This window comes from Colletotrichum costaricense, assembly GCF_030867565.1.
Source record: "Colletotrichum costaricense strain IMI 309622 chromosome Unknown Scaffold_26.1, whole genome shotgun sequence".
NCBI classification, from domain to species: domain Eukaryota; kingdom Fungi; phylum Ascomycota; class Sordariomycetes; order Glomerellales; family Glomerellaceae; genus Colletotrichum; species Colletotrichum costaricense.
The window spans coordinates 82,690-347,369 of NW_026848255.1; the positions used below are offsets into that span (position 1 = coordinate 82,690).

At 53.8% G+C, this 264,680-nt stretch overlaps 93 protein-coding genes across 93 annotated transcripts; 48 read left to right on the forward strand and 45 right to left on the reverse strand.

The window, feature by feature from the left end:
• Positions 1-1,044: 1,044 nt before the first annotated feature.
• CCOS01_15837 (uncharacterized protein) lies at positions 1,045-1,668 on the forward strand (the record flags this gene model as incomplete). The annotated part of the gene is made up of 1 exon (XM_060463975.1): positions 1,045-1,668. A coding segment is annotated over one exon (624 nt), but the record flags the coding sequence as incomplete, so codon positions are not given.
• Positions 1,669-7,478: 5,810 nt separating this feature from the next.
• Positions 7,479-11,587, forward strand: CCOS01_15838 (uncharacterized protein; the record flags this gene model as incomplete). The annotated part of the gene is made up of 2 exons (XM_060463976.1): positions 7,479-10,246; positions 10,297-11,587. The coding sequence occupies 2 exons, from the start codon at positions 7,479-7,481 to the stop codon at positions 11,585-11,587; spliced, it is 4,059 nt and encodes a 1,352-aa protein (XP_060305357.1).
• Positions 11,588-13,712: 2,125 nt separating this feature from the next.
• Positions 13,713-14,953, reverse strand: CCOS01_15839 (ribosome biogenesis protein nsa-2; the record flags this gene model as incomplete). Its single annotated transcript, XM_060463977.1, has 7 exons — positions 13,713-13,751; positions 13,882-14,101; positions 14,158-14,175; positions 14,252-14,707; positions 14,772-14,806; positions 14,875-14,880; positions 14,945-14,953. 7 exons carry the CDS (start codon positions 14,951-14,953, stop codon positions 13,713-13,715), a joined length of 783 nt encoding a protein of 260 aa, XP_060305358.1.
• A 423-nt stretch (positions 14,954-15,376) lies between these two features.
• On the forward strand, positions 15,377-16,006 carry CCOS01_15840 (uncharacterized protein; the record flags this gene model as incomplete). The annotated part of the gene is made up of 1 exon (XM_060463978.1): positions 15,377-16,006. One exon carries the CDS (start codon positions 15,377-15,379, stop codon positions 16,004-16,006), a length of 630 nt encoding a protein of 209 aa, XP_060305359.1.
• Positions 16,007-16,442: 436 nt separating this feature from the next.
• Positions 16,443-19,299, reverse strand: CCOS01_15841 (uncharacterized protein; the record flags this gene model as incomplete). Its single annotated transcript, XM_060463979.1, has 3 exons — positions 16,443-17,246; positions 17,296-19,131; positions 19,294-19,299. The coding sequence occupies 3 exons, from the start codon at positions 19,297-19,299 to the stop codon at positions 16,443-16,445; spliced, it is 2,646 nt and encodes an 881-aa protein (XP_060305360.1).
• A 694-nt stretch (positions 19,300-19,993) lies between these two features.
• On the reverse strand, positions 19,994-20,389 carry CCOS01_15842 (60S acidic ribosomal protein P2; the record flags this gene model as incomplete). The annotated part of the gene is made up of 2 exons (XM_060463980.1): positions 19,994-20,170; positions 20,231-20,389. 2 exons carry the CDS (start codon positions 20,387-20,389, stop codon positions 19,994-19,996), a joined length of 336 nt encoding a protein of 111 aa, XP_060305361.1.
• A 964-nt stretch (positions 20,390-21,353) lies between these two features.
• On the forward strand, positions 21,354-22,622 carry CCOS01_15843 (uncharacterized protein; the record flags this gene model as incomplete). Its single annotated transcript, XM_060463981.1, has 1 exon — positions 21,354-22,622. One exon carries the CDS (start codon positions 21,354-21,356, stop codon positions 22,620-22,622), a length of 1,269 nt encoding a protein of 422 aa, XP_060305362.1.
• A 1,199-nt stretch (positions 22,623-23,821) lies between these two features.
• Positions 23,822-25,799, reverse strand: CCOS01_15844 (uncharacterized protein; the record flags this gene model as incomplete). The annotated part of the gene is made up of 2 exons (XM_060463982.1): positions 23,822-24,623; positions 24,673-25,799. 2 exons carry the CDS (start codon positions 25,797-25,799, stop codon positions 23,822-23,824), a joined length of 1,929 nt encoding a protein of 642 aa, XP_060305363.1.
• A 783-nt stretch (positions 25,800-26,582) lies between these two features.
• Positions 26,583-27,355, forward strand: CCOS01_15845 (RNA polymerase III subunit Rpc25; the record flags this gene model as incomplete). The annotated part of the gene is made up of 4 exons (XM_060463983.1): positions 26,583-26,594; positions 26,658-26,853; positions 26,915-27,065; positions 27,121-27,355. The coding sequence occupies 4 exons, from the start codon at positions 26,583-26,585 to the stop codon at positions 27,353-27,355; spliced, it is 594 nt and encodes a 197-aa protein (XP_060305364.1).
• Positions 27,356-27,454: 99 nt separating this feature from the next.
• CCOS01_15846 (uncharacterized protein) lies at positions 27,455-28,416 on the reverse strand (the record flags this gene model as incomplete). Its single annotated transcript, XM_060463984.1, has 4 exons — positions 27,455-27,639; positions 27,693-27,854; positions 27,908-28,302; positions 28,370-28,416. The coding sequence occupies 4 exons, from the start codon at positions 28,414-28,416 to the stop codon at positions 27,455-27,457; spliced, it is 789 nt and encodes a 262-aa protein (XP_060305365.1).
• Positions 28,417-28,787: 371 nt separating this feature from the next.
• Positions 28,788-29,612, forward strand: CCOS01_15847 (microsomal signal peptidase 25 kDa subunit; the record flags this gene model as incomplete). The annotated part of the gene is made up of 3 exons (XM_060463985.1): positions 28,788-28,824; positions 28,906-29,189; positions 29,286-29,612. 3 exons carry the CDS (start codon positions 28,788-28,790, stop codon positions 29,610-29,612), a joined length of 648 nt encoding a protein of 215 aa, XP_060305366.1.
• Positions 29,613-29,954: 342 nt separating this feature from the next.
• Positions 29,955-30,095, forward strand: CCOS01_15848 (uncharacterized protein; the record flags this gene model as incomplete). Its single annotated transcript, XM_060463986.1, has 1 exon — positions 29,955-30,095. The coding sequence occupies one exon, from the start codon at positions 29,955-29,957 to the stop codon at positions 30,093-30,095; it is 141 nt and encodes a 46-aa protein (XP_060305367.1).
• An 82-nt stretch (positions 30,096-30,177) lies between these two features.
• CCOS01_15849 (uncharacterized protein) lies at positions 30,178-34,144 on the reverse strand (the record flags this gene model as incomplete). Its single annotated transcript, XM_060463987.1, has 6 exons — positions 30,178-31,245; positions 31,300-33,045; positions 33,100-33,689; positions 33,748-33,810; positions 33,871-33,996; positions 34,057-34,144. 6 exons carry the CDS (start codon positions 34,142-34,144, stop codon positions 30,178-30,180), a joined length of 3,681 nt encoding a protein of 1,226 aa, XP_060305368.1.
• Positions 34,145-35,370: 1,226 nt separating this feature from the next.
• On the forward strand, positions 35,371-36,587 carry CCOS01_15850 (tetrahydrofolate dehydrogenase/cyclohydrolase; the record flags this gene model as incomplete). The annotated part of the gene is made up of 3 exons (XM_060463988.1): positions 35,371-35,576; positions 35,706-36,438; positions 36,495-36,587. The coding sequence occupies 3 exons, from the start codon at positions 35,371-35,373 to the stop codon at positions 36,585-36,587; spliced, it is 1,032 nt and encodes a 343-aa protein (XP_060305369.1).
• A 1,682-nt stretch (positions 36,588-38,269) lies between these two features.
• On the reverse strand, positions 38,270-39,505 carry CCOS01_15851 (uncharacterized protein; the record flags this gene model as incomplete). The annotated part of the gene is made up of 3 exons (XM_060463989.1): positions 38,270-38,382; positions 38,866-39,344; positions 39,483-39,505. 3 exons carry the CDS (start codon positions 39,503-39,505, stop codon positions 38,270-38,272), a joined length of 615 nt encoding a protein of 204 aa, XP_060305370.1.
• Positions 39,506-40,663: 1,158 nt separating this feature from the next.
• On the forward strand, positions 40,664-41,002 carry CCOS01_15852 (uncharacterized protein; the record flags this gene model as incomplete). The annotated part of the gene is made up of 1 exon (XM_060463990.1): positions 40,664-41,002. A coding segment is annotated over one exon (339 nt), but the record flags the coding sequence as incomplete, so codon positions are not given.
• A 265-nt stretch (positions 41,003-41,267) lies between these two features.
• On the forward strand, positions 41,268-43,937 carry CCOS01_15853 (uncharacterized protein; the record flags this gene model as incomplete). The annotated part of the gene is made up of 2 exons (XM_060463991.1): positions 41,268-42,005; positions 42,057-43,937. The coding sequence occupies 2 exons, from the start codon at positions 41,268-41,270 to the stop codon at positions 43,935-43,937; spliced, it is 2,619 nt and encodes an 872-aa protein (XP_060305372.1).
• Positions 43,938-45,439: 1,502 nt separating this feature from the next.
• Positions 45,440-45,949, forward strand: CCOS01_15854 (uncharacterized protein; the record flags this gene model as incomplete). Its single annotated transcript, XM_060463992.1, has 1 exon — positions 45,440-45,949. The coding sequence occupies one exon, from the start codon at positions 45,440-45,442 to the stop codon at positions 45,947-45,949; it is 510 nt and encodes a 169-aa protein (XP_060305373.1).
• Positions 45,950-46,623: 674 nt separating this feature from the next.
• CCOS01_15855 (uncharacterized protein) lies at positions 46,624-47,685 on the reverse strand (the record flags this gene model as incomplete). Its single annotated transcript, XM_060463993.1, has 2 exons — positions 46,624-47,469; positions 47,638-47,685. The coding sequence occupies 2 exons, from the start codon at positions 47,683-47,685 to the stop codon at positions 46,624-46,626; spliced, it is 894 nt and encodes a 297-aa protein (XP_060305374.1).
• A 2,397-nt stretch (positions 47,686-50,082) lies between these two features.
• On the forward strand, positions 50,083-51,415 carry CCOS01_15856 (methionine adenosyltransferase; the record flags this gene model as incomplete). Its single annotated transcript, XM_060463994.1, has 3 exons — positions 50,083-50,160; positions 50,234-50,899; positions 50,954-51,415. 3 exons carry the CDS (start codon positions 50,083-50,085, stop codon positions 51,413-51,415), a joined length of 1,206 nt encoding a protein of 401 aa, XP_060305375.1.
• A 5,676-nt stretch (positions 51,416-57,091) lies between these two features.
• Positions 57,092-57,790, forward strand: CCOS01_15857 (uncharacterized protein; the record flags this gene model as incomplete). The annotated part of the gene is made up of 1 exon (XM_060463995.1): positions 57,092-57,790. The coding sequence occupies one exon, from the start codon at positions 57,092-57,094 to the stop codon at positions 57,788-57,790; it is 699 nt and encodes a 232-aa protein (XP_060305376.1).
• A 1,070-nt stretch (positions 57,791-58,860) lies between these two features.
• Positions 58,861-61,796, reverse strand: CCOS01_15858 (uncharacterized protein; the record flags this gene model as incomplete). Its single annotated transcript, XM_060463996.1, has 3 exons — positions 58,861-59,572; positions 59,634-61,443; positions 61,502-61,796. 3 exons carry the CDS (start codon positions 61,794-61,796, stop codon positions 58,861-58,863), a joined length of 2,817 nt encoding a protein of 938 aa, XP_060305377.1.
• Positions 61,797-63,657: 1,861 nt separating this feature from the next.
• On the forward strand, positions 63,658-64,449 carry CCOS01_15859 (uncharacterized protein; the record flags this gene model as incomplete). The annotated part of the gene is made up of 1 exon (XM_060463997.1): positions 63,658-64,449. The coding sequence occupies one exon, from the start codon at positions 63,658-63,660 to the stop codon at positions 64,447-64,449; it is 792 nt and encodes a 263-aa protein (XP_060305378.1).
• Positions 64,450-64,835: 386 nt separating this feature from the next.
• On the reverse strand, positions 64,836-65,387 carry CCOS01_15860 (uncharacterized protein; the record flags this gene model as incomplete). The annotated part of the gene is made up of 1 exon (XM_060463998.1): positions 64,836-65,387. The coding sequence occupies one exon, from the start codon at positions 65,385-65,387 to the stop codon at positions 64,836-64,838; it is 552 nt and encodes a 183-aa protein (XP_060305379.1).
• A 1,490-nt stretch (positions 65,388-66,877) lies between these two features.
• Positions 66,878-68,356, forward strand: CCOS01_15861 (phosphatidylinositol-specific phospholipase C; the record flags this gene model as incomplete). The annotated part of the gene is made up of 1 exon (XM_060463999.1): positions 66,878-68,356. One exon carries the CDS (start codon positions 66,878-66,880, stop codon positions 68,354-68,356), a length of 1,479 nt encoding a protein of 492 aa, XP_060305380.1.
• A 1,965-nt stretch (positions 68,357-70,321) lies between these two features.
• Positions 70,322-71,608, forward strand: CCOS01_15862 (casein kinase II beta 2 subunit; the record flags this gene model as incomplete). Its single annotated transcript, XM_060464000.1, has 1 exon — positions 70,322-71,608. The coding sequence occupies one exon, from the start codon at positions 70,322-70,324 to the stop codon at positions 71,606-71,608; it is 1,287 nt and encodes a 428-aa protein (XP_060305381.1).
• Positions 71,609-71,968: 360 nt separating this feature from the next.
• Positions 71,969-74,110, reverse strand: CCOS01_15863 (uncharacterized protein; the record flags this gene model as incomplete). Its single annotated transcript, XM_060464001.1, has 2 exons — positions 71,969-73,576; positions 73,607-74,110. The coding sequence occupies 2 exons, from the start codon at positions 74,108-74,110 to the stop codon at positions 71,969-71,971; spliced, it is 2,112 nt and encodes a 703-aa protein (XP_060305382.1).
• Positions 74,111-74,901: 791 nt separating this feature from the next.
• Positions 74,902-78,166, forward strand: CCOS01_15864 (CAP-Gly domain-containing protein; the record flags this gene model as incomplete). Its single annotated transcript, XM_060464002.1, has 6 exons — positions 74,902-75,025; positions 75,171-75,919; positions 76,238-76,274; positions 76,352-76,453; positions 76,519-76,915; positions 76,975-78,166. 6 exons carry the CDS (start codon positions 74,902-74,904, stop codon positions 78,164-78,166), a joined length of 2,601 nt encoding a protein of 866 aa, XP_060305383.1.
• A 323-nt stretch (positions 78,167-78,489) lies between these two features.
• CCOS01_15865 (uncharacterized protein) lies at positions 78,490-79,932 on the forward strand (the record flags this gene model as incomplete). Its single annotated transcript, XM_060464003.1, has 1 exon — positions 78,490-79,932. The coding sequence occupies one exon, from the start codon at positions 78,490-78,492 to the stop codon at positions 79,930-79,932; it is 1,443 nt and encodes a 480-aa protein (XP_060305384.1).
• Positions 79,933-81,039: 1,107 nt separating this feature from the next.
• Positions 81,040-82,029, forward strand: CCOS01_15866 (aldo/keto reductase; the record flags this gene model as incomplete). The annotated part of the gene is made up of 1 exon (XM_060464004.1): positions 81,040-82,029. The coding sequence occupies one exon, from the start codon at positions 81,040-81,042 to the stop codon at positions 82,027-82,029; it is 990 nt and encodes a 329-aa protein (XP_060305385.1).
• Positions 82,030-82,679: 650 nt separating this feature from the next.
• Positions 82,680-84,815, reverse strand: CCOS01_15867 (WD domain-containing protein; the record flags this gene model as incomplete). The annotated part of the gene is made up of 2 exons (XM_060464005.1): positions 82,680-84,641; positions 84,693-84,815. The coding sequence occupies 2 exons, from the start codon at positions 84,813-84,815 to the stop codon at positions 82,680-82,682; spliced, it is 2,085 nt and encodes a 694-aa protein (XP_060305386.1).
• An 842-nt stretch (positions 84,816-85,657) lies between these two features.
• Positions 85,658-86,224, forward strand: CCOS01_15868 (ATP synthase subunit E; the record flags this gene model as incomplete). The annotated part of the gene is made up of 3 exons (XM_060464006.1): positions 85,658-85,681; positions 85,844-86,033; positions 86,151-86,224. The coding sequence occupies 3 exons, from the start codon at positions 85,658-85,660 to the stop codon at positions 86,222-86,224; spliced, it is 288 nt and encodes a 95-aa protein (XP_060305387.1).
• Positions 86,225-87,265: 1,041 nt separating this feature from the next.
• On the forward strand, positions 87,266-89,813 carry CCOS01_15869 (oligosaccharyl transferase STT3 subunit; the record flags this gene model as incomplete). The annotated part of the gene is made up of 5 exons (XM_060464007.1): positions 87,266-87,392; positions 87,533-87,556; positions 87,615-88,289; positions 88,339-89,491; positions 89,543-89,813. 5 exons carry the CDS (start codon positions 87,266-87,268, stop codon positions 89,811-89,813), a joined length of 2,250 nt encoding a protein of 749 aa, XP_060305388.1.
• A 948-nt stretch (positions 89,814-90,761) lies between these two features.
• CCOS01_15870 (uncharacterized protein) lies at positions 90,762-93,539 on the forward strand (the record flags this gene model as incomplete). The annotated part of the gene is made up of 4 exons (XM_060464008.1): positions 90,762-90,825; positions 90,888-91,286; positions 91,401-91,735; positions 91,788-93,539. The coding sequence occupies 4 exons, from the start codon at positions 90,762-90,764 to the stop codon at positions 93,537-93,539; spliced, it is 2,550 nt and encodes an 849-aa protein (XP_060305389.1).
• A 1,350-nt stretch (positions 93,540-94,889) lies between these two features.
• On the reverse strand, positions 94,890-96,447 carry CCOS01_15871 (uncharacterized protein; the record flags this gene model as incomplete). The annotated part of the gene is made up of 2 exons (XM_060464009.1): positions 94,890-95,902; positions 95,994-96,447. The coding sequence occupies 2 exons, from the start codon at positions 96,445-96,447 to the stop codon at positions 94,890-94,892; spliced, it is 1,467 nt and encodes a 488-aa protein (XP_060305390.1).
• A 596-nt stretch (positions 96,448-97,043) lies between these two features.
• On the reverse strand, positions 97,044-97,466 carry CCOS01_15872 (uncharacterized protein; the record flags this gene model as incomplete). Its single annotated transcript, XM_060464010.1, has 1 exon — positions 97,044-97,466. A coding segment is annotated over one exon (423 nt), but the record flags the coding sequence as incomplete, so codon positions are not given.
• A 2,653-nt stretch (positions 97,467-100,119) lies between these two features.
• Positions 100,120-104,055, reverse strand: CCOS01_15873 (uncharacterized protein; the record flags this gene model as incomplete). The annotated part of the gene is made up of 2 exons (XM_060464011.1): positions 100,120-101,502; positions 101,563-104,055. The coding sequence occupies 2 exons, from the start codon at positions 104,053-104,055 to the stop codon at positions 100,120-100,122; spliced, it is 3,876 nt and encodes a 1,291-aa protein (XP_060305392.1).
• A 1,380-nt stretch (positions 104,056-105,435) lies between these two features.
• On the reverse strand, positions 105,436-106,438 carry CCOS01_15874 (uncharacterized protein; the record flags this gene model as incomplete). The annotated part of the gene is made up of 2 exons (XM_060464012.1): positions 105,436-106,181; positions 106,261-106,438. 2 exons carry the CDS (start codon positions 106,436-106,438, stop codon positions 105,436-105,438), a joined length of 924 nt encoding a protein of 307 aa, XP_060305393.1.
• A 511-nt stretch (positions 106,439-106,949) lies between these two features.
• CCOS01_15875 (uncharacterized protein) lies at positions 106,950-108,294 on the reverse strand (the record flags this gene model as incomplete). The annotated part of the gene is made up of 3 exons (XM_060464013.1): positions 106,950-107,005; positions 107,063-107,745; positions 107,816-108,294. 3 exons carry the CDS (start codon positions 108,292-108,294, stop codon positions 106,950-106,952), a joined length of 1,218 nt encoding a protein of 405 aa, XP_060305394.1.
• Positions 108,295-110,213: 1,919 nt separating this feature from the next.
• CCOS01_15876 (uncharacterized protein) lies at positions 110,214-110,459 on the reverse strand (the record flags this gene model as incomplete). The annotated part of the gene is made up of 1 exon (XM_060464014.1): positions 110,214-110,459. The coding sequence occupies one exon, from the start codon at positions 110,457-110,459 to the stop codon at positions 110,214-110,216; it is 246 nt and encodes an 81-aa protein (XP_060305395.1).
• A 4,165-nt stretch (positions 110,460-114,624) lies between these two features.
• Positions 114,625-116,144, forward strand: CCOS01_15877 (uncharacterized protein; the record flags this gene model as incomplete). Its single annotated transcript, XM_060464015.1, has 4 exons — positions 114,625-114,798; positions 115,243-115,668; positions 115,754-115,849; positions 116,139-116,144. The coding sequence occupies 4 exons, from the start codon at positions 114,625-114,627 to the stop codon at positions 116,142-116,144; spliced, it is 702 nt and encodes a 233-aa protein (XP_060305396.1).
• Positions 114,853-115,035, reverse strand: CCOS01_15878 (uncharacterized protein; the record flags this gene model as incomplete). The annotated part of the gene is made up of 1 exon (XM_060464016.1): positions 114,853-115,035. A coding segment is annotated over one exon (183 nt), but the record flags the coding sequence as incomplete, so codon positions are not given.
• CCOS01_15879 (uncharacterized protein) lies at positions 115,072-115,734 on the reverse strand (the record flags this gene model as incomplete). The annotated part of the gene is made up of 3 exons (XM_060464017.1): positions 115,072-115,344; positions 115,415-115,446; positions 115,530-115,734. 3 exons carry the CDS (start codon positions 115,732-115,734, stop codon positions 115,072-115,074), a joined length of 510 nt encoding a protein of 169 aa, XP_060305398.1.
• Positions 116,145-117,069: 925 nt separating the features above from the next.
• On the forward strand, positions 117,070-117,405 carry CCOS01_15880 (uncharacterized protein; the record flags this gene model as incomplete). Its single annotated transcript, XM_060464018.1, has 1 exon — positions 117,070-117,405. One exon carries the CDS (start codon positions 117,070-117,072, stop codon positions 117,403-117,405), a length of 336 nt encoding a protein of 111 aa, XP_060305399.1.
• A 142-nt stretch (positions 117,406-117,547) lies between these two features.
• On the forward strand, positions 117,548-122,214 carry CCOS01_15881 (PH domain-containing protein; the record flags this gene model as incomplete). The annotated part of the gene is made up of 3 exons (XM_060464019.1): positions 117,548-118,091; positions 118,208-118,365; positions 118,474-122,214. 3 exons carry the CDS (start codon positions 117,548-117,550, stop codon positions 122,212-122,214), a joined length of 4,443 nt encoding a protein of 1,480 aa, XP_060305400.1.
• A 2,003-nt stretch (positions 122,215-124,217) lies between these two features.
• On the forward strand, positions 124,218-128,086 carry CCOS01_15882 (uncharacterized protein; the record flags this gene model as incomplete). The annotated part of the gene is made up of 3 exons (XM_060464020.1): positions 124,218-124,248; positions 124,356-125,356; positions 125,411-128,086. 3 exons carry the CDS (start codon positions 124,218-124,220, stop codon positions 128,084-128,086), a joined length of 3,708 nt encoding a protein of 1,235 aa, XP_060305401.1.
• A 990-nt stretch (positions 128,087-129,076) lies between these two features.
• CCOS01_15883 (golgi apparatus membrane protein TVP23) lies at positions 129,077-130,148 on the reverse strand (the record flags this gene model as incomplete). The annotated part of the gene is made up of 4 exons (XM_060464021.1): positions 129,077-129,234; positions 129,411-129,694; positions 129,921-129,966; positions 130,052-130,148. 4 exons carry the CDS (start codon positions 130,146-130,148, stop codon positions 129,077-129,079), a joined length of 585 nt encoding a protein of 194 aa, XP_060305402.1.
• An 897-nt stretch (positions 130,149-131,045) lies between these two features.
• Positions 131,046-131,942, forward strand: CCOS01_15884 (HpcH/HpaI aldolase/citrate lyase family protein; the record flags this gene model as incomplete). The annotated part of the gene is made up of 1 exon (XM_060464022.1): positions 131,046-131,942. The coding sequence occupies one exon, from the start codon at positions 131,046-131,048 to the stop codon at positions 131,940-131,942; it is 897 nt and encodes a 298-aa protein (XP_060305403.1).
• A 9-nt stretch (positions 131,943-131,951) lies between these two features.
• On the reverse strand, positions 131,952-134,592 carry CCOS01_15885 (uncharacterized protein; the record flags this gene model as incomplete). The annotated part of the gene is made up of 4 exons (XM_060464023.1): positions 131,952-132,356; positions 132,624-133,735; positions 133,790-133,808; positions 133,900-134,592. The coding sequence occupies 4 exons, from the start codon at positions 134,590-134,592 to the stop codon at positions 131,952-131,954; spliced, it is 2,229 nt and encodes a 742-aa protein (XP_060305404.1).
• Positions 134,593-137,178: 2,586 nt separating this feature from the next.
• Positions 137,179-138,176, forward strand: CCOS01_15886 (uncharacterized protein; the record flags this gene model as incomplete). The annotated part of the gene is made up of 3 exons (XM_060464024.1): positions 137,179-137,539; positions 137,781-137,853; positions 137,960-138,176. The coding sequence occupies 3 exons, from the start codon at positions 137,179-137,181 to the stop codon at positions 138,174-138,176; spliced, it is 651 nt and encodes a 216-aa protein (XP_060305405.1).
• Positions 138,177-139,540: 1,364 nt separating this feature from the next.
• Positions 139,541-140,518, forward strand: CCOS01_15887 (uncharacterized protein; the record flags this gene model as incomplete). Its single annotated transcript, XM_060464025.1, has 3 exons — positions 139,541-139,748; positions 140,102-140,352; positions 140,384-140,518. The coding sequence occupies 3 exons, from the start codon at positions 139,541-139,543 to the stop codon at positions 140,516-140,518; spliced, it is 594 nt and encodes a 197-aa protein (XP_060305406.1).
• A 1,370-nt stretch (positions 140,519-141,888) lies between these two features.
• CCOS01_15888 (RNA recognition domain-containing protein) lies at positions 141,889-142,805 on the forward strand (the record flags this gene model as incomplete). The annotated part of the gene is made up of 5 exons (XM_060464026.1): positions 141,889-141,908; positions 141,990-142,062; positions 142,238-142,344; positions 142,440-142,678; positions 142,732-142,805. The coding sequence occupies 5 exons, from the start codon at positions 141,889-141,891 to the stop codon at positions 142,803-142,805; spliced, it is 513 nt and encodes a 170-aa protein (XP_060305407.1).
• A 678-nt stretch (positions 142,806-143,483) lies between these two features.
• Positions 143,484-144,743, reverse strand: CCOS01_15889 (ChaC-like protein; the record flags this gene model as incomplete). Its single annotated transcript, XM_060464027.1, has 3 exons — positions 143,484-144,043; positions 144,472-144,503; positions 144,685-144,743. The coding sequence occupies 3 exons, from the start codon at positions 144,741-144,743 to the stop codon at positions 143,484-143,486; spliced, it is 651 nt and encodes a 216-aa protein (XP_060305408.1).
• A 3,550-nt stretch (positions 144,744-148,293) lies between these two features.
• On the forward strand, positions 148,294-149,404 carry CCOS01_15890 (uncharacterized protein; the record flags this gene model as incomplete). The annotated part of the gene is made up of 4 exons (XM_060464028.1): positions 148,294-148,334; positions 148,428-148,446; positions 148,565-148,883; positions 148,941-149,404. The coding sequence occupies 4 exons, from the start codon at positions 148,294-148,296 to the stop codon at positions 149,402-149,404; spliced, it is 843 nt and encodes a 280-aa protein (XP_060305409.1).
• A 2,731-nt stretch (positions 149,405-152,135) lies between these two features.
• CCOS01_15891 (uncharacterized protein) lies at positions 152,136-153,548 on the reverse strand (the record flags this gene model as incomplete). The annotated part of the gene is made up of 1 exon (XM_060464029.1): positions 152,136-153,548. One exon carries the CDS (start codon positions 153,546-153,548, stop codon positions 152,136-152,138), a length of 1,413 nt encoding a protein of 470 aa, XP_060305410.1.
• A 4,390-nt stretch (positions 153,549-157,938) lies between these two features.
• Positions 157,939-158,349, forward strand: CCOS01_15892 (uncharacterized protein; the record flags this gene model as incomplete). Its single annotated transcript, XM_060464030.1, has 1 exon — positions 157,939-158,349. One exon carries the CDS (start codon positions 157,939-157,941, stop codon positions 158,347-158,349), a length of 411 nt encoding a protein of 136 aa, XP_060305411.1.
• Positions 158,350-158,865: 516 nt separating this feature from the next.
• On the forward strand, positions 158,866-160,070 carry CCOS01_15893 (uncharacterized protein; the record flags this gene model as incomplete). The annotated part of the gene is made up of 4 exons (XM_060464031.1): positions 158,866-158,926; positions 159,253-159,275; positions 159,393-159,927; positions 159,997-160,070. 4 exons carry the CDS (start codon positions 158,866-158,868, stop codon positions 160,068-160,070), a joined length of 693 nt encoding a protein of 230 aa, XP_060305412.1.
• Positions 160,071-162,154: 2,084 nt separating this feature from the next.
• Positions 162,155-163,526, forward strand: CCOS01_15894 (uncharacterized protein; the record flags this gene model as incomplete). The annotated part of the gene is made up of 3 exons (XM_060464032.1): positions 162,155-162,502; positions 162,576-163,037; positions 163,089-163,526. 3 exons carry the CDS (start codon positions 162,155-162,157, stop codon positions 163,524-163,526), a joined length of 1,248 nt encoding a protein of 415 aa, XP_060305413.1.
• Positions 163,527-164,106: 580 nt separating this feature from the next.
• CCOS01_15895 (uncharacterized protein) lies at positions 164,107-165,406 on the reverse strand (the record flags this gene model as incomplete). The annotated part of the gene is made up of 3 exons (XM_060464033.1): positions 164,107-164,384; positions 164,451-164,854; positions 164,937-165,406. The coding sequence occupies 3 exons, from the start codon at positions 165,404-165,406 to the stop codon at positions 164,107-164,109; spliced, it is 1,152 nt and encodes a 383-aa protein (XP_060305414.1).
• A 475-nt stretch (positions 165,407-165,881) lies between these two features.
• CCOS01_15896 (acylphosphatase) lies at positions 165,882-166,578 on the forward strand (the record flags this gene model as incomplete). Its single annotated transcript, XM_060464034.1, has 5 exons — positions 165,882-165,893; positions 165,945-165,978; positions 166,109-166,121; positions 166,246-166,315; positions 166,429-166,578. 5 exons carry the CDS (start codon positions 165,882-165,884, stop codon positions 166,576-166,578), a joined length of 279 nt encoding a protein of 92 aa, XP_060305415.1.
• A 2,099-nt stretch (positions 166,579-168,677) lies between these two features.
• Positions 168,678-171,611, reverse strand: CCOS01_15897 (helicase associated domain-containing protein; the record flags this gene model as incomplete). The annotated part of the gene is made up of 1 exon (XM_060464035.1): positions 168,678-171,611. The coding sequence occupies one exon, from the start codon at positions 171,609-171,611 to the stop codon at positions 168,678-168,680; it is 2,934 nt and encodes a 977-aa protein (XP_060305416.1).
• Positions 171,612-172,423: 812 nt separating this feature from the next.
• Positions 172,424-174,129, forward strand: CCOS01_15898 (WD domain-containing protein; the record flags this gene model as incomplete). Its single annotated transcript, XM_060464036.1, has 2 exons — positions 172,424-172,650; positions 172,734-174,129. The coding sequence occupies 2 exons, from the start codon at positions 172,424-172,426 to the stop codon at positions 174,127-174,129; spliced, it is 1,623 nt and encodes a 540-aa protein (XP_060305417.1).
• Positions 174,130-174,690: 561 nt separating this feature from the next.
• On the reverse strand, positions 174,691-175,389 carry CCOS01_15899 (uncharacterized protein; the record flags this gene model as incomplete). Its single annotated transcript, XM_060464037.1, has 1 exon — positions 174,691-175,389. A coding segment is annotated over one exon (699 nt), but the record flags the coding sequence as incomplete, so codon positions are not given.
• A 2,799-nt stretch (positions 175,390-178,188) lies between these two features.
• Positions 178,189-179,097, forward strand: CCOS01_15900 (uncharacterized protein; the record flags this gene model as incomplete). Its single annotated transcript, XM_060464038.1, has 1 exon — positions 178,189-179,097. The coding sequence occupies one exon, from the start codon at positions 178,189-178,191 to the stop codon at positions 179,095-179,097; it is 909 nt and encodes a 302-aa protein (XP_060305419.1).
• Positions 179,098-182,964: 3,867 nt separating this feature from the next.
• CCOS01_15901 (uncharacterized protein) lies at positions 182,965-183,432 on the reverse strand (the record flags this gene model as incomplete). The annotated part of the gene is made up of 1 exon (XM_060464039.1): positions 182,965-183,432. The coding sequence occupies one exon, from the start codon at positions 183,430-183,432 to the stop codon at positions 182,965-182,967; it is 468 nt and encodes a 155-aa protein (XP_060305420.1).
• Positions 183,433-185,192: 1,760 nt separating this feature from the next.
• On the forward strand, positions 185,193-185,984 carry CCOS01_15902 (polysaccharide deacetylase; the record flags this gene model as incomplete). The annotated part of the gene is made up of 1 exon (XM_060464040.1): positions 185,193-185,984. One exon carries the CDS (start codon positions 185,193-185,195, stop codon positions 185,982-185,984), a length of 792 nt encoding a protein of 263 aa, XP_060305421.1.
• A 1,830-nt stretch (positions 185,985-187,814) lies between these two features.
• On the forward strand, positions 187,815-189,367 carry CCOS01_15903 (uncharacterized protein; the record flags this gene model as incomplete). The annotated part of the gene is made up of 7 exons (XM_060464041.1): positions 187,815-188,101; positions 188,172-188,237; positions 188,298-188,566; positions 188,625-188,781; positions 188,843-188,932; positions 188,987-189,020; positions 189,083-189,367. The coding sequence occupies 7 exons, from the start codon at positions 187,815-187,817 to the stop codon at positions 189,365-189,367; spliced, it is 1,188 nt and encodes a 395-aa protein (XP_060305422.1).
• A 777-nt stretch (positions 189,368-190,144) lies between these two features.
• Positions 190,145-191,589, reverse strand: CCOS01_15904 (Cys/Met metabolism PLP-dependent enzyme; the record flags this gene model as incomplete). The annotated part of the gene is made up of 2 exons (XM_060464042.1): positions 190,145-191,194; positions 191,353-191,589. 2 exons carry the CDS (start codon positions 191,587-191,589, stop codon positions 190,145-190,147), a joined length of 1,287 nt encoding a protein of 428 aa, XP_060305423.1.
• Positions 191,590-192,432: 843 nt separating this feature from the next.
• CCOS01_15905 (uncharacterized protein) lies at positions 192,433-193,381 on the reverse strand (the record flags this gene model as incomplete). Its single annotated transcript, XM_060464043.1, has 4 exons — positions 192,433-192,816; positions 192,876-193,019; positions 193,084-193,112; positions 193,189-193,381. 4 exons carry the CDS (start codon positions 193,379-193,381, stop codon positions 192,433-192,435), a joined length of 750 nt encoding a protein of 249 aa, XP_060305424.1.
• Positions 193,382-194,258: 877 nt separating this feature from the next.
• CCOS01_15906 (uncharacterized protein) lies at positions 194,259-194,516 on the forward strand (the record flags this gene model as incomplete). The annotated part of the gene is made up of 1 exon (XM_060464044.1): positions 194,259-194,516. One exon carries the CDS (start codon positions 194,259-194,261, stop codon positions 194,514-194,516), a length of 258 nt encoding a protein of 85 aa, XP_060305425.1.
• Positions 194,517-196,701: 2,185 nt separating this feature from the next.
• On the reverse strand, positions 196,702-197,724 carry CCOS01_15907 (uncharacterized protein; the record flags this gene model as incomplete). The annotated part of the gene is made up of 3 exons (XM_060464045.1): positions 196,702-197,011; positions 197,404-197,516; positions 197,677-197,724. 3 exons carry the CDS (start codon positions 197,722-197,724, stop codon positions 196,702-196,704), a joined length of 471 nt encoding a protein of 156 aa, XP_060305426.1.
• A 2,369-nt stretch (positions 197,725-200,093) lies between these two features.
• CCOS01_15908 (uncharacterized protein) lies at positions 200,094-201,190 on the forward strand (the record flags this gene model as incomplete). The annotated part of the gene is made up of 2 exons (XM_060464046.1): positions 200,094-200,144; positions 200,201-201,190. The coding sequence occupies 2 exons, from the start codon at positions 200,094-200,096 to the stop codon at positions 201,188-201,190; spliced, it is 1,041 nt and encodes a 346-aa protein (XP_060305427.1).
• A 1,103-nt stretch (positions 201,191-202,293) lies between these two features.
• CCOS01_15909 (methyltransferase) lies at positions 202,294-203,465 on the forward strand (the record flags this gene model as incomplete). The annotated part of the gene is made up of 4 exons (XM_060464047.1): positions 202,294-202,644; positions 202,769-202,779; positions 202,839-202,924; positions 203,035-203,465. The coding sequence occupies 4 exons, from the start codon at positions 202,294-202,296 to the stop codon at positions 203,463-203,465; spliced, it is 879 nt and encodes a 292-aa protein (XP_060305428.1).
• A 236-nt stretch (positions 203,466-203,701) lies between these two features.
• Positions 203,702-204,101, reverse strand: CCOS01_15910 (U6 snRNA-associated Sm-like protein LSm6; the record flags this gene model as incomplete). Its single annotated transcript, XM_060464048.1, has 2 exons — positions 203,702-203,895; positions 203,990-204,101. The coding sequence occupies 2 exons, from the start codon at positions 204,099-204,101 to the stop codon at positions 203,702-203,704; spliced, it is 306 nt and encodes a 101-aa protein (XP_060305429.1).
• A 755-nt stretch (positions 204,102-204,856) lies between these two features.
• Positions 204,857-206,393, forward strand: CCOS01_15911 (uncharacterized protein; the record flags this gene model as incomplete). The annotated part of the gene is made up of 2 exons (XM_060464049.1): positions 204,857-205,170; positions 205,238-206,393. 2 exons carry the CDS (start codon positions 204,857-204,859, stop codon positions 206,391-206,393), a joined length of 1,470 nt encoding a protein of 489 aa, XP_060305430.1.
• A 641-nt stretch (positions 206,394-207,034) lies between these two features.
• On the reverse strand, positions 207,035-212,908 carry CCOS01_15912 (uncharacterized protein; the record flags this gene model as incomplete). Its single annotated transcript, XM_060464050.1, has 8 exons — positions 207,035-208,173; positions 208,232-208,479; positions 208,546-209,334; positions 209,389-211,447; positions 211,498-211,544; positions 211,598-212,080; positions 212,156-212,175; positions 212,231-212,908. The coding sequence occupies 8 exons, from the start codon at positions 212,906-212,908 to the stop codon at positions 207,035-207,037; spliced, it is 5,463 nt and encodes a 1,820-aa protein (XP_060305431.1).
• A 1,903-nt stretch (positions 212,909-214,811) lies between these two features.
• CCOS01_15913 (uncharacterized protein) lies at positions 214,812-215,602 on the reverse strand (the record flags this gene model as incomplete). The annotated part of the gene is made up of 2 exons (XM_060464051.1): positions 214,812-215,433; positions 215,496-215,602. The coding sequence occupies 2 exons, from the start codon at positions 215,600-215,602 to the stop codon at positions 214,812-214,814; spliced, it is 729 nt and encodes a 242-aa protein (XP_060305432.1).
• An 888-nt stretch (positions 215,603-216,490) lies between these two features.
• Positions 216,491-217,385, reverse strand: CCOS01_15914 (uncharacterized protein; the record flags this gene model as incomplete). The annotated part of the gene is made up of 2 exons (XM_060464052.1): positions 216,491-216,713; positions 216,862-217,385. 2 exons carry the CDS (start codon positions 217,383-217,385, stop codon positions 216,491-216,493), a joined length of 747 nt encoding a protein of 248 aa, XP_060305433.1.
• Positions 217,386-218,616: 1,231 nt separating this feature from the next.
• CCOS01_15915 (helix-loop-helix DNA-binding domain-containing protein) lies at positions 218,617-220,079 on the reverse strand (the record flags this gene model as incomplete). The annotated part of the gene is made up of 2 exons (XM_060464053.1): positions 218,617-219,312; positions 219,381-220,079. 2 exons carry the CDS (start codon positions 220,077-220,079, stop codon positions 218,617-218,619), a joined length of 1,395 nt encoding a protein of 464 aa, XP_060305434.1.
• Positions 220,080-223,077: 2,998 nt separating this feature from the next.
• Positions 223,078-225,007, reverse strand: CCOS01_15916 (delta-1-pyrroline-5-carboxylate dehydrogenase; the record flags this gene model as incomplete). The annotated part of the gene is made up of 3 exons (XM_060464054.1): positions 223,078-224,577; positions 224,644-224,751; positions 224,810-225,007. The coding sequence occupies 3 exons, from the start codon at positions 225,005-225,007 to the stop codon at positions 223,078-223,080; spliced, it is 1,806 nt and encodes a 601-aa protein (XP_060305435.1).
• Positions 225,008-226,097: 1,090 nt separating this feature from the next.
• CCOS01_15917 (uncharacterized protein) lies at positions 226,098-228,947 on the reverse strand (the record flags this gene model as incomplete). Its single annotated transcript, XM_060464055.1, has 9 exons — positions 226,098-226,864; positions 226,917-226,995; positions 227,048-227,188; positions 227,244-227,327; positions 227,380-227,489; positions 227,538-227,673; positions 227,727-227,796; positions 227,853-228,014; positions 228,073-228,947. The coding sequence occupies 9 exons, from the start codon at positions 228,945-228,947 to the stop codon at positions 226,098-226,100; spliced, it is 2,424 nt and encodes an 807-aa protein (XP_060305436.1).
• Positions 228,948-234,389: 5,442 nt separating this feature from the next.
• On the forward strand, positions 234,390-235,427 carry CCOS01_15918 (uncharacterized protein; the record flags this gene model as incomplete). Its single annotated transcript, XM_060464056.1, has 1 exon — positions 234,390-235,427. The coding sequence occupies one exon, from the start codon at positions 234,390-234,392 to the stop codon at positions 235,425-235,427; it is 1,038 nt and encodes a 345-aa protein (XP_060305437.1).
• Positions 235,428-236,068: 641 nt separating this feature from the next.
• Positions 236,069-237,335, forward strand: CCOS01_15919 (uncharacterized protein; the record flags this gene model as incomplete). The annotated part of the gene is made up of 4 exons (XM_060464057.1): positions 236,069-236,200; positions 236,338-236,386; positions 236,460-237,213; positions 237,278-237,335. The coding sequence occupies 4 exons, from the start codon at positions 236,069-236,071 to the stop codon at positions 237,333-237,335; spliced, it is 993 nt and encodes a 330-aa protein (XP_060305438.1).
• A 448-nt stretch (positions 237,336-237,783) lies between these two features.
• Positions 237,784-238,671, reverse strand: CCOS01_15920 (uncharacterized protein; the record flags this gene model as incomplete). Its single annotated transcript, XM_060464058.1, has 2 exons — positions 237,784-238,416; positions 238,609-238,671. 2 exons carry the CDS (start codon positions 238,669-238,671, stop codon positions 237,784-237,786), a joined length of 696 nt encoding a protein of 231 aa, XP_060305439.1.
• A 990-nt stretch (positions 238,672-239,661) lies between these two features.
• Positions 239,662-241,128, reverse strand: CCOS01_15921 (uncharacterized protein; the record flags this gene model as incomplete). The annotated part of the gene is made up of 9 exons (XM_060464059.1): positions 239,662-239,704; positions 239,789-240,208; positions 240,260-240,397; positions 240,454-240,491; positions 240,543-240,694; positions 240,747-240,788; positions 240,838-240,928; positions 240,985-241,017; positions 241,069-241,128. The coding sequence occupies 9 exons, from the start codon at positions 241,126-241,128 to the stop codon at positions 239,662-239,664; spliced, it is 1,017 nt and encodes a 338-aa protein (XP_060305440.1).
• Positions 241,129-241,709: 581 nt separating this feature from the next.
• On the reverse strand, positions 241,710-242,576 carry CCOS01_15922 (uncharacterized protein; the record flags this gene model as incomplete). Its single annotated transcript, XM_060464060.1, has 4 exons — positions 241,710-241,749; positions 241,806-242,225; positions 242,275-242,412; positions 242,557-242,576. The coding sequence occupies 4 exons, from the start codon at positions 242,574-242,576 to the stop codon at positions 241,710-241,712; spliced, it is 618 nt and encodes a 205-aa protein (XP_060305441.1).
• A 1,324-nt stretch (positions 242,577-243,900) lies between these two features.
• CCOS01_15923 (uncharacterized protein) lies at positions 243,901-245,371 on the reverse strand (the record flags this gene model as incomplete). The annotated part of the gene is made up of 7 exons (XM_060464061.1): positions 243,901-243,955; positions 244,006-244,425; positions 244,472-244,632; positions 244,763-244,917; positions 244,973-245,014; positions 245,073-245,235; positions 245,309-245,371. 7 exons carry the CDS (start codon positions 245,369-245,371, stop codon positions 243,901-243,903), a joined length of 1,059 nt encoding a protein of 352 aa, XP_060305442.1.
• Positions 245,372-246,875: 1,504 nt separating this feature from the next.
• Positions 246,876-248,028, forward strand: CCOS01_15924 (short chain dehydrogenase; the record flags this gene model as incomplete). The annotated part of the gene is made up of 4 exons (XM_060464062.1): positions 246,876-246,930; positions 247,006-247,199; positions 247,260-247,324; positions 247,389-248,028. The coding sequence occupies 4 exons, from the start codon at positions 246,876-246,878 to the stop codon at positions 248,026-248,028; spliced, it is 954 nt and encodes a 317-aa protein (XP_060305443.1).
• A 1,321-nt stretch (positions 248,029-249,349) lies between these two features.
• On the forward strand, positions 249,350-250,792 carry CCOS01_15925 (histidine acid phosphatase; the record flags this gene model as incomplete). Its single annotated transcript, XM_060464063.1, has 1 exon — positions 249,350-250,792. The coding sequence occupies one exon, from the start codon at positions 249,350-249,352 to the stop codon at positions 250,790-250,792; it is 1,443 nt and encodes a 480-aa protein (XP_060305444.1).
• Positions 250,793-251,424: 632 nt separating this feature from the next.
• Positions 251,425-252,474, reverse strand: CCOS01_15926 (uncharacterized protein; the record flags this gene model as incomplete). Its single annotated transcript, XM_060464064.1, has 5 exons — positions 251,425-251,622; positions 251,831-251,877; positions 251,931-251,984; positions 252,040-252,403; positions 252,460-252,474. The coding sequence occupies 5 exons, from the start codon at positions 252,472-252,474 to the stop codon at positions 251,425-251,427; spliced, it is 678 nt and encodes a 225-aa protein (XP_060305445.1).
• Positions 252,475-257,751: 5,277 nt separating this feature from the next.
• Positions 257,752-258,108, forward strand: CCOS01_15927 (uncharacterized protein; the record flags this gene model as incomplete). The annotated part of the gene is made up of 1 exon (XM_060464065.1): positions 257,752-258,108. The coding sequence occupies one exon, from the start codon at positions 257,752-257,754 to the stop codon at positions 258,106-258,108; it is 357 nt and encodes a 118-aa protein (XP_060305446.1).
• Positions 258,109-258,324: 216 nt separating this feature from the next.
• CCOS01_15928 (uncharacterized protein) lies at positions 258,325-258,489 on the reverse strand (the record flags this gene model as incomplete). The annotated part of the gene is made up of 1 exon (XM_060464066.1): positions 258,325-258,489. One exon carries the CDS (start codon positions 258,487-258,489, stop codon positions 258,325-258,327), a length of 165 nt encoding a protein of 54 aa, XP_060305447.1.
• A 2,694-nt stretch (positions 258,490-261,183) lies between these two features.
• Positions 261,184-262,289, reverse strand: CCOS01_15929 (uncharacterized protein; the record flags this gene model as incomplete). Its single annotated transcript, XM_060464067.1, has 3 exons — positions 261,184-261,411; positions 261,767-261,972; positions 262,220-262,289. The coding sequence occupies 3 exons, from the start codon at positions 262,287-262,289 to the stop codon at positions 261,184-261,186; spliced, it is 504 nt and encodes a 167-aa protein (XP_060305448.1).
• Between the last annotated feature and the right edge of the window lie 2,391 nt (positions 262,290-264,680).

Genomic DNA, 264,680 nt, shown 5'->3' on the forward strand with positions numbered 1-264,680 from the left:
CAAACATGAATACGAATTGCCCTTTTGGTATCAACCAGCGTGCAGCGTTGAACTTTGCGACTAGCAGAGCGAGAGGTTGTGTATTTCCCGAATGCCAATGATCTGCGACAACTCCTTGGATGCGAGAGACAGGAAACGGAATGATTCTCGTCTTCAAAATTGTGATCTAAGATGTCGACTTGTTCAGAAGTCAACTCTGTGTTGTTCTGCTAGCTCCAAGTTTTCATCTGATTGACTTTGGCATACACACGGGCCGGAATCTTCAGCCCCAGCCTCATTCATGCGTTATATCGATTAGTTGACAAAATACTGAAGCTCTGTAGGCTATAGTTCATCATGCATTCGAAACCACTGGACCCCTTAATTTGGGGATATAAACAACTCGCTCGCAAGGAGTTCCTTTGTAGTTTGCAAAGTGTGGAAAGAACAGATACTGCGCCTCAGCTCTTCCTCTCGAAGCACGGAGGGGATATCCTTAGGGTGCTGACCATATGAATGACTTAGGGCCAAAAGTAACGAGACCTTCACGTGCACTTAGCCAGATCGTATAATTGCAACTGCTAGCAATGGAGAAAACACATGGCCATCCAGTCTACCTTACATGTTGAGCCTCGCTGTGGAGGCTGTGCTTTGGTGAGGCTGTTTGATTCAGGCAGAAAGTCGGTACATGAGGTGACTACTTAGTCATGTTGATCCAAGCTACCACCGCTATCGTTGAGAGTAAGTGACTGATCTTACGATCTCAGCTAAGTTACTAACTCATGTCTCCCCGCGATCGTCAACAAGCTAATTTCCCCCGCAGGTTTTCTCATGCATTCCTCAATCGGACACGGCAACGGAGCCGGCGGAGGCTTGGGACATCCCAGCTCCGATAGTAGGCAGGTGCACCGGCCAACGTCGCGACTTCCAGGTTGGAACACGACCATGGATTTAGGCGGGGCGGCTTTAGGTGTCGGGCCGAGAAACCTCCCGAGCTTGCTGTGCCCTCCATCCCGTGCCCACCTGCCTCAATCCTCATGATAAAATTTTCTTCAGCCTGCCAACTTGCCTGCAACTTTGTCCTTCCCTCACAACCACATTATCCGTCAACCGACCTCCAAAGCCGGTACCGCGACTGCGATTCACCTCAAATCATCCGCGTTGTTTGCACTGGACGGTTGGTCCGACGATGTGACGTGGGCTGTGGGACGCGATTTCGCCATTCGCAACGTCGTCATTCTCATATCAGCAAAGCGCCAACCTCAACGAGATGACGAGCGGTGCCATCTCCAAATGATGATGGGCATCCTCGATCTCCTCTTGCGGCGCGCTCCTGCATCCTTTCCCGCAACTTGGGCGTTTCTACCGCTTCGAAACCTCGGGAACCATCAGACCAAGCATCCCACCATCATTTGTCGCACCCCCATGCCGCATTGGTGTCGTTTCGGATTGATCTTCCCCACGATGAGCGTAGTCTTGGGTCGCATTTCAGACGCGCGTGCACAATCGGCGCATCGCAAGTGTGAGGCGTTTACGCACAATGTGTTACTTTTCGAATATCGGAAAGCGTCTCGCAGAGCGCGACAAAAATCCGCTAACCAACCTGCCAGTTTTCGTGATATCCGTCCCTTTTGGACACAGGCATTAGTGTGTACAGCAATGGGCTTCTCTCTGTGCCATTCTTGCTGAAGGAAAATTTCATCGTGCCAAGATCAAACTCTGCCCTTCTATTACCAAGCACCTACGTCGCTCTTTATTCGATAGCTCTGGTGCATGAAGTAAAGGCAACATCTCGTCAAACTATGCCTGAACATGTTATTCGCCCGAACTATGGACTTTGCGCATCCGAAATACAACGATTGGACGCGTCTTTTCCAGCGGCTGATCTGTTGCCAAGTTCTCAGTGGAAATGTCTCGAATCCGTTCGGACAAGCCTCGAATGAAGCCAAATGGAGACTCCACATCAATCTGCCCGGTCCCATTTCTGCTGCCCGGACTGCCCGGCTCACCGCCAACATGAAGTCAAGGCGATGCGAGCAGCGAGCAAGGGATTTGATACCGCCCGCCCGCGTATCGGCCACATTGCAGGCTTGCGCTACGAGACTGCGACCAGTCGCGACGGCAGAGATTTCAGCTTACATGTCCTGGCGGCCATGATCTGATGGCGAGCGTGTCTGCCGGTGGGGACAGTTGCTCAGGGGAACGCTATGCCTAATTCGCGTGTCTGCTAATATTGAAGCTGATGACAGATCCAGAGATACGGCTCCTTAGGACTTGGCCGCAAGGCTAAGTGCAAGTTCCTAACTTCCTCCTTTTGAGGCGGAGCTCAGCATGAGGATGACTGCCTGGAAAGGAGCGCCATCCGGGTCCACGAGCCTCGCTCACGGACGCTGTTTAATCTCTTCGAGTCGCCGCACCTTTCTTCTTCTTTCGTTCTTCCGACTTTCTTTTTTACCCCGAAGTCGCGCTCTCAAGTCTGCTACTTACGGATGCCTAGCAGAAGAAATTCAACTCTGGTTCATCCAGCGGATCCCAAACAGTGATTGTTGATGGGGCCGATTGGCAGACTGGGCAGGCGCCTCTATTCCTGGAGAACACCATTTGCCTAGGACCCTGCCTGAAAGGAAGCCCAAGGAAGATCGGAGGATTCGGAGAGCAAGACGGACCCCTCCTAGCAGCCCTGAAAGCTGGCAGGGCAAGGCCCACGAGTCCCCTTCCCTGGGCGATGATGGCATAAGCCGCGTTGGGATACAGGTGGGAAGGTTATTGGCGAGCTAACGTTCCCACTCCCGGACAGGGGGGCATAGCAACGGGGCATGGCAATTCGAGCAAAGTCAGGAATTGCGATGTGCGATGCTTGACAGCTGACAAGCGGAACCACATTGGACGATGCCCTGCTGGCAGTCGCACAACGATTCCAGGCACTCTAATCCAGTGTAGATCGATGTATACCGGCGAAGCAAGCACGCAAGCCACCGGCGTATGACGATGGCACGAGACGGTACTTGAGCATTATGAGCCGAGACACTTTCATTCTTCCCGACTTACCGTTCATGTGGAGGGAGAACAAAGTTTTTGTCTTTTTGTGCTTTGGAGCACGGGATAACCTCCCGCGAATTCCAACGGCGACGGCCCTGCACAGCTGAAAGGACAATGGGAACACTGGGAATTACTGGCCCTTGCGTACCGGTGACGCGCGCCTGGCTACTCGAATATGGGCCGCCAAACAGCCACAACTCCCAAGATGGGAATAATGTGGCGCGTTGGCAAACGCCAGAAGCGGAACTTTGAGTCGAACGGGGCGTACAATTTCATTACCGCCGTTACCCTCGATGCTCAAGGCGCTTTCACTAGTGGGAATGCACAAAGTGTAAATTGGTCGGATGCGCGGGAACATGATCAAACCCGAATCGGACATCTTGTCAGGCGACTCTCACACTTGCCAATTGCCCGCCATGGACAGATACATCTTGGAAGTTGGAACTGCCGCCATTATCTTCCTGCCTGCAGCCTGCAGGGCCCTTTCATCTGGCTGCAGATGCGCACATGCAGCTGCAGCAGCGCTTCAATATCGGCCGAATTACAGCAGGATGGCACGGTGGGCTGGAGAGAGAGCCCCCACGCACGCCATGCGCCCATCCCGAAGTGTTGCGAGTCGTGATACTTGCGGCGCTCTGTTCCAGCGTCCACGGTACCCTGCCGAGTACCGATGAAGCGAAGCGGGTCAAGCAACGGTCGACTCGTTTGATCTCCCTCAGGTGTTGGCTCCCTCGCCTTGTTGTGCGCTGAGCCAGGAGGCCCCAGGACAAGGCCAGACGAAAATCGCCCGAACACTTTGTCAGAACTTGGCGCCCTGAGAGAGACTTGGAGAGGGTCGGGGGAAGTTTGTCTTGACGGTCGAGCGTTTGCAGATGTCAGCTATCAAGGCTATCATGCAGAACGCGCGACTCGCACCACGCCCGTCCGTTCGACACATTTATTCAGAATGTTCTGTGCGTACCGATCATATTACTAACTCAGGGGCTTTTTCTCACTGTCAATGCCAATGTTGAGAGTTGGACAGCAGCTGCTAGCTCTGCGCCTTCCCACTAAAACGCCGTACCGCTCTCGTGAATGCTAGCACGAAAGAGAAAGAAGGAAGAAGAAAAAACGGAAGAAAACGCTGGACGAATCCCCTCTCGATCGGTGAGACACCGCTGAGTGAAGAGCCGATGGGACCGGCCGCCGAAGCGTGAACGCTTTAGTCTTAGCCAGGGGCAGTCCTGAAGGGGGCGGACACGTAGAACAAGCTTGAAAGACAAGCCATCCGTCCCGCGGGTAGATCCCCCTCTCCCCTCTAACACTTCAACGACGACTGACGTGGTGTAGTGGGAGGATTGAGCGCGCACTGGTCTCAGACTCAGGTCAGTTCGGTCCCTCGAGTTCGTCGCGAAGGGGATTGGGTGCGTTTGAGAGAGAGTAAAAGCGCGTCTCCTACTGATACTTCATAGGGTCTAGAGACTCGGAGATGCGGTATCATGCTCAAGGTACGTGCTGGTCGGAATGTGCACAATGACTAGCGGCTCGTTTGAACAGCTGGACACATGTGCTGTTGAACAAAAGTCGGAACAATGGGAGGGCGTTTCCAGTACGAGTTGGTACGAGTACGGGAACACTGATCACAGGCACATAATGAACGAGCAGCTTCTCCTCCCCGCCCGCTCCTTGCAGGCATCTCGTGTCTCTCTCGGCCAGCAGAGCTGCCGTGGGCCAAGGCAGGTTTTCTTGTCTTTTTCTAGCTGTCTCTGATTTTCCTGGGACGGCACTGGTAGAAAGGGGAGGGAAAAGGCGGGTACCCTCGTTCGTATTAATCCCCGCTGGCGCTGGCGTTGCGGCGATCATCCACCCCGTCAAACCCATCCGTGGACCATGGAATCCATGATCCAACGCGCCAAAAGAGAGGAGCCCCTCCCCTCGTCACCCCGTTTAGCTTCGATCCATCCTGTTATCCGTACCGTAGTCCGTAGAGATACGGGAAGGGAGGAGGTTGGGCTTTTGTTGGCACATGTACAGGTACATTGATGAACACCTTTACTTTTTTTTTTGGTCAGGTATTTTGGCGACGGAAGTGTTGCACGGCCGCACATCTCACACGCGTTCAAACATTTCGCGCGGGAAGGGAAAAAAGGGAGTGAATTGCATTAGTCCGTTTTTGTTTTTTTTTATTCTCCTACATCAGACCGGACGGGAGGCGATCTAACGTTTATTTCTCCTGATTTTTTTTTCCCTTAAAGTGCCGCTGTGCTGCCGAGCTGCTTTAGGCAGGGTGCGGCGTCTGTGTGTGCCTTAGGGAGGGCGGCGCCGCGGCGGGAAAGCTGACCGTCTCAATTCTAAGGATCTTTGCACATGAGGCGGACCAATCTGATGGATTTGAACGAAATTGAATCTGACATTGGGCTGCCCGTACCTTCTCGTGTGTATTAGAATCTGGTGGCTTAGCGGGATATTCTTCGTCTTTCTTCGTCTGCCTCTTCCGATTAAATCAGAGAGGCAAGCATACTTCATCATGATCTAGGACGAATGAGAATAAGAGCAAGAGACTTATCGAAAAAGACCAATGCCAAGACGAGGCAGGTACAGTACATGGCACTTCTTCTGCCTCGTACTGCGTACAAGTACGGTGATGTACCTTTAGTCCGGATCCTCACCTCACTTTCCCAGCGACTACTACGTAAGGCACGTTGTATGTGGCATAGAGGGAGTAATATTACTACTCCAGTTGCTAATACCTGATTCCCACTGACGTATTATGTGCGCTCCTGGTTTCTATTATTACTGCTACTCGCTACTTGTTACTCGCGAGGGTACTTACTTGCTGCATCTCTGCGTCTACGTCTCCTCCGTCTGTGGCCGCTACCCCCGTACCCCCCCGTACCTCCCCCGTCCGTCGTGTTCCCGTTTCCCGATTGTTCGATCCGTCCCTGTACTTCTCTCTCTCTCGCTCTTTCTGCCTTGGACCTTGAAGCTTTCCCTTGTGTGCCTATCCTTCCTTCCAAAGATCATTCTGACATCTCGTCATCCCTTTCGCTACCGTACCTTGGGCAAACGCACGACTCTTACCAATCCACTCTCGCTACCTTGCCTACTGTCACTCTGCCTACCAGGCTGTCAGCTTTCTCTCGTTATTTTTTTGGTGTCATTTGCCTCTTGAGACATTGAATATCGGCCGATCCATCGAGTCCAAGACCCTCTTGCACAATTCTTTCCCCGTCTCCTCCTCCTCCCCCAACAAGCTTCCTTGTCTCGCCCGGTGACCGGAAAGGCGTTTAATTTGCATCATCTTAGCATCTACCGTCTTTTCTCTCCTGTCGCATCAGAGCAACAGCGCGCGTTCCCTGGCGACAAGAAAAAAAGGTGGAGGCCGTCATAATATTCCCAGCTCCGCTATTTATCGCCCTCTCTCACTTTGAAACGTTCCAGCTCCAGTCTTGGACAGGGAACCCTTCACCCCGACCGTCACCTCCCGCTGCGGCTGCACCAACTTTCAGATTTCCCAGTCCTGCTCGCTGCTCAGACACCCTCGCTCGACCTTGGGATTTCTCCGTGTACACTGCTACACACAGTACTCCGTACGGATACACAGCAGCCTCCTCTTTTTGCGTTGTCCTTGCGTCGACAGTTGATCCCCGACGACGCTGCCGCTGGATTGGACCTTGCAACGAACCAGGAAAGCAAAAACCCAGACAACCCGCTCAACCACCACCAGCACAACCACAACCACCACCGAGTAACAAGACCTAGACCCAGACAGACCCAGATCAAGGTTTATACCTGAGAAGGGACGCAAGAGAAGCAGCTGGTTGCCTCGCCTCACCACCAGTCGTTCGTTCCTTTTTCGCTCGTTTTACGGCTCCGCCGCTATTGTTCCTTCTTGTCTCGAGAACCTGAACGGTTTATTCCTACGGACCCCGAACGGATACTATTCATATCTCATTATCCACACCCTGGATCGCCCACCCTCAACGAACGAACCCTCCCGTCCACTTGCCGCCTTGTATCTTTTTCTCCCTCCCTCTGCCGGCCCAGAGCATACCTTACCATACCGATCGCCGACAAACCCAAAACCAAAGAAACACCTTTCCTTGCCTGTACACACCCCAGGTTTTTTTTTGTCATGTCCAATTGAGGGGGAACTCCTTAACTTGACTCTACCACACCTTATCTCACAAGGCCGCCTTACTACATACCTTAACTTGGGAGACTGCAGACGTCGTGCCACCGTGACACACCGAGCATTCCGGCCGTCCTCCCTTACCCAACCCAAATCGACCCTCGTACATTGCATTCCTAGTCGCAACTGCATGCTCTAGGTCACTGTTGCCCGCGCGATCGCAAATAACAGCCCTCCAGAGCTCGGCACGGGCACCGACACCTGCACCTGCTGCTCTGTCTCTGTCTCTGTACCAGTGTGTACTGGCAGAGGAATCCTCTCTAATTGTGTTGGTGCGACTTGCCATGAGATGAAAGGCCCGACGCTGACGATGGCTCCGGCCGTTGTCCAACCAGTTAATGGTTCTTACCTACACCGATCCCATACCTCCGACGACCGTAACAACGCCTCAGCAGCGTCTACAATTTCAACAACAACAGCTCCCACACAGCAGAAAGGCTCGAGCGTGCAGGGACGAGCTGCATTCGAGCTTCCCTCATTTGACACCCTTCCCGAGTTCAACACCAACCTCTACCTCGACGGCAAGTCCAAGGAAGCTGCTGCTAAAGAGCAGGCGGCCGCAGCCGCAGCAGCCGCGCCACGACCAAACCCGGCCATGTTGTTAAAACCTCCAAAAGAGGAGGACAAGGAGAACACGAGAGATGGAAAGCAAAAGGAAAAGGACAAAGATGCCGAGAAGCTGCAGAAGAGGGGCAGGAGGGCTTCATTGATGGAGCGTCGTAAATCTTGGCTACCAACATCTAGATCGCCGTCAAAGTTCAAGGAGCCGCCGGTGCCCGAACGACCCGCCATGCCCGAAAGACCCAGTACTCATGCCGGAGACCACGTGAGCACTGCACCTCTTGCTGCGACGTCTGCCGCCCCCGTAGCACCGACACCGCCGACACGACCTCTCGAGCCAGAACGCCCCAGGACGGTCTCGGAGAGTTTTGCTACCTTTGCGAAGAAGTCATGGATGTCCACATCCCGTTCCCCGTCCCCGAAGCGAAATCCAGACCCTCCAGCTCCACCGCCTTCTCGCCCTTCCCGAAGCAGGGCCCCGAGTAACGAGAACATCAAGGGTGTGGACTCGACCCGCAAGAGGCCAGTATCTATGCTAGTCGACACAGAGACTGCCGCTTCAAAGAGTGCCGAATCATTAAAGCCTGCACGCACCCTGAACAGAACCAGCACTTTCTTGACAAAGATTAAGCAGCGACCGAAAAGCATGCTCATTACCCTTGGATCAAACAACGAGATCGATACAAATGCTTTGCCCCCATCATCACTAAGCTTGCCCCCGCCCAAATCTGCTGTTGAGAGCGATCAGCCCAGCAAGAAGACCAAAAACAACAGCAACAATAATAGTAATAAGATCAAAAAGCCCGAGTCGAAACCAGCTTCGTTCGCCGAATCCCAAACAACAGCAACAGACGAGTCTCTGACGAGCGAAATGTCAGCCAACAAGGATACCATCTGGTCGGTTTTCCGGTCGCTCGACACCGAGAGTGGAAGCTTCGCCACCAAAACCATGGCCCAGCGCATGCACTCTGTGCGTGTTACATTGTTGCCATTTTTGCGGACCTATATGAACCACATCACCAACAAGGGACTCATTCTGGAAGATGTTGAGCGGAGGGCCATTGTGCTGAACAAGTGGTGGACTGGTTTGCTGGATATGCTGGACGGCCAGGGCCAGCAGCTCCCAGGCGTTGATCGGCCGGTTTTGCTGGAGGCTTTGACGATGCTGATGATGAGACCAGAATGGCGACAGACGACGACGTACTTCATGTCGTTGGTGGATCGCTCACCAAACGAACGCGTCCGACCGCGATCGGGGACCCAGTCCACAGCAGACTCATCACAGGCATCGAGCCAAGCTTTCCTCGCCGAATCCGCCGAGCACAATGTGCGGACCATGTTTGTGAGCAACCTCATGAAGCAGATGCAAATTGTGGTGGAAAAGATGTCGCTTCGACACGCACCTCTCAGTCTCGTCAATTGGTGCGGTAAGGCGTGCGCATACGCCTTCTTTTTCTGCCCGTCTGTGGCCGAGATTCTCGTGCGATTGTGGGATTTGCGGCCTGAGCTCATTCGAAGGACGGCTGACGAGTTTGGACTGCCCAAAAAGAATGGCGGCGAGAGCGAGGACATCATGGCCCTGTTCCCACCTAATGTGGGCGTATTGGGCTGGCAATCGCAAAAGACAATCAGTGCTCGCTTCAAGGAACGAGTGAAACTTTCCGTGATGGCGGCGAGGATCCCTTGGTTTAGCCCCTGGGTGACGCGATGGCGTGGTGGTGATACTGACTTGTTTTTCATCTTCTGCAAGTACTACCACATTCTATCTGAGGAGTTCATGCCCGAAGGCCTCCCTCTGCTTGAGAAGGCGCGGTCGCCAGGTTTCATACTGGTACAGGCCCAGATCCTCGCGTGTATCGAGTCCACGATCCACCGCCAGGCCGAAGTCGACGCTATTTACAACCCGCCCATGCCGACAGATTCATTTTACGGCGCCGATGCTGCTGCGACCGCGATGACAATCCCAGGGAACTTGTTGAAGAACATGGCCGAGAACCGCCTCATCGTGTTGTTGAAGGATATTCTGGGCGAATCGTTACCAGTCATTGCTGCCGCGAGACGAACCTTTGCCGAAGCCTTCCTCTCTGTGACTCGTGCTGCGACCCGCCGCGTATCCGCTTTCGACCACAGCGCCGTGTTCACGCTCTGTGATTTCTTGGAAGAGGCACTGGTGGCTTACGACCAGCTCGACGATCTCGAGAACCCGAATATCGCCAAGAGTATCGACTGGTCTTTTTGGCTCAATGTCTGCAGAAAGATGCTCATCTCCGACAACGCTATGACGGAAGTTCGGCTCCTGTCCTTCATCTTCTCGACCTGGGAAGCAGTCACGGCAAATCCCGTACGGAAGAAGGCTTTGTGTCTGGACTGGCTGCTTTCCGAGGAGACGTTCGACACCTACTTCAACCACTGGTGCCCAATGGTGCGCGGCTACTACATGCGCCTGCTCTGCTGGCGTATCTGTCGTGACGGCGGCAGCGCGAACGAAGTTGATGCGTGAGTTGTGCCATATCCCGCAAGTCAACAAGACTTACTGACATTCACAGTGAAATCTTCCTTGTTGCCGCAGCAAGACTGAAGACCGTCTGGGCCCACTACCTCTTCCTTCGCAACGCCGCCGATGCCGCAGGAAGGCTGCCGCCCTCGACATCACCATGCCTCCCCACGCCGGGCAAGAAGTTCATGATTATCCGTACGGAAGTGAACATTCCGCAGCCAGGCTACTTCAACCAGCCTTTCGACTCGTTCTCCAAGATTGTCAATGGCGAGGGAGTCATGTCATCAACGCCGGCGACAGAAACTAAGGAGGTTGCCAAGCCTGATAACAGCAAGAAGCGCTGGTCTCTGCTTGGCAAGGTGCTGTCTTTGGGTGGTAACGGTTCAGATGGCGAGGATAATGAGTCCTCGCGCAAGGAAACGACGTCGTCCAAGTCCGCCACTCTTTCCAAACGCCGTCAAGGAGGCCCGCCTCTGCCTCCCAAGATTTCCACTTCATCGGCCTCAGCTGTCACGACGTCGTCTGACGGCAGCTCGCCGGGCACCTCGCCGATCTTTATGGAGCAGAAGTTCGTGTTCAAGTTCACGCTGACCTGGCAGCCTCCTGCCGTCACCCAGCCTCGCGATCGCATCCTTACTCGCCCACGCCTTCCCGCCCCGGCGCAGGCCTGGGTCACTTCCCGTTCGAGAAGCGGCAGCACCCCTCCTCCACCTGCTGCTGGTCTTCCCGATCCCACACGGTGTGTCTCTGGCTCTAAGAAGAAGGGCCTCGTCGACGAAGCCAAGAACGCCAGTCCTCTCGCCTCCCCTACCCTCGAGCGCAAGTCTTCGGTCACTGCGGTGTCGTCATCCTCTCTCGTGCGCAGGCTCAGCAATAAGTTCGACTTTGAGAACAACCCGAACGTGGAGCTGATGACCTTCGACTTCGAAAGTGCAGAGAAGTCATCTGCTTCATCCGTGTCTTCCGACTCATCAACGGCCTCATCGCCTACCGAGAGCAAGACCGAGGAGGAGGCGCAGCAGCCGTCGGAGTCTGCGCCCCAACCCCCGCAATCCAAGGCCATGGCCCAGGCTCATGCCGTGCTCCAGGCTCAGCAACGGCCTCACCTGTCCAAGTCCGGAAGTCGTAGGACCGGCCCCGAGCCCCTTACACAACCCCTTCGCCCAACGGGAATTTACGTCAAGCGCGCCGTTTACGCCGGTCGTGCTTTGGCCGAGTGGAGCATCGTCGTTGCCGAATGCAACGGCTTCGTCGACCGCAGACGCGATGAGGGCGTTCTCGGCCTCAGCGATGTGGAAGTCCCGATGCTTACTGTCGAAGGCTTCCGAAAGCTCGGCTAAATACCTAGTCTACTATACCCGCCATGCTTGCTCTCAACACTCGAATGCATTCATACACGAAGATTGCGTATCTCTTTCACAGCAACGAAAGTTACGACATGAAACCGGAGAAGAACATAGAACGATTCTCTCTCCGCATGACAGCAATAACAGCCACATCAAAAAGTACGGCGTTGACAAGCACATCCTTCTCAGCCTCACGAGGCGGGCTTATCATTTCAGTTACGGAGAATTCCCTTGCATCGCCACAGCATTACCTGGATCCGTCCAAGCCGACGGTCGCTTAACCCAAAGCTCTTGAACGAGCCCTCCTTTTCATCTCTGTTTCGGCGCTCCTGTTCAAGTCTTCGCAGCCCAGAGCAATTTCCGACTTTTTCTCCCAAGCTCAGGTGGCTTTTGCTCTTCTTCACCGTCAGTATTGTTCGAACCACCACATCATCAAAGTAATGATAGTTTAAATCTCTTCCCTTCTTACTCGTGGTCACTTGTTTTTATTTTCGGCGTTTTTGGGGTCAAACTGGAAAGAGCGGATAACCCAACTCCCTCTCAGTTCGGGATCTTCAAGGGATGTGTGTGAGGAATCAGGGTTCGCAATTATTTTCCGTTTTAAGGCCTTTCAAGGGAGCTTCTTCTACTTCCCTTGAAAACTTTGTCTCCTTGACTTTTTGCTCTTTTCTTTTTGCGTTCGTCACAAACCGGGGAACACGGGACGGATTGTTTCATTTTTTCAACTGTTCGGGTCGCATTACACACACATGCCAATCTTTGTTGCTTTGTTCGAATCCAAGGGAAGGGATCGAGAGGAAGATAGGTATTGAAGGATATATCCCAAACAAATCAAAGTCCAATGAGAGACAACATTCTGAATCAAATACTGGCACCTTGCCTTGCTTTACATGCTTGTAGTGGAAAAATTCTGATATTGGCATTGGCGCCATAGAAAGCATGTTCTTTTCGACACAGTGACGTCTGGTGAGATTGCGTCTCAGCGAAAGACCTCAGACTAGGTCTGGACTAGTCTCTGAACTAGAACGCCTGCTGTAGAGGCTCCAAGTTATGGTATAGAAGAACTCGGAGATGTATCTTGCCACTGAGAGGAAGCATTTGTATGCAAAGCTTACTCGATCCTGATGGTCTGTAGTGTAACGCTTGCCTTTGCAGGTCTCTCTGTGAATTATCAGGTGCGACTAAAATCCACTCTCCAGGAGACCCATCGAATGCCTGCCTTGTGAATACTCTCAGGACTCAAAAGCCGTCGCCTGGGCTAATTTCAAGCGAGAGAACCCCTAATAGGCAACTAAAGTGAAGGGAAAGGCATGAGCGGCGCTTGAAGTGTATATGGCCCTAGTGGTGGATGGTTGAATGCCTGGTTTCGGCAAGCGAATGCGAGCTCGAATTTGGTGACCCTACGTAAAGCCACAGGTGGCTCATTTTTGTTTCTGTTTTGCTATTCCTTGTTTCCTGCTTTCCCATCGTCGCTATACTTATTTACACTCTGGAAACCAAACACCCTTGACTACCCGTCTCCTCGACTGTAGGCCACTCGACGGACCAGAACGTGTTCTCTCGCCATGGAAGCCTGGACCTCGATACCGGTGCCTCGTCGCAAGCATCGCTTGAAACTCGATAACTGTCCATATAGAAGAATTTCTATGATGCGGTTCTATTCAATGCAAGATTTGATCTGCGGGAGGAATTTGCGTCTGTATCGGTGGAAACCTTGGAGGGCCAATCCATTTTGAGCTGAGGGGAGTGATACCTAGGTATCAAGCTGGCTGGTCGTGGGTAATAAAGGGCCTATTTTAAAAAAGCCCAAGCAGCGAATACCTTGCAGTCATCCTCGTCACTCAAGTCATCCTTTGCCAGTCTACAAATGGGAATCTTGTTTCATCTACCTAGGTTGAAATTTTTTCATATTGTCACTCACGGGCATCCACCCATTCCCCCCTTACACGAGGTGACAGAACGCCTTAACGCCAGCTGGGACTCGATTGCCCCAAGTACCACTACCTCATAGGCTTTTCCGCTCCACGTTTCGATAGAGGCACGGCGTCCCTGCTGTGCCCCGATGCAATTATGTGACACTCCTTGCGCGATAGCCTTGACTTTTTTTTCCTGTTTCCATCTAAACGAGCAGGACTGCGTTTACGCAGCCGTCGTTCTCCTGAAGAATACCGTGCGTTAGCTTCTCGTCTTACAAAGTTGACACTGTGCCACGACCGGCTCGTCCAAGCAGCCAAACGAAGCAATCGAAATAGCAAAATAGCCGCGCTTTTCGATGGAATTTCACTTACCGGTGAATTCGTCACCTGGGCGTATCGCCCCCAAACCACTTTGCCGCTCGCTGTCGTAAGGCCCATGTCAGAAACGTTTACTTCCAGCACAGTTCCTTTCGTGAGGACACCCAGGTTCGTGTAAAGAGGGTTCTGAGGGTTCTTCTTGACTCCCAAGATTGGCAGTTTTACGGTTACGTTGAGTTCCGGGTGGCACACGTGCGCGTGCTTGTAACGCAGACTAGAGATCATTGTCAGTAAGACGGAGGAGGAGACAGAGCGCTTCCGGTCACGTACCCCATAGGACGGATGAATCTGATTTTGGAAAAGCACCTCGTTAGCAAAGATCCTCAAACTGCCAAGCTGGCGCCGAATGCGTAGGAATGATTACCGTTCGTGCTTGGGATCTCTCCGGGTGAAGTTGGGCCCAACAAAAGTTGGCTTCGTAATCATACGCTTCCAGGACTTTTGGTGCGTCTTCTTTCCGGTCGAGATAACCTTGAACATCTCCTCTTCAGAGATGCCCTTCACCTTGGGCAAAGGAACCTGGAACCGGGCAGCCTTTTCGGCGCGCTTGTTCTTGATCTGGGAAGAAATGGCCTTGGCGTTGCTCGGGTTGTTTCGGTCGAGCAGGTAGGCGGGCATGGGCTCGGATGGCTCCTTCTCGTCGTTGGTCTTGACGTTGCGCTCCTCGTGAGCCTTGATCTGCTTGCGCATCTGGATCTTCTCGTTGTGGCGCTTCTTCGCGTGAAGCTTGGCGCGGAGACCGCGCAGGTTCTGCGCATCCTTGGACGCCTTGTGGCCCTCACGAGCCTCCTTCTTGCGGGCCTTCTCCTCGTGATCGAGTCTGAGAAAAGTCGGATGTCAGCCCTCCCCTCGTCAAAGTTCCTGGTTGATTTCGAGATTCTAACCTCCGACCATGAAGCTTGCGCCATCTCTCCATATACTATAATTTCTTCGTTAGCGGGCGCCGAGATTGGGAGATGGAGAGGCCCTTCTGAGGGCGTGTCGTACCTCGTTCTGTTCGCGGATTTGTTAGTACAACAGGTAAGAATAGAGAGCTGCGAATGGGAGAGCTACTCACCTGAGGCATCTTGAGTGATTTACGCCCGTAGCGACTTCGATTTTACAGGATGGTGTTACTGATCTGGACGAAGTCTAGTCGTCCGTAGTGTTGATGTCGGCGAAGCTCCTCAGGGTCGTCGTCCGTCGAAGTGGCGGGTAGCCAAAAAAAAATCCCATATCGATAGCGATGTGGGGTCCGACCCCAAAATTCGAGGTCCAGCCGCCAACATCCCTGCTTGCATCAGCGGAGCAACATATTTTCCGAGCACCCAGAGGAACTGCACTCCAGGTCTATCCGAACTTTTTTGAAGCTTCGTGTTGACCGGGTCCCAGTCGCGCAGAAAGCTAAAGTCGACGAACGTGAGAGACCAGCCATTGGACCGACAAACGAGGTCCGACTGTCTCTCTGTCCAACGACAACAAAAGATTTCAAACCCTCATCAATCAAAAGATGAGTCGCACATTGCTGCGCTCCGTCCTGGAGCTCAGGACACCCATCACGCGCCTCCCGCCGACCTTCCTCCTCCCGATCCACGCCCGCCGCTTCAACTCCACGGCACCCATCATTGAGCCCGCCGCAGCCGCACAAGATGCGCCTCCCGTCGGCGCGCAAGCCTCCTCAATAGCACAACAGGCCGCCGCCGGCGCCGCCCAGACGTCGACGCCGTCCGCAACGATCCCGATCTCCGAATCCGTGCAGGCGGCGCTGCCCTTCCTAGCGGCCCAGCCCAACCACTACATCACCTTCCACATCCATGGACGCCCGTACCTCGTCCAGCCCGGCGATAGCGTCCGCCTGCCCTTCAAGATGCCTGGCGTCGTGCCTGGCGACGTCCTCCGCCTCAACCGTGCCTCGGTCATCGGTAGCAGAGATTACACCCTCAAGGGCTCACCCTTCATCGACGAGCGGGTATACGAGTGCCGTGCCGTGGTGACGGGCACGGAGAGCGAGCCGATGAGAATGAAGGAGAAGACGAAAAGGAGGCAGCGGAAAGTGAAGACGGTCAAGAGCAAGCACCGCTACACAATGCTGACGATTAGCGAGCTTAAGATCAATGCGCCTGAGGAGATTGAGGCTTAAGAGGCAGGGCTGGGGGGTGTGCAAGCTTGTTCGAGTATGAATCAGGAATAGTAGGCCATGGATCGTATGATTTCATGTCCTTGTATTGTTCCCCGTCGGGGCTGTACCAATAGACAAATAAATACATTCACGTCATATGGGATTGGGGACTTTGATGGTCGCCGAAAATGTTGAAGCCAAGAGGCTGTAGTACAATTGATAAGACGCATTGTCTAGGTCTGCGTCTCCAGAAAAAACGTGCCCAATCATGGGGGAAGGCCGAAGCCTAGGGAATCAATATTGAAAACAGTGGTGGGGAAGAAACTGCACGAAGCAGTTGAACAAGAAGTAAAACAAACAGCCCAAGAAACTCCGAGCTATGGATATTCCGATGATCATTAAACCCAAGTAATGTCTCCATGACGCCTGATCCAACAACAATGCTCATACGCTTTCATCATCTGCTTGGATTCGTTGCTTTTTTGACGCTGGTCCAGTAAGCCGACGGCCACACAGACATGGCCTCCGCATCTGTCGGCATGCGTTCTCGACACCTTGAGACAACGCTCTGGATGATTCTACCAAGCAGCTCTTCGTCAATGGGAAGCGCCTTTTCGCTCATCTCATTGGGGTATAGGAAAGGATCGGTCTCGTGAAGGAGTTCTTCACATGAAGGTCGCATGTCGACGTCACGGTTGAGACACCGCCTCAAGGTTCGCAGCAGAGAAGGAGGTACTGGAACTCCACCCATGGCCCTGGACGGGAATTCAATGTCGTGGTCCCAGTTGATGATGGCTTGGCACTTTGCCATTTGATTGCTGATGTGGCCAAAGGGAGGCATTCCGTAGACCAGTTGGTACAGAATACACCCGAGAGACCAGACATCGCTCGGCTTTCCAACTTTCATCAGCTTGGGTCGTCCAGGAACTCGGCCGCCTCGAGGCGCATTGGAATCTAGGAGCGACTCGGGCGACATGTAATTCGGTGTGCCCACTTGCGTTTCGCGGTGAACGTTGACAGTCTCATCTGTTCGAATTGCATTGGCAATACCGAAATCGATGAGTTTCAAGCGACCCTTGACAAGAACGAAATTGGCTGGTTTGAGATCGGAGTGCACGATTTCGGACTGGTGTACCGATTGCAGGCACTCCAGCATTTCTTTCCAGTAGAAGCGGACCAAGACCGAATCGAATTTAGGCGATTCGGGATTTTGGCGACTCCTGAGAAGGGTGTGGAGATCCAATTCGCCCATTTCCATAAGCTGAGTACGAGTTAGCCATGCCACCACGATCCAACGGAGGATGACTTACTAAAGTGAGCATTTTCTTTTCACTGTTCATCTCGTAGTCGAAAAGGTTGATGACTCGTTCATTGCCTCTCAGCTTGCCAAGTAGGTCGATTTCGCCCTTGTAGCCCCGGACGGTCAACTCGTCCGCATTCTCCAGCGATACTCTTTTCAGTGCAAACATTGCTCCGTTTTCGGCAGTAACACGGTAGACCTTAGCGCTACCGCCCCGGCCCAGACAGTCGAGCCTTGTGTAGGACTTTCCGTTGACACGGAGGATATTTCGCCTTTGCTTGCCTTGAGTAGTTGTCGCTGCGCCTGCGGATGTGGTGGCAGCATCAAGAACAGACATCTTAGGCGGAGGCGGAGGAGCGGCTCGGCGCGGAGTGTTGTTGGCCAGGGAAGCCAGAGGCTTGCGCTCAGGAGATGCCGCGGGTCTTTGTTGAGCAGCCTCGGGGTTGATCGAACGCCTGACTACTTTTTCCATGACCATTTCGGCAGGCTTGATGGCGGTAGGCCTCGTACTTCGTACTATAGACACTGGTTCATTCTCCTGATCGTGGGAGGAGGGAACTTGAGGGCGCGGCGCAGGCAACCTGTAATGAATCTCTTCTGGCTCGTCTCTTTCTTGGGGAGAATGGCGCGCAGAAGAAGGGGCCGGTGGTTCAGCATACGACGTAGGCCTGCGATGCGTTGCTCTGGAAGGATCGCTCAATGCGACTGGACTGCCTGATGACATTTGTCTGCCGTTGCCATAGAAGGATGATGCCACGTCGTTCTCCATGTCTGCGCCGTGTCCATCGTGATATTGGCTCGAGATCAGACCCTCGCCATCGCCATCGCCATTAGCCTCCGCCTCCTCCTCACTCTGCCTTCTGCGCCCACGTCGAGCGGGGCCGCTCAAGAAGCTTCCAGGAATCTTGCCTACTCGCTTGACGCGCATTGAGCCCTGCAGTGCGAGATTGTCCTCAGCCTTGGTGGTTCTTCCAGCATTGGAGGCTTGTCGGGACACACTGCCAGGGTTAACACCGGCGGCGTGGCGTGCTACTGTGAATGGCTCCTCCGGGTGGTCCTGTTCCATGTGGGAACCTGAACGCCTAGAATGACTGGATGAGTTGGTGAGGCGACTTCTATTGCCAGACGAGCCAGCAGCAATCCGGACGACGCGAATACCTTGGGCTGGTGTGTTGACATCTTGGGGCGGGTCATTCTTCTCATCCGAGGATTGGTTTCGGCTCTCTGGCCGACTTCTAGATTGGGGACGTTGGTTGGTTGATCGGGACAGCGAGGTAGACCTCCTCTTGGCGGGACGCATCTGGCCAAGGCTTTTGGGCGTATTGCTGAGTCTCACAACTCTTTTCCGCACAGGGCTATTCTCTCTGCTCTGTAGCGGCGACGTGGGTTTTGTTGACCTTGTGTCGTACGCTTGGGCACTTCCCGATCGGAGGGACCTTCTCTCCTCCGTTGCAGAGCTCGTAGACGCGGCAAGGTTACTGACGCGGCGACGTGTTCTAGGCGGTGAAGCTGCTCGTTGCGGTTCAGGGCCGCTTCCATCGTTGAGAAGTGCCTTGGTGAGGGCACTGAGCTTCATAGGCACGGGTATCTCGTCATCGGAGCTATCGTGCATGGCGTACTGCTGCGAGTCTGCCTTTTTTGAGAGCGCGGGTGCAGCGGCGGTCGCATGAACAGGGTTGGATTCGCTTCGATTGAGATGTGGACGAGAGGGCAGCCTCCTGAGGCCTTGTCGTACGGACGTTTTTCGTGACAGGCCGGTTCCGGCGGTGCCCAGCGGCGTGGGAGAGGCTGTCGACATTTCGAGCTGGTGGGATAGTTTGTTGTTCCAATTTTGCGCAACGGGGGGCTGGGAATTAGTGGCGCGAATCTCCACGTCTCGACGGCCAAACACCTTCCGCCAGAAAGAAAGGGATTGATTTTGGCGATTGAACACTGTTTTACGTGTCAAATGTGCCCATGATCCGAAAGATTGCAAATGGAGGAGAAATTAGTTTATGCGGCGCGTCACTAGCATCTTGTATGTCGGAGGGATGTGTCGATTCCTTGTCAATTGAGGACGTTCCCAGTATTTGGGGCTAGCAGGGGTCGGCCAATGAGAAATCAAGACCGGGGGATGTTGTTGTCGGAGCAACGATGGGCTGAACAGCAAAGCGTAAGGCGACACATTCATCGTTGGGCACATGGAATTTGAGCTTGGGACTAGACGCTGAGTCTTGCCTGAGGCCACAACAAGTCTCTAATGCCTGCAGCCTACCTTCCATCTTTAAGTTGATGTAATCCCCATGCAAGGCGGCAAGGTATCTTTTCGCTTAAGATATACCGAGCGAGACCAGTCACAGCTTTCGGTCTTGGGTTTTCAAAAATGGTTGCGCCCGATTTACGTGCATCTTGTCGCGAACATGTTGCCCCACATGAAGCGGACTTTGAGCTTCGTAGCATTATGACGAGAGCGCTAACATTCAAAGCTCGAGTTGACATGCATTTTTTCACTCACTAGTCAATCAGGGGGAAGCACACGATAAATCATTTCGGGCAACATTGTTCAAAGAACCAGCGAGCTTTTTATTTGACCGAACCTAGCAGGTGTTCCTACACAAACGTGTGCCGAAGCCCAACCCAAGAGAGATTTCCCCATGTCAATGACTTGTGAAAACGTCGGCCGATTGCTGCGTATATTCTTCGATGAGGCGAGGGCGTGAGAGGGGTATTTAGTCGAAGAGACCGAATCCCATGTCCTCGTCGGACTCCTCCTTCTCCTCCTCCTTCTCCTCCTTGGGGGCGTCCTCAGCGGCACCACCGGCAGCAGCACCGCCGGAAGCAGCGGCGGCACCACCAGCGCCACCAGAGGGAACAGAGGCAAGCTTGCTGGAGCCCTCAGCGATGAGCTGTGTACCTTGTTAGCATCTACATCCTTTGCGCCTATCGCGATCAAAGTCGTAACGAACCTCGTTGATGTCCTTGCCCTCAAGCTCGGAGATGAGCTTGTTCAGGCGCTCGTCATCAGCCTCAATACCGACGGACTCAAGGACGGCCTTGACATCCTTGGCAGAGGGGGAGGTGTTGCCACCGAGGCCGAGGAGGAGGAAAGCGGCGAGGTGCTTCATCTTGAATGATTTTCTGCGACGAACGATTGTTAGAAAAGAGGGATCGTTATTTTTTGCGCCGGCGTCGAGAATATGAAGAACGATTGGCGACGAGATGGAGATCAAGCGTAGAGAAGAAGGGGGAAAACTCACTGTTTGTCGTAAAGAACACGAGAGGTCAATCAATTTAACCGCGAAGTTGGGCGGAGACTGAATCTTCGAGTCTTGGGAGGTTTTCGCGTGGTTGTTGAGATTCGGATGGTTGTCGGAAATGGAACTTTTTTTTCGTTTTGTGAGCCAGAGGGTGCGGGACCCTACCTTAGGGCGGGGAGGGCGGTCGGTGGCTGGGATAGCCGACTAAAAACCTCACAAGCCACACTTGTCCTGTCTTTGGCTTCTCCAGCCACACTCAAGACCCCCCTACATCTGCTCGGCCCGTGGGCCACTGACAGCCTTCTGAATTCTACCAACAGAAATCGACCGAGAGCCCAGCGTCAAAGCGCCAAGGGCCCAGTGGATCTCACTCCACCGGAATCGGAGCCACTCCAGCTTCCGGATAGGCTAACGGATTGGACCACAGTCCAAGGAACCTAAGATAGGTGGACGGTACTGGAAGGACGGTACCAGTGATTCCACCCCCCAGGCCAACATATATAAACTTGCCGACTCCAACGCCACTTCCTTTTGTCCCCTACACCCAACTTTCGATTTTAACGACCGTCGGGTGTTTGTGCTGTGCGCTTCGCGACCGCCTTCTTATTTTTCGCGATTTTTCCTCATTTTTTCTCTACCGTTTCTCGTCTCCCAGACCCGACGGACACGCCCGCGTGTTCAGTCTTTTGAGAGGGGGCCGCTGAAGCGCAGAAACTTGAGTTCTCGTACTTTCCACACTGATGACTCAAGCGTCCGCCTGATGCATCCTGACGGCCGCTGCAAGCAACATAGACACTTGCTTGACGATATTTGGCTTTAGCAGTCCGTCACCATGCCTGTAAGTGCTCTGGAGATGCGACGACACGTTTTAGCGACTTCTGGGGCAGGGCTGACGACGGGTGGTTCACAGATTGGAGATCTCCTCGCCCAAATAAGTGGCGATAAGTCACAGAGCACATCGCCAGCTCCATCGAGGCCAGCCCTCCCGCCCCCGAAACGGAAAGCCGACGACGACCTTCGCAGCACCGTCTCGAACAAGCTTCCGCGAACAAGCACAAACGGTGCCAGCTCGTCTGCACCCCCCAGATCTGCAGATGCTCAGAGACCCGCACGGCCTGCGGAGAAGTCTTCGACAACAACCACTGGCTATCGAGGCAGCGCCGGACGACCATCCGATCGGTCCACGTCTGCGCCTAGGCCTGTCGGAAATGGCACGACGTCCGCCAAATCCAGCTCTTCCGGCGCCAGGCCGGTGAATGGCTCGGGCACGTCTAGGGTGACATCGACACTGCCTAGTCGACCATCTCCGTCAGCTCCTGCCGCGGCACCGAAAGGTGCACCGCCAAAGAAGGGATCTTTCGCCGAGATCATGGCACGGGCTCAACAGGCTCAGACCAAGCTGGGCCAAGTCGGCAAGATTCAGCACAAGCCGGTGGAAAAGGTGTTTACGAAGAAAGAGCGGGAGGAGATGAAGAAGGATTTCAAGAAGGACCCTAAGGGCGCAGCGAGGCCAGTGTCGAAATTCCAGGGTACCTCAAGGCCGTCTTCGGCTCCGCCTTCACGTAATGGGGTCAGTGCAATCGGATCAAGCGCCAGCCGTAACGGAACTGCCGACAGAGCGAGAGACCCCAGGGCCGGCGTAAGGGCACGAGCGGCTGCCGCCGACGAAGAGCAACAAAAGAAGCTCAAGAAAGCCGCCGTCGCTACCACAGGATATACGGGCACCGCCCGCCCGAAACCCGGAGCTACCTCGGCAAAGAAGAAGCCGGCACCAGGAGGCGCTCTCCTCAACTCCCGACCCGCCCCGCGGTACGGCGGCTCCGCGAAACGCTCACGTTACGACGAGGAAGAGGAGGAGGAATTCGACGACTTTATCGAGTACGACGAAGACGAGGAAGACGATCGCGGCCCCCGGTACCACTACGACTCTGATGGGTCTTCAGACATGGAGGCCGGCATGGATGACGTGTGGGACGAGGAAGCGGCGGCTGAGCGCGCGGCCCGCCGCGAGGATATCGAACAGGAGCGGCTCGAGAAGCGTCTCAAGGCCGAAAAGGAGGAGCGCAAGCGCAGATTCTACGAAGAGCAGCGACGACGCTAGGTTTTCTTTTGCCCAATCATCCCCATCACCCAATTTCTCCCATCATCTTTTATCAATAGGGATTTTGGATCTGGCACTACTGAGGTATTTGCACCGGTACAGGCGCGGCTCAGCATCACATTAGCGAAGGCGTTCATTCTGAACTTCAAGTTTGATTTGTCATTATTATCATGGGATATTACTACACTCCACGGCCAGTCTCTTTTGGCCTCTTTTCGTAAATCATCACACAGGGAACAGGTAGATACGTGCCACGGCTCAATAATACCTCGGCCACCATCAAGTACTAGCCTAATGTTATTACGTCTGTATTTGTTGACTGGCCAAACCTGAAAGTTTTTATCTCAACATGGCAACCAAGTCCTTTCTGTAACCCACGAGAAGCGAGACTTGGCAGGTCCATAGATAAGACCTTTACAGCATAATCACGTAAAGCTTTCGTTGAATCACCACGAACCGAGGTTTCCAAGACGTAAGATTTATTCTTTATTGACTAAAATTGAATTTGCACCAAGACACCGAAATGTGAACCCATTGCAGTTTTCCGTTCTATAAGCCCGATGCAAAGCCCTCCTTGAGGTATCAGGTACAGCCAAACCGGACTACAGTCAGTCCTAAACTCCTCTGGAAAGTTCCGAAGCGAATAACTCAAAGCCATTTCATGGAGCTACTCAGCCCCTTTCCTCAAGCCGGAAACTCCGACGGTTTTGAACTCATCAGACTGGTAAATAGAAGGTGCGCCATGCCGTCGTGTCTCCAGCCTCGTCCCCTTTGAATTGATAAAACGATCTTACACGCGATCTGGGATCGCAACTTTGCAGATGAAGCCCTGGAAGGTAACCGACGCAAACAAAGAAACCGAGATGTCAAAGTCGGAGTCGTCTGAGTGTGGTGAAAATCAAGGAAACGGGGGCTGGCATAAAATTGGTGATGTGATCCTCCTAACCATGCTCTTTCCACGCCCAACTTCTTTGATGTGGCTTAAAATTCGATCAAATATGAAACATAAACATCGCTGCTAGTTCGAATCGCTGCATCAGGACGACTTCTCTGCCATGGCGAGAGACCTGTTGCATGATTCGAGGTCGCCATACTCAGGCAGACCGCTCAAAAAAGAACCGAAGCACACTTCAAGCGAAAGCAGTGCAGAGTTGGAGTATTTCGGTAAAACTCCGGCTTTGGCCGTTGATGGTAGCCATCTATGGGAGATCTTCCGACTTGAGACCTGAGTTCCCATATCCACTCAAGTTCCAGCCTTTGTATCGAACCGTAGATCCGCCTGCAGAAGGAGGCGGTTTGTGGGGAGGAAGCCCGTGATGCTTCATAGGCGGCGCTGGGAGAGAAGCAGGTGCCGCAGGGAGACTGCTGGGGTGCTGGCGGGACTGAGAATGGGAGGTCTGTGACCCAGTGTGCCCGTTGGTGCCATTAGGCTGATCTTCAGGCTTCATCAGGCCTTTCTCCCGCAGATATTGAATTGATTGAAGAACAGTAAGGTCCTCTTGGTCCTTGTCGTTCAAGATCAAGCGCTGCTGGATGGTGAGGTGGCCATTGTTCATCTCTCTCTCCTTCATGGCTGCCTCCCTAACAGCAGGATCATGTACGAAGCGGCACTTGCCCTTCTTGCCGCAAGTACCTCCCGTAGAGTAGTACTTGCAATGCTTTGAGATGTCTGCTTTTTTGGCAGGAGGGGGTGGAGGGGGGGCCGGCTGAACACGACTTGACGCGACTTCTGGCTCATCGTCTTCAGACTTGATGTCAATGGAGGGGCTGTCTCTCATCTCATCGCCCTCGTCTTGCTGTTCACGCTTGCGCTTGATAGACGATTCAACCTTTTCCAGTTGTCTCCTGAGCTTGCTGGCGAGATTCTCCTCCTTCTCCAGACTGGAATGGATCTTATTGCCACTTCCTTGCGTGGTCTCGGCAGACTTCTTAGCCTTGACACGCGCAGCCGTGGGGAAGCGCTTCTTCCGCTCGGCAATGTATGAAGCGACATCAGTCACCCTACGAGACGGTTAGATAGAGCAAAATCTGACATGGCCATCCGACTTACTGTAATGCATCTGCTCCTATCAACTTGCGAAGCGTCTCCTCTTCCATCTCATCGTCTTCCGACTCCGAGTCTTGGCCAGGTGTAAGACCAAGGGTGTTAGTCTTACGCTTCTTCTTCTTACCCGAGGCAGCATTGTCGTGCTTATCATGCTTGTGGTGGAATCCACCGTCTTGTCGGTTGTTATGATTGTGATTGTGATTGTTGTTGCCCTGTTGACGATGACGACCCCTGTCGTTGCCGTGAAACGAGCCACGGCCACGTGGGTTGCCACCACGATGACCACCACGACCTCGACCGGCCTGTCCATCATGTTTGTAGTACGGCTCCTGTGGAGGAATCGCTGCGTGAGGTGCCGGAGGAGGGGCATGATATGGATATTGAGGTGGAGCTTGGTATTGGACGGATTGCGCGCGTGGATCGGCATACGGCTGGCCATATCCACCATTCGCTTGATGGTGAACTCCTTCACCACCGTAGGCTACTGGAGCAGGCGTGGCCATGTTAGGACCTCGGGAGCCGCCTCGATCGTTTCCGTAACCGCCTCGGCCGCGACCAGCGCCGTAGGGACCTTGAGCATGGGGTTCGTGTCCAGCCCACGGCTGGCCAGCGGTATACGGTGCAGGAGCGGGATACGGTTGGGCGTAGGGTTGCTGCTGTGGTTGTTGCGGCTGCTGTGGCCCGTAGGCTGGCTGGTGAGATGGAGGCTGAGGATGTTGTGGGTGTTGAGGATGAGCGTAGACCTGGGGAGCGTAGTTCGGATGGTAGTTGGAAGTCGACAGAGGCGTAGGAGCGTGAGCGCCATGCTGGGCGGCGCCATGTCCGTGGTCTTGATGCCACTGCTGCTGAGGAGGGTAGTTGCTGCCAGCAGGTTGTTGCTGCTGGGCGGGATATCCTGAGCTATGTTGAGGGTATGGCTGCTGGCGGGGATATTCGTACTGAGGCTGATGGGCCGGGGGGTACTCTGGGCGACCATTTGATGGATAACCAGCACGCCCGCCACGGGCAGCATGGGAACCTCCGCCTCGTGAATGCTGTTGGTAAGCGCCGCCGTGATGCCCATATCCAGGATGGCTAGCCTGGGCAGCCGGAGGCGGAGGTGGTGGGGGACCGTAGTTGTAGCCCGACATGTTGGCTCGAGGACGACGACGCGTTCTTACTATCTTCGCAGTCGAGTTGCCAAAGAGCGTTCGGGGGTTTTGAAGAAAGGAACCGTGAAAAAGTGCAGGAAACGCAGTGTTCGATTGCAACGACCTTGACGATTTGTGCAACAATCTTTATTTGCAAGAGTAGCAGGGATGGTTCAAAATTCGATCAACGTAGCAGAAAGCAGTATTGCCTTTTCGAAAGTAGCGTGTTCTATGCAGAGAGCACCAGTTTGAGAAAAGAAGAAAGGCGGCCGACCTGTAAAGATTGAGGTGATGAAGGAAGGGAAGCGAAAGGCTCTAGGATGGAAGAGACGGCTGGACGCAGTTTCCCTGACCTGACGCGAAGGTGAGGCGAGTGCGTGGAGCCCCTAGGACTTGAGCTTTCGGAGTCGCCCTACAGTCATTTCGGGTCCCGCAATAACAATTCCAGCGGGTTGCGACAGAGGCGCGCCGCCTGGACAGACCTCGAGCCACTAAAACGTGGTGGGCCATAGGGATACACATGCACCCTGCAACCGCTAAGGCTAAACTCAACGTAGAGGGCGGTAAGAGTCAATCTGCTTCCCAAGACCAAAGCGCCCCGCGATTTTGCCGATTTTGCGATCTCACTGAGCGCCGGTACAATACACTGAACCACGACTTGAAAGACCCAAACACGACCCTCCAGAGGCGTTGAGGGGACGGACGATGATACCGGATCAATAATATATTTACCCGGGATCTTTCTGGTCTACAATCCGCCGTCTCGAAGACAAAGCGCTCAACATGTTCATTCTAGTAAGACTCGAAAACTCACAAATTTCACCTGAGTGTGTCACTAACACAAAGGACCCAATCAAGACCAAGATTGCGGATCTGGTCGAAATCGCGCCAGAAGACTTCCGCAAGAAGAGCAAAGCCGCCATTGAGGACAACATCAATGCGAAGTACGCCAACAAGGTCATACAGAAAATTGGTCTTTGCATCTGCCTCTACGATCTTTTGTGGACTTCTGAGGGCCTCATCGGCCATGGCACAGGCCTCGTCAACGTCAATGGTAATTCCACGAGCTCAAGCCCATCAGACTTTTTTTTTATCATCTTTAACAAATGCGGCAGTGGAGTTCAGACTCATCGTCTTCAGACCCTTCAAGGGCGAAGTCATGATTGGAAGAATTAGAAGTTCGACGCCGGCCGGCATCAACCTGAGAACCGACTTCTTTGACGATATCTTCATCCCCTTTGATGAGCTTCCCGAAGGTGCCGAGTTGTACGTGCCGCCAGACCTGCCTTGTCACCTTGATGCGTCACTAACACGACTCTAGCAACCACTCAGAGCAGCTATGGATCTGGAACATTGAGGACGACAGACTCTTCTATGATAATCACGAAATGGTCAGATTCCAGGTCATCGATGAAGAGTGGCACGATCAGACACCTGCAGGACCAAGCCAGGGCGAAGAGGCTGCTCCGCCAAAGCCGCCGTACAAGGTGAAGGGCACCATGGCCATGGAGGGTCTCGGCGTATGCCTCTGGTGGGACGGACAGGGCGGCGAATAGCCTTCAGATGGCTCCTGAAATCTCACAAGCGTTATTCAGACATGGAAAGGGCCCCGAGGCGTACGGATGGGCGCGGATTTTGTGTATTGTTCTACAATTCTATGACTTGATACCCGCAAGCAGTCTTGACTCCACATCATCCAAAACAGAGTAGTGATCGACGACGGCAATGTTCTCCGCCTCGCCCTTGAATTGTTTGTCAGGGTCGACACCGGGTCCAAACATCTGAGGGGCACCAGCGGCACCTCCCATCTGCCCCATTTGCTGGGCCATCTGGCTGGCAGCTTAATGATGTCAGTATGCTGGAAGGGCAAGGCTAAGATAGTTTCAGGCTTACCGTTGTCGCTTCCCAAGATGAAAACGAAGACAGACTGCAGACCAAAGATGCAGAGGAAGTACCAGGAGATACTGGACATCCAGCGGGGATCCATGTCCTTGGTCGCCACACCCGCCTGAAGCATGCTCTTGAACTTGATGGTGATAGGGAAGGGTAGTTTCACTAAGACAGTCAGCAGCCGCACAAAGTCCTGATGTTGATCATGCAAAACATACTAATGACGTATCCGCTGAAGAAGGCGTTGATCCAGCTCATGATCAAGGTGTTGGGAATAATCATGGCCATGTTATTCTTCATCATCCCCATCATCCCGTCCATCGCGCCAGGGTCGGTAAGCGGATTCGCGGGCGGCTGGCCCTTCTGATCCGGGTTCTTCAAGTACGCGCCGGACTCGTACGCCGCGACGAGCGCATCGCGGCGGGCCTCAAAGGACTTCTTGGACAGGACGTGGTGGTTGGTGCGGACCGTGACGCCATGCATCAGGCTGCGCTGCTCCTTGAGCGCGGGCTTGTCGAGCTTCTTGGGTGCGGTGGCGAGCAGAACCGTGGCGTAGTGACGCAGGATGCCGGTCAAGACCATGACCACCGTGATCGGGAATAGGATCCAGTAACTGTCGGGTTTGTCAGGTCAGCATACGCGGTTGCAACTGAGGACAGGCAAGGCGGGACTTTGCGTACAGGAGCTGGGGATCCCGATGGATCGTCTGCACCGGAACTTGGGCCATTCTGGGCTTGTGTCTGACGATTAGAGCCGGGCAATGGTGTGTCAGAGACGGTAACGGCGCTCGTCGTTGCGATGCAGCCAGGTGGTTGAGAGCTCCGCCTGCCTCAGTGTAATCTGGTGGAGTTGGATGTCTGTATCGAGTAGGAGCTTCTTCGGGTGCTTGTTTCGCCGAGCTTCCGAAAGACCACCTTCCACTTTCACCTCTGCCCACGGACGGGACTGCGCACAAGGGTCCAAGCTGTCCTAGACTCCTAGCTCCGAAAGCCAGGCTGGAGGTTACAAGCCAAACTATCACAACTCCACGCCTGCCCGCCTCACGCACAGCTGTCAAGTCTACTCGAAAGAAGAATCCCGAAAACTGAAGTAGACAAAATGTCTTCCGAAAAAATTACGGTCCATAATCTGGCCGGTATGCACTTCCCTTCACCCTTCTATGGCCCTGCGCTAGGCCTAGCTATCGCATCACACTAACACAAGCTCCTCCCCCCAGACCTGAAGAATACCTCGGACGATGCTCTCCCCAACTACCTCAACTCTCTCAAGTTCACCCAGTCCCATGCGCTCACCGATGTCCGCCTCGCGCTCGGCTACTCAGCATTTTTGATTGCGGGCGCATGTTTCCTCTGGGATTATAAGCTCGGCTTCGACAGCACAAAGTACTACACGGCCGCCGCCGTGGTCCTCTACTCGATCCTCAACGGCGCTCTTACGCTATGGATCTGGTTGAAGGAGGCAGGCACCGTGTATGAGGGCACATCACCCTCAGGCGAGAAGGTAAGGCCACTCTGCTTTCTTTCGTGCCCTCTCAACAGCTAGCTGCATGTGCTCCCAGGATATGGACATACCTTGACTTACACGCCCGCGAAACAGGTCAACATCGCGACATCCACAAAGAAGAACGTACCGACCTACAACATGAAGATCACCCTGACCTCGAAGAACGGCGGAAATAAAGTCATCAACCTCTCACAACCCTTCAACCAGTGGTTCGACTCACAAGGCCGCTTCGTCGCGGTTCCCTTCCAGGAGATCCTCGCTACCAACATCCCCGCCGTCGGCAAGCTTGACCCCAAGCGTATCGCATCCACCTCCCAGGGATACTCGACTGACGTCCTCGACGCGCTGTACGCGGAGAACACGGCGACGAGGAGCGGCGCGGAGGCGGCCAAGGGTGGCAGCAAGAGACGCAAGGCATAGACAGGGCCGGACTGGAGGTGGTTTGGACTTGTTACCGCATGGGGCTTGCCAATAAACTTTTTTGTGTAAATTACGGATAATTGGAACCGTCAAAAGCATGGTGTCTGTGTTTTTGCTTAGTATATTGCTTCAAAGTGCTACAATCGCACCATCTATGCCTTGGTGATAATTATCATTATTCGCTCCATTCCTCGGCCGGCTTATGCTCTGGACAGCATACATGCGCAGCAACCAAAGTGTCTCTGGTGAAATCATTGCAATGCCTTGTGTGATTTTTATCTCATTAAACTGGATGCTGGTCGTCTAATACTGATGATCCATTGGACCTCCAAACGCCTCGCCATGCCACCAACCCTCACCATCATGCAAGTCCGCCAAATACCTCGTCTCCCACTCTCTGTTCCAACACATGAGTCGCTGCCCTCCTATACCAACAAACCATCACTTTCGTGCCTCGACCAAAGCCAATTCAAACTCGACTGATCCATGACAAAAGTGCAAAGCCATCGCCTCGTGTTCAACTCATTCTTTCGAAACTACTTCAAGCTCTGAAAGTCAACATACGTCAGTTGACCTCGTCCCAAGCCTTACGAGACTTGAGGGCAGCCTCTCTGACCATTCGCGACTCGTCTCCAGAGGCCTGAGCCAACAAGCGCTTGGCCTGGGACGCCGAGTCGAGGAGATGGCGATGCTCAAAGTTGGGCGGCAGTTGCCCGATGAGACGAACGACCAAGGCCCGGCATTGCGCCTCCTGGAATCCGGAACGGTCAAAGGGCACGTAATTCTCCGGCATCCAGGTGTTGTCTTCGCCGGCTTGCGTCGTGTCTCTTCTAAAGATCGACAGGGAGGCATCAATGATGCTCTTGAGGAATGGTTGCATGCGTCTGGGCGAGTTCTCCGTGACGGCCACCAAGATCTGGAGACCGGCTGCTACATCTGCGCTAGCCGGCAGATTGCGGATCGCGCAGAGAATGATTCGGATAAGATCCTCCGTGTCGTCCTCGTAGTGCGCGTACTTGATGTGCCTGACTGCTCTCAAGACTGCAATGCTATAATTGGCCGCAACAAGCATGTCATCCTTGCTGTTCGAGCCGGCAGGCCAAGCCTTGGGCAGCATGGGCTTGACCAACTCGTAGTAGGCCCTCTGCACCCAGAGCTTTTTAAGCTGGCCGTAGAACTCGGGCTTTGCGAAGTCCAGGTCACTGAAGATGAAATCCATGCTGCGAGCAAGCGTGTGGCCAATCTTCTTATTACCAGGACCTTGAGTTATAGCCGTGAGAACATTCTTGAGAGCGTTACCAGTGTAGCGTCGGAGAATGCCGACTACAATCGCGTATACAGGCCTTGCCAGAGCTGCTCTGAGGTCGTTGGGGCTGTTTCCAGCCACCACATTCTCCTCATGGTCGAGGTAGCCAGTGATTTGCTCCAGCTGGTCAGACAGTCTCTCTTCGCTGACAACGAAGTTCATTTGATATTCCATAATCTGGACGATATCGTTCAAATTCTCAACCTTGTATTTGTTGGCGATGACGCACAGAATAGCCGTAACGACTTGCCGGCACTTTGGTGAGTCTGAGTGGTCTCTGGTGAGAAGGCCAGCAATCAAGATCTGGTGTGCGGTTCCTCTTTCAACCTAGAACAGAGTGTTAGCAAAGCTTCCCTGGTCTTGATGCAACGGTTATCTTACCAAACGCTCGACTGTGGTTGGATGGAAAGCTTGAATAATGCCCAAGGAGAGGATGACAGTACGGCCGTGGCTGAAACCACTGATGGGGAACTGGGGAGGATCTCTCATGTTGTAAGGAGTCTGCGGAAGACCCATGGTCCGCAGCATGGCCGCTCGCAACTCACTATTGTTCCAGCTGTGGGTCTCGGTGGGATTAGGATGGCGATACTGGTCGGTTCCACGGAAGAGTGTTACGACTTCTTCGTTCAGAAGCAGGTTGGTCTGCTGGTATTCGCTCATGTGCTGGATAGTGAACATCGCAATATTCGAGAGGCGGTGCAAGTAGGCATCCTCTTCATTCTTGTCTTCCGGATCCTTCTTGCCAAAGTCGTCGCTCAAGGCAAGTGAAAGCTCGGAATTGTCGGCATAACTGATGATCTTGGTGGCCCGTCTGTAGAGCTGTCGAGTGACGTACAGATTGATCAAGGCGAAATCTCCTTGAAGATTGTCAACTTCCTTGCTCTCGTCCGTCCCTGACGTCGAGACGATCTGGTCGTCAGGGAGGCGTGGCAGATTAGGGAAACGGTTTGCCACGTAGCTAACCCAGTTGTCGTCGAATCGCGTGTCGCTGAAGTTGTTTTTGACGGGCAAGTTGATGAGTTCTTTGGCTCCTTCCTTGAACTGAATCATGGCCGAGAATATGTAAGTAGCAATGACCGACCAAATCTTCGGGTCAGCTTTGGCGTCCTGCATCTTGTAGAGGTTAACCAGAAGCGCTTGCATGAAGTATGTGTAGTGTTTGAGCTTCTCAGAGCGAGGAGATTCGGAGCAAAAGACGTAGGTCAGTCTAGCGAGATTGTGCTTGAGAACATTGTGCATGCTGTCCAAGTTGTTGGCCGAAGGGGAAGCACTGTACGCGTCACAGACTCGGAAGCATGTGTCGATGAGCATGGGTTGCGCCGGCGGGTGTGCCATCGTAGCCTTTTGTAAAGCAATAGCAGCCTCGTCGGATATCTTGAGTTGATTCTTGTCCTTCGCCGGTTCGCCAGGGGCTTGAAGCGCAAGAGTTGCTAGGTTGTCGCAAATTTCGTTTAGTGTTTCTTCTGGAAGCATCGGCTGGTTCGACTGTCCAATTTGAGCTGCTCTCTGACATACCATCAACCCCAGACCTTTGGTTGCCTGTTGACCGATGGTGATATCTTCGGGTTGCGCAGTATCTTGTAGAGCTTTTTGGAAAAGAGGCAGGTACGTCTGCTTGTAGATGGGGGCAAGTAGCGGCTCGGTAGATTTGAAGGCCTCGGCGTCCTCGACACTCAGCTCCACGCCTCCTCCAATTAGGGCTAACCGCAACTCGAGTAGAGAATTCAGGAGAATCAGGAGATTCTTCGTGTGGTCAGGTGACTTTGTGTGGCGGAGATTCTCCTTGATATGGGTCACAGACGGGGAGATCATGAGTGCAAAGGCAGCTGGCTTTGCACTGTGGATGGAGATCAAAAGCTTTCCTGAGGCTGCCGTATAGATCGGGTTTGACAGGTCCTCCAAGCAGTCTCTCTGAACAGTCAGGGCAAAATCCCTGAGCTCGTCACCGGTAAGTCTTTTGGCGACTGTTCGAATGACTTCCAAGGTGGCATTGATGGTGTCCTCGATCTCCCCATTGCGGACTTCATACTTGAGACTATCCCAAATCTTGTTGGTAAAGGGGGTGACTCCTTGCTGAACATGTTCATAGCCGCTCAGACATGCGGTCATGGTCTTGAGGATGTCAACCTACAGCAGTGTCAGCACAGGTATAATTGACATAGTCCAAGGAAGAACACAAACCTTGACGTTGACACTGACACTGTCCGGCTGGTCTAGCCTGCTAAGGAGGTATGGAATAGCCTTGTCAGCGACACGATGATGTGCCGAAAAGCAAGCCCTCAAGGCCAATTTGAGATCATCGGCTGTGATTCCCGAAGGATGCTGTGATGTCCTCAACGATATGGGGAAGTATGCTGAAAAGATACTGAAAATCTCATCCACGACCTCCGGTGCAGGGGAATAGTCTGAAAGAAAGACCTTCAGAATCTTGAACCAAGTCATCAGACACTTGGGGTCTCGCTCATTGCGACATAGTTGCAAAAGATCCGTGATGAAGCCCGAGGTTGTGCCGTGTTGGTACTGCAAGTCGTTTGCTACATCCGGGTTGGTGATAAGATGGTCCAGAAGTTCATATACTGTTGCACGGGTTTCTGCGACCTGGGACTTGAAATCATCACCAAGGCTGCACACACTCTGGATAATGTCGTTTCCCTTTTGTGGCTGGAAAGTCTTCATGCCAGCAGTTCGGTCAAGAGCCTTCGCAGCGGGCATAATGCCAGCCTTGTGGTCGACCTTGAACATGCTTCCAAAAAAAGCCACCAGGAGGTTGGCTGAGAATGCGGCGTTAGCAATGAGCCTTTGAGTACACATGCCTTCGGCCTTACTTACTTTGATCGGCTTTGAGGAATGCGGGATCCAGATGCTCAAGAGTCCCTGCTAGAAAACTCAAAGCTAAAGAAGGTGTCATAGTCAGTAATCATCTTTATTCCAATACGGTCTTTACTCCTGTACCTTTGGACCGTGCAATGACATCACCATCGCCGTCATCCTGATCTTCATTTGCGCTGGGCATCCAGGGTCGAATAGATTCTACCCATCTTGCAACTGGATTGCTAGGTCTGGGTGCTGACTGGATCTCTGGGGTCATGTCAGCTGTTTGCATGGTTGGTGAAAGGGTAGGAATGGCCATATACATACCCGAAGCTGCCTCCTGTGTGATTGCTGTTTGTCTCTCAGTATCGTCGCTCAGCACGAACTCGAGTGCAAGTTTCCGAAAATCGGCCATGATAGTCGTGAATTGCGATGAAATCAAAAGCGTCTAATGGTAGTTTCGATTGCCCAATGTATGTTGCTGTATCGAAGTCCACTTCGCGTAGTGTGAAGATGGGTGAATTCCAAGCTGATATTGTCTAGATGCAATCGGAAAGGTGATGTAGTAAGAAGTTGTGAGATATTCCGTCGTTCCTTCTCATGTGCTTCCAAAGTTGACCCCGCGCCTGCTCAAAATGCGTCCCGAAAGAGTGAAAGAGAGGCAAGACGTGCTCCTCTCATGCAAATTGCTTGTCTAGATATCCAATTTCATGAACGTGGTAGTCGCTTTAGATTTGGGGGAAAATGGTGGTTTGGCGAATAGTCCGCTGGGTATTTGTCAGTTGCCGATACTGGGCTTCATACCACCGAAAGCCGGTGATGAGTTGTGAGATAATTACTCAGGCTTGCTGGGTTGTTGGTGGGGGACATCTCAATCGAGAAGGCGGTGTAGCACTTATCGTCATGATCGCGGTATGGAGGAACCAATTTCCGGTGGATAGACCTTTTTGGGCTTAGCGTTAATTGTCAACTTATCTTTACTGGTTCGCCATTTCAAGATATTTGTTGTCTCTGGTCATAAACTGGCTTGCTTTGAGGAAGAGCTTTACACTCGTGATTATTCTTGAGCTGTTTAGTCGCTGCGATCTGCTCTCTGTCAATGCTTTCAGCCTGGAGCGGAATTGCAACAGATGGGAGCGGTAGTGAGCTAGTCTTAATTGGGTAAGAGGGTATGGAGGGGTAACACAGACGGGACTGCGCAAGGGCCGCGGGGTCCTGTTCCAGCGAACGGAGGAAAAAAAAAAAATTTGGACGTCGAAGTCGGAGCGTGCCCCTCCAAAAGACTCGGAGCCATTCAGCTTCACTTGATTAACCTTTCTTCACTTTCACTGCCCCAATAACGCGTCAAAATTCGGATTTCGAATCCTGATCAACTGCCACTCCTATAAGCGCCGATATATTGGCTGTCTTTGCCAGTTAGTCTTCTCTCCTCCACTCCCGATATGCTCTACAACGCGGCATCGCGGGGTCGGAGGTGGTGGGGCTTTCCCAAGTACTAATTCGGGGATAGAAGCCGACGGGCAACTCACTCCAACCACATATGTGAGTGACAGTTCTTATCAGCCGAGACTGAGAGACCCGACTAACAATGCTGTCAAGCCGCGTGTATCAAAACTGGAGTTTGCCTCCCTTTCATAAAAGATGGCCTCCAACGAAGCTGTGCCCAAGACCTGCAAGGTCATTCTGGCCGACACCATCGCCAAGCGTCTCCTGACTGAGGTTCACGAGACCCTCGCCAAGGTGCAGGGCAACGGCGCCTCCAAGCCGACCTTGGCGGCGTTCCTGGCAAACGACGATCCGGCTGCATTGCAGTATGCTGAGTGGTCTAAGAAGACCTGCGTCGAAAAGTAGGCGAAAAACAAACCCTTTGTCGCTGCAAAGACAAGTTGTCTTTGTGTGACAAGACGTGTATAAAAAATGAGCAAAAATTGGATGCAAAAGGTAGCTGACGAGACGGTGTTCACCCCCCTTTCCAGCGGCTTCGATTTTGACCTGCGCCGTGTCGACAAGGAGCAGCTCGAGGAAAAGATCACCGAGGCCAACGAGGACGACAAGGTCGACGGCATCATCGTCTACTACCCCATCTTCCCCGGCAACCCGCTCCAGGACAAGTACATCCAGGAGACAGTCTCCCTGGCAAAGGACGTTGAGGGCCTCTGCCACCAGCATATCTTCAACATGTACCACAACGTCCGCTTCCTGGACCCGCCCCACAACCTGAGAAAGTCCATCCTCCCCTGCACGCCCCTCGCCGTCGTCAAGATCCTCGAGCACCTCCAGATCTACAACCCAATCCTGGCCTACGGCAACCGCCTCTTTGGCAAGACAATCACCGTCATCAACAGGTCCGAAGTCAACGGCCGACCCCTGGCCGCCCTGCTCGCCAACGACGGCGCCACCGTCTACTCGGTCGACATCACCGGCGTCCAGCTCTTCACTCGCGGCAAGGGCATCAAGCAGATCCGCCACCAGGTCGAGAACAAGGAGGGCTGGGGCCTGGAGCAGGTCCTCCCCCTCAGCGACGTCATCATCGGCGGCGTCCCCAGCGAAAAGTACAAGATCTCGACCGACCTCATTCGCGAGGGTGCCGTCTGCATCAACTTCTCCTCCCACCGCAACTTTGACGCGCCCACCGTCAAGGAGAAGGCGGCCATCTACGTCCCGTCAGTTGGCAAGGTCACCATTGCGTGCCTTTTGAGAAACTTGGTGGTAAGTGAACTAAATGAACACGGCGAACCAGAAACCATATCCCTGACTTTTCACAGCGCCTCATCGCCAACCGTCCCACGACCAAGGACAACGGCAATGAAGATGCCTCCACTGCGCAGGCTAGAAGCGAGGCGTTCACTGAGGGCTAGATCAGCGTGCCGCATTGCCCGCCGGCAAGATGGGATATGAAGAGGCACATGGGTTGTCGACTAAAAGCATTGTGGACTGTTTATACGTGGTCAGCCATACGGGAGGATCACTGGAATTTGCGTTGAGGGCTGGCGAAAAGATACAGAAAAAAGCATAGACTATTGGGCATATATCCGGACATTTTGAGACGACAAGATAGAAAAAAACAAAGGCACGCGCGCTTACCCGTGTCACAATTGAGGGAGTTGGAACATGGCATGTCGTCGATTTGCTTCTTTGCATAACATGGTCAAGTCAGACATGATGCCACCCACTTGTGGATATTCATGCTGTTCGTGACAAGGCGGCTGTTATCAGACGCATTGCTGGACGGGGTCTGAGACATAGAAAGGGACCGGGCCCAGGCCCTCGGGAACATAATCTGGAGACATTCCAGCATCCCAAATATGCGGAGCAGAAGCATCAAGCACGCCACAACAGGCCACACGACGAATGCCTAGACCTTCGTGACTTCCTAGTCATTACCAGAGGTTGCCGCCGGCGCGGTGGCCGAGTAGGGCTCTCGGGGAATATGTCATCTCTTTGATTGGAAAGGGACAGAGCCCTAAAACCCCAAGACCGATCAAGATAGGCGACGAGATCCGGGCGCAACGCCTTGTCGACCGGTGCGTTGGGCAGGAGATTTAACATTCGAAGCTATTGACTTATGCCATCGTAAATGAGATTGGGAAAAACCTTTCATCGACAATCACGAACCTCCTCTCATTGAAGTTGCAGACTATGAGCATAAGGTAGCGTGGAGAATAGGTTCGCGGCTTGCCAGTGCCAGATTCTTCCGCAAGTTCCCCCGCGCTCGGGATGCCCGTCCCGTCCATGGGAAGGCATGGTCCAGTAGTTTGAGCGTGGCAAGGATGCCGCTGGTTTGAGGTTACGACGGATCGCTGGATTCACCCAAGATTTGCGATGTGATGGTTGGCGTCGAGATTGGTTCGGCGACTAGAGTCAATGCAAAGCAGGAGAGAAAATTTTGTTAGATAGACGAGCGCGATATATCTGACCTGTAGTAAGAATATACCGGGCGATGCCTGTGTCAAGTTAAAGATGCATGGCGTCACTACAGACGGGGAGCCGTGAGGTCGGGAGACTGGTGGGAGAGACGCGTCGGCGCGCAACAGAGTGGCAGCGGGAGTGGGAGTGCTGAGGTGCCATTGGCATCCCATCTTCCGAGTCGTTCTCTCATTCTGGCTCCTATCGGCCTAGGCGCGTTACAGGCAAATTCAGCCCAGGGTGAAATGCAACACAGTGCATCCGACGAATGGCATAGCTGAAGAAAGGCTGGAAGCGCAACCCCGTAATATATTGTCATGAGATGGACGCGCCGATGTTCGTGCTCGACTAAGCAGTACCAACATTCCAGAAACCGCGAGGAATTTGGCAAGTTTGGGTCGGTTGTTCGATCGCTGATTCAGTACGGCGTGCTGGTGCCCCGCCCGCATCCAACGGTCTGGGAGTTCACATGGATGCCTTAACAATAGGCCGCTAGAACTTGAGAGGGTCGACTGAGACTGTCCCTTGAAATCGGAGGAAAGCTTCAGATCATTGCCAAAGTAGGCCAGTAGATGAGGAGTCCGAGGCCAATATCTCCACAGCTACAAATCCATCAGCGAGGTTGTGATGAAGCTTAACCGTGGTGGGATGGGTTCGTCTTAAATGGAGATTCGACGGCCTTCTGCTCGATCAGTAGCGGATTCCCGCGGTGCGTCCACAAATGGAACGAGAGGCGGTCGAGATGTCCTGGGAGGGTAGCCAGGCAGGTCAGGGTTCTGCATGCGGAAGGCTGATGAATTGCCGAGATTTGCGTGAACGTCCCAAGACTCCACCACCGTGCGAGTGCGGTTTTCTCTCGAAGGTGTCGGTGCCCGTGCTTGCCCAGTACGGATACCTGTGCAAGCCGTTGGACCTGCGAAGGGACTTGGAAGGAAGGAAGGAGACAGCAGAGAATTATTTGTACCTGGCACCTGCTTCCTTTCTTCAAATTTGTTTACGGATACTTTGGAATTCGTATCTTCCCATCGTAACCGAAGGTACCTAAGCACCTAAGGTGGAAGGCGCCAGGGCCGGGACTGTTTCTTTCCTTGACGCAGCTCCGCTTCTCGTGCGCCAACTTCCCTGCCAAGCCCACTTCCACTTGCTGGCCAATGCTTGGGAGGAACCGGGGGCCCCAGTGTCTTAAGGGTAAGTTCAATCTTCGGGTCCAATCATCCTGGCAGTTTCGACTTTCATGCCAGGCACCGCAGGGCAGCACCTGCAGGAAAGCAACCGCAGAAAAGGAACCAGGCTTGTCCCAACAGGGGTAACTTAGTACGCCCAGTTCAGCAACGCCAGGAACACTGCGAGGTGCGAACGACGAATTACATACGAACCCATGGAAGCAGCGCTGTTGACGCTTCGCATTGGTGCTTCCGACTGGACAGCCCAGGCCCCGAGGAAGAAGCAAGGTCCCATGGAAGTTTCCGACTGCTAACGCTGCTGGGAATGGAAGAGAAAGGAACGAGACCCGCACACGACCGCCCACGCCGCCATCGAGACCCTCCCATGTGCAGCGATACTGCTCTAGCAAGCCACCGCGGGCTAGGGTCGAAGCGGCCGGTCCAGGGGGGCAGACCAACTGCGAACCAGGTTGTGAACTTGCGCGAGCATTGGTCTCCTTCTCTGTTGGAGCAAGAGATTTGAAAATTTTACGAACGAAAGGGCTGCTGGACATGGGGAATGCCTGTTCCCTGTCTTAGCTATTTCGCGAATTAAGAGACGCGGGAAGAAGATGATGACTTGACCAGAAGCGAGACATCAGGCAATGGGGCCAGACCAGGATGCTCTAATACTGCGTACCTTACACTATGAAGAGAGGGACAGACATAATGAGCATCAGATGCCACGCGACATCTGCAGTTGACGGCCCAGAGAAGCCCCTTTGGCGGGCATTGTTCTTCCTGTCAGTGTCACTTGCGCGTCTACGGATGCTAATTATTCTGTATCGTTACTTTGTAGACTACGAACAAACCCACGGGCTTTCCGTACCACGCACTTGGTCCTCACTCAGTCAGCTCGCCGATCAACAAGCCAAGACCGTTCTCGGCAGCTGGCTACTGCAGCACAAGTACGAATACATTATTACTTTTCCCTTCCGGCTCGGCCCAGGCTTCGCCCATCCGCTCTCGTGCACCTCAGCCCCTCAGCCTGTCATTCCCACACCCGTTCGCTTCCAAGGAAAAAGACCTTACTCGATACTCCGTGCTCTAAAGGTACACATTTCAGCTGCGGCGAAGTGTACTTGTACTCTTGTTGTGTGTAAACTTCAACATACGCAGCACATTTGCTACAAGCGAGCAAGTACCTTACATTGGATTGGACGCATCAACTGCCGCCTCAGGTCTCGAGCCCTCCTGCGATCCTGCTCTGTTCGGCTTGTACTGCGTACTCTCTAAGGAGTACGGATACTCCATACGCATATGTACGCATACTCGATCCCTGGGCCGCTCATCTCCCGCAGCCTGTCATCTTATCTTGCTTGCACCGCCAACGCAGATCAGTGAAGGGGAAACGAACTGCAACCACGAGGCATTCACCAGATCCATCTTCCGTCTTTCACCTACACTTCCACTCGTTTTGTACGAATACTTGTGCTTTGCTCCTCCTGCGCCTGCTGCACCTCAGCGAGAGACAGGGCAAGCACTAGAGCACCCGCTGCATGTCTCACAAACATCGGCTCAGTCTCATTGGTCGACTTTCTCGATAATTTCAAACATCCTGCGGGACCCTCCATCGCTTTCGCGCCCCAAAACCACCAGCTGCAACCCCTTAAACTTGGGGCCTGTCGCGACACAGCTGTGCATCATCACCCAACACGCTGCAAGAGGAGGAAAAGAAGGGGAAGAACAGCCGGATTCGCTTACAACGGACGCCGTTTGCTCTTGCATCCCGATTTCTTTCTACGATCGACGATAGACCGGCATTTCGACTTCCTCGTTCCGGCCACCTACCCCGAACACGGCGGCCTGTTTGCTACCTATGCGCTTGCATACGACCAACGACGTCTCTATTCCCGCAAACGGACTCCCACTTGCTGCTACGCTTTCTACACTCAGCGCCCGCAAAAGCCACCACGCAATCTCGCATATCTACGGCAGTGCCCCGACCAAATCACCTCTTGACGACCTCTCCGGCGTTTCTCGATCAACCTGCACTTCTGCCTCGAACCCCGCCAAAACTTCCGCGATTTGCTTGCAGCTCGTTTAGCTTCATCTGGTCTGATTGTAAACCTGACAACCAGCTCGACCCTGGAAACCAACTCTTAATCCATCCGAATCACGACCGGACGGGCCACGGGCCAAGCAGACGTGGGCAGCGTTTTTGACTTTGCCCGAAACTTTGCCCAGATGCCTTCGTCCTGACTGTTGCTTATTGTTTACAAAGAGTGACTGTCCATTGAGGTTCTTGCGCCTCTGAAGGTTTACCGGTTAATTGCAGCTAGCCCCGTTGGGAACCGACTCGCTTTGTGTCGCTAGACTCCACGGCCGCTGCAACGACAATCAACGTCTTGCAGCTTAGATCATACAACGCGCAGGAGGCTGCACAAACGCAACCTGAGTCGTTTGCAACCGATTCTGCCATCAAAAACAATGGCAACTCAGACTTTAAACGCCCACGCGGGCCATGCTCACTCGAGCTCCACCTCATCATACCCCCCGCGGCCTGCTTCTCCTACATTGACGAATCCCGACATGATTCTACCCGACTACGATCGCTCGCCCTCTCCCGACCGATCCCATTCTCCGTTGACGATGTGGAAGAATTCACATGCTGTCGATATGAACATGCAGTTCCAATTCCCTCCAAGCGCCTATATCGCCGGGCCCATCACTCCTACGACGCCAATAATCTACGGGAATGGAACTATGCTGTCTGATATTGGTGAGGTCACTGAGGCCGAGAGCACACCTGGTAGAAGATCACGCCCGACTTCGGTGATCTGGTCCAGACCCAATAATCGAAGCGGCGACGATTCACGACAGCCACAGTCACCCACCAAGATGCTCGAGAGCTTAAAGAAGCGGGCGGCTCAAGCGACGCGTTCGCGCCGGTCTTCCGTAGAGTCCACAAGCACCATCACCACCACTCAAGACCAGAATGCCATGTTCGCAGACTTCGACGATACCGTAAGCGTCGACGACAGCAACTTTCAGGGCGATGACGAAGAGAGTGTGGCAGAATCATATGCGGAAGATGTATCTGTGCATCAAGCACATGCCATACATCAACCACCCAGGGAATCCCTCGACGACCCCAATAGGTACTCGACCGCACTCATCAGCCGACGAGCAGAGCAGATTCTGGCGAATGCCAAGCGGAGACTGACGGTAAGTTCTGACCCCGCTGAAACAGTAAGGAAGGCAGGCTGACATCTCCAGACCATGGAAGGCAACTTATCGAGAGCGCGAAGCTCTTTGAGTATCTCAACTCCTTCAATGTCATCGTTTGACGGGAATAATTCGACCCCATCTCCCACGATTTTGCGCCCTGCCTCATCCGCAGCTTCGCCAACTTCTATTCACGGGCACGCAAGGATGTTGAGTGATACGTCTCTCAATTACGACGCAAACAACAACGGCACTATCCCAAGAAGGTCCGCTAGCGCCATGGGAGCGGCTGGAGGCTATCGACAACCGTATTCTGTGCGTAAGAACGTTCATGATGCTACGTTGGAGCGCCTGAACTCTGGAGGGGAAGGCCAATCTCGATACAAGGCAGCACAGGAAATAGGCCTGGAACCTCTTGGCGAGGATGAAGTCGCGCAAGAGTTCCACTCAGGAAGCGATAGCACTAAACGTGAAAGCTTGCTGAGCCCGGCACTCAGTTCCTCGAGTCGTGATCGGCCATTGGTGCGCTCGGCGTCGGTAGCGCAGATGCGTGACTTAAAGGGCCAGGTACAAGACCTGAAAGGCAAGATCTCGTCCTTGAGAGAGCAGGCGCGCGCGGACACAATGCGACGGCGCAGTCTGCAAAGCTTACGAACGCCAAGCCCCTTTACTCATGCGCAGGTCGATCAGTGGTACGCCAAATCTCAAGAGGAGCAATCGCCGCCCTTGACTGCTACGTCGGACAAGAACCCATGGAACGCCGATGCAGTCAGTGTCGACGGGCTGGTCCAAGAGCGGGGGTTCCCATCCGATGTACTAGTCGAACTACAGGAGCCTTCGATCATGGAAGACAACGAGTCCGTTGTAGACGAGTACGACGCAGCCCAAGAGGCCATCCGACTGGAAGAGAGACAAAAGGCCCTCGACGCTATGGAGGCAAACAAGGGCCAGGATGACGCAATTGACGATGACGATGATATCTCTGACATGCATACTGAAGATGGCTTCGAAGACAGTGTGCAGGTCCAGGAGGGAGATGGATACGACAGCGAGAGTGGTGACTCCCTTTACCACGATACAGTCCAGACTTTTATGTCCCACGAAGATCGAGAAGACGCTTTCGATTACGAACACTTCTTCCTCCACAGCGCACTAGGCAACCTGAGCCAACAGCGTCGGGGCAGCGTCAGTTCCGAAAGCTCCGTCGAGACAACTCGCGGACCGATGACATCAGATGAGTCGATTCGACCGAGATCGCACCATCGAAGAGGCAGCGGCGACACTACTTCAACGATTGAGTCTTTTGCTACGGCTCGCTCGGGGCGAGGCAGCAGAATCAGCACAAACGACGTGAGCGAGGACTTGAGACATGGTATTCTCACCCCGCCAAGCGTCAGCCCAATCAGTGAGCACACTGAGAGCCCTCCTACTGCCAAGCGGTCAACGATTGGTAGCACCATGGGCGGCGAGGACGTTTTGGAGGAACTGAGAACACGCGCGCGGGCTGGCTCCACAGTCTACCGTCGACCCATGAGCACTCAAGCAACGATGGGTCACCGTCCGTCGACTGCTTCCTTCGACTCAACGGGTACCAACCGAAGCTTCCCGTTGGTGGGCAAGGCGCGTGTTAGCGTCGGTGTCCTTACGCCCCAAGGTTCTCCCGAGCTGGAGCTGAAGACGATTTCTGATGCTCTCATGAGCGAAACCGCTAGCATTTGTGACAAAGAGAGTATGCATACACCTGATCAGCTTGCACCCATGGAAGCACTGGCCAAGGAGGACCAAATCCTTGTCGAACGCTTCGTTGCCAGCCTCGGCAGGTGCGTGCTCGCCATGAGCGAGGCTGGTAAGGCGTCTTCGGAGAGTCGGATGTATAGAAGACGCATCGATGCGGCTCGCCGGATCTTGGAGGGTATGGGCGAAACTTCATAATGGTTTCATTGTTCTTTTCAACGCGATGATCTGTTGTATCCGTTAGAGTCTCAACAGTGGTAGGGGCTAGGCTGCAAGGCGCAGTGACGGCAACAGGTCAAGGACACCAGCGCCGGTGTCCAAAACGAATAACTGATAATGTCAAATGAAAAGTGGGAGGCTGCGATTGAGGGAGGCAACGGAGCTAGGCGGAAGAAGCTTGTTATTTCCCACGCAACCCACATCGGTTGACGGTTCATTTCCTATTTCGATTTCGATACCCTTCTTGTACGTTTTTACAGCTACGTACTAGCTGTTACTTTTCTCTTCTTGTATCTCGTCTATTCATTTGCTCAAGCTGCTCACCTTTCCTTTGTTCAAAGAAGACTCGACGTCTGAAGCGTTTTGTTGAGAATACCAGTGCTGGGAACGTGTATTATGTGAAGAGAGAGCTGGACGGTTTCTGATTACCATTCGAGTCTTTAGCCTAGTCCAAGAATACGATGCAATACCATGCATCGCCATGCCTTCTGAGTATTATTATTTCCTTGACATGGACAATACGCATAATAGTATGGTCATGTAGGAATTGCTCTAAACACTCAACATTTTCGTAGATATGGGATAGTCTAGACTTCTGACTGACCAGGAACCTTATTCCAAAGTCGAATCTGGAGCTTGTGATCCAGAATTGGAGCTCGAGGGGAAGGGACTCGGGATCTCGTACTTGGACCCCGTACTTTCCTGTCATGCCTTTTTTTCATCTTTTTTTTCTCATTAATTTTCGAAATACCTTACCATTCATATCGATGCTCCCTTTTTGAATTTTGGATACAGTAAAATATTGAGATCTAATAAGCCTTGTCTAAGAGATACTAGTGGCTGTTGTCCCAGTCTCGATGTCATTGTGTCGGTGCGTTCCCCTTCGCACATGCTTGGAGAACAACGAACGTCGCGAATTAGCGTGGTCCCTCCATCTCCCCCACTTGGAAAACAGCAGCACCAACAACAAATACACCTCGAGTGCACACCGCATTTGCTTGTGCTTGTGCCTGCTTGCTCTGCTTGCGCTCAAGGTTCCAAGGGTCCAACTCCACCTTCCTTCCTGGCCTATTTCCATTTCTTCCTCCACCTGCACAGGACCCTCTACCACATCCTCACCGCAACCGTTTTTATTTGTGTTGTTATGATTGTCGTTTAGGTTTTGAGCGCAAAGAAAAAAACAACACCCTCACCCAGTTTTCCTTCTGCCTTTCTTTCGGGTATATCACAGTGTCGGGCATCAAAAGAGCCACGCTCATCTACAACGAAAAGTACGCACGCGCACGCGACCGAAAGCGAAAGACGAACAGCTACACACGAGCAGCAAGCGAGAAGCCGCAGAAAGACGTACCAGGGAAGAAACAACACGTATCGACAAACATCTACGACTGCTCCATTCCCTCAGATTACACCAAATTCCGAAAGAAAGCCCCCCCCAAAGGTCTCCAACAGAACTCACCGAAAGACAACAACCACCCAATATGGCCGAACCGTCGATCACAAACTTCCTCCTCCGCTCCCTCCTGCCCCCGGACGCCGCCGACTTTATCCACAAAAATGCCCTCCACCCGTCCTCGCCCGTCCAGCAGCTAAAAGGCCACGCCCTAGCCGCCGCCTCCCGCGCCTTCGACGAGCTGTACCCGTACCTCGCGCCCGCCGTCGACGCGACGCTCGACTTTTTACACTCGTCGCCCGAGCTCGTGTCTTTCGCGGTGCTGCTCGCGCTGCTGGCTGCCACGGTGATTGTGCTCAACTGGATCCGGCGCGTCGTTGCGTTTTGGACGGCGCTGGTGCTGCGGCTCGCATTTTGGGGCGGTGTTGTTGTCGTTGTCGCGGCCGTGTGGCAGAGGGGCGTCTTTGAGACGGCGAGAGACGCTGTTGTTGTGGGCGGGAAAGTTGTGGGCTTTGCGGCTGCTGCGAAGGATGTGTGGGTGAGCGAGTATCGGAGGTATGAGGAGGAAACGAAGATCCAGGGTAACAAATATCGGTAAAGAGGGGCAGATCTAATGGGAACTCGTTTCGAAGAGTCGACAGAAATCCGGAACTTGAACAAGCTTCCTAACCTACTGGATATACTCGGGACAAAGGTTCCCGGCGTAAAACACGACGAGAAGATACTTGGCTGAACAAGTCTGGGGAAGGGTCGCTGGGAATCGAATGGTGGAATATACCCCGGGGAAGGAAGACATGGATTGTATTTTTGGAGAGAGAAGGGGGATACAATTGTACGAGGCATACGCAACACGACTCGATGCTACATTCGAACCGTTGACCAAGAAGGCTCGAGGCCATGAGAACGACTACAGTGCCATGGGAGGGGTTAAAGAGACTGGACAAGCACCGTATATTTGAAGACTGAAGACAAGAAGCTCTGTCGCGGCTCTCGGTCAAGCAGGCAAATGGTATACGGTACAGTGGCAGACAGAACAACGATGCCAATGATGTTGTCGGACGATGATGAATGAGTCAATGGATTAAATAAATACCAACGCCAACGCTATGCAACCTGCTATATCTCCTTGCCCTATTGTTTTTTCGTTAATATGCCATCCATGTTGAGCGCGCCTGGCACAACCACAGCCAAGTGAGATCCGTGCATTCGCGAGCACTGAACAGTAGAGAGAACCGCCCCTTCTTGCATCCCGTGTTAACGCATTTTCGAGCTTCAATCGTCTTGCGGCTCGTCAAACTCCTCGTCCTTGAGCTCCTTTGGCTCCTGCGCCTCGTGGTACTGGATGATATCATCCACGTAGCTCAGGATCGCGCCGACGCTGTCCTCGTCCGTGTTATCCAGCTTGAGGTAGTTGACCATGCTGAAACTCTCAATCAGGCCCGCGACGGCGCGGTTGAGCCTCTGGAAGCTCCGGCCGCGCATGACGAGGTCGCGGTCGTGCACCTCGCCGCGGCCGTCGTCGGGCTCGCCGCCCGCGGCGGCGATGGAGATGGGATCGTCGTCGAGGAGGCCCGTATCGGGCGTGAGAAACCGCTTGAGGTCCTTTTTGCGGACCTGGTCCTTGACGAGGTCCATTTTGGAGAGGACGTTGATGTGGGGGATCTCGAGCATGATCATGGCGGACATTGCCGACAAGGTGCCGGCGAAGAATTTGGCGCGGTCGACGACGAAGGTGGCTTCGAGGAGGTAGGCGGCGCAGAGGCGGATGTCGAGGCTGCCCGGCTGGGAGAGGAAGCGGGCGAGGGCGGGCAGGATGGGGATGTGGGTGTAGAGCTCGATCTGGCCCGGCATGTCAAAGATGATGAGGTACTCCTCTGTGAGGTTGTCGAGGGCCTCTGTGAGGAAGTCGAGGTTCTCCATGAGGAACTCGAAGCAGTAGATGAGGCCGCCGTTGGGGCCGAGGCCGACCTCTTCCATGGCGTCGTGGAGGGAGATGAGGTCTTTGATGTCGAGGTCGGGCGCGTGCTCGAAGGACTCGGCGGCCGGGTCGAGGTTGACGTAGAAGGCGGAGCGGCGATTGAGGTTCAGGTGGGTGATGAGGGAGGCGCAGAAGGTGGACTGCCGGAGACGAAGGGAATGTTAGCTTTTCGGATGACATTTTTGAGGGATGTAAGCCGGCGCTCCGGCCGGCGTAACGGGGACGAAGAGATGGGACGGCGGTCCTGGATGCCGCACGGAGGCCGGGTAACGGAGCGGAAGAAGGGTATTGGGCTTTGGAGTACTGACCTTGCCGGCTCCGGCCGGGCCCATAACCATGACGCCGTACTTGGACATGATGGCGTGTGGGAGGGAGAATACGATGGGCGGTTCGTTTCGTGGGTCAAGACTTGCGAGCAGATATGTAAGGGCAGAGCTAAGCAAGAGGCTGTGTGTGTGTGTGTTTTCTCCTGATCGAGTGCCTGAGTCTGGGTATCGTGTAGCAGAGTAGTAGTGGCGGGAGCTTCAGCGGCTCGGGTAGGTGGTAGATGGTGGTGGTGGCCTTGGATCGGCAGAGTCACTTGTCGCAGACTTTTTGGGCAGAGGAATGGTCGTTTGCCTATGGAAAATTACCCCGCCATGCAGGAACGGGCGCGCGTCAAGGGTCGCGGTTGATCAGCAGCGCCTGTCTTTGCGCGCCACTTTAGGATCCAGACAAAAGAGTGTCCGTACCGACAGGTACCTTATTACTAAGATATCAGAGAATCTACACTTTGACTCTTTGGGCGAGGGTGATGTAACTCTGGTACTGGATGGGCTGAGCAACGTGACGCGGTGAAGAAAAATTGGATGCGACAAGGTTGCACTGTGATATCAGCGCCGGTGCCGGGGGTTGGATGTAGGATGGCAAGCGACGAGAAAAAAAAAATTAAAAAATTTGCTTCGAGGCGGCGATAGCTTGCGATAAGAGACAACAGGATGCCAGCTCGAATGAGATGGCCCCCCTCCCCTTCCCATGGACCAATTTGCTCTAACAGTGAGAACAATGACGGGCGGCTTGCTGCGGAATTACGGGCCAATGCCGCTCGCACGTGTAGAGCGCGGGAGGGGCATATTCTCACCAGGCCCGTTACCGATGTTATACAGCGTAGCTCCCAGTTGGGATTAGCCTGTTTCGGCGGGGGTTTCTCACTTGTCTCCAGAGGTATTGGAGGGGTGGCTTCGCAGTCTTGTTCGGAATGCGAGTCCTCGCAGGAGGGATACGCCGAGGGAGTCACTGCTGTATGTTAAGGACACATTCAGATATCTACCGTATGGGAAGAATGGAGGATGGGAATGTCGCCGAGAAGTATGCGCGTGCCGTTGACATTCCGAACTTTGAACAGGGGGTTGTATTGCCCAGTCTCGAACAACTCGCGTGTCTTATCCAGGAAGAAAGGGACGCCTCGTGGAATGCCATTAACTTGACAATGCATTGGTAGGAGAGACAGGACTAGAAGAGTCTCAAAGGAGACAATCTCAGGTCAGCAAAGTTCCCGTTGGGAGTTTCAGCTCCCGTGCTTGACTACAACAATTGCGCGATGCCATCCTGCTTTTTATGTCCCGTACTTTGCTTACCTACACACAATAGAAGCTACCTCATCACTTTAGTGCGTAGTTTGTGAGGCGAGGATAAGGTTCTTAACTTGTGCTGGCCTTGGCCAAGAGGAAAGAAAAGGACTAGGGAAAAAATGGGAAGGACGAAACAGAAGGAAGCCCGAGCTCCCTCGGGGAACGATCACCGCTGCTCTCGTCAAGGTGCGCATCCTGGCGACTGTGTAAATCCGAGCTTTTACTCCCTTCCAGAATCCACGGTACCGTGGGATGCCCGCTATCTTGTTGAACCGCAACTCACCGACCAAGAGGTGGCCGTAGCGGTACACGGAAGTGCTGTAATGTGGCCTGAAGAGTGTTTTGGTACGGCACGTACGGTGCCTTTTCTGCTAATGGGAGCGTGCCTGACTGACACAGGTCACAGATATGCTGCGAAAGGTGAAGGCGGTCAAGGGAGAGAAGTCGTGAGGATGGCGCAATCTGGAGAATTTTGGACCCTCCCCCTCGACAGGGCTGGTACATAGGGATGGAGGGGTCGACCGGTGAATATACCTTCCCACCACAGTAATTTACTATGCTGGTGTGGGTACCTTCCCTGCCGTCCGGCCCTCGGCCAATGTCTCCCACGAATAGTGCCTCAAATCCGCTTGAGCTTATGGCAAGGTACGGTACGGAGCAAAAGGTACATCCAGATACAGAGGAGCAGCAAGCAGGAGCAAGAGGAGCAAGTGAGGAGCGAGAATTTCTTCCCAACCGGCCACCATCCCAAGTCCCAAGTCGGGTCCCAGAGTCCCCATCCCCAGGTCGCGCGCTCGTCTTGTGTTTCTTTTAAAACCCGAACGGCCACATCTTCCTCTTCCTCCTCTTGCACTCTTTCCTCCTTCTACATCCACAAGCCTCACCTTCCTCCGTGTCCCTTCTCCATCTCAAAAGGTATGCAATTGACTTTGCGTTGAGCTTCCCTCCCCCTCCACGCAGACCCAGAGAAAAGAGGACAAACCGCTGACCCATTGGATCCAGAAGTAGCTTTTACCCGTTGCTGTCTTCATAGCCCCTCGGAACCCCGCGTCGGTATTTTTTCACCGCACCGAGCTTCTCAAAACTTTTTCTTCTCTTCTTCACATCTTTTCACATACACACTTCCCCACACATCCATCCAAGATGTCTGCTACCAACGGTGTCAACGGCAACGGCATTGCCAGCCGCAAGCACTTCAACGAGGGCAACTTCCTCTTCACCGTAAGCAAACCCTTTTGGTCGCTAATTGCCGACAGCCCCTCAGGCCGAACACCCATGCTAACTCCCGAGATAGTCCGAGTCTGTCGGTGAGGGTCACCCCGACAAGATCGCCGATCAGGTCTCCGATGCCATCCTCGACGCCTGCCTGAGAGAGGACCCCCTCTCCAAGGTCGCTTGCGAGACCGCCACCAAGACCGGTATGATCATGGTCTTCGGCGAGATCACCACCAAGGCCAAGCTCGACTACCAGAAGGTTGTCCGTGACGCCGTCAAGGACATCGGCTACGATGACTCCGCCAAGGGCTTCGACTACAAGACCCTTAACCTGCTCGTCGCCATTGAGCAGCAGTCACCCGATATCGCCCAGGGTCTCCACTACGAGAAGGCCCTCGAGCAGCTCGGTGCCGGTGACCAGGGTATCATGTTCGGATACGCCACCGACGAGACCCCTGAGCTCTTCCCCCTCACCCTCCTCTTCGCCCACAAGCTCAACGCTGCCATGTCTGCTGCCCGCCGTGACGGCACCCTCCCCTGGCTCCGCCCCGACACCAAGACCCAGGTCACCATCGAGTACAAGCACGACAACGGTGCCGTTGTTCCCCTGCGCGTCGACACCATTGTCGTCTCTGCCCAGCACGCTGAGGACATCACCACCGAGCAGCTCCGCAAGGAGATCAAGGAGAAGATCATCAAGAAGGTCATCCCTGAGAAGTACCTTGACGACAAGACCGTCTACCACGTAAGTTCTAACCCCATTGCGCTACTTTCTGGCTATCCGACTAACATCCATCAGATCCAACCCTCCGGCCTCTTCATCATCGGTGGTCCCCAGGGTGACGCCGGTCTGACCGGTCGCAAGATCATTGTCGACACCTACGGTGGCTGGGGTGCCCACGGTGGTGGTGCCTTCTCCGGCAAGGATTTCTCCAAGGTCGATCGTTCCGCTGCCTACGTCGGTCGCTGGATCGCCAAGTCCCTTGTCAACGCTGGCCTTGCCCGTCGTGCCCTTGTCCAGCTTTCCTACGCCATTGGTGTCGCTGAGCCCCTTTCCATCTACGTCGATACCTACGGCACCTCCGACAAGACCTCCGATGAGCTCGTCAAGATCATCCGCGACAACTTTGACCTCCGCCCCGGTGTCATTGTCCGCGAGCTCAGCCTGGACCGCCCCATCTACCTCCAGACCGCCAAGAACGGTCACTTCGGTACCAACCAGACCTTCACCTGGGAGCAGCCTAAGACTCTCAAGTTCTAAGTCAATTAGTACTGGACCGAGCAGGATTTCTTCAACAAGCTTCCTGCATTGCAACGACCTAGACGTTTATAATAATTTTGATATTCATGCGGACAGGCACTCAAACATGGCGTACGGTTCTCAACGAATCCCGGTTTCCAGCCTTTTCGGGTAAAGGCAGCAACAACAACATCAAGACACGATGGCGTGGTCTTTTTGGTAGGATCGTTTTTTCATTTTATGTCAAACGGTGTTAAAAACAATCGGAACAAGGGAGCGGTGGCGTCTTTCAACAAAGACACAAAGCGGGTTACACAGGAACAAATCCTGAAGCGATTTTTTTCGTTTTCTTTTTTCCAAAGTCACAAAAAGAGCAATGCATTATGAGAAAGATACCCTTCGGATTGTTCGAAAGGGGAACAAAGCATCTACAACGGCGTTAACGGGGAAACAAAAGAACTTCAACATCTTTTCTTTCCTGGTTTTCTAGCCGACCATCTCTTGCGCGGTTGAGGGTGGCAGAGGCGAATAGCCGGGGGAGACAGGCCTCAGAGGTTCCATCTTTGGGCATGGGGATGATGTGGGCTTGGAGATAGCTCATGATTTGTAGATAGGTAGACCATTTGGCTACTGGCAATAGAGATGAGGATCTCACGAACTTGACTTTCTGAGACATGCAACTGTGAACCAATGACGCGAGCCAGACACGACTACCTAGCACCCAGCAGCACCTCTATCAAGCTTCACCGCCTCAATTCCACGAAGTGTCTCGGGACGTCCCCTTGCAGTTCTAGAAGGAAACCTAGGCTCAACACGGCCGGGCAAATCCTAGACATGTTTCTCAACAGCATGAAGCGGATCGCACGCCATACGTCGGTTGATAGACTGAACGCTACACTGCCCGCCCGCAACTGACTGTCTACATGCTCGGATAAGGAGGGGAAAATGACTTGTGGCCCAGAGACTCAAAGTCGGACTTTCAGCATGCAGGACAGAAAGTCTAATTCGGAGTATACCTTTTTGACAAAGTTTCCGCCGGGTGGGAGGGCCGCGAAATTTGACGTGTCACAAAAAGAACGGGCAAAAGTTTCGCAGTGTCAATCGCTATGAGAGTCCTCCAAGTTCGTTATCGTCGCCGTCGCGAGATTTGCGAAAATTGAATCCTTGATATAACCCTTTCTCGCGGCTGCCGTCACACAATGTCCGCCGGTCCCAGTGGAGCTATCCACCGGAGCTGGCGAGATGCACACGGAAGGGTGGCCGAGTTGGTTATGGCGCCAGGTTAAGGTCAGCTTAACATCTGTTTCCTGGTGGGGCAACCCGCGCGAGTTCGAGTCTCGTCCCTTTCAATTTTTGTGGTCTTGGGGTGATATTCGTATGAGGATGGTTGGAATTTCATACTTTTATGCCGTGCTGGTCTCGTATGTGTCTTGTACATACTGAGTATTGTCCAGTGAGTGATTGCTGGGGGGTTTGGCGTGTTTTGTATCTAGCTATGTCCTCTGAATTTTGACAACGGAGCCACTTTGTCCCAATCACCAAGCGATCCACTTCCAAGTATAGATGACTATGTTTTGAAACTGTCAATGGCTTATTGTATGAGTTGTCGTTTCTTGTGTACTTCCTCATTCCTTGGGAGGAGTACTTATCCTTTTCATGCACTTACAATTTCAATGAGACAAATAAATGTTAGCCAATATTTCAGTTTCAAATGTGTGTGGCCCTCGTCAAGAACCAGCCGCCCGTTTGCGCGTAGGCGTGATATTCTGCGCACAAGTACAAAGACTCAAAATCCTTTTTGTGTCACTTTCCCCAGTATCTTGATGTGTGTACGAGAAATCCTTATTATAACATCATCTGTCTCCCTTTCCTCCGAACAAACGTATCGTATCAGCCAACGCCCCCAGGATCTAAATAAAGACTTGAATAGACCTCCACCTCCGGAGACCGTCACACAAAACTCCGGGCCGCAAACACGGGAACCACGGGAAATGTGGAAAGTCTTCCGGTCGATGGATACGTCCTCGGGCCCCGTTGCGGTCCGTGAAGTTCGGGAGCGTTGTTCAGTATCAAGGTTGCGGCCCGGTGTCTCTTCCCGAAGTTGACGATTCTCCGGGAGGGTGTTTGCGTTGCGCAAGGTGCGGTGAGACTGAGAGAATACGGGTGGTTTTCAGCTCCACAAAGCGCAAAGAGACAACTTTTGGTATTGCTAATGCGGTCAAGTGATCAGCGTAAGCAACAAATTGCTTTAATTTTGGATATTGACATTCTCACCGTCAACTGAATGGTGGCTGCTGCCATCAGCTGACGCTGGGAATGCCCGTAAACCTGGAATTACCTCACACGAACATGTTACACAAAAGTCACGACAATAGGGCTGAAGCAGACCCCGACCTGGCTGGACGGAATCTTTCCCTCTTTACGCTTCCCGATCGGGACAGTCGTATCGACTAAATTCGCAGTGGGATGGTACTCCGTGTGTAACCCCAAAACCCAAAGCACTCGATCTTGTCTCCTTGTCGTTTCCTCCTACAATTGAGCAGGTGAGCTTGCTCCTGTGAGGTTCGTGACACAGACACGTAGTAGCGTGCATTGCGATGAGATCTCCATCTAGAGGGAAGCGTAGGGAGTGGTTCGAGCAAATGGGGAAACGAGGGTGAGAGAGGGAGAGAAGGAGAAGAGAAAGAGCTGGTGGTGGGATAGGGGGAACGTAGGTTTTGGGCTTGACCTGGCAAGATTAGGTCAACCATCCCAGCGGTACCCAACCAGAGATGAGGGGAACCAGCTCCGTCTCAACGATGATTTGTGTATGCGTTGTACGCTTTGAGCCAGACGGGTGTCTACGGCCGAATCGCATTGGACAGATGGCCTGTTTGTAGCAGGCAACCTCGAAACACTTTCGGCTTTTATAGTGGGTATGCTGAATGCCGCAAGCGGATCCGCGCCAGCATTTTGAGATTGCTGTTGTTGTTCATGTCTCTTCGTGGGCTAATTGATGACAATCCACTGGAGTAGTAACTGAAATATATGTGGGCAGGCGGTTCAGCGGGAGAAATAAAAGCAACAGCATAGGAGCGGCACTTTACTCATGAACATGTGCGCTTGTCCGCGACTACAGGAGTAGGCTAGCTCCGCCAAGCAAACCAAGCTGGATCATGTTTGGCAACTTGCCATGGCTTTTTGGTGGGTTGGTCGGCACTATGCCGAGTAAGTCGAGCGGCATCAGAAATGTCCAGTTGGAACTACTTCGTGATCGCCACGTTACGTGCAGGTATGTTGGCGTTTCATGGGTCGGCATCTGATGGCCATCTCGTCGTGGGGCTAGGGCTGTGGAGTGGTAACTTAATCACACCGAGCCAAGTGACGAGGCGTACACCGGTCTACGGGAAGCCGGCCAAGATGGGATAATGGGGTTAGAATCGGCGATCGGATTTGGGAACATCAAACGTGGTACGTTACCTGAAGAGCCCGGTGGCTGGTGGAAAGTTGATGACCCGGTATCAGTGGGTTCATGATTGATCCGTCAGTCCTTTGAAATCATTCTAGAATATGCATTCAATATCACTAATGAACTTGAAGCCAGAGCATTCCACAGCATCTTAATTTGTGAGAAGCCCAACGAACACATAACCCTTCCCGTTGACATGCAGATGCAGTCGGCATGCTACGTTGTGTCATCACAAGCCAACGTGTTCATGATGGAATGACGAAGATCATTCTCTGGCGATATGGCAAACATTTTTCAAACACCGTTGAGGGATTTGATCTTCCTTACGGCCGGGTGTAGAAGCGTTGGATGTTGGAATGGATGGCAGCCTAGGCCCCAGGGTACGATATGCTATGCCACACCCAACCCTGCTTATTGAAGCGAGCGAACGAAAGACAACAGGGACCTGTGAGGCCGGTCTAATTCCGCGCTACCCTTGAAAGAGCATCAAGACTCGCCAAAGCTCACTATTTCTGCCATGGCATTGCTTTGCGGCTTGCTGCCAGCCTCCCGGAAGATGGGGGGATATTGTGCCGAGTGGCCTGCCTACCCGTCGAGGTAGCAGGTGATTGGCAATGTAAGTATCCTCGTCAGCCAAGATTCACCCAGAGGAATTTTATCCTTGAAAGATCCCGGCACCATGAAAGACAGCATGCCGAGAGGATTGTTGCAAGCCTCTGAAGCTCTTGTCCGGTATCAGCCGCAGCCGACCAACTTTGCCTTGTGGAAATATCGATGTACGCCGGAATAAGTCACAAGGCGTTCCAACAGCTCAGAACCATACCAGTTCCAATGACGCCAACAATGGCCGGCGCCGGAGTTAGTGGCCTGGCAGGGGCTGTGTGATTTACCGGGGTGAGTGAAAGGGGATCTCTTCATCTTGCTTAAGAAAATTCGGGAAGGGTAAAATGCATCAGGAAGAGGGGTGGGAAGGACCGAAGGAGTGGTTCGTGGCTGGGATATCCGAGACTCGATCCAACTCATTCGGTACGGGTTGCCGCTGGGGTACGACGGGCGGTGCGATCCCTCGGCCGGCGGGTGTGGTTGAGAAGCAAAGGGGCCGAAGGCGTTGGACAATAGCAACGTTGCCCCACACACATCCGAGAACAATGTCAATCGGGGGGCTCCACCGTGCCACCACAATGGAAAGAGGCGTTCGGCAAAGTGGGTCGATGCTCGTGGTCCTCCCCCTCCGGCTTCCGCACCCCCCTACTCTACGCCCATCCAGCAATGCAGCTTTCCGGGGAGAACAATAAACTGGTAATGCCATTCAGCCGTGTGAAGTGTCAAACTTTCCTTTAGTGTTGGCCGGCTTTTAGGTACGCAGGAGACAGGGGCGCGTTGCTCCCATTGGCAAATGTCGTAGAGAGGACCGGACATCTTCCGCCTTGCCCTGTTCAGGCATGGGGGCATGTCCCTCGCCATGTGGGCACTTGCTCTTTTGAGGATGTTATCTGGGTTAATTTGTTCCTTCGATCGGCGTGTTTTTGGCGCAACAAGCATCGTCGGGATCCGCCACACCCTTGTTCTGGCTCCGAATGCTTGGGTCTCGTTTCGCTGTCGGTTACCACAAAGGTGTGGTCCGAGCAAGAGAAGCAGAGAGGAGGCCTGATTTAAACGGAGATTTGCGGGAAGCCGGCCCAACTCATCCTACTCTGGGAGCTCAAACAAGCTCACCGTGGCCAGTAGTGGTTGGAATCTAGCTTCTGCGCTTACACCGTGTGTCTGTGAAAGAATGTCCCAGGTGGAGCTGGACAGCGAAAAGTGAGAGATGATGGATTGTTGATGAGTGATGGAACGGAGCCCATTGTGCTTACCTGGTGTTTTCTTCGGCCTACCCACTGAAATGGGGAGACACTGCCCATTCGAACGTTCCGTTCTACCAACTGAACAGGGAAAGCTGAGTTTCAATGTTACTTCTCACGTCTGGCGTCTTTCTGTCACATCTCCGCTAAAGAAACCTGGTCTTACCTTGAATGTGTTGTCATATGCCTAGGGAAGTGGTTATATATCGACTACTACTGCTTCTCCTTCTCATCTCACATACGCTTTGCATCTTGTTCCACTCCACGTCTTCATTTTGAGAAAAAGTCGAAAGATAAAACGACTTCAGGCATCTCTATCAGCTTGCAAAAAACTTGGACGTTGAAGACACAGCTGCGTGCCTTACCTCATCACCACTTATTCTCTACGCATCGCCATAACCGAAGATGGCTTCATCCACCGAAAGCGCCCAGACCCAACACCTTGCTCTACTGTCAGGCCTCCATGCTCTGACGATACCCAAGGATAATGATCCCTGGAGACAACCTCAGCCTCCAGCATACTCTCCGCAGGCACAACCGACGGTCTTTGGCAGCATCGCATCCCACTTTGTCAGACGAGATACCACTCACGAGAGCCAATACAGTCAACGGATCTGTCATCTTCCCCAAGACTCGATCTTAGATGCCGACGAGGAAGGGGAAGAGGAAGAACCATCACCCATTTCTCTGCGTATCTCAACAAGAATCGACGTGGCCAGCGATAGCAACCTCATCGCCCTGCCCTATTCGCCTGCGGCACAGGCAAATTCCATCGCAAAAGCGGTAGTCGATGCCATTTATGAGAGAGATTGGACAGCGGGGTGCCCCTTGATAGATGAAAATGGGCGGTCAAGACCATTGAAGCTGGAAGTTGATGCAGGTATCACTGTGAGGGGATCGTCAAATGTCATCGGCACGGAAGCAGTCATCGCAGAGTTCCTTCGTCGTGGAACGTACACACAGAAGAACCCAACCAACCGACAACCCCGGAGACAGTCTACCGATTCCACGGCGTCTCCTTCATCGCCAAATCGGAGGAGGCCGGCCTCAGAGCTAGATGCACCAGAGCACCCAGTATACAAGCGCGCTCGGAGTGAGGAGTGAGTCTAAGTCCGTCTGTGTCTGGGTTCTTCTCGAGCAATGCTTCTTTGAATTCGGCGGTTCAGCCTTAGTGGCATTGGTAGGATGAAGGGAACGCAGAGGCATGTCAAGCTGAGCCCGTTGATCTTCAGGGGGACCTTAGTGGTGCTCGTCTGTCAGTGTCACTATGTGTCGCTGTTGGTGTAACGGCGGTGCAAAGCTATGAGGATCTCGCACAACCTATGTACCACTGGGATTGAGGAAAATAATAGTGCCGAGGAATGGGTGGGATTAGAGGGAGCCGTCTAGATCGATCTAGATGAGGTCGAAAGCTCGATCGTGGTCAGCTCGCTGTATTCAAATTTCAGCAATTACACTGAATCGACTTTGTGTCATGAATCGTAAACCCACATCTAATGTATTCTTTAGCAATGAACCAATGACTTCTCAATTCCTCTTTATGACAAGGCTGGAAATCAGTATAGCTTCTCCATTGATCTGTGAGACCGGGGTCCCGAGTATCGAGGTTTGAGCAATCCGGCATGTGATAAAGGTCCAGGGTTCGAAACAATTGACGTATATCCTCTTCTTTCCTCATCCCGGTACATCTATCGCACTTCCTAGACGTTGGCCATATCCATACCACCTGTTTGCTCCGTTTAAGGGATGGTTCTTCCGACGGTCTGGTAACCAGGTCCTAGCGCGCCCGGGGAGCTAAGCCGCGCTCCTTTTCTTCCCCGTCATTTGCTCTACATCGTTACACATGCATTACGCATTGCCTGGTTTGGGAAATCTGGCCGCGGACGGGGGTTCAACGACAGGAGATCGATGACCCCACAGTCCTACAACACAGCATAAACCTGACTGCAAATACTGGCAAGTCAATAACTGCTAGCAAGTGTATGAGTGAGCTTATCCGTCTGAGAATCGGCTTGACAGGACCAGTACGTAAAAAAGTGTCAAATTCTATTAATAATTGCTTCGCCAAAGGTTCTTCCCATGAATTGTTGTATGATTCCAAACTTGCGGCGCAGCCCTCGATAAGCGCATCAATGTAGGAGAGCTCTGAACATTGGATTAAGGAACATATCAAATCAGCCCCGGCCATTGGGAGCATTACTCAAGTTGAGGTAGCTCTTGGCCTCATGGGCACCCTGCATCAACACTAAGGCAAAGCAGTCACCAACCCGGCCACCGGTGACAGTATACATGAGGTCAGGGCTCTTGAGAGTTTCGATCCCTTCAACTGGGTCACGAACCAGGAAAAGCTTTGACGATTGCCCGTCAACATAGTCACAGACCGCAGGATAGAAAACTTCGCCAAGAGGGTCAACAGCAACGAAGTAGTACTCTTCAGGGCCAGGTCCGCCGTAGTAAGGAGCCCACGCGACGACAACACTATCGGTAGGGCCATGCAGTTCAGGTTCGACGCGCAGCCTAGAAACGCCGAGCTTTGCCATGGTGGTGCCATAGTAGTGCATCAATCGCTGAGCTCCGTCGTAGATGAGGGCGTCATTCTGATGAGCCCACAGCTCCGAGCAGAGTTCATTGTCTGGTCCGCCGGTGAGGACTGCGTACAAGTTGCCGTTGCTGCAAGAAATGATCATGGTAGAGCCGCTAGGGTTTACAAGAAGAGAATACTCGTATCCGTCGGTATCATTGTAGCCCGAATTCGGAAGGGACTCAAGCTCATAAGAAAGGGTAGAGGAGCCTCCCTTATATTTGTGTGTGATATCAACAATCGGGTTCGTGGGCTCGAAAGTTTGTCGATGCCCAATATGCCGCTTTGTGAAGTTGGAGGGTAGTCTAATCTTGTCAGCCCCGAGTATCTTGTGAAGCGGTAGGGATAGTAGAGGAGGCAACTCACGGGATGCATTCACGAGTCAGTGGACGATCGTCGGTATCCAACAAATTTATCTCCTTCAAACCCAAGATATCGATGTACAGTCTGTTACGCCAGCTGATTTGCGTGCTGATGCCTGTACAGCCATCCGTCTCGGTGAATCCGCCCTGGAAGCTGCCCGTCTCAGAGAGCCCGATCGAAGCTGCAACTTGAGCAACACCCTTGATGGACGGCTCATCAATGATGCCTACGGACTTATCCCAGGACGCGATCTGGAGACCACACTTGATACCTATAGGCAGACCAAGTGTCGTGGAGAGCATCAACTCACCTTCCGCTTCAAAGACCGGCTTGAAGTAGGGCTCCCAGCCACTCTTCTTGCTGTTAGCCGAGTGAACAAAGTCTATGAGCACATGGGCGTCTTGCAGACCCATCTCAGCGCCCGCCAGCAGTTTTCCCTTGGCCGCTGCTTCGACCTCAACGCGTGATCCGACGTTGATGCGTGGCCCGATGGTAACAACACCGTAGGACAACCCAGGTAAACCCACGTTGATCAAGTCATTGTAGAACTCCTCCTTGTATGTGATCTGGGCATCGATCCCTATCTTTAGAACAAACTTGATATCCGTCCTGATGTCGACTTCGCCCTCGAGAAACCCGCCAAGAGGAGTCCAGCGGGCTCGGCCAGCGATTTTGGCGTTGCCAGACGCACCGCATCCGACGCAGAAAATGTTCATGTATCCGTTAACCGTCTTCTCAGGGTCCTCCTCCTGAGAACCTAGCGCTTTCAGAAGGATCGAATCACCCCATGGGGATTTGACCTGCTTGGTCTTGGGATCGGTGAGCGTTTTTCCATCGGGGTTCGAAGACTTGGAGTCGGGTAGCTGCCAGGAGATATCTTTGTTGATGGAACCTCCGATTGAGAGAATTTGTTGCGTGGCGTGGTAAATTGCCTCAAGGGGCTTCACTATGACGTCTAGGAAAGACCAGAATGAGCGCCCACGGAGATGCCGGCGTTGTTTCCAGAAGGTGTCCTCTGGATCAATGTCGTACTTGAAATCCTCTGGAATAGACTCCTGGATGAACTGAGGGGCGATTTCCTGAACGAATCTGATACTCTCGGCGCTCAAATGGGTGTACCCTAGGTCATCATCGAGATCCTCGTCGAAGTAATCACCAAGACAGGCCGTTGGAAGTCCGTACTTGGTGTCTACCGGAGCGTCGCAGTTGCGTGATGCCTGCAAACTGGTGGAGTTCCCCGTAGAGGAGCTGTTTGAGAGTGGACTGCCAGGAGTTCCGGGCAAAGCAGTTGAAATAGGCACAGGTGAAGTTGATCCGGTCGTGCCAGGGGCAACATATTCTACAGAAGAAGCGGAAATAGGATCGAATGGACTACTGCCAGATGTGGCGGCCGGTGCGGATCCCCATGTGAATGTTGGTTCAGAGGCTGAGGAAGGTTGCGGGTGGTGCCCTCGAGGTGTCCAACGGCCCCATTCGGTTTCACCGACAGTGATAATATCGTCAGGGTGACTAGGAGTTCCGGAGGCTGTTACAACGAAATCTCCTTCGTGAAACTTGAGTGAAGATACGCGGAAGAAACAGCGGTCGCCTTTCTTGTAATCACCGCAACCTTTGGCGAAGGCGACCAAGATCAGGCCGTCATCAGTATTCCAGGTATCCACGGCATTCTGATATCCATCTTGGCTGCCAAACGAGATGACCAGATCTGAAGAGTCGTATATGACGACTGCTACATGATCGCAATGGTCCAGGTTTACTGACGGGGCAGTGAAGTGGTAGGTGACAAAGGCATAATCTCCTGCCTTGGCCGGATCTACTCTATTGCGTGAGCTCATCGGGTTGATGAGGATAGGTTGGCATCTTCGACTTACCTCCAACCCCGTAGTACATCTTGGAGCCCTTGCTGGGAGGAATGGGGATGACGTTGGCCGCCGGCTTTGTATCGCATGACCAATGGATGTTTGGCGACAGGGTGACGTGAGGCCCATCGTGAGCAAACGTTGCGGTTTGTTCTCCCATAAAGCCAAACCTATTGGCCTTTTCCACGGGAGATGGGCAAGGCGTAGGGACAGCAGTCTTGGTAAAGGTGCCGTTGCTACCGGGTGCAGATGAAGCCGGATATGCGCTTGCGGCGCCAGCTATAGCTACTAGCAGTGCGGCTCGCATCTTGAGTAACATCATGGCGCCCTGTCGAGCATCCAAAGACTAAGTGAGTGACTGAATTAGCATAAATGATGAACGATAAGCAATGAGACCCTGTGAGACGTAAATGAGTGTGGTGGTCAGCTTGGCAGAAAGACATACGGAGTATTTGCTACATGGGCTGGGTCTTCCTTAAAATGTTATAACCATCGATAGTAGTGTAATGCTTCTCTTCAATGTGATCTCAACAAAGACGTAGTGTGAGATGTCACCAGAGGCTGGATGTCAGGGAGAATTTCGTAATTCAAAAGTTGTTTCTTGGAGCCAAGACAAGAGATTCCTCTCTCATCAAAATCAGCCGTTGACAATTCCGACGGCGTATAGGGTCAGAATGCCGTGGAGCACTTTTCAGCTGCAACTATCATAAGAGCCAGTGGTCTTCACATTGCGAGACTCACGGCTTCGACAACATGAATGTCCCAAGACGGATCACCAGGCAAAAGAGACACAAGGCAATCCCAGAGGTGCTCAACTGAAAATGGCTTTCCCATTTCGCACGAAATTTGCCGTTCGAATGATATCCCACGGCTGATCAGACTTGTCACATTTATCCCTTGCGCCAAGCCAGCCACACATACACAGTCAGTATTTAAATGGGCTGCTAATGATGCCTTCTGTCTAGCTGATGAATGTGATGACATCCGGATACCTTTCATAGATCTCAGCGCAAAGATACTTTGAAGATCGCTAAGTGACTCGTCAATGCACGCGCGAAGAATATTCTCACCTCTCAGAATACATTCTGAAAGCCTCTCCCTAGCAAAGTGATCGACCTCGCGACATCAACGCCGGATAATCTCTTCAAGGACGATATCCGGTTCCAAACATGTACATGCACTTGACCAAATGTGACAGCACCAATTGAGAATGCCAGAACAGAAAGCCCCTTGACTTCAGCACGACTCACCTCAGCGGAAGCAGGGCACGTCGGTTCAAACAACCGCATTCTTCGTTACACTAAAACAAGCTTAAATCTTAGCTGGATTTGCAGAATTGGAATGGGAAAGTCCCTTACCATTCCTGCGAGAACCTAGACGAAATGCCATACCACTTTGCGGTTCAAAGAACAGCACAACATTGGCCAGCTGATGGTAACCCCTTTTTGGCGGTTTTCATTTTGGCTTGAGAGCCGTGGTCGCCATGACCGAAATGCGGCTGAGGTCTCAGCCACGTTTCTCACGTTGATAGTAACGGAATTGCTATGGCACTTGTACTCCCCATATCGCCTTACAATGGCGCACACTACGACCCACGTATCATTCACGCGTTGGAAAAGTCTCGATACACAGGCTTCCAATTACAACGGGACCTTGAGAGTGGATACGAGGTGAGTTTCGCTATACTGTTGTGCAAATCACACTGAAGAAAGAGGAATTAGGTGATTACCATGGATTCCTCCTAAGTCTGTAAGTCGGAATGGCCAGTGGGTTACATTGGAAGCTTTCTCTTCGTTATTAGGCGCTCTCGGAAGTTTAACTAACTCTCAATAATATGTTCATACATTTTTAACGAATTTGATGTAGAACTATCATGTTGATCGTACCACGGAAGAAAATGGAGGACGGGGGCCGAATTATCATCAAGATCGCCCCTAGCAGTTGAAGTTACAACAAGACCGCTTATCTAAGACGTGCGGCACAATTCTTTATCCTCTTCTAGCCTGTTTGCCGTCTTTCCATCCTCACTTTCCGTATTCCTGAACACTTTTGGCTCCACTCTTGGACAGCAAGTACAATTTCATACAACTCCTTCTCCAGAAACCAAAAAACGCCGAGGTGGAAAGCGGGCACACCGTTAGGGTATTTGACCACAACACGAAGACGAGATGCGGACGCTTGACCAAGTCGAGTACTCTGAGGAGGCTACAGTCGCCGCCGTGATCGACTTTTACGTCTTTCTGACTAAAATGTACCTTCCCGAGTCGGCTGTCGTGCACCCGCCGCCAGGAGGGTGGCCAACGTTGGCCTCTGATTTACAGGGCCTGGGGAAGTCAGACGAGGTACTGAGCCTACTTTCACACCTACCGTACATCCGCCAAGATCTCGACGACAACGAGATACCAGAAATCACCCCTGGAGGTCGTTGGATAGACTGGCGCATGTCCGGTACCTGGGTACGCGAGGGCGGCAGCGACATCGACGAGCTTCGCACCATCACCGCCACCACGGAGCACGTACCCGAGAGCGTCGTCGGGCTGACGATGAGCGAGCACCACACCTTCCTGATTGATACGGAGCTCGGCGTCATTTACTGGCCAGAGTGTCCCGGCCGGCTCCGCGACGGGCCCCGGTGCATCGAGGACGACCCGTACGATTACTGCGACGATGAGGAAGACGCCGAGTGGCGTGCCGACGGCGCCGCCTGGTCTGTCGCCGACTTCTTCAAGGTGCTCAAGGCCGAGTACCACTTGCTGCGCTGGGTGCCGTGTAACGAGTACGAGGTCTTGGATTCGGAGAGCGCGATGACGAGGAATCCTATTCCGGCGCTGCAGAAGGTTTACCGGCGCCACGGTTGGCCCGATTCGCAAGAGTATCGAAAGGAGGAGTGCCTTGAGGAGACGAAGGCGGTTATGATTGCAATTGAGCAGGCAGGGGATGAGGAGGAAGGGCGCACTTAGATTTCATACGAATAAGGTGTGCTCATTTGCGTGCTTACTGGTATCTGGCTCGTTTCTTAGCCGCGTTCACTATTGTTGAGAGCCATACGCCGAATGAGCTGGTTACTCCGGTAAAAGAGTAAATAAGTGATTCTCACAAGCGTAGGTTACATTGGGCCTCGTGTAAAGCAGCCTCTATGCTTATCATGTTTTGATTACATATTCATTACTTTCGTGTATATATGGCTTAATGGCGTGAACAGCCTCCCGACTAAATCCGCCCTCGTCTCTTAACTTCTGACCGCTATCTCTTGCCTGGCCTGTCTTCCTCAATATTTTCCTGGCCTCTTTTATCAATAGCACCCTAATTTCCTCCTCGAGTTCCGTCAACTGACGGTTCAGACTTTTCAAGCAGTCCACCTCTTAGTCTTGGCGGCAGGAGCCGGGCAGGGAGTTGTGTTTTCCGGGTCAAAGATATCGTCTCCAACCCAGACGGGCCAGACCTCGTTGATGACGGCCCGCGAAGCATTGTTCTTGGCAGCGTAGACGTTGATGAACATGGTGTCGGTGGCCATTGTATTGGGCAGGCCGTCGGGGCCGAACAGCCGCACAAAGGTGAAGTTGCTCTGGGCGCCGCACACCTTGCCAGTGACGGTGGGTTTGCCCCAGCCGTAGCCTTCGACCTCGTAGTGGGTGATGAAGTCCGCGGTCGAGGACTGGACGTAGAGGCCAGCGTAGGGGGGATCGACGCGGTTGAAAAGGAAGGAGAATCTGGCGTGGGGCGTGCCTGAGAGAGAGGTGATTTCGGGAGCGCCGTAGGTGGTGACGTCGCCGTCCGTGTGGTTGTACCAGCCGCCGTGGTTGTATTGAGGCCAGGTATTGAGCGTTGGGGTGTCGGCTGCGGCAGCTGCCGTAGCAGCGACGGCGAGGCCTACGGCGATGGAGGGAAAATTGACCATTTTGAGAGTAGATGAGAAGAAAGTGAGGTGTTGGAGAAGGATTGTCACGATGGGGAGCAGATGAGGGCATCAATCGGAAGCTCACGAGAGGTATATGATTATTTATACTCGAATACAGTCAAACCCGGGATGTAACTCATGAGTCTAGCCATGCTATTCAGCCTTTTACCCTTCTACGAGGTCTTGGCAAGAATAGGCAGAAGGGCGGGTATTGCAGATTTCATCGTAGTGCCTCCAAGCTCGACCAGGGCCTGCCGCCCGAGTCTGATGCTCTCATGCCACGAACACGAGCGCGACGGGTAAGACTCCCAAGTTGGGGTTAGCCGTGGAGATTTTGGTACCGAGATCTGATTTTTCATTACTCCATGATGGTTCATGGAGAGTATCTCGAACAGAGGAGTACGTGGTAAGGGAGTTGGGAACAAAGCGAATGGCTCTCTCAACTACTGAGCCGTTGAGCAGAAAGAAATGACATAGCTTGAGGTTTAGCAAAGACCAAAGTTCTTTCTGCAATCGTGACTGAGGTCGTTGAAAGAGGAAGGTGTTTTGCTACGAAGCGAAGCTGCTTACGTCCACGAATACGATCTGACTGCTTCAGGGATTAACACGGGCAAAGATATCATAGGCCGCCCTGCCCGCTGCATCCACCCGGGCACCGGGAGTAAGCCAAAGGACGTGCATTCTGCGGAACCTAAACACTATTTCCCGTCCGTCCCGTTGGAGGCCAAATCGTCTCTTGTTTTGACTCTCTTTGCATCAGATCTTGATCAACCTAGCCTTGGCTGATCAGACGGACAACAGGCCCCGATCACTTCGTCTCTGCCCCCAGGTCTGCTCATCCCTGCTTCCCATCACCATACCTTACTTCAGCTGCTCTTCGGTCCGAACTGTCGCCGTCAGTCTCCATGCGGTCGCGTCCCAGCTAATCCATGGCACAGGTTGCAGGACAACCAGGCACACCCCAGAGTTCAGCTCTTTTGCGCAACTGGTATCTCCCAACGGCCAATGAGCAGCGCCAATTGCAAGAACAGCTTCTGTCTGTCACTGCTGGCGAATCACGTCCAGTTTCAGGACACTAATCGGCCAGCTCTACTCCAAACCAGCAGCGCTACGGCGCATCATATTGCGACGTCAATCGCACCTAAGACATCTTTGCTGCTTGCGGCGTTACCGATCTTGAATCATTGCTGTGACTGTGAGGAAGCCCCGGTCAAGCTGAGCTGAACATACAGTACCTACCTATCCGTAGGTACGAAGTACCTTGCTCGCGCCGACTCGGCATGCATCCCGCGACGAGACATTCAAATCCCACCCAGCCAACCGTTGCAACGCCCTTTCCTTGGCCGTAGGTCAGCCCAGCTCCAAAAGAGCCCCATTTTACATGCAAGTAACGGCCCTCCCAAGCCTTCCAAGACGGCTCTGTACCCCGGAACACGCGTACATGAAGCCCGCCGAGGGGCTCTAAACCCCCGTGAAAATCCTCCTCCACGATGGGTAACTGCCTCTCACTTCTTCTCCCCTCCCCTTCCTCCCCCTTGCTCGAGACCACCGCCATGACGAACCTCACCATCCGCAACCTCACGGCCCTGCCAGTCACCCTCAAGCGTGTCGAACGCTTCGAGGGCGAGAGGAAGCGCACCGGAGACTTCCTGGGCAACACCTTTGGTACCATTGGCTCCTTCATGAATGCGACCAACTTCACCACCAAAGAGACCCACGCAAAGGGAGATGCCCACCAGACCGAGGATGTCGATGTTCATGTCGAGCCATTCGCCATCGGCGGCACCGAGATTGGCGCACCAGATATTGGAAACCACGATGTCGTTCGTCTCCAGTTCGAAATTGAGGGCCACCGTTATGAGATTGACGCCCCGAGCCCCACCAACCGCTCTTCCGTCATGAAGAAGCTCGACGATGCGCCTCTGGAGCTGACGGCCGTCTACGTGGCCAATGGCGCATTCCTCGCCATCATGTCGTCCGCAAACCTCAATGCCTGGATGCACGAGCTGCGCGACGAATACCCGCTACCCCTCCTCTCCATCCCCGGCACCCACAACTCGCCGACGTGTTACACGGCGCTGCCCTCCGTCCGCTGCCAGGCCGTCGGCGTCCGCGAGCAGCTCGACAACGGCGTCCGCTTCCTCGACATCAGAGTCTCCGTCTCCCAGGACAACGACGACCTCGCCCTCGTCCACTCCGCCTTCCCCATCTCCCTGACCGGCAACAAGTACTTTGCCGACATGCTCTCCGACATCTACGCCTATCTGGACGCCAACCCCTCCGAGACGGTCCTCATGTCCGTCAAGCGCGAGGGCACGGGCAAGGGCAACGACGAGCAGCTCAGCCGCTACCTCCGCGACCGCTACGTCGGCCGCGACGCCCACAGGTGGTTCGTCGAGCCGCGCATCCCGCACCTTGGCGACTGTCGCGGCCGCATCGTGCTCATCCGCCGCTTCGGCCTCGACGAACCCCTGCGCGGCGAGCACGACGGCCGCGGCTGGGCCATTGACGCCCAGAACTGGCCCGACAACTGCGAGGACGGCACCGTCGGCGGCGGCCTCATCCGCGTCCAGGACTTTTACGAAATCGACCAGTCGACAAACGTCGAGAAGAAGATCAACTTCTCCCACGGCCAGCTCGAGCGCGCCGCCGAGCAGCTCTTCCACCTCCCCGGCATGCCCGACTTCAACGCCGACGCACCGCCGCTGCCCTTCTTTGTCAACTTTTTGAGCGCGAGCAACTTCTTCAACGCCACCTGCTGGCCGGAGCGCATCGCCGCCAAAGTGAACCCGGCCGTCATCGAGTATCTCTGCATACGCCACGGCGAGCCGGGCAAGGGCCCGCACCAGCTCAATGTCGGCGACGCGGCGACGGGCATCATTGTCACGGACTGGGTTGGCGCGCACGGCGATTGGGATTTGATCAGGTGTATCGTGGGCATGAACGCGCGTCTGCAGCTCAAGCACTAGGTGTGTCTGTGCCGCAGTATGCGATTGGAGACTGGCGCAAGGGTTGTGGATATCAAGGGAGGCAAGGCATCATTGTTACACGATCAGAAAGCGAAGCGACAGAAAAAATGCGATGAAAATATCATGTTTTATTATTGAGTCATCAGACTAAGGAAGATAGATCAGGTCTCATTGAAGAGTCCAGGTTCCTAGAAGTTGTCATGTTAGCGAAGTGCTTTGCTAAAGTGATGGCAAAACAAAATGTAAAAATGACAGGTCTCGATCAGTTCTCCAAGGTGAATCGGTTTATGTTTTCTCTTTCATGATATTCAGTACTAGAGCTAATAAAAGGTCATCCGTGAGACGGTGGGCGTTGCGCTTGCAACAGAAAAAAGTGCGGAAAAAAATTGTAGACCTACCATTTGGGTATCAAAGCAAAACGAGAAACATCAGTACAAGCAAGTTACCTATGTCGCGGGTCAGCGACTTGTCAGGCATGGGTGAAGCAAACACCAAGTGAACGATCTGCTGGCTGTTAGTGATGCTGTCCAAAGGATGTGAGATGTGAGTTTGAATTACCTCAATATCAGAAAGTGTTAATTACGTTCATGTCCAGCAAACACCGAAGTGAGCGCCAGTCAAACAGTGTGAATACTTGATCAACTCATCATAGTATCGAGAGACTGAACACGGTCGCCGCCTGGGCAGCAGAATAGGAAAAAATGTTTACCTGCGTCGAGAACAGTCAGCATGGCCAGCCTCAACCAGATGAACGCAAGCTTTCCAAAGGCCACTCTCCTGCGCGTAAACGCAGAGGAAGAGTACCTTGAACACAAGCAAATAGTGGTAACCACGATCAGTTGACGATCGATCTCAACAAGAAGCCCCGACACCCAACACCACAGAGTTTGTACGCTCCGTTTGTTTCTGGCGAGGGGCATCGAGGTTCGTTTATGTCCGCCCGTTCGTTCAAATCTTCCTCATTGTGGTGTTTGCTTGTGGGGGAAGGAAAGCATTGAGGCGGAGCCTGGAAAATATGTATTTACCTATCCGACTGATGTTAGCTTGGATGCTACCTGGATAGATGCGAGCAAAAGAAGGTAAAATTTTGGCTCTAGATCAGACAAGGCTGAAACTATTGCACCGGATTCAACATTATGTATTCTGCATGAGGAATCCCTATGGTGTACGAAGTGTTCATCATATAGAGGCGAAGAGAAAGGGGGGTGGAGAGACCGGAAAGTGCAAACGAACCTTTTGAAAATAGCTTCAAAAGCAAGGGCTTCAAATTTGGAAGCGATTGAAAATTCGTAAGAGAATATTCTGTTGCGCGTTAGCTTTGGTCCCACAACTCCGTAGACGCGAATAGACAGGAAGCTGCGCAAGAATTTGCTCAGTTCTAAGAAAAGTGTCACACCATGGAAATAGGTCTGATTTGGATTGTTCAATGTTGTTTCCAATCATCATGCAAAAAGACAAAAGAAACCAGGTGAACTCTCGTGAGACAAAGAAGATCAAACTTACCAATTGAAAATTTCCCAATGCCTGCCAGGCGCGCGCCAGTCTGGCGTTTGCGCAATGGCAGGCAGAGGGAGAGAGGTCTTGGTGATTGACCTTGTTGAGTATGGAAAAGAGAAGTCTGCAGCAGTTGGAAGAGCTTCGTGGAAAATTTAAAGGAAAGAAAAAAGTCCAGAGTGGGGGTCCTACCTCGAGATGATGCACTAGCCTCTTTTTGGACTAGCGGGAAACATGACCACTGGCATGGCTGTGGCGGTGCTTTCGGGAATCTGTGCTGACAACCTCAGGTGGCGAAGTCTATCTTATCGCCTCCCTCTTTATAAGTGCTCCCCGCGATCTCCCGTCCTCCCCCAGGTTTCCCTCCTTTCCCAAGGACATAGCTCCAGACACGACACTGTTCGACTCGACCTTGACGTCCCCCTTACCGGTCGTGATCTCTAAGGAGTCACTCCAAACAAACCCGCCAAAATGTCTGCCGCGGGGGGTATATGGGCTCCAGCAGCCCTACGCCTCCTCCGCGTGGGCATCACCAGAACGACAAAGATGATACGAACCAAACTCGCAAACGCAACCCGCCCGGCCGTCCAGGGCGAACTCGCACACATCCCCATCCGCACGACGCCGACGGGCCGACAGCCCATTCACCCGGCCGCTCTCCTCAGACAGAAGCGCGCGGGACGCTGGTACTCGACCCAGAGCATCAACAACACCGTTCGCAGATGGATCTCCACGAGCGGTAGCCCCGGCGGCAGCAGCGCACGCTTCAGCCGGGCATCGTTCCCGAGTTCAAACACATCCCGCCGCGTGGGCCAAATGACCGGCCGCGCGCCCTTTGCGAGCACGCTCCGACCGAATCTCACCGGCGGTGCCATCGCCCGCACCCAGGGCGGCTACAGCGTCGGCGGTGGGGCCCGCTACTTCTCTCACACGCCCGCGGCGCCCGCGCAAGTGATCCAGAACGTCTCCGTCGCGATGCGCGCCTTCTGCCTCTCTGGCCAAAAGGTACGCTACGACGGCCTCAACGCTCGCGGCGACAAGCGCTACCGCGCCGTCTCGGAGCTCGAGCAGGCCGCGTACGTCAAGATGATGGGCGCCACCTCCCGCGGGAACCCCGGCTCCTTCGTCGACTTCCACATCAGCCCCACCGTCACGGCCCTCAGCCCCCTGGCCGCCGCCGCCGCTGCGGGTTTCACCTCCGCTAACGCCGAGGCCCCCACCACCACCCTCAACGAGGATGGCTTCCTCGACGTTCTGTCCATTGACTTTGCTCGCGCTCTCAAGGACCTCGCCGTCGTTTTCGCAGACCTGAAGAGGCTTGCCTTATTCGGTGATTTGCCAATCACGATGGAAAAGAAAAATGTGCTCCGGGTGCGATTCCCTGGAGTTGACGCCGAGACCGTCGAGCGGCTGTGCGATGATGCTGGCGTTCAACGCGGTATTGTCGGTCAAGACGCCGACTTTGAAATCGAGAATGGCGTCCCGGTGGCGCTTCAATTCCCATACGCTCCTGACGACGACGTCAAGACCATCACTTCGCCCGGCGGTTCACTGCGATCGCTTTCCGGCATCGATGTCGACCTGGAAGAGGCGTTCATGGATGAGATGGAAGAGCACTCTTGGATGTCAGACCCCGAGGGATACGAAAGCTTATCGCCCACCCCAAAGACCAGTGAGGACTGCTCTGATGGGTATGAGGGGCTTGAGGGCATATACAGATTCCTGGAGGAGTGTGACCGCAATAAGGGACGTTTTTAACGGGTGGGTCCTCTTTGTGTTTTTATCAACGGTTGAAGCCGCAGATTGGGTTCTGGGCGATGTAAGGATCTACGCTCTTTGTATAACAACATGGGACTCTGGCCTCACGAAATAGCCGAGTAGTAAAATGAGATTTCCTATATCCACATCAAGGCCAAGTCACTATTCAGTAGTGCATCGTCACACGGTGGAAGCCATAAGTGATATGTCTTGAATTGCCCTCATCTCCTATCCATACACTTAAAAGCAACCCCGCAGACCTCCTTAGGCGCATTCTGTTGGCATTTAACTCTGGGACGATGCTCTTTGCGCAATACTGCGAGCCAATACAACCTACATCCAGAGATTGGCGAACAATACTTAGCCCTCGTAATCCAAGCCCACTGCCTTGTACCAGCTCTTTTTCTCTTGCTCGAGCATTGCCTTATCCTCCTTGAGCACCTTCTGGAGCTTCTTGGCTCGCTTGGGGCTGCCCAAAAGCGCAGCAAGGTCACTGCTAGCACGGGCACGTGGGGTTGTTGCCTTGGCAGAGGAACCCGCACGGTGAGGGCTCACATGGGCAAGAGGCTCCTTGACCTTCTTGGGTCGTCCTCGCTTCTTCTGCTCCTTCTTGGGAGGGGGCGTCGGGGAACCCTGATCGAACTTGTGTGGAGTGTCGACTTTGCCAATGGTCATGGTCACGCTCTTCGTGTCGTCCTCATGATTCTTGTTCTGCTTGCGCGATCCAGTGGTGTCAAGAACCCAGACCTGGCCGCCAGGAGATTTCGGCGACTTCTCAGGAACGAAGCTAGGCGCAGGATGCTGAACGCTGTGCGGCTTCAAGTTCAAGAAGGGGTTAAAGGGCGTACGGCCAGCTGTGCGGATGAAAGATCCGCGATTGTCCGGAGTGGCTGGAATAGGGATGCGAGTAGGTCCTTTGAACGCTGTGCTGGGGGACGACATCGCCTTCTGTGGGCCGTCGACGGAGGTCTTGGTATCCTTAATCTTGTCTGGCGAGGCGGACTGTTCATCCTTCTCGGCGATTGAGAGCGATGTGCTTCGCAGTTTCTTTCTCTTCTTTCCCTCGATGGTCGTGGGCTCATCGACCTTTGCATTATGAACCAGTGTGTCTCGCTCAGTATTGGCTTTGTCGTCCTTGGCGACAACATTGTCCAAGACGTGTCCCACCTTCTTGAGTTTCTTGTATTTCTGGAATACCTCGCCACCCTTAGCGTCCTCACCTCCAGGGCTGGCTTCAGCCACACTCAGGTGCTCGTGTTCATTGACATCGTCGATAACTGTGACAGCATGGGAAAACTCTGCATGCTTAGTCTTCTTCTGCTTCTTCTTTTTCTTGCCGTTCTTCGCCTCGTGAACGAGAACAGGCGTGTCCATCCTCTCGAATACTTCAGGAGTGGGGACAGCCTCAGAACCGTACTCCTGCTCCTCGTTATCGACATCAGCGAGAGCACTGAAACGAGACTTCTTGTGCCTCTTCTTAAGCTTCTTTCCCTTCACCTCGGCAGTAGACGCAGACGCGTTCTTCTGGCCCTCGGCCTTCTGGTGAACAGGCGAAACCTCGCTAACATTAGCTTCGTTTCCGTGCTCGATGGGATGAGCTGTGGCCGACTTGGACTTGGACTTGGATGACTTCTTCTTCTTCTTCGTCTTCTCCAGTCCCTTTGCGATATCAGCACCAGAACCGGTGTCCTCGGCATGCTCGACGTCATTAGTTGTAATGCTATGTGAATTGGCCTTCGGGATATCGTGTTGGCCCTCGGTACTCATCTCATTGAGTGAGATGCTCTTGGACTTTTTGTGCCTCTTCTTGCGCTTGCTGTCACCGTCGTGCTGAGCCTTTTCTCCCTGTAGCTGGGTACCCTTGTCGAGATGACCGTTCTTCAACTTCTTGAAGGATTGAGGTGTATCATCGTCGCGCTTTCGCTTCTCCTTCTTAGTACTGCCAATCACCGCGACATCCTTGTCCTTCTAGGACTTGGTGCTGATAGCGTCCGGCACAAGAGGACTGGCACTAAGATCATTCTCGAGAGCGCTGTGGTAATCGTCATTGTCGTCTTCCGAATCCTCAGTGTCCCAATCAACGGAAGAAATGTCGCCATTCTTTGATTTGTGCTTAAGTCCCTCGCTTGAGGTGGTGGATTCGTCTCTCAATTTCGACAGAAGGCTTTTGAGTAGGTCGACATCCCTCTCTCTAGCGTCCGAAGGATCCATGTCCAGCATCTTCTGTCTTCCTTCCAGGACTTTGGTCTGGCGGCGGATGAACTTTTTCCCTTTGGCCTTCTCGCGGAGTGAGAGCTGAAGTAGAAAGTCTTGCTGATCCTGGACATCGCTAGACTGAGTGGGACGCTCCAATGCCATCGTCATCTTGCTGTTGATTTTGCCTCTCTTGCGCATTAGGTCAGCGGCGGTCTTCTGCAAGATCCTTCGAGTATCTTTGTCAAAGGGCTTGGCCAAGTCGAAATCGCGACCCTTTTGTAGCTGGGCGGCTTTCGGGGGCGCCATCGTGACTTCGTGTAAGCCTACCTTACACGAGTAACGCGGCGATGAAGTGGGAATGATTTGGGTGATAGTGCAATGGTTGCTCGCTTGACTCGATATGGTCTGGGTGATGCAAAGTAGAAGTTTTTGCTAGGCCGAGGATGGGGACGCGGAAAGAAAAAGTTGGTTAAAGGACCTGCAGGTGAGGTGAGGTGAAGAAAGGAGCTCCCGCCTGTTCGGTGAAGGAAGGCACCTTCCACCATTCGAGAGCTCCCATCCCCAGGCAGGTAGTCGGTGTTGACACCTGCCGACCCCCGACGCTAAGTGGCAGCAAAGGGACGCTGAACCTCGAGAAAACCGCAACGGAAGCTTCTTCTAATCTGCCATGTGAGGTTTTCCAACAACACGAGCCATGATAACTCAGATTACTGATACATCGAGAGGATTATCCACACTAGCCTCCTCTAGACCCTGCAATTCGGTGTCCCTGACACAGTAGATCCCGAAGTCGAGATCCGGGGTAAAGCCCAAGATGGCGCAACTCCACCCCCACATTTGAACCTCGGCATTGGCGGCCCTGGGTTTCACTGCCACTGGAGCTGCCCTCTCTGTCCGGTTAGCTGGCCAGTTAGCTGACCATCAGCTACGCCGAGGGCAGCTTGGCCATCGCCTGTTAAAACCGTCGCGAATTCCCCAGAGCTCGGCCGAGGTGCAAGTCTGCTCACGTCTCCCCGCCTTTTCTTTTCCAATTGCAATCCAGACTCGCTCTGTATCGCTAGCTGTACATCACACGTATTCCTACAGAAAACTTCACAATGAGCGGCCCCGGTGTTGGATTCGAGTACCCCCGCCAGCCCGTTTCCTGGGTCAAGCGCGATGTGCTGCTCTTTGCGAACACCATTGGTGCTACCGACGACGAGCTTCACTTCCTCTATGCAAGTTTTCTCCTCTCATCTGACTTTTATGACTGTTGATTGCTGACCGTTTGCCAATAGGAGCTTCACCCCAACTTCGCCGTCTTCCCTACCTACCCTCTTATTCTCAGTGAGCTCCATCGCCTCAATCGACACTGCGATCAACCCAGCTAACACCGAGCCAGCATTCAAGGGCGACACCCAGGAGGTTGTCGACTTCTACGCCGCCCAGAAGGCCGTCCAGATCCCCAACGTTCCTTCGTTCGATGCCCGCCGCGTCGTCGATGGCCAGCGCAAGATTGTGCTTCACAAGACCATCCCCCCCACTTCGGCCGGCAAGAAGTTCGAAGTCCGAACCAAGGTTCTCGGTGTTTACGATAAGGGCCGTCCCGGCTCCGTCGTCGAGACCCAGACCGACCTGGTAGAGCTTCCCAGCAACGAGGTCTACGCCAGCGTCATCACCAGCAGCTTCTATATCGCCCAGGGCAACTGGGGCGGCCCCAAGGGCCCCGCGACCGAGAACTTCCCTCCCCCGAAGGACAAGAAGCCTGATGCCACCTTCTCCCAGGCTACGAACAAGGAGTCAGCGCTCCTCTACCGCCTCAATGGAGATTACAACCCCCTACACGCGACCCCCGAGCCCGGCAAGAAGATGGGCTTCCCCGGAGCTATCATGCACGGACTGTACTCCTGGAACTCGACTGCCCACGGTCTGCTGAAGGCCCTCGGTGGCAGTGACCCTGCCAACATCAAGGAGTACCAGGCGCGCTTCGCCAGCCCTGTCATGCCTGGTGACAAGCTGGTGACAGACGCCTGGAGGACAGGCGATGTCAAGGATGGATGGGAAGAAGTTCGCTTCCAGACCAAGGTCGAGGGCGGAAAGATCGTTCTGAGCAACGGTCGCGCGCTGTTGAAGGTTGTGGAGTCCCCCAAGTCGAAGTTGTAAAATAATGGATTTTGGATAAAATTTTGGAACATTACAGTTCAGATTCAAGCACAGCATTCTATAACGTCATAAAATTACTTTCAAACACTTTGGGAATCTTTCGCTGTGGTGTGGTTGTTGGCATGTTTGTGATTGGTATTGATGACCACACTTGCGCTCACTAACAATTTTGACGTCCCGGATCAGCTACAGCGAAAGAGCTCACGTACTCGAATCTCGTGGATCATTCTGCTGCCTGCCCACTAGGTACCTCAGAGCACCGAACCAAGTACACAAAAAAAATGCGCATAGCATTTTGGACATCTCAGCGGTGACGACAACTTGCTGGGTAAAAAATGTCGTCAAGTAATTACGTTGGTCAGCGCCTGTCTTACGATAATGCACTTTGCACTGTCCGCTACATAGGGCCCGTCGCTGGCACGTCAGGCAGCTGGCTGGGCGTAGAATGGGACGACACCGGACGCGGGAAACACGACGGCCAACATAAAGACGTCCGATACTTTTCATGTTAGCTCATTTGCCCCCTCTTGTGTCGTTGCACCGACAGTCAAGTCTCTAACTGTGGCCGCCAGGTCTCTCAAAAGCCCCCACCGCCGCTTCATTCGTGCGGCCAACCCGCCGCGCCGACGCTGCGCAGAGCTTCGTCGCCGCGTTACACGGCAAGTATGCCTCTGAGGCGGTCGCGAAGCGCGAGGCGGAGATTCAGCAGATCGTCTTCTTTGGTAAGAAACCTGCTGAGGAGGTCGGCTTCGACAAGATCCGCCGGCAGCTCGCGCGCGTCGAGGACTTGACCATTGTGATTCTCGACGGCACGCGCATCCAGTCGGACGTCGTGGACGGGGACAAGAGCATCAAGGAGACGAGCCCCCTCATTTACGAGCTGGATATCAGCAGGAACCTGTTTGAGGAGTTTGACCAGGTGATCAAGATCTGTCAGGAGCTGGACGGCTTGAAAAGTCTGAGACTAAAGTACGTTTTGAGGCTTTTCTTCGTCTTTTTGACCAGCTTTGAGACTGACTTGTTCCCAGTGGTAACCGCTTCCGAGTCATCGAGACGGTAGAAACGCAGGCCTTTGCAAAAGTGACTGAGCTGGAGCTTGAGGAGACACTGTTAGGCTGGGAAGCGCTCTGCGGTCTTGCTCGCAAATTCCCGTTCCTCGAGACCTGGAGCTGCAGCTTGAACCAGTTGACCGTGCTGCCCTGCGTTTCGTTCGGATCGCTCGCTGCTACCCTCACGACCTTGGATCTCGAATTCAACGAGTTCACATCACTCTCTGACATCGCGGCTCTGTCATCCCTAGAGTCCCTCCGCAACCTCCACCTCAAGGGCAACAGCATCGCCACCATCTCCTCTCCTTCCGGCCCGGTCCCGACATTTTCAACGAGTCTGCAGTATCTAGACATATCCTATAACGCCGTCGCAAGCTGGGCCTTTGTAGATGCCCTCCCCACCTCATTCCCGGGCCTCAGGGCTCTCCGTTTCGCCCACAACCCAATCTACGACCACCCCGACCCAGACGCCGCCGCCGGCGACAACCAAACAAAGTCGACGGACGAGGCACACATGGTGACCATCGGCCGTCTCGCCTCCCTCAAGGCCCTCAACTTCACAGCAATCTCACCCAAGGACCGCGAGAACGCAGACATGTTTTACCTCTCCCGCATCGCCAGGCAGCTCGCCTCCGTGCCCGAGGCCGCCGAGCCCGAAGTCATTGCCCAACACGCCCGCTACAAGGAACTCTGCGACCTCTACGGCGCGCCGGACGTCATCCGACGCGATGAGATTAACCCTACCTACCTTGAGGCTCGTCTCATCACCGTACACTTCACCCACGTCGCGGCAGCGGCAGCACATACAGACGGCGGCAGCCGGGAAGAAGGACAGCAAGTGACCAAGACGGCCACGATCCCCAAATCCTGCGACGTCTACGCCGTCAAGGGGATCGCGGGACGGTTGTTTGGTGCGGAGCCCCTGCGGCTGCGTCTGGTGTGGGAGACTGGCGAATGGGATCCCGTCGGCGGGTTCGACGATGAGGAGAATGCGGATGATAGCAGCGACGAGGAAGATGCTACCGGAAGGAGCGGTGAGGGCGCTGCTGGGGCGCAGGAGGCGAGAGGAGGTAGATGGGTCAAGAGGGAGGTTGAGCTTAGGGATGGGCCGAGGCAGTTGGGGTTCTGTGTGGATGGAATGGATGTCAACATCCGCGTGGAAGATAGATGATTATCTTCTTTGGTCTGGCTCTTGAGTGGTCTCGCGGGATAATGCATATGGATTGCGGCTAGACTGCGTATGGTCGTCTGTTTGTAGCCTCTAGACTGCGTATCATTGCGTTTGCTGCGTCTGTACAAGCGACATGGGCATGTACGCATCCTGCCGAGCAGAAGATTGCAACAAACGGAAGGGCGGAGAATAAGACAAGACAGAGCTCCTGACAGAAATATGACTTCACGGTCCCATCTCCTCTTCATCTAAAACAGCCTCATATCCCATTTATTTGGGTTGAAACCCTTGAGAGGTCCTTAGAATCAGTACACGTCCCAACCATGCCGCCCAAAGTCACCAACGCCACTACTTTCAACACAGCCGCTGGCAACACCAGGAACGGCCTGTCTCACTCGATTCACAGCCCACAAGCGGACGATGGCCCTCAGATACGACCGACACACTTCATCATTCGCGAGGGAAGCGCCAGCCCAGGGGCTATTGTACCCGTCATACCAGTCGACCTTCTCCCAGACTATGTGACCATCGTCGGCCTGCCACGTACACTGGCCATCAACGACACCGCCGGCATGTCGAATCTGGGCACATTCGCCAAGCCGCAGAGTCACTTTCAGCTACAATTCGTATCCCCAGCGCATGATCGTTCCACCGGAGAAAGTCCTGAGAGCCGAGATTCTGGCCGTCCTCTCGAACCCCAGCGGCTGGGACCTGACGCTGCAAAGGTTGGCAAGCAGTCTCATGTAACAAAGCGCGGCGGTGTCACTGAATCTTCAAAGTCCGCTGCCTCGCAACCAACTCCCAAAATCATGACCGACGTCTCTCCACTCGCTCCTCCCTCTCTCCCACCCCGGGTCCTCGACTGGGCCGAAGACGACACAGACTCGGTCTCGACAGACAACTTCTCCTCGGCCGAGCTCTCCGCGCCAGACTCCTCGTCAAAGTCCTCCTCCGGCTGCAGAGACAAACGAAAACCGCTCCGACGAGTCCCGGTCACGGCTGCGGCCGCCATCAAGGAGAGATCGGATGCCGAGATCGCGGAGCGTATGCTCGAGCTTGGTCGCATCCAGAAGCAAGCAGTCGCTCGTTCCCAACATCACCATCCTGCCCAGGCCCTGAAGATGGCCGCAGCAGCGGCGGCGGCGGCGCCTCACGGCAGTGACGGCAGCACCAGAACCAGCTCCAGTATTGCCGCCGGAACCTCGAAGCCTACCCCTTCTAAGCCCACCGCAGGGAAGCAAAAGGTAGTCCGGCCGGACGGCAGCCTCTGCCGGCACTGGTGCCAGACGGGCCAGTGCAGCTGGGGCAACGAGTGTCGCTACACGCACCAGATGCCCCTGACGCTCGAGGGGCTCGCGGACGTCAACATGACGGAGCTGCCGTCCTGGTGGCGCAAGCAGGCCGGCTTGCCTGCTGAAGGGACCATTGACCCGCGCATCTTTGCTGTCGCCACCGTTGCCACCGGTCTAAAGAAGAGCAGCAGCAGCCCCTTTCCCGCGGCTGTAGGCGTCTCTCACACTGCTCCGCCGCCGATGGCTCTTGAGTCGTCAAGGAAGGTTGCTAGGGTGAAGCCGGGAAAGGCTGAGAGGAAGATGGCGAGGGAGCTTCGTGGCGCGCAGTTTCGGGTCGAGAGGACGCAGGCGACAATGTCATCTCCAGTTGTTGCTATTGGCAGTAAGAAGAAACTGAGTTTGGGGCGAATGCAGAGTCAGACAATGGGGATTCGGCAGATTGACGAGGTTGTTGAGAAGCTTGTTGATATTTGATCCTAGGTCAATATCTTTAGTGTGTGTGGTGTCTTTCTTGATAGACTTGGTTAGGAAGTAGACGATTGATGAACCGTCCAGTCAATGCAAGTCAATTTGATGTACTTCTCTTTCGAAAGCCACCTTGTGATGGACAAGATATCTTGAATATTAACTCTCGTAGACCACTCCGTTCGAGATGACGGCTATCGAAGGCGCAGTTGCTAGAAGCCATTGTCAGGCTTGCTTGTAAACTTGCCAAGTCCAATGTGACTTGCTCAAAATTCCCGACATTGAAGCCGGACTTGCATAATCTCCGTTACGCTGTAATGCACCGCCCAATATCAGACCAGCAAGGCGGCGGGACAACTACTATGCGGGAAGGAATATAAGCGTCTGACAGCATGTCGATCGGACTTGGAGGGTTACGTTCACCAGTTCAAGTTGATAATGTAAGCGGCTTAAGTCCATCCCACAGGCTCCCAAGCCCGTCGACGCAGCGAATTTCTCACATTTCCGACCGATCGGGAATCGAGGGTTGTGGTAGATGCTAAATCCGTCTACTGGTTCTTAACCCCGTCTAGACTCCAGCGAATGAAAGCGTGCCAAGGCAGTTAATCGTCCAGTGTACGGTACCTGCGCAGACGACCTACTGCACCCCCACACTGCACTTTGGCAACCTATCTGCCGTGGAAGGAAGTGCTTTGGTGCCGCGGCGGGGGTGTAAAGCATTTCGGTCTCCGCGAATTCGTCATTGAAGGTAGGGGGTACCTGAGCACCTGAGTTAGGTAGGACTGCTCCGTGAAAGCGGGAAACCGTTTTACCATTTGCACATGGGGATAGCCAGGAGGTAATTCTTAGCTCCCTTCTCCTCTTTACCGGTAACACTGGTGATATCATCTCGAAGGCTTGAACACCATTATATAAATGGTAGAAACCCACGTCTTCGTCTAGAGATTAGGTTCGCTGTACACCACTCTCGAGTCTCGATATCCACTACATCTCGATAGCTCGATAACAGCATCCATACCCCGCAGCTCAAGTCTCACGAATTATTCAGCAACTGGAAGCCGGCATCTCCTTTTACACACATATTTTCATAACATCGCCAAAAAGCAGCACGCAAACATGCCTAAGCTCAACGGACAAGGAGTTGGCCAGATCGGCTACGGCCTCATGGGCCTCACATGGCGACCCCAGCCCTGCTCAGAGGAGCAGGCTTTCGAGGCCATGCGCACCGCCCTCGCCAACGGCAACAACTTTTGGAACGGCGGGGAATTCTACGGAACGCCAGAGTACAACAGCAGCACCCTCCTGGAGCGCTACTTCACAAAGTACCCCGAGGACGCCGACAAGGTCGTCCTGAGTATGAAGGGCGGCCTCATCCTCCCGCAGCTCAAGCCCGACGGCTCGCCCGAGAACGTCCGCCGCTCTCTCGACAAGATCCTTTCCCAGCTCGGGGGCAGGAAAAAGGTTGACATCTTCGAGTGCGCGCGGCGGGACAAGAATACGCCTCTCGAGGTCACGTTCGGCGTCATTCAAAAGGAGTACATTGACACGGGCAAAGTCGGGGGCATCACCCTCTCCGAAGTCTCGGCGGCCACCATCCACGAGGCCGTCAAGGTAGCCAAGATTGTCGGCGTCGAGGTCGAGCTCAGCTTATTCTCGACCGAACCCCTAACCAACGGCGTCGCCGCCGCGTGCGCGCAGTACGGCATCCCCATCATCGCCTACTCGCCCATCGGTCGTGGCATGCTCACGGGCGAGGTCAAGTCGCTCGACGACATTCCCCAGGGCGACATGAGGCGGCACATGCCCCGCTTCCAGCCCGACACGTTCGACATCAACATCAAGCTCGTGGAGCAGGTCGAGGCGCTGGCCAAGAAGAAGGGCGTCACGCCCGCACAGCTAGCCATCGGCTGGGTCGTCGCCCTCTCCAAGAGGCCCGACGTGCCCGAGATCATTCCCATCCCGGGTGCTACGACGGCGGCGAGGGTCACGGAGAATGCAAAATTGGTGGAACTCACCGAGGAGGAGATGGCAGAGATTGACGCGACGCTGGCCAAGTTCGAGGTCGCAGGTGGCCGCTACCCCGACGGTGCCCCCGTCAACACCTAAGACATTGAACGAAGCCGTATATAGAAAGCATTTTCAAAAACTAGTCAAATCTTTTGTCCCAAACGTTAGCTTGACATGTCCCTGAGCGTAGCTTGAATGTTTTGAATGAAGAAAAGCTTCGAGAAGCGGGCTCAGTGTTGCTAGTAAGGCGAAGATTTTATCCACAGAACGACCCGGAGGTCTTCAGAATTGCAGAATTCTTTTTTGATCATCATTGTGCCATTGGGTATCAAAAGCAGTAAGAACAGTACGTTGCAACTTACCATTTGTAGTCCGAAGCTTTCGGCTTCGCAAAATATTGTGGTTGGACTTGGGTGAGAGGGATGCAGTGTCGGAAGAAAAAAGTTCTTCCAAGGACATTTATGTATACGATGACTAAGCAAGCTATCCTCAATTCCTAGGCGGCCAACCGAGATGGTGGATGCTCTTGGTTTCCACTTACTTGACGGATACCTTAACCGATGGCTACTTGTACATAATGAGTATCACAGCAGTTCGGTCAGTGGACGGCGCAAGGAGTGTAGTCTTCAAGAAGTAGATTGATAGGCTCAACAACAACACGGTATCAGGGTATACAGCAACGCGCCTTTTACCAACAAATCGAATATAGTGGCTCTCGCCCCAGAAGGTACACGAAGAGAAGTTGGCTTCTACACCATCGCTCCATTCAAACCGTGAGCCTCAACCCTATTGACCAGCTTCTTCACGTTTGTCCACTCCTCCGCCTTGAGGTCGTCTCTTCCTCCTAGGCCAGACGCCACCTCGAACACGGTCAAGACTCCGTCGATACCTCCCGTAGCCAGACGCTTGCCCTCGGAAGGCTCCCACACAACCTTGTTCAAGCTCTTGGCAAGCATCGTTCTACCATCCTTGCGAGAGCTCGGGGATATTCTCGCGACAGGCTCCTCAGTCTCCACTGTGATGTCCCATAGCTCGAGCCAGCCTGCCCCATCAACCAGGGCGAAAACACTGGGCTTGATCGGCGACCATTGTGCATCATATACCACGTCTTCTCGCACAAAGTCGATAAGAGGTGAAACAGTCGGCTCAACACCTGCTGTCGATGTCGCCGCGGGTGCGCGAACCTTCCACAGTCTGACGCTCCAGTCGAGAGAAGATGAGAGAACCAAGTCACCAAGATCCACAGGACCGCGGGCAGGATGGAAGTCCACCGACATGACCGGTGCCGTGTGTCCCTTGTAGCTGACACGAGCATCAACTCCGGCCTTTGCGCCGGCTCGGTCGTATCTGTGGCAAGGGAAAATAGTGCCCTCCTCACTGCCAACGAGGAAAAACGTAGGATCCGTTTGGGGAAATGCTAAAGAGGTCGGGCTGATATCGTCCAACTTGTAGCCGGGTGGTGCCTTGAGCTCCAACAGCTCTTGCGGCTGGGCAAAGACGTCCATGCTCCAGCCGCAGACCACACCGTCCGTAGAAGTTGAAATGATGTTGTTGGCGTTTTGAGTACCCACGATATCAACCGAATAGATGGGGTGCGTGTGGCCGTATCCTGTAAGTGGCGTCTTCTGGACGGGTGCCGACTTTGCTCTCATATCCCACAGCAGTACTTGGCCGCTGTAAGTGCCACCGATAATGAGGTTTTGGTGATAAGGGGAGAATTTCGCTGTGAGAACATCAGACTGTGCGTGAAAAACATACTCTGGTCTGTCACGCAGAGCCAAGCTCCAGACTTGGACCAGGCCATCCGGCTCGTGTGGTGCAGTTGGGTTTTTGGTGTACGATGCCAGCATCAGCTCAGAATGATGATGTGAGAAGTCGATGCTGCTGATCATGCGTTTCTTCGACCATCTTTCATCGAAGAACTGGGCCACCTCCTTGACTCTCCGCCGACCTTTGCCACCAACGTTGCCGCTATCATCGTCATCGTCATCCACATCTTGACCTTGGAGGGCATAATCTGTGAGAATATCGTATTCCTGATCAAGAGCTCTTTCGATCACCTTCGTAGATTTCTCCAAGAATTCAGAAAAGTCGGGGGCGCCAGTGACGGCTTCCAGCTCCTCGGAAGTAAGCTTGCGCATAGGATAATTCGCCTTCGCCGGGGTGTCGCTCGGAATCACACCGTCCTTGAGCAGATCCAGCGAGGCCTTGAGCTCCTCTTCCACCTCCTTTCGAATGTCCTGTCGCAGCTCTTCTTCGCGATCCCGCTGCCTTCGGCTCAGTCTCTTGCTGGGCGTCGATGTGATCGGAGGGATGTCTTCGGTATCGGAGAGTGACTGGGCTCTAGGTCGGGTTGGCGAAGTCCATGCTTCCGCCGTTTGCACTCCCTTGCTGTATGAGTGCACTTCCTTGACAGGAGATGGGGGAACTTCGTAAATAGTCGTGAGCGGTGCCGTCGTCAGACTCAGCTGCACGGGAGTTGCAACAGGAGCTGGGGCCGGAGTTGGTTGGCCATTGGCGGGGGTTGCGAACTCCGATGTTGCAGTACTCAACTCTCCTGCGCTGAGGACGCTGTTGGGCCGGCTCCCCCTACGGGCCGGTGACGCAGCTCCTCCCGTCGTTGATCCAGGTCGACTTTCTCCCACCAAACTGTTGATCAAGGTTTCGATGTCGCGGCGGTTCTCGGCTCGGCCTGGGATGGGGGAGACCAGCTATACAGCACATCAGCAGATTGCATCGGTGAAGGGACCGGCTCATCTCACGTCGCCTGGGCTTCCTGCACTTTGCCGGCTTGCTGTTGCCTGAGTTGCACGAAGCTCTCTCTGTCGCTTAAGCTCCGCAAGCTTAGCCTTCTTTGCGAGGATTTCATCTCGTCGCTGTTGCATTTTGTCTTCTCCTTAATCCCATCGCGGGACTGGCCGACTGTGGGGTGGATTGTCGCGGGGCAGACACTGACGTTGCAAAATCAGGTAGGTAGAGTCGAGAGATCGCAGGTGAGGCCGAGAGCCGGGTGCACAAAGGTCAAATAGGAGCTGCCTTTTTGTTGACGATGTCGGATGCCTGTGACAGTGTTTGGCAACCGCAGCGACGTTCGGTTTGATGGGGATTCCCTTTCCATGCGCGTTGTCCAGTCGCGATTCCAGAGGGACCCCTGTTTGGAGTCAGGTACAGCTTCAGCCCAAATGCTGCAGAAAGATACCTCGTTGGCCCCTGCATTAAAGTTGACCTCCCGGTCCCCATTTGCTAGTAGCTTGGTGGACATTTCCACCAGAAGCAACTAACCTTGCAAGGCAAGTGACGCACGTGATTGCGACAGATCGGCAAAGCGTCGGCGAAATTGCACAGCGGTATTCGGTCGCTGAGGTAAGGAAGGTCCCTCAGCGGCACAGCGGCTGGGTGCAAGCTTCTGGGCAGCCCACCTCAGTCAGCATGGCGACGGGCGCTGGGCGCTGGCAATAGGCGGTCCATTAGCACTGGCGCTGGGATGGTATTCCCCGTCCGAGCTCCAGACACCCGGGAGTGACTTGACGGCCAACCAGTGGAAAATCTGCGAGTTTTCCCGAGCATATTTTCAACCTGGAAAACCTCACACCCTGCGTCCCCTAACGTAATTCCCTCGACAGAGCTCCGAAAGGGTCAATTGGCAGCCATTGTCAACCCGCGCACTGTCCTTTCCATCGTTCGCTCCCTCTCGAAAGCAGTCGCGCAATCCAGGCAATTGCCCACAATGTCTTCCTCCTCAGGAGTTAACGTACGTCGTGTCCTTCGCCCTCGTCCGCATCTTGCGGAGCACCCAGCCACCTTGTCTCCCTAAGCCGACCGACGACCCTCCATCGCCACGCCAATCGACCATGAGCATTGAGCTTGCGCTTTCGAGAGTATGAACAGTTCGGCTGATTGATGGACTTTATAGGTGCTGAGATACACGGCCCTTGGCCTGGGTGTGTTCTACGGCTTCACACATCAGCGAACGATCACAGCAAGCCAGAAGGCTGCCGCTGCCACGAAGGAGTACGAGCGCAAGCAGAAGTTGATCGATCAAGCAAAGGCCGAGTTCGCGAAGAAGAGCCAGCCCGTCACGGCGGCGGCTGCTGATGCCGGTGGTGCGTTTCTCCCTCGATAAGACGTGGCCGGCTTTTGGACGTCGCAGTCCTCGCCCGTCACTTCTCGCCCTCGTCGGCGGCTCGCACAGAACTCATGAAAACTGACATCAGCCACAGCCAACGTCGACCCGATGGACCCCAAGTTCGACCTTGAGGCCTACTTCAACAACCTGGTGAAGCAGAACCCGTAGACTGGATAACCGAATGGGGGAAGGGGACGGCTTGCACAACGGATAGACAGGGTCAGGATTGGGGATACGCCTGCTCACGGAGAACACGAATAGTCCAAACAAGGGACGAATAATCTGGTCTTTTGGCAGCAGTAGGTGCATGGTAGGCACCATGCCCGATGTCACCGCATAGACATTTCCTTACGTCTGTTTACCGGATGTACATGTGTACAATACGCTCTACTAGATGACAATTCCAAGGAACGAGCCATTGGATTCCATCAATTACTTATATTTCTCGCGCATCAACTTCCCAATCTCTGAGCCTGAGCGGGTTCTATATGCATTGACAATCGACACATAGGTCCATCGTGGCCTGTAAGACAGTGAAATGCTGCTTTCCCTGACGTTGCTGCAATTGGTTCCAGCAGATGGCTGAAGGTTATTGTAGCTGTATATTGGCCGACTGAACCATAACATCAAACTCCGACGGTATATCTAGGTAGAAGGTGGGCAGCCACTTGGAGGCTTTCGCTCGTGACACAGATTAGATGACTCGTCTGATACGCATTCATCTCTAACAGTATGGTGCTGTATGGTCATTCATCAACTTTCCAGGGATCTCCATGGAATGCGCCGAAGCTGCAACAGTAGACTGAGTATTCCTATTGCCCGTTATGCATGATGCGTCTCTTACGATAACGTACTTTATGGACCGCATACGCCATCTACTCTCGAGGCCGGGATCCGGCACTGACCCGGCCACCCCGGACGGGACGGGATCCCTTAGTCCGGGATATTCTTTGTCCGAGACACGTGACTCCGCCTTTTCCAGACTTACGCGGAAGCCACGACTTGGCTGCTGTCAACGGGACACACCACTGAACGGGTCGGCTCTCCATGGACCGTGCACGCTGCCCCTGCACCACCGATTCAGGTGCATAAGCTCCAAGCTGTCCTTCTCAGATACCTTGCTGTGAGACAGAAGGTTGTCGTCGCCAGCTCCATTTCGCAACCTTCAACCTACACGGCCACTGCCTTTCTACACCAAACGCGGCCACAATGACGGCCCAATCTCTTGGACCCCTCTCCGGAGGCAGCAAAGAGAACACACGAACTGTCCTCAGAGTAACCATCTTGTCTCTGATCGCAGCTGCCGCTGTTGCTAGTCGTCTCTTCTCCGTCATTCGTAAGTGCCCCTCGACACGTTGCCAAGGGTCTCCTTCCTGCCATCACCAACACCAATTGGTGGTTGGATTGGTTGGAAAGGAAGTCGCTCATCGCAATACTTCTCGCTGCAAAGGAACCACGCTGACTCAACTTTTACAGGCTTCGAGAGTATCATTCACGAATGTTGGTCTCTTCCCGTTCCACGTCCCTTCCTTCGTACCCGAAACTAATCGTTTACCAGTCGACCCCTGGTTCAACTTCAGAGCAACCAAGTACCTTGTGGCCAATGGATTCACCAAGTTCTGGGACTGGTTCGATGATCGGACATGGCATCCTCTCGGTCGGGTTACTGGAGGAACTCTTTACCCCGGTCTCATGGTGACCAGCGGCGCCATCTACCACGCACTTCGAGCTCTTACGGTCCCCGTCGATATCCGCAACATCTGCGTTCTTCTGGCGCCAGCTTTCTCCGGCCTTACCGCCTATGCCGCCTACCTTCTTACCAATGAGATGACCACTTCGCCCTCGGCTGGTCTGCTTGCGGCTGTCTTCATGGGCATCTCACCTGGTTACATCTCCCGATCAGTTGCCGGCAGTTACGACAATGAGGCCATCGCCATTTTCCTTCTTGTCTTCACCTTCTACTTGTGGATCAAGGCATTGAAGCTGGGCTCCATGCTGTGGGGTGCTCTTTGCGCCCTTTTCTACGGCTACATGGTCGCCTCCTGGGGTGGCTACGCCTTCATCACCAACATGCTTCCTCTGCATGCTCTGACCTTGATCCTCATGGGTAGATACAGCGCCCGTCTCTACGTCAGCTACACCACTTGGTACGCTCTGGGTACATTGGCTAGCATGCAGATCCCCTTCGTCGGCTTCTTGCCCGTCAAGACCAGCGAGCACATGCCCGCTCTCGGTAAGTGAAACGTGAGAGCTTTGTGTCCATGTGAACTAACACGCGCTAGGTGTCTTTGGCTTCCTGCAGCTCGTTGCCTTCATCGACTATGTTAGAGGTGCTATTCCCAGTCGTCAGTTCCAGACCTTCGTCTACACCTTCCTGGCTGCGACATTCGGTCTTGCGCTTGCTGGCTTGGTGGCCTTGACATCGCTCGGATACATCGCCCCTTGGGGAGGTCGTTTCTACTCTCTCTGGGATACTGGCTACGCCAAGATTCACATCCCGATTATTGCATCAGTCTCTGAGCACCAGCCTACCGCTTGGCCTGCTTTCTTCTTCGACCTGAACATGCTTGTCTGGCTCTTCCCTGCTGGAGTCTACCTATGCTTCCAGAACCTCCGGGATGAGCACGTTTTCGTCGTCGTCTACGCCCTCTTTGGCACCTACTTTGCCGGTGTCATGGTGCGTTTGATGCTTACTCTCACTCCCATTGTCTGCGTTGCCGCGGCTATGGCGGCATCTCAAATCCTCGACACCTACATGGTCGCCAAGTCCCCCAACCCTGAGGACTACAAGACCGATGATGCTGTCGAGGGAGCCTCCAAGAAGGCGGCCAAGCAGAGCGGACTCAAGTCGACCAGCAAGCCGGTCGTCGGTATCTACACCTTCCTCTCCAAGGCTGTCGTTGTTGGTGGCATGTCCATCTTCCTGCTCCTCTTTGTGCTTCACTGCACTTGGGTCACCTCGAATGCCTACTCTTCGCCCTCTGTCGTCCTTGCCAGCCGACTGCCCGATGGAAGCCAGCACATTATTGATGATTATCGCGAGGCTTACCAGTGGCTCCGTCAGAACACCAAGGAGGACGCCAAGATCATGTCTTGGTGGGACTACGGCTACCAGATTGGTGGCATGGCCGACCGTCCCACTCTCGTCGACAATAACACGTGGAACAACACCCACATTGCCACTGTCGGCAAGGCGATGAGCTCTCGTGAGGAAGTCAGCTACCCCATCATGCGCCAGCACGAAGTCGACTACGTCCTTGTGGTGTTCGGTGGTCTGCTGGGCTACTCCGGTGACGACATCAACAAGTTCTTGTGGATGGTCCGTATTGCTGAGGGCATCTGGCCCGAAGAGGTCCAGGAGCGCAAGTTCTTCACCCCTCGTGGAGAGTACAGAGTCGATGACCAAGCGACCGACACCATGAAGAACAGCTTGATGTAAGAGAAAAGATACTCCTTCAGTCTGGATTCCTACTAACAATCTCATAGGTACAAGATGTCTTACTACAACTACAACTCGCTCTTCCCCGCTGGTCAAGCCCAGGACCGCGTCCGTGGCGTTCGTCTCCCGGATGTCGGCCCCAAGCTTGACACCGTTGAGGAGGCGTTCACCAGTGAGAACTGGATCATTCGCATCTACAAGGTCAAGGATCTTGACAACGTTGGCCGTGACCACCAGGCTGCTGCAGCCTTCGAGAGAGGTCAGAAGAAGAAGAAGGCCATTAAGAAGCGCGGCCCCAGAGTCCTCAGAGTTGACTAAAGAACGGGGACAATAAGGCACTCTGAGGATGTTGCCTCTAGAGTGCCTCTCAAATTTCTTTGTATTGGGACGGGGATAGGTGGTTCTAGATTCCACATGTAGACACAAAAAGCACGCCTCGGCGAATGTACACTACTTGATCATGATTCATTTCGCACCCTTTTTAGGCTACTGTGACTGCCGATATTGACGAAGGTACATGACACTTCATATGTTCTGCCTCAGCAGGCTTGTGGTGTGGTAAAGATCTGTGAGGCAACAAAAGGCTCATCAGCACACAAGAGTTAGATAAGACGAGAACCGCAAGCAATCAGGACAGGTGAGATAGGTACGTTGTGAGTACAGGCTATCTCCATAAGTAACTCGAGAGATCTCCATAGTCCTGATCCCCCAATACCCACCAAGGTGTTTGATGATGCCGAGGATCTTCAGGATATTCCGTTTTCTTCGTATCCCTTTTTCTGCTGGTACCACTGAAGCAGCGATTCAACAACGTCAACATGCTGCACGTCAAAAAGATCTAGGAAGCGCCTGCGAATATCCCTTGCTTCACCGCCCGCCAGGGACTGACTTCGGGATCCTGGAAGAAGAACTTCATAAGGGGAGGAAATCCCCAGCAGGCACCAGAAGCCATCTCAGTACCATATTGAGGGCACATGGAATACAAAAAGGTACGTACCTCCCATTTTTTTTTTTAAGCCTTAGGGTGTTGCCTGATTTCGATTCCTTCTTTTGGTGGTACTTGAAGTTGTTTTTCCGTGGAAGGAGCGCCTCAGCGCTCTTTCCATGGTGTTGCACCTATAACCTGCCTCACCACAACAACCCTTCTAGATCTGTGGCACCGATAGCTTTCCTTTCAACCCTCCCCAAACTTATTCCAACTTGCTTACAGGCGCCCCATCCAGGAAATTGCCGATTCTACTGGAAACCACGGGATACTCTCAGAGCATGGCACCAAAGGAGAGGCCTCTAGCCTCGAGGGCTGGAGGAACAGACTCCTCTCGGCATCGTTGTGAGGCATTCCCATTCGTAAAATTTGAGGTTCGGTTACCGGAGTACTGATATTGCAAGCAGCGGCACGCAATGACGCCCCTCATCTGACTCACCATCAGCCGTCGGACGGTCAGCACGAGCGTCAGAGACGACTTGTCGGAGCACCTCCCCGAAGACGCATCAGATCCAGTCGCGCTTCTGGCCGTTTCAAGGGACTTTCGCAGTCCGAATCGACTTACTCTGATGTCTACTCAGCCTCGCAACGCTGCCAATCTGTCTGCTTTGATACGTCGGAAGCCGCGACTGCTACACCCCACATGTATGCGTGCTCTTCGGCAGCCTTCACCCAGAGCCGCTTCAAGCTCACTCCCGAATCGCTTTCGGGTTGCCATGTGGAAGAGGCCTTTCTTGCGGAGCCTGCAGAACTTCAGAAAGATGTCGAGACGGAGGCCTCGGATAGAACCATCACCGCAGCCACTTGTCAAGAGTCACGACGTGGAAAGCATGCGTCGCATTATCATCGCCAGGATACCAGACGGGACACCAAGCGCGGCAGAAACGAGGCATCTTGCGACTAGGCGTCCGAGATCGCAGTTCATATCGACGACAACACCGATGGGTTCTATTGTTTGGGCTGTGGCATTCGCCGATCTGACGAGCAACACAAGATCCGCAAGTTTAGAGCTGGAGACCCGGCTTGGCGCAACTTCTGCAAACCCTGCCACGAGAAGCACCTAACCAGCGAGGATGGCAAGACGGTGAAGGCAAATGGTAACTTTTGCTTCGGCTGTGGGTTTGCCCGCTCGTCTCACTTCAACAGGGAGAATCCCATCAAGCCCAGCAAAAAGCCGGCCAAGAACTTTTGTGCTCATTGCATGAAACGTCTTTCCAAGAGAGCAGTCATTCCGACAGAGACCTTGCTTGGTAGCGTGAGTATTACCATTACTACACCCAACAGCTCTAGACACTAACAATGTCCAGTCTTCCGATGAGAGTGACACGGAATCGGATTTGCACGAGTTTGACGCAGATCAATATGGTGAACAGAACCCAGATCATGCCAGTCGTTCTCGCACCGCGCCCCAGCAGGAGAAGGCAGAGCCGAAGAAAGATGCCACAGACTGTTTTGTTGAGTGCAACAAATCTGGAAACGAGTCGGATGAGCTTTCTCCATCAGAGTCTGTTCAAAAGCGACTGAGAAAGCGCCGTTCTGCTCGAGCAAGCGATGCAGTGCCTCTGGGAGAGGTTCAGCCCAAGTCTCATTGCTCTACGACCCGTCATAATGATGATCTTGCGAACAACGTCGTCGCAGCGAGCACTGGCCATAAGGCTCCTTCGGTTGAGGACGTTCCCGATACTGAAGCGAATTCACAACCCGAAGACGACATGCCTGCCGACTCTTGCCGCTCGCCGGCCTCAGACCGTTCCACCTCTCTCAAGGCCGCGCCTGTTACACCAGTTCAAACGATATCACAGGCTATAGCCAACGAAGATTCCCTTCATCCCGGCCCGCCCCTGGACTCGGGAACCGGTTCACCTGCCAAGCGAGCAAGGTTCAGCGAGCGTGTCGAGGTCCGCACATCTCCGACTTTCTGGCAGCGAGAGCATCCCGAGGGTGATAACCCATATGCGCAGTTCCAACATGAGCAATACAACGATGATCTCCGTGATGGAAAGAAGGCTGTTCCCCTCAAAGATCCACTGAGAGACCCTGATGGCAGGACTGCAGGAAGGCTCTATGTGCCCTTGTGCAGCATCGACGACCATAGCTTCAACTCTTGGAGCAACGAGGGTGCGGCAGGATGGGATGACTTTGCTGCGAGATTCACATCCAACTCAACCAAGGTCTCTGGTAACAACCCGCTTCATTCCAGCGCTTTATATACCTCCGGAGGAAACCTGCCGCGGGATTGTTCCACCAGCAATAATGATCAGTATCGTCTCACCGGAGATCGATCGAATCCAAACAATCGACAGAAGCAGCCTCAAGGCTCCGGCGATTTCTCCTACGGCCAGGGCAAAGAGAATCAGCCATGCCCGCCTAGTCCTATCGCGCCAACTGGCTGGGGTTCGCTGCACGATTACTTTGATGACAACCACAATTTCGAGAACCATCACGCCTCGAACTGGTCATCCCGCCGCGATGCTCGTCGCACTGAGCGAAACCATGGCCCATGTGCTAATCAAAACGGTTCCTTCCGCAATACACAAGATCCATATCCCAGTTGGGATCACCAGGCAGACGGTGCACATAATCTTTTCGGTTCCTTCAGGCATCCTGACGACTACGATTCTTTCGGAAGACTCGGCTTCAATTCATCATATGATTCAAATGATCATGGGCGATATTCCGGAGAGGATGGCTTCCATCACGGCAACTACGGTTCTGCTTCCGCTCATCAGCAATACTACCAGAGCGACCAATCAACTCCACCGAAAAAGAAGCAACATGGCTTTGATTTTGGTGCTTCTGACACCCAAGAGAACCTTCACACTCGCTCCTCTTACAACTTCTCTGGTCATACGACTAACCAAGATACGACGACCAGGAACGGTGCTTCGTGTGGTATCGAAATCCCGTTCGAGTCATCAACCGCGAGCAACGACGCCCTTCAAGAGCCCAAGCTTCCTCCTATCGGCATTGTCATGGAGATTCCGGATGACATGTCCGACAGCGATGTCCACACCCTTCTCATCCCTGGCTGCGACGACTATGTTCCCATGGCGTACTGAGCTCGGATTGGCTGACAGTTATTTGTCGCCCAGAGCAGCTTTACAGCTTATTTTTACTGATTCTTTCATCATGTCTGAACTTCAACGATCGAGGATCGTTTGCGAACTTGTCACCAGCAAAAAAACTACAGACGGCATCACGACTATGTGACGACGGACCGATATTGTCGACCTAACATTCTGCCTGCAAACAGATTTGCAGAATCTTGCTATGGAATACTCCAACTTTTGTTTCGCTTGTCTTTTTTACGTACTTTCCTCCAGCTGGCCACTTCCCCTTACGCCATTACCCCTTTTCGACAAACACCGCTAATTTCATACCCCTCTTGTTGCTTTCATTTCTTTTCCCCGTACACCTTTTTGGCACGCTTCGCCACAAGGCGATTTGCTACGAGGTATGAGAGGAGACGCTCTTGACCATAAATCGTCAGTAAGCAAGACTACATCACCATTCAACGGGATCTCTTTCCGATACGATCGGACGCAACCTCGTGGTTTTACCATAGCCGAAAACCCACAGACGCAGCTTGCAGAGGTTTGGTTTGGGAATACTGTTAATTGGAGAAGCATCGATTCCACTTGGGTGATGGTTTTTGCCTTGTGCCTGCGAATTTGGGCAACGTTTCCGTTGAGTTTGGGAATCATTATTCATTTGGACCATGGCTCCGACTCACTCTGGATGATTGAGAGTTTTATCAAGTCGTCGTGCAGGAGTGGTTGACCCTGTCTACCCCGGGAGGAAAGAAGATCAAAGACGACTACGAGAGTGTTCACTTGTACTTAGTTAGTAACACAACCAGAAATGCGACGAAAATTTCATAGACGAATCGCTTTAGTGTTGCAACACTCCGAAGTGATGATATGGGTGTTGATGTCGAGGGTTATTCGTCCCTCAGGCGAGCCAAAGAGCCTCCCCGAGGAGCGAAAAGGGCCAGAGCTGCAGAGAATAGCACCGGGATCTATCGATGTGACAATATCAAGTTTGGGCCATCGTTACCCCAAAGCAACGGATTCTTTTCTCCGATGGGGCGCCTCCACCTTAAGACATCAAGATGAAAAGGCAGTCTGCGACGAGAACCTCTCCTCTCCTTCGCCTCTCTGTCTCTTGCCTCCCGAGCCCCGACAATGCATATCGACAAGTCCCCTTTAAGAACATTTGTGGGAACGATTTGAAACCATCAACGCCAAAGACAGGTCTAGCAAGTTCACAAAGGTTCAAAAGACCCAATTGAATTATTCAACCAAAATAGTATGAAACAAGAAATGACAATACACATGTGGATATATATTGCCGAGCGTAAAAACAAACAGGTATCAACGACAGTAGACTCTTGACACACACATATCTCTCTACGGCTTCCTCCGCGGTCCGGCTTGCTCAATGGCCGCGTCCAACGCCATCTCCTCCTCTTCTAGCCTCCGGATCTCGTCCTCCGTCATGCCGTCCTCAATCAGATGCGATACGTTGGAATTGACGTTGGGCGTTGACGAGCGCGGACCGCCGGCGCCGCTGCGGGTCATGTCCTCGACTGACCGCGAGGCGGTGGACATGTTTTCCTCTCGGTATGGTGCAAAAGGAGGCTGGTGGTGATCCGTGGCACTGACGGCTGAGGCAGGTGCTGCTGCTGCGGTGGTGGTCTCAAAAGCGTCGTTAGGATCGTCTTGATGCAGTTCCCGAGAGAGGTGGTGCTGTTCCTGAGGTTGCGACTGCTGCTGGTGAAGCTGGTGCTGGGAGTGCTGGTGCTGCCCATCGTCCGTGTACGGGGAGTGCGGCGATTCGGTCACCCTGGCGTGGGTCTCCTTGTCGGCGAGGTACTCGTGGGGGTTGTGGCCGGGGCCGTATGCGCCGTCCGAGACGTGGTCAGCGCGGCGACGACGACGGCGGAGGCAGAACCATATTAGGAACGCGATGAGGGCGAGGCCGAGAACACTCCCGATGACGATGCCGGCGATGGCACCAGGCGCGAGACCTCCGTTGCCGCCGCCACCACCATTACTACTGCCGCTGCCGCTGCTGGAACCGCCGCCGATGGTTGATTGTGATGCATCAGGATTGAGAGAGGCCGTGGAGGAGGCTGCTGCTTGAGTAGTGGTTGTTGGTAGCGGTGATGTTGAGTCACTCTCGTCTTCACTGCCGACTCTCTCTACTTCACTGGCACCGCGTTTATCCGCAAGTTTTCCGACTGCCTGGGCATACTCCACAGACGGATAGGTTCCAGTGAAGACGGCAAAAGCCCCGCTGGTCGTCGTGCCTGATTTGGTTTCTGATGTCCACTGAAGCTCAATATACATAGTGGAACCTGAGTAGGTTGCCATCTTCTTGGCCTCTATCGGCAAGACAAGAGTCTCGTTGCCGAGGATCACTGTTGTTCGATGTCAGCAGCTGAAATTGAGCAAGACTGACGCGAGCGATCTTGGAAGACATCCACGAATCTGGGCACGGAGGCAACTCACTTGCATATGTTTCTTGACGTTTTACAGCGGGAGCTGTCGGCGGTGCGAAACCTGCCGAGCTCCTCCCAGAAACCGCTCCAGGGTTCTCCTGACTTGGAAACGCTTCCATAATGAGTGACTCTGTTTCTTCATTCGATTTTGCCAACCAAGAGGCCTTGCTGAGCTTGACTCCGCTGGCCAGCTTCCACTCAATAGTTTGGAATGTGCGGTCCACCGTGATGACGTACGATGTCGATTCGTGTGAACTGAAGGTAGTGGTGTTGAATGTGATTTTCTTCCCCTCCTGGTCCGTGGTTGACCTTGTCGGATCTCCCAAATTGGATGTGAAGTCAATACCACTGGAAGCTTCGCCCTCGAAGGCGACGTTGCCATTCTCGCCGCCGCTGTTGATGACAATGCGCGCCTTTTCGGATGTGTCATCGCGACTTAGCTGAACAGGCGCTGGATATGACATGTTGTGATGTCTGTCGTTCTTCCCAGCAGTCTACTTGTATGCTATGTGTGTAGCGTTCGCCTCGATGATTGCGCCACTCGAGTCTGTTGGCGTCGGCTATGTTTGATAGGATCGTATCCCCGGCTTTAGTCGTGTTCGTTTCTCTATGCTGAATCGACCAAAATGTCCAAAATCTTTCCCAGACTGTGATTCCCTTGATATTCTTCTCGTCGAGGGAGATATCCCGTCACCAAACAGAACGTGTAAATGAGATGAAGTGAAGCAAGAAGTGAAGACAATGCGGGAAACGAAGTAAGCAGGAATGGAGAAAGTGAGTGGCCAGGCTGAGAGAGAGAGGCGGGAAGGTCAGAGAGAAGAAAGCCACCGAGGCGTGTAAGACGGAGAAGAAATGAGACAAGCCGGTAGGACAGAGACACAGACAGATGCAATACCAACCTAGCAACCTTGGGGCTGACAAGGATTAACGAGACGGGCACCTTTCTTCGTTGGTCAGGTCCCGGCCGGTTTGCTGCTGCTGACCGGGGGGAGGGGGAAGAAGGAGAAGGGGCTCGGGCTCTTGCGCGCGCGCTTTCGTTACCGAGAGGAAAGGTCTATTGTCAGGGTTCGCGAGCTTTCTTTCGCTTCTTCGCTTCCTTCGCCTTTTGCAATCTGCTAGTCGTCTCCCGATGCAAGTGCAGGTGCAGGGATTCGAGGGGATGGATCTGCGCTACGCCAAGTACAACAAGCCACGCCGCCAAGGCAGCGCCGCCCAAAGAAATGAGGGAGGAATGGATCCGCGGGTGGTCGAAGGTCAGATTGACAATATGAATACCGTTCGCCGCCGCCTGTCCGTTCTTGATGGTTGATGTGCTTGCTATGGCTGGATATTTAGAGTGAGGCGCTGTACATTCCCTCGCGAGGCACCTTTGTTGGTGGTTGAGGCTGAGGTTGGAGTGCTTGGTATCAGCTAGACTGTCTACATGATGTACCTTAGGTAAGTAGTAGGAAAGACGAAGACGGTCAGGAGGTGCAAAGGGTCCTTTCCTCGTCTCCCAACTTCGGTACGGAGTACATCTTGACAATATCTTGCAAGGAAACGACTGATGCGTGCGTGCCTACCAACCGGGTGGGTCTGTCCAACAGGCAGCTCGACGCAGGGTTGGGAATCCCAAAGAACCCCCCCAAACGTCTCCTTCATCTCTCACCTCTCTTCTCTCCCTTTGGATGATCAGTCTACACTATCCTTCTCGATTGGGAACCCCACCCACAATTCCAGGATCGGCACACTGGATTGGTGAGATGTTACACTGCAGCAGCAACAAGTGCTGAGTGCAATCACCAGTATGCTCCGCCACCAACCTGTCTCGATGGTGACGCCATCCCCAGAACACAAGACGAAGAGGGGCAGCACAGACTGCTTCTGGACACCATACTCAGTCGAATTATTCCCTCTCAACGGAAGCCAACATGGCCATTGACATCTCCAAGATTTAAGGTGTTCAGTGCAAGAGGAGAGAACGGGAGACGAAAAGACACAGAGAATGGCAGAGAGAGAGGTCGTGCGTGGTAAGGCTGGAGAAAAGCGGGCCACGCTTCCAACGCTAAACCTTGGAGGAGCCACCCAAACCCAGCCCCAGCCCCACAGGTCAGCAAATAAGCACCATCCAATGGAACGCGGCGCAGGCAACACACCAGGGACCTGAGGTGATGCCATTAATTGAAACAAAAAGAAGAGGCGCCGCCGCCGCCCCCCTGCAGACATGCACACCAACGTCTCTCTAAGGAGTACTTCCATGGAAGCAGCCCAAGTTCCAACCAACCTGCCAACCCAAAGACGGACAAGACAGACGACGACCCTTACCGTTTGATGGAAACCCGCCAACGGTCTAGCGCTACCGCACGCTGAGCTGCTAGTGTCGCTGCGGCTGATGTGAGCTTTGCCCAACCCGCCTTAGGCCTTGGACGCTCACCGGGGCGATGCCCACCTCGACAGTCGACACCAAATCCTTCTCCCGCTGCCGTCGCCGACGATATGCAGTCTCTCAATACCACCTCTGCTCCATGCCGTGGTCAGGCTCTCATCACTCTCAGACCGGCCGGTGGTGACATGGGCCTACGTATGCCGTGGACCATGTCATTAAAACAAAGTAAGCTTCCTCTTCAAGCTTTCCCGCTGCTGTCCAGACTCTAACGGTCTGACCTCGTTCCCTCGCACGGTTACTCGATGTCAAGCCCCGAGGCTTACTTCAGATGCTGCTAGGTGGATAAGAGCCATCCCATTTCAAACCGAAGAATGTCACCCGGTTTCCAAAACACGCTTCGTCTGTACCGAAAGCTCGTGAAAAGCACTCTAAGATGGAGAGACGACACACTTCTCTTCTCCATGCCATCCCATGTTCCCAAAAGTCCAATTCCCCTCCCCCACCCGCTACGTCGCATTGTCCACACCCTCTTCTCTGCTGCCTGCCGATCCTACCACACCAACCCGGGCTCTGCGGCCTGCCTAACGAATCCCTGTCCCGAAGCTCCCACAGCTCCACCCAATGCGCTCGATGCCAACAGCGGCGCATGTAAGCCAACATCCAACAACGACGAAACATGCCACACACGCACACAAGATCCCAACTTCCAACGGGCGCGTCGCGAGAAGAAAATGATGTCCCACTTTCCGAGCGAGCGCCTCGCCTGGTCAAGGCCTTTATGCACATTGTTGGCTTCGTCGGCGCATGTTTGCTATTACGGGCCCTTTGTAATGGGGACAAGTCCGGGCGCGTGCAAGACGATGCGCTCATTACGACGAACACATTAATTGAGAATGGCATGTGCGGAATGGCATAGCAGTTGCTCAGTGACCTAACCAACTCTGTTACTTCTTGTCCCTTTTGCTACCCCTATCCGTCACTCTGGCGCCCGTTTTCCCCTGTCGCATGCGAGCACCTGCCAACAGACCCCCAATGTGATACACATTTATAGATAGATTGCCAAAAAGAAGCCATTCGTAGTGACCGGACCAACAGGCGCAACAAAGGAACCCAGTTTGTAATTTTCACAGGACTTACACGCCCGGCCATATTCCCATATCCGGGGACGGAAATCCGGAAGAAGTTTCCACGATTCTCACCTTGCCTCAGCTCACAACTTAGACACAAAACTTCAGAGCTTCCCCGTTTCCTGACATCAACCACGTCGTCAGTTCCGTTGATCCACAAAAAAAGTGCATCTCGAAAGCTCAAAAGACGTTACAAGTTTGTACACTTTCATCTCTTTCTTTGTATTACTTTGCAAACCGTCCTCGCAGACAGTCTAAAATAAAATTATATACTCGAACGGGTCTACGATGGCTTTGTAGTTAGTTAGTTAGTTATAAAGAACCATTTCCCCAAAACGCTATCCAAGAGAGAACCACAACAAGCATCCTTCACCTCTCCCTCTCCCTTCCTCCCCGAGATCATACAACAAACATCGTGATTGACTGTCCTTCGTAAACATTGTAAACACGCCTTTGTCAGGGACGGGAACCAAGGCTACACCAGCAAACATCTTGCTCAAGCAACAAGACAGAGCAAAGTACTGCGGCACCATCGTACGGAGACAAAGTCCCGATTTCGCTTCCAAACAAGATTGAACTCATACGCCGCCAAAAGCCATGCCCCATGCTTGCTTGCTCTCCCCATACCGGGGACCGGGACCATTTTATGCAAAAGTCATCTGGATCTCCTTCTCTTTACCAAAATCATCATCGTCATCAACGTCCGCCCAGGGGTTCGACGCCCCCATATTAGGCACCGTCTGCGCCGACTTCATCTCCGGCCGCGACGGCGGAGGAGCGGGATCGTCCTTGGGCGGCGGCCGCGGCGCCGGCGGCGGATCGTGAAAGGAAGTGTCAAACGTCATCTCCACCTCCTCCTCGAGCGGAGACGGCGCCGCGTGGTACGGCGACACGGCCCTCTGCTGCGACAGCGTGGGCGAGAACGTCTGGCTGCCCTGGAACGTCGGCGTCCTCTCGGGCGTGTACGAGTAGGAGCCAGTCGTCTCGTACGAGGCTCGGCCCGGTACCGCGTACGCGCTCTTAGTCTCGCGCAGGCTGTCTCGTGGGTTGAGCGATCCGTTTGACGAACTGAGATCGAGTCTCATGGGCGGGAGTGTGGACTTGAGCTCCTTTACTTGGAACTCTGCGGGCTCCTCCTCTTGCGTCGTGGCAGTCTTTTCCTTTGCGACTTCGGCTCGGATGGCCTCGACGTCAAACAGCACACCGTGGTTGTTACCCTCCTTGTCTTCTGTCCTCGGGTTCGGTTTGTTTCCGTCCTTTGCCGAGTCTTCGTAAATCTCCCACTTCTCCTTGTCCGCCTTCTTCCCCCGTCCGAAGATGGAAAAGCGGCTCTTCTTCTTCTGCCCCTCCCTCTCAAGCTCCTTGCGAGCCTCCTCGATCTCGTTGATGAGCTCTCGCTGACGCTCCTGATGATTATCGGGGTCGGCATCTTCGATTTCGGTGAATTCGTCACTCTCCACGAGCCAGCCGCACTCTCGGAGGAGACGCGGCATAGCCTTACGGTACTCCATGTGACCTTTGACAAACTCTGTGACATCAAAGTTTTCAATCCACGGCAGGTCCTCAATGGGAGCCAGTCCAGCCACCTTGCGAGGGCCACCGCCAGTCAAACGGAAAAGGTAGGCGAGGATCCAGTCGTTGCTGCTGTACCCATTGACAAACCTTCCTGGAACAACAGTGCGGGCTCGGAGGTATTCGTCCTTCTTGATGATGAGGGGAGAACCGAACAAGTAGACATTCTGAACCAGGCCGTAGGCCCCCTTTCTCGCCAGCTCCAAGAGGCAGGAGAAAATGACTCGCGAACCGAGTGAATATCCGACAAGTGTGACTGGGCGTGTTCCCAAATTTCTGTCAATCAAAGAGTCCGCCAAAATGAGACCTGCAGACCAGGCTCTGTCTTGTGATACACTCCAAGGGTTATCAATCAGGTATGCCAACTTTGTCAAGACAACGGGTAATGACAGGGCAGCCATCAAACTGGTCAAGATTGTACTTGCAAGAACTTGTTGCAGACCTTGTGTCAGAGCCTAGGAAAGGTTAGTGGGAACTGAGAAAAAAAAAAGTGATTGAAAGGGGCAGCAACAAACCTCCGTAGCGAGAATGTTGATCGTGTCACCCATACTCCGCAACATTTCGGGCTCCCAGTAGACAGAGTACAAATCGCCCATAATGGGGTCCACGGTGCTGAATGGCAAACGGACGTCATCCACCTTGCCCGTCATCCATCCGGCTACTGTGACGACGAGATGCACCCTCTTGTTGTTGTGCAGCGGCCGATACTCGAATGTCTTGACGGCTCCCGTCCTCCTGTTTGCCGCTCGGCCACCGATAACGCTACCGGATGCCGCGGCACTGGATGTGATGATGGCAGCTCCGCCGACTCCTCCGAGGAATGTAGATGTACCCGTCACTCCAATGGTGGTGAAGCCAGCAGCCAAGCCGGCGCCAATGACGGGAGCGAGAAGGCCAGCCGAGAGGCCAATGACTAGACCACCACCCACGGTAGCCAACCCCATCATCATGTAGCGCTTCTTGAGAGCTTGTTTCCTCCGATGCTCCATATGCTCGTCCTCGTTCCAGTTTTCTTGCTCTGCGGCCTGTTGCATCTCCAACGCGTCCGTCACCTTCTTTTCAAACTTTCTGACATCCAACCAGTCGATTTGAAGACTCTTGCCAACCCGCTCTAAAAGAATTCTTGATCTGCAATCATACACCGAATCGGCAATCAAAAGAAGAAATAGGTCGCACAGCACCGTCCAACGCAGGTCAATGTCGATTTTGTCCGAGGTAACCATCTGGGCTGGGGTCTTCACAGGAGGTAGCTCCTCTCCTTCGTGCGCCTCGTACGGCGGTGGCGCTTCGGCCGCTTTCTCGGTCTGCGAGAGCGCGGGTGAAGGGGGGCCCATACTCCTCGGCGAGGTAACGGAAAGCGAGCTACGGGATTCCCTTGGCGATGTGACGGAGAGAGAGCTGCGCGACTCGTTTTCGTCCTCGGCCATGGGGTTCTTGACACGGGCGTTTGCCATCAAAATCGGAGTCAAGTCCGACGGCACCACGCCGTGGTCGCTGAGTTGTTCAACCATGATCTGCTCGGCGGAGCTGATGTCCATGTGTGTATAGAGACGGATCATCATCTTCTGACCCCACATCTTGGTCGCTTCGGCCGACATTGTGACATCCTTCTTTGCGCTCCTCGTGTGCTCGACGCTCTCGGCTTCCTTGACCATGTTATGAACCTCCAGTCTCGTCAGTCCCACGTAGGCGATTCTCTGCCCTTCCGTCAGCAGGTCCTTGGTTGCCTGCATCTGAGAGACAGCATCGCGGGCCTCGCTGTCGTCTTCGCCGATACTCGTGCCATTCACTTCCTTGAAGAGGTATTGGGTATTGTCGTCCATGCTGGTGGCTGATTCGGCATCGTCGTCCATAATTACTCGGGTATATCCCTTTCCTGCACCGCCAAGTCCGCCGTAGCCGTATGTCTCGTCAACTTCGTCGGCCTTGAACTCCTTTGCGACAAGTCTATTGTCATCGTCATAAATATCGTACGGGGCGAATGCGGGCATCGTTTGCCAGTCGCCGTCATCGTTGTCATCGCTCTCCTTCTTGTCTGACGTCAGTTGTTGGTGGGAGAATTCGGAGACGCCGACGTTGCTGGTATTGCTCTGGTCTCTCTTGTGCTGCGTTTTAGGAGAAGGAGGCTCTGCCACCTTTGGCTCGGGCTCGTCTGCCTTGTCGACGAGCTTTGCAGGTGATCCTGGCTGCTGCGGCTCGAGATTGCTAGGCTTAGTTTCTGGTGACGTCTTTTCCGACTCCTTTGATTCGACCCGGTCGGTTGCACCTTTTGTTGTGACACCCTCCTCCTTGCTCTCGCTCTTGGTTGTTGCTGAAGCTTCTGTTGTTGATGGCTTCTCGGTACTGCTCTTAGCGGCGACCACCTCTTTGGCTTCGACTTTGGCCTCTCCCTCGACTTCCTTGTTTGCTGGAATTTCCTGGCCTTTGACATTTTCTCCATCCGTTTTGATTGTCACATTCTTGTCCTTGGCCTCGTCTTTGTCCAAATTTGAAGTTACAGGGGTAGATGGTGTATTCGAGGTCGCTCCGGAGGCAACGGCCGTAGCCGGCTGCTCGGATTGAGCGTCTTTGAACTCGTCATCGTCGCTTTCCGACTCGCCGTCTTTCCCGTCGACTTCCTTCCTCGCTAAAGCAGCCGTCTGGTTGCTTGCGTCTGTTGCATGCTGCCCATCGTGAACCGGCTTCGGTTGGGACTCGTTCGGCTCGGATTGATCGTCGGTCGTCTGATCGGTCTCCTGAGGCGGCGGTGACACGTATCGTCTGATGGGTAGGCCGAAATCGTCCACCTCAGGCATGTCGCTCGTCATGGCCGCAGCGGGAGTCTGCTTTTGCGTAGATGCAGGTGCAGTTGCAGTCGCAGTTGCGGTTGCATCTGATGCACGAGTGCCATTCGGTAGCTGGTCAGCTGCCTCCGTATCGGCAGCGGGAGCGGCGGCGGCGGTGGCTGTCGTCGAGGAGGGGTTGTTGGTGTTGGTGTTGGTGGTGGCAGACTCGTCTGAGCCCGCCATGTTGAGATGTCGTGTATTGCCTCTTAGACAAACATGCGAGCTGTTTGTCTCAATGTGCCAGAAAAAGATTCAGGTAAAGAGGCCAAGGCAAGGGTGGGCAGCCTCTTTTTTCCCTTTTGTTTCGGGTATTGGAAAACGAATGGGTCGCGGGCTTATGCCGGGTTGGAGTAAGGTCGGTATCCGTAGGGGACGACGCGCAATACCTTGAGCAGTGGAACGAAAGCGAACTAAAGACTCCGTAAAGTGGCTGAGATTAGAATTACTGTGGGATATGTTTTCCAGGCGTGCCGAACGCGCAGTTTCCGTGAGGTAAGGTACTCAGACGTGCTAACTTTTGAGAGGATTCGAGCCACGGGAACCTCCAACTGGAAGTCAAATTAGATGGACTAGGGGGGAGCAACGACTTGAAGAGTACGTCCACGTGTTTTTTCTGAGTCTGAGTCTGAGTCTGAGTCTGAGTCTGAGTCTGAGTCTGAGTCTGAGTCTGACAGGGTGCTTCTTTTCACGAAAGGGGGCCCGCGGGCTCGAAAGGGATGATGAAGAAAGTCCTGTTGTCGGTTGTTGGCGAATTTGATGGTTGATTTGGTTAATCCATCAGGGGAACAGTAAGCCAAACATCAAATCCCCCCAATTGCGCCCCTCAGCCCCCCCCAATGACGATCCGCTAGAGTGCCGCGACTGCCATTTCCTGTGGGGACCGAACAGGCCATGCGAATTGGAGAATGTCAGTGCCCATGAGGTGGTCACTCAAGGACTGTGCTCACCTCGCGCAGTGTTAGTGCTCACTGAGGTGGCTGTCAGCCAGATTGAGGCACATTGGCTCACCGCCCAACACACCACGACAGTGACCGTTTCAGCGGTCGAGAGCTCTGACCTCTGACCAGCCCTGCCGCCCCTCCCAAAGACATCACACTGGACCTTCCAGTGCCTCCTATGGCAAACTGACGACATTGGGAGGCCTTTGAAGGATGGAGGGGTGCCCTGGCTTCGATATTATCGTCATTGGGCTTTCATACACGATATCTTGGTGGTTTTGGACGTGTTGTCGCATCACCTCAGATAAGCCATCCTCCAGGAGGGAACATCACCGAGTTCCTGTCCTACCAACAGACACTGAGACCTTCAAGCGTGATCCCCCATTATCCCGTAGGTAGCAAATCAAGGGGTCACATTCGAGATGCCGGTAATTTCAAAGACCGCCAGTTCATGAGACGATTCAGAAACACATTCACTCGACGATCCTCCCGTACGGTGTACCTCGCTGTAGCAAGAATTCCCCATTAAATTGGTATCTCTGAGCTTTTGTTGTACCTTTTACATTCCAATCATTTTAATAAGCCCCCACCCGAAAACTCCCTTTTGGTATGCAATATCGAATCCCTACGAGCTTTCCGCCGCCTGCTCCGTCGACGCCTCGCCCTGGTTCGCGGCAGGCGTACTCGACGAGTCCGCCGCATCGCCAGCGGCCTGGCCCTTGTTCCGTCTTCTGCGCTTCTTCTTCGCCGGGCCTTCTCCCTCTCCCTCGCCTCCATCTGCGGCGGCCCGCGCTTCCTTTGCTTCCTTGTGCGCCGTGTCGCCGCCGCTCGTGGCCTTCTTCGCCTTCTTGACCGCCAAGGGGTTCGGTCCCTTGCGTCCCCTCTTCTTATCCTTCTTCTTCTGCTCTTGAGCAACTCCTCCTCCTCCTCCGGACTTGCCCTCCTTTTCGCTTTCATCGTCGTCGTCCTCATCATCCTCCTCGCGCTTCCTCTTCCTCTCGGGCCTGACGAGCCCGTCGCGGAACTTGCTCTTCTCCTCCTTGGTCCTGATCGCCACGCTCTCCGTCGCCATGGGCTCGAGGATCATGACCGATCGCTTAATGTAAATCTGCGGGACACCCGGGATCTCGCGAAGCATGCGGCGCACGTCGCCTGACTGGCTCGCGACGCAGTAGCGGTGCTTGTTGACGAGGTTGCTCTTGGGGTCGACGACGGCCTTCATGCATTCCATCGTGCTTAGGGGTTCCGGGTAGTCCTCGGGCAAGTGGCCGCAGCGTCTCCGCTCGAGCGTCTTTGCAAAGTCGATGATTTTGTTCATGTCGGGTTCGTTCTTGCGCAGGTACAGCTTGCGGATCTCGCATTGTGTGATCACTGTGTGCGTCAAATAGTCAGCCTTCGAAGCACTCGTCCTCATTCCTGATGTTTAATCGTCGGCGTGCTGTATACTCACTTGGCTTGACCTTGCCGTGCAGCGTGCGCTCCAGTCCGGCGAGCAGGTCGTATCTGAAGTTGTGGCAGTCGACCACCATTTCAGCGTCGACTAGACATTGGTACGGTTCGCGGAATCCCCATGTCAATTGGTACTGGTTCATCAGCTTGCGATACTGTTTGCTACGTTTTCCACGCATTGTGAAAGTATGGGTGGCGAGGGGAAAATGCCCTTGCCGTCGAACGGGAGGTGGTTTGATCTGATCAACGCAGCAAAGACGGTGGTGGAGGCAGATGTTTGCGTTGAAGTCGCGAAATTTCTTGCTGGAAAAATTGCGATAAGATAAGAGGTCTGGCCCATGAAGGCCGATCTAACCCCACCATGGTCCGGCCACGACCTTGCGCAACGTCACTTGAGGAAAGGTATCATGGATTTTCTTTTACAGAAACGAGCATCGCAAACGCTTCCATGCGAGAAATCGCCAGATATTGGTGATATGTGTTCAATTAGCGGCAAACTTTGCACTATCCATGGATTCCTGTGAATATCAAAAGCCAATTAAACGCCAAGTACCTCCCAAAAGATGGCCACTGTCATCCCGACTCGGGTAAGGCGTATGCCATAATGATTGCAGCCTGCCCCTGCGGGACCTTTTCCGTAAATTCTATTTCCCATGATTGCCCTATTTCGTGATATCGCCCTCCTCATCATCATGCATCCTGTTTCCTCACGAGCGCAGCCACGACGCTGATGTCATCGAGTTTGCCTGTTTCCTTTGTTAGCCTCAGTGGAATATCACGGCCTGGCGGAGCCGATAACTTACCTCCAACGCTTGGTAGCCCTTCCTCAATGGCATGCTCCATAAACGGGCTTTCCGCGAATGGATCCGTCGCAATCTTCTTCGCGGCCGCGACCAACTCCTCGGCAGCGAGCTTCATGCCCCCGTTTGCGCCCCCCGTCCGGTCGCCCTCGACTCTGTCGCCCCCGCACTCCCCATTCTCCCAGCGTTCTATGCTCTTCTGAATGCTGTCGACAATCTCGTGCTCCCACAGGTTGTCGATGACGCCGTCCGACATGGCGAGGACCACGTCCCCGACCTGTATCTCCACAATGTCCAAGACGGCTTCCGTGTTGGGGGTGTCGGGGCTGTTGGTGCCCAGCTGGCGGGGGCAGTCGAACCAGTGCCACTGTTCCTTGGTTTTGTAGACGACCTTCTCGTGCCTGGGTCGGAGGATCATGACTTGGCAGTCGCCGAGATTGGTGACGTAGACCTGGGGCACCTTCTCGCTGCCTCCTTGCAGGGTCTTGTAGTGCAGCAGCGCTCCGCTCGCCGTCGTGGTGCCTTGCCAGTCGTTCGGGTCCGAAGTCGCTTTCAGGGTCTGCTCATACGCCGTCTGGAGATAGGCTACCGGGTCGGGCTTGTAGACGTCGCCCGCGGCGCGAGGGTTGGTGGACTCTTGCTGAATAGCTGTCGCCCAGTAATGTAGAATCAAGCGAGACCAGAGGCTATTACTCCGACATCAATATTGGGACGTCCGATCAACGGAGAGGGGGAGGGGGAATATAAAGCACCTACCCAGCATGGCCCCTCGGGCGTGTTGACCAAGCACCGACACCATCGTTTGCACAAATGAAGTTGTCGCTGGCAAACACCGCATCGTCTCCGTTTGTCTGTCCGAGGATGATCTGCCCGTCTACTCTCGCGCGCCGATCGCGGCTTCGGTGATGGGTACTGAGCGGGTCGGAAAACGAGCCCGACGGAGGGGAGAGGAAGGGCGGCGGGAACGGTCGCGGCGCTCGCTTGGCGAAGAGGGAGACGCCGGTCTCGAAGCGGAACGGTTGTTGCGTCTGTGGTGGTGATTTCTGCTCGGAAGAATTTGCTTGCGACGGCGGCGGCGTTGTTGTTGATGTTGTCGTCGTCGCCGTCGACAGGCAAGCCGCCCTGCTAGGTCGGTATCGCTGCGGCCATGATGCTGGAGATGCGCCCTGAGGCACTCTCGGCGGCCGCGCTTTGAAGGGGGGAATCGCCAACAAGGGCCCGGGTAACCTCCTCATTCCCACGTGTGAGGCAGACAAGGCGCCTTTTGCGATGTTGGATCGCAACGAGACGAAATCGCTGGGCCTGTTGCCGTTATCTTTTGGCGCTGGAAGGGTGCCGCAGGAGTGCTGGGCATGGCCGGGGGGTGGGCTTCGATGTGTTGGTTGGGGGCTCTCCGAACCGGGGGTTAAATTGGGGCGCTACACGTGCAGGCGCGTTTTGGTCCCAGGCCGGTGCATTGGGCACTGGGCTGCAGAGTCGTAGCTGGGAATTAGGAGCTCTAGGCGGCCGTAGAGGGCTGGCACGGCTGGGTAGGTAGGTGCAAAAACTCTGAACTTAGGTAAGCACAGTCAAAACACCCCCCACCTCTCCTTTTTGTCACCAAGAAGCCCAACATTTAGGTCAACACTCTGTAAGTAGGAGCATTGGTTGAGCCACAACATGCTGTTTCTGTAAATGAAGTTCTCACAACTAGGAGCTCCCCTGTCCCACATTGACCGCATTTTGAATAGAAAATTCCTTCACTAGCATCACCCTTCACAACACCAGGAAAGCAAGCAGCACACAAACAAACTACAAACAGAACTGAAAATTTTCTGACAGAAAATTCTTAAAGGGAGTGTAGCGTGGCGGGCTCCTGATGGGGCTGATAAGTGGCAATCGATGCAACTGCAGAAATTGTTCCATGTAAAAGCCGAGCACGCCGGCATTGGCATGTCGTAAGAAAATCTTAGCCGTTCCGTAGCTTGATCATTAACAGGATACGGAGTAATAAACCCCTTCCCTATAACCTCATATCGCTCTCACTCGTCTCCGTCGGCATTTCCGATTAGATAGGAACGCGATGCACGTCCAGTCCCCTGAACTTTGAAAGGCAAACTTCCGCCTCGGTGCGGTCCACCGATGCAAAAACCTGGAAACAGGCTCTGAGGCTCCTCTGTCATCAACAGATCGACATTCGCGATCGACAATAGCTTGGCCCGGTCGAGGTGGCCGTCGCTCAGCTGCAGCCTCTGCGGGTGTAACATAGCTAAAATAAACACCATGGCTGGTGGCCTGGAACAGGATGGAAGCATGGCATTGGAGCAATCTGCGTCACACTCGAAGCTTGCTGCGTCCATTGAGCATGCCGAAATCGAGTAGTCATTCGTTGCGTGAGGGGAACAGGATCTTTCGTAATATATACGAGAAAGTAAGCAGGCAGGTTGTGCAGGTTCAAGAAGCTGTGATTCTAGAAGTTTGCAGCCATTGCCGATCTTTTCTAACAATAACCTCCGAACCACACAAATGTCAAAGGAACCAAACATACGCGCACAAAACTGACAACAGTTCGGATTGCCTTCTTTTGACGAACCGTGTGGTCTTTTGAAAGTCTTTACTTTTCGCGCCACTGCCTCCCTACTTGTGTCTAAGACTGTAGAGAGTGAATCGCGACGCCCGAGACATTCAGTTAGAGCCATCAGGCCTGCAATTAACTATGGATATCATTCACCATGTCTCGCCCTTGCAAGATATCTGCTCGGTACTCACGCATCCAAGAGTCCAGACCAGCCTTTCTCGTGAACCGCGTATCCCAACTCAGCACGGTCTGTGAATTTCGGAGATCGGTAGGGATAGGCTTGGAGCCCCGTTCACGGCTCACGGTTCACCGGACATGACGTAACGGGGCTGACGCAAAGTATTGACACCAACAGGTAAAGATGGTAAGGTGCGCTCACTCAGCAATCGGGAAGCCGGGACTATCGAGTTTAATGAGCATACGTTGTCAGTGAGGTGAGCACGCCTTGATTTGCTTCAATAATCTTTTCATAGTGTTGTCACTGCCCACAGTCGATCAACGCGCGTCGAGGAAGGATCTGCCCGAGCCGCCAACGAACCCGTCCCGTAGGCCGGGAGTTGTCTCATTTGGCGCCAAGCTAACCGGAGAACTGGGCGCTTACGTCAGCGCAGTTCGTCCATCGCCAGCCTGTCGTATCTGTGCCGTCCACCATTTGTACGGCACGGGTAGAGCTCGGAGGAGCCAGACTCGATAGGTGGTGACTGAGCCCTGGACGTTGCATTGCTTTAGCTCATCGACACAGTAATAACCCAGTGTAGGCGGAGGCTGGGAATTTCGTATCCCGCCGTGTTTTTGCTTCGTCTCGAGCTTCGGTCTCCGACGTGATTGGATCAGAAAAGCCATATTCAATAGGGCGGAGTTGTGAAGGGTAAGCGCTTTCGTGGAGAAGCCCAGAAAATACAAGATACCCTCAGATACCTAATTCGATTCGTTTTCGCAATTCCACAGCCAGTTGCTGTTTGCCAAGGGCCCGACATATGACACTCGCCTTCCGGTTGGCTTTGCCAATGTAAACGTCCTACCACTACTCCATACACCTAGGCTCATCTTTCACCACTCTGGACTTTTGTGCGGATTCCGAGTTCGCCTTGCCGCCTTTCAGCGGAGGGGTCGAAATTTGACTGCTCGGGGCGGGACAACAACCCTTGCCCCCGGCCGCATGGCAATGGATCCCAGAAGAGGGGGGCAGAATATTGACGCATGCGGGAACACAGGGGCCCTCGTATGGACCCTTCAGTTCGATTTCCTTCAATGTCCGCGTTTTCGGAATACCTGCGTGAACTTTGCTACAGCGGTCAGGAAGCGGGCAGCGCGCGGCGGAGGAGTCTCAGAAAGCGGTCGACATCGACCAACAAGTCAATGACTACGTACGTGGGCTGGATCTGTGGGAGAGAGAGAGAGAGAGAGATGGAGCCACTCGTCCGATGTCATTCGTGCCTAACTTTATGCTTTGAATTCGTACAGATGATGCACAGAGCAGTACAACATCCTTGCGTTCTGGTTTGGAGGAACCTATCAATGCATACCTACCAGCGATGACGGGGGGAGAGAACGCCCGGTCTGGCGGTTTCACATCGGACACAATTCTGACGGCAGATCGCACCGGAAGGCAGTGTAAACGGCGGCAGCAAGCCCTCCCCTCCAACCAAACGAATGGCCGGCCGCCGCAGCTATGTCGCTGACTGTTCGTACGGATACGCTGTAAGTCTGTGTCCCGTACCCGTACAATTAGAGAGAAGAACAATCAAGAGAAACAGGGGGATCACGGCCGGCGTCAACGGCCCCTCTTCGAACCCTTGGGAGACCCCCTCTTCTACTCCGTACGGATACACACGTATGGATAATGGATGTCGATGCCCCAGCTCTTCGGAGTACTCGACCCGCCCTGGGAGGACCCAGTTTGTCTCCTTTGGCGCCAGCAACTCAATGAGGCAGGCGCATCAAAGTCGGCGAAATCATGCCATGCTGGACAAAATCTGCCCCGGAAATACGTGTTGGCAAGCGGGCTCGCTGCGTTCTCGCTCCGAGATTGAATAGGGTCACTTGGGGTCCCTGCGATCGTGGTCCACGGGTTGGTCGATTCCTTTGGGTTACTGACCCTCAGCTGGGGTTCCTGAACAACCACGGAAGAGGTGGCAGAAAAGCCCAGGAGCCAAGTCGGCACTGGAGTTCCTTGGATACTTTCTTACTTTACAATTGCCGCCGTGTTGTACGTCTCACAGACGGACGGTATTGGGTATGTCTTGCTAGTGGGACGCGGACCTCTGAGAAGTGAGGACAAGAGCGGTAAACTCAAGGTTACAGATGGCCATGAGGCCGTGTTGAAGTGTCTTGTAATCGGGATCAAGAACCAACCTTGAACCAAGACCTCCGGCAAAATGGCACTCTAATGCTTGAGGTCACCGATAGCCAGGGAGTTTAGCTATAGAGGAAGATACTAGGCATAAGTAGATATCTGTATCGACCTAAGCACTAGACGATACAGGGAAGGAGGAGCTTTGTCGGATAAGGTTCCTCAAGTACCTAACCACACGTGGTTCATCGGGCCGGGGAAAGACGCTGTAGCTTTGGAAGACTATTAGATTCCCTTCCGTAACTAAAAGATCATGGAGTTTAGAGAGAAGCCAACATTACTTGTAAGAACTGAAACACAGTTCCCGGCCGACACTGGAAGATCGAGTAGGACCTTGTGATGACGATAAGATGTTCCTTGTTAGAAAGTGATGTTCTAGTATGGACTTATGGCGAGTCGCGACTGGGTGGTCAGGACGGATCGCCAAGCCAGCAAGGGTAGGTACACTCTCCCTCCCGCGACACTGGCTGATTGCAGCTGTTTGGAACATGTCTCCCTACGGAGTACTTTGCCCACATTACAATTACCGTGCTCGTAATTCCATGACCACCATTGACTGTCATGGGCATGCGGAATTCGATTCTGAAAAAGGCATACGTAGCGGTGCGAGGCAGGCCGCGAGGCAGAGATATCATGTCAAATCTCCAACGGAACTCGCAAGGGCGACCGACACAAGAACCGAGACCGAAGCGGACATTACTCTTGCGGTGACGGCCGAGCCGGGTGGTTCTGTCACTTTGTGAAGAATAGCGGCGGCGACGGCGGGCGGCGGGCGGGCATCTGACAACTCAACTTGGGGGCCCAAACAACAATGCTCTCTCTCGCGAACGTGACACCCGACAACCCCGATCGCTTTCTGCGGGCACCGCATGACTTGCGATCCTCCGTCCCAAAGAGAGATAGGCTACGGCTACTGGTTACGGAGAGTACTGGCTCTCCAAATCTCCAACCACTTTACTTTTTTTTTTCTTTGCACAGCCACGCGGGACTCAAGACAAGTGCGGTAGGTGAATCAGAAACTCCATGGTTAGACTAGCTCCGTATGTCTTTATGTACAAGTTGCGACTTTACTTCGGGATGCACGGAGTTTTAGCCTGGACGCCCAGCCCTGCTTCCTAGCTACAGCCTACAAGCAAGTGAGCAGAAGCAGAGCTTCCTAACAGAAAGCGTTCGGCAATGATTTGCACCGAACATATGATATCTTCAGAATAGAGACAGTCGAAGAAGCCAGTGAGCAGGAAGAACCTGAACCATACTGCGTAGGTCTGTCCGTTTCGGTTCATCCCCCCCTTTTGGCCCCCAAAACCTAACCCAGCCTCTTTTTTCCAAAACCTGAAGCCCTCCACGTTCTGGAACAAGACGGTCAGGTGGTGCCTTAATCCGTCCCAAGTAGCCCCAGCCCACGCGCAAGAGCCACGGCGTGTGGCCCAGGGGGAGGATCTGGTGTGGACTCGTGGATCGGGCAGGTGGCGCATCTCCCGGGGCTCTTTTCTTGCCCCCTACAACGGCGCATCATACTGTGGTAGACCGTCGAAGAACCAAACTCCCTTGCCTCTACAAGCAAAGAGTTAAGACGAGACACTGGGAAACGAGGTTTATCTATACGAAAGAAGGAAAACACACAAACAGAACAGTTGAGAATAGTCCAGTAGACGCAAACAGGAGTGTCGGAACAAAGACTACGGGATATCTCTCACCTCGAACTTGACAACTTTCACACCGCATCGAAAAGAACGGATACATTGTCCCGAGATATCTCACGGGTAATACCTCTTGTCTAGGCCACCACCCCAACCCCAACAGCCTGCCCCGGCACGGATCACGAATACACCGGCGCCTGCGCTGTCAGATCCCTAGTCCGCTACTAGTGCGCCTTACCTTATTCACTCGTACGGGTCGACTGGTTAGCCAAGGAGTTGCGAGTTGCAAGCTAGGCGTCCCGACCTCGCATTTATTTCGTTTGGAACCGCCCACCTCCCCCATCTGCCTGCATGCAGTGCTCCGGTCGGTCCTCTGCCAGGCGATCGCCTCATCCACCCGATCTCTTTCTCTCTACGTAGAGTCTTGTCCACTTGCGAAGTTGTGTGGGTGAGAGGGAAGGCGTTGCGCGTCCACCCACCCCATTACCCCTGCTTGGGAACAACAGTGGTACGCTAGACCTACGGACCGCCGTACCCTGGCACGTTTTCTTCTCGACGAGCTAAGGTATCGACAACTGCAACCGCTGTCCAGTTGCTCGCGAGTTGTCGAACTAGTGAGTTGGTAATAACTCGCTGTTGTGTACGGAGTACGGAGGGAGTATGGAGTAGCGCCGAAGCCACTTCCCATTGCGCCGGCGCCAGTCGTTTGGTTCGATTCGAGACTTCCCGTCTTACACGCTTTTGCGCCCTCTGTTACATCCTATTTTTTTTTTTTTTGCGGCTCAGCTTGTCGTACCTAGGCGCCAGACAAGTGTTTACGACGAGACCACTCAAGGCACACACAGTCTCGAGGACCGAGTCGGAAAATGGCTGGGCTGGGCTGGGCTGGGGGGGGGGGGGGGCCATGGGGAAAAGAGACTAAGAATGAGCAGATGCCGATGCACGCAGCAACGCATCCCATCGATCCCGTCCAAAAGAGCACAAAATACCAAGACCCTAAGCCCGCAGAGCCCGGATGCTGGCTCGTCTTGGCAGGCCAAGGGCTTGGATTTTCCGTGTGTCTCTTGACGAGTCGACGGTCAACCTCTCTGAGCCCCGAAAGGCGGATCAAGGAACCTTGACGTGCTGCGTCGTCCGGCTCATCCGCAAGCTATTGAACTTTTTGGGGCCGGGGGAGAGAGAGAGAGAGGTAGGTATGTATCTGGAAGTACTTTTTGACCGCATTCATCGTCTCCTCTCTTTTTTATTCTCCATCTATCCAGCCATTTACTTTCATGATTGAACAGTATACGTAGGCATGTGTTATCCCTTGCAGGAAACCCAAGAGGAGTCGGTAAAGTGAAAGAAATGTCTTGGCTGCAGCTGGAGCAACAGAGACAAACGAAAAGGAAGTCAGAAGAAACAAGGAAAGGGAATCAAGCACAACCTGAAAAGTTTCGAAAAAACCGGGAGGTCGAAGAGGCTAAAAAGACAACCGAAGAGAACTAGCAACGTACCCCAAAGGCCCAAGGTGGAAGGCCGGCTCATAGTGTTCTCCATAAAGTTCCCACCTCACAGACGACAGTAGTGACAGTCCACAATCAGATAGTGCGGCGCTTGTCGGGGGGAGACTAAGCACCGCCGACACCGAAAGAGTAGCGGGAGAGACAGAGTCATCAACATCATCATCGTCGTCGTCGTCGTCGTCGTCGTCGAGATCACGGCCGCCCAGCCCAGCCCGAGCGACCGCCAGAGCCTGTGCGTACGCAAGGACGGCAGCAAGGTAGACAGCACAGCAGACCCCCCGGCATACCCAACGCCATTACGTCGTTCGGGCTCTTGTTCCCGGGGGAAGGGCCTTGGTGTGTTGCTGGTCGTGGTCGACTGTGGCCGTGCCTTTGCCTTGCTGTGCCTGTGCCTGTGTGCCTCACCTTGCCTTACCTTTGAGCTGATCTTTCTGGTCTGGTTTCTGCTGGACCGGGACCTTGACCTGGGAGTCTGGGACCAGCTGCCAAACTGCTGCTACCTTGCTGCAGCGCAGCCGACTGACCTGCGTGACGGTGACGGTGACGGTGACTGGGTACGAGAGAAGAGTGAGGAAACAGCAGGTCGCAGAAGTAGGCGGTGTTGCTAATTCTTGTTGCATAATACGCCTCCGTACGTAGGTACCTCACTCACTCCCCGTACTCCCGGAGGTACTCCCGTACTTGGTACACCTCTCAGAGTACCTCTCAGAGTACCTCTCAGAGTTCCTCTCAGAGGTACGCCTCGTGCTTGGGGGTCTTTTTTGACACGTTCCCGTCGTTTCCATGCTCTCTCCATCCATCCATACCTACCTTACCTACCTTACCTTGACACTCACTCCATACTCGCTCGGGTACGGATTCATACATCATCTCGGGGATTCTCCTACCTTTTTCAGACTTTCTTCCCTCTTTCTGTTTTCCTGGTTTCTGATTTCCTGGTTGTCCTGCTCTTCGATTCGTCTCGTGTCATCTCGAATCTCTCTCTCTTCATCGACTACACTTAACCTCCCTCTAACACCAACAGCGCTGAGACACGTACATACATACAGACAGACGGAACCCGAAGATGTCCATGGCTGAATCCTAATCGCTGCCCGTCCCGAAACTTCGTTACTTGTTCGCCTGGGTCCCTTTATTCGTTCCATCATCCATATTAATTCCACCTTTTTTGTGCTCGCCGCGCAAAGAAGTGTGTGCTTCGTCGGTCAGTCGGATCTTAAGATTACCTTAGAGACCGCGCAACCTCCCTCCCGGCCGCCGAGTCACCCGTAATCGTACGGATACAGCACCGCGTATTGCGTACTGCGCACAGCTCGTCCGGCCATTACATCGCATCGCATCCACTACCACCACACGATAATCTTAAAGCCGGAGAGATCCACGAATCCAACGAACGACCTTCGGTCTCTCACTCACCCCGATTCGTAACGTCCCCCCCTACCGAGCATTCAGAGGAATTGCGCTAGTCCCAGGGCCGAAGCTGTCGATTCCGAAACCCTCGAATCCCCGAATCCCTTCCCGCGCGATCGCATCTCTGTCCATTCCTCGCATCCTCGTCTCGACGGGCTAGAGGGGGCCTTGTAGGCTTGTCCTGCTCATCCAAGACCAATCTTGGTCGCGCACGGCGCAAGTGGTTGTCTCTCAGTAATTTGGTTGCATGGTTGCTGGCTTGGCAAAACGTCGAGCAAGGCGTCAAGCAAAGCCGCAAAGATGGGCCGTAATCGAGGTTCGTGCTCCCACATTCCCTTCTTCCAGCTCTTGTCGCATAGTCTTCCCAAGTTCCCATCTTGTTAGCCTTCTTAGCGCAAGTTGCTGCAGTTGGCACCCCCCCCCCCCTTCTTCCCAAGTTTCCCAGCCCAGCCCAGTCCTTGCAGGCTCGCACCGGACCATCATGCGTAGGAGGCTTTTTTGGTTGCGCGCTGGCGCGTGTTGCTGGCGTGCATCCCAATCCTAATATGCCCAATATCCCTTTTACTGCGCAATGCTGTTGTTTGGCGGCATTTACATCAAATACCCTTGCCCGGCCTTGTTTTCTGTCCACCGCTGGTCCTGGATGGCTTTGCATCACCAGAATCCTGAACCATCGTCCTCGCCATTTAACACTCGTCTCCTGCCTCTGTCTTCCCTGCCGCTGCCCGTCCGCCCCAGTATCGCCCTGCTCGGCCATCCTCACCATCCGTCGTCCTTCTCGCTCGTCCACCGGGGACCCCTCTCTTCCCCTTGCGCTCCTCCCTTCGCAATCCCCCTCACATCCGCTCACCCCCGGCCAGTTGGTGGTCCTGGCCAATTAGTCGGGTACCGGGGCGATATTGTTACTTTTTTATGACCCAGTGGCTTTGATTTTTTTTTTAATTGCCTGTATTTGGTATCACTGAGGTGTAGCTGTGTGGATTCGGAAGGAGACACAGAGAGAAGAGAGAGACGCGCGCAACCATGCTGACCAAATCCGCTTCCATGGGCACCACAGTCCTCTCATTCATGTCCCAATTTTCTGCCACTTCGAGGGACGGCAGCAAGACAAACCAGCCAACTCCCAATTCGTCACCTCCCCCCGACGCGGCGACACCTTTTCCTCCATACAACCTCAAGTCACACCCGACTTCAAATCCACCAACAACACAACATCAACGTCAACAATCTCAATCCCAAAAAACAGAACCCTTTCCAGAACCGCCCGCCAGTTTCGGCCAGCGCCCCGCAACCCCTACTTCGCCCGCGCGTCCACCATCCGAATATGCGTCATCGCCCGCCAACGGAACTGCCAACAGCTCGCCCGTAAATAGCCCTAGATCCGTCACTGGCCGCCAACGCAGCTCCTCCCGCCCACTTTCGATGGTAATGCCATACCAGCCGCCCCTCATGGATATCAACGAAGATACCATTCCCGAGCTTCAGCCCATCTTCACTTTCCTGAACAGCCATGCGAACAAGCTGTACCAGGAGGGCTACTTCCTAAAGCTGGACGACCAAAACACACGTGAGTATTATTTTTTTTTCCCAGTGCTTTTTATTTTACCTTTGCGCCTGCAGCTACCTGAGCTGGTGGTGGTGACGCGCATAACACTCGGACCCGATCACTGACCAAATTTACAGAGGGCAAGCCCAATCCCGACCGCACCTGGACTGAGTGCTTCGCTCAGCTTGTCGGAACCGTATTGTCACTATGGGACGCCGCAGAGCTCGATGCCGCTGGCGAGGACGGCGAGATCCTCCCCAAATTCATCAACTTGACTGACGCTTCGATCAAAATGGTATGTCGAGCCCCGGCGGCCATGCCCCAGCCAGATTTGGCAGCATTGGCAGGTACGACGGTGCGGGGGATGGAACGAGTGCTAATTTACCATGTCCTTGGCGTATAGATCGAATCCCTACCAACACGATCGAATGACGAACAGCCGCTGCAGAATATCCTCAGCGTCTCAACCGCCGGCAGGAACCGTTATCTGCTGCACTTCAACTCGCACCATTCACTAATACAATGGACTGCTGGCATCAGGCTCGCTATGTACGAGCACTCGACCCTGCAGGAGGCGTACACCGGTGCCTTGATCGCCGGCAAGGGCAAGTCTCTCAACAACATCAACCTCATCATGGATAGACAAAAGTTCAAGACCGAGGAATGGGTGCGTGTACGATTCGGCGCCGGAGTCCCCTGGAGACGGTGCTGGTGTGTCATTTCTCCCCCCGACGAGAAGGAGTATGCAAAGGCCCAGAAGGAGATGCGCAAAAAGTCGCCTTACGATCGTTCCACGCCGATTCTCAAGGGAGACATCAAGTTCTACGATACCAAGAAGGACGGCAAGAAGCAAAAGAAGGCTCGCCCCATTGCCACCATTACCGATGCCTACTCTTCCTACGCCATCTACCCGCAGGCCAAGTCGCTGATTGATGCATCAACGCTCCTTAAGATCGAGGGAAACATCACCATCCACTCTGACCCGCCGTCGTCCACCGAGGGTTTCGTCTTCATCATGCCCGAAACTCACCCTGCCGTCAGCGGCTTTGAGATGCTGCTGCGCTTCCTCTTCCCTACCTGGGATACCTTCTGCCTCTACGGCCGCCCCGGCAGACTAGTAGCCAGTGTCCTCGACCCGAGATCACTCATGTTTGCCATGCCAAAGCACCGAAGATACGGTTACCTCGAGATTCTTGACGTTACTGGATTGATCTTGGAAGAAGGCAGCTCAAGCTGGTCGGAACGTGATTGGAGAAAGAAGCTCAAGGAGCTCACTGGTAAGAGAATGAATGCGATGGATGAGTCCCAGGCCACGCGTCAAAGAAGTGGAAGCAAGAAGAGCAACCGTCTCAGCTTCGGCAATGGCACCTCCAGCCCTGTGCCGGCCAAGCCTAGAGTCGGCTTTGCATCTGATGCCATTTCAAACCGGTCTTCTCGATCCATGTCACTGGGCGCACCCAACCGCTCAGAGAGTACACCTGTCACGACTTCTCGTGCGCCTCCTGCATTGGCTGGTATCATGAACAAAGCAAACCATGCACGCAACTCTTCGGACCCTCATCTGCTTGGTCACACACCCCAGCGCCCTGAGGACCGTGGCTACGACAGCTCCTACAGCAACTCCTACAACAACTCACCGGCACGTTCGCCAGCCAGAGGTCCCTCACCAGCGCGTGGCCCGCCCCCGGCGAGAGGTATTCTTCGCTCAGGAACCCAGAGCTCTGAAGAAGACACAGCTCGGAGCACACCGGTGCGAGAGATTGAGGGAACTGTGCGCCAGATGGAGTCGCCCGAGCCTGTTGCCGCTCCCCCTGCATTCAACTACGGTCCTAACTCCAAGCCTGCGGGCAAACCTTACCACTCTCCAGATCTTCGCAGGGCTACCACTCGATTGTCAAACACTACCCTTTCCCAGTTGACGAAGGCAGGAGGATTCGTGATTCCCCCCGATAGCCCATCTGATGCGTCGTCTGAGCGGAGGAGTGGTGAGGATGCTGCGCCATCTGGTCCTTTGGTACATCCTCAAGCTTATCCCGACCACCATGTAGGAGGCACTGCTAACGATACAATGTCTCGTGAAGCTCTGACCCCTAACCAAACCCCTCCTCCCTCCGGTGGTCTGCCGCCCCCTATTCCGCCCATGAACCAGAAGCGTTCCCGATCGCCCCTTGCCCAGCAGACGTTCGGCCCCCCCAGCCCTCACCCTCAGGGCCCCTTGCCTCCCAACCCTCAAAGTCGAGGCCCTCAAGATGCGAGACCCCCTCCCCCTCCTGAACACTTGGAAGGCCTTGAGCAGATGAGAAGCCCAGTTGAAGGACATCCCCCTCAGATCCGTCCTCAGCCGTCGTTCAGCAACTTTTCGCGACCCGATGGCACAAGAACCCCCCCCTTGGGTGGACCAGGCCGAGTGCCTACCCCGGAAATGCGAAACCGCGGCATGAACCCTCAGGCGATGGGACCGCCCCCACCTCCGCACGGTAGAGACCCTCGAGCTCAAGGCCGCGGTGTCCCGCTCCCCGGGATCGATACGAACCCCGCCTTCCAGCGCAAACCGTTGCCGACTCGATCGGACAGCTTGAGAAGCCCCCAGCAACAGACGCCCATCTCGGCCTCCAGCGGTGGCAGTTGGGGCAACAACATTATCGATCAGGCGGGATTCCAGCAAATCCAACCCCGCGACCCCAGACAGCGGACACCGGTCCCCGAGCAGCAGATCAACAGAGCTCAGACGCAGAGGAGTGATGCTAGCTACTACGACGACGCATCGTCAACTGCGAGCCCAGACTACGCTAGCCGCAAGTCCAGCGAGACACAGCGCTCTCAAAAGTCTTTCGAGCGGCCCAGAGCAGGTGTTTTGAAGACCGTGGGCGGCGCCGACTCTGACAATGGAGAGTTCGCCATTCCTGATGTCAACTTTGGGCCTACCGTCAACTACGGAGCCAATCAACCCGCAAGAAACAAGACACCTACCCCCATGACCTATCAAGCCATGCCCGGCCCTCAGCGACCATTCTCCCCGGCGGCCATGAAGTCTCCTACTGGCAATGACCCCAGCCATAACCGTCAAGAGTCTGAGGAAACGGTTAGGAAGGTCGCTTGGCAACCTGGCGCTGCCGCTGTTCCTAGCGGTCCAGGCATGAGCGCCGAGCAGTTTGTCCAGCAGCGCGCTGCCCAACCGACTGCTCCCATGTACGCGCACAATAGGACGCCCTCTGGCAACATCCTTACTATGCGATCGATGACCCCGACTCCCGCCATGACCCGGAGCGGTTCTCAGGAGATGCTCGCTCGTCACTCTCGCAGCAGCTCGGCAGACCTCCTGCAGCGTCCCGGCTCTCGCGGCGCCAACGCCGTTCTCGACATGACTAGCAGTGGTGAGGTGTCATCTCACCTGTCGGCGCGGGAACAGGAGCACGTCGCTCGCATGACGGGCTCGCCGCTCATTACGATGGCCGGCAACCGCAATGCGAACCAGCAGCAGCAGGGAGCTGGCTTGGTTGGCGCGATACACGCCCGTGAGCAGGAGAGACAGCGGGCTAAGCAGGGTATGAACACGCAGGCGGTGCAGCAAGCCATCAACCAGCGCCAGCAGCAACAAGCCATGGTCTACCAGCAGCAGCTTCAACGTCAGCAGCAACAGCAGGTCTACCAACAGCAACAGATGTATGCCCAGCAACAGCAGCCCATGTCTCCTGGAGGCATGATCCCTCAGGGCATGTACACTCAGAGCAACATGTCTGTTGGTCAAATGAGCCAAATGGGTCCAATGGGACAAATGGGTCAGATGGGACAGATGGGCCAAATGGGTCAGCCGAGAGGACAGCCCAATGGATACGCAACCGGGCCTGCGCAGAACTTCGGCTACGCTCAGGGCAGCAGCTACGGCCCCGCGAGCAACTACGGCGGCGGTGCGGCCAGCACTTACGGAGGTGCAGTCAGCAACTTTGGCGGCCAAGGAGGCGGATACAGCCAGGGAGGTTCTTATGCTAACCCGATGGCCATGCGCCAGGGTCGCCAATCACCCGGACCTCAGATAATGGATCCCCGATTCATGCAGCAGCAACAGGGCCAGTACTCCCCGGGCCCTCGTCAGGGTGGACGTGGACAAGCCTACCCGGCGACATACCAGGGACAGGCTTTTTAGAAGACCTGAGAGGTTCAATGAGATGAAGGGAGATACAGATGGAGAGAGGAGAAGAAGAAGTTTGGTTTTTATTGACTGAGTAGATACCAGCAGACGGGGCAATGTGCCCCTGTCTTGGAAGAAGTGTAACATCATCTGGAACGGCCACATGGAAGGCGTTTGGAGAGACGTAACTGCAACCATGGGAAAATTGGTTGTAGCTTTTGGTCCTAGACAGGACAAGCATCTGGGATTTTCTTTTGTTGAGTAGAGGCTGGGTAATAGCATGGCCGACGGTTGGCATTGATGACTAGCAGAGACGGCCGAACATAAATGACGAGAAAGAATTAGCATAACAAGACGAGATTTTCCAAGATTTTCCTGGTCTTACCTGGCTCCTCATTTACAGTACATGGTTGTCATCATTAGCTGAGGTAAGGTGTGCGTATGCATCTGTGAATCGTCACAATTCCCAGTCCTGAGTTGAAGCCTGCGCACGGGCGAAAATCAGGCCTGGATCGGCGAGGCAAGTTCCTCCCTTGTTAGGCAGACATGTGAAATCGGTGAAGATGATTCCCACCCGAGAGGTCCCTCATGAATTCTACACTAGGAGAGTGTTGTGAGTGTGTATGGAATAGGAGGTGGCCATCTAGAAATTAGGCATTTATGATGGTGGCTGGTCTGGGGCAGAGCGAGCTGCGGCCACCGGCAACCAACTCAATTCGAACTGCCCGAGCTTGTGTATCTATCTGTACCTGCCCTGACTACTTTAGTTTATCGCCACTTCAACTATGGAGTACGGTAATTGCTGAGGTGTCTAAATGGCCCGGAGCTCTTCAGCCGTCACGTCGCCGCGTTCTGGCTTGAGGTTCTCCCGACTGTCACGTCTTTTGGCGCGTCTTGGTGGCAGCTACCGTGTAAGTTAGAGTACCGGTGTAGGTACCTTACCAGTATACTTTTTAGTGGAGACTAGGTACAAGGTCCAAGTACCCAAGGTTTCTAAGCACCGACTGGCTGACAGCGGCTGCGGGTGCTCTTGCTGCCTCGTGGCCACTGATTACACAGGACCTGACGGGACGGGACAAAGACCCCTCAACGCCCCCGGGCGGCGGGAGGACCAACCCCAGCCAGTGGCTCGTCGCATCTTTCCACAATCAGAGACATTTTTTTTTGGTGTTCTCGAGGGTCGAGTCCACGCCTCACGCTCACGCGCATGCCCGCCCACGCCTCGCGGGTCTGTAGGAAGTCTTGCATCATCTGACTTGCAACGCGCTATCTAGAAAGCACCACGCGCTGCCTAAATTCGGCACTTTCAATTGTTATTGCCCTTTCTTTCCATTTGTCTCCCCAATACCGGCTTCCGCACTTGATTGCTTAACCAGTCACTCTAATCATTAATACTCGCCCCCCCCCCCCCTACGTGTACCTGTTTGGGCTGGTCATGACGTCCTCGCAACCTTGATTTATAAAGATACGACGTTGCCGGGTGACCGGGGATCGACTTTGCATACAACAACCCCTCCACCTCGCCCATCGCATTATCGATTACAGCGCAATAAGGCAAAAGGCAAGGTACCCCGACATCTGTTTTTGGGGGTTGCCTCCTCCGAAATTCTAAACTTTCCGGCGAACGACGCGCATACCCACGACGAACATATACCCAACCACCACCACCATCACTACTACCATCCCCCCTACATCGAACCTCGAGAAAACGAGGCGCCCTTGCGAACCACCGAGTCCACGCTTTTCCCCTTGAAGCCTACGGCGCAAATAGTACAGAACTTGCTTGACGTCCTTCAACATCGACACTATTCCATAATTTCAACGTCGATTGCCGTTTCATTCGCCAACATTCAGTAAATGCATCGCCGGCTTCTCCTTTTTGGCTGCGAAACTATCATTCCCGGCCGCGCATCTCGACCGACGCCCCTCCAGCGCCGGCCGTTCGTTAACCCCAGCCTGCGGTCGACAACGGCAGCCTAGACAAGCTCGACCAGCTTCTATCCTATCCGGTGGTCCCAATGGAGGGCGATGGGTCGCAGCCCACCCAAGGTATGCCATGCCTTTTTATTACGTCCCATCTTGAGCTTCAAGCAAGTTGTCGCCGTAGACCCAGCAGACCAGGACGCTGACCCTTTGCCCCTCTTTTCGCCACCTAGCTACCCAGAATGTTCTCGATCCGCGCCGCATAGGCAAGCAGAACTCGGGCTTCTCCGACGAGGACATATCCGACATTGTCTGCCTTCTCTATCCTCACACTAAATCTGCCCGAGGCGAGGTAGAACGAATAGCAAAGGATCGCTCGCCTCATGTTGTCGGCAGGGCGGAAGCGGATGCCGTCGAGCCCGACTACGAAAGAGAAGATACGGCCGACCAATTCCAGCTGACGCCGCCCAGCGTCGAACATGCCATCATTTTGAGGTTGTCGGCCGAGACGAAGGATCCCCTTCGCGGTTTTCTGTTTGGCCGAAATGGGGCTCGGTGCGATATTTGCTTTCTCAAGGACCCTATGAAACGCCTGAGCAACGTTCACTTTCGCATCTATGTTAATGAGTATGGTGTGGTCATGCTCGAGGATAAATCAACCAACGGGACCTTTGTCGACCAGGTGCTGCTGCGCTCGAAGCCTAAGAGCCCCAACGAGAAGTGCGACATGAAGAGGGTGCTCAGTCACGGTTCCAAGATCAAGGTGCTGATGCATAACGAGCAGCACGACCTCGAGTTCATGGTCAGGATGCCGAAGCGAGTAGGTGATTATGAGAGGGCGTACAATATTAAACTCCAGCGATACTTTGCTAGAATGGAAGGTTTGCGCGCGTCGGACGTCAACGAGACATTGGTGCCGGGCCCTGGTGGGCATGTCGACTTATTTTCTGCTCCTAGGAGACCGCAGACCGCCACTACGCGGCGGATAGCGCTGCCGTCCGGAACCACGCAAGATAACGTCGACCGGTTTCCGAGAGACTGGGACGGGTCCGGTAGGTACAACCGTGTCAGCCAGATCGGCAAGGGAGCCTTTGCCGTCGTGTACAAGGTCACGTCCAAGTTCGACGGTGTCCCATACGCCGCCAAAGAACTAGAGAAGAGGCGGTTCATCAAAAACGGTGTTCTGGACCAAAAGGTGGAAAATGAGATGAGGATCATGCAAAAGGTTCAGCACGTAAGTTCAGCAGCGCCCCCTTTTCTTACGTCGAACCCCTCTAACTCCAACTAGCCGAACATTGTACGATACATTGAGCATCTCGATTGGGACAATCGGCTCTTTATCATCATCATGGAGTACGTCGGAGGTGGTGACTTGGGGAAGCTCATCAGCGGCCGAGGCTGTCTGAATGAAATTAGCGTCAAGCAAATGGCTGCCCAGCTGCTGAGTGCTTTGGCGCATCTGCACGAAAATCACATTACGCATCGAGACGTCAAGCCTGACAATATCCTCATTTCGTCACTTGACCCTTTCGAGGTGAAGCTGACCGACTTTGGCCTCTCCAAGATGGTCGATAACGAACAAACCTTCCTTCGAACATTTTGTGGAACGCTGTTGTATTGTGCGCCCGAGGTATACTCGGAGTATGCCGAGTACGACGACGACGGCCGCCGACACCCTCGTAATAGAGCTAAGCGCGCGGCGGTTGGACAGCGATACGACCACGCCGTTGATGTTTGGTCGCTCGGTGGCGTGCTCTTCTATGCGTTGACAGGTCGCCCGCCGTACCCAGTTAACAACGGTGTCAGTTACTCGGAATTGTTGCATACCATCATGACGGTGCCCCTTAACACGGTCCCTTTGGTACGACAAAACGTTTCCAGGCAAGGCATTGAGTTTCTGTGCTACATGCTAGAGAAACGGCCTGAGTGCCGGGCGACTGTCCGCGACCTTCAGTCACATCCCTGGTTAGGACCGTACAGGCTAAGATCTGTGACCAACTACGACCAGTCCTTTGACGAAATCACCGACGAGGACGAAGAGCTGCAGGTCAATGCGTCTCAACTCAGTTTGGAAGAAGGGCAGTCAAGGTATCTGCCTGATACGGAACTGCCACTAGATGACGAGGTGGACGATGATGTTGTCAACGACTTTCTCGAGGAAGACTCAGAAAAGGAGAACGGCACATTCGGCCCTCGCGGACAGGGTGCTGGTCCGAGGCTGTTTGGAGAGGTGAATGTGTCTGCGGTGGGAAGCAAGGGAGCGATACCGGCAGATCGACTAAACCTGCCAGTGGCCGACTCGGGCGTTCTCGGCAACGAGAGCGTAGAGACGGAAATACTGGATAGCTGCGACTCTGGCGACGTTTCAACAATTATCGGCAAAAAGTCACCCAGCAGTGGCGGAGTCCGATTGTCCATTTCGTCAGCCAATGGCCAGTCTGCGGATCAACTTCGAAGTTTGGTTGAAAACGTCGCGTCTCAAAGTCTGGGGGCGACTGATTTCGGTAGCGATATCCAGATGAAGTCCGCGGATGTTAGTCAAGTTAACGGCTCATTCTTCACCGCCAGCAAACGGAAGCCGCCATCATTCGATACAAGCGACGAATTCGAACCACAGCCGCGCGAAAAGCCAATCTTCAAGCGCCTGAAGTCAGAGGGCAACCTCGACGCGTTAGCGGAGAAACAGATGGAAGAGTACAGCCTGCTCGCGTCAGTACCGCAGATTAAGAGGTTGGAGTCTGGACGCCAGATAGACGGACCCTTCAACAAGATGAACTTTTGGAAGAATAACGTCGAAACATGGCATCTACGCTACCCTGAGATGACCCAACTACAGTACGAAACGTTCAAAAAGGCAGCTCAAAGCCGAGGAGAGGAGTTTGGTCCGGGAAAGACTCCATTATGGGAGTTGGCTTTCAAGTACTTTCCGCCAAACAATGGTGTCTCGGCCATGCACACCGAGGAACAGTCTTCAATTGACGACACGAATCGAGGTTTACTAAAGCGAGACGACAGGAAATTGGTGGAGGGTGCAGAATGGGATATCCCTGCGACAGCACCTCCAGAAGAAGAAGAGGAAGATTCGCTACCAGACACCCTTCCTCCAGACACACAGAAGATAATAGTGCCCGTTTCTGACGACGGACCGAAACGTGCCGTCGCTGTGCTGGAGTCAGCCCCTGGGTCAGTGGTCTCCAACATTTCGGTCCCCATGACCAATTCACTGCTGTCATGGGGGCGTGGGCCGACCAATACAGTGATTTACGAGCAGAAGACAGAGATTCGGGTGCCTAAGTACGCTCTCAAAATTCTGTTATGGAAAGACGGCTACGATCCCTCCAGAGACGTCACCAAGCATCCCTGGGACAAGAGTCCTGACGGCAAAGGGTTCGCCTTTTATCTGTCTACAAAGGCAACAAATGGTGTCCAGGTCAATGGAGTCTCGCTTTTGTCCTACGACTGCAAGAATCCAGCCGGTCCATCTAAGAACTGGGTCCAGCTCTATGATGGTGATGAGATTGTTGTCTGGGGGACCGCCGCTGACACGACGAGCCAGACCAAGGTTACTTTCCGCTGCTTCTACGGAGACTCTGCCCGCCGGCGACCCGATGACGTGCCGCCTAAGCTCGTGCCCCCGTCGACTGCGCGTAGAGTGGACGAGGTCTGTGGTCGGTACGAAAGGAAGCTCAAGACGTCGGCGGAGAAGAACGCCAAGCTTGCCGAGGTTGACAGGGAGTTTGCGGAGCGCAAGCAGAATATTGAGAGGGAGCGCGAGCGTAGCCGCGCTTTTGAGGAGAAAAGACTCGAGGCGCATCGTTATATCGCGCTTAGGAACCATGTTTCGAGGCGGGGGAGTCCCGCGAGCGCGCCAGCTGCGACTGTGCTTAGGGGCCAAACGCCTGGCGGTGGCGGCGGTGTACCGTCCCCGTTGGGAGAGCAGGCGAGCAGCAGTCCGAAGAATTAGGAGTCCCTCGAGAAGGAAGAGGATTCTGGTGATCTAGGCTATGATGCCCGGCAGATACCGACAGACTTGATGTACGACATGGGCGAGAACGACGTCGACATCAAGTTTGAGTCAACGCAAGAGTTCAGTCAGGGAGGCGGGGGTGAAGAGATATGCTATGGTGAGGGTTCTGGATAGCGTTAACTGTTATAGGCGCCTCTTCCTGTCTCTGTTGGACGTTTACAAACCAGCGCTTGTTTCTATATATGCGCAACGGCAAATTCCCCGCACCGTCGATAGCCCTCTTTCTCAGAGTTCGGGTTATCGCGGCGGAGGCTACACGGAGCTTGTGTGTTGGTTGGCATGAGAAAAGAAAAAGCGATAAAGGGATAGCGGGTTAGAGAGTAGATGAAGTATGAAGAGAACAAAAACCTCATGAAGAAATACAATAAATCAGCATTACCAAGACCTACTACCGGGTTCCCTTGGTATCTCGTGCTACGGATCAACGTAATGGTACGAAATTGAGCGGTGGATCAAGATAGATTTGGTCGTTGAAACTTTGGAGTTTGCACAGGTGTCCCCCCTCCCCCCCCCCCTGGATACACATCTTTGTGATACGTCGCCGTTGCCAGAAACCTGCAAGGCAGACAGGTTGCACATTGCCTCACTGGCATCGTCTCACGCAGGCGCCAATGAAATTAATCAGACCAAAGTCCGGGATCTTCTTGCAAGAATCGCAGACCGTTCTCAATACACACAGTACACATGCAACGCTGCTTTTTGAAAAGATGGAAGAAAAAAAAAGCCTTTGATCATTTGAAAAACACCTTCCGAGTCATGCTTACATGTCTAGTATACAGCTTGGGTATAGCAATATCACAAACCTCGCCACTTCTTCGTCTGGGGCTTGCGGCGAAAACGGGCGGTGCTTTGTATTCGAGCCCTTGCTCCGATACACCCCCTCCCCCCAAGGATCGTGCTCTTGACCCCAAAGGGGTGTATGCGACTTTAACCGCGGTTGAAGAGGCGGCCGACCATACCGGTCGCGATGCTCCCTGCCAGACCGCCAGAGTACAGGGCGCTTCCGGCCATGTTGGACGCGTGGCTGAACTTGTCGCATCTCGAAAAGGCCATGGCGTTCATGATGGTCAGGACCAGGGCGATGACTACAAACACACGCCAGAGTTAGCACGCTTTTGCTACGGTATCGAGACAATATTTTCGCCCAGAAAGACTCTAGTATCATCGCAACGAAAGCTGGAGAATAAGTCTGACACCCATCATCCCAAGGGGTGACGGTGGACCAGCCAGAGAAACGTCTCGAGGAAGAGAGCAAACTCACCAACGAGCGGCAGCCACAGGAACTGCAACCTCACGAGCGCAAAGACGGCGAGCAGGATCCAGAGGACGGGCTGGACGTAGAGCGCGAGCCAGAAGAAGCGGCTGTCGGTCGGGTTGATCGTCTTGGTGCCGGGCTCGCTGCTCTCAAAGACCCACTGCGAGTCGCCCGTCTGCACGTCCACCTCGTTCCACCACCGCAGTCCTACGAGTCGACGGCCGGCAATGTTCTTCAGGTAGTAAAAGTCGGCGGCGAGGAGGAGGATGGTGATGATGAAGATCATGATCCTGAGGAAGGGAAAGTTATGGTTAGCAAACGAGAGCAAAACGGATGTAGGGCATAGTGTTTGTTGCGATGAGCGCCGTGGGTGTGGGTACGCGAGTATCTTGGCCCAGGACATGTTTGATGGATGGAGACAACAGCTCGAGAAGTTCGAGGTGGTTTGTGGAATTGGTTTCGTTTCGAGGTTCGAGAAGGGAAGGGGGGGGGGGGGGGAGCTTTGCGACGACGTACATGCTTCTGATGATCCACAGACCGAGGAAGTACACGAGTACACTTGCTGTTCCCACAAGAGCATGTCAGTCAAGGTTCCAGTAGAGATCAAGGCGGTGGAAAGGAATCCAGGAGCTTGATGGGTGACTAACATATCCGAAATGCAAGAAAGGTCAAGAGGGTGATGGGATGCGAGCTCAACCGCCAGCTCAGGGAGCCTGGCGCATCTTGCTGCTGTTGGGATTCCATCTCGGTGTGTCGACTAAGACGATCGTTCGTTTCGATGGGGGGCCGTCGCACTAGGTAGGTATCGTATCTTTATAACTTCAATTGCCGAACTTCGGTTTTTTGGGCAAAATGGGAGATGATAACGACGCAATCAGGGGTTTGGTTTGTTCTTCGTCGTCGTGCGCATGTCGTGGTTCTGATGACAGTCGAGGGGGACGAGAGGGATGCACTGATCGAAAAAAGGGCCAGAAACTCGTTATGGTACAGCTGTCGTAATGCGCGGGCCGCAGGGCAGGCGTGGGATTCCAGCTTGGCTGTCCTCCTAGGCGCGTTCGACTGGCCCAGACCCGTTGAAGCTACGGTAAGCTGTTCGGCGGGTGGAGGCTGAATTATTCCGCCAGGGGGCCGGTTGGTACATGGGACCCGCCTGATTATTAGCGCTACCGGTGTCCAGGGGTCCTTTAGCGGTCTGGCCCGGCAGAAACGCCAGGTCCCGACCAGTGCTCGCATTACATCATCAGATGCACCCCAGCTTCACTGCCTGTTGCGGGCAGCATCCAAGTAGCCGACTTGAGCTAGCCGTTCCGAACTCGAGTTACCGAGTATCGGTCCTTAAAATAACATCGACTTGCTGGTGCCAGAGGTTCAAGAGCTGCGTCTCATCGTGTCTAGACTTGCCAATCACCTCAATCAACACTATAAGCGATCATTCATTGCTTCAACCAATTTCTTAATCAATTCAAGAGTGATAGGCTACGGCTTACACAATTCCAAGTCGTAGCATTGCATCCGACGGTCTATCATCATGGCGGCAAGGTCCTCTTCAATTGTCCGCCGGGCGTTGCTTTATGGTGACTACAGCGACTCTGACAACCTAGAATTCAACTGACGAGTCTAGTGCCCTCATCATCGGAAAAGATGCTGACCAAGTCGCTGGGCCTAAAGTCCGACAACGTGACATATGATCTTGAGGATTCTGTGACACCCTCATTGAAGTCAGAGGCTCGAGGTCAGCTCCGGTCTTTCCTCTCCAAGCATAAGTCGCGGCCGTCTTCTATAGGCGAATTGGCGGTTCGAATCAATGCAGTGGAGACCAAGTTTGCTCTGGACGACTTGACATCTCTAGGCTCGCTCCCAAATATCGATGCTGTCGTTGTTCCAAAGGTCAACTCCGCTGCCGATTTGACTTACGTTACCGATGTTTTGCGTCATGTAGCCCCCGAACGACACACGGCGACATCACAAAATCCTATCAAAATCATCGCCTTGATCGAGTCTGCACGTTCAGTTATGAACCTTTCAGAAATCTGCAAAGCGTCGCCATACCTTAGTGGTCTCATCTTTGCGGCCGAAGACTTTGCCCTGGATTTGTCGTTGACTAGAACGCCATCCCTCACCGAGTTCCTCTACGCACGCTCCGCCATTGTAACTGCTGCCAAGGCCGCCGGCTTACCTAGTGCGATCGACCTTGTCTGCACCTCCTACAAGGGAGAAGAAGGCCTCAAGCGACTAGAAGAGGAGTCTACCGGAGGAAAGTCCATGGGTTTCAATGGAAAGCAGTGTATACATCCAAACCAGGTGGAACTTGTCCAGAAACTGTTTGCCCCTGGCGAAAAGGAGGTCGAGTGGGCAGTGCGTGTTGCAATCGCAGACGAGAAAGCTAGCAACGCGGGCCGTGGAGCCTGGACGTTGGACGGTATGATGATCGACGCACCGGTGACCGGAAAGGCGAAAGCGATAATTGCGAAAGCAGAAAGATGTGATATAGACGTGGCAAGCCTCCGAACGAAATGGAAGGACCAGCAGCCTGAGTAGACTACGTCGCTAATGAAAGTAATTTGGCCGCCAGAAGGCAAGCATTTCCTCCTTTTCGTCTTTATCGTACTTGTCGTCCTCCGGCTGTTTTTTTTGCTGCTGTTCCCAGTATTGGTTACTTTGATCGGGTCGCTCGCCATGATATCTGATCTCGGATACTTCCTCTTCCGTTCGGCCGAAAGCGTCCTCCGGGTGCCGCCGACCGGGTTCTGTGAGGGGTTGGTTGATCGAAACACCCTGCGGTATCAGAGATCGAGCCTCTCTGAACGTGTCTGAAGGCGCTCCGAGTCGGTCATCATGCTGCCAACTGCGAGCCTCATCGGAGGGGTTGTCCACGTATCCTAGGCTCTCAGGTCCCAGTACCTCCTGTTCGACGCGAGCAATGAAATCAATTATGCTTTCCGACCGTTGAAACTGGGACGGATTGAACCTTGTCATAGAACCATGACCATTTGTTCGGGGGCGAGAAAAATTATGAGGCTTTTTTGGTTGATTGACCCGAGATGTCGTCCATGGAAAAAGCTGTGGCGGCCAGAAGGTTTCTCCCCAATGGTCAATCTCATAGGTCAGATGATTATAGGAGTTGTTGTCAAGTAGTTCTTCTTCGGGTAAGGCAGACTGGTTAGGTTCTTCCCTTCCAGATAGAGCATCTGAGGCTCTTATATGTTGCCAACAAGGTACTGGAGGCACGGCAGACAGTTCGGGCGCCAGGAATTGCTCATCAGACTGGTCGACAGTTGCTTCATGCCCGAGCTCGACGTCACCCTTGGCACACACGTCACTTTTTTCAGCTACCGGCATAGTTGCTTTAGCAATATTTGATATGATCGTCTGTGCTTCCTGGATATTATTCTTTGATGTTGCTTGCGTTTTCGCAGAGAGGTCAATGGTTGGTGGTACCAAATACGCTTGCATAGCCGTGGATGATCGTGTCGTAGGAGCGGCAGCCTTGCGACAGGACTCTCCGTTGGAGTCCTTGTGTATCTCGCCGCCAGACGGCTCGTTCAGCGCTTTTTCTGTAGTTGAGCCCACCAAGACCTCCGCCCTGGTATCGGCCGTATTCTCCAGCACAAAAGAATCGCGAGCGACTGACAAACTCCTGGATTGCTTCAGAACGCTAGGTGAAAGTGGCGATTTGTCTGTAGTCATGACTCCCTTGTCTAAATACCGAATAATTATCGGCTGTTTCCGGGAAGCTTCGAAGTTCTTGGACTCTCCATCAGGATGCACCTCTTGTTTGCGTCGACGTAAATCATGCGACGAGACACGAGCGTTTCTATTTATCTCAGCACCATCGAATACACCAGTCTCTCGAAGCGCCTCTCTAATCGGCTCAGGGGTACTACTGTGGTGTCGGTCGAAAGAGTTGCCTGGTAAGGATGTTTGATGATTGCCACTGGTGGCCCAAGTGACATAAGTCGTAGCTCTACTGCTTGACCGACCATGTCGAGCTGGCGCCACGTAGGTCTTGTCGCGGATGTGGTAGCGTTGGTCGTCTCTCAAATAATCTGACCCCGTAATGCTTCTAGTTGACAAACGGTCGTCGCACGCCGGAAGGTTCTCAGGCAGTCGGTCCTCCGATTTCTGATCTTCGTAGCCATCACGAGATCGCCCTCGGCCGGCGATTGGGTGTCCTGTTGTAGGCGTCTCCTTGCGACAAAGAAACGTTGATATTTCCACCAGCTCAATCTCTCGCCGTTGTCTAGCCTTGGCTTCTAAGCGTTGCTGTCGTTGCCACGAGTACTCGCGTGATGGAGGCTGCTCGACCGAAGACATGGAGTTATAGGCTAGGTCTGCAACTACAACAATTAGTTGCGCGTTCAGAATGTCTAGGTAAATAAACTTACCAGGCTTTGACGAAGATATCTGTCCATTTTGAAAGAGGCCTGGCGTCAGGCACGGCTGGAGCTACAAATTCGTTAACCAAGATTTACTTGGATATCCAATGCTTACTCACCGTGAGCCTGTCGTTCAGAACGGCTTCAGGTTGGAAGCTGTTCATGACATCTCGGCCCGATAAGATTGGCTTCTTCGGCACGTCTTCCGACCGCCTGGCAGTCTCCTCAGGGGCCCTACGTCGCTTTTCCTTGGGCTTCTTCCGAGAATAGTAACGGTCTTCTCTTGTTTTGTGTCTCGTTCGTTTCTCAAACCTGGGCGGGGAACTATCTGCTGATATGGGGAAATCTGTGACTCCTGTCACAAGAGAGCGATGGATGGGCCCATGGCTAGTTACCGCTATAGATGGCCTGGCTTTCTTCGTCATCGGCTCGGGGATGATGGAGCTATCTCGTGATGGGGCGCGCTTATGACCACCTCGGACAGCGTTCTGGAGGGAGATCCCGTGCGGCCTCCATTCTGGAGTTTGAGCATTGCCCTTGTCCTGATTTGACTGTAGTCGCTTTGCGGACTCTCTAGTATCGACGCCTCGACGACTGACATTGGCAAGCCAGTCTTCCACAATGTCATTGTCACTTCTGGCGGTTTCGAGTAGACTGCCATCCGAAGCCTGGTTCACCCTTCTCGACCTAGAACGGCTCATCCGCTCTTCTTCCAGGTATGGGTGCCTTGTTGCGACGGGTCTGTCGCTAGAGCGGCCGTACTGGCGACGATGCAGGTCCAGTTGATGATCCTTGGCCGCACGACTGCCCATCGTGCTCTGTTTCCGCGCAGGTTTGGGGCCCACAGAGACTAACGGTCCAAAGAACTTCAAAAGAGCAAACTATGGCGGGCACATGTAGTCTGGACATTTCCAGCCTTGAAGCTTCAGCCCGACGCCGAACATGTCTCTAGGAAGCACATTCTTGGTAGAACGGCAATAGCTATCTACACGGTATGGGAAATACCAACACACCGTACCCTGAGGATGGCATTTCTCTCCCAGTCCCGAATTCACTTGGTCCTTTCTTCGTTTCTTTTGCAAGGCGAAGAAAGAGGTTCCTCGCTCACGTAAGGCAGGTTATAGGCAATGTGGAGCTCGCTTCCGACACAGAAAGAGGTCGACTGATGTTCCCACATAGGAAGGAACGGTTTACCTGATATTAGGCGCTAAGATTGCTGTGCAGACTAGGCAGGGCAAGCACGAAACCTTTAGGCTCTAGCCCAAAGGCCGAGGTCCTTCCATCTTGATCTGACGTGCGGCAATACCTTCCATTTCCTAGGTACCATTACTTGCCTGAAAGTGGGCCGGATTCAACCTCACTCGAAATCTGCAGACTGTCGGTTCTAGTCTCCAAGCTTCCAATGCAATGTCATTTTCGGCACACCTAGATACCATTGCTTCCGCCGGTTCAATCGACCTGATGCCACTTAGCATGCGAGGTTTTCAAAAGTAGACCTGTTGACATCCGCTCTTATTCCAAACGAGTCTTGGCTAATAGACGCAGTCCCACCCAGGCCACAGTTGTTGAGCAGCTTTTCGCCTCTGCACAGATGCCTCCCAATGCTTTCCAAGCTTTCCCATCTCGGGGAATTTGCTACCACGACTGCGAGGGAGATTCGCCGCCTACCTTGAAACTGACTTGAACTATGTCCTTCGGGTATACCATGAGAGGCCAACCTCGAGCGCGAAATTCGTAGCGCCGAAGGTGCCGGCGTGTAAGACGGGTGAGCTGAAGAGAAGGTGAACGCCTACACACGACGCTGGAAAAACCCCTAGACACCCGCAGCATGTTCATACGGATATGGACAAGTAAACCGTGGCTCAATCCAGGCTCTGATATGGCCAAGCCGTGATTCGACGCACCCACGGCGGCAGGTGGGACAAGTTGGCACATTTCATTTCGCGAAGTCCCGCGTGAAGGGCATCGTCGGGCAGCATGACACCATGACCATTCCGCTTTGTTTCTTGGGTCAAGCGACAACCATCATCGGCTGGCCGGCGCACTTGATATGCAGGCGACGCGAACCTCAAGTTGCGGCTGTCTCAGAATGCCAAGACATGGCCCTGTAGAGACGGAACATGTCCTGTATCGAATACCCGGCCGAGTTCTATTGATAGCACCACCTTGGCGATGAGGGCAGCCGTACCGCTCTCGACCCGTCCTGACAGATGCTTGACAGCTGGACATGCAGGCTCCTGTGCCTGTGGCCGCGAAATATGCTCAAACGAATCTCGCACGTTATACACGCCTGGTCTACCAACAAATCCACTTCACATCGATGCGAATAGTGCGGCAAGAAGCTGTGCCTGCATTCATCACATGACTTTGAAAAGATGCGGAGCGCGAGTCTGCCAGAGTTTACCGGAGCTATAGCATTGTCTCCGGGCTCGATGTCGCCAATCCTCCGTCCGCTTTGAGAGTTTCTGGGCGACAATGCCTAATCGTCGGGGAATCGGGTACCCAAGAAATCGCGTGCAGTCAGGTGCAAGTAGCTTTGGAGATCAGCTCAAGAGACAATTCGCAGGGTCGTATCGTCCGTGACGACGCACGTGGCTACAAGAGCTCCCCCCGGACAGGTCATTGCGCAGCGGTATCTCAAGCTCTCTATATGTGTCGATAACGACGCTGGCCCTAACAAGCTCTTTGCTTTTGCAACCAAAAATCAGGATGTGGACCTCGAAGAAGGCGCAGCAAGTTTCACCGTCGTCCGGTCAAGACCTTTTAATTATAGACGGTCCCTGGCAGTTTCGAATGTCACTGGGATCCCCAGAGAACAACCCCGTGCTCCTTCCAACCGCCAGCCCTGCCGCGAGCGTACGACTATACGATATGCGTCGATTAGCTACCTATATTCAACTTGCGAAAGCCAAAATCTCATCGTGGGAGCAGCAACCAAGCGGTGTGAAAATCTAAATGCTGCCGGAGCATGGAGCCATCCCCAAACCTTGGTATTCCCGGCTGGATCGCGGACATGTGCATTAGGTTTCCTGCTGGTGGCATTCCGGAGGCCAAGTTGCCCCTCCATCTCTCGACTTGAAGGCCCCCATAATCGCTGGCCCATGCGACATATGACGGCGGCTATCTTTCCATGGGTACGTAGTTTAAAGGTTCCACCACTTTAGACCCTACTGATGAAGTTCTCTAGCCGTTGACACGTCGTTGCGTCACATCATACAGTCGATATCAAAACTCTTTCAGGGCGGCGCTGCTCGATTGTTGACGATGAAACTAAATTGAAAGTCTGAGTCGCAAGGACGGCAACTAATATGACTGAGCCCGACGTCGCCAAGGTGTATTGCTACTGGTCGTTGTTGCGCTGACGTCTGGGGAGCGGCTCAGGATTGTCAAGTTATTTAATGTCGCGTCGCACGAAACGGACAATTGTCGGGCGAGTAGGTACCAAACGTCCCGAATGTCTCGAGGTCGAACGTCGAGGAGAGTTGAGGGGTTGTTTGTGCGCCGTGCGTGACTTGAGGGAGGGGCAGTCGTGGCCAAACCAAGTTGACGATACGACAGAGGGGGTGACGGCCGTCGACGTCTCCACTGGATCGACCAGCTCCACTAGCAAGGAGAACTTGGACCACAAGATGCATCCACAAGGAGAGGTTGACTTCACGACTTCAGCAAATTCACCCACATCGCAAAGGCTGCTCATGGGCCTCTCGCTGGTCAGTGCCTCGCGGGGAGTGGAGCCTCAAGGAGACGACGGCATTGAGCGTTTTGCGCCAAAAAGAGGTTGCTTACCGACTTCTTGTTAGCTGCTGGCCCCAGAGCTCTCCCAAGACGGACTGCTTCGCGTGTCGCCTCGCATGAGTAGTTAATGCCGGCAAAGGAACTCTCGCCTTAGAAAGCTACTTGGTCACATCTTTGCGCATGAGAAAGAAGCATCTAGGCCAAGGTCACGGCGGAACGGCAAGCCGAGGTTGACGAGGGTAGCGTGACGAGAGCAAATGGCTAGAACCCTGGAGCGCATTGGACGACAAGCCAGGGACGGACTACAGACCGACACCACCCATGGACAAGTTTGACGAGTGAGAAGACGATCGAAGTCATCCAGGCTTTCTCCGGGACGCCTGCGTGGGATAAAGGCTGCACTCGCAGTCGCCAGCAGCATGGCACGAACATATCAGCAAACAGATGGTCAATTGCGCTACGACGCAGCAAGGGCAGCGGCGACGGCACGGGTACGGCGAATGTCGCAATATGCTGGCCGGGCGAAATCAAACGGATAGGGACGCACATTCGAGCATCAGTCAGAATTGGCCGCCTCCCGGAGCCCGTCACGCCGCACATCTGGAATGCAAGCCGAGTCGAGAACCGGTTCTGCAGGCTCTGCAGCGAGGTGCAACACTAGGAGACTCCACTTTCAGGAGAAGGTGGACGCTGGAGAATGATGTTGCAGCTCCAAGATGTTCATCTTGCTTCAAACTGGGCATGGTCGAAGGAGGCTGTGCAAAGTGTGGGGTCGAATAGGAGTGTCACTCTTGGTCCAGTGCGTCCGCAAGTGACCAGGCCAAGCCTGTCGTCTCGCGCAGGTGTTTCCAGCACGATAATGGCGGACACAGATGCCAATCTGTTTCTTTCTGTTGTTAGGATAGCACCCTGTCGACTGCCCTCCCTCTTCTTTCTCAACCAACTTCCAGAAACCCAGCCTGACTGCCGACGGAGTATACCCCTCGTCGGCGTTGCCAGCTTCAGCTCGACCATCGTCTATCTAGCGGCTCACCAAAGACTAGCAACGCCGGCGTCTGTGCGGATGCGAATTACTCGACTGGCTGCAAGGAGGGGCAGCTAGATCGTACATCATGGGCTGATTTCCCATGGCCGAACTTTTCCCCCTCGCCTGCGATCCGGTAGTAAGCCTTTTTCGCCTGCTCACACCCTGCAATAGCTGGGTTCATGGGTTTTAAGAAGCTTTCCGTGGTCCTGGTCTCTGCATCTCATCCCACCACACTTGCAGGCGCTTGGTTAGTCAGGTCGACCGCAAGTGTGAGCACATTGGGCACAATGATGAGCCGTATCAAAGGACGGGCAGCAGTGGAGTTTCTCGACATCACGGTACTTGGCACCGCATTGAGCGACAAGCCGTTGGCTCCTGGTGATGGTGATAATGCTGACGGGGCATGAGCCCCGGACGAGAGCTCACAGAATGGACAGAACGCCTCAGAAGAGCAGCTGCCTGGAGGTCGAGTGCGTAATTGCGTGCGTCTCGTCTTGCGTTGTCAGAGTTGAAGTGCTACGGAACGCGACAACGTCCACGAGGCCAGGCCGCGACAGCTCGGTATCGAAACCAAAAAGCTGCGATATGGTGGTTTCTCAAAAAAAGACATCCACTCGAAGGCGGTTTGACGGGCGGCATGCATACAAAGGGGCATTCGCATATCACTTGGCTGGATTGGACTGATTCAGAATGACTGAATGCGAATGGCAGCGCCGCGTCTGGGTTGTATGTCTCGCGGCAAGAGAAAAGACGGTCATGGATGACAGAAGTATCGCGGGGATGTACATGTGAGCTTTTCGTCTGTTTGATGCTTGTTTGGGAGGGGAAGCTAACCCTGCTACCACACTTATGCTCTGGTCGAAACATTGATGGGCGTTGGCCCTTTGGGCCTTTTCCCTTCCACAACCCCCCCCTTGCGCAGAAGAGCCGAATTTGGGATGTGGGCGGTCCCCTCTTGGGGACCCCCCTCCCCTTGACACCACACTAGATGCTCATGGATGGATTTTCATGGGTCCCTCTTCCCGGGCAGATCTCCCAGATGTCTTGGCCCTTGCCTCGTGTGCGGCGTTCCAGCAGCAACAGCGACAGCAGCAGCGGCGGCGGCAATGATCCAGGAAGCAAGCGGGCCTGTAAGAAAGACGCATGTACCTCTCAGGGTGAGGCAAGGTACCGTACGTAAGTGCCTACATGCCCTCCTCCCCGCAGGCAAGTCAGTTTTCCATATTGCCATGCTCACATCGCATGTATCGAAAATACTACTGATCTTGGCCTGCCTTTCGCCGCCGCCGCTGTTGGACTCGCCCCAGCGGACCCTGTGTCCATCGCATATAATATGAGGAACAGGGACGCGCCTGAGAATCGGGATGGAGGGGGGACAAACCGAAGACCGTGGGAAAAGGAACGAGAGAACGACAAAGAAAAGCGCGATTATTCGAATCCGACAGTGACCTGCGCCTGTCCCTGCTTCCGAAGCTCTTTTTTTTTTTTTTTGTTCCCCATTCCCCTTGCCTACTGCTACCTTATCGTCAGGGATCTGGTACTTGGTCTGACTTATTGAGGAGAGGGAAAGGATTCCTACCGGCTTTTGTCCCGCATTGTGATTTTTCCATTTACCTACTCCGAGAATATTACTACGTCTTTGTTCCACTTTCTCGACCTTTCTCTCAACGCATTTTCGAATCCATCACAGGAATTCGACTCGAGATATTGGGTGCCGGGAACCAATCACAAACAGGTATGTTTCCGCTATCCAACGCGTCTTTTACCTCTCTCTCTATCTCTCTTTTCCTCTCTATGGGTCTTTTCCAAAGATACGAACACGGTTCGTTTTTTCCCCTTAGAAACAAAAAAAAAACTGTTTCCGTTGTACTTTTTTCTTTCTTTCTTTTCTGTCTTATTCTTTGCCCGTTCCTGTCGCCTCAGGCCGAGACCAACCAACCCTGCCGTTTACCATTGTACCTGGTCATAGTCATTAGCGAGGAAAGGTACCTTGCATGCCGTCATTCAAGACGTCTTGTTGCCCGTCGGTCAATTGAATTGAACCACCCCTCCTCCTCCACTTGCCCCGACTCGTTGGACCCCTCCACGTTCCCGCCACGAGCTGTTGTCCATCTCGCATCGTGCCCGCACGGCGCCTTCCAGTCCCAATCCGATCAAGAACAGCCGGCGGCGGCGACAAGCACGGAAGACAACGGACAAGTGTTTGGCTGGGACCAGCGACGGCAAGCCGCAAATGGGGTCATTGGGAATACCTACCTCGCAAGCAATTTGTTGCACCTCAGGAAGCAAGAGCAAGAGGCAACGCCTGCTGCTGGTGCCCCTCACCTTCCCTCGTCCCCCCGTTCACCCCCCGTTCCCCGTTCCGCTCCTACCTTGCCTCTTCCCATTTGCTGTGTGTAAGGTACGAAGTACGGAGTGCGGGTAACGGAGCACCTTGCCTACCTTACCTTTCCTTACCTTACCTTGCCTTACGGCAGCCATTCCTGTCCAGTCAACTCGCCTTCCACTCCCACTCCCACACTCATACACACCAAACCTTACCTGCCTTGCCTTGGGCCCTTTTTGCACTGCCTCAACGCCCTTTCCCTCCATCCATTCAGAAATTTCCCGCTAACCAGCATTTCCTTTCTCCCCTCAAGGTGGCCTTTCTCACTCTTCTCCTTCTCACCCCCTCCTTCCTTTTTTCGATCCATCAAAGCCCAGTCTCAATCTTGACGTCTATCATCACAATCACCACACTCCTACCAACACCAACACCAACACCGCCCACCTAATTCCAACCACCAGGTCCGTATCTCACTTCCCTCAATCCCTCACTCTCCTCGGAAAAAATACTGCAACAAATCAATACACACCTCGGCCTCTTCCAACGGTCAACGGAGTCTCTCTCTCTTTTTTCTTTCCTCTCATCCCGTGGCGGCGACTGCAAACCTCTTTGTTTGACACAGCCCACAACCCCATCTGCTTTCCATCTCGCACTGCCATCCTCCGGCCTGGAAATTGTACGTTTGCTTTGTCGCCCATGTCGGGCCACTTTGCGCGCTATCGTCAAGTGACAAAGGCCATCACTGGACACTGCCTCGTCTCTTTGCTGCACAGGTGGATGCGAAGTCTCCCAATATTGACTCGCATGCTCAACCGAGAAGTGCCAAAAGGAGCGCTTTCGTCCCTTGACTTTCTTCCCTCGCCATCAAGAACCCCGCTTGGCGCCACACAGAAACCACTTGCATTTATGCATTGCAGCCTCCCTCGGACTTTTTTTGTTGAACAGATCCTAACTCGCAAGACAAACAGATAGTTCAGCAATCTCTTTGCAAGAAACAAGACACATTACTCTACCATCATCATGTCCAAGCTCTTTATTGGGTACGTTTCCCCCCTCTTGCGCTGGCGCATTGTGCACGTCGACAATATCAAATAAACTTTTGCTGACAAGATTTCCAACAGCGGCCTTGCATGGCACACTGAGGAAGGCACTCTCAGACAGAAGTTTGAGGAGTTTGGTGCCGTTGAGGAAGCTGTAAGTACTGATCGCCCGGTCCGAAGAAACTTTCTTGAGAATGGCGTCGCCATAGACCATGGAGAGACACTTTGTCCCAACATTCCAGTAAAAACGAAAAGAGAGAGGGTCCATTTTTGTGCGTGAGAAAGAGAGAGAGAGAGAGATCTGACCGCTATTCTTCCCCTGCTTGAAGGTCGTTGTGAAGGACCGCGACACTGGCCGCAGCCGTGGATTCGGCTTCGTCCGCTACACTCAGGATAGTGACGCTCAGAAGGCCATTGCTGCCATGAACAACGTCGAGTACGCTGCCTTTGCGAAACTGCTTTCCATTGCTTGCTTGTCCCGGCGCAATGATCGTGGGAACCCTTCAGCCGACTAACACATGAACTTGACAGGTTTGACGGACGCACTATTCGCGTTGATAAGGCCTCTGACAACGGTCCCCGCGGTGGCGGTGGCTACCGCGGCGGCTTCGGCGGCGGTGGTGGACGTGGCGGCTACGGCGCGCCCCCTGTGCCTTACGGAGGCGCTCCCGGTGGATACGGCGTTCCCAACATGGGCTACCAGCAGCAGCAGCCTGCTTACGGCCGCGGCTACCCCCCTCAGCAGCCCTACGGCGGTGCTCCTCCCCAGGGTGAGTTGACGATGTCGTCTCTGTTGCTGATTCGTCTTGCTAATACCTCATAGATGGCTACGCGCCCCAGGCTCCCTACGGATACGCCGACCCGTCTCAGCAGCCCCAGGGCGGCCGAGGCTATTAGCGCTCGCTAGATTTCGGAGATTCGTTGCCCGCTAGTTGTCGGTTTTCGCAACTCGGGAACATGCGGCCAAGACATGTTGCCGACGCTCAACTGCTCCGAGTCTGACAGACGTTCGTGTGCGCGCCCGTTGGTTCGATCGAGCTTTGGTGATATTCTTCGCTGCAACACAATACCCGGTTCTTCTGTTGCACTGGATCTCTGGAAAATAAAACCCCAACCCGCGGTCAAAAGGGTTGGTAACGGCCTAGTCTTCTCAATTGGAATGGTTTTCTGCTTCTGTCCTTGATCTTCACCCTTGTTGCCCCAAAATGGTTGCTGCCACTAAAGTCTGGGTGTGTTTTCCGCATGCGGTGATGGTTCCTTTTCCGGTGATCCTTGTGGAGTATGGGTGGGCGGCGATGTGGGTTTGTATTTGGGAATGATGCAGAGTGTTGTCGGATTCATCGTGGACGCCAACGGATTTGTGGTCTAACGCTACATGTCTGCCTGACTGTCTCTCTTGATTGACTCTCTATGTGTTGAATGTTCTGAATAAAGAATGTTGGTTGACATGGGCTCCAAGGCGTTGTTGCACCACGGCCAAAGGGGAAAGGTTGAAAAAAGGGGTTGGGTGGGCAGAGGCTTGATTTTCAAAGGGGGAAAAAAAAGAAGAGGCGAAAGAATGTGCAGAAAAACTCTTCAGTCTGTCTTTTCAGTCTCCTCCTGTTCCTTGACACTGGTTTCTTGCTTGAAAGTACCGCCGACGGCTGACAGCGGTGGTTGCGTAGCATCGTGGGATGTCTCCTCGGCGGAGATGATGGCCCGCACTCTGTTGGAGAGGTCGGTGATGTGGACGTCGCCACTCTCCGGGCTCAGTCCGTCAAGAGCTTCTTCGAGGCCAAGAAGGTAGTCGATGTTTAGCCCACTCGGGCCGCGGCTCTTACGGATGTGGGCGGCGAGAGCCTGAGGATCCTGTGGTCCGACAAACTGGTCATTGTCCGGGGTGCCAATATACACAAGTGTGCGGATTGGCTTGGAGCCATCAGCTGGGTAGAAAGGGGCGTAGTGGATCGTGTAGCCGTTGATCTCGCGAATGTCAAGATAGTCCTTGACTTCGGCGACCTTGTCTGCCTTGATACGGTAGGCGACACCCCAGACGCGTTCAGGTGCCGAGTCGTGGTGGTCGGTCAGCTGCTCCCAGAACGAGCGCTCTATGAGCGTGACAACACGGCCAGGAGCCTCGGGTGTGCCTCTGTGGTCTTGACTAGTGAAGGGGTCAGGACGTCTTGATGTGGGACAAGATGGCGGGTGTTATAAAGCCCTTGAGGGTCAAGTGGTTACCTTGCCTGCGTGAGGTGTTAGTGAGACTAGTGGAGACGAGGGGGAGGCAGGACGTGAAGTGGAAATAAGCATTGGTCGCAGCGGGCACTAGGGACGCAAGGTGGCCTTGTGTTCCACGGGGCTGGATGAGACGGCACGCCCGGGGGAGGTAAGGGAGAGACGAACCTGCCAGAAGCGACGGACGTATCCTGTCACCCATCCAGGGATTCTTCTATCTGTGGGGGGTGGACAACATAGATCAGCCGACGGCTCGGATGGCGGCAAGGGGCAGGAGGAGAAGGAGGAGGAGGAGGAGGAGGAGAAGGAGGATAGAAGGGGGGTGTGGTGTGGACGAGGTGAGGCTAACCGAAGTGCGGCGGAGGCTTCCATATCAGACTCCTGGAAGACGGGGTTTGTAACGTTAGCACCGACATGTGTGAGGCTTGTCTACGGCAGGCAGGGATGCGTGCGCCATGCGGGAGGGCGGGAGGAGCTGGAGGACAAGAGCAGCCCAGTCCAGTCCAGCCCAGTAGGGAGAGCGGCAGGGATCGAGGGTGATCTCGAAAGGTCGAGAACGTACCCATAACCGTACAGCCAGAACTCGCCGCTGCCGTTGGTGGAGAGGTCGGTGTCGGGCATGCCGGCTGTCGTATATTTGAAGTCTGCCTGAGACGATGTACAACACGAAGAAGGCGAAGAGACGGGATATGAGAGATGACAGTCCAGTTGTTGCTGTCCACCGTGGATTCGAGGTGAATACCTACACTTGAGAAGAGTGTTACAACTGGTGTTCACGATGCCAAAGTCTGGAGGAATTTCGAGCAAATCAGTCCCACTCCGGTGTAACTCGCTTCGGACCCTGCACACACACACACACAAAACATAAAAGAGAAGCGGCAGAGGCAGCTCGGCGATCCAGCTTGGATCGATCTCTCAGGGCACTTGCCCAGGCGCGTGAGGGCCGAAGGTTACGAAAGCCATTGGTGACGCCCCAGAGCGGCAAACCGCAAGGGCCGAGGTGGGAGTTGTGTGAGGGGACCGCATGAAGCCGCGCGTACACATGTTGGAGATAGGTAGACAGACAAGCAGACAGGCAAACAAACAGAACAGAACACGACGGGAAAGGTCAGATTTGAGGGGTAATGAAGAGAGGTGGACGAGCAAGACGATGAGGAAGAGGAGGAGGAGAAGCAAGAGGAAGAGGAAGAGGAAGTGTTCTAGAAGGGGAGGGGACTGGGGGGTCTAAAACGGGCCAGGCGGAAAAGTCAAAGTGGCGGGCCTATGTGAGGTAGGGTAAAGTGAATCGGGGCGTGGTCTTGAAGAGAAGGAGATGACGGTACATACGATTTTGGAATTAGAAGGCGGGGAAGAAATGGAAGACTGGAGAGGGAGACGGAGGTGTTCCAAGTGATCGAGAAAGAACGGGCAGGTCGAGTTGATGGCCGCGAATCTGCAAAAAAGCTGGAAAGCATACGCAATCCCGCTTGCCGGCGTCCCGTGCTGGAGGCTCGGCGTTCTGGGGAGGGGCATTGGTGCCGGGGCTGTGGTGGGGCAGGCAGGGCAGACTCGCAGACTCAATGGAAGGGAAGGATGTTAGGGTGGTACGGGCTGACTGTGGACGGTCACGCATACACGATGATTCGAAGACGAAGAGAGGGCCTCAAAGCACCCACTGCCTAGAGATGAGGCGCATGGCAGTTGTCCACATGCAAGATCCATCAGGTCGAACTACCTCACCTTACTGACGAGTGAGGTGATTACTGGTGCGAGGCCAAGGTCAGAAGAGGGACGGACACCTGCCAACTGGCCAGATCATCTCACCTCGGGTGCTGGCGAGTGAACGTGCCATGGTGAAATAAGCTTAAATGGGGATACACCTCAACCACCAGCTCAATCTCAGATGGTTGTCATGCCGCCCGGCCCGATGGTGTAGAGGACTTTCCCGTTACCTCAAGTGTGTGTGAGTGTGTGTGGTGTGTGGGAGAGCCCGGAGTTGTAAGGAATAAGTGTCATTCAGATAGGTAAGTACGGAGTACTCTCAATTACGTGTATACGTACCCCTCTAACGCATGGTCCGACGTTCATTGCTGGTCCTGAATCCTGTCAAAACTTACTCAATACGGCAAGTATCCGTAAGGTACGGAGTATACCGTATCCCACACCTCTCAGGCTCCATTCCGAGGCAGCACTTGTCTGATGATCAAGCTGAAGCCTTAGGGATGCGCAGTGCGGTCGGTGGGCGATTGCAATGATTGGGGAGACGAAGAAAAAAGAAAGAAAAAAGAAGGAGGCTCCAGGCTGAAATTTAAAGTGTGCAGGACTACGCAGGACCCCTTTCTATGGCTCCGGTCGCGATCTGTATCTGGATCGTATCACGTACCCGGTCCCGAGACGAAGAAAAGACCCCTTGGGGCCATTTAGTGGATACAGGGAACAAAACTAAGTACCTACTCCGTAGTGCACCACGCATGTCATCACCCACACAAAGACAGAGGCAGGTAAGCTAAGTCAAACTACCTTAGCAATAACGGTATTGAAGATACGAATTATCCGTACGCTAAGCGCGTATGTGGCCGAGCTGTCCCGCGCTAGAGCCCTCGTGGGTGTTTTCTTCTGACGGGATTTGCGCGGACCTGCCCGTCTCTTTCTCTGAGATCTAAAACGTTCAGTGTTCAATGTTGTCTGTGATTGCAATGGGTATTCTTTCCCATCCTATCTGCTTTTCTCAATCAATAGCTCGCATCCCCCCCCCCCCCTAGCCCCGGTGCGGCGTTGGCTTAGTAAATCCACCCGATAGCCACAGAACCAGGAACACCAGGCGAACGTGGCGGGGCCACGAAACCGAGCTGGGCACAGACTAGACTGACTTGACTGACAATGACTCTGATGGGTGGCTCTGACGATTGATGAACTGACTGAATGGCAAATTGCTGAAGGAAGTCGAGAGATGACGAAAGAAGACAGGATAATACGTACGGAAATATGGAACCAGTAGGGTATCGGGAGAGAGGCAGACAGCCCTGGCGTATCCGTACCTTCCCCGGTGCCTGGTATCCGTAAGGTACCTTACTATGTACTCCGTACTCCATACAGAAGAATAAAAGGGAAGGAGCAAAAACAGGCATCAGAATCCAAAAGCGAGCAAAGAAATCATTTGGAGCTCGTTCTTGTTCTGTTTTTAGCCCGTATCCCCAGAAATGCAATTTCGCACACATCCACTCAAGAGGCTGACTTTGCAAACCATCGCCTGTTCATCCCGTCTCCCGCACTCCCGCTGGCCTATGGTGTCCTTTTTTTTTTAATCCATTCGCAATCTCTCAAGTGCACCGCGAAGCCGTAAACCGCCACAACGCTTGCGCATTGTACCCAATTCTGTCCAATCTGTTTCGTGACGTGACCCAGGCCCCGACTCATACGCACACCGAGCCTTCGGCTTCTTCCAACACCTCCTGTCATCAATAATACACGTATCTTCCCTGCACATCACCGCTCGTGCCATCCCGCGCACCCCCAAAAAAAGAAGCTGTCTTGTCCGGTCTTCCGTTTGCCGAGAGCTCCCATCTCTTTGCTGTCTGTTTAGTCTTGTTTTACAAGGCCAGATAGCAGCCTCCCCCTCCTCTTCGTCATCTCCGCGACCTGTCATTTATTGCCCGTCTGCATTCCTTCCCCTCCTCCACCCTGACTGAAGAGAGGTCGAAAGAAAGCCTTACCTTACACACCGCGATAACCACCTCCAGCATAAGTCAACCTACGACCGCAACTACTACCTTGGACATCAGCAAACCACCCATACTCAGCCCAAGCCTCACTGCACATTCGGCGTGCGGCTGAAACCAATTTCTGCATTCTCTTTACTGAGCTCAAGGCCCGATTGGCACTTTGTCCTCCTTCGCCGCAGCCTAACCCACCGGCCACCCAGCCCTACCTCTTGACTAGCGTGCCGACTGCCGCCTGACGTTGAGTCGCGGTTCCGCTCCCCTGCTTGCTTCCAGGTTCCATAACCCATCATTCTCTCTTGGCTTTTACATACAGCTACTGCGGCTCCCCTCTGCTCTCTCTGCCCACAGTAATCCCCCCCACCTCGCCAGCTTCATATACCCCAGGAGCCTCAATCCAGTCTCGCCTCCAAAGACCCTTCTCTTCCTTCTCTTGAACTTTTGCTTGCTCCGAATCCGCACCAATTTTCGCAATGGCGTACAACAGACCCTACAACCCCGATGAACTTCCAAGGTACGTTGCACAACACACCATTCATCTAGCCCATTGTTCATGGTCTAAATACCCAATCTCCTTCTTTACCCCGCCATGCTAACCCCCTCCTAGGTTCGCGGAACCCGAACAGGTACGTTTGCGCCCTCGGCCTCCGGTCACCTGACGACATTTCTACTACATTCATCCCATCGGCACCCGTCACCCCCTGGATCGCGCATCTTGCAGATAAACTAACATTTCCATCATAGAAGGGCGGCGCTGCCCAGGCACCTTCCCAGCAGCCTTCCCAGCAGCATCCTCAGCAACACTCCCAGCCTCGCTACGAAAATAAGCTTCCAGCCGTCCCTCGCGACGAGTACCACCGTCCCGATCCTCGGAACGACCATCGCCGACCCAGCCCCAACATGTACGGCGTCAGCTCTCCTCCTCCGACGGGCAACCCCCGCCCGAACGCCCAGCCCCGGCCACCCCCCAACTCCCGGCCGCCTCCTTCTCCCGCTCCTGATATGAGCGCAGACGGCGCAGATCCGACACTGCTGCCCCTATTCCGAGCGGTCGATAAGGATGGTGAGTGATGCTGCCGACGCCCTTTTGCAACATCCGTCAACTAATGACTGTCTACAGGCACTGGCCAGCTGTCCGAGCGGGAGCTGTCAACTGCCCTCGTCAACGGTGACTGGACTGCTTTCGACCCTCAGACAGTTCGCATGATGATCCGCATGTTCGATTCCGATCGCAGTGGCACTATTGGATTCGCCGAATTTTGCGGCCTCTGGTCCTTCCTTGCGTCGTGGCGCACTCTGTTTGACCGATTCGACGCCGACCGATCTGGAAACATTTCCCTCGGCGAGTTCACCAACGCCCTCGTTGCTTTCCGTTACCGTCTCAGCCCTGGTTTCGTCGAGCTTCTCTTCCGGACGTACGACAAGCGTGGGGAAGGTGTTATGTCCTTCGATCTCTTCGTCCAGGCTTGCATTTCTCTGAAGCGCATGACGGACGTGTTCAAGAAGTACGATGACGACAGAGACGGTTACATCACCCTCAGCTTCGAGGACTTTTTGACGGAGATTCTCAAGCAGCTCAAGTAGGTCTGGCAAAAAGAGAGTCTAGACGTGGACTACAAGACCCAAGGGCTGGAATGGCCCGAATACACTTTTGGGCCACGTCGCATGGGGTAGCTTTCCACACGGTCAGGCAGGCAATGTTGGACTGCAAAGGAGACGTTGTCTCCATGATTTAAAGCAGAGGAAAAAGAAGAAGACGCGTTGTTCAGATGGGAATATTAGATACCCCGGGTGAATGGGTGCAGGTAATGGAGAGGTATATCGTCTGGATTTGGCACTCTACTCACAAGGGGTGGAACTCAGGATTGAATGCATGATATGGGAATCATCTGAGGTGGAAATCATGGCAGTAACTCAAGCAAGATATCAGGCATTGCATTGAAGTTTTGATGAGCATCATACTCACCACCCTTTGTCCCACGTGTCGATTCGCTCCTTCATGGTCATCGGCTGCCCTTCCAGGAAGAAGCCTCCTTGGTGGCTGGGCGGATGAATAGTAGTATCGGGCTTGATCACTGTCGAAGAGATCTTCGTGTTTCGCTATTGTACGAGGTCAGTCGTACTTGAGCCGGCAGTCCGTCTCTCGACTAGATTCGATTCGATCTCTTTCATATGCGTTGGTGTTTCAACATGCCAAGGACGCCAGAAGTTGGAACCTGACCTAAGAAGCAGAATGGTTCTAGAGCCCTTTTTTTTAGAAGAAAAACTGCCTGGGACAAGACTATTCTGGACTCTGCGCCCCAAAAAGAGAGAACAATTGCCTTGTGTTGAACAACTAACCTCAGCACCTCTTTGGGTAATTATAGGCTTAAACTGAATATGCATTTCTTCGTCTTCTGATATGCGAATTACTTCCAACACCCCTTTGTGTTGTTTTTTTTTTTTTTTGCGCTCTCATACCTATTGACAAAAGCCGAACGGATTCTTGGAAGCTGAGACGGAGAAAGAATCATGTACTAAACGAAAGCTACTTCAGCGTGAATCATAACCCCCTCCTTTACGGGCAATGGTAGATGGACCAAAGCGACACCGCGAACTACAAACCCTGATCGTATAAATAACCCATGAGCTCTCTCTGAACTCCGGCGTTCTCTTTCAGAAGGATTAAACACGAGGCAAAAAGGTTTGAAGCCGCGGCAGCGGCGGCGATCAGAGATGGAGCCGGTAGCGGTTACTCGGCCTTCGTGACGCAGAGCTGCGATGAACGTGTATACATGCGCTCACACACCCAAGACCAAGTGTTCTTTACTTCTTGGTTTCATCAGACTTCCACGCCTGATCGTCTCCGTATTCACCAACGTCTATCTTTAGTCTTGGTGAGGACGTTAGGTGAAGAGGAGTGAGTTCACGCAGTAGCTTGTGTGCCGAACCCATGCGAGTACGACCGGCGTGTAGATTTTGAGGCGTGTTGGCAATCCATCAGCCAGTGGACGTTCCTCTCTAATTACAAGGCTTTTATTGGGAGGGCAGGTCTTTGCTCAAGCGGTCGTAGATTATTCCAGTCCCCACCCAATTCTCGGTGCCGGTTCTATGACTGTGTCACATGCAACGTGCATCTCTTTAGTAGTGCAGTAGCTGATGGCTTTTAGAAACTTACGTTGTCAGCTATAAATTGTTAAAGAGAGAGCGGGTTTTTAATCATCAGTCGAAAATGTTCAAGTCTTACTAGGGCAAGTTCGTCAGCTATGTTATAAAGTATATTCTTCTAATAGCGGTGGCGTTGCCTGTAGGGATCAGGCTCGCTATGCAGGGTAGAAAGGATTCCCGTCCTTTATGTAGCTGATTGAGATTTCTCCTGCAGTCTGTAACATACGTATCCCCTTCATGTTCCAGTCTGATTATAATCAGGAAATCTGTATGGGTATTCTTTTCCATCTTGACATTCCATATTGATAGACACAAGGCCAGACGTTATAACATGCTCATGTCTTTCAGCTGGTGCTGCTCCAAAAAAAAAAAATGCCAGCTCAGCAAGGCCAGACCACTGGTTCATGGGTTGCAGCTGATAGTCTTCGCAGTTTGTATTAGGAAATATGTGCCCCCTTTCTCACATGACAGAATCGCATCCGGTCTTCATCAGCTTGCTGGGAGAAAGGGGTTGTACTGGGCAGGCTCTTCCGAGGGAGGGAGACGGTTTGTCTAATCGTAGGGTACGCCTTCTAAATTTGTTGGTCTCTTCGTTGATGTCTTCGTTATGGTATACGTAGTGGTCCACGTAGCCTACAGGAAAGTTGTACGAGTTTCACTCGAGGCTTTGTCGTATGATCACTCATTGAGATGGAAATCAAATACACAATAGGGATCATATGAAACAGCGACATGTATTACTCGGTATTGATCCTGTGTCCCTCAGATGGCTACCACTCTTCATTCCTCAAATCGAAAGGCTCTAGTTGGCCCATATCCCCAGTACTGATAGGAAACGCCTCGCCTTCCTGGGCGGGCATACCCCTTAGACGCCTAACCCGAAATCCCGCTGCACTCCCAACCCCCTTTGATTATCCATCTCCTCCCTATTCATATCTGATTAATAAGTTGTTAATTATATACCTGTGATGGTATCTCCTTTCCAAAGAAAGGGTGGGTATATCTCCTTTTTCGTGTCCCGCTTCGCTGCCTCATATAACAAATGAAAGAAAGTATCCATAGGCCAAACACAAACAGACCCGGGGTTGACCCGGGAGAGGATATATAAAACCCGCAACTCCGCCCCGGTCTCCGCAAATCGGGATCACGCGTGTCCCGTTCTTTTCCATCAGCGGGGCCCATATTTAGCCGTGGTATCAACCGGAGGCAAGCCCCGTCCCCTCGCCCGCCCCTTTAACCCCTTTCCGTTCCCAAGCAGACTCTTGGACAACGAAGACAAAGACGATGGCGGAGGGGAGGAGAGAACCCTCGCGCCGGACTCGACGTTCCAGACGCCTTCCCTCGTCATGGCGACCTCCTCGCCGACGCCGAGGACAAGAACATCGGTGCTCTTGGACCCCTTGGCCTTGTCCCTCTTGTCCTGGTCGCTAGCCCTCTCGCGATCCAGCCTGTCGCCGCGCTTTCTTTCCCCCGAAGAAGAAGAAGAATGATGGGTAACCTGCTTCTGGGTATACTTCTTCGTCCGCAGCATCTTCGTCACCAAACCCCTGACATCCTTGTCCCCGTCGTGCGTGCTAACCCACGCCCTCGCCCCGAGCGCCGCCGCAGTCTCCTGGCCCGCCGGCATGCCCGCCGAGATATTCCCGCCGAGCCACCAGGGATTCGACACGGTATCGAAGCAGTGCAGCAGCGCCGTCAGCGGCAGCGCGGCCTCGGCTTTGAGGTGCGTGTGGGCGTACTTCTCCAGGCAGCGGTACGAGATGCCGTGCGGCGAAAAGATGACCGAGACGGCTCGTCGGTCGCGGGCGTCTGGGGTGATGGACGCGGCGGACCGGACGGAGCGCAGGGACCGGCTGCTGGGCGGTGTCTCGGGCGGCGTCGGCAGGCTGAGGTAGGCGGACGAGTTCTTTGTTTTTTGGTGGTGGTGGTGAGATCCAGATCCCAATCGAAGGGACGAGGCGCTGGCCGTGGTCCGTAGCGAGACTGGTGTTCTTGGGGGCGTCATGAGGTGAGGGAACCGCGGCCACGTCGGTGGCGGGCGGTACGTGATGCCGATGGCGGCGTGCAAGCCCTTAAAGTCCCTCCGCTGTGGGATAAAGGCGACTGTGACCTCACCCGGCTCGCCGCCCGGGAAAAAGGGAGGCACCTTCACCCGGATGACCGTCTGCTTCCCCGTGGCCTGCGGATCTTCCCACCGCGGAATCGCAAAGACCTTATCCTTGTCGAAGTACTTCCAGCTCCGGATCACCTTGGCCGCCGCCGGCTCCGCCAATATCAGCGTCCTCGTGCCGCTGGCCGGGAGCTGGCGGAGCGTTGCCTCATTGCAGTGGTCGCTCTTGTGCTGGCTGATGATGACGAGGTCGGGCTCCGGGAGATGCTGTAGGGAGCACACGCATGGGCACTCTTTGTGTGTTGCAGTTGACAGGATCGAGTGAAATATGGTGGAAGGCCCTGTGATCCATGGGTCCATCAAAATTCTGAACGGTCTTGGAGCAATGCCAGGAAGTGACTCGGGCACAATGGGCTCAAAGGTGAGGAGGAAGGAAGCATCCGCATTGAGCTGCTTCACAGTCAACGCCATAGCTCGGAAAAGGTATATAAGAACGAACAAAAACAAGAACGAATGACACTGCGAACTCGGCCAGTTTAATATGAGGGTATTGCTACTGAGCAATGGTCTGCCAGAGGAAACTGAACGCAAAAAAGAAACAAAGCAGAGAGGTCAATTAGATATGGTCCATGACAGCGGGAACGTCTGGAGGGGAGGGCGCGTCGGGACGCAACTCTGGGGATGCGTAGCCGTGAATGATCGGACGTGGAGAAGGGCCTTTAGGGAAACGCGAGGCGATTTCAGGAAACTTTCCCTTGGCCAGATTAGAAACATGGCCCTTGTAACGCCAATTCGCCAGTCCGCCAACGCAAGCACGGCAAAGCTGGCGAGAGGGTCAGAGCATTGTGGTCGGATCTTGGATAGATCAATAGGCTAAGGGCAAGTTAACGCGAGGTGCTCAGACTTCCGGGGGCCCGGCCGTGAAGGATATGACGACCGCTATGTGTGAACGGCCCGGCTACGGGCTGCGTGGAGAGGTCGCCAAGTTCGGTCAAGGTCGGAGGCTGAAACTCTGGAGGCTGTGCCATTTTTTTGGTCTAGAAACTTGAGGGTGCGTCCCTTGCAGACAATTTCTTCGCTCCGGTCCAGTTCAGGCGAAGCGTCTTTAGGATATACCCACCATTCCGTTTCCTTGACCGATGCCACTGGTCAAAAAGCCATCGTCACTCGTCGAAGGCTCGAAGCAGATGAAGCAGACGAGTTTCTATAGAGCTTCTTGGCAACAAAGGTCCATCTGTAAGGTCTGTGCGCTACACCTCGAGGGGCTGATCAACGAGCACTTGTGACAAGTTTGTTTGGGATCTAGAAGGTGGTGGGCTTTGATTGGACGAGGTCGAATTCGGACGACGCAGGGCAAAGGAGATCCGGGATGGTTTTCAAGTCGAATCGAGTTGCCAAATGTTAAGATGGCAGCGGGCCGCCGACTCGGGTGCAAAGACAATGGAGATGCTTCCACTGAGGCCTCATGCAGTGCAGGATTGACAGCTGGCTGTTGCGGCTGGAGCAGTTCCGGCTACCCCTTAGGAGGTGGGAGGCAAGGGATGACTGACCCATCGTCATCCAGACCGCGGGAACAAGAGTTTCTAGCGGTGAGTTGGAAATTTCTACACTGACTATAGGTTGAGGCGAAGACGTCAGTAGGTTGCCATTCTGCCCTAGAAGTGGATGCAGTCTGTAGAAGCCATGGGCTGGTTCTGGTTTTGGCAGAGGGGGCTCCGGAAGCAGGAAAATCGACCGTTTTCAAGAAGCCGAGTCAGGTACGGTTCACAAAGCGTGATGAGCAGTGGGCCCATGGCTCATCTGTCGTCCACATGATGGAGTCTAGAGGTCATACTACAACGGGGGACGGTAGACCTCGTTCGGAGTTTGACGCTGTCGGGGATATCCTGTCCCTTGAAAACGAGACGCCGTGAGTCGAATAGGAGGTCGGATGTATAGGAAGACAGGTTCAAACTGTGTATCGTGTGCATCGGGATGCTGGCGAGGCACAGTAATCCGATGGAAAGCTTACTGGGTTCATTTGACTTGCAATCGAATGTCATCACCCCTAAAGAAGCTTGGCTTGAAGGACAGTGAAAACGTTGCGGCTTCGAGGTTACGACAGCAGTCGTAAACATAGTCGGATAGTCGGTGTCACCGACTAGGCGTACTCTTGATTGACCGCCATGTCTCGGAAGACAGGGAGCGAGGCGGCAGATCAGGAGGCTGATGGACGGTTGGGTGAGGGTACCGTGCTAGTGGTAAGAAAAGTGAATCGAAGAAGAAAAAAATTCCAGCATGCATGTGATAAGGACCAAAGGAGTGCTTCTCGAACTTGTCTCGGGTTCTCTCACTCCTCACTAGGTTGCTACCAGTCACCCGCTAGAGAATCTTGAGTCTGTAGCACGACAGAAGGCAAGCTTGAGTGGCTGCTGCTGCGGTCCTGCGGGCCATTTCCGCCGACTTCAAGAAATCTCGGACCCGTGCAAGCTCGCCGTATCCTAAGACTAGCGTAGGTTCGCAATAACCCGGACTAAACGTGTAATTTGGGCGAACAAGTCTTTTGACGGGAATGTTCCCTAAGCAAGTTACCTTACTCGCAAGCAATGGAAGTACTTGTGGGAGTGTACGCGGCGCTGTAGTTGAAAGGACTCTCTCTACTCTGACTGTAGCCTTCGTGAATGCTTCTAGAGGTTGGCGTTCAGAAATTTGCGAACGACCACAGTCATTCAAGAAGCAGCACCAGCTCGACAAGACAGGGGGAGATGAAGCTCCAGGTGATATCCTGTAGGTTTTGCTGGTTCTGGTAAAGTCGCGTGGGATTGCTTTGGAGGAGCTTTACTGTCAAAGCTGTCAGCCCTCGCTTGTGGTTGGTTGGCGGTCTCTTATCAGCGGTTGAGCTCGCGTCCAGGACCTTATCCCCCGCACCCTCCATCCTTTCCTCTCTCTCTCTCTCTCTCCGGTACCAGCTAGGAGGAGCTGAGCAGGACGGGCGGTGACTGTCACCGAAGTGCCAACAGGCCGCTGGGTGCGGTATCAGCTCGTAATTAGGCCCGTTCGTGACTGACTTTTGCGGCGGCAGAGGGGGGCAGAAAGGCGGGGTTTATTCACCGCTTTCTTCATTTTTCTCTCATCAGCGCCAAGCTCGATCTCGTTGCTCTCGGTGACAGTAGTTGGTCCTCTTTGGGGCCATTTCGGCATTCATGAAACCATTCGAACTGCGGCTAATAAGTGCCTCCTAACCCAGCCTGACCAGGTAGCTCCTACTAGGGTAGGTGCTTGAGCGATGCAGCCGCCAGCAGCATAGGGGGAGGCGTTCGTGTAACGTTCCGTGGGCCATCACGAGATGGTAGCCCCGATTTAGTCCGATTTGAGGGTCCCGACTTGCTGTGTAGGTATGGGTACTTGAAGAGAGAGAAAATGCTGTCTGCATGGCACCCGTGCCTAGGTGAAGCATCAATCGATGAAATGACTCTGTAACCGAGTCCGCGGGTGAGTCGAGATTCGTGTCTGTCAAACTCGGGGGCCAATCATTGCTTCTTCCCTGAAGAACATTATTGAAAACAAAGGCCAGAAGAAAGCACGACCCAGGCCAAGCAGTGTGATGTCACTTTAGTGCTTCGAGGGAGTATGGCTGAATCAATACCCGCTTTAGCTGCAAGTGCTGTCTACGGTTCCGAAATGCCAGCCGCCCAGTCGGTCAGGGTCCAGGGGGGGTGTAAGTTGTAAGTGGCAAAAGAGAAGAATGTGGCAGAGGAGAATATGGTCGCGAGTTGGGAGGTTTGAGGAAAAAGGTACAATTGGCTGCGGGCTTGTGAGTCGTTGCTCAGAGCTGGTCGAGAGAGGGCTGACTAGCCAAGAGCGATTGTTTTCCGTCCGGATAACTAAGGTGAACCGTTTGACAGCCTGCCATTGGTAATCCTGTCTGACTTATTCAAGTAAGCTGATACATGGCCCCAGGGGAGGTAAAAAGGCCGAGAGAGATGGTAGCGCAAAGGCGGCATCTGAACAAGGCTTTTTGGGCCTCTGGCCGAGGAGCTCTCTCAGGTATTTCTTGAGCAGGCGCCACCTCGGTGAAAAGCCGTGGTTTCGGGATGCAGCTGGCAGCTGGTGCTTATTTCCAAAGAGGTTGGTTTGGCGAGGGAAGACGAAAGTGGATCAAGTCAGCCTGCAGGCTTAATTTTTTTCCTTCTGATCTCAACATCGGATTCTGGTGTCGGCCGGCCGGATGGCTTTGGGAGTTGAATTTTTCTCGCCTTTGGTTGAACTTTTTTTTGTTTTTTTTTTTCGTTGCTGGATAGAATCTGCCGATTGTTGATAGGTCGAGGTGAAGAGGATGCAAGGCGAAGAACAGGAGGGTCCTCGCGCCGAATGTGGGGACCTTCCCTGGCAATTTCAATACGTACCCCCCTTGTCTGCGCAACAGCTTTGCTCATCGCGGCATGGGGCGGAAGGAGAAAAAAAAAAGAGCAAAAACATAGGTTCCTATCTACTACGTAGGTACCTGCTCGTACCTGCTCGATGAGGAAGTATTCGTACGTATTTCTGACCTTATCCGTTATGACTTTTTACCATGTCTGCAGGATCAAAATTCGCTTTCTCTGCCTTGACATCCAAATCCCTGGAAGCTTCGTTGCATCTACACTAGGCATGAAAGGACAAGGTAGCTGTGGATTATACGCAGGTTGACGTGCTGAAGAGCTCCCTGGGCCCTGCGTATTCCTTGTGTAATACATAGCGGCAATGGAGCTGCATCGCAGAAGACGACAAAAGAAGAGTGTTAGTTACAGAGCAAGAGAGAGGAGGGGGGAAAAATTGATTGTTGCAGATATCCACATCCATCTTGACCTTCACCGTACCGATTACACACCAGGCGTGCTGCATGTTTCCGTACTCCCTACAGATTCTTTGTCTTCTTCTCTTTCTCACTCTTCCCAAGCTCTGTCCTAATCCCCACCCCATCAAGCCCGCCTTCCCTCTCCGCTTGTGGAGCAGACGATTCGCGCCAACGTCCACGGGTCGGGGGGTAAGGTCTCCACCGATGCGTGCTTTGGAGGCGCTGCAGACGCTACAGATGCCACGGACTTGCTGCAGCTCCAGGGTTCACCTTTGCAAGAAAATACTTCCAACTTGTCGAGGCAAGGCAAGGGCCCTGCATGTAGTGTACGGAGTAGGTAGTGTATGGTGTGGGCGGTGCCTTGGTGCTTCGGGCTGCCTGATGCCGACCCCTCCGCTGGCCCGTGTCCCCGTTCCCAATGCCCAACGGCAGCCCCGATCATGCTTCTCCTTGTAGAAGGACCGTTCATCGCTTTTATTCCGGAGATTTGGTCTGGGCCTGCTCATCTGGCCACGGCAATGCAATCGCAAAGCGGTAAAATTAGCTCTTGAACTGATCAAACGAAGCAATGAACCAAAAAGTGATACTGTTCATGTTTATGCGCAAAGAGTAGGTAGCTATGCTGGGCTGCGTTGTGCACATTATTCGCCAAGCCAAAAAGCACGACGGAAAAGAGCTCAGAATAGGTAGGTACCGTATGGATAGTCAAAAGAAAGCCTCGCTTCGCTTAGAGGGTACACGCGCAATGCTATCCGCACTTGCGGGTACAGCGTATCTCTGAAGTCTGTGATTGCCCAGGAAGCTACGAAGACAAAGTGACAGAGTTGAGTACACTATGTACAGTGCTCCGTACACCATCTGGGGCCCCTCCCCGTTAGCTGGTATGTCAACGTGACGACCAGCGGGGATCCAAGCAGCGGGCAGACGTCGACCGAGGTCAGGACCACGTCCGACCAGTAAGCGGAGGCGAGAATGAACCAGGGGTCCAGCTCCGCTATGCTGCGGGAGGAGGAGGAGTATCTAGGTAGGAGAAGTGAGATGGGCGAATGCAAGCTGCCACCACGCCGCAGCAAGGCAAGGCAAGACGCAAGACATGCGAGCAGACAAGAAGCCTTTCGCCTTGGTCTCGGAGCTTGACTCTGTGAAGCATCCTGTTGGCATAGGAGTACTCGAGGACAAAGTAAGGTAGGTGTCCGTATGGAAGGCATGATTGTGCTTCTCAGTTCGGATCATGGAGCGACGACGGGATTTGGCAACGGTTGAAGGGTGGGGCGAGCAAGGCGAAGCACTCAGAGTAGTCAAGCTTGGGGCCCGTGGTGAGTTGGTGACAGACTTTGCGAGTTACTTCCCTGTTGCCAGCCCTGAGCGTCGTGGGTAAGAAGGTACGACCGGGAAGGAAAAAGGAAAAGAAAGAGGCAGGCACAGGCAAGCTTGCTCAACTTTCAAGAGCTCCCCTGTGATGCGGCAAGGACCTCTTTCCACTGTCAACCACTCGCAAGCTCCGAAAAGAAAGAGCAAAGCAAAGCAGCCCACTTCCTGCCCTGTTCCCACCCCACCCCCCTCCTTCTCTCCTTCCCCTTGCTGTTGCTCTCGCTCTTGCTCTTGCTGTTGCTCTTGCTCTTGCTGTTGCTCTTGCTGTTGCTCCTCCTCCCCGCTACCTGCTCCTGCTCCTGCTCGTCCACCACAGGCTGTCAATTGCTTTCCTGTCACACCCCCTCCTTCTCAATTCCTCGACTTCATCCTCCCCCTCCTCTTTCCTCCGCCATGCAAGTCCTCCACCCGATTGTCTCGACTCGAATCTTGCCTGGTTCTGCATCCACGCCCCCTGCCTCGTTCTCATCCTCCTGCCCTCCTTTTCCCCTTCTTCTTCCATCCCCCTCTTCCCACAGACCCTGGGGTCAACCAAGCCAATCCAATCCACTAGACACACTCGATCCCCCATCGAGTCATTGATCTCTTCCACCAACGCCAACCAATTGTCGGCTCTTGACATCGTCGGCGGGTCGACTTGCCGACCTTTTCCCCTACCTTACAGTACGTATAGGTACGTCTTGTTCCTTCCCCTGCGCTTTTCGACTGAAATGCTCTCCATCCATCCCACAGCTGACCCCCCGAGCTTTGAGGTTACCCTCCTGCCATTGGAAGATGACGCCGTAGCCCGGTGGTACCTTGAATGAGCACCAAGCTGGTGTCGTTATACAGTAGCTCTGCCGAATCTTTCAAGCACCCAAACCCAAGCAATAGCGGAAGCGGCAGCGGTAGCAACAGCAAAAGCAGAAGCAGAGACTCGCGGTCCCACGGGCGTCAACTGGTTATGGCTGCCGCCATTCTCGGACAAGTCAGGCACCTCGTGGTGCAATCTTTTTCATCCAACAAAGAGAAGAGGCGGAATGACTGACTCGAGAAGAAACATCTTGTTACTCGTCTCTCGGAGCAATACGTTTAGCCCATCGGACATGTTTCCAGGTTCAACAGCCCAGCCCAATGAGCCCAGTGTCTTGGAAAGCTCGGCCTCGGCGACCAGCCGTGTGTCACTTGCCATGCAACGATCTGGCGAAGCCGACTAGATCCTTCTGAAGCTGGCGGTGATGAAGCTTCAAAGCCTCTGCTTGGCTGATCACTTACACCATCTCGCGTCACCGTACCGACCGCCGCCGCCGCCCCTCAGAACAGTGCTCATCTAGCAGCGGCAGATGGTAAAAATGTTGATTACTCGTAGCTGACAGTCTGGCGACTGGTGACATTGACGCCGTCTGCCACGGGCCCAACCTTGAGGTGGACTTAGGCTCACCTAACCATGCGACGAATACCAAGTCTTACCTCACAGCTTGTCAGCTGTTCACCTCTGTCGCTCCCCAAACCGACTACTTCCTTGCTCCTTGTACCTTGCGGCCACACCCTCGCTCGTCCGTCTCCTTGTTCGCGGCTGATAATATCCCTTTTCATCTGCATCTTTCATCACATCTGCTTCAGGTGTGCTGTATCCGTAGAAGCAAGCCCAGAAGCAGCATAGGCCCAGGCACAGAAAAGGTACGAGCGCGCAACTCAATTATCGTGGCAACACTTTCGGCGTGCGAAGCAAGCAAGGTAGGTAGGTAGCTAGAAGCCTTTCCTACAACATTGGTAGCCGTAGATCGGATTGGAGCTGTATTCGTCGGCGGCTTTTGGATCTTGTCTTGCTTTCGTCGATTCAGCCATTGCTTACCTACCTTGCCTAGGTAATCTCTACTGTCCAAGACTAAGGCAGAGTAAGTACATGAACGAGTGAGAGAAGAACAGGCAAGGTTTTACCAGACTCCGAACCAAGCTCCCTCCTTGCTCACACACCTTGCTATCATCCGCCCGTACTTCTTTTGCCTAGCCGTGTAAGTAGGGACTCATTTGGCTACAGATCATGCTGCGTAATAACTGGCCTTATGTGACTGGGCTGCGACCATGATGTACCTGGGTGAGCAAGGTAAGGCAAGGCAAGGTAGCTTGTCCTGACCTGACCTGACCTGGACCTGCCCTGGGTACCTTCCATGAGATACCCACCAGACCGAGCCACACCCCTACCTAGCCCGTCCAGTACCTCTCTTTTCCCCATTACCGCTACTTACTGCTTTCGGTCAACTTCCCTTCTGCCCCCAAAATCAGGTTCCTTCTCTTCCTCTTCCTCCCCGTCCTTTCCTCCCCCTCCATTACACCTTGTTCTTCGAAACACTCTTTGTAACACGCCTCAAGACGAGAGCTTCCAGAGCTCTAGACTCTTGCTCACCAAATATCGCAGCCTTTTGTCGAACCGTCAAATGCTCAAGCTCCAACATATTCAGTCACCTTCAATTGACCTCGCTTCGCGATACGCTACGACAGTAACAGCACTTATCGCTCCTCACCCCGCTCAGTATCGATACCAGCCCTCAAGCGCATGGTGGGGTCAAGATGCCGCCCAGATCTTCTCTCACGTCTTCTTTTTCAATCACCGACTCCAACAATGAGGTCGTCTGTCCTCTGCGGAATCAGGATGGATCTAGCTGTAGGAAAAGATGCATCGGTGTAAGTCTCATTGTGCTGCCTGCATTGCCGCATTGCTCCCTCACGACGCCCTCTTCGCCACAAGCAGACCAACACTGCCCCCGTCTGCGCTGCTGCACCTCTCTACTTGGACCCAGTGCACAGAGAGAGCTTTGATTACTACAGCGAAAAATCCACTCGACCAAGGGAAAATCGAGAACGCTACTCTGACACTTGATAAATTCCTTAGGAAAAACGATATCGCTCCATGCAAGAACACATTCGCCGCGCTCATCCAGAACACTACATTTCGAAGCTCCCAGCGACCGAGGAAAGCTTCATGCTCATGATCAACACTCCTCCATCCGAACGTCCAATGCAGCAAAGCGCAACTTCTGTTCCCCAGGGTTCGTCCCTCTCAATCCAGGGCTATCCCCCAAAGATTGACCATCTTCAAGGCTTCAATCACGACCATCACATGTATGATAACAGTAACCCGGGCACGCCTCGAACCATGGACGACCACGCCGTTGGTTCCATGCTCCCCGCTGCCAGTGCTGCTGCGGCGCTGGCTCAGCTCCACGGTCACAAAGTCGAACCCGAATGGGAGGAAATGGTGAGTTAGAACATCCTCCCCTGACTGACTTACAAACTCGAACCACGATTGCTAATCAAATGTGCGCTACTAGGGTTGGCACTCAGACACGGAGGGACGCCGCATTCCAAGGACATCAATTGAGCTGCCTCCGCTGCACTTGACGAATAACGACATTACTAGCGAGCCATTCCCAGCTATGAACTCCAGTCGGCCACGGGATATTCTGCCGTCAATTCTGGCGAATTCGCCCCCCGGTCGCTCTTCAACATTACCCCCAATCCAACGGCCTGCTGTAGGACCTGCCCGACCAAGGAAGCAGTCCGTCACCAAGAGAGGCCGAGAGGCGCACCACAAGAAGCAGAAGTCTCGCGGCTCGGCAGCAGACTGGCTTCGGCGGATCCAAAACGACGAACGGCTTAGACCAGGTAACAATGACCGTAAGGCGTTATCGGCTGAACCTTCTGCAGACTATGGGAAGAGATGGGAAGATCTCATCGATGCCGCCGATCAAGCTGCATCAGCTGCCGGCGACATCGATGAGGATAGGACTCCAGTAAGAAGCTTTCATGCGCTCGCATCTTCACATTCTCTGACCTTTATCCAGATGCCTCAATCACCAGTTTCTATTCACCGGGCTTCTTTGCCGCCATTCCAGCACCATGGATTTCCATCAGCGACAGCTGGAGGGAACTATCAAGCCTCGCCATTGCAGCAGGCCTTGACCCCGCCATCCTACAGCCAGGACACAATTGACCCATTCCCGTCGGTTGAAAGCGGTGAAAGCGGGGAGAACTTCCACATCGAGTCGCGAGGCCTATCGGATTCATCACCAAGTTATTCTTCTCAGAATACCCAGATCTACTGCGCAGCCTGTCAGAGCGTTTCACTTCTCAAGGACTCATACGCCTGCACAGAATGCATCTGCGGTCTGTGCCAGGCGTGTGTCGACGTTCTCATGGCAGAGCAGGGGGCTCGCCGCAAATGCCCCCGTTGCGCAACAATCGGCGGCCGGTTCAAGCCGTTCCAGCTTGACATCCGGTGATTATTATGTCTTGTCAACGACCATCATGCATACGTTACGCACAAATATTGGAGCTCTGAGGCCCACAAATTGCATTTGAAATCACACACGGCGTCTTGGATTGGGCCAATGCGCATATACAGCATCAAAGCTTGGCATAAGGATTCACCGCATCGATAATACCCCCGGCGTTGCAACTTCGCGAGAGCTTAGACAGAGAGCTTTTCACGAGCCGGTTTCTCCACATTCTTTACATTATTATACGGACTAGTGACTCGTGACAGTCTTGGATAGGTGTGGTTCTCTCTTTTTTCTTGATGCTACAGGCAGAGTATGGGATATCAAAACGATTACAGGATTAAGGGTCGGCTTGCACGTCGTTATGATCTTGCTTTTCTTTCTTTTCTTTTTTGGCTTATTGATAATTTGTTCTGGGTGGGTATAGGCAAACTGTTTTTCTAGGAGTACTCCATTGGTTTATAGATGCCAATCATGAATTTAAATCAATCTAAGCTATAACATCAAAATTTTGTATCATGGGTATCATTCAAAACTCGTCTTTGTCACTAATGTATACAAGAAGCAAAATTGGATGAGCTCATCATCTTCTCGAGTCCTTCTCCTTTTCTTTCTTCAAAAGCAAATCGCGCATGGCGGCTCTAGCGTTGCGGCTACCGCCCAGCTTCGGACCCTTGAGGACTTCTTCATCGGCCTTGCGAGCCCCGGCGCGAGCCGCCGGCGCTGCCGTCTTCTTCTTTTGTTGGCGCTGGACCATGGCGTCCATGAACTCGCGCCGGAATTCCTCGGCGATGCGGTCGTCTGCGTCGCCGTCGCCTTCGTTTTGGGGTTCCTGTGGTTTTGGTACATCGTAGACGTCGACTAAGTAAGGTTTCCAGATTAGCATGTGCTTGCTGGCCCCATTGAAGGAGACGGTGCAAAACTCACGTCTGTTCTCGCGCAGAATCTCCTCGACGAGCTGGTCGCGTTTGATGTCGTCGCTGGTGCGCCTGTTCCTGGGCCGCCAGGGTTTACCGTCCCTGCCGAGGCGGGGTTTCTTGGCTCGCCGGCCGCCGGTATCGTCGTCGACGGATTCGCCTAGGAGGCGGCGGGCTGCCTTTTCCGTCATGGCTTGGTTCCGGGCGCGGACTTCGTCGCCGAGGTCGACTTCCATTAGTTTCCCTTGCATGATGGGGTGGTTTTTGGGGTCTGGAAGTTCGGCTGGTCCGGCGGAGGGTGCTGTTGTTGACGGATTCGTTACGACGGTGGCGGCTTGGTGTTGGGAGGAGGTTGGAAGTTCGGATTGTGGTGGGGGGTTGCGGTTAGAGAGGTGCGATTCTATGTATTCCATCCTTGCTTGATCAGCCTCTGGCGTCGGGATGGAAAGGAAGGATGAGAAGTGGAGCTTCCCTGGGGGGGGGGGGTTATACTTACATGTGTTTGTTGACGATTGTAGTCGCTGCTGCGCCGGTCTGCGGCGCGAAGCGCTTTGCGATGAGGGGGTCGTCGTCTGGGGCTTGTGCTGGGACGGAAACCAGTGCGCGCGATGATGATGATAGGCTCACTGGGTCTGTATCGTCTCCTCCGGCGCCGGCGAGGGCGCTTGTGCCTCGCGCAGAGAAGCCTACGCCGTTGAGTCGCTTCCGAGCGCGGTGGCGGAGGGCGGAGGGGATGTGTGCTTCGGGGCCCTCGTCGGCGGTGGTTTCCGTGGCTGGTGCAGATGTCGTATTGTTTTCTGCTGTCGATGTTGATGTCGAGGCTGCGGCGTTGTCGTCGTCATCGGCGGCGGGTGATGCGGCGCGTTGACGGAGGCCTGCTTTGCGCTTCTTGTTTGCGCGGAAGAGGATCGGGGCCGGGGCCGGAGCCGCGTCTGTGGTTGGGGTTTCGTCGGCGGGTGGCGCCATGATGGAGTCGAAGTGAGCGCCGGAGCGCGCTGGTACTGGTTGTCTGCGCGCTGGATTTAAAACTCGGCGGGTTGTCCTGGGTGCGACGTTTTTGGACGTTGATTTCGAGGATGTGAAGATAGGTGGATGTGTGTGTTGTAAATCGGAACGTGGACAGAAGGCGCAAATTCGCCTGGGCGATTGAGGCCGCGCCAGGAAACTCCACCTTGCGAAATGCCGAGGATTAGCCTATCGATAATGGACTGGACAAGGGGGGTCAAGCATGTAAGTGCAACCCACTGGCATGGATGTCATCGGTGTGACGGTGTCAGCGACCCCCACCAGGTTGGTTCCCGCTTTTTGTCTTTGCCAACGGCAAGCATGTCGCAAGAAGCTCGAGGGGGAGCTCCGAGCTACTTTTAACCTCTGTGCATCCTCACTCTCTGAGGCCTTGCAACTTCATCTACAGTCGTTGAAAATCAGATCGCAAGTCAACATGGTGAAGAGGGTATGCAATTTCTCCACTGACAGGATTTTAGACATACTGAAGAGAAGTTAGATATACTTTCTGGCCCATGGCGGTCAAGTGCAAGGTACGTTTCTTGCAGCCCCTCCCTTACCCTCCACATGAGCTCCGAGCTTTTATCTGGATAAGAAGGGAGGGGTGTGAACTTGTGATAAGTGACTTTTTTATTTCGGAACACACTGACGTCACAAATTCAGGTGTCGGATTCCGGTATGTGATGGGATTTTCCGACAACACGGTTTTTCAATTTCGTTTGGACCAGTTGGGTGTCAATTGAATTGGCGATATTCACCTTTGTAAGAGTATGATACTGACGAAGCGATGCGGTTGACAGGTACTTTACGCAAAAGAGAGCCACAGATTATGGTCTTACGGGATGGTGTCGCAACACTGATAACAACAAGGTGAGCTTTGGGTACTTTTTCTTCAATCATTTCCAGGAGTCATTGATCGACATGGGATTTGACGAGGAATTGCGCTTCTGAGAAACCTGGCTGCTGACTCGGCTGGGGCATAGGTTGAGGGAGAGGCGCAAGGAGACGAGGATGCGCTGAAGAAGCTGCTTAAGGACATTGACGAGGGACCGAGATCCGCCAGGGTTGTCAAGCTTGACCAGGAGGAGAGAGATCTTGTTCAGGACGAAAAGGACTTTGCAGTTCGGCGATGAGTTGTCGCTTGAGTGACTTCTGTTTGAAGAACAACATTAGTAAGGAGACCGAGATTGAGAGGGGCAGGTGGTGAAATATTATCGCCATGACTGCGTCTTAACAACTTTCTTTTCCTGGGAAGGACCTTGCTTGCCCAGTAACACGACAAGCATATCTCGATGACAGTAGACTTGATAGAGTACCCAATATACTCACGGGGAATGTTTGACTTGAGCAACATGTTCTGCTTCTTGATCAGATAGAACAAGGAAAGACTGGTATGCTACAAGCCAAGCCCACGTCCCCCCTCTCAGTTTGCTTTAGTATCAAGACCGTTAGAACACGCGAAGGCAGAGAAACCCAATTACCATGTACCAACATCATTATAGCTATGTGGTGGTTTTTTTCCGACTTTACAGGCGCAAAAGATCGACCTTAACGGGATCACGCTTTCAAGGGAAATCACACGATACGGTACACTTTTTAACTACACAATACGCGCAATGTGCCCCAAGCACGCGCTCAACGCAATATAGTGATTTCGATACGAAAACCGCTATGCAATTATCATTATAGCTATATTGCGTGAAGGAATAAGACCTCCGCAAGTTTTCAGATCAGCGTTCTCTACCTCTAAGAGAGTGCTTTCCTTCTGAGTCATGACCTTGCGGAACACCAGTGGCTGCGTTGCCACCCCCTGGGAGACTGCAAAGATGATAGGATGACAGAGCTGATACAAAAAGGGTGCAAGATGCGAGATGGCCCAAGGTACTACAACTTCGGGTCAAGGTTCAGGCTGTTGTGCATTGTTTTCTTCAGCAGCTTGGCGTTCGTGTCACCCTGACCTCTGGTTATGTTGCACTTCTTCAAGACTTCCTTCACCAGGGCCTCGTCCCTTGCGGTCAGTATCAGTGAGCCCCCAAGTGCGTTGACTACACCAGTCCGTCGGCGCCTTTACACCTCCAGCATTGTCTCATGGGTATTACCGCCAAGCCTTACGGAATGCATGCTAGACGCTGGAAAAAGACGGGCGTCTCATGGGCTTATGAGCTCGTCTTCCACCTAAGCCAGCTTGACGCGAGCCCGCGGTATGCGCCGCGCGATTGCTTCCAGCACTAGTTTCTTGGCTGTGGGAGGACTGACCGGCGACGTCTTCGCACAAACCGCAACCTTGCCACCACCGCGCATCAACTCAATTAAAATGTCGAGCGACGAACACACCTCATCGGTTCAGCATTGTTGCCCAGTGTGTCTCCTGTCAAGGCGATGTCTTACAGAACAACAATGGCGCGATGCTTTTTTACTGGAAGCTACAAAGACATTAGGATTTACCTTGATATACAAAGGCCCCAAGATTCGACATGCCCTGTCCTGATAAACACAACGACAATTGGCGATACTGGTTTCCGCCCAGAAGAAGTACGCGCTAACAGAGACTATAGCGGTGTGCCCATCTAAGATACCCCGGGGGCCATTCGAACGTTGTGAACATCACCAAGTCACTTCAAACTACATCGGCCCGTCAGCGTTGCTATTCCTTCGACTCTGCCGCGTAAGCATTATCCCTAGGCTTTGAGGAAGACACTACAGACACTAGAGAAAGGCCAAGATTTCTCGGAACAAGATTGGCCATATGAGGTTTCCCGAGAGCGATTATCACGAGCCCACCGCCTGGTCGAAGCCGACCGCAAAGGGAGGCCGCGGCGTGAACACTTCCTACGTTACTAACTTCAAAAACGTCTACAAAGACCTGCTATGGTTGCTCCCGATCTTATCTATTAGCTTCATGCCCAACTTCTTATTTTTGGCTTTTACGGGAGCACGGGAGGTATCTAATATGTGGCGGGACATGCTCAATTGATAACTTGAAACTGCTGAGCTGATTCCTCAAAATCTTACGATGAGCCAGTCCCTGCACAGGCCTTCTGGTATTCCCTTACATGACCTTGCTCACGCCAAAATGATGCTCGCCTTTTGCGACACCATATATATGCCTCGTGGCATCTTCTTCAGTCACCGGGTCTAGAAGCTGCCACGATAAATAGGAGTCAAGTCTCAAGGGATCCAAAAACCTCGGGGGTTCATAGATTCTATCCAAAACACCAAAAACGAAAGATCGCTAAACGCCTCTACCCCTTCGCTTAATAACAGGCTTCCTCACAGCCCCATGTGTGACAATCTTCTTCCCCCCCGCCGCCGCCGCCGCACCCCCACCAGTCCTCCTCCTCTCCAACCTCTCCTTCTCCGCCTCCACCCGGTCCGCCTCCCTCTTCTTATCCTCGGCCATCTTAGCCTCGATCTCCATCTTGCGGTTAAACTCCGTCTCGGTAATGCGCTTGTCCCGGACGGAATACCCCTTCTCCTTGACAGAATAAAACACGCCGCCCAAATCGGCGAGCCAGTGCGGGTCCACCGCCGTGACGGTCGACACGTACACTTTCGACGTCAGGATGAGCTCGTGGTAGACGACGTAGTCGGGCGGGTGGCCCGCGTACAGCGCCGACGTCGGGTGCAGCTGGACGCCGAGGTTGGTCCGCAGATTGATATACTCCCCGGAACCCTTGTACTTGGCCGCCTGGTGGTAGTAGCCGCTGCAGATGCACTTGCGGATGACGTCCCAGTCCATGCCGCAGCTCAGCATCTCCATCTTTTGCATCTTCATGATGTCGAGCAGCTGGTCGCGGATCTCCTTTGCGCGGCGCAGCGACTTGGGGTGCAAGAAGTGCTTGATGCACCACCCATCTGAGCAGCCGTTGGACCGCCATGCCGAGTACACCTGGAGGTACGTCAGGTGGTCCGACTCGTGGACCCAAAACTTTTCGCGCTGGGCATCCGCCTCATCCTGGCGCTCTTTGGGTCGGTAAAAGACGTTGGGGACGGAGAGCATGGACACAATGGTGATCATCTCCTCGCTGCAGCCGTATTCCTCGGCCGTGATGAGGAGCTTGGAGAGGGACGGGTCCATTGGGAACGCGCTCATCTTTCGACCGAGCGTGGTCAGCTCTCCCAAATTGTCCAAGGCGCCCAGGGCCCACAGATCGAACATTGACGTTGTGATGGTGTCCTGTGGTGGGGGATCCATGAAGTCGAAATCTAGTAGATCCTTGACGCCCAGGGACTTGAGCATGAGTACCGTGTTGCTCAGATTCGTACGCTGTATTTCGGGAATCGTCTGCATGTAGAGCTCCTCTTTGAACGCCTTCTCCGTGAACAGTCGGAAAGCCTTTCCAGGTCCTGTTCGACCGGCACGTCCTGATCGTTGCGACGCGTTTGCTTGGGAGATTGGCGTGATCTGAAGAGTGTCCATACCCATCTTTGGATTGTACACCTTCATCTTGCTGTACCCAGCATCCACCACGTATTTGATACCGTCGACCGTCAAACTCGTCTCGGCGATATTCGTCGCAACAATGCACTTGCGCACACCTGGCGCCGCGCGGTCGAAAATCTTTGCTTGCAAGTCTGCCGGCATCTGACTGTAAATGGGCAAGATGCTTAGCTTCGGGGGATCGTTGAGAGCATCGAGACGTTTCTGGATCAGCTCGCAGGTGACCTCGATATCTTCTTGTCCCGTCATGAATACCAAGATGTCGCCCTGGTCCATGGACACGTGTATGGCCAGGACCTGCTGAACCGCCTGATCCACGTAGTCCTCGACCGGTGACCTGTGGAACATGACATCGACGGGGAAAGTTCGGCCTGGGATGATGAACTCCGGCGCTCCACCGTAAAAGTCGGAGAAGCGCTTCGCATTCATCGTCGCAGACGTGACGATGAGCTTCAGATCTCGCCGTCGCTGGAGAATCTTTTTGAACAGACCCATGAGGATATCCGTGTTGAGAGCTCTCTCGTGGGCTTCGTCCATGATGACGCACGAGTACCTGTCGAGATCAGGCTCGTTGAGCGACTCGCGCAACAAGACACCGTCCGTCATGTACTTGATGACGGTGTCTTTGCTGGTACAATCTTCAAAACGAATCGCGTAGCCCACCGTGCTGCCCAGCTTGACTTCCATCTCCTCAGAGACACGCTTGGCGACACTCATCGCGGCCACACGCCTCGGCTGCGTGCACCCGATCATGCCCGACTTTCCAAACCCGTCCTCGTAAAGGAACTGCGTCAGCTGCGTCGTCTTGCCGGATCCCGTCTCGCCCACCACGATGATGACTTGGTTCTCCCGGATGACACGCATCAAGTCCTCCCGAACGGCAAACGCAGGTAGGTATTGCCTCTGCTCGCGCAACGTCTTGCTCCGACTGAAATCACTGCTGCCCCCATCATCCTTCTTCATGTGGTCGCTGAATTTGTTGCTGTTCTCGTTCGTCTCCTCCTTCTCTCCTCCCTTCTTCGCCTCGTTCTCCGACGCCACAGGCAACGCGCTGTCGCCGTCGTCCTCCTTCACGCCCATCAAGTTTCCCAAAGCCGTTCCGGCCATGCTCGTAGCCTCCTGCGCCTGCCGCTGCCGTTCCCGCTGCTGGCGTGACTCCTTCACCACCTTGCTTCCCTTCCGACTAAACACAGCCATGTCGCTCTGGTAGTCGCGGACAGCCGGCACGGGTTCCAGCTGCTTTGTGAAGATGGTTCGTCCATCGAGGAACGGAGGCCGCAGATCGTGCACCAAAAGGTGGACTCTCGTCGCCTCCTCGTCGTCGAAATCGGCACCCATATCCCTCCTCTGCGCGACACCCGAGACGAGCATGCGATTCGTCTCCCACGCGTCGTTTTCCCTCTGCCTCTGCTCCCTGCGCGCGTCGAAGCGCCCCGTCATCTTCTCGGCCTTAACCGCCTCCTGCTTCTCGGCTTCCCATGATGAGTACGAGGCGAAAGGATTGTGTGTGTCGTCGCCGAAGGTGTGGCCGCCAAATTCGTCTCCCATGTACCAGTCGCGATCCAGCGCTTTCGAGTCTTCGTCGGTGGGTTCCGGGACGTCTCTTGCCGGTGTCTCGGCGGCGCGGGCGTCGCGCGGTGTCGAGCGGCCCGAATCTTGGAATCGCCCTCCGTCTATCCTCCGGCGCTTGAAGCTGGGCCCTGATCCATCTCTATTGTCGTACATTTTGTGATTCCTGTGATGGCGCAATTCGTCGCCTTGGCGTTTGCTGCTCTTGGCGTGATTATTATCTTCGTTGACCCGTCGCCAGAGTAGAGTTTCCTTGGATGTGTGAGGCCCAGCGTGCGTATGTGATGGATTCAATTTCGAGTATCGGAAATGTAGTGAGGCATGCAGTTTAGAATTGCATGTAGGCAGGCAACCCCAAGTAAACAAAGCTTGAGAAATGGGGCCGCACCTTGCCAGACGGTTTAAACGGGTCTGGCTCTCTTATGTGTATATCCATAACAGACGTCACTGACGGGTCCGATAATGCAATGAACGCGACTTGAACACGGCCTCGACTTAAGAGGTACCATTCTGCCCGCTAATGCATTTCTGTTTTTTTCTTCTCCTTTTTTTCAAGAAACGTTCAAATAGGGTCTCAAAGAGCCCTCGTGCCTTGATTGATTATATGGTAAGACGCTTTCAGTTGAAGCGTGCAAGAATTACCTTAGCCAGCTACCTTTCGGAGTACATGTGAACTAGTTACATTAGAGCCTACCCCAAAATCTTCGAGGTGTCTTATCGATAATGGAAGAGATAAGATAAACCCCACCACGGCGGGAATTTTTTTTTCTCACAGTCGCCCAGACTTGGTGAATTTTGGAGAATTCGTTTTGCGCATACCGACTTGACTTCTCCTAGTCAAATAAATCTCAAATATTTTTCAAGTTGTGCAATTACTCTGCCAACTTCGACAGCCAGCGTGCATTTGAAAGCGCGCGCGCAATAAACTCAGTCACTAGTGACCTTCCGAGGAACATATTGTCTTCAAGATGTCCATGATCACAACATCAACCTGGGTGCCCCGAGGCTTCGCGGCACCCTTTCCCTCAAAATACACCTTTGACGAGTCCGAGTACGAGCGCATTGCCGAACTCGCCAAGCTGCAGCTGGATGACGCCGAAGAGGACCTAAGGGAGGCGCAGGACGAGGAGGAGGGCGCCGACAAGCCCGCCGACGACGATGCGACAACAGGCGCATCTGGCAAGAAGGCCGAACAGTTAGTATTGACTTAAACTATCCGCTCGCTGAGCGGGGGTCTGCAGGATACACATGGTTCGCTAACCGTAGACCACCTTGTAGGGTCAATATCAACGACGACGATCTGAAGGAGTACGACCTCGAGCATTACGACGACACCGATGAAGAGGACGAGGAAAAGGTCGGCCAGGGCGAAGGTATGGCCATGTTTGGCAACATCAAGTCGCTAGCCTACTACGAATCCAATAAGGACGACCCGTACATCACCCTGCCTGCCAATGGTGGACCGGACGACGACGATGAGGACCGCGAGGACCTGCAGATCCTAGCGACCGACAACCTCCTGCTCGCTGCCAAGGTCGAAGATGAGATGGCTCACCTCGAGGTCTACGTCTACGAGGACGCCGCCGACAACCTCTATGTCCACCACGACATCATGCTGCCTGCGATCCCCCTTTGCGTCGAGTGGCTCGACATTCCCGTTCAAAAGGCCGGCGTTGACAAGGACTCGACGGCCAACTTCGTCGCCATCGGCACCATGGACCCCGATATCGAGGTCTGGGATCTCGACACGGTAGACTCCCTGTACCCTAACGCCATCCTCGGTCAGGCCGGCGAGGGCTCAGAAGAGAAGAAGAAGCAAAAGAAGAAGAAGAAGGCCAAGAAGGCTAACGACGAGTACCACGTCGACGCCGTCCTCGCCCTTGCCGCGAATAGGAAACACAGGAACCTGCTGGCCTCCGCCTCTGCAGATAAGACAGTGAAGCTTTGGGATTTGCACACGGCCAAGTGCGCCAAGTCATACACTTACCACACGGACAAGGTGTGCTCTCTCGCGTGGCACTCGGTCGAGTCCACCGTGTTGCTCAGTGGCAGCTACGACAGAACGGTCGTCGCCGCAGATATGAGAGCTCCCGAGGCCAAGGCCCCTAGATGGGGTGTCGAAAGCGACGTCGAGAACATTCGCTGGGACCCCCACGACCCCAACTACTTCTACGTCTCCACGGAGAACGGAATCATCCACTTCAACGATATCCGCAATGCGCCGTCAACCCCCGAGGCGACCAAGGCTGTGTGGACCTTGCAGGCACACGACGAGTCTGTCTCGTCCTTCGACATCAACCCCATCGTGCCCGGCTTCATGGCCACTGGCTCAACTGACAAGACGGTGAAGCTGTGGAACATCCAGGCTAGCGGTCCTTCCATGGTTGTCTCGCGCAACCTGGACGTTGGCAAGATCTTCTCAACGCAGTTTGCGCCCGATTCTGAGGTGGCTTTCAGACTCGCCGTTGCTGGCAGCCGCGGAACCATGCATGTGTGGGACACTAGCACCAACGCCGCCGTTCGACACGCGTTCGCTGAGCGTGTCCCGCAAAAGCCGGAGGGCGTCGAGGAAGACCGTCTCGTTGGCGTTCTTGACGATGACAGCAGCTCCAGCGAAGACGAAGGAGAGGAGGGCGAGCAGGATGGCGATTCGATGGACGAGGATGAGGACTAGGGTAGACGCTAATCAACATGGATGGTGGGCCTTTCACATGTGTTGTCAGATGTAGCCTGCTCGCTGTCTGATCCAAGATCGCCAGGGGAATTTTCCCGCAGGCTTGGCCAGATGGATCGAAACCGCAGGCCCAACTAGTCTCCGGCGCCCGCCCAGAACTTAGAAAGCCGTAGGCCACATACATCACACTGATGATGACGACTCTGGGCTGGCGCTGTTGAAAACGGCGGAGGAATTAGACAGCCTGTATCAATCAGGTGGAGAACAGCCTTTCAGTGTAGAAGTTAGTCTCGAGTCGTCCGAAGTTAAATGCCGTCGTCTGAACAGCATCAAGCATGGGCCACATTAGTTTCGTCGACACATATAGCCAAGCCCGTCAAACAATGGCCTCAAACCGGGAAAATAGTTGGTGAGGAGCACATCGTCAGAGACTGATATATGTGAAGAGGCTAAACGTGAGCGAGTGAAACCACGACTGCGTGGCCCCCAAAGGTTGTTCAGTGTTCACATCCATTGACTGCTGCGATGGGGTATCAGTGTCGTGATAGGGTGGGAGGCTCGCTAATTAAGCATGAACAAAGCGTGGAAGGGGGAGCGGCAACAGCCTGACATCTTCATGCGTAGACATGATGAAGGAGGTGGTGGATCGATATCAGATCTAGGATAAGAGCCGGGCCCGGATATTGCTCTAGGTCTGTTCGCGAATGCAATCCTTTTTTTGTTCTTCCGAATATCAAGCTCGAGCATGGCCATGCCCACGTCAATCGTTCGAGGCATCCGTAGTGTAATGATGAATATTACCAGCCAACGGTGCCATTTGGGCGATTTCGAAGTCGCTGAGGGATTTCTCCTGGCTTCTAGACCGAGAGTCTTTGCCTCCCGCAAGCAGCCAGGCGAGAAAAATGCAGTTCCTGATCGACTGGTTCCCACCCCACCACAAGGCGATTCCCCTGGAAGATGCGCAAGGGCAGCAGAGAGTTGTGTGGTTGCGGGGGCGGATGGGCGAGTGAAATCGCTGGGCCCAAGAGCGCAAGGAGCGCTGACTGGTGAAAGGCCATGAACGCCGACATGGATCCCTGTCCGGCTTGCGCAGGCACGCAAGGCACACGGCGCCACTGGGGTGGGATGGCGCAGGATGAAACAGTGAAACTTCAGGGGGGCCTGCCAACGGGCGAGGATGGCGGACGGAACACCCAGCCAATGACGCCTCTGTCTCGGTCTGGTTGAGCTACCACTGGGGACGGCCGGGAACCACCGGCCACGAGACCTTTCTCGGCTGTTGGGCTTTTTAGTTGACGCTGTCTTGATTCTTGGAGGCGTCGACTCCAGTCACTGGTCCAACAGACAAGAAACCCACAACTTTACAACAGCCCAGTCCAGCCCTTCTTTTTTCCTCCGTTCAAGGCGGATCATATCACACTGTTCAGACAAGGATGATGGTGGCTTCCCGGAGAAACCTGGCAGGTTGACGATGCGCCGCGGCTCGCACATCTTGAATCGCACAATCTTCTGCCAGGATGTGAACGGTGCCGCGTGCGAATCGCTCAAAGTTGGCGGGTCGGCGTCCGTCGGGGCCCACAAGTTGATCGAGTTGCCGGTGGATTGGCGGCTGTATTGATTAAGAGGTTCGGTCCCTCCTCGATTACTCCCCTGGTGATGGCGGCCGTGGTGAAAGACTTGGATAGGAACCGTCCATCCGGATAGAGCAGTACAAATACGTGTTGGTCACGTCAAGCTTCCTGAAGAAAGGCTGTTTCCTTTTGTGTGCCGACCAAGATTTCGTTACCTGTACGCCACACAGAAGGCAATGTGGCAGAGAAAATACATGGCGGTCGCAGGCCAACGCTTGCGTAGTTGGCGAAGTGCGGATACGTAAGTGGAGGCAGCAGTCGCTGCATCGGACGTAGTGTTGGCATTGAAGGCACCGGTCCGTCGACGTTGTGTGGATGTATGAATATGCCCTAAGAGTGAAAGATCCAATGAGGCCGACAAAAACGAGGGCAACGGTCTGGAAGAGGTGTCAAAGGAGAGCGAGTGACGCGCCGGACTGGTCTCGGCTGTGCTGGTCTGACGATGTTGGGCATTCTTTCCAGAAGGCAGATCATCGCAATCTTTGATTCCCCCTTATGGTGGCGGCAGGATTGGGTCGACGGTCGACGGTTGTTTGAACTTTGGGCTGACGATTGGCATCGATCCATGTGCCATCCCGCCGTTCGAGTCGTGCCAGCCAAACGTTTCTTGGCGGATGGATGGGCGGCGGTTGTCACGCAGCGAGCCCGGCAGACACATGGTTGCATCCTCTTCCTAATGGATGGAGGGTCGTGGGCCAAAGCCAGCACACACTCAAATTGAACAGTGGGTAGCGGGCATGGATGATGGACTGAAAGGGAGGTGAGTGTGACGGAAGAGAGTGAGGTGGACGGCCAAAAAGTTGACCGTGGAATAATTGGTACGTATCCAAGGATACTCGGTGGAGAGTGGAGGAAAGGGAAAAAAGAGAAAGGGCCAGGGGTTCGTTGACAAACACAAGCTGTCATTGGTGCAGAGGCCATCTCCTTTGGGTCTTAGCGTTGGATGAGCGGGGGCATCTTAGGAGACACTGTGAGGAGCAAGGGAGCCTTTCCCTTTCAGTTCGCCAAGTCCCACCGTCGACAGGGGGAGCGCTGGTGAAGCGAAAAGGAAAGACGGCAGGCATGGTGGCATGGCGGCATGGCGCCAGTAATTCTTGCCCACCCGCAAGTGGCAGTCTAGTCGTTGGCTCCAGTCCCTGCGAGTAAAGACCGTCCAGAGCCAACCAGAACGGGCGATAGGGCAATCAAAGAGCGACATCCCCCAGGTCCCAAAGGGACCCGAGCCCCATTCATTCTTTTTTTCGGCCAGGAACCAGGCCCGGGTCAAGGTTGCAAGAGAGGGAAAGCCAGAGGTAGAGAGAGAAAGGAAGGAAAGAGAGGAGTACCGTGCCTATCTAGAACCAAGAAAGAGCTACTTCACCTTAGGTAGGTACGGAGTAAGGTACCTACCGACCTGCCTTCCCATAGAGAAGATCGCACCTGCAATATTCAATTATTACTCCCACACGCCCGGCCCTGGTCTGCCATTTTACGCGCCCTCTCTTCTCTCTTTTCCTTCTCCTCAACCTATTCCATTCCCCATATTGGAAAAAGGATCCTGTCCCTTTCGCTTCTGCTCTAGCAAACACATCATCGCTCCCTTTGTGTTGTGTCTTGTTTCTATTCTCGCCTTTTCTCTAGACCTTCTCCCTCCCCGGAGTACTCGAAAGCATTACATCTTTGTCGCGGGCTCGAACTTGTACGGCAGAAACCACCCACAACTCTCTACCTATCTCTTTAAATATCGCGCGACACGTTGAACGTTCCTTTTCGGCTAGCTAATACTGCACCGAACCGTCCGTCATTACACACGAACGAAACCACTCACAATCATTTCATCAACCTCATCACACTGAGTCACCCCAAGACTCATCACAGCTCACAAAGCAACAATATCAAGTCTCAACCGGATCGACGCCGACTCATCGTACTCCCAAAGTACCCCAGGACTGGACTCCTCACCTATTGTCTCGGACGAATAGCAACACAACGCAACTCTCGCGCAGGATAATCCACCACGGCCAGTCCGTCGTCTTAATCATTTGTCTTGCTTCTTGTCATCATCACCGTGGACAGACGGACACAGGCACACCATCAACCCAACGATCACCCCCTCGGCAGATCCTCTTAGTGACCGCCCCCATTCACCTTTTTTCGGCATCACTTCCCTGCTGCTCACTTGACTGCAACTGTCTTGCAGCACAAGATCCACCTCACACGCCAGTAAAGGTCACAGGTCCAATCACAAGTGCAGTCTCTAGCACTTTTTATCACCACCATCTGCCGCTCTTCACAGTCCGTCACTGCACAACAGGCTCTTACTCCCGGATCAGGCGCTTGCGTTCCGTTACTTAACTCAAGCTCACCTTCACAACCAGCAAGGCCTTGCGTTTTGCCTACGTCTTCGCACTGTCAAATTCGGAGTTAGCTTTTGCCCACACTCATCAACATGTCGTCTCTCTCACGAGCCTTTACTACCCGTCGGGTCAAGCAGAGCATCGATCTCTCCGACGCCGCGCGGGGGAAGGAGCGCAGCAACACCATGCAGCGAAGCAAGACCACCAAGCACCCCGTCATCAGACACAAGATCTCTGCCCCCATGGAGCTTGTTCACACCACCAACATGCTCTCATATAACGCTCCCGATATTCGACCCCGGACCGGAACCGATGCCTCGAGCAACTCATCCAGGAAGTCTTCCGAGGAGGACTCGGAAAGCGCCAACTCCGCCGCGTCGTCTCCCCCGACCAGCCCCGACGTCGCGCCTCACGAACTGTCCAAGGAGCCAAACCACCTGTCCTGCTACTTTGTTGCCCCTGGCCAGGCTATCAACTCTTCGATCCCCGAAGTCCCCGCCATTCCTTCCATTCCCAAGCGCGCACCTTCGCACACGAAGCAGGCGTCATACGACGCCGTTGCCCGCCAGCGCTCAGTTTCTCAGATGTCCAAGGCTTCGGACAAGACCGTCTCCTCCAAGGCCAGCATGACATTCTCCTCGCGGGCGTCATCGGGCTCCAGCTCAGCCTCTACCATGTCTCACAGCTCAGTCGCCCCCGCTCCCAAGACCCCTGTGCCGCCTATGCCCACGCCCGCATTCCAGCATCACCACCAGCCGAGACACGAGAAGCCTGCCGAGCCACACCCCTTCGGCCGCGAGTTGGCCCAGGTTACGGAAATTGCAGAGGAGTTTGGCATCAAGGACGATCTCATGTACGAGGAGGAGCGCGCCCTCAAGGCGGAAGGTCTCTGCAAGTTCGCCGCAGAAGACTACCTCACGGAGGTCCAAAGCATCTTCGCCAGCTTCTTTTACGACAGCCACGCACCTCAACGTCCAATGGCTGCCGCCGCTTGGATCTGATGCGTTGATCACTTTTACCGCCTGCTTGGCATACCTTACTTGAGAACTCTTCTTTGTACATACTTGCAGGAAGCAAAAACAACAACCTGACTACGATTCCGGCCTGTTTCTTAGGAAGGGAGATGACGAAAACGAGACTTTTGGCTCAGACAACAGCCTCACTTGGAGCGGACACTTCGCGAAACGGAGGAAGATTGCTCTGTTTGGAACCTGACGCCCAACTACATGTGGGATAATTGGCGTTTCTGTGTATATACCTTTGAATGACGTGCGGATATTCCCCGATAGTGCCTCCTATAGAGGCATCTACCAATATTGCTATTGATAACTGGCTACATCATTTCTGCGGCATGTTTTCTTGATTGAGCCTCAAGTGTAATGTGAAGGTGACTTGTTTTGATGAATGCCACGCGGTCCGTGGTGGTTGACCCAGAGTTCATCGCTGCATGACGCCACCCGTGCGCTGCAGCCTGTCGACGTTTATTTATTTACTTGCTGAAGGGGCCTTACTTATTTCGCCTGATGATTTGTCTTCATTTCATCCGTGCCTTCATTTTATCGGATGAGATGAACAAGCAATAGCCTCAAATGCAAACCCACAGACTGGTCGAAAACGGTGTACGAACAGATGCCAACGGGTATGCAACGCACAGCCAAAGCAAATAGGTAATACTCTCGAGCAAAACCCTTACGGTAAGCTAGGCAATAAAGTCTAGCGTAGTGCAGTACAATTTGGTGAGAGCGGGATGCAGGCAAGACGGGTTTAGCTCCACCGCCCGCCAGACCGAGCTATCGGAGACAGCGTCGCCGATGGAGGGGGGGCGGTCGTGGCGGTTTATCCGCATTCTTCCCTTGGTGCCCGGACCGATGAATCTACGCCAACGCCTTTTTTTTTTTCCTCCTCCTTTCTGGTGTACGGAGTACCCTCTCTCCCTCTGTTCGTTTCTTTGTTGTGAAGTTTTTTTCTGTTTAGCACAAAGGATGGCAACGGGATATTTTCTCTTCCGGGACCATGGGACGCCCCATTTCCTTCGGGGATAGCTACGATACCGGTGGACTAGTGGCGGTATACGTAATTGCTCTTGAAAGTAGGGCTGTGGCATCCCCCCCGTCAATGTGAATCTGATGATCATCTGAATGATGTCCGATGTGGGATCTGTGTCAAGTCCTTTTTTGTGTTGTTCGGGGTTCCCGCCTGAAGACGGACGGATCGTCGGCGCGTCGCCGGGGGGGGGGGGGGGGGGGGGGGGGGGGGGGGCCCTCCCCTTGGTATTTTGTTTATTTGTTGTGTGGTTGGTTTGGTGGTGGTGTTTTTTTTTTTTTTGGTGGGCCGGGGGCCCCGGCGGGGGGGGGGGGGGGGGGGGGGGGGGGGGGGGGGGGGGGGGGGGGGGGTAAGGTGTGGCGGGAGTTTTCAAGGGATTCTCTCTTTCTCAAAGTTTGTTGCATATTGTCTTGCATCTGGATCCGGCTTCCTGGCCAACTGGAGGAGTTTTAGGCTGCATCATTTTGTCTCTCTTTGGCTGTTGGTGATTGGAGGTGAGGAAAGGGAGAATGGTGGTGCGCGGAGGATTGGGTCCCGTTTGTGGACGGCGGGAGATGGGCCCTGGGTGGGGGGGGGAGGATGTCATTCAGTAAGGAAGTGTGCATCTCATGAGAGTGGCTGTCCGATTGACGACTGCGACGTTGATGCCATGTGACGGCCTGTCAGGTCTTGTGGTCTACACGATGGCACTTCTTTTTTTTTTTTTTTTTTTTTTTTTTTTTTTTTTTTTTTTTTTTTTTTTTTTTTTTTTTTTTTTTTCTCTCATCTTTTTTTTTTTTTCTGTGTGTTTTCTTTTTTTGTCTTCTTTTGTGCTTTTTTTTTTTTTTTTTTTTTTTTTTTTTTTTTTTTTTTTTTTGGCAGTGATTGGGTTTTGTCTCTTTATCGCCCAACCATCTCTACCATCACGGCTAGGCGTAGACGTTGTTGTTTGTCTAATCGCATGGCTAAAGAGACGTAGGGAAGTGATCAGGTGGGCCACTCTTCAAGCTTTGCCAGAATCACACAAGCACAGCATCGTTTCGGCAGAAGAAATGATGGAGAGACTTGTTCCAGGCGTAGCCGTGACAACTTTTGACTATCTGTACAAAGTACCCGGTGCAGATGCAACGATGTCGAGCTCGCTTGCACTGAAGAAAGACAAGAAAAGAAAAGGCCTAAACCAAAGAGGACGTCATTGCCATTTCATCTATATGAGGAAGTGGAACTTTTCTTTTTTTCACCATTTGACTCCCTTCCCAAGTTTCCCCTCCAAGTCCCCCAAGTAAATGGGATGCCAAGAATGGCTTCTCCGATCCCCTGCTCTATCCTTTGTCATCCAATTGGGGGACCTCTGGGGGGACGGGACCCCGCCCCGTTCGTTTCGTTTGATCTTCCTCCAGGGTGCTTGCCCGCATGAATGATGCAGAACAGCAAGCGAAAGGAGGGGATCGGGAGGGGGCGCCTGAACGGTACGGTAACCTGTAAGGCGACTGGGGCCGTGTTCACCAGGTATTCCGTCCCCGTTGATCGCCGTGAGGCTGCAGCCCGCAGCCCGCAGGCCGCGAAGGCGGGTGTTTGATCGGAGGTCAGGATGGGGGGTGAGGATGGATGGCCCCGGAGATTTCGGGCTGTTCGAAACCTGTCTTGTGGGTACAGACACGGCATGGAAATTCCTCCTATTGCTGGAAATGCCCCTATTCGCCGTCCCTCCTCTCCTTTGCTTGGGTCCGGATGGGGGTTACGGTCGAATGGCATTTTCTGTGCCGTCGATGAAATGTGATGCGGATGCGGCTCTTACTTTGTTAATGCATTGGGCGATCATCAAGTCTCCGACGCGTCGAGGTGCCGCAGATTCGGAGATCTTGGTGTCACCCCTTGCTCGATCGGTCGCGAACTGGCGAAATGCTCAACTCTACATCTCGACGATGCTTAGATCGGATGGCATTGATTATCCCATTGGTAATGCTGAACTTCATTCGCGAATGATAATGTGCCATTGATCTAAGTTTGGTATTGGCGGGGGATTTGGGGTGTTTAGGAAGTGCATGAGGTAAGATAGGCCGCGACTCCCCCTTCGAAGTGAAATACAATAATGTCAAAAATATGAGCAAGCTTTCTCCATCAGTTCATCACATCTCAACGCATGAATTCAGTGACAAGCGGGCCACACCAGTTCTAAACAGAGCCATGTGAGCGGTGCCGATAGGCCGGTGCGTGGCTGCGATCTTCACCTTTCGTCAAGTCCCTTATGCGCGGTTCATCGAAGACTGCAGCACCGGTCAGAGTTTGGACCCGTGGTTTCGGGATGACCCCCCGAGGTACGGCGCCGAGCCCGCTGCAGACTCGGAAGCCTCGGAGCGAGAACCTCGGAACTTTAAACACCCTCGGCCCCTCCGCCCCGTTGAGACATGACGGGCGGCGGCGTTCGGGGGGAACAACGATGGAAAACCAGACACCACATGGTCACGTAGTGTAAGTCGACGAGCAGCCCTGCTGTGATGCCAAAAGTTTCGCCAGAGATACTGGAACCGCCGATTTCACCATCGGATTTTCTGACCCGCATTCCTTTGACTGGCACCAGGGTAGATGATCGGAGGATAGAATCCCTGGGTATCTTGATTTTTGCATCGGCCATGCGCCAGGGGCAACCTGTCTATCGAAAGTCACTAACGCCGTGTTGCTTTTGTGGCGAGTACTTCTACACCGCAGCCATTATATAATTAAAGCAGCCCAAAGGCTAAAGCCAATTATTGAACCAGCCAGTCAGTGGCCGGTGTCTCGATTTTGCCATTCTATAAGGATCATGAGTTCTGTATTCAGATTGCTTGTGTTGGCCCGGAAACAACTCACCGCTTCTGCTTCTTCTTCTCCGGAGATGCTTCTGAACTGCTTACAAATGCCCCAACCTCGCGGAGGGTATGCGGTACATCCCCCTGCTGCCATGGCTCGCTTCCTCTATTTCTTTTCTTGGGTGAAGCAGGGCTACTCGTGCCAGGGCTCTTGGGTCGCGTCGAGGGAGTGTATGCGGAGGCAAACCTGGGCTCGAGACCGTCAAGGGCGTCGAGAGCGGCAGTAGTGCTTGATTTATCCCCTTGTTGCTCCAGCCAGTCGTTGATGTCTTGCTCGTCCAGCACCTTTTCCTCCGTCGCGCCCGTCCAGTGTGAATTGGCGTCCACAGGATCTCGATTGCCCTTATATAAGAGAAAATCAGAAAGAGACTTATCGTTTGGGAAGGACTCGAAGACATGGCAGAATGATTCGTAACTCTTCCTCTTCCGAACAACATCTGGGCAAGATGCCGCAGGCGAGGTCATCTATGTGATTGAGAGAGCCGAGCACGATGAGACTTGGAACAATGGCGTGTTAGACTTGATCCTGATTGAACTTCATGGAGCGAAGTTGACTTTGTACAATTTAGTATCAATGGCCACTGCAATGATCCCTCCATGGGCTTAGGCTGTAATTAACAAGAGAGCAATTGTTGCAGCTAGAGACGTGGTCCCCGAGCGGCCGCCCAAGGAGGGACTTCAGAGAAGCCGAATCTGGAAGCCTGGATGTGCCCCACGAGAGTTTTTGGCATCCTGGACAGCTTCAACCGAGAACTCGACAAGTTCGCTCAAGCCGTTGCGGGAGCTCTACAAGCTTATTTCTCTCCCAGCAGGATGGACAAGATGCTGCGAAGGATCCATGAGGATGTGCCAACGACCGACCCTCCGCAATCCAGGAAGCAGGTTTGAGTGTTGCCTTGATGGATAACATTGATCCATGAATGACCATAGATTGAGGATGGACTTGTGAGCCTGCGTAAGACGGTAAATCCGGCATCGGCTTCGGGCGGCCAACCTGCAGCCTTATAACAGCCCTATACTCATGGTGTGCCCGATATGTCATCTACTGAATCCTCGACTTCTTTTTTGGGACGAGTGATGGAGGTCACATAAGCGCGACTAGCGCCCTGAGAGGCTGTAGCGATACTGCCTCCCTGAGATCAAAGCATGTTGCCGATCGCAGGGCCATATTTGTGCAGCAACTGTCAGCAACGTTGACAGAGCCTGCCTCGTTGAGACCGGTTTCGAGTGAGTAGCCTGAAGCCAATGTGTGGCAAGTGAAAGGGTTTGAGGTCCAGAACTAAAAAGCAATTAGGCAACGAAATTGAGATTTCCACCGGGTCCGGAATCTGTGCTGCACGTTCCATTCTCAATGGCGGTGAGCACTCCGAGGTCGAAGAACGGCGTTAAAGTTGATTATCGCATGATCAGGTACACCCCTTGAAGAATTGAAATCGCCGCTTTATGAGCATTGTGTATCTTGATATCTTCGAAACCGTTCGCTGTCTGGAAGAGATATGAGGTGTTTGGGTGTAAGAGCGCCATGGTCAACAGCTGACGAGAGCCGCGGGAACAGCGTTGAGTATCAGCAAACCCGTCTTTGAGGTTTCTGAAGCCTTTCAATCAAGGAATTTTCCAGAAGCAGATGTCCATTTCTGGCCTCATCTTTTGATGGTGGCTAGTGATCATCCTGGTTCGATAGCTGCCTGTGCCGGGATGATTATCGTGTAGCCTAGAGTGGGCGTACAGGATTGGTCGCGACGTACGAAAGTGTCAAGGTCTCGAGGTGCAAGCCAGCCATTGAGAGCATTTCCCTTCCCTCATAGATTCGCTAACGAGTGAGAAATGGGCTGGAATCGGTAGGCAAAATGGGACTTTGGTGTGGTGTTTTAACACGGACGTACGTTGGAATAAGTTGCTCGGCAAGTGGTCAAGAATAAGCTACCTTAGAGTTGAAGACCCGGGTGGGAGCTTTGGTGGAGATGAGTGGACCAAATCCGACGGGCCTGTTGAAGGTGCCAGCCACAGACATCCATCCAGGTGCCAGCTAAATGCCACCACCAGCCACAGTTTGGTAAGGGGTCGTGAATTTGGAAGCGACCCCTGTGGTAGCTATGATGAAGCTGTGCGCCTGGACTCGGCTTCGTTTCGTTTCGTTTCACCCACCACCAAAACCTGACTGTCTCGACAATGCCTCCCGTCTCCTTCTTCCTTCGACAAACCCGAAGGTGTTGAATGAACGGTCAATGGCACGAATAACGCTCTTCCGATTTCCCAACAAGCTTCGCCGGCGTGTGCGGAGGAACCGAATGGCCACCCTGCTGGCTCTCCTCGCCCTGGCCGTCCTCCTGGTCGTCCCCTTCTACATCATCTACAAACCACCTCCGTTTGTTATCAACTACTTTGCCCAAAAATGGCCCGACGTACTTTGGCAGGTCAAGACGGACCAGAAGATCATCGGCCTCACGATTGATGACGCGCCATCACAACACACGGCCGATATTCTCAACGTCTTGAAGGAGAACGATGCACACGCGACCTTTTTCCTGATTGGATCCCAGATGAACGGTCGCGAGGAAGATACGGGCGCCATAATTCAGTCTGGCAGCGAGCTGGGAAATCACGGCATGCACGACGAAGCTTCACGGTCTCTCCCTATAGATCAGTTGGAGTCGGACATATTCGAGGTCAGGCGGAAAATCAAGATTGCATACGAGTACGAGGATAAGCCCCTTGTAGCCGGATATTTTCGTCCAGGCTCTGGATTTTTCAGCAACAAGATGCGGAGGTTGGTCGACAAATTGGGTTACAGGATGGTTCTGGGGAGTGTTTACCCACACGATGCCCAGATCAGTTCTTGGCGGACGAATGCCAACCACATTCTGAGCATGGCACGGCCAGGGGCTATCATCATATGCCATGACAGAAGGAGTTGGACCGTCCCTATGCTGCGGAAGGTACTCCCGGAGTTGAGGAAACGGGGGTATAGGATTCTCAACCTTACGGAGCTTCTCAAAGAAGTCGATACAGACAAGTGAGAGACGTATTGGGAGAAAGAGAGCATCAATCATCCAAACCATGACGAAGACACCCAAATGCAACAACGCATATACGCAACCCATGTCTAGGTCTAGACCGCCTCGATACTCGTGCACGCATTCACTCTTCAAATGAGGGGTATCAGCGGCTTCGGACACCGTGTGATCCCGCAAGTTAGAGCTGGTCTCGACCGCAGCGCGGAGCCGCCGGGGATGCGGAGCATCATGACCGCGCCATCGTTGCCTAGGCCAATGCGGTGTAATACCACGTTGCCCATAATAGCTTAAACATGACGAGGAGTCTCGCCTCGGGGCCACGGTATACAAGAGAATGGGTCGCTGCATGATCGAGCGTAACAGGCTCGCTGCTTTGTGGATTGATTAGGCATGGCCCCCTTCAACATCCGCTTGTTTCAGTACGGCGACGCAAAGATATTCTGCGCGACCTAGGTGACACCACGTGAGACAGCAAGGGCTCGTAGGGAGTCGATTGGGCGATTCACGACCTCGTCGAAAAGGGGGGGGGGAGGCGCCATGTGTTGGCGCCATTGTAGAGCCTAGCAGATCTTTGTACGATAGAGGTTGTCAATCTTATGCTATTAGCCGTCAGTGAGAGCGAAAATTGGTTCGCTACGAGATCTCTCGCGGCCTTTTTGTCCTCGACAGATTCCCGCAAAGTTGTCCGAGTATCTCTAAACTCCCACTCACATGGTTTCATTGTTTTGTATTATAAGCTAACACGCTCTGCCGAAGTTTGTGACGATATTCATTGCTCAGATTTTGCCGAATGCCAATCTATTCATAGCTCAACTGACATTGTTCTAGGGTGCATGATCGCTAAAGCCTGGAGACTCGCTACAATCGTCGCCCACGAATGATTTCGGCGCAGTCTTATGAACCTATACCATGGTGGATTGCGTGTGCATTCTTTGTAGGGAAAGAGAATGCTAATGGTCGAAAGTGATAGTCTGGGAAGCGAGCAACGGTATAATGTGCTGTGGCGGCGTAGCATACGGCCTTGACAAGAGGACCATGATATTCAGCACTTGGATGACCTCAGGCATTACCTTTCCATCGGACGCGAGAGAGTAGCACCACATTCGGTGCACCAGTAGATTCAAGGCCAGATCACGTAGTCGTTTTCCCAAACTTCTACGGGAAGGAGCAGTATTTCATTCTCAACGGCACAAACCCCAAACAGCAAAGGTTTGCCCATCAAACAACTTCACAAGATCTAGGATTTCTTGGCAATATCGGATCATTTACTTGACATAAATAGAGTAAAACAATTTGGAAAAGTCCATCCTAGGAAAAGGGGCCGAAAGGTCAAAAGCTCAAGTGCGCAGTTCGGGAATCGAACTGCGCACCCTACGAAATCCTCCATCTGAGAAGACTTCTCGGGATTTCATCACCAAGTTCTTTACTAACGGACCAGGGCGTTATACCGCTCGACCATGGGGATCGATTGGGCTTGGTTGACGAATGAAGCCCCAGACCTGGATATAAGGGCACCGGAGACCCTCACTCTCGAGAAACTCCCGGCCCTCCTCGTCGTATTCCATCTCATCTTATTCCACTCCATAACTTGCTCGCCCCTTCCTCTTCTTCTGTGAACCGGCACCTGCCTTTCGTAACTCACTCTATCGGTAAGTATTAAGTCCCGTCTGTGGAGTTTTCGAGTAGACCTCTCTTCTCCCTTTCACTACCTCGACGCCGGGCCCTCATTCTCAACAGTATCGTAAAAGGGAAAAGGAACGCACACCAACCAGCATTTGCTATATTGCTTTGACATATACATATAAAGGTAATCGGAACTACGGCACAGTCAGGATGCACCCTGACCAGCTTATCTTCCCATTCTGTCCGGACGACTGCTGCCCCGGTCCCGCTGACACAAACAAAGCAAACTTCCCACCAACACACCTCGCCAACGTCCTGACAGACAAGCAAGCTCCAATGGACAAGCAAACTTCATGCGCCCAGGCTATCGTCAAATCCCTCAAGGGAAAGACACTTCACGTCCCGAATCTCTACGGCATCTTCAAAGGATGGCCTGTCAAGAAGACCAACCCTCACTACAAGCGCATCATCCCAATTGTCGAGGAAGCGTTTGACCGGTAAGCTCAGGCAGGAGTTCTTATCAGCCAACATATTCCTGAAATTACCATCTCACAAATACTCACAAAGGCTCATCAAGTCGCCCCTTCTCCGTGAGAAATACCGGGAGGCCAATTACGCCAGATTCGTCAGCTTGTAAGCCCGATCCACTTACCCCCTGACTTCCCACAACAATAGTCTGATCCTTCGAGACAGGTATTACCCTCACCCAGATTGGGAACAGATTCAGACTCTGGCGCTCTACATCATCTGGCTCTTCTGCTGGGACGACGCGATTGACCAACAGGGCAGCGACGACCTGAGCAACGACCTGCTTCGCGCCAAGACTCGTCATGACAACACAATAGTAGTGCTGGAGCATGTTCTTGGCCTTGGTTTTGACGATGGGTCGTTGATTGAGTATGATCATGCCAATACTGAGCTGAAGGCAATCGGAGCACAGCTGCAGAAGGCGTACACCCGTGGTAAGTCATTGTGTCAATTGTGTACAACCAACAGCAGTTTCGCTAACTTAGAACTAAGAGCAGAGACAGACCTTCATGAATCAGATGAAGCGATATATCAACAACTGTCACAAGGAGCAGGCTATGCGACTACAGGGCGACTTGCCCGACCTCCAGGCATACTCAGAACTCCGTCATGGAACGGCCGCAGTGTGGACGCTTTGCGCGCTCATTGAGTCAGTACCATGTCAGACTTACTAAGATGAAGGAACAAAGTCTAACATATCTGTGACTTAGGTATGGCTTGGCAGAGAACATGCCAGAGCACATTCGCTACATGAAAGAGGTCCAGACTATCTGGCAGGAGACCAGCAGGGGCATTTGGATGTACGTGGATAAAAGGTGAACACAACAAAGGGGCACATTCTAATATGCTTACAGTACCAACGACATACTTTCTCTCAAGAAAGAGATTGTAAGTAACCAAAGATCCTTTTACCGACTGAAAAACGAATCCCCACTAAGATTCTCATGTAGCCCCATGATGCCGCCAAGGCAGAGAGCGTCGTGAACGCCGTGCCCATCCTCATGGGTGAAGGCAAATCGCTACAGCAAGCCGTCGACGCTTTGCTCACTGAGCTCCAGGACTCTATCGCCATCTTTGAGCTTGCAGCCTCTGTGCTCGAGGAAGCTGCCGGAGAGAAGAACCAGGAGATCATCAGAAAGTACTGTGATGCGTGTCGTTGCATGGTGACCGGATCAGTCCAGTTCACGCAAGTTCTTCCCAATACCCCTGGTGCAGCTCAAGACAAAAGTGACTAACTGTGTGAAACAAAAGGCTTGAGTCAACCAGATATAAGCTGGCAGGCTGCATGAACAAGGATGGATCCTTGGATGTCCTGCTTTGATGGAAGAGATGGAGAACGAACTCTGGATAATGGATAGAAGAAGTGGATCGAGCCTGATATGGGACTGCTTTGAGATTGCTTTGAGATGTTGGGCCAGATACCCTGCTGTTCTGATTTGCAGATCGCAGTCTATAGCTCATGAGAACCCTATACTTGCTGTCGCCGGTGTTGAAGACATTGGCTTCTCTGGATTACAAGGTTTCTAGAATGCAATAGACCGCTTTAACTGCTGCACATTTTGGTCTCCAGTATTACTGCGACGACTGGGAAGTTTCTTGGGAAGGTCAAAATCCGTGACGAGAGGTCCATCTTGTCCTATACACCTACCACCACCCCATTGACAATTGATCTTCAGATGCCATGCAAGAAGATTCTATGGAATACTAGCAGCTCACACTCGACTTTGTCCCCTTGACTTTTCGTGAAGGCGAGTGGACAGAGGTAAGTCATCAATGACTGTCAAATCAAGGAGTTGAGAACTTGAGCGCGATGAACATCCATGAAAATCAGTAACTTACCCGACTCGGCCTTCAATATTCGCAAATATATACCTAGACATGGACCGAAATATGAATCTCTAGCCATCTCGTCTTAAAACAAGAAATTTCTATCAAGATACCATCTAGGTGGCTCCATATCGACTTCTACCAGAATCAACTAAAACCCCGAAAGTCGCCTTCAATATCCCCCCTTAAACCGTCTTCTTCTTTTCCTTCACCAACGCCTCGAACCCCTGAATCAAATCATCCCTCAAATCCTCCCACCCCTCTACACCAATACTCACCCTCAACAACCTCTTACTGCACCCGCTATCACTCATCGCCCGCCACTCAATAAGACTCTCGACACCACCCAGCGACGTAGCATGATGGAACAAGCCCATCTTGCTCGGCAACCTCTTCGCATCCCCCTCATCCTTCAACAACAACGCAAACACGGGGCCGAACCCGCCGGGCATCTGCTCCTTCAACCACCCGGCCTCCAGATCCGCAGTCTGCAAACTCGCGTGCTGCACCGTGTCGACGACACTACCCACCAACCCCCCGGGGTTCCCGCGAACCTCCCCATCAAGCCACGCAACAAGCTTCGTCGCGGACTCGGACTGCCTCTTGACCCTCAGCTCCAACGTCCTCAGCGACCGAACGCCCAACCACCCCTCCATACTCCCCATCACGCTCCCGATAAAACACCTCTCCATCAACAGCTCCGGCATCCACTCGTCCGCGTGCTTGGGATTCAGACTCAGCGTCCCGCACAACATATCCGAATGCCCCCCGAAATACTTGGTCCCGGAATGCATCACGACATCCGCGCCCAACGCAAACGGATCCTGCAAAGGCGGCGGCGCAAACGTGGCATCCACCGTCAAGTACGCGCCCTTCCTGCTCGCAACTTGCCTAAAATACGCCAGGTTCCGCGCCTCGCCCGTCGGGTTCAGCGGCGTCTCGACGTGCAGCACGTCCCCGGCCTCCAGCTTCTCCAGCGAGGCGTCGTCGAGCTCGAGCTGCTGCAGGCCGTTGAGCTTCGTGAGGACCTTGATGACGCCGTGGCAGCCGTGGTACCCGCCGCCGATGGCCACGCGCTTCGGGTTCAGGAAGACGAGCATGGCGTGGAAGGCGGAGAGGCCCGAGGAGTAGGTCAGGGTGGGACCGTGGAGCACGCTGGAGAGGATTGCCTCGAGGCGGGTTGTGTTGGGGCCCGAGTAGCGGGAGTAGATGTGGGAGTCGCCCGGGGCGGAGGGCTAGGTTTGGATGTTAGTCTGAGCTTTTTTCCCGCACTTGACTTTTTTTTTTTGGTCTTCCCATCTCATGACGGGGTCATTCTCATAGTTCCTCAACAGTGGCAAATTGTCTTGAAAGCTGGATCAAGTAATATAATTAGAGCGCGGGCAAGACTTACATCGACATTCTCCCCTGAACGGAGATCATCCGGGTTGCTGTGGTACTTGAACGTAGTCGACACGTGCATCGCCGGCGCGATGGCGCGGTGGCTGCTGATGCCATCATCAGCGTGGACAGAAAGCGTAGCAAGCGAGAGCTCTCTCTTGCTGGCAGCGGCTGTCGTCGGGCCTTCAAAGCCGGGCCCGGGAGCGGCCCGGGTCGCCGGATCACCGTTCGTGGGGATATCTCCAGCCATTGTGTTGTTTGTCGTGAAGGATGCTAAGTGAAGAGGGGTGCTTCAGTGCCTCTTGCTGGGAATAAAGAGTCCCGGAATAGGTGACGAGATATGACACAAGATCTTGAACGACTGAAGGGGGAGTCGAGATGTAATGCACAGGGCGTGGAAGCTCCAGATGTGTCATAAGATGAGAAAAATGAAGAGTCACCGACAAACAACCGGCGCGGAAGACGATCAAGGCGGGCGGCCCGGTGCCGAGAACCAGCCGTCTCAGTGACTCTGCCCCTCCATTGCGTGGAACCTTATCAAAAGGTGGGGTCGGAGACCAAACCCCGAAGCTGGGTCATGGTGCGATAAGTGCATGACGGATCAGAAAGTATTTGCTAAATCACGTCAAAAGCCTTCTGACCATTGGAACAACGATGCTGGATGAGTCTCCGCCAGTCCATCCCTCCGAGGCTCGGATCGTTATTCCAGCCATTCCAATGAGTAATCCTCTCTCATATCCCGAACTTACACTACCTCACAACTTTTTAAGGTATGTCACGGACAATGTCACCATACAGCAGGCCCTGGAGCCAAGACATGTCAACCAATATCATTATCATTAAGAGCTTATTTCCAAGACACTCGGACTCGAAGCTCTACTCGCCAGGGTGGCTTGCAACCGCCCGTATACGCATAACGCGGCTCGACCCGACGAGTGTGCAGGCTGATTGGCCCAACTCTAACCATGTCATAGCGAATGCACCCCATATCTTGGGACATAACCCAACCAGTAACGCCAAATCCCAAGCCCGCAAGGGCTGCATCGACAGGACGTATATACAAAGTAAGAAGAAAAGATGCCCGGGAGTACGATTAATGAATTTCGGTGGTCTCGACCGACGCTGCCGACTTTGGGCGTTCGATGGTTCCTAGTTCTGAGCCTTGCCCGCTCTGGCCGCGCTTTCTTCCAGCGCCATTCAGGAAGCGCGTGACGCTTGAGTTGGTCGAGTTGGCGCTCGGCTCCTTGTGGTCTGAGTCACCGAAGCGCGAGAACAGGCCGCGCATGCGGCTGGATTGGTGGTGTTGTTGTTGATGCTTCTGGTCGTCCAGGCCGACGTCTTCGAAGCCCTCGTCAGCGGTAGGGAGTTCCCGGTGTCTGTCAAGCGCGGATCGAGGCAGGCGAGGGTAGCGGGCTGAGTCGAGACTCTGGCGCGCCGGGAAGTCGTTCTGGGGAATTGGGGACCGTGCTGTGATGTCCTGCAACGCAATTGCGGTCAGCGGTGGCGCCACAGATAGCGGGCTCGAACTCGACGTACAAATGATCGCCTGTACGAATCGAAGGATTCTCGGGAAATAGAGAAATGCTCAATCTCGCCGCTATTGCTGCGAGTGTCTGTCGAGTTGCGGCCGGAGCCGAGGTACTTGCTCGGCCACAGGCCTTTTTCTTCAGTTGGGGATGGCTACGCACGCGCATTAGCAAATGTCTCGAGCATGGGTGAGATTGTTGATTGCGAGGGTGCATACCGGAAGATAGACGCCGCTGTCATTCACGACTGTGATGCAGAGAAAAGTAAGTCAATTGGTTCCATGTGCGCGCCATCACGTCTGATGAGAGGTGGAGGTGCATACCACTCATCTTGTATTCCCCATTGTCCTGGCTCTTGGAACTTCTGACGCTGAGGGAAGAAGAAGCCTTTGAGCCGACTGTGTCTTGCTTCTCAAATCCGGGATGCGACGGGTTCTCGCCATCGGACCGTGAGCTTTCGTCTGCATGGAGAGTGGCAGGGCCCGGACGGCGGGCAAAAGGGTTGCGAATGGGCATGGCGGAGGATGGCGCGGAAGCGGCAAGGTTGGGACGGTAGCTGGTAAGGAGGGAATCTCAATTTGTCGCGACGGTGTCGATGTTGTAGACCAGGCCAATGTGCCAAGTTGTTTTTGGAAGCTAGAGAGAAAAACTTGGTGCGTTATGTTTCGAGTTGTGTTTGCGTTTCGAGGTTGATGCTGGGACCGTTTGACAAAGAAATCGATCGGTGGACCCAAAAGGCGAAGGCGGGGAATAGGGTAGCGGGAAGGAATGGCGATGAACTATATGGCAATCTTGACCCGTCCTATTTCCCACTCGGGCAGATGTGTGTAGTGTACGCAGTAATAGCTAGTGGTGTCTGAGTTGGTCCAAGGGCCCAGTCTTAGTCTACATGTACAGTAAGACGGTGGCTTGGGATGGACAAGGCGGAACGGTATTGGTCTGTAGAGGTCCTACAGAGAGATGGATGCAGGAGATGATGGAGATCCAAGTGAGGCGCAGGGAGATGGAGACGAGGGCTGGGGAACGGGTTGGCGCTTGTTCAAAGTTGAGGACGTAATCGAGACGTGGTGCTGCGTATGGAGTATGGCCGGCAAGTGAGCAGAGAAAAAAGTGAGTAGACGGTAAGGTAGAGATGGATGGGAGCTAGAACTGGCGGACAATATCATCGGGCGGGAATCTGCAGGTTTTGGGCTGTGGTTGTGCTTGTCTTCCCCTGGCAAGTGCGAGCGTCTCTGTCATGTCTTTTTTCTTCCCGCTCGTGCCTGCCCATCCGTACATTTTCTTTCCTTCCTTGCATCCGCCCATAAAGCATGGGAAAAGTAGGTGCGGATACGCGCTACTGCCACTCAGGGACTAGACGCAAGGGGGGGCACATCAGACTTGGAGGTGACGAATGACCCTCTTGCAGATGCATCCATTGGATCATGAGGTAACTTGGTATAACGCCCAGTATCAGTACCGAGTATGGCGAGGTAAAGAACCCCGGTGTCGCTGCCGGTACCGCTTTGAGAAACCGCGGTCCCGCCCGGACTCTTCGCCATCACTCTTCAGGGTCAAGTGGGAACTGAGAAAAGAGCTTTTCCATGGCATGGCAGGGAATAGGCACGTAGGGACGTTTGAAGGTGTCAAGTCCGAGAGCCCTAAACGGTAAAGGTGTGTAAGATGCTGCAGCGGCTCCCCATCATCGGCATGGTCAGATCATCGGCACTATCCCACGACTCAGCCAACATCTTTTGCAAACACTGCGTGGCCTATGTCCATCAGTGGGGATATTGACAGCCTGGACAGCCTGGCACTGGCGAACCCGCGAAGCATTCAATGACATCTCACGAGAATTGGGTTTGCAATGGCGGCACCGTACAAGCTAGGCAAGACGGGGATTCGGAAAACCGGGAAACTTGGAACGAACCGCGAATACCATGCCACCAACGGCCCAGGGCACTGGGGAAAGACATGATCAAACATTAGCTCACTAACTCAGTCACTCGCCCTCTCAGTGGCTGGAGTCATAAACCGGCCACACCGATTCCGCTGTTGCTAGCTTGAGAAGCTTTCCAAAGGCCAGGGACCTTGGTCGATGACATGTGTTTGTCCCATGTTCTTGTTCTTGCCATGCCTACCTACGGGCCTGCTCTTTCTAGCCCAACTGAGCTGAATGGTTCGTCGCCGCCGCCAGTGACATAAGGGTAGGTAAGGTGGGATGCGGGTCGGTACATGTGACGGTGCCTTGAATGCAGCAAAACTCCATGTATCTCTTTGAAATTTGCCTTCTTATATAATCACCCGACCAGTATGGTGTCCTCCCTTCTGGAAGCCCGCAGTGACGCTTGCCGTCATCCACCTTGTCCGGTCCAACCTTGCGTCCCGAATCCCCGCGACGGGGGCATGCCCTTTTCCAAATTCCAACCCTGATTATCCTGGTTTTCTTTCACCTTGGTTACAGCGGTTAAATTCGCCCACCATTCAGCGTCTACATTCATTTCTAGGCGCATACTGGCAGACCTGTGAAAGCTCTGCGCAGCCACAAGCGTCGAACCCTCGGCCCCCAAACGGACACCAATCGTCTCTTCTCCGTCTCGCCTCGACTCTCTGGCACAGTCTTGCTCACCCGTCTCAAGGTGTTCATCCACAGTACGATGCTGGGCAAATCTGGACGTTCGGACGGCACACTTCGGATCTCTCGGCATCGGAGCGCAACAAGACTGCCCTTTGATCTCCGTGCCGCGCTTCCTCTTTCTGTCGACCTTCTGCGGACCTGCATCATGTCCGTCCAATTGTTCCTGATTGACCGCATCGGAACGTGAGTTGACTGCGCCTATCCGCTCTCTATATGACGCTCTACTCAACCCACCTTTCCCCTCAGCGGATCATTGACCTGCCGGGCGGAGAACGGGAGTCGGTCATCGCCGTGGCCGGCGCGATACTCCACCGCACGCTTCCATCAAAGCTGATGAATCATGAGGGTCCTATCTGTCAGTTGGGAAAGGGATATCCGCAGACGTGATAGGAGAACAGTCATAGAGCGTTGCGACTTCGACTCGCCCTCCCGATTCATGACCGATAGCCCTACACGCCATACTCACCACTCATATGATTGTCGGACTTAGCGGCGTCAAAATCTGCGTCCTCAACCATCTTGAGAATCCATAATCTTCGCTCTAAGCCAGTTGTCTGGCACTCGGCATCCCACGAGGTTGACAGCCTCTTTTAAACGACAAGATGCCTGGTGGTCAAGATGCCTGGTGGTCTGGAACCAGGCTGCGACCTACTTCGACCTTTAGCTCATTGAAAGTTTTCTGCATGCGGGATTCACTCGCACCAAGACGCCTCCTCATCGTAGGTTGTCTTGCACAAGTTTCGTTGAAAGTCGCCTTCCCGGACGCCCTCGCCGGCTATGGCTTGGCCGGCTTGATCCTTCCTCCTGTGAAGATGCGCAATCGGCCTGGCCAGTCAACCAGTGCCTGTACACCATGACCCGGGGCAAAAGCGACACAAATTGCAATTGCCCAACGTGCAACGAGGAGCTTGAGGGCCGTTCACATCGTGGTGGTTCAGCATGGCACCGGATTGGGTTATCGTGACTTCGGCTACCCAAAGTGGCTGCGGTCCGACAGGCAGCTGGGAATGTAGACGCCCAGATCCGACGGAGCGGGCACGCTACAGACAGACTGGCACCCACGCAACCACCCACCATCGAGACAGACTGTTGACACCACAAGTCTAGGCATCGGCGATGCCTAACACCGGCCCTGTCACGGTGCTATGTTGACTTCGACGGACTTTGGCTATGCTTCTCGTATGCTTCGGCGGTTGACCAGCTGATGCCATCTTAGTCTTTAGCCGAGCGAGAAAACCTTGCTGCACTTGCTACTGTCGCTATCATCAGCTGATCGCTCTTCTATGCATCGAATAAGCAGTCTACCGGAAGGGGACCGATCAACCGCGCCTGCGTCGAGATGTCCCTTTGTCTCGAGATGATTGCCAGAGTATCCGCCAACCTTGACCTGGGTTCGGCTCGCAACGTCGGGCTTCTGAAGAGATCGTCTTTCGCCATAACCGACGCGGCTTTTCAGTCCTTTGTTCGTCGTAAAAATCGATCTACAATCCTCGCCATCATCGGCGACATAGTCGTCATCGGCACAGGATCTGAGAAGGACCATCGTTGTCCGTGTCGCCTAATGATTTTGTACCTCAATCCAAGCAAAAATGGCGCGCCTGCAGACAAAGAAGTGACCAGGTCGCCGTCAAGGGGAAAACAGCAAGCATTGGGTTGATCAGAGTGTTGTATACTCGGCGATAGTGGGGGCTCACTGCGAATGTGCCGATGCCATCACGGAATGACCCTGTCAAAACCATGAATGTAGTAGGTATGTCTGGCTTGAACACGGAACACTGATCAGATTATCGAGATTCGAAATTCGAGCTTCTGGCACGGACATGCTGGTCTTCAACAGGCGGCCCTGATCGGGATTCCATTGAAGCCTGAAGGCCAAGATCAATGAGAACTCCTACACTTCTCAGATCTATCGATACCGGACCTGCTTTCACTGCGATCTGTCAAATGTGATGATGAGGCGATAACCACGTTGCTGACAGCACATACGGGAAATGCCCAGAGAGGCTTTTCATCATCAAAGACCTCTGGTGTGATCTGCCAAAGGATGTGGTGGACGCTGAGACGCAGGTAATCTCGATTGTCCGTGGGAAGGACGAAACAGACCCGCGCCTAACAGCCGCATTGACATCAAACGCCTGCTCAACCCACCTTTGGGGTTTCTCAGGCTCGGAAAATAAGAATTTCATCGCGGTACCTGATGGGACGACGTCTGTTCTCCCCAGCCTGCGCTTTTGGATCTCATGGCGTGAGCGCTAGGCCGACGCCATGCGTGCCCGTGTACCTAAGAAAAGCAGGACATGAAATGATCGACCCTTGAGCGTGCGTCCGAGCAATATCGGACGACTCGGAGCGAGACGGTCAACGGCTGCTGTCATAAGGAGAGAGGAAAGCTCAAACGACTTGTTCGACCTCTCGCCGCTGGCGTAGCACTGGATGACACGGTTCCCGTGGCTCGCCAAGGCCAATGGTCGTTTTCAGGTCGAGCCTCGATGCCGCGGGGCCCCACTCACGATGCAATGCTATGTAAAGCACACACTTCGCCCGCACGCTGCAGGTTGCAGGACGAGAGAGATCAGCACGAATGTGGGATCTCCAGGGGCAGCGCGACCGAAGCGGCCATGGAAAGCCCTTGGGGCTATGCATCGCGTTGAGCCTGTCTGGTTCCTGCGTCTACCTGGTTCCTACGTCCGACTCGTCTCCCGCTCTGTCCACATCTGGCCTATGGCGAAGTCGACCACTTAGATGGCGATATGACTAAACCACTAGAGTGCAGCAGCACAGCAAGCGTACACCGGCTTCTTGTGACTCCGCGGAAGCTTCGAGACCATGGGGAGAGTGCGGAATTCTACAAAACATCTTACTCGCCTCTCGGCTGCCCGTTCACGTCTATCGTGGATTGCACGGCATGCCGGGTCATGTGACGGTGGTCCAGACTCGACAGCTCGAGAACGTGGACGAAAGTGGCTTTCTGCAAACGAAAACATGGAGATAACATGCGGCGATGGGATTGAATATACTCAAGAACTCACTATAGATGAGAGGCAACGACTGGCCAAGGTTCCCCATCTCAGTCTGGAAATCAGGTGTGGCTTGCTCTTCCGCCCTTCTTTCGGCGCCAAGTGGGCGAAACTAGATCAGCCCGCGCCGTACCTTGCATTCCGCAAACGGCTATCTGAGACCACTTCCGTCGTAGCAACATGTTGGTTCTGCCCGCTCATCCCCCCCACAACTCTCTTTCTTTTGTGGCGTTTCTACTTACAAGGTACGCTTTCGCACTTTGATTCTGTAGACAGAGAGGGTTGAACATTCCAGTAACGCCCGGCCCAATTCCCAGGGATTTTGACATGGCGGCGGCACATAGCAAGACGGTTGACTGCGAGGTGAAGTCGTCCCAAAGCGCCATTGACCCAAACGCAAACAGGTCTAGCAGCTTGTCTCGATCCGCGAGATGGGATCCTCGATGGGGTCGAGCAGGGTTAACCCAGACCCATGCCCTGCAGCGGGCATGAGTACGAGACTACGACTATACGGTAGCGGTGCTCAGAAAACACCAACGACCCAATTACTACCACACCCGACTTCCAAATCCCCTTTTGGAAAGGACTTGTCGACCGGACGTGGCAGCACTCGCCCTTCACTCCAACGCACGTCCTCAGCCGGCGCACTCGTCGAGCATACACCACGATGTCTCCTCCCATCTCCACTTGGACGATGGACACTGAGAGAGAGAGGCAACTCAGCCACTGACACACTCTGCCCGAGACGGATCCTGGCTTCGGTCACCCTTCAGTCTAGTCCTAGTTCAGTACTGCTCGAGAGTCCAGGCCGACCCCATCTAACGAGCTCGTCCATGGCGGACAGGTAGGTAATATGGCTGGTGAGAAAGGTGGATGTGTGTGTTGTGTTGTTTGCTGTTGGTATCCGTGTTCCCTGTTTCATACATAACCTGCCGGCTTCCGTCTGACCATTGAGAACCAAGATCACGCATCTCCTCCAGGTTTTTTGTTTCCATCCTTCACCGCCCAGGACCCCTTGAAGTCCCTTTATATTCACCAGTGCCCCTCTAATACGAGGTCACCTTCTATTCCTATCCTGTGTAACTGATACTCGATAACGGTGGCTTCTTGCCTTGTCTTGTACCTTACCTCGGTTTTTGACATCATCTCCAACCCTTAACTAAACGACTCAAACAACATCAACACTCTGTACCAATATTACCATAGCGATCTCTTCTTCTTACCCGATTAAGAAGCTACAGCGCCTCGCCCATTATCAAAAATCACAGTCTCCGAGCTTGTTCTCGGTCTATCGCCACGGACAACGCTCTTCGCCGCATTCGAATAAGACATTGTGAACCAGTCCGATTGCAGCAGTTTAGGAACGTCACACCTTCGAGGCCAGAACCGACTTCGGTCGCAAGAGGGACCCCTGTCTTCACGTATCCTTCCTCACTTCAAGAAGAGAGCTGTGCTCCATCTCTATTCACTTTGGTCGACATTTTCACATCTGATACCACGCACCTTCCTCACCTTCCTCCTCAGACCTTGAGCAACCCTCCCTCTCACCACCACACAACGCCATACACATCAACTTCATTCGACACGAATCACAATGGGCAAGCGAGTATTTGTTGACTGGGAGTTGTGGCAGCAGATGACCTTTGTAAGTCTACATATCAGTACATCTTATGCTTCATGACTAACACACTTGTCCCATAGGTACTGGCTTGTGCCATCGGCGTCGTCTTCATTATAGGCTTTGTGAAGCTATGGTGGTCAAACCGATACATGGCCAAGCTCGAAATCATTGACGCGGAAAAGAGGGCACATGCCTCAGAGATGGAATCAACCGGCCTGCCGCCCCCACGAAAGCAATCCGAAATCCCCTTTGGCGTCCGCGCCATTCAGTCCGGCATCGAGGTCGACGGCATCTGGATTTCTCGCCCCGCCACCCCTGCCACCGACTCCCCTCCCAATTCCGCCAAGGGTAAGGGCAAGTACGTCTCTATGGGTCCCATCTCACCCGCCTCAACAAACTCCTCAGACCCCTTTGGCTCTCCGCCTTCGTCTCGCGGCGGCAACGGTGTTACGGTTGGTCCTCAGACATATCGCCCCAAGTCATTCTCCGGAAACGCCGTTGCGAGCCGTGCCGACGCGCTGAGCCAGCTTGAGGGCAACCCGAATCCGCCAACCGCACCCTCCTATAGCACTTACCAGCCTCGCGGAAACGTCGCCCATTCCGAGTCCTCGGATGAGGCCAGTAGCCCTGTCAGCCCCATCGATCGCGGCAACGCTGGCATCAGCAGCGAGAACTACAACGGCATCGACGTCCGAGTACCCATCCGAGCCTCACCCGTCGTCAACCGCCAGCTCAACAAGGTTCGCAACGTCACCGGCGGTCCCGCCCAGCAACCGACGACGGGCGGCGGTGTCCGCTCTTTCAGCGGCAGCTTGCAGCTGCCCAAGAACGGCAAGGGAACGTACTCTACCGTGCCGCAGGGCTCGCCCGGCGGGGATTTCACTGATCCGTTTGCTACGCCTGTTACTACCCCTGGTGCCGACCAGGCGTTGCTTCCTTCCCAGCAGCAGCAGCAGCAGGGAGCTCATCACGTTAAGTTTGCGAATGTTGAGTATATCACCAGCCAGCGCTACGCCAGCGATGGTAGCAGCGGGAGCAGCGGCAGCAGTAGCAGCAATAATCACAACTAAGTCCTCTTTTAGACTTGGGTAGTGTGGTTGATTGACGGTACATCAGCATCGGATGGTAAAGCGAGTTTTTTGGCTTCTTTCTTTCTTTCGCGAATCTTCTCACAAACTTGGAGAGTAATATCGTAGCAACTGTATGAATAACAAAGGGCAATCTGTCGAATAGGGACAGCGGGGGGTGGATACTAGGTTCCGTGGCCTCTCCTTCACGAAGGAGATGGCATACGAGGGGAAAGGCGTTTCAGGCATGTAAAAAAGAATTCATCATCGGGAACACATTAGACGGTGGGCACCTCTTGCGCAGCAAGGTCTCTCGTCGACCCCCGCTCTCAATAATGAGAGATTGGGGCAGACTATCATTAAAAGGACAGCGTTCCATCCATAGAATAAGCACAATCACAAGAAGAAACACAATTCATAATAACACTTGACCAATTACCTGCAGTGAGGCAGTATGTATCGATTGAGACCGATGGCCAAGGTATCGATATGGTGCAATGCAATTACTTCAATAGCGCCGCTCGGCTCGCAACTCTGCGCTCCGGACTTCGGCGTGGCTCCGCGCACGTCGGCACCGGCGCCGGTTATGGCGACGCAAATTGGACCCCGCTCGTTCGACCTCCCCTCATCCCCATGGAAGCAATCCTCCTCACCCCCGTGCCCCCACATAATTGACATGACGTGCGTGATGAATGGAGAAGGGGAGACGATCCGTATCGGCGGCCAAAGGAATAACCGCGATCAATCCCCCTCTTCTACGGATTGAGTTGCCTCCTTGCTTTCACACACTCTATCCTCATTGTGAAGTCCGTTTTGGGGGAATATCGCGCAATTGCATCTTGGGTTTAGCTACTTGTGAATACAAGATCCTACTAAATGAACGGGCTCTCAGATCCAAGCAGATTGACACGGGCGTTTTGAGACATCTTCATCCGCAGCATAATTCCATCACCGTTTTACGCATACTTGTATAGACAGGCAGGTCATCGCCAACTCAACTCAACCTCGAACGTCAAACATAGCACGTACGAATCCCCAACTTCAGCAAATCACGGACCCCAGAAAGGAAGAATTAGAAAAAAGAAGAAAACACAACAACAACCACAATGTCCCCAACATCCCTCCACCAAGGCGCCTCAAAAGGCTTCGCAGACGCCGCAACCTACGACGCCTACCGCCCCTCCTACCCCGCCGCCGCGACCCAAAAGTTCCTGGAGCACCTCCGCCTCGCCGACGTGCCGCACGCCAAGATCCTGGACCTGGCCGCGGGCACGGGGAAGATGACCGAGGTGCTGGCGGCGCGGCACGAGGGGTTCGAGGTCGTGGCCGTGGAGCCGCACGAGGGGATGAGGGCGGAGCTGGAGAAGAAGGGGCTGAGGGGCGTCGAGGTGAAGGATGGGTTCGCGGCGAGGTTGCCGATTGGGGAGGAGTGGGGGGATGGTGCTGTTGTTGCGCAGGTGAGTTTTGATGTTTCTTTCTTGAAAGGTGATGGGGGGTTTGTTTTGGGGTGCGAGGAATGAGATGGAAGAGCTTGTGCTTGTGTTTGGGGATTGATGGCTGACTTGTGTTCTATCTACACAGGCATTTCACTGGTAAGACGATCCATCATCTGGACTCAGGATTGTGGACAGAAGCTCATGATAAAGCATAGGTTCGCAACGACAGAGTCACTAAAGGAGATTCATCGCGTCCTGAAGCCGACTGCCGTGCTTGGTTTCATCTGGAATATTGAAGATTGTAAGTCTTCCCGCTCGTTCTCAATCCTCAGGAGACACATACTCCATGTTACGCGAGGACGCACAACAAAAAAAAGAAAGGAATGCTAATGAAATCCCACGCGATCACAGACAACAAGCCAAAACACTGGAAAGCAAGCACGCCCTGGGAACAGTCCCTCAACGAGCTCGTCTTCACCCTTGGCGGTGACGGCCAGCCGCGCTTCCGCGACTTCGTCTGGAAGGACGTCTTTGACAGCCAGCTCGACGCCAACCCGCTGCGCGCCGTCAAGGACGTCGTCCTCGAGGGCGGGCGCAAGATGCCCCTCTTCAGCGTGCCCGTGGGCGAGGAGAAAGTGCCATTCACGGTCTGGCTGACGCCCGAGGCGGTGTGGAACCGGCTGCGGACGCTGAGCCAGGTCGCGGTGCTCGAGGGGGCGCGGGCCGCGGCGTTTAAGGCCGAGTTTGATGCCATTCTAGGCGGGGAGAGCGTGGAGAGGAATGAGAAGGGGGAGGTTGCCTTGCATGGGGTTACGTATTTTGCGTGGACTTCGAGGTTGTAGCCGTGGTGAGATGGTCTGCATCGTAAGTGGGGGGTGCTTTTGCTATTCTGGTCAGACGAAGGCGAAAGGGTGCAGAGAACGTTCGGCCATATGGTAGAATTGAGGGTATATTTTCTTCTGCGTTGGTAGATCTCATGAAGGACGCCTCCCGAGCACTCTAGACTCGTTCATAGACCTCTTCGCTGGTGGATAGAGTCCAGTAACCGATCCATTGTTGACATCTTCATCCGCGCCTCCTAAGAGTCTGCCGAAATGTACATGACTGCACTATCTGTCAGTTGAATTGAATTGAAAATTGGGATGGAGTAAGAATCACCGTTGTTTCCTCTCACAAATGCGTCGCCGTATGACCGCCTCTTGGTGCCGTTGACGTACTCCTCCGTCTTCTCCAGGGCGATGTTCATGTAGCCATCAACGGACTGAAGCTCACCTATAATGAACGTATACGGTCAGAGACTTCTCACCACATCAAGAATAGAGCCTGGGCTCATCTCATTTTTGGTAATGACGGCTGAGGCACTCACCCTTGTAGACGACGCCCGAATTGAGCTTCACGGTGACGGGGTTGCCGATGATATCGCTGAGGAAGCTGGAGGGGTCCTTGCCCTCGCCCTGGCTGATGTTTCCGTTCTCCATTGTCGTTGTCTGGATGTTGTGAGATGGATATGAGTTATTGGAGAGGGCTTCGGGATGTAGGTTGTTCCGTGGCGGGTTGACGTGACGGTGGGTGGTGGTTGAGGCTGTGGGACGTCAAACTGGTGAGGTGATGATGTTGGCAGAATTGCTGGCAGCTGGCGGTGATGGTGTTGACGGCTGCCCTCTGTTAGAGCATCGAAGGCCTGGGTACCTGGGGTACCTGGATCGCACCTGGCGTTAGCTTTTCCCAGGGTCAGCTCGCACTGTAGGGCTACCCGAGCAGCGCACACTCCAAGCTGAGCAGCGTGCGAAGGCGAACTCCATCCCCCTCCAGGTCCTCCCCTGTGGCCCTGGTAAGGTGGGACCAGCCGAATCAATCTTTTTGCTCTCACCACGGAAACAACGGCGGCCCCCCCAAATCCCAACCCAAATATTTGGTGGTGGTGCGCGAGCCAGGACGCCTCGTCGTCCCTCTCTCCCCTTCTTCTGTCGCATTGTTCGTGATGTTTCTACCTGCCGCCTTCTCCTTTGGGCCCAGCCTCTGGCGCCTACTCTGCATGGCCTGACCTTTTCTCGGTTACAGAAAGTTCACTTACAAAAGAACCACAACGGCCACATAAAGTCGGTACAGAATTCACATCATCCAAATTCCTGCGCCTTGGACCCTGTAAATTGCACCGGATCGCAAAACGAATTCCGACTCAAAATTTGCCCCGCCGCTCAGTGTATTTAGAAGAAACGTCCACTTGCGAGCCATGGCAGACGCAGCTAAACCCAAGAGGCGCCTTCCCTTCAAGCCCACCGCTTTGCGACAAAAGTCCGACCCGAAGCCCGCGACGCAGAAGAACGACAACGAAGAAGAAGAAGACGACGACGACGATGGACTCAGTCTGTTCAAGCGCTCCGCCGAGTTCTTCCCCGTCGCAGTCGCCGAACAGGAGCGGCGTATGAAACGGAAGCAGGCGGAACGAGAGAAGAGCACACAAGCGCGATCGCCAGAGCGCGAGACGGAGCCTGCGCCGAGAGCGAGCGAGGAGCCTGGCAAGACCGACGTTGAAGGGGAAACAAGGTACGCTCCCAACACATATTCGCACTACCACCATGGCTGTCTTCTGACACCAATTTTCACCTGTTAGGGAACCCGGCACGCCGCCATCCAAACGCTCGCGAACCAGCGACGAATCCCCGCAATCGAGAACAAAGCAGTCGCCTTACAAACGCCGCGAAGGCACAGAAACACCTTCGAAGCGCTTGACCCGCGCCGCCGCCTCGCGGACGCCTCGGAAGCAGGAGGTGATACCCCACAAGCCCGTCATCGCGATCGAAGATAGCGACGAAGACCTCGACGACGTCGACGATGTGGCCAGCGACGATATCTACGAAGCGTCGCCCGTCCGCAAGACGCACCGCCGGAGACAGACTTCGGAGCCCGAGGTGTCGCCTCTCATGATTGACTCGGACGACCCCTTTGTAGAAGGAATGGACGAAGACAAAAAGTCATCTGTCGCAGGAGCGGCAGCGGCACCGGAAGGAGAGGAAGATGATGAATTTGAGGAATACGTCCGACGCGCCATGGAGCGTAAAAAGGCTCTCGAGCAGGACGAGAACCAGCTCGTCAACGTTTTCGTCACCTCTGATATACCAGGCACCAGGGATCGGCAATTCCGCTTCACGCTTGCCAAGCCGCTCAAGGTGATTCGTATGAAGTGGATTGAAGTCCAGCTGGAACGTATTGAGATTCCTCGCTCGGAAGTGGACAGTGTATTCCTCACATGGCGCGGTCATGAGCTGTATGACACCACGACACTGCACAGTCTCGACCTGGAGGCTACGTTCCGCAAGAACGGTGGCGGCGGCGGTGGTGGCGACGGTGTAGCAGATTTGTCCGAGGGCTTCAAAGACGACGACTGGACAAACGTGCATCTGCAGGTGTGGACGCGCGAGTTGTGGGAAGAGCACGAGAAGCAAGAGGCGCGGAGGAGGAGACACGACCTCGGAGACTACTCTGACGACGAAGGTGGCGAGCAGGGCGATGGCCCGGATGCCATCGAGCCAGAGGTGGAGCAGAAGATCAAGGTTCTCCTCAAGACCAAGACGGACGAGCCGCTCAAGACTTCGGTGAGGCCGTCGACCACCATCGGAACGCTCATGGAGTTGTTCCGGAAAATGCGTGGGTTGGCTGAGGACGCGCCCATCACGCTCATGTTTGACGGTGACGAGCTCGGAGAGGAGACGACTGTCGAGGAGGCTGACATCGGCGACATGGAAACGATTGAGGTCTACATAAGATGAGGTCTCACGATTTACACGTCGGCCGGGATCAGATGAGGATGTCAGCCTCAGCCTTTTTTTCTCGTTGAAACAAAGTGTCACGGCCCGGAATGGCAGTGGCTCGAGTCTGGATATCTGGGGAAAAGGGGGCAAAGATGAGGCCCTTGAGGAGGGACGTAATTCAAGATACCCGGGGAGTTTTTAGCGGTTTTTTTTTCCCCACGGGAGGTAGCGTTAGCATGGAAAGTTGAAAAAGCTTTTTGAACCTCTTGATGTTGAGTTCGTTCACCTGTATTGGAACGGGACCGAGGTGCCCCTATTTTGAACCCTACCCCCCTCCAAACCTTTACAGAGAAACTGTGCCTCACTTACATCGCCAACTCATCACTATCAAGCCATCGAGCACTGCACATGGAAAATTAGATCATCAGCCATGTCATTATGTCATTCTGTTGATTTATCATTACTCATCAAAGCCATGCCCTTCCTCCGTGTTTCCGACAGACAAAACCATCCCGTACAACATCGAGAATATGACTCCAAAACCACCACACCAAAAACCTCAAATCATCAAAGATCTCTGCAAGCCAATTCCCCTCACCCATCAATTTCCCCTCCGAATCCCTCACCTCCCACAGAAACCCAGGACACGTCTCAGCCATTCAATGCTTCTCGCCGCAGCCGGGGCATTTCTCCTTGCTCTCGTCTTGCGGAAAACTCCACATCTGTCCGGCGCTGGCGTTCCTCGTCTGGGCCGCGAAATCACTCTTCTCGTCCCTGTTGCCCGCCGCCGCATCCTCCGGGTCCTCGTACTCGTCCTGCCGCGCCGTGATGCTAAAGTACCGACTGGCGTTGTACTTTTCGCCCAGCCGCTTCGCGACGTCGTTGGCCTCGTTGAGGGAGACGAGGCGCCGCTTGTCCGGGTTTTGTTCCTGTACGGCGCGGACGGCGCGCCACGTCTTTTGCTTGTCGGTGAGGCGGGCGGAGGAGTTGCCATTGCCGTCCGCATCCTTGACCTCCTCTTCATCATCGTCCTTCTTGACAAAGGACTCGACGGGCCGGCTGACAATGGTCGAAGGGTCTTGGTTACTCTGGAACAGCGTAATTGGGCTCGGCGCGAGGAATTTTTCGCCCGTGACGTTCTCGCGCGCGATCTCGGCGGGGGTGCGGCCGACTGCGTTCTCGCGGTAGAGGAGCTTCGGTCTGTAACTCAGCAAGGCCTTTGCGAGGACGGCGTCGTGGGCCATGACGACGGTGTGGAGGGGCGTATCGCCCGCGCCGTTGAGCATCTCGAGCTCGGCATTGCCGCCGCTCGAGGAGAACTCGATGAGGCGGGCGAGAACGGCGAGGATCTGGGCGTTGTCCGCGTAGTTCTTGCTCGCGACCGGGTTGTAGTGGTACGTCGTCCGGCGCGAGCTGCACACGGCCGTGATCCAGGCGTGGAGCGGCGTCGTGCCGTTGTTCTCGGACAGGTTGTTGCGCTGCTGGGCGAGGTGCGGGCGGATCCCGGCGTCGACGAGGTCGAGGACGGGCCCGAGGCGGCAGGCGCGGGGCATCCCCTGGAGGGCGGCGTGGAGGATGTTGTCGCCGGCGTTGTTGCGGGCCATTTGATTCGCGCCGGCTGCGATGAGGGTGCGGGCGAAGTCGAGGCGGCCAAAGTGGAAGGCGAGCCAGAGGGGGGTGTCGCCGAGGGTGGACTTGTAGTCGAGGGAGGCCGGGCAGGCTTGGGCTAGGTATTTGATGACTTGGTTTGTGGCCTCTGTTGGAGGTCCCATGACGGCGCAGTGGATGACCAGTTCATCTGGATTTTCTGTGTTAGTGACATTAGGAAAGGGGTATGTGAAAAAGGGTAAACTCACTCTGAATGCCTAGCCACTTGGAGATGGCACGGTCGAAGCCGCCCGGTGCTTGGCTGAGATGCTTCAGTCTTGAATCCTCGCGGGCTGCCTTGGACTTTCCAAAGTCTACGTAGTGACGATGAGGTGCGTCGCCGAGGAACCACTCGACGGCATCAATGTTGCCAGCCATGGCGGCGTGGAGCAGAGGCGGCGTCCTGACGCCGGTGGAGCGGACCACCATGTTCCTCCCGGCCGTAGCCCAGTCCTTTCTGTTCTAGGGGTTAGCAGGCTGATGATACGCGGGGGCGAAAGTGCGTTTGTGAGTTTCTCCTTACCTCTTCCTGCCATAGACTGACAGACCCAGGTAATACTTGGACTTGCGTTTCATCTCGACGCCGCTCTTCTTTACCAAATCATCGAGTGGAATGCCGGCACCGGTGCGGCTGATAATCTCCGCGAGAGCCGCCGTCTTGCCGTGCTTAACGGCCCAGAGAAAGTCGCCCTCAGGGAACTCGAAACGGCCAGTCCTGCCATCTTCCTCATCCTGAGCCACGCCGGCCCCGCTGACGAGCTTCTGGCTCGCAAAGTGGCTGGCCATATCCAGAAGAGTCTTGAGCCCCGCAAGGTCGTCGTGCTGCAGGACGAACTGGAAGAGCGTCTGGCTCGAATTCTTGCAGCTGCGCGCCTTGCCCTCCACGGGCTTGAAGGTGTGCGTCTTTTGTCCCAGAAAGTCGAGCGGCTTGGTCGTGGATTTGACCTGCATCGACACCTGACCAATGTTCTCAATGGTGAACTTCTTGTCGACAATCTCCGAGATGATCTTGGGGTCGTCGTTGGACGCTGCATCGCTCTCGTAGTCCTCGTCGTCTTCGTCCTCGGGACCGCCTGTGTCCAGCTTGTACCGCATTGCGTCTCGATCTTCCGGTGCATACTGGGCCATGACGATCTCGAGAATCGCGTGGGCCACGTCGTGGTGGCCGCGGAGGTAGGCTAGCGAGAAAGGGGTGTTGTCCTTGCTGTCGTTCACTGCCATCTTGAGAGGAGGCTCCGCCTGATCCTTGCCCCAGGCTTGGAGTGTGAGTGACTTGATCTTCTCCAGATCGCCAGCCCAAGCAGCCTCAAATCTAAGCAGACGTTATTAAATAAATACCGAACAACAAATAATGTCTTGCACTTACAGCTCAAGGTATGCAGCCTTCCGGACTTCCGTGACATCAGTAACGTTACGGAATGAGAAAACGTAGCTGTAGTTGTAGAACTTCTTCTGAGACTCCCAAGGTCTGTTGTGCGACGTGGGGTTGTTATCCGGAAACTTGATGTCGGGATGAATTTCCGCAAAGGTCTTTCCGCCCTTGACGATGATGGCCTTCTCCAGCTTCTCAAGCGAGGTAATGACCTCCTTGATGGCCTCGATCTTCTCCGGGACGCCCTTGAGCTCCTCAAAGTCCTTCTTCGCCTTCTCGTAGCTCTCCACCCCTCTCTTGTAGTTGACCCTGCGCCAGTAGATGTTCTCAGAAATCTGCCAGTGCTGGTAGGTATCTTCTGGGTATCTCGCAAGGAACTCGTCCATTCCGGCGGACAGATGGGGCATAACCTGTGTGAACTTGTCGCTCTTGAAGTCACGAAGCTTCTTGAGCTGCTGCTGCACGAGGTCGAGAGCCGTCTCTCCCTTGTTGTACGCGCGCTGGTAATCGTTTTCGATGGCGCGGTACGAGTTGGTCGTCATCGTATTGGGGTCCGCACCCTTCTCGATGAGGTTCAGAGCAATATCCGGATCGGTGCAGTTCTTGATTGCTACGATCAACGGCTGATCTGTATGTTGGTTGAACTGCTTCTTGTTGTCCTCATACGAACCAAGTCGGTTGTTCGACTTGGAGAACTTTGCAGCCTTCAGCCAAACGTCAAAGTCGATTTGCGGGTTGGCGCCGGCCTCAAGCAACTTGAGCACAAAGACGGAGTCGCCGTTCTCGATGGCTGTGTGGATCGGCGCGATGGCCACCGGGTTCCAGTAGCTGGCAGCGAAGACCATGTGATTGAGCGCTGTCTTGAGTCCAACCTTGTCGTTCTCCCATAGGGTGTCAATCATCTCCTGGTTGCCGTTCTTAACGTAGCGGTGGAACGCTGTGCATCCGTTCATGTCTGCCTGAGACGAGGTGGCGCCGAGTTTCATCAGGAGAAGAGCCATCGACTTGGCCTTCTCAATGGGTAGAGAAAGGGCGAGGGAGAGCGTCAAAATAGCCGCGGTGGGTTGCTTGTCAGAGTTGAGGAACTTGACGGGGAGAATAGCGTCGCTGCCATAGTCACAGAGAAGCCTAACGGCATCTTCGTGTCCTTCGGAAATGGCAAGGTGCAGAGGCGAGCAGGGCAGATCCCAAGCCAAGACGTCAGTCTTGAAGAAATCGGGCTCGTCAGTCGAGTCGTCTTCCAGGACCAGGTCTTCCTTGCTCTTTTCATTCTCGTCCTTGACATTGACGAAAGACCCGGTCGCCATAGATGTTGCATCTGCCTCAGTGTTGCCCGCGTCCACCATCTCAATGTCATCGTCATCTTCAGAATCGCCGTCCGTTTCAGCATCCATATTTTCGTCGTCCTGCGCTTGAGACGTCTTTGGATCTGGTTGGTCTTGAAGTCGAGTCTGGATTGCTTTGCGACGGCGATCGGCCTTCTGTTCCTCCTCCTCTTCGTTGGTAATGCTCTTGTCCATGAGGATCCTAATCATGTCAGCGTTGCCGCGCTCGGCCGCAAGATGAAGAGCCGTTCTGCCGTCAGCAAGGCGAGCAGTTAGGCGCGAGCCAGACTCGACCAGACAACGGACGACCTCGGGCGTGGAGCTGATGACGGCGAGATGGAGAGGCGTGCGTCCCGTGTAGTCGCGCTTGTTCGGATCGGCGCCCTCTTGGGACAGCCAATCTCGGACTTCCTCGACGTCACCGTCAACGATACTCTGGCAGAGACGAGCCGTGTTTCCAACATAGGCCATGTCGGTCCAGTCATTCTCCGTTAGGGGGTTGAAAGAGCCGATCTGCTGCCGACCAGGATCGTCAATCAAGAAGCTAACCTTGCCTGAGATGTAAATCTCCGCTTCTTTCTCAGCGACTTCGACCTCTTCCGGTGTAACGGCCTTTGGGCAGCCGCCGCAACAGTCTTCGATAACATCCTTGACACGTCCAAAGAAGGCGGGGTGGCGGTGAAGATACACCTCTCTCTCTTCGGGTTGGTTCCATTCGGCGTTGAGCACTACATGCTTGTTAGTAGACCGCTTAGAATCAAATCGTGCTGTGACTTACAGAGATCCCTTGTATAGCAGAGCTTTTCAATCTTCTTCGCGTGGAACCTGCCTGATGTCAGACTCTAAATTCATCAGGCGATGGAGAAGCTAGAACATACCCGTGACCATATGGCACCGTGAAGGTATGGTAGTTGGACACATCATTCTCGTCAACCCAGTCGGCAACCTCGTCCTCGAAGTTGTCCTTGATGTTGCCATGCAGATGATGAGGGTTGAAACGGTTCGTCGTCGGTCTGCCTCTCTCCTCTCGTCGTTTGTTGAGATATGTATCTCGAACCGACTGCGTGGGAAGTCGTTCAAGGACGAGAAGACGCGCGAGACCCAGAGTCCTCTGGAAGCTGCGCTCAAAGATGGTAGGATCGACGCGGCTGCGATCAAGCTCTGGCCAGTAGACCTCAAAATTGCGGTGGCTGTACTTTGAAAGTCGGTTCTCGTAGGAAGGACTCCTGCGGGTGAGGTCGATGTGGTTGACCTGAGTGATGAAACTTCCCAAGGCTCTAGGAGTCACCCAAACCTGCTTTCCATCGTACGCACCGCCGGCTGCATCGATATCGAAGCCGGTGAGAATTTCACCAACAGACCTGTTTTAAGTGTTTTAAGGTTAGCCTCGTGCTTGATAGTCACTTGGAATCAGACACATCTGCCGGTCTACCTACTTGTACACACGCAATACGATCTGGAATGGCGGTTAGTGCTGGTGACTAATAGCATGAAATTGTGGCAGTCCTTACCTGAATATGACGAGTAGGGTACTGAGAAGCAATAGTGATAGCGTACTTGGTACGAACTACCGTGACCTCTGTCAAGATTGCATCCCGAACAGAGGCCTCAATCTCCTTGATCTTCTCGATGGCCTCTTCATGGGTAAGGCCGTACAAGAAAAGATCCACATCAGACGCCGGGCAGAACTTCTCGTGGTAATACTCTCGAAGCTTGCGCTTGGTCGTGTTGAACTCTGGCGGAACAGGGAGAAGGGTGTTGATGACTGACGAACCGGCAGCAACGACGTTGTCCCAGTTCATATCGACAAGAGAAGACTCGGAAAAGACGTTAAAGTTCTTTTGGAAATCCTTGAGGCCGGAGACGACAGCGGGCGAGCCATTAGCACGGCGCTTGTCGTCCGGGAGGGCCATGATGTAGCGGTCCTTTTCTTCCTGCGTCTCGGCGGCGAGGAAGCGGGCGCGAGTCCTAATGTTCTTGGTGTCCTTTGTAAAGAGGGGCACGAGGTTGATGTGCGGATCGTCGAGGGCGGGATTCTTGCGGTCCTGGGCAAAGACGGAGCGCAGCTGGGCCTCGTACTTGCGGTAGGGCTCTAGGATCTCGACCATCTTCTTCTCTGGATGGTCGTGGATGTAGTTGACCAGGTCCCCGTGGGGAACTGGCAACTGCTGGAGCTCTGGGAGTGACATTGTGGGAAAGTATTGGGATTGATATTTGATTGAGTCTGGGAGGGGATTGCTTTTATGGAGTGACTCTTTTGGTCGTGTCGTGAGCAGTGTCAGGAGTCGAGGCGTGTAACCCGGCTTGAGCAAGAGGGATTCAAGCACAATAGATCCGTGGGTGGGGTAGACGATCAACGATGTAAGCTTGTCAGATGAGGCTGGGAGGATCAATTGACAGACAATGGAAAAAGGAGAGAAGAAGTCATGAGGATGGAAGTTCACAAGAGATGCGTTTGAGAAGAAGATGAGGAACTGAAGCTATCTTATAATCTGGAGGGGGCCGTTTGGCGCATTCCTTCTTGACCGTTTGTTCTCGTAAAAAGGAGGGGATGAGGATTTTAGATCGTCCCAGGCAAAACCATGTCAGATGCAAGGTACCTTTTTCGTGTCTTGTCTACCGTAGAGGTACATAAGCCTAGCGCTATTACGGATGCGTCCTGTCATCAAACCAGCAGCTCAGCTCGGTACCAGGGCTGCTGCGAAGCGGTACCTTTACCAACCACGAGACTTGCCTACATAGACGAAATTACATCCAATGGGTGGAGGGCCAAAGTTCCATGGCGAAACGAGAATCACGTATGGGTACAGGCATAAAAAAAACTGTGCCGCATGAAGCTGTCACGTAGTTTAGGCAGGATACGCGCTCCAAGGGACGAAAAGAGAGAGCTCTGACACGCTTCGGGGCATGCAGGGGGGTATGTTGCCTAATTCGCGGCGAGGTCTTTGACACGAAGTCCAGTGACCGCCGTGTGGACCCACTATTCTCTTCCCGCCGTGGACCGCCACTGCCCGCTGTTGCCTGCCTGGTGCACTCCCCATCCTTGACACAAAACTCAATTGAGTCGATTCCAACCTCATGAATGACATCCGAGGCCGGCTGCAGCCTGGATCATTTGCAGATCTCGAGTATCTTGATGAGATGAATTTAGCAAAATGAGATGTTGTCTGGACTTACCAGCATGTCAGTCACCGGTGGTTGGGAATAGCTTCGGGTCATCTGATCTTTGTCACTGTCCTGCCAGGCAGAACCATGGCCTGGACCTTGCTACGTGGTTTCTTCATCTTAGAAAACGAACTTGCTACAGGACTTTCATCTGTCCTCAAATCTGTCTGGGTCATATCACTAGATTCAAAGTCGTGATTTCGATCATAAGTGCCAGAGCCAAGATACGCAGAGGTACTTCGAACATTCCAATTTCTCATGCCACCTGCCGCATGCCAAACCAATATCCTGTATGGGATTCAAACAGCCCGGGCCAACATAGATTATTCAAACAGAAGAAATCATCGACTACGCGGGCTCGGTCTTAGAAAACGTAAGCTCCGGTGTTTCGTCATGAGATTGCTCCGCGAAGTCAGCCATCGTACACACTCACTTGATATTCGAATCGCCGAGCCAACGACTCTTAATTACTATTTTTTCCAGACAACCAGCCACTGCAATTCTCATAGGTCTGGATGGGGTTTTGAAACCCGGTATTCTCAACCACGCACTACCTATACTACCACGACTCGGTGGCAAAGCTTTCTCGCTACTGCAGCGTGGAGCAACACACGCGCGAAGGCTAAACTATCACTCGTTTGTCTTCGTCTCGAAGGGATAGAGCGAACAGAGTCGACAGAGTCAGCCATCGGCACATAAATTCAAGGTAACGATCTTGCGTTGCAGCAAGAAGGGAGCTGATGTACTCCCTTTACCGGGTACTTGTGTGAGAATGCTCTTTATTATCATTATCAGACTCCCTCCGCTTAACCGAAATTCCGAAGTACTCCGTTGACCTTATGCCGAAGTGATCGCTGCCGCCCTCTCCAAATCAAGTACTCTTACATGTTCCCGACCGTATACTTCCATCATCCTCGAGCGCTGTCATCATTCCGTATCGTCACAGCTAAACCCAGGGACATACTCCATCAAGATCCCAGAAACCTCCAGCAGACGATTGTCCACGTCTCCCCCTATTGGTATTTGCACCGTGCAATGTGCCTTGGGCAATCTGATACCCTTCTCCACGCCCATGCGGGATTGCAACCGATTCAACCGCGCATTAGCAATCCCATCACACTGAGACTGGCGGATCACCTCCTCCTCGAGCAAGTTGACGGGCTTCTTCTCCCCCTCGCCTCCAGCCTCCTCATCCGCCTCATCTCTCTTGAAATCGTCGTCGTCCTCCTCATCGCTATCGGATCCCCAGAGGTACTCGTTAGCGGCGCCCCGGCGGACATAGTCGACAAATTCCTCCTCAAACTCTGGCGTCCACGCGCCGAGCCCCCGGCGTTGCCGCGCCCGCTGGATGCACGGCGAGAAACGGCGGTCAAAGAGCTTGAGCACGGCCTTGAACGGCGACCCGGAGGGCCGCAGGACGGCGACTTCCAGGACGGTCCAGTCGGACGGTTGGAAGACTTGCGCTATCACCATGCGCAGGTTGCCTTCAAAGGGTGCCCGGCCGCCGACGGCGGTTCCGGTGATGATGTTGCCACGATAGTATGGATTTCTTTCACAGGAATCATCAGCAAATTTAAGCCAGGATTTTTTCGTCAATCGTAGGTAGCTCACGGTGAGTATGCCATCTTGAGCCAGCTGACGATGGACCTGTAGAAATCTCCAGCTCCACGCGCTAAGCCGAGGAAAAACCTCTTGATGGACTCCAGAATGGCCGACATTGCTCCCGCCCGAAGCCTCGTGCTGAAATTTGTCCTATCAAAAACACCTGGCCCTTGGCGTGTCGTGTGCTGAATGGTACAATGTGGACAAGACGTAAGAATGGCGTGAGGGCGCAACGTGGGACTAAAAGTTGGGATGAAAAAAAAAATAGTCGCAAAAAGGGCGCTGGGGCATTGAAGATGTACATAGTGGAGGACCCTTGTCTGATATGCCCGATTGGGTAATTAGCTAGAGCTTGTGTGGAGACGTGCTGCAGAAAGCATTGACGCCAAAGTTGACGCTAGCGGCACGCTTACCGAGATATCCCAGCCTGCTGGGTCACCGGTGAGTCTCGGTGTGGCCGGCGAGGTCTAAGCTAGAGTCGAGAGAAGACCACGAGACGAGCTTCTGACAACTCTACACAGGTGCCCATCAACTGGGCGAACATACTTGCCAGGGGGAGTTGTTGGAAGGGTATCTCCTCACAAACGCCGCACAGACACATCTCATGGAAAACACGCCATCACCTCCCGCATGAAGTTTCATGACACTGCAACGGAAGGCCGGGTCCACAACACCCAACTTTCCACGTTTCCGGCCGGATGGAAGGGCAAAAAGGTCCCTTGTGGCTAGCACTTTTTCATCCCAACCGACTTGGGTGTATTTCGAGAATACCATGTTTGCAAGCGCAATTCCATCCACAACCTTCCCTCCGAGCTTCCTGTTTTTCAGCTTCTTGTGTTCCGCAAACGAAGCCCGGTATCCTCTCCATAACGCCTCATAATGCTCCAATATCCAACGTACACACAGTCTCTCTCTAAATATACACAATAAAAGTCTCCTGTCCTTTTAGGAACCCATAAAACCTCCCTCCCGTGTCTGTAAGATGACGACGTTGAAGATAGGATTCAGCACAGCCATCTCGACGCCGCAAACCCAGCCACGAACCCGCCCAACACAAGCGAGGCCCCAATCGCCACCGTCAGACTCTCGCTGACCTCGCGGTCGATCCACCGCTGTCTGAAGCTGAACTTGCCGAGGCGCATGTGGAACATTTCTTTGACGTCGACTTCGCCCTTCCAGTTGGGCTTCACCCGCATCGATTCTCGTTTGGAGAATTTCCTCTCCACTCTTTTTGTGTTCAATCGCGTCTGGTTAGTTTTCCGTCAGTTTCAAAAGTGAACGAAAAAAAAAATAAGGGGAAAAGGAGAGGTCGAGACCGTGTGAGACTAGGAAAGGGATGGGGAGGGGAAGAAGAATCGGTAGAGGTGGAACTTACACCAGAGACAAGCAAATATCTCCCTTCAACTTGGCTTTGAGCTCCAGATCGACATCCAGATTCAGCCCAATTTGCAACCTCACAGGCTTCTCATCCCGGTCCCCGCCTTGCCGGGGGATCACCACCGTCGTCTGCCTATTCAAGTTCCCGCCGTTGCCATTCTTGTTATCAATGTTGATACTTCCACCGCTGCCATTGAACGCAGACCGATCGTTGCTGTTGCCATTGTTGTTGTTACCGTTCCCATTCCGGTTCCGGTTTCTCCGCCTCCTCCTCCGGCCTCCGGCCCCGCTACCCGTACCCGTACCCTCACTCCCGCCCCCATTCACGCTGACGCCCGAGTCGACGGTCGAGAACCCCGTGCTGGAATCGCCCGCGCTCGAGGCCGAGTCGTCGGCGCGCAGGCCCAGCTCGGCGAGGATGTCGTTTGCGTCGGGGTTGTAGGTAGATGGGCTTATTGGGGGCGAGGCGTAGCGCCGGTGGTGGGCGTGGGGGTAGGTTGTCATGATGCTTCTCGGAGCCATCTTGTGTCTTTTGAGTTGGTTTTGGATGATTCGAGTAAGAGACGTCGTGGGACTTGATTCGTCTGAATCTTTGGCACTTGCGGTGCTGGATGACTCTTATCTCTCCTCTGATGACCTGGTCACGACCGAGTATCGAAATCGAACGCCAAAAAGGCTCTGTCGGAGAAGAAGTAAGTCGTGAATCAATATTTGGTAGTTAATTGAGGCGATCACTCAGGCAATATGCCTATTATATACCTATCCAGTTCTTGTCAGATCCCAAGCCAAGGTACCCCATGAAACCCCTCGCCACACCCAACAGAACACGAAAAGACCATATTCCCTGAACTCTCGTTTCAACAAACCCACCAATCTACCATGTTCGCGGCGAAAACACCAAAAGACTGTCACAAATGGACCAAACTCGACTTACACGGGCCTCCTCCAACACTGAAGCACCGTCACGTGATGGGTCGATGGTGGAGAAGGACGGGTGAGCATCTCGTACGATGCCGCCAGACCCTGAAACTCGTAAAAGCGACCCCTGGAACAATCTCATCCATGATCCCTTCTCCAGAGTCCAGACTGTCCTCACATTCTTTTCTACGTTCCGTTAAAGAAACGAACCGGGATGTAATGCCAGCGGGATTTTCAGCCCGTCCTTACCGGGATAACTGAAAGAGAGGGTCAAACGCTTCTTCACCGATCAACGACCCCTATCGTATGTTTGTCAGAACCCCCCGTCAAACCCGTCAAAACGCGGGGAGGATCATTCATAGATGCGGAAACTGAGGTTGGTTATCCGACCAGTTGTTCTATTAATCCCTTCTAGATATATATTCATCCGTTTTCAATGCAGTGACGTTCCCTATACGCCACGCCTAAAACCGCCGCAACTCCATCCCAAGTGTCCGTCACTGTATTTCTGCAACTGTGGGGGAAAAAAAAAGTCGTGCCTTTCCTCTCATCGCATTGGAGATGGAGAATTTTAGCCCCTGTAGAGCTTTGACTGTGAATCTCAAGTTGTTGAGGATTCTAGAACCTCTTCATCCCATTTTGTTTTCTCCGCATTCATGCGATGGCTTCTCGACCAACGCAACATAGAAAGGCACCAGACCGCATTTTGCAAATCTCATGCAGTCTGATGTCGAAGCGTCGGCTCCGCCCAGAGTTTCTCTCCCGGTAGTCGTTGACGGCTAGTACCACCTTTTCAGCCATTTTCCTCCCTCGTTCGATGATAAATGGGTTTCCCTCAAGTACTGAGCAGATCCCGAACCGACATCCCCCGCCCAGCACCTCTCGTCGGATTCACAATGCCACCAGCACCAGCACCAGCACCGCTAGCACTCGCCTCCCCAACCGTCCCCCTCCGATCGCTATTCAGCATCAACAATGCAGCCGTCGCCTCGTGGTCCAGATCGCGATCCCGCTGCGGCGCCAGCGCGGGACTCGTAAGCGCTGAAAGGCTGCCGTACCCGCCGCCGTACGTCTGCGGCCCAAACGCGGGTGATGTCGTCGTCGACGTGCTGTAGCTGTAGCTATTATGGCGCGGGTGGTCCGTCGAGACGGACGAGTAGGAGTCGTGGCGGTGCCTCGAGTCCTGCGGTAAGAGGGCGGGCGATACGGACGGCTGCTGAGAGCGGGTATGAGGAAGTTGCTGTTGCTGTTGTGGTTGTTGCGAGTATTGCTGTTGCTGCTGCTGCTGCTGCTGCTGCATAGGCGGAAAAGTGGGCGACGGGGCCTCGGAGTCGGTCATCTCCACATCGTCCGGATCTTCTTGGTATCGCGGCACGAATTGCGGGATTTGGCCCCACGGCTCGGCGCGGCTGCCCCCGCCGGAAGGCGTCTGCAGGCCGGACTCGGCGGGTGAACGGGCCTCGGAGGCGTCGCGTTGGGCTTTGAGCTTGGAGACGCAGTCTTCGAGGTACCTCACGTATTCGATTGATGCCTGAACCCATTTGGTGATGATTAGCGAACCGGCAACGGACGAAATTTGAGTGGATTCCCCCAACTAACCTGTAAGATTGCCAGCTTGTGCATTTCCCCGGTGCAAGCCGGAATCATGCCCTTGAGCACGGCGAACTCCTCATTCATTTTCGATCTCCGGCGCCGCTCGATCAAGCTGTGCGCCGTCTTCCTCGCAATCTTGCGTCCCGCCGCGCTCGTCGCCGACGGCGCCTTCTTCTTGCCCTGCGCCGTGGAAGCGGAGGACGAGGACGACCCGTTCGCCGCCGCCGAGCCAGCCTTCCCTGGACCCGCAGCTCCGGACTTGGCACCGGCAGCCGCCGACGGGGCGTCCTTATCCTTGGCCTTGGCCTCGGCCTCGGCCTCGTTCTGCTGTTGAGCGCGCGGCTTCATCTGGATAATCTTGCGTGACCTAGTCGGCGGCGGCGGCAGCGCGAAGCTCTCGTTGGAAGCAGCGGCCGCCGTCTTTTGGGCAGCCGAAGAGCGCCGGCGAGACTTCACGGTCTCGCTGGGCTGGACCGGGTACGGCTTGTTCGCGTTGACGTGGGGAGGCGAAATGGGCTGAAAGCTGTTGGTGTTGGCCGGCGACGTCCTTCTCGTGTCTTTTGGGGAGACCCTCGAGGCGTCCTGGACGATTGCGGGCGGCGGCAGTTCAAAGGATAGCTGGAGGGAGGCGAGGTCCTTGGAGCCGTCTTGGCCCTTTATGTCCGTGGAGGACGCGGGCGTGGGTAATAATGTTGGACGCGGCATTGTGTGTGATGTGCGTTTGTGCGTGTGAGTTGTGAGTGAGAGACGGCCAACACGAGAGGAAGACGACGAAAGGTATGAGCGGACTCTGAGCGATTAACACGAACAGAGATTCCCCAACCGGACAGGAGCTAGATTGAGAACGGGAAGCCGAAGTTTGAGGGAAATTCTCGAGGCTCTACCGCTGAGGGACAAGTTCGGTTGACGTCTGGTTTTGAGGCTGTGCCCGCGGGCAAAAGACGACGGTCGGTGTAGCAGCACCAGAGCTGTTCTGGGCTTGGCGACAGATGCAGAAGCGCCCCCGGTTGATGCGAGGTGTCTACCAGAAGGGATGCAAATCCGATTCGCTGGCACAGGTTCAGACCCGAACTGGGACTCGAGAGTGAGAAAGAGGCACGCGAGTCTCGAAAGTAGAGGTAGCTGGGGGGGCTTTCTCGTGGAAGAAGAAAAGGTTCGTAGGAGGATGTAGAAGGGGGAAGAAGGTAGAGAGAGAGAGTAAAGGTAATGAACTACAGATACGGCGCACGACCGCCACGACCTTGGACTGACTCTCTCACTTTTCTCTCTTCGCCATCCTTGGCCTTGTTCGTCCTTATTGTCTCTCGTGCCTCGCCTGTCTGTTCTCTATCTAACTACAAACCCCCGGACCCGTGTATCCCGTAGCTGGCAATCTATCAAGGCACTCGCTCGCCTCAGATAGCCGTCAGCCTCTTAGCAGCCGTCTAGCCACCCACGCCCCCCCTCTTCCACATAATGGCCGGGAAGGGTGGTGCTTTCTCCCGGCATAGTGTCAAGAACCCTGATGGAAGTACCTAAAGCAAGAGAAGGAGGGGTGGTTTTGCTCGACGAACTAGCTTGGAGGACAGAGGGCACGCGACATCCCCCCCAGGCCAGAAAGGAAAGGGTCTCTCCCAAAGGGAAAACCCCCGTAAACACAAGCCGGGAGAGTAACGCAAAGTGGACGCAAGAGATACATACAGCCTGGGGGAGAGGAAAAAAAGAATAAGACGAACGAAAAGAGACCAAAGAGCAGAAAGAGAAGAAGATGGTCCAATCAAGAGGGCGGACATGGACTCCTGGGCGAGGAAACGGGCAGGAGAGGGCATCGAGGGTTCAATGGCGTTGAGCCAATCAGAGAGGCGGATTCGAGCACATGGTGTTCCTGAATGGCAACTGAGCAATTGCTCCCCCGGCGCCAAGCCGAGCGCCCGCACGCAAGGTTCACTCTTACACACTCCCCCTTCAGATTTCAGATGAGAATCAGAACCCTCCCTCCAAGACGCACGAGCTCACACTCCCAGTGGACGCAGTAGAGAAGCTGGCTGGTCAAATGAGATGGTCGGTAATTCTCTCCCACAGCTGCCAAGGCCATGCCTACCTACTCACGCTACAACCTGTGGATGCCTCTTAGTCCAAGGACAAGAGGCACGAGGGTAGGCGTTGCAGCGGGTCCATGAAGCTTAGTTTCCGATTGCGACTTTGTCTTTGGGGTCGAGTTGAGGAATCCAGAGAGAGGCACGAGACATGTGCTCAACGTACCGTTGGTCGAAAGAAAAACTCACCGGCTCGCTCTTACACCACTGGGTCCTTCACCAGTGAGCCGCGTTTCCGTGCACTTGTACGAAACGTCCCGGAACCCGTGGGAAATCCCACCTTTCTTCCCCAGCCTCGCGTGCCTGGGCAAAACGTGCCTCTTGTCTGTATCTGTCATTGATGGAGCTGACGTCCCGGTGTTTGAGGTTGATTCGCAGAGCTGAAAGGAGGGTTTGAGCCTACTCGACTCGTATACACACACACACACACACACACACACACACACGACCTATCCGTCCCTACGCAGTAGCTATACTGCACCGATGACGAACCGGGCCCCTGTCCTCTTGTAAAGTGAGCACGTGGGCAACTCTTCTCCTTCGAAGTTGGCCCTTCACATCTTTTCCACCTCTACGACCACGTGAGTTCGCCCACTCACTCGCACGCGCGCTCTGTTGATGAACCTCCCACTCCGACTCGGGAGGTGTACACAGTAAATTCCCCGTTGACCCATCGCCCGTATCGCGGGATATCCCAATTTCGACTCCCATCTTCGTGCGGATTCGATAATTGCCTCAGCCATTACCGGAATAGTCAAATGCAGAAAAAGAGGCCGCCTACCGCATCTTCTATGAGGGAAATTCTCCAAACGATGCAAAAGCTACCCTTCGTACCCTTACGTCCAGAGTGAGCCGCATAGCCGCCAGCTACCTCAGGTCATGATCCGGATTACCTCTTTCTGTCTTCTATCCCCCCCACGGCCTCCGCTCCATCATCCCTCCTTCTCCTTCTGCTTCAAGTGTAGTGGGAGGTAAGCAGGCATAAGCAGGGAAAACCGGGGACCCAGAAACTCTATAAAAGAGGAGCCAACCGCCAGCTTTACATACATACGCCAGATGGCTGTTCTCCAAGCACCCAACTTGGGGCTAGCGGCCGGAAACCAAACCCTTGACCCGCTGCGTGCTATACATTGGTGGGGGAGATCCAGCAAGAAGCTTGGTTCATGTCACCGCCCCTCCACCTCCATCTTTGCGACCTTCATCCGTTTTCTTGGGTTCGCGAACGCGCACGTGACAGTTCAGTATAGCCTTTCGAGAATAAGAGCTCGATTGGATACCTTTATTGAGCTTCGTGGGCCAAGCTGACGGCACAATTGTTTCACTTACACACCGGACCTGAGAAGCAATCATGCTTAGGCCAGACAGCACCAGAGCCGCCACATCACCACACGTCCGGGAAGTTGGACTTGATGCGACCTACGGTTGTTTTATCTCATTGAGGTGTGCTAATTAAATAGACTCGATATTTTCATTTTAGACCGTAGAAAATGCTCGTAAATGCTTCACTCATGTCGTGACGAGTGTCAAAAGAACCCAGATATCCCATACCGTCGCCCAAAATTGACAGAACCGTAAAGGCAAAGACTCCATCACAACGTACATCTCTTCCCCTCCACAATGACACCATTTTAAACCTCGTTACTCGGGTACGCAACCTTGGTCGTGGCCGCAAACTCCTCCTTGATACTCCTCAAGCTCACAAACCGGCTCAGCAAGTTCTGGCTGCCTGCCTTGTCGTTCGTCCCGCTCGCCCGGCCGCCGCCAAACGGCTGCTGGCCCACCACGGCGCCCGTGCTCTTGCAGTTGATGTAAAAGTTGCCCGCCGCATTGCGCAGCTTCTCCTCCGCCACCACCACCGCGGCGCGGTCCTGCGCGAACACGGCGCCCGTGAGGCCGTACTCGCCCGTGCCGTCAATCAGCTCACACACGTTGGCAAAGGCGTCCGCTGGTGCCGAGGCGTCGTCGTAGGTGTGGATGACGAGCACGGGACCGAAGAGCTCAGTGCTCAGGAGCTTGTGGTTCGCATCCGTGGTGTGGTAGATTGTCGGGTGGACAAAGTAGCCCTTTGATGAATCGTACTTGCCGCCCGCAACGAGCTCGAGAGACGAATCGCTCTTGGCAGCATCAATGACACCCGACAGCTTCTTGAACGAGGCGTCGTGAATGACGGGACCCATGAAGTTGCCGTGGTCCGTCGGGTCACCAATCTTGATCTTGTTCACCTCGGCAATGAGACCCTCCTTGAACTGCGGCCACAGCGACTGAGGAATGTACGCCCTCGACGTGGCGCTGCACTTTTGGCCCTGGAACTCGAACGCGCCACGGATGGTCTGCTTCACGGCGTTGTCGACGTCGGCGCTCGGGTGGACAAGGTGGAAGTTCTTGCCGCCCGTTTCACCGACGATACGCGGGTACGATGCGTACCGGCCCTCGGCAACGCCCTGGCCGATGGCACCGTACAGCTTGCGGAAGATAGCAGTGCTTCCAGTGTAGTGAAGGGACGCGAATTTCTTGTGCGACAGCACCTGGTTCGTAATCTCCTCAGGGTTGCCGGGCACGAACTGAATGACATCACGGGGCAGGCCGGCCTCGAGGAGGATGTTGTAGACGAGCCAGTTGGAGGCAATGGCAAAGTCACTCGGTTTCCAGACGACGACGTTGCCGAGCAGCGCGGGGGCACCGGGGAGGTTACCAGCGATAGCGGTGAAGTTGAAGGGGCTGACGGCGTAGACAAAGCCCTCGAGGGCCCTGTACTCTACGCGGTTCCAGACGCCGGGGCTGTTGTGCTGCGGCTGCTGGGCGTAGAGCTCCTCGGCGTACTGAACGTTGAAACGCAGGAAGTCGGCCAGCTCGGCCGCGGCGTCGATCTCGGCTTGCCACGCGTTCTTGCCCTGGCCGATCATGGTGGCGGCCATGATGTCGTAGCGGTATTTGGTCGCGATGAGGTCGGCGGCCTTGAGGAAAATAGCGGCGCGGTCGGCAAAGGGGAGGGACTCCCAGGCGGGCTTGGCTGCGAGAGCCGAGTCGATTGCCTTTGTGACGTCGGAGGGCGAGGCCTGGTGGTATGTTGCTACGGTGGTGTTGTGGTCGGCGGGGTTGACTTGCTTTCCGGTGTCGCCCGTCAAGATCTAGGGGACATTATTAGCTTTACATGGTCGGATTGAGAGCTGTAGAGATGTGTAGGCTTGACTTACCTCTTTACCGCCAACAACGATTGGCACCTCCAAAGGCAGCTTGCTCTGAAGGGTCTTTACTGCGGCATCCAAGCCTTCACGCTGGGCGGAGCCCTTGGCATAGTGGTGCTGTGATAATTGTCAGTCAAGTGCCTCCTCACCAAGCTTATCCGGCGTTGTAACCTACGTTGGGCTCGTTGGAGATCTTTGGGATCTTAAAGGCAGCAAACGTCGCCATTCTGGTGGATGTCCTCGTCGCAGGAGCGGACAGGCGTGTTGTGAGTCTGGTGGTCGGAACTGCAGAGACGCTGCGTCCAAGGGATGTGATGCGGGAAGAGCTTCGAAGCTGGGAGTTGAGAAGCCCAGATGCTCGTGTGGACGCCATGATGGGCAGATATGACAGCTTTGTGCTGTGCTGTGTGAACAGTCTTCTCTATCGGATTGGACGTGACAGGATGGCGAGGCACACACACACACGCAGAACAAAGTGATGAGCTGTGAGCGATGTGTTGTATGGGTGATGGGCAATTGGTTCGCAGAAGACGGGAGAGCAGGTGACACTCGGGGGAGAAGAGAGCAAACGGCGAACCGACTGGCTATTAAGTTTTTTGTAACGTCAGGAAACGTAATGGGATGAGAATTTGGACGAGTCGTGAGACACGGATGTTGTTCCCTGCCACTTTCTGCCTACAAATATTGTACCTTCCCAGCAACCACCGGGCACCTGCGAACGTCGGGTGGGCGCGGGTTAAGAATGCGACGAAGCTGCGCGGGCGGAGAGCTTGTGAGGGGCTGCGGGGGCCCTTGGGGGTGGTGAAATCGGGGGTCCCGGTGTCGCTTTGCTCCCGATAAGCATGTCACCAGCACCACCAGCTGCCTATCGCAACCTTGAACAGCTTTGCGGGGAAGACGTACAGCCAATCATAGGTGCCAATTGTGCCCTGACCTTGAATTTTTGGGGTCGAGATAGCAGTGCCGCAGCGGAGTTGATCGGCTCAGTGGGCCCGAATAGATAGAGGCAATCAGCTCTCCCGATCCCGATCCCCCAAAGTCGGGATCGGATGACTGTTCCGACATGGACATCTTTCGTGTACACATGCCCTATCACAGTCCAAAGGGGTTGATTACAGAAACGAATTACAGCAATAAAGAAAGCTTTGCAATCCAGGTATCGACCTAATGGTTCCGTAGTCGGCCGAGCCCTCATCATTATTACTTGGTTCTTTGAGACAATAAACAAGATTATCAAAACACAGCAAAGGTCGAGCTCCCCCAGATGCACCCGCAAGAGTTGTACATCCGTCTTCTCCCTTTCCTTTTAGCTCCTTCGCTTCATGGGTATAACATAACGTAATGCAACCAACAACGTATCGGATGGTGTCTCCGACAACCGATGCAACAATGCTAGCCAACGTCGAGCGTCGATCATCAACCATCTCTTCCCTTCACCACCGTCAAGTTTGAACAGAGCCTCTTTACTCGCCCTGTCCATTCTCGCGCTCCTGTGCAGGGAAGGGCTCAACCGGCACCGGCTGGCTGGTGTACTTGAGCTGGGGAACAGTGACACCGTAACCCTCCGTGAGACCCTCACGGTTGTGCTGGTCGATCTCGACACGGATGCAAATGTCCAAGCTACCATCGTTGCCGGTGCCGTGCTGCTTTCCGGCTGCCTTGTGCTTGGATCCTGACTCCACCTCACCGACATGGAGAAAGTCGTGTCCACCCTTGCCGGAAATCACTGACCGCGTATCACCGTTCGTCGGCGCAGCCAGTCCATTGTTGGGCGAGTTCTCGGTGAGAATGGCAAAGTTACGGCTCGGCATAGTCACATGGTTGGAGTTAGACGTCTTGCTCGAATCGCCGGGGTCCTTGTCAAAGAACTTGAGCAGCGTCTCGTCCGTATCGTGGTTCAGGTGATGGATCTTGTTTCTCCTGGCCAGCAAGTTGGCAATCGCTGCTGGCGGTGGCTTGTTGGTAATGGCAGAAGACACCACGTTAGCCATGTAGCGGTGGTCGTTCTCCGAAGCAATGTTCAGCTTAGGATGCGAGTAGAATCGGCCCATAGCCGCCAAGTGCACATCGCCGCCCAAGATGGTGATACGGACGGAGAACTCTGACGAGATGGCCTGAAGCCTCTCAACGAGAGCGTTGCGCTCCTTCTTGTGAGTTCTGGCCGTGTAATGGTCGTCAAGGTCGTCGAGCAAATCGACGCTGCCGTCAAAGTGGTTGAAAACACCACCAGCTGATATTGTCAGTAAGCCAAGACTCGTTCTGTCTCCTCATTGTACACTTACCGAGACCGAATCTTCGGTTGAGGAACTTCACAGGACCCATGATGGGGCTGCGGAAGACGTTCTCAAGCCATGTCAGGCGCTGGAACGCAGTCAGTCTCTGCACAAACATCTCACAGGCCATCTTTACTTACTGGATACGCAATTGGGATTCCCAGCAGAAGGATCAAGTGCTTGAATGGGCGTCCAGACTCCTGAGCGCCCTTGAGCTCTTGTCTGAGGCGACTGAAGATCAAGTCATATGTCTCTGGGTAATTGATTTGATGGCGTGTGCGCTGTGAAACGTTATTAGTATGTTGACTTCCAGTGTATGTTCCTCAATGTTCTTACCTCAGTTCGAGCATCAATACCCAGGAAGGCAATACGTGCGCCAAGCCGGGCGAACATGTTATGTGAGTGTTCAGCGACATAGGGCTGGGAGTCTGGTTAGTCGTGCTTTCAGGAAGAGTCGGTACCGATGACCTACACCAGGTTGCTTGCCAACAATGTAGCTGGGATCCGACTTAGCCGGCGCAACAAAGGTATCCATGAGTTGGTTGGGGTCAAGTCCTTGGTTCTCGGCCGTTGTGGTGTGGTCTATCCGTGGATTAGCCCGAATTTCTTCGCCATCAACTAGAAACGTACCCGAGGTGTAAGTGGACGGTGGCGGAGGGAGGTGATGCTGGAACAGCATGTAGTACTTGTGGGCAGTTCCACCAATACCCCTGAACACATCGCATCGCATGAAATCGTCAACATAGGAACCGAATCCGTCAATAATCTAGGTTGTCCGGTCAGAACATCGTTCGCCATGATCTTCGAGCTTCAACGTACATCATGATCATCCCAGATGTTGAGCTGCGCAATCTGGGCATTGGCAGTCGCAAATGGCTCTGTAGAGTACCTGTTGACAATGTTAGCTCTCGACACCGTCATGTTCCCCCCTGGCCATGCACATACCAACGGATGTAGTTCTTCAGGTAGTAATCGTCACAAGCCTGGCGAAGCTTCTCGGGAAAGGGGAAGTGTCTGCGCTTCTTGGGGTTCGAGATCTCGGTCCATTCGCGCAGAGGTCCGTCGACTCGAATTCCATCGTTGTAGATCTGGTCACCTCCTCCGAGCCTATGCGCAAGTCAGAAAAAGCGACCTCGTACCAAGCAGGCCAAGACATTGGACTCACATGACGTGGAATGGTCGCTCTTTGTGGTGTCGGTTCACGTCGTTCCACAAGGCGGGGCCGCTCCAGGCGTCTTCATCAGTGCCCACGCTGAATCCGTTGCAAGAATGGAACATGATGCGCATCGACTCGGTGATGGCCGGGACGAAGAAGTGGTAGCGATCAGGCCGGATGTTGCCAGCCGAGAATCGCATATCGGGGATCGAATACTCCCACTTGGCCTCCGTTTGGCTGAGGGGCAGTGACAGGTCAAAGGCCCAGAAAGTGTTGCGAGGGTCAGAGTAGAGACATTGACCTTGGGTCTCTGAGCCACTGGTGCCCGCGCCATTGGCTGCGCCGGAAACCTCGCCATTGAAAGCACCGTTGGAGCCGTTGACACCGTTCGTCTCCGTAGAGGCGTACTGGCCATTCACTGCGTTCGCAGGGTGCAGAACCAAGTGCGGTGCGAAGCTCTGAGTCTTACCACCGCCCTTCGTGACAATCAAGACACTTCCGTACCACTTGTTCTCGTCCATCCTGCGGTAATTGAGCAGCGGTCCGCAGATGATCTCCCGGCCATCGGGGGGGTCTTGCTCGTGGGCGTGGGTCGCCGCCGCGCGAGGCTCCTCCTGGCCAGCGGCCTCACCAGCAGCGACCATGATGGGCTTGAAGTTGGGCGGAGCATTGGGGTTCTCGGGCTCGACGCGGTCGCGGTTCAGAAAGTCGGCCAGGTCGTTGGTGGTTCCTCGTTCTTGGGGGTCGCGGGGTTGTGCGTGGCTGTGAGCACCGGCGGCATGGCGGAGGAAAGCCGAGCTCTCCTGGTGACGCCATCTGTTGGCCGAGGCATGGGGGTTGTGCTCGATGTCATCGAGGGCTTCTCCGTGGGGATGTGAAGCCATGTCTGCGATTCTGTGATGAATTTGTGATTTTGGTTTCGTCTTTACCTGTGAGCAGAACAGAACAGTCAGATCATGGAAACAGAATGACCAAGAAACATCCCTGGGCAACGGTGGCTCCTTACAATGTCTCAGCGCAAATGAGACTGGCAGGGTCCAGTTTGCGCGCGCCGGCCAGCTCTCAAGAAGCCCAGAGGGTCTCAAGATTTGTTGTTTTACGAACTGAGAGCTCGAAGGGAGGGTATCAATGGCCGGGTATCTGGTGTTGCGACGCCAAACAAAGACGGTAGCTGGAAGGAACCTTGAAGAGAAGGGGGAAAGGTGAAAGATGGGAAGGGGGAAAAGCAGGAAGATTAAACGGAGAGAGGGTGTTGTCGGAATCCCACCACAAATCGCACGAGAAAAGTGTGTTGTGTTGGATTGGATGCGCTGCTGGGCCAAGGTAGCGCAGAGTGACGCGAGCTAGGAATTAAAGTGGCAGGGATTATCGGCGGTGGTGGGGAGAGTCCACAACGCAACCGCTGTGGGCAACGTCCTGGTCTAAAGTGAGCTGCTGCGCTACAGCTGGAAACTCGAGCTAGGGAGGTCCAGGTTCGGTATGAAGCCGCCCAGGCTGCCCTGTCCGTTCGTGCTGTGAGCTGCAGCAGGGTGGAAGGTGGACCGGGGGCGGTTTCTAGGGGTGAACCTGTGACGGACAGTACTATGTACAGTCGGACTGGGTCCAAGGAGAGGCCGTCATGGAGTTTTGCGACACTCTAAGACAGACTCGATGGAGAAGGACACTTTGTGATGGTGGCCTTGGTGGTGCCGTTAGTGGTGTTGGACGAGTGCTGGCTTCTTTGTTGTGGCGATGGCCAACTTTCTGGCCGTCATCGACAAGTGTTCGCCCCCAAGCACAATGCCATACTTGTATTCACAACTGTCTACCAGGTAATAGATATGGTAAAGTAGGTACCTTTGAAGGCGGCCTCCGAGATTCCCCTTGATTTGTATCCCTCGAATTGAAGAGGCCAGCGCCAGGAGGACCGGGCCTTCACCTCAGTCCAAGTCCGCAATCCTTGCTGCAGCAAATCAACCCACCTGACTCCATGCAGAGAGACATGCAGTATGCTAATAAGCTAATTCCTGTGTAAGAACCAGGTCCGAGGTCTTTCCATCTGATCCTATTCGTGTGTGAGTATCCGTAATACTACGCGTAGACCACCTTGCTCTGCATCAACCCACACTACGTAAGTTAGGTAGCTTCCTGCTGCCTTCAAAAAAAAAAAAAAAAAAAAAAAGTAAGCAACGACCCGTCTCCTGCCATTGGTTTTGAGGCTTATCGGTTGACAACGTGTTGGCGTTCCATCATCTGTATGTCCCCCTCCTCTTCTCCCTCGTCCCTCACCTCAAGTCGATTGAATATGCGCGTTGCGTAGCCTTGGTTTTTGGGATGAGGCGAGGGCCGTGAGTGGTCGGTGACAGCCGGACAGCATTGGAGCGTTGAAGTGTGCGGACGGGCGTTCCCCCAATCTCTCAGCTGCCAAGGTCAAGGTCCTCGTCAGCGATCTGTTTGCTGGCGCGTGTGCATCTTTGGGGGGGGCTCTGGGGTTGGGATGACGATGAGTTAAGTGGCCAGAGCTCCCACAAACGGCCAACCCATGGGCCATAACAGACCAGCTCGCATTGGGTAAACACGCCGGTTCCATGCTTGCAGGGCAGCTCCCGGGCAAAAAAAGCCAAAAGGCACCACTCACACATCGCACAATGTAACGCCGACTCTGGCAATGGCTCTCTGTGTTTCTGTCTTCCTCCAAAGAAGTACGTAGTGCGCATCGATCAGGAATACATGTGCGCTAAGTGGGTGAACCGATTCGAGAGGTAAAATTTAGCGGCATGCAAGGAAGGTGTGCCGGTATGGGAGGCCTGTGAAGAAGGACTGGTCGATGGGTCAACGGGTCAATAAAGGGTTAAACCGTAACAGTAAATAACAACGTGCCGCGGCAAGCTGCTGCTACCAAGGTTAAGGTAAAGAGAGGCTGATGGAGACTGGCTGGAGCTGGATTGGAGTGAGACTCGACGGGAGTCTGATGGTGTTGTGATTGAGTGCCACGGGTTTGTTGATTGATACGCCCAAAGTGGCCTGGTCTGGCGGGTTGAAATTGACACCTACGTCAGGACTTGTGGTTCTTTGGAAATTGAAACAGGAATGCCCCCACAGGGGCCAAGGCTGAGATGACCCACTCCGCGTCCCTCCCATCCTTGCTTCTTAACTTCTTAGTCCCTGATATCCCTGTCCTCCGCTGCAGCTCTTGGCCCCCGGTCTTGGTCCGCGGACTCGGCGTGCTGTTTGCCTTATGCCACATCCCGTACAAACGGATTGCCGTTGCCGGTTGACTCCTTGGCGGTCCGGTATTTCTTTTCTCTTTTGTGCTGTTCATGTTCTGTTCGCGGCTGCCCAGCACCGGTGCTTGCAGGCGTCAGACCGCTCCGGGCCCGGCGAGTAAAGCCACCCCACCGCCCGACCGGCTGCAGTCTTGGGCCGGGTCAAGTGGATCCCGTAGGTATTCGTCACATCGGAGCCGGCGAAACACATCGTTATCAACGGGGTCCCAGAGCCAGACGCAATGGCACCACCCGTAATCAGCATCTGCTGAATTGTGACCACCTCATACTGAGAAAATGAGGGGTGATAGCTGAGGCTGCTGGGCCTCTTTCGCCGTCAAGGCTCTTGAATGAAGTGTGAAAAAGCAAGACATCTCATTACTCTTGGTTCCGATGAGGTTCGGCAGCTTCAGGAACCTCTATACCGATGTTTCTTGGGCTTCCCGTGGAACCCAGCTATTTCACAGTCGATAAGTATGTTTCCAAAGTTGGGTTGAAAGTGATTGGTTCCACGCTGAAATCAAGGCAAGTGTGCACGTTGAACCTCCAATAATCAAGGAGTATCAATGTAGCTAAGCGCACTTACATCTTCCGCGTAAAGAAGCTGCTCAAAGATGAGGCTTTGGTTCCGGGTATCGTAATCTTCGCCACCTTCATATACTCGGGCGCCGCCATACAGAAGTAGAAAGAGGTGGCTGGATATAATAAACTAGGGGATGCACGATCGTTGACGGAGACAAGGGCGTGAGTGAGTAGTCAACGACCTTCTGTGAATGAAAATTATATCATCAACGCTCTCCGAGTCTTATCCAAGGCTCCCGATGCCGTCAAGCTCTTGCAGAATTCTTTCCGAGGTTCTCTGATCCGGCATATACACTGTCTGACATTGGATCTGGTCTCCATGCCCGAGAAGAATAGTTCACTAAGTCTGTCTTCGAACATCAACCTTTCTCTCGGATCGGATCAGCTCAGGGCGTAAAATGGCGAAGCAAGTAGTCTCACTACTTGATCTGCCTAGGCCAGTGGTTCTTGCACTGGTCTTCCCCTGTTTGCTACATTTTTATGCAGATTTTGATCCTGCCATGCAGAATGGCCTTCCCACGATTCACGGTGGCCATAGCGGCTCCTCAATGCCTATCAAACTACACACGGTCACAAGGAGTGGCCAAGATGGCATGCCTGGCAGGCCCCGCAGGTACCGAGCCATCTACGTTGGCCTCATATCGAGGATTATATTCCACACTAGCATTCATACAGTTTCACTAGCTAGGTGCCCTTACCTCTTGATCGACTAATTCATATTTGGCGGAAAGCGGGCGTTCTGTGTCACTATATCATAGAGGCAGGCGACGTATGTCATTGAGGGCAGGACATCTGCAAGTTGTGTAAAGGCCGCCTCTCTATCGAAGACCAAGAAGGCCAAGTTGCCCAATTTTCGAGAATACTCGTATAGAGATGATTACAGAGTCCGGAATTCACACCAACCTGAAGAATTACGATGAGAGTGATCATCGGGCTTCACTGACTTGAAAGACTAACCTGGGAAAGTTCGAGCTTCCAAAGCAACTGCCGAATACCATGTAGACGACACAACAACAGGATAGCAGTGCTGTGTCATAAAGCCATTTAATCATTTAATGTATTTACCTCGACAAGAGATGTTGATCTCATGAGACGTTCGGGTCGTGCTCATATCCAGATTGAACCTGAGTGCAGGGAGACAAGCATTCAAGTAGCCACTACTGATGTAAGCTCGCTTCCAAACAGCCACAACCTCCGTATGTTTTCATTTCTTTAATGAAAGCCTAACTGTTGTACTGAAACTCCTGCTTACCCCCCAAGTCAGTATATACATATATATTGCAATATCCTACTCTAAGCACTCTTCTACCAACGCCACTGCGGCCGCGATTCTCTTAGCGACGGAAGGACGCATAGGACTACCATCTTTTCGTTCATCCTTGACTGGGGAAGGTCACTAATCCTATCAGATCAGGGTACAGCATGACCAATAAGTTTAGGTTCTATCTATAAGAACAACAAATAAACATTTTACTAGTTGTCATTCCGGCAGTATTCTAGCAGTAATACTCGTGGCGTCAATAACAGACATATTGGGCAGCAACGTCAATATTCCTCTGCGATGATGTAGTTACAGGCCTAGTCAATGCCATTAACACTCGACTTCCCAGTTATAAAGCCAAATTTCCGACTTTCAAATCTGTACCTTACCTCTTCTTCGTCCCTTCAGGCCTTTAGCTTCTGATCATCTCTTGTTAAATACCTTCCCAGACAATGCCGGCCTCTACATATCAATTCATATACTCATTCCTTGCTGCATATGGGTGCCACTTGACTTCAGTATGTCTCAAGCTTGGCTGCGTGCTAGTCGGACTCTTTATAGCCTTCCCAATCTCCTCTTGACCACCCCGACGTTGATCTAGTCGATTGAGGAGGTCATCGATGCCTGAAACTCGAAAGGGTACTTCAACGAAGCCATGGGTCCAAGGTACTGCAAGTAGGTAGCAGGAGTCAATGAATCACAATGGCTTCTATTTCTGTTGTAATTGTACCTACTGACTAAGATGTTGCAAGTTGTGTCGAGGAGTACGGTCTTGGTTCACGAGCCGTGTGGAAGATTCACAAGCTACGAAATCGCGTTCCCCACTTAGATCGACTCACGACTCTTGGTGAACCATGATGCCTGCCACTTCTGCCTAAGATCCGTGCTCTTCGGGTATCGTGCCTGAGAAATTCCTCGCTCAAAAATGTCTGTTGGTCGTGATGTGTCGGAGACCCATCTCGTGTCTTGTGGATACGTGCCATTCTCGGCCTAGCATTCAACTTATAGAGTTTAATCCGCTGCTTCTGCCTACCAACGCCCCAGGCTAGAGATGGCTCCTGAAAAGGTTCAAAAGGAATTGACAACTCTTCACCTGAGGCAATGTGGTTGAATCGCCAAAGACTCACTGCTCAAAGAGCAAAAAACGCGATCTCTCTATGATACCTCGACACGGATTAGTTATTCTATTACTGAGTGTCTTGTCACTTGCTTCTTCACATTTCGCCCCGTCACGCAACATGTGCTTAAAATCAAACGACTGTCCGAAACACTTCTGCGAGCACGAATGTCTCTATAATGCAGCGTTGAACGGCAACACGCAACGGCTAGTGGAGCTCATCCTCAACGGAGCCGACGTCTCGCAGACATCGATGCCTGGCCGACACCAGTTGATCCACTTCACCGGGCGGCCAGGAAGCGCAGAAGCCATGAAAGCCCTGCTCGACGCCGGAGCCGACGCTTCTGCAGCCTCCTACGACGGCCAAACGCCTCTGCATATGGCGGCCGCCGACGGCGGAATCGAGCAAGTGCAAATGCTCATCGGGGCCGGAACCAACGTCAACGCCCGCACCATGGACGACGAGACCCCGTTGCACCAAGCGGCCAGGGCGGGAGAGGAGGAGATCGCCAAGCTGCTCATCGCTGCTGGCGCGGACGTCACTGCCAGAGACTGCTACGGACAGTCGCCCCTGCATCATTCTGCTAGTCGCGGCCACCTCGGCGTGGTCCAGGTGCTTCTCGACGCCGGCGCCGACATGAGCGCCCTCGACAACAAAGGAGACACGGCCGCCCTGCACTCCCTCTCCGACGCGCCGGCCTCGGTCAAGCTCATGATAGAAAAGGGCGCCGACGTTTCCGTCCGAGGCCAGGGCGGCGACACCCTGCTGCATCGAGCGGCCTCGTTCTCGGCGGAGCTGATAGGACTCTTGCTCGGGGCCGGCGCGGACCTCGAGGCGACGGATGACGAAGGAAAGACTCCCCTACACGCCGCAGCTGCGTGGGGGGGCGCCGAACATGTCCGGATCCTGCTTGCGGCCGGGGCTGACATGGGTGCGAGGACCAACGACGGCGAGACGGCGCTGCACTTGACGGCGGGGAGCGCAGATGCCCTGTTCCTGGGGTTTGGACATGAGTCTGATGCCAAGGCTAGGGTTCTCCTTGACGCTGGTATCGATGTGAATGCGAGGACGGTGTCAGGTCAGACAGCTCTTGATCGGGCGAGAGAATGCAATCGCCCGGCGGTTGCAGAGGTGCTTCTTCATGTAGCAAGTGCATAACCTTGAGAGACATGGGACTGGTATTCCCTTGACCGTTACTGTACCTGACAATCTGGGTTGATGAATAGAAGTTGGCAGAGTCCTTCCTGTTGCTTAATGGATGAGCCGCTTGAATTCGTATGGTGTTGTTACCTGCGCTGAGGAACACAAGCGAATCCCGCAATGATGGCTCTTGTCATTTCGATGCAGACCGAAGTTGCGATTGAAGTTGTGAGAATTGGGGATTATTCGGCCTTGGATGAATGGGCACTTCTGCCTGGTGTATTAATATTGGATATTGAATGAACCCCGCCAAATTCATGGCCCCCGGAAAGCGCGGCCAATTAAGCACGCGAATTCCCCGCCAGCGCAGCTGGAGCTTACTTGTACCTTGACCGGGACCTTTATTCGACCAATGTAACCCGCGGTGACAGGGCTCTAGCCGTCCGAGACCTCCGAACCCTTGTGTCCCATGTTTCCGTACGGATACCTTCCATTACCATAGCTTACCTTACTCCGTACCTTCATGTTGACTTTCCTCCCTCCACCTCCCGCCCTGACCAACCCTCACTCCGACCACGTAGCACGCGACACACCCTCCGATTCGAGAGCCGACAAGACCGCTCGCATACGAACACCACCAGACAATAGATGCAGACGCCATGAACAGCTCACGAGCGGGGAGACCATCAAAGTCTCCTCTGTTCCTAGTCATCGCCGCAATCCTCATCTTCGCAGTAGCCGTAGAGGCCTCGTACGGCGATCGGTTACCAGAGTTCCGAGAATGCGTCCAAGTTGGTGCCCACCACATACACACACATAGGCGCGCGCGCAATCTTGTGCTCGCGCTCGCAACTAGCAATGCTTGAGAAAACTCTCTCTAGTGTCTCTTGTGACTGACATACTGCTCTGCGCTTCCCTCGCGATCCAGGTCTGCCACGATGAGAACTGCGCTCCCGGCAAAGATGCTACGCCAATCCGTACGTTTCTCCCCCTTCCTGCCCGCACACCACAAGGTGACTGAATAGCTAACACATGAACCCCTACCAACAGCCTTCCACCGCCGCCTCCTCCTCTGGACCTGCGCCTCCGAATGCGACTACACCTGCCAACACATAATCACAAAAGAGCGCCTCGCCGCCGGCGAGCGCGTGGTCCAGTTCCACGGAAAATGGCCCTTCCCACGCATGCTGGGCATCCAGGAACCCGCCAGCACCCTCTTCAGTCTGGGCAACCTCTGGGCCCACCAGAACGGCTGGCGCAAGCTCCGCGCCGTCATCCCGGCGTCGTACCCGCTGCGGCCCTGGTACGAGTGGCTCGCGGGTGTGGGCATCGCCTCGTGGACGTTCAGCGCAATCTTCCATACGCGCGACTTTGTCGCCACGGAGCAGCTCGACTACTTTGCTGCGGGCGCGAGCGTGCTGTACGGGCTGTACTACACCGTGGTGCGCATCATGCGCCTCGACCGGCCGACGCCGCGCCGGAGGTCGGTCCTGCGCGCGTGGACGCTGCTGTGCGTGCTGCTTTACGCCGGGCACATTGCCTACCTCAAGGGCGTGCGGTGGGATTACACGTACAACATGACGGCCAACGTTATTGTCGGCGTGATTCAGAACCTCATGTGGTTGTGGTTCAGTTTGAACAAGTATAGGCAGTCACGGAGGACATGGGCCATCTGGCCGAGTATCGTTGTCGCGGTGGTCGTCATGGTCATGAGTCTGGAGCTGTTTGACTTCCCACCCGTGTGGGGTGCATTGGATGCGCACAGTTTATGGCACCTTGGCACGATCCCGCCAACGGTACTCATGTACAAGTGAGTCGGCAGTGACACCAAGATTAGCTTGCTGAGTTGACCGCTAACACTTGACTAGCTTCCTGATCAAGGATGCGCAGGACGATATGGCGGGCAGTGAGAGGTTAAAGTCTTGAGCCGTCATATGATTTTCGAACGATCGTTCCAAAGCATGCTGCCTATATGGGCGAACGAAAAAGAACGGAAGTGGAAAGACTGGTGAGCCGAGGGCTGGGTGCCAGCCAGGAAGCTTCAATGAGGTATGAAATGACGGGGCTAGGCCGCAGAGGCAGAGCATCACGCTACAAAAAGACCGTGTAATCTTTAGCAAGTAGACTAGGTTTTTAATGGTCTATTTTGTCATGTTGTCCGGTGTCCAGTTAGGCCGGTATAGTAGAGGATAATATGTAACGAGTATGACGGCTTTCTCTCTGGCAAGCAGTACTAGTATAGTATAGTATAGTGTGGGCATCGTTTCCCGTCCACGTAATCTCAAAAAGCTTCCTATACGCAACAGCAGCAATTTCGCGATTTGGGTACAACACAACCCTTGCTCAACTCAGCATCCCGCTGGGCGTCTCTTTCTCATACACCAACAATCACAGTCTCGGTCTTGAAGACCTGAATGGCACCATCGCCCCAGATGCCGATGACGGACAGCAGGAAGCCGACCGAGGCGACGGCAGACTGCACGAGCTGCGTCTTCCTGAACCCGTCCACCTCGCCGCGGACCTCCTCGCCGTTGAGCGCCTCCTCCTCGGCCTCAGCAGCCGCAGCCGAAGACTCGTCGCCGCTCGCGCTGCCGGCGCCGTCGCTGTGGGTGTCGCCGAGGACCTCGTAGCTGGCCTCCATGCGCGCCTCCTGGCGAGCGATGCGCGCGGCTTTACGCTTCTGCTCGCGGTCGCGGGCGGCCTGGCGGCGGGCGGCGATGGATTCCTTGGAGGACTCGGGGCTGCTTTTGAGGGCGTAGGGGGTGATTTGCTCGGCGAGACCAGAGGTGAGGGTGAGGACGGAGGCGTAGACGAGGTAGGGGTGGCGGAAGGCGCGCGGGGAGAGGAAGAAGGCGAGGAGGAAGGAGGTTGCGGATACGCCGGTGAGGAGGCGGAGTCGGGCGGTCGCGGTTGGGTAGAGGTTCTTGAAGGCGCGGAGGGCGTCGGAGGCGGAGGGGAGGGAGAGGATCGAGGGGACTGTTACGGCTGAGAGGGAGTAGGAGAGGCCCTATTGCGCGCGCGTGTGTTAGTATGATTTGGGTGAAGCATTTCATAATTGGGGTACAGGATGGCTCGGCATCCCGGAGCGTCCTGAATGCGGGGAGTTGGAGGGGGAGGGGTGGATGGGGATGGGATAGTGGCGTCACTGATGATGGTCCGACGGTGAACCGAGCTGCGGTGGGAGGGCGGTGAAACGTACAGTCAGAAGACCGAGGGAAACAGTTCCCACGAACTTCAGGAGAGAGACTCCTTTGGAAGCCATGGTGGCTGGTGCGGAATTCGTGAAGGATTCGGAAAGGAGGCGTTGGAGGTTGGCGGTCGATGGGCGGGAAAGGATGTAAAGTCGAAGTTCGTGAAGGTGTGAGGCACGGGATGTGTCGTCAAACTATCAGTCGGTAGGGTCGCTGCTTGCTGCTGACCGGCAAGGCGGGGCGGGGAGGGGCGGTATAGCGTATTACTCTTTGTTGGACTGGAGTGACTGGGAACCTGATGTGACCTAGGTTCTGGGGGATAGGCAGATGGTTTCCGGCCTGACCAGTTAGGCGTCATAAGATGGTAAGATGTTTTGGGTAGGTGGAAATGGCCGGATTGACTGACTGACGCTGACGCTCATTGACGACGTTTCCCGCCTTGCCGCTTGCCGCTCTTTCGCGCGGGAATAAGTCCTGAAAAAGAGAGGGGCTGTTTCCGTTGCTTGTTTGGCGACCACCTGGTTGGCCGGGACTGCGGGTGGGTACCTGTGGTGGAGTTTCCCGTCAGCGGTATGGGGTACTGTGAGCTTAAATCATCCGTGCGCCTTGCATTAGTCCCGAAGCTGGCCCGAGGTTGCACAAATCACCTTGTCTCGCCTGCACAAAGAGCATAATCACGTCTTGTTCTCTCGACTTCATCTTCTTTATCTTTACCGAGCTACCTAGACGATACCATACTGCCAAGCTGGAAAGCTGGAGACAAGACGCCCTTGCTCCGTCGGCCATCGATCTCCCAGAAGCCGGTCATACCCAGTCTTGAGCTTTCTCCTTTCATCTCGTCGACTTAAAACGGGTGTCGCCTCTCCGGAAGTGTCAAGCCATGTCTTTGTGCGAGAAGATGAGAAGAGTGAAATATTTAAATCCATTTTGTCATTATAGGCTGTGCTTGCTACATTCAGGTTCCTCGACACACCTTCATCCGCCAGCTTCACCAGCTACTTCAACATCGCCTACCCCGCCGACCCCCCAAGGTTCAGGTTATCTTCGGACCTTGCGCAACTTCAAGCCTCCGCCGCAGGAGGTCTTCTCGCGTGGATCAGGTAGCTGATCATGGTTAGTTACGTTCGATATGAGGTAGAGCTGCAGGCAAAACAAATTTTGGCTCGATCCCATCGGTAGGAGACTTACAGGGGTGTGTAGGCGTGAATTCTTCTATCCTTCAAGTCATTCCTAACTTGAATGAGGAAAACGTTGACTTCCTCCTTTGTCCATTCGAGGGCCCTGGTCAAAGGAGCCATACTCCATCCCTCGATACCCTCAAGGAAATTCTCGAGATTCCACTCGCCAAGCTCCTTGTAGTGGGGATCCTTTGGCCAGTTGTTGAGGGGCCACTTGTACTTGACCATTTCGATATCCACGAACCCGACTTCCTTGAGTATAGGGATCAGGCTGGGGATATTGATGAACGGCCGACCGAAGATGTTGCAGGCCTCCTCGATCTTGTCTACCCACTTGATGAAAGCGTGGTCAGATGTCAACGTCCCATCGTCACAATCTGGCCGCATGTGACCTTCAAAAAGCTCGACGTAGCCACCTGGCGTAAGGTTGCTGACAGGTCAGTGTACAGACTCAATGTAAGCGGATCCGGAAATCATTTACTTGAATGTCTTTTGGAAAAACTTTTTCCAATCACCGATGCTTGAGGTCATACCACGAATGTGGATGTAATCAAATGGCTGACTGAAGGTCCAGGGCTCTTCAGCATCATCGACCTCGAACTTGACATTGGGAGGGACGCTATAGTGTCATTAGTATATTACACGTGCGGTAATGCGAGAGGAATCGGATCGTACAATGCCGTGGGGACTGGTGTGAGATCTATTCCGAGCACCTATTGCAAAACTTAGCGCTTTTTGCATGGAATTGGTGCTGGTGTCCTTACCTCGGCCTCGGGGTGTTCATCCCCGAAGTCAATGGCCCACAACCCGGTTCCAGTTCCAATGTCAAGCACACGCTGGGCTTTGTTGTTCTCATTCGGGGGAGCAAGACCCAACTTGTAGTCGAGCGTGAGTAGATACAGGTTGTGCTGAAGATCTGTAAAGGACATGAGATAATGCGGAAGAAGAAACGTGTAAGGGTGAGGTACCCAGCCTGTCACTCTCCTTCTCATCATTCGGATAGTTGTATTCTGTATTCATTAGTGTCGCAAAAACCACGTGGCTAATTCATCGACTTACTGCCTTCCTTGTACTTGTGGTACGTCCTCCCGTTCTCGATACGATGCTGGAGGATTGAGCTGGACAGACTTGTACTGGAAGACGCGATGCTCTAGATTCATTAGGCCGCTCATACCAGACACAGGGCTTCATTTCCCATAGACTTACAGTTGCCCTATCAGATGAAGCATCATCGCTGAACTATGCGGTACTTAGTACTGAGCAGGCGCTCATTTAGGAGCTGCGACTTACATCGTCAGCCGCCATGACGGGGCCATTGTCAGGCACCGGCTCGTTTGTATTGTCCGCCATCATGAAATAAGTTTTGTGAGCCCTCGGTGTGTATCCGGAAGATTTACAACCCGCTCAGTAATTACAGCAAAGACAAAACGAGGAGCGCGACGGATACATGAACGATTTTATCGAATCTGTGGAACAAGAACTGCTACCCCTCTTCTGGAATGGAGACAATTATGCATGTTGGTGACAAGGATTATTGTTTGCTGTTGGAGCCTTCTTCCAACAGAACCAGGGTTTTGAACGTATCAGAATCAGCTGCCCATCGTTCTAAGACAAAAGCAGCAGGAGTGTACGATGTGGCGAATCAGTATTTTATCTCGTTGGCCGGTTTATATCGAGTTGCAGATTCCACCTGACCAACCCGTGCCGCGGCCTTGGGCCGTTGCATTAGTTCGAGAGACAACAAACGACCCAATTTGTATGTCTTCATGAGCGACATGTGGGCCTTCAAACTTCCAACACAGGATCGCAACAGAGTCGCGAGGTTGAACGTTACTTGAAAATCTTCTTCCTCTGCCGTATCTGGGGCATCTGGTATCAACTTCGTCAACATTCTTCAGTTCATCGCGGCCTGGTGCCCTCAACTATCAATCTTAATTCAACCTCTCAGGCTTGCGCGCATGTATCAACTGACTACTGATGGTTAGAAGAAGAAGTGAGAGCCGCCCCGCCGGGTTGAATTTACTCACATGGGAATGTATGCGTGTATACATCTGTTTCTCAGATCGTTCCGCACGCCAACGAGAAACATGTCGACCGCTTCCCGTGACCACTTGAGGGCCCTAGTGAAAGGCGCAAGTGTGAAGCCTTCAATCCCTTCCATGTAATTCTCATGGTTAAAATGGCCGAGGGTCTGATAATGCTCATCCTTGGGCCAAGTATTAAGAGGCCACTTGAACGTGCTATACGTCACATTGACGTAGCCGATCTCTCTCATGACTTCCACGAGGGATAGCACATTTACGAAAGGGCGCCCCATGATATTGCATGCCTCTTCGATATAATCTGCCCATCTTGATAGTGAGTGCTCCCGAGTTAGCGTCCCGTCGTCGGACAAGGGTCGGACATGACCTTCTTGCAATTCAAACCAACCCCCGGGCTCAAGATGGCTTACAGAAATCAGTGGATTACTTGTTTGAAGATGAGGAGGGCCCTTACTCGTAGGCTTGCTGGAGGAGCTTCCTCCAGTCTGATATAGACGACGTCATTGCACGGCAGTGTATGTAATCGAACGGCTCACGGTATGTCCACGTCTCTTCTATATCGTCAACCTCAAATTTGATGTTGGGTGGGACGCTAAATGATGATATCAGCATGTCAGAATGGTTTTCCATGGGTATTTAGTCCGCACGCGGTCGTTTGTGTAGGCGAAAGATCTACGCCGTATACCTGATCATAGCTTCAGCTTCCGCGGAAATCGACTGCTCCTAGATTGCTAACCACTGCTTCGGGGTGTTCATCGGCGAAGTCAATAGCCCAAATTCCCGTACCGGTTCCAAGGTCAAGCACGCGATTGACTTTTGAGCCTGGCTCGTTTGGCGGAGCGAGTCCCAGTCTGTCGTGAAGGGTGAGGAGGAAGAGCTCGTGTTGGAAATCTGGAGAAAAGGTTGGATGACATGAGCTCGACTCGACGTCGCGATCTGAAGGAGAAAATGGTAGCATATACCTAGCCTATCCATCTCCCGTTCGTCATTAGGGTAGTTGTATCCTAAGATGTAAGGTCAGACGACTGAAAGACCGGGAATATCAGATTAACATACTTCCCGCTTTGTATTTGTGGTAAGTTCTCCCATTCTCATGGCGGTGTTGAAGGATCGAGCTCGATAAGCTGTGAGTTGAGGATGCGATACTCTGCGGGGAAAAGTTATGCGCTTGCTTCTTGTGTAGATGTCAAACATTAATCATTGCTTACCGTCAATCTTTCCGATGCGTTATCCTCCGTAATCTGCAGCTGACTTCAGTATCGTCAAATCGCATTAAGGTATAGCGGCCATCTCACTTCATCAACCACGATGACCGGTCCGTGGTTAATCGATGGTGCGGATTGATCGTTGCACATGATAGTTGCTGAGTTCCGAAAGGCAGTGTAATGACTGCATCGCTAGCTCCCCTGGCTTTGACAGAGAGATTGACGGGAATCGAGATCCAAATGGCTGCGAACCATTTATCTGTGGTGGAAGAGGATTCCGCCCCTCTTCTTGGCCAGACATGGATTTGCGATGTTGGTGACAAGGTGCCAGGTTGGTGCGTGGGCACTGCTTGCTCCAACGGCACAGGAGCAGGCCGGGGTGGCCTTACGCACGTATCATGGCGGATACTACAGGGGAGGCAACGATTGATATGTATGGTAGCAGGTTGGTAGAAATCCTATCATATCCGAGTACCCAAGCCGTCGATGCCCGTCAGTAGATGATAGCTCTAGGCCGCGATCCTTCACCGTCCTGTGGGACTCACGATCGGTTGAGCGAAGGCACAATATTGAGTGCAGCGAATCCATCAAAATTACCATCGGCTCTACCCTCATCTTATAAATGTGGACTTCTACCTGTCATGGAGTATGCCTTAAGGCCTGGTCACTCACAGCGCATTATGCGATCTCACTATCTGTCGACAGCAAGAATTGATCCACATATGGCACGCGAAACGATGATGGTGAAGACAGTATGCAGCTTATATTCCATTGTGACTGACAGGGAAACCTGCCACCCACATAAATAGAAGAGAACATTGCAGCTTCTCACTCCTGCACAAGAAAGCATGCACCACCAAGCCAGTGCCTCGCTCTTACGACGCCGGCTCGGCTGCCTTCTCTTCAGGTTTCCTCCCGTAAATCGAGTAGCTTTACTCCGCATCAGTACCAAAGACCTCAAGTGGGAAGTGAAAACTTACATTGGCCAGTAGGCATGAATGTTCCGGTTCTTCATGTTAGTCCGTACCTCCGCCAGAAAGACGAGTACTTCCTCTTTCGTCCAGTTCAGTGCTCGGGTATAGGGCGCCAGCGTCCAACCCTCGAGGCCTTCCATACAGTTGGCATGTGTCCAAGACCCAAGCTCCTTGTAATGGGGGTCCTTGGGCCATTCATTGACAGGCCACTTGTACGTCTTGATAGTCACATCGACAAAACCGGCCTCCTCCATCAAGACTGCGAGGTTAGGAATATCCACGAAAGGGTGTCCGAAGATCTCCACCGCCTCGCCGAGTAGTTTCAGCCACTTCACCATTGCATGCTCTGGCTTGAGGGTGCCATCGTCGCAATGAGGATCGAGATCGGTCTCCTGGATTTCCAGATATCCGCCGACCTCCAAGTGCCTGCTAGAGTTAGCCTATGCCTGTCATGTCTTCTATCGAAACTCACTCGAAGGCTTGCTTGAAAAATCTAGGCCAATCGCATATACTCGAAGTCATCATCCTGGTATGGATGTAGTCGAAGGGTGTCGAATATGTCCAAGGTTCTTCGATGTCGTCAACTTCGAACTTCACATTCGGAGGGAGGCTATGACGTGTGAGCTTCAGCATCTAGCAAAGGGTCACAACTTCAAGACGCACGCTGTTGACTGGACAGGCGATAGATCTACGCCGGAGACCTGATTGATCTCATTAGTTTCTACTACCTAGGATGATGATAGTGGCGCTTTCGCCTACGTACCTCCGCCTCGGGGTGCTCATCGGCGAACTCGATTGCCCAAAGACCGGTGCCTGTGCCGACATCGAGAACACGCTTGACACCAGAGTCCTTAGCATTGCAGGGAGCAAGACCAAGCTGGTAGTAAAAGGTGAGGAGGAAGAGATTGTGTTGCAAATCTGGACACAGAGTCAGACGGCTTAGCCATACGACAGAGAGATTGAAGAAACTCACCTAATCTGTCGGCTTCTTTCTCGTCGTTCGGATAACTGTACTCTACGCAAGTTAGTTTCCGCACTAGCAGAGCATCTGAGGCCTATGTCGAGAGACTCACGGCCATCTTTGTACCTGTGGTAAGTCCTGCCGTTCTCAACTCTATGGTTGAAGATGGAGCTGCTCAAGCTGGTGGTGGATGATGCTAAGCTCTGAGCTGGTTGTGAGAAACGGTTCAGGTGCCGGTTTTGAACAATGAGAGTAGTGGCATACGGAAGCGCGGTCTGACGAGCTGTCATCCCAATCCTGTTCAAATTGTTAGGGCCTATTGTTCTACTGAAGCTGAGAACGTCTTACCCCCTCTTCAGCGGCAATCACAGGGCCTGTGGCGGCTGGACGATTAGCTTCGTCGTTACACATTGCGATGATCCACAGATATGCTGTCTGACAAGAGAAAGATCACGTTTGGACGACGTCGAAGAAACAAATCATTATCAAATTTGGACTTGCGACTCTTTATGAATCTAGAAGGTGTGTGTTTTACCCCTCTCCTTGGCCAGGACTGAATGCAGTATAATTGCGGCACAGATGCAGCTCGCTCGTGGGAAACTGTTTGTCTGCTTCCTCAAGGCTCGTCACGTACGTAGCATTCCTGGGATGAAATCAATAGGCGGAATATACGATAAAATGCAGGGTATGTGGGCTTGGGGCGGATCAGAACTGGGGGTGAGTTCCCCTGTGATACCCAATAGTTCAGCCCGCCCAGCCGCGGAGATGAGCCGCTGCATGAGGTTGGTGAAGGGTCGATGCTGTGACAGGGGAGACTTTCGCATATTCTTGCTTCAGATCGTACGACTTGGCAGGCGACAGACTCATTGTCAAGCAGGAATTCGAAAACATCAGTGGAGAGCCGTCAACTGTGTTTTCTTCTCTCACGTGGTAACCTTTTGAGGTCCCAGTATGTGGTCGGAGCCCTACCGCAACGGCCTCGATGAACCCTTGGTGAATATGTTACCGCCGCCAGGTCCTTGGGACGACAACGCTGAAGAAATGACAGAACCGAGCATCTGTGGCTCCATCTCGTTAGGTTTCGACACCAAAATGATGTATCACTTTTCGTAGAGGTATCGCCTCACTTCAAAATCAGTGATGACAGGTCCAACAGACCGTTCAACGGTTCACTAACACATCTGAAAAATAACATGATGCGGTTGAATCTGACCTGACCGGAACACGCTGGGAGTGGTTCGGAAGAGGGCTTACGGGGAGACGGTCGTTCATCCGGAGACTAACATTAGGATTGCGCGCTAAACTAGGCCCCGGACGGGAGGGTAAGGTGCGTTTGCTTCTAGAGGCTACCTAACAAGCCTCATACGGAACGTACCTGGGGCTGAGCAAGGCAAGAGGAAACAATCTCTTTCCTCTGATCTCGTCCACCAATCAGCAGCTCCTTCCCCAACCTGTGTCTTTGGTTTCCCCGTGATCCCATCGTGACCGAGCTCTGGATGAGTCAGCAGCGGAATAACTAATCATTTGGGTTTGACATGCCGCGGAAGGCTCCGCACTCGGGGTCTATCCTTACCTTCCGTTGCCGAGGTCCCAAGGTCCGACGCGCTACCACCGCCTGCCATCTGAGCTGCGCCTTGCCGTGGCCGTTGCACAACAAGACATCGCACCAACCGGACTCTTTTTCGTTTCTTCTTCATCGTGTAACAAAAAGATTCAACACTCGTGCAGCCTCCGATATCTTTGTGCAGCCAACGGATCCACCAAACATCCATCGTCAGGGTTCCCCAACAATCAGCATCTATCGCCTTAATCTTGTGGAAACAGGGTCCCACACGTCATCATCTCAAATCACCTGTGATACCTTGTTCATTGTCTCTGTCCCATCCCTCATCACCCACATCTGGTCCTTGCAAACATGCCTATTCCCGAGTCCGAGTATTTGAGTCCGGTCTGGAAGGATGGCATCTTTAGTGAGTGACTTTCGCACATAGTGTTTTGTCTGCTGCCACCTTACCAGCACCGTCAATACTAACTCTCTTGTGCAGACAACAGAGTCGCCTTTGTCACCGGCGGCGCTGGAAGCATTTGCAGTGCTCAAACTCGCGCTCTTGTCCGCCTAGGAGCAAATGCCTGCATCATCGGCCGCAATGTCGAAAAGACAGAGTCCATGGCAAAGGACATAGCCACAGCCAGGCCTGGTGCAAAGGTCATTGGTATCGGCGGCTGTGATGTTAGAAATGTATGTGCTCATCCACACGCATTCCTTCAAGATATGTTGCGGCTAACAATTTATATCTAGCCCCAAAGCCTGCAAGACGCCGCAGATCGATGCGCCAAGGAGCTCGGCGGCATCGACTTTGTCATGTAAGCGCCCGATTCACAAGGATCTCATCCTGGGGTAGACTGCTGACAACCTTATTACCAACAGTGCGGGAGCTGCTGGCAACTTCATCGCACCCTTGTCCGGCATGAGCCCCAATGCATTCAAGGCGGTCATCGATATTGATGTCTTGGGCACTTTCAACACTGTAAAGGCTACCATTCCCTACCTGGTAGAGTCGGCAAAGAAGAATCCCACGCCCAGCCAAAACGGCCTGACCGGAGGCCGCATCATTTTCGTCTCTGCCACATTCCACTGGACAGGTATGCCGCTGCAAGCACATGTCTCAGCCGCCAAAGCGGCCGTCGATGCTCTCATGGCCTCGGTGACGTTGGAGTATGGCCCGTTCGGAGTCACAAGCAATGTGATTGCCCCCGGGCCGATCAAGGATACGGAGGGCATGCAACGGCTGTCCAGCAGCAAGCAGGACCAGGCCAAGGCCAACGCCGTGGTGCCGCAGGGTCGGTGGGGCGTCATCCGGGACATTGCCGATTCCACCGTCTACCTCTTCAGCGACGCCGGCAGCTTCGTCAACGGTCAAGCAATCCCTGTTGACGGCGGTGCTTGGAGACGCCAGGGTGCACTAGCGGTTGGAACAGATGACGACATGCAATACCCGGATTTCCTTCTAAAGGGAGAAATCTCAAAGCACGTAAAGAGCGGCCGAAAGACGGAGTCCAAGTTGTAATCGACATCGAGAAATCAGCCGTGGTGGGGTAGGGAGGATCACCTCCAGCAAGTCCGCGGACAAAGGAATTCCATCGACCGGGGGTGGAGAGATTGTAAGTTGACATCGCAAGGGTGTGGCTGTTGAACCGCTCAGCTTGTTAGATATATTGAAGAACCGTAGGAAATGGCACTGTATTGAACGAATATAGTCGTTTACAGAAATGTCCCGGATCTTTTGACATTTTGTACAATCCCACCTCACGTTTTATCAATCAGAACCTCCAATCCTTGAGCAAAGCGGCTATCGGCACCACAATTCTACTCAGGCTACTTAGATACATATCTCCCAGCCGCCGACAGGCCGAGCCGCCCCGCGGACGGGAGCGGAGATGCTTGCTGCTGCAAAGCTGCCCCCGAACACACTTTTTTTCTTACCGGGTCGGTCACCAAGCCAACTAATTAGCGTCTTCCAAAGACCGGACAGGGTGCGGCGTACTCAAGCTTTTTGAGCCAAGCCGGCATCCACATCCCTCGACCTGCAGGTGATAGCTTACCATTGGCGGAGCCTTCAGGAACAGCTTGACTAATTGGCCACACGAATTGCTACGCAGACGTGAGTGGCATGGTGGTGGCATCCATCCATTCCCGCCGTCGCCCGCCATGCGGATAAGCAGCAAGACTCACCCGCTCGCGCCGCCCACGGTTGCAGTGAAATCGTACTTTTTGACTGCAGAGTGATAGGACCTGGCCCGGTGGATGCTGATCCATGGGTCTAGTGCGTTTTTATTTGAACCCTTCTCTTGTTACCCCTCCTTTATCGCCAACCATCGACTGGCCCAGAGCAATGAAGCGGGTCGAACCATGCTAGGGACTGGGGAGGAGGAATGGAACATCTGTCGCTGAACCATGTGTGGGCTGCAGGATTTCTTTGAAGGCGATTTTAACTTGTTGAAGCGTCGAAAAGTCCGACTGTCGGTTGTGACATAAAAAGGCCGGCGGTACCCGGCTGCGCGAGGGGACTCGAGGAGACTCCCGATCGTCTTAGTCTCTTCAACTCTCGTGAGGTTTATGTGAACTGCTGACGGGCCGTTAATTTTATTGCTTTTTCTTCTTTACAGGAATTGCAACCCGGCTTTAAGCTTATCTCACCGGCCGTTCTCACACTTCGGCGGGTACTCGACTTGTGTGCAGCAAGTAGTTGGTAGTTCAATTGGTTCATATCGAGTAAGTGGAGGGCTCTACTTGATGTTTTTATGCATACATCAACTCTTATAGCCAGTGGAGATCAGTATCACCAGTCGAGCTAACACCCTCACAGAGTCCAACAACACATCGCAAACATGGGACTCAAGCACCTCCTGGCAATGGGTCTGCCCATCATGCCCGCGGCCGCAGAGACCGTCCTCGGCATCTACGTCTTCCACCGCCACGGCGACCGCACAGCCAAGAAGACGCCTCCCGTCCGCTTCACCGACCTCGGCGCCTACGAGGTCTACACCTCCGGCCTGGAATACGGCCGGCTCTACGTCCGCGAAAACGCCACCCACCAGATCCGCAACATGAGCACCGACGACGTCCTCCCGGAGCAGCTCTCTGTCACCTCCCCCACCGACGTCGTCCTGCAGTCCTCGGCCAACGCCTTCCTCCAGGGCTTCTACCCGCCCTCCGGCACCGTCGAGGCCCTCGCCAACGGCTCCAGCGTCGAGGCGCCCCTCGGCGGATACCAGTACATCCCCGTCAACGCCGTCGCCACGGCCTCCACCAGCACAAACGCCGAGAGCAGCGAGTGGCTCCAGGGCGGCAGCGGCTGCGGTAAGGCCGTCGTCAGCTCAAACAACTACTTCTCCTCGCCCGAGTACGCCGCCGTCGACGCCGAGTCCCGCGATTTCTACCAGAGCCTGCTGCCCGTCATCAACGGCACGTTCGGCGCAAAGGCCGCCACCTTTGAGAACGCCTACTCCATCTTCGACCTCATCAACGTCGCCAGGATCCACAACGACAGCATCCCCTCCGACTCCCTCCTCACCAACGCCACCATCCGCTCGCTGACCGACTACGCCAACATCCACGAGTGGAACCTTGCCTACAACGAGAGCGACCCCATCCGCGCCGTCGCCGGCAAGGTGCTGGCCGGCCAGGTCCTCCAGGCCCTCAACGCAACGCTCAAGGACGCAGCAAAGTCTTCCTCCGTCAAGGCCAACATCCAGTTCGGCGCCTACGCCAGCTTCTCGTCCTTCTTCGGCCTCGCCCAGCTGCAAAAGGTCTCGGCCGACTTCCAGACCGTCGTCGACTACGCCTCCTCCATGGTCTTTGAGCTCGTCACCAACGCCACCTCCGCCAGCCCGGCCGCCGACGACGTCGCTGTCCGCTTCCGCTTCGCAAACGGCTCCGCCGGCATCAACAACCTCACCGTCTACCCGCTCTTTGGACAGTCCGAGACCGTGCTGCCCTGGAACACTTTTGTCACTCAGATGCGCCAGTTCGCTATTGAGGATACCAAGACCTGGTGCACCGCCTGCGGCAACTCCACCGGCACCTGCGCCACGGCCCTGGGTCTGGATGGCAGCACCGACGCCAACGGAACCGGCTCAAGCGGTAGCAAGGGAGGCGTCTCGACTCCCGTGGCGGGCGTCATCGGCGCGCTGGTGACGCTGGTCGTGATTCTGGGCATCCTCGGCCTAGTCATGCTCATCGGTGGCTTGCGTCTGGTCAAGAAGTCCAAGATCGCAAAGGATGTCCCTGCCGCTTCTACTGCGGAGCAGACAGGCGGTGCCAAGCACTGAGCACGTAATGTAAGAAACGATTGTGTGAGACCAAGTGTTCACGATGGATTTGTGATCGATAATGAGACACGATGAATGTATCGTGAATGGTAGTCCCAAGCGGACATGAGCTACCTTAGTAATAAGATGTTGATACCACCCTTTTACTCAAGAGACTACCCATATTCCTTGCCCTGTGATGAGTATGCTCTGCGTAGAGGGGGCGACCCAAGGAATTCGTCCCATATCACAGTGTTCAAGAGCGCCAGAACCTCCTCTGAGCCCGCGGCTTCATCACCATGGCCACCGTTCCAAGTGACTATGTTTTATCTACAGATATTCTAGGGACTCGCAAATGCGAGAGGTGTTGTTGGTTGTCCGCTGCCCTCATCCGAGCTACCCAAGTTCTTCGAAGAAGACCCCTCCCACCCCGATGGGGCAGCCTACGCCCTTAAGTCTCTCAACTCGACCAAGCTTGGGTTGTCATCTCTGTCGGCTTCAGTCGGATCGGAGCTAGATAGTGTGGTTCCACGCATTCTCCTATCGTTAGATCGAGCAGATCGCTCCCTGGTAATATCTGGTGATGCGATGTCCGCGTCTCGAGTTTCTATCCCTTGGACGGTAGGGAAACCTCGACGTGAGCAGCAAGTGCGCTAGCTTGCTACTGAAGTCTCGTTCATACCGTAGATTACGGCGTCGACAAGCCCCTGTATCACGATGCAAGCCTGATCGACGTTTTGCAATGGGAAAGGTGCTGGCGTATTCGTACTTGCTTGGTATATCCGGATGGCAGTTGGGATAGTCCAGACGATGGCATACGCAAGCGGATACAAAAGCAACAGGCGAGCAATCTGGAGCACGGTCAGTCATTACCTCTTCGCTGCCCTGAGCATCGTCTCTTCTTGCCCTTTTGAGCCTTCTGATGGAAATCATAGATTGGCCTTCCAGTCCTTCGTGAGTGCTTGCGGCCCTGCTCCCATCTTGTGTCGAGTAACCGGACTCCAGATGCCCGGGAGACTCCTGCATCGAACTTAACCTGTTCTGAGCTCTGAAAAGAACAAGGGCGAGGTATGCGTATAGCACAAACATGATGGTTATGATTATCCCTAAGGGCATGTTAGTCGTAGATCTAACGTTGTTTATATCGTGTGTAACTCACATCGAGGAACAAAGTTGGCGAGCAGCCTCGTTTTGTCTGACTTGAACCAGCACCCTGTCCGCCTAGGTCAATGACACGAAAGTGCTTTGACTTGGTCACGAATACTCACAAGCCCCGATACTGTGGTAGCCATTCAAACCGAGGCCCACAGAAGCCCATAAGACCGAGAAGAACCACGGAAGTCCCCAAATGACGACTTCGTGGTTCTGCACCCAGCTGGCTCGCTTTCTTTGGCCAGTCAGGATGAAGAACGTGCAAATGGCGATGTTGAGGACCCAATAGTCGGTTTGAATGACGAATACCTGAGCCATGAAGCCGTTGAGCTTACAAAAGTCGGTTTGTTCTGGATCATCGATAAGTCTGCCGCTAAGATTCATCGTTGTCGAGCAGATGAAGTTGAAAGCCATGAGAAAGTCACTGATCGCAAGTCCGATGATAAGGCGATGACGGAAGGATCGCAGGTTTGGGAAGATCTGAAGTGCTTGTCAGCTTTCTGGACATTGCTAACTGATTCGGAGTGGGGGTTGACCCAATAGCTGGCCATGATGAAGCCGGCACCACAAAGCGACAAAAGTGATACAACAAGTATAACAACGCTCTCTATACGAACCTCCTCTAAGGTAGGAGGTTGGTCTAGCCCGCTTCCATTGCTTGTATTGTTTTGGAGAAACATGGCGACATGTAAGTACTTGTGAGTGCGCACCGCCGTAGTCCGTCTGCCTTGCGCAGGTGGTGAGATGGGGTCTCTATTGCTGATGTGGTTGAAGCTGGAGTCGTGCGGCTGTACGCCAGGGCTTCTTTACGTTTGGCGATGATGTCTGGCTTTTCTCGTCTGACGTCTTCATTTGGAATGTTTACTTGACGTTGTTTTAGCAATTTTGGCTTCCGGACCGATGGTGAATGTGAAGGTAGCCATATCTTCGGATAAGAAATCCAGGCAAATGGCAGCTTCGACAGCAGAGGAAGCAGCCACTGAATTCCTCCAGCGATGGAAGGCGAGCTTATCGCCGCGATCTTGCTGTGTGTGCTACCTTCCCATGAGGTACACACGGAAGGCCACATGGTGTCTGTCGTGGGGGTCCTCGGGTTCGGACGGCAGGTAGAATTGTTCGACATCGCAGAGATCGTGGTTTCAGGGGTAGCGACATCGGTATCACCACAGAACCCAGGCAGGTAGAGATTCGTTATCACGAATACAAACATGAAAGGATCTGTGGCCGAGAAATCAAAGACGAGTAAAGAGAAGAAGAACAACAGGTGAGAGTTCTCATGCAAGCGTGTGTCATCCGGCGTGGTCTTGTATGACTTCATGTTCGCCATAACGGCAGCTGTCACTTGCCCAATAATTGAGAGAACAAACCTGGTGACTGGCCAGCAGCTCACAAGATATCAAGTACGTGGGGGACTGACATCGTCGGACACTTGCAGATGCGTAATCTGGCAGGGGTTCCAAGTGCTACTCGTCTATTGGCAGGAATGCTCAGTATTCAAGTAGGTATCCAAGATACTCTCCATCGAGGCCTTCCTTAAGAAGTACCCAGTACGTGTACGTGGGAGACTTGTTGTCCCTTCTTCAAACGCGCCTTCAGTATGAATACTTGCACAGATGGGTAGGTGCTACGCAAAATCGGGAATACCTTCCTCCACTTACGTATCTAGAGAAATTGTATTGCACGCAAGTGTCGCATCAACAGTCGCCCTGCCGGTTCGTCACACCCAACTGCCGATATCTCACCTTAATTCAGGATCAGTCGAGGCCAATGGTCCACCAACATGTCCGTCTCAAAGCCGGATATTCCCATTGCTGCAAAACACCCGCTACCTAGGTGCTTCCAGGGTTCGATCTTGGTTAGTCTAACGGTCGTACTATTTACATGGATACAGTCCTAGCGGCGTGGACCCTCCACCGGCTGCCCATTTCTCCTGAACATCTCGTCTCGGAAATTTTGGACCTCGACTCGATTATTCTGAACACCTCTTTTCGTCTCGACTTGGACGATCAAGGACATCTCCGGCTGGGCGTAGGCCTTCACCAGCTGAATCTAGAGCTCTTTGGGAATATTCACAGCAGTTTTTAGGCTGTTTTCTGGATCCCGATAACTGAGCCCCGACCCTATGTCAAAGCGATGCAATCTCCCACTTCCACTAGTGCCGCTCCGCTCCATCGATCGGCGGTCGAGAACCTGAGATTTGACAGCAGACTTGTCATGTTGCATGTCTGTCACCAATGTCGGCCGCCAGTGTAGCAAAGCGGAGGTTCACTAACTCTGACATTTACTCTGGGTCCGATGTGGCACCCGGTACCCTGGTTCTGGGTAAGGGGCTTGCTGACCATTCACCACTGAAGAAAAATACAACCGTCTTCTTTGATCCTCGACACAGCAGCCCCCTCTAGGCACTGACCCCGTCTAATTAAGGTCCGAAGCCCGGAGCAGCGGCTCCTAGCACATCCTGGGGCCTGGATGGTGGGCGGCCGGTCCTTGGAGCGCACGTTGCGAAACCGAACGTGCGCCGGCCGACCTAGAAACCCGAGGAGGTCGGCTTATTGACTTCCTGAGTTCCTGATGGTTCTTTGCCCCTTGGGCCGTTGCCGAAAGTTTGCGGGGGAGGTTGTCGGCATGGTGCCATCGGCCGACCTTCACCACGATCCCGGCTACTAATTCTGGAAGAAGAAATCGCAACCATCCGGCGCAAACATCCCGACCTGACATCATTCGGCTGACTCGCTAGCATCATACGAGCAAGTGTCCTACCGCAGCCTCCACTACACCGTTTTGACAGGTGCGAACCGTCGTGATCGGCTCAGTGCCAGGACGAGGGGATGACAAGGCGGCGGAGACACCTAGGATAAGGCCGGCAGTTTACCCCGGCACCGAGTCTCCACGGCAAATTGAGATAAATGGGGGGACAATGTCGCCCTCAAATCACTTCCTAGGTTTTTCCCCCGCCAGAAGGGCCAAAGCGGACAACAAGGGTTCTTCCAAAGGCAAAACGGCAGAAATGGCCAGATGGCAGAAGAAGGTTTCGGGGGGCAAGGACGGGGTGTTGGCTGAACTTCTTGACCCGCTCAACTCGGCTGGTGCGACAGCAACATACGATATCCCACTGGGTTAAACGACCAGCAACCCCGACATGGAATCGGCACCCTCCGTCGGCCATTGGCCTCGGGGTAAACGGGAACCTTCGCAACGTGTCGCCGGGGTGGTTGCCAGCAACGGGTCCGGAGAGCCGGGTCGATCAAATGCAAGCCCAGGGACGCCCATGGACAGTTGCGTAGGGCAGCAGCATCAGACCACTATACCGTATCGGCAATGCGACGTCGCTTGCGGACCCGGAGACGGCGCCGTTTTGGGACTTTGCTTCACATCACAAATGCTAGCGGCCGCCCTTTCGGTCCCGAGACCACGGACCGGCCCAGAACACACTGAACATAGCCCACCAGATGTAACATTGTTTGAATAACCGACTTGGACAATGTGTCGTTCTATGTATTCAAACTCGTACCTGGAGGGTCATGAGCAGGGTCGGGGCTTGAACAAGAGATTGGCATGGAGCTCCAGATGCCACATTCGGCGCAAATACTGCTCGTGAGGGCTCGCGTAGCGTGTCTCCCCAGGTCTCTCTGTCAAACTTAGACCCAGTCCGACCCGCTGCCTTCCACAATTGAACCCCCGTCCGTTGAATCTCGAAGCCGACGTCACGATGCATGCTTATTAGACTTGAGGCACGACGAGTCGGTGTACTTGATCGACATCTAGCACTAACAGAGACTTTCTCGTACGACTCAGTGCGGCGTATCGTATTGTATCTCTTTGCGGAACTGATCGACTTTGAAGGAGCTTTACCGCCGTTTAGGATTTCAGCGACTTCCTAAGAATTGACCAAACCTAGAAGCCCCACGGCGGAACAAACACAATCTTACAGTCAAGCTGGATGACAGGCTGAGTCACCTGCGTGGTTGATCTGCAAAATGGCGCCCGCGAAGGGTCCGGACTTGCCATGAGAATGACGGGATACCGAAGAGTCGGTCCTCCTCGAAGTATGAAGTGTGGCGCGTATAGCTGGCGAAGAGTGCTCGTGGCGAGGGAGCGAGCTCAAGATGGGTTTGAGAAGTTTCTTACTGGTCAGCGAAGTTACGCTGAGTTGCCCACTTCGCATAGTATTCAAGCACAGAACCTCATGCCTTAAAACGCCTCCTCGACACGACCGTATGCAGTATCTCCACACCGGAATGGCCACATCGCCAGCTGATCGAGCTTCCTGTATGCACACAGTCTCGCATTGCCTCAAGGCATGGTGCTGAGACCATTGCGATCCTACCACGGATAACGTAAATAAGGCTCCGACACTATCACAAGAGCAGACCGGAGTGGAGGGCGGGGGCCATGTAGCAGTCGAGGGAGCACCCGTACGACACGAAGCTTAGCGAGCAATCCTCCTTTTGTGTGTATCAAAGCGTCTGACTGCATGAGGAATTACAGATATTATGGGACATAGACACCCAGTCAAGGAGGGCGCGGTAGCCGTCTCCACCCGGGGGGCTGCAAGCCATCAACGACCCGTACATGGATGCTGACACCACTCTGTCTGTCGCCTTATCGTCCGCGGGAGCTATGGACACGATCGCCGAGCTATATCTACGTGTTCAGAGAACTCTGCGAATCATCACTTGCTTCATGGGAGCATGGGAGAGGTTGAGCTGGGGCCAGAGATGATCCATAGCTTCTGCAACCCAGTCAGCCTGCAAAACATGGCATCTATTGGCATTCGTGCCGCCCACGAAGATCCACGAGAGACAACAGATGAGGGGTTATAGAGCCAACAAAGTGCAAAAGTGGGAAGCGAGGGGTGCTCAAAACAGGCCAGAAACATGGGGACCAAGCAGGGCAACAGCGGCTCGCATGAAGCAAAAAAGAAAAGAAGAAACCATTGTTTGTGGAGAGGGTATATCGCGGCTCTGCTATACACCCTTAGCTTTTTTTTGTGCGGTGGGCGCGCGCGCGCGCGCGGATGCCTGCGTCGCTTCTTTTACCCTCGAACCCGCCGCAGCCCGGCGCCCGGTCCGCACCGGGCGATGTGATGAGGGAACAACGACTGTAGGTATTTGGCATTTCAGCTCAGCAAGTATGGAGTAGCTTGCAGGATCTCATGACGAACCCCCTCCATGCTCCAGCCAACGAACGCATCCTACACCGGTAGCGGCCCGTGTGAGTGTGTGTATAGCACGCAATAGCGCTGTCAAATAAGTCAGCTTCACTCTGTATCGGCCAAGGAGGGTGGGGACTTTAGTTCTGTGCGCAATGGAATGATGATGACCAAATACGTGGTGATCAGCTATGCCGTGGTGAAGGAAGAGGCGCATGGCTGTCAGGTTGACACTTCAATAGTTGACGGCATCGCACGACAGAAAGAGAAACATTCGGCTGGGACGAGATCAGGTTGTGACACATGCTTGGTCACCACAAACTGTGGTACCATTGGTTTTCTCTTCATTCCATGCTTCATGTAGCAGCATTGTGTGTGTACAGACAGTATTCTCTACCATCAACTTAGATCTTCTCTGCCCCGTCCGTCCACTTTGTTTCTCCCAAATACTTCTTCCCAATGTTTGTGCGCCAGTTCCCAATGCCCAGAGAAGGGGGGAAAGAAAATACGAAAACGCCACAGATCAGATCAGACCGCAACCGAGGATACACAGTCTACTGTGCTGAATATGCCGATATGTTGACCTCCCAATGAAATATAGAAAACAAATGAGGCGAAAAAAGAGAAAAGAAATAGGAAAAGAAATGTAGGAAACCAAAGAAATAGACCAAGGAGAATGGGCTACAAATGCTGTGCTGTGCTGTGCTCGCTTGCTGTGATTCTGCTTTTGCTTTTCCCCTGTCTCCTCATGGAGCCTCCCTTCCAGTCTCCCCACTCTGGAGTCGACTCAGGGTGTCGCCGTGTTTTGCGAGAGACTGGCATGTGCCGACATCACTCTCAGTCCAGCTTCCCTCCACAATCCCACTGCACCGGTCCTGGCATGTGTTGGTGTCGCTCCATCTCGAAACCCCAAAATACGTCGATAGCCCACCGGCTGTGCTTCGGATCCGCCCCATTGGGCAAAGCAGCTGACTGGTTGTACTTCCTGTACCTCTCCATGTCCCGAATCGAATTAGGCGTAGAAGATAAGTAGGCGTATTTCGGTGCCAGATCGTAGAGCTTTCCAGTTTTATGACATCCGCGTGGCACACAGCAGGCCAAAGTGGTGAGAGTGACATCAGGGAGGGTGCGTCGGTTGATATACGGTGAGAGTGAGAAGCAGCAGACTCAAGTTTTCTGCTGTAGATTCAAATCGTGGGCCTCCCAAGTGAGGTAAGTTGACATAAACGTCTCGTCGAGGAGTCACACTTTAACCACTGCACAAGGGGCAGTGGCCTGGGACTACGATATATCGTTCGTGTGGACCACTGCCACAGGCACGACTCCGGTTGCCATCGACTGAAGTTCTGAAGAAGTGTGCACCCGGGTCGATACATGAGGTGTAAATGTAGTAGTTCTTAGTAAAGTCGCACATGATGGGCAACCAGGCGAAAAACTGTTCCGAACGTCAGTACTCTAGATTATTGGCCCTGAGGAAGCTTCACCTACGTTTATTGTTGGAATTTATGTCCGTTGATATGCTACAGACAGAGTTGTAGATAGTTTCGAAGTCGGTGGCCAAGTGTGAAGTGCGCGGTCACTGTCTAAGCATAGCTTATGGCGGGAGTAAAATGTGTGCGTCAGGCTATACTAGTATGTAGTCGTGACAAAGTCCGAAGTTGAACAGACGGAGGAGAGAAGAAGAGATGACAGGCCGGGCATGTAACGAAGAGTATACAGTGAGGTTGAGGGAGCATAGGAGGTCAAGACTGGTTTTGTATTCGGGCACCGAAGGCTGGTTGTCAAAAAGGTGTGTACGTGTGGTTGGTCGAGGCCCGATGGGATATATATGAGTGAGACGAGAGCACAGGGCCAGGGCGTGCGGTAGGGTAGGTACCTTGCGAGAAAGGAGAAGCAAGGCGCAAAGCTTTGGTTTTACACAAACTGTGAACGGATTTGAGCTACCCTGTCCATGTCTGAGCCATGACGGAAGCGCTTGCATCGAGAGAAAAAAACAAAAAAACGGTCGTTAGGACGGACGGACGACGAGGTCCAGGGTTGAGGTCTCTCCGCCTCGCAAGGTCCAGGTCTGTGACAGTGGGTACAGGTGGGAAATTCCCCCATCAGGCGATGGAGGGCTTTGACAGTGGACGGGGGCATGGGGACGAGAGAGGGATACATGAGAGGGAGGTATCTGGACCCCTGGTCATAACTGCACACCTCGTGGCATCTGCAAGGTAAATCTGCTATCGCCACGCCCTCTGACGAGAGTGGGGAGAACTGGATGGGACTGTGCAGGGACGGGTGGGCTCCAAGTACCAAGACCGACACAATCGAGGTTCTGAAGCCCACCCAGAAGGGCAAAGGGACTGGAACAGGTCTGGGTCAGCCTTGGTTTTATTGATTGATTCGTACGGCATGCCGGGAATGGTGAGAGCTGACATTATGGCATTGTGGCTCGGAGGTTGGTCTTGGTGTAACTGGCAAGTGATATTCACTGTTGCGGTCGTTGGAATATGGATGTGCATCCACCGCCTGTTGCTACTCTTGACCAGTGGATGGGATCATCGATATGTCCTGCGCTGACAACAAGGGCGTGGGAAATATCCTTCAGACGGGATGTGCAGGCTGGCGGGCGTCAATTGTCCGTGGATCGCCTGTGGTATCAACCCCGCCCGCGGAGAGGCTAGAAGACGTGGGAGATGACCACTGCCGACGTCTGCTGTAACATGGTTGGGCTTCGCGAGCCACGAGAACAGACGTCGGGTCGTTAAGTGACCCAAATCAGCCATGCTCTGTTGTCGGTAGTGCATACGGAACAAATGGAGGATACAATGCGTAGCAGCACAAAGACCACCACAAGCACTTGGCTCCAAAAGACGGAGAAGCCGTCGCTCGACGGCCAAGGTCCTCTGTAGTACTGGAAGCACGTATTGTCTGTAGTCCCATTGCATGAATCCCTGTAAAACGCACCGACCTGACCAAGCTGGTCTCTCTTCGCGGGAGGTGTCAGGGCGGGATGTCTTTGTCCCAACAGACCGAGACACAGGCACCGAGGGCTGGGCTAGCGAGCGAAGGGTGAGCTGTGTCTCCGCCTCCACCTCGGAACACCTCTGCGGCTCAGAGTCATCCATCCACTCACCACTACTCCGAAGGCCAGCCCCAATTTGCTTTTCGGCGCAAAAGGCAAGTGACAGAAAAGAGAATACCTACTGAACAAGGACAGGCTATAAGTGACGTTGGCTCGGCGATGATGATTCGAAGCGCTTTGAAGCGAGTAGCGAATGTGATGACCGACGTATGTATGCAATGTATTTGGAGAGATATTGAGACGCGGCATTTGGCTGCCCGTAGGTGTCTTTCAACATCACTAAAGAATCGTGACAAATTCGGTCCCGAAAGCATGGACGAATTGGCCTGAAGGCGAAAGGGTAATTGCCGTGGGGGGCCGTTGGGGAACGTGGAGGGACGCAAGAAAGTAGGGCGTGACATTGATGGCGCGGGTGCAGGCGTGGTTGTTGCAAGATCAATAGCAGAGAGTTGCTGAGGATCTGATGTCGAGTCCAGCCAGTCGAAGTACCGTACAAGGGGTGTGGATGATTTGCTTCAAGGCACGCAAATGTTGAGATGGTCGATATTAGCGGGTTGTGCAGTTGCGGCAGAGAGTAGGCGAGACGATATTAGAGAACAACGTCGGCGAAGTCGGCGTACGACACAGAGTTGGCTGGTACGTCTATAGTAACACCCTTCCTTTGTGGCTTATGGAAGCGGTGTCCAAACTCTACTATAGTAGACGACACCTAGACGACATGATGGGCGCCGCTATTGCCATGGCCGGCGCCGAATGGCGGCGGCAGCAGTGGCCCAAGGTGGGAGCATAGGGTGGCAGTCGGCTTCCGATGTCTAGAGCTGAAGATGGGACCCAGGGTATCGTCAACATATCGGCAAAGGAACGGTAAAGCGTCTCGGGCATGCCCGTTTTGGAGCGAAACGTCTTTTGAGTTGATCCGAAGTGCAACGTCTTGGGGGTGTTATGTCAGGCCTAGCACGGCCGAGACCAGCATGATGAAGCGAAGCGAAGACGAAAAAGAAGCCGTGCCGAGAGAGGTGAGTGACAGACGACCTGAGTCTATCCGTACACCTTGGAGAATGGGTGGGATGGTGGTGGTAGTCGGCTGAGTGAAGCGATTCGGGAAGAGACCGGAGACAGGGCCAGAGTCAAGAGGAGACAAGAATCCGAAGCCTGGATCAGCTCATGATATGAAGGAGGGATGAAGAGATGGCGGGCGTGCGGCGTCAGGCCCCTGTTGGTAGGATATGCAGCGGACAGACGAATTGAAATGCAGTACTCCGTATACTAGGAAGCAAGATTCGATATGAATGGATGTGGGCAGTGGCGTGACTGGGCAGACGCGGGCATGGGCCAGCTGCTCTGAGCCTCTCAATCTCAAGGATTCATGAAAGTGTGCTCCGTATGCATCCCTACCTTGAGAAGGTAAGGTAAGGTATCCGTAAATTGGCACGATTTGGGAGGGAAGACGATGATGAAGATGCAGAAAAAGGAGAGAAAATTGTCAGTGGCAAGGCCGTGCTCTGCAGCAGTAGCGCGAGGTAGCTGCACACTGCAGAAACTGCAGAACGGATGTCGATAGGAAGGAGCTGGAGGTGGGTGTGGAGTCGACGGGATGTGCAATGTGCAGGTGCGACCTTACCTTACCTTGGGTGCGGGTGCGGGAGGCAGGTGGGCAGGTGCAGTTGGAGGGGGGAGGAACACCGGGAAGGTGCAGACCGGGCAGCAGGCTCGTCGAGAAGACGGGAAGGTAAGCCCGGTGAAGGAAGGGAAGGCATTCCGGATCGTGCCTGTCTTCCATGCCGACCTTAGATTCCTTGAGGTACTTCCTTAGCTCAGGTGCTTTCTCTGGGTATCATAGGTGACTGAATTATTATCATCATCAGAAGGCACTCAGACAGTAAGGTAGGTAAGGTAAGGTAGGTACCGTAGGTAAGGTACCTTACCTGATTGCCGACAAATTACTTATCGTTGGCATGGGAGGAACGAGGAAAGAAGAAGGTGGGCGCAAAAGGTACCTCCTCACCATGCTTTCCTTTTCCCGTCCCAAACTATGCAGGCAGTTTTCCTTCCTCGCCTTGTGTTTGGAGAGTACCTGTAGGCCTTGGACCTTCAGGAGGATCACCCATCATCATCATCATCTTCTTCTTCATCTCCATCTTCATCCGCTTTCTTCTTCTCCACCCCCTTGCTCTTTTCCCTTCTTCAGCCCCGTGCCCGCATGTCTCTCACTGGACGCCCCAGACATTATATGCAGAAAATCTTGGTACTGATCAGTGATGGCAAGCTATAAGCTCTTAATGTGTGATCTGCCTAGTAAGGTAGGTAAGGTAAGGAAGGGGATGTATCTGTAGGTGTATTCCTATATGTGACAAGCTCTCGCGCCAGGGTCAGCCATCAAGTACAAGGTATGGCCAGGTATTTCACACCGAAATATCATCTGCGAGACTGAAGCGGTGACTTCCAGCTGCCACAGCTGTTGGGGGACGTGCTTGTAAGTTCCATTGTTGACCTGTATGGTAATGGTACAATGGCAGTGCAGTGCTACGAGCTCTATGCTTGAGTCCCGACGTTTCTCCCTCATGCAACCCTCCAAACATGGGTGCATTTCTTGGCTGCTGCCCCCCGGGGATGAAGAGCTCTTGAGGGGTTAATACGTCGAGTCAATGAGGTCCATGGGGAGAAAACATGAAGTTGAAAAGCAAAGAAACGGAAACATATTGCCCCGCCCTTACCTTCTTTTTTCGATGTTACAATGCTGCAATGGCCATCATTGCTGTTGGCTCCGTTTGGGCTTGATGCTCAACCAAGGCATGAGTTCGCACCAAGGAATCTCTCAGCCATGGGCAGTTGCCGCGTTGTGTCCCCCAGCCTGCGATCTGAACCCAGTCCGAGGTGCAGGCGCATGAGAAGGCGCGACTGCCCTCGGTAAAGGACCACGCGGAAAGCATTGCACACATAGATGGCACACAGATGAGGTAAGACAGCGCCCACTGCTCTTTCTCTGGTACTTGGCCCTCGTGGCTTGTACCCAATCACCCAGTCAAGCCAAGGTCAAGGCCAAGGTGTAAGGTGTAAGCTAGGTGCGGAGTACGTACTTCGTGATACAGGGCCCTGGTCAAGGTAATGGTCCATCCAGAAGGAGCAGACCCATGTAGGGCACCTTCCCTTTAGATTGGCCCCGTGCCTGTTGCAGTGTTGCTCCCCATGAATGATGAATCCATGTGCCGACACGACCTGACGCTCGACTCAACACTCGATACTCTACTCAACCTCAATCCGAAGCACAAGAGGCCACAGCAAACACGCTCATACACACCACCTCTTTCTTCTTCCCCCCTGGTTTCCAGAACCCCCTCATCAGAGTTTGTCTTGTCCTTAGATCGCTTTCCTTCTCCTCCTCCACCTTATTATCATGCCGAGCGAACTAGCATCTCACTGGGCTGAAAGCGCTCGAATCGCATCAGGCTCCGATTGCCGTAAGAAAGAAATACCAGCCAATTCACGCTTTGCTTCACCAATATATGAATAATTTAGGGGAAAAGACTGTAGCCGTGCCCCTGGCATACAGACTCACTTCCCTTCTTTATGCCCAACATGTTCCGCGCAACGCCTGGCCTCTCCACACATCAACATCTCGATTGAGAGACGCCCACACCAAGACGGTATACCGACGCCCCCGGACCCCGTCTCCCGTCCCCCGTCGCCGGCCCTCTTCTGACTGACGCCTTTGGTGCTGGCTTACTCGTTGTTTACCCTCTTCCGTCCCGTCACCTTCACGGATAGAGTCAGTCGCAGCAGGCCCGAATCCACGTCGGCTCTTTTCGTCGTTTCGCGGTCAAAGCACCACCAGCCCACCTGCCAGCACCCACTCACACTTTTTGTCATTGGCCTTGTTCTGGTTCTTGTCTACGAACCAAGTCAACCTGTTACGGCACCTCACACTCCATCGTCACACACATCTGCTTTCCTTTTGGTACTAAGAGGGTGGCATTCAATCTTCCCTGTCACGGACACGCCACCCGTACCACCAGATAGTATTGACAGATAGGTGGCTACTTGCTGCCTCCAATCGACGTCGCTTTCTCCCAGAGGTGGCTTTTCCGGAGGCTCAGACTGCTACTGACCACCATTCGCCCAGTGCGATCCCGGGCATACACGGTTACACTGCATTCATTGCAGGAGATTGGACCTCGGGCCTCATAACGTCGCTCAATCTTTCACACTTCTGCTTTGCTCTGTTACGACCTGGCCCTGCTCGCCTGGGCTGTTTGCATTAGCTGTGCCATAGCTGAGATACCTTGAAGACGGAAACCAGCCAGAGCATGGGCGACTCGATCTCATCATTAGCTCTGCTCTAACAAGGCCTCTCTGGTAACACCAGCCCAACATGCACCTTTGGCGCGGGCCCTTTGAGAAATCCAGCGGTCTTCTACGACCAAGTCGCAAGGTAGAATTCCCTGGGACGACGTACCTGTCGGCATTCCATAACGTTTATTAGTCCCCAGACGATGTTGGCCAAGAAGGTCAAACACCCAACGCAGCCATTCTCGCAC